Source organism: Polyodon spathula, chromosome 1 (genome assembly GCF_017654505.1).
Source record: "Polyodon spathula isolate WHYD16114869_AA chromosome 1, ASM1765450v1, whole genome shotgun sequence".
NCBI classification, from domain to species: domain Eukaryota; kingdom Metazoa; phylum Chordata; class Actinopteri; order Acipenseriformes; family Polyodontidae; genus Polyodon; species Polyodon spathula.
In genome coordinates this window covers 26,493,871-26,729,688 of record NC_054534.1, presented here as the reverse complement: position 1 = coordinate 26,729,688, position 235,818 = coordinate 26,493,871, and the positions used below count along the sequence as shown (strand labels likewise).

At 38.9% G+C, this 235,818-nt stretch overlaps 4 protein-coding genes and 1 pseudogene across 15 annotated transcripts; 1 reads left to right on the top strand and 4 right to left on the bottom strand.

Annotated features, from left to right (window-relative positions):
• Positions 1 to 6,251, bottom strand: part of LOC121317827 — a 10,670-nt pseudogene extending 4,419 nt beyond the window's left edge.
• Positions 6,252 to 31,614: 25,363 nt separating this feature from the next.
• LOC121316345 (cyclin-G2-like) lies at positions 31,615 to 37,290 on the bottom strand. Its single transcript, XM_041251413.1, has 8 exons — positions 37,076 to 37,290; positions 35,552 to 35,681; positions 35,296 to 35,433; positions 34,675 to 34,925; positions 34,201 to 34,279; positions 33,999 to 34,097; positions 33,548 to 33,750; positions 31,615 to 32,947 (listed from the first exon to the last, which is right to left on the bottom strand). Exons 2-8 carry the CDS (start codon positions 35,678 to 35,680, stop codon positions 32,821 to 32,823), a joined length of 1,026 nt encoding a protein of 341 aa, XP_041107347.1. The 5' UTR covers position 35,681; positions 37,076 to 37,290; the 3' UTR covers positions 31,615 to 32,820.
• Positions 37,291 to 43,100: 5,810 nt separating this feature from the next.
• LOC121316332 (cyclin-I-like) lies at positions 43,101 to 61,401 on the top strand. Of its 2 annotated transcripts, XM_041251393.1 has the most exons (7): positions 43,101 to 43,332; positions 46,834 to 46,990; positions 55,087 to 55,221; positions 55,777 to 55,851; positions 56,597 to 56,737; positions 59,242 to 59,472; positions 59,892 to 61,401. In XM_041251393.1, the coding sequence occupies exons 2-7, from the start codon at positions 46,877 to 46,879 to the stop codon at positions 60,375 to 60,377; spliced, it is 1,182 nt and encodes a 393-aa protein (XP_041107327.1). In that variant the 5' UTR covers positions 43,101 to 43,332; positions 46,834 to 46,876; the 3' UTR covers positions 60,378 to 61,401. The 2 variants fall into 2 exon arrangements, with proteins under 2 accessions (XP_041107327.1, XP_041107333.1); XM_041251399.1 differs by lacking the exon at positions 56,597 to 56,737.
• Positions 61,402 to 67,188: 5,787 nt separating this feature from the next.
• Positions 67,189 to 104,107, bottom strand: LOC121316318 (septin-11). Of its 2 annotated transcripts, XM_041251373.1 has the most exons (11): positions 103,757 to 104,107; positions 92,959 to 93,073; positions 89,165 to 89,360; positions 88,120 to 88,306; positions 85,188 to 85,349; positions 82,923 to 83,019; positions 80,401 to 80,569; positions 79,878 to 80,010; positions 78,334 to 78,515; positions 71,467 to 71,537; positions 67,189 to 69,431 (listed from the first exon to the last, which is right to left on the bottom strand). In XM_041251373.1, the coding sequence occupies exons 1-10, from the start codon at positions 103,781 to 103,783 to the stop codon at positions 71,513 to 71,515; spliced, it is 1,293 nt and encodes a 430-aa protein (XP_041107307.1). In that variant the 5' UTR covers positions 103,784 to 104,107; the 3' UTR covers positions 67,189 to 69,431; positions 71,467 to 71,512. The 2 variants fall into 2 exon arrangements, with proteins under 2 accessions (XP_041107307.1, XP_041107315.1); XM_041251381.1 differs by lacking the exons at positions 67,189 to 69,431; positions 71,467 to 71,537 and adding an exon at positions 75,821 to 75,991.
• Positions 104,108 to 116,382: 12,275 nt separating this feature from the next.
• LOC121316288 (protein Shroom3-like) lies at positions 116,383 to 235,172 on the bottom strand. 10 transcript variants are annotated; one of them, XM_041251282.1, is made up of 11 exons: positions 234,838 to 235,172; positions 192,485 to 192,639; positions 144,605 to 144,730; positions 138,718 to 138,849; positions 129,172 to 132,409; positions 127,100 to 127,176; positions 122,986 to 123,840; positions 122,016 to 122,510; positions 120,070 to 120,220; positions 119,229 to 119,501; positions 116,383 to 118,705 (listed from the first exon to the last, which is right to left on the bottom strand). In XM_041251282.1, exons 1-11 carry the CDS (start codon positions 234,979 to 234,981, stop codon positions 118,352 to 118,354), a joined length of 6,000 nt encoding a protein of 1,999 aa, XP_041107216.1. In that variant the 5' UTR covers positions 234,982 to 235,172; the 3' UTR covers positions 116,383 to 118,351. The 10 variants fall into 10 exon arrangements, with proteins under 10 accessions (XP_041107216.1, XP_041107207.1, XP_041107262.1 ...); XM_041251273.1 differs by having other exon boundaries at positions 122,016 to 122,513; positions 234,838 to 235,171; XM_041251328.1 differs by lacking the exons at positions 192,485 to 192,639; positions 234,838 to 235,172 and adding exons at positions 143,923 to 144,016; positions 175,465 to 175,662 and having other exon boundaries at positions 122,016 to 122,513.
• Positions 235,173 to 235,818: the final 646 nt, after the last annotated feature.

Genomic DNA, 235,818 nt, shown 5'->3' with positions numbered 1-235,818 from the left:
TAATTTATTTTAATTAAATAAAATTAATCTTAAGAAAAAATATTAATTATTTTAATCTTAAGAATAAACTAATAAAACACTCCCTACTTTAAGGACTGTTTTAAGAAATGGTTTGTTAACACCTACTTTTTTAAAGTCAATAATAAGTATTCCGCTAGCTTTGATCTACCTAAACAAAATGTACTCTAATATTAACTGCCCTTTAGTGCTATAGAATTATAGGCTATAAAAATGAAATCCAGGGTGTGACACCTTACCTTATACAACCCTATTAAGATACGCAAACACACGCTTAGATGGGCATCTAACAATGATTTTCAAAAGCACAAAATGTAATAATAGGGCCTTAGATATTTCAAAATGTTTTTTCTTATAAAAGTATTTCATTTTTTATGTTAGAATTACAATAGTATATTCTTTTAACTCAAAGCAATGTGATTTAAGAGTTTACTAGGTTTTGTCTGTCAGCTGATCATGTTTCGTGAGGGAAAACAGTGAGAGAGCTGAAGGCGAGTCCGCTGTTTTCACCCAAGAAGAAATTAGACGCAATGTTTGTCACTGAATGTACAATTTAAAAATAAATAAATTACATAGAATAAGAGAATTATTAAAAAATCTACCCACAACAAAGATGACTTAACGTATTTGAACTCATTACTTTAATCTTAAATATAGTGAACATGGTTTAAATAACAATGACCTGTTTATTTATTTTGCTAATGGCCATTTATACCTGTCAAGATTATGTTTTAGGTTATTATTTCCTATAGTTGCAGGAGATCCATAAGGCAGCCAAGCCCCACACCTTTTAAACAACTACCATAGACTTAATAAAGCAATACATGTTTTCAATAAATCAAGATTATTATCCTTTTTCACTCTAAAAAAAGCAGCTGCTTAGCTTCTTACAGCTTATACCAGCACTGATTAACTTGGAGAGGTGAACAATTAAAAACCCAGTACATAAACGTGTAAACACTTCAGCCATTTCGTGTTTAACATGTTTATAGCATGCAGGTTAATAAACATACAGTAGTTAACAATCCTACCTGCAAGGATTGTTGTTAGCTACCAACAAACGCTTCTGGACAATATATATTGTTGTCTGAACTGTAGTGATCACACGGAACTATGGTTACAGATAACACTAGTTGGAACGAGGAAAGAATCATTCATGTTGTAGATATTTTTAGAAACTGAGTGATCTGTAAAACACTTTAGGAAACCAGTCGGGAGAAGTTTATTTTAAAACAATATAAGAGAACAACAAACGACTAGCTCGAGTCTGAAGGCCATTCCTGCAAGTGGAATTAATTAGCGTTGCCTGGGCTGGGGCGAAGACAGCCTGCTGAAAACCTAGCTTTGAGAAAACTTCACCTTTGAACAATGTTTAAGTACTAGGCTTGACCTGAAAATAAAAAAATAAACCACAAACAGGCTTGGTTGGTAGAGATTGAAATACTCATCGTATCATCAGTAAAACAGCAGACCGGTACGAATACCAGCGTGATTTAATAGAATGGCTTATCCTCTGTAGTCCAGAGGGCAGAAACAATGATTTCTATGGTAAATCGAAACAGTGATGAAAATGCTCAGATGAATTCCCTGCCTAATTTAAGGCTACGGAGATCAAAGCATTACCACAGGAACAAGGGAAGCGTTCTTATTAAGTCTTCTCTGGACATGTTTTGGCACTTGTTCCTTATGACAGGCCTGTTCTCTCACCTGATGAGCATATATGGTGTCGTATACCAAAGTCCACATAACACCGGAAAAATAGAGAGGAAGGCAAGCTGACCAATCACAGGACAACTTAACAGCAGACCATCCAGGAGGGCTCCCCAGTTAAAAGTAAGACCTACAGGCAAAAGAAAAAACAACACATGGTTTAGTGCTGAATACTGCAAAGGGGTTAATTTCCACTGAGCATACACAAATTAGACTTGAGCTTGGGAAACACAGAAGAAACACAGCAAGGCAAAAGTTTAAGTTGGGAAATGAAGCTGTAGAGAGATCAGAATTGGATTTAGCTGTCAGTGAGAACAGCTGCGCTTGCAACAATATTGACAGCTTGATCATACTCCATACAAGATTTTTTACAAATAATCACCAACACCAACAATTATTGAAACAGCTGCCAAACTGATTTGTATGTTTTTATTTAATTTGAGTAGGAGGGGGTTAAAAATGGACAGTATATGATCATACCCTAAAATCAGAGACCCCGATTTGAACAAACGTTCTAAATGATGAGGCAGTAATCACGCAGCTTGATTGTAAGGCAATGTGCACAGGCTTACCTAAAACCAACTGTGGCCAGTATGTAATTCTCTTCATTAAAGGATAGGTTACCACTAGAGACAGTGAAGCAGCCCCAAGGGCGATACTGTAACAGAAACACAATCTCACAGTTGGGGTAAAAAAATATATATACATATATTTGTTGCACTTCCAAACTGTGTGACCCAAGTGGTTTAAAGATAATTGAATTTGTCATTATGGTGGATATATGCACAGTATTTTGAAAGTCATTTTGGTACATAATGTTATGTATCAATCTGTGTAAAAGTAAACCTGTGTTTTAAAACCAATCCTAAATACACAGCATTGTGTTTGTTTTACATGCTCTACCTACTGTCTTAGTCAATTTCCTGAAATCTTCAGTGACTCACTGAAAAAACCCTTTATTTCTGGAAAAATAGGGTGGATTTCAATGCAATTAGGGTACAAAATCTTTATTCTGGGATGATGCAGTAAATGGAAGTTTTAGATACTTGTAGAATTCAACATAGATTCAGTACAATGACATGCTGTTGGGTCGGATCAATTATCAAAGGAATCCGATTTAGTATTTGTGCATTTTCCAGTCCATACAGGCTTTAAATGTTTTCTTTTATGGACTGCTTGTATGATTTGAAACTTTATATGCAATAGTTTGATAGTGGGAGAACGAAACCCACTCTCTAATAATAGAATCCATGTTAATCTTTTCCAAGCACTTATCTAGGATTACCTCGCCTTCAGATGGTTTCCCAGCTGCTTATCCCAAATACCGATAAGCAGTTGCTATTTTCGAGAAATCATCTGAAACGGATGTAGCTGACGCACAGATTTTTTCGCAGGACACACTGTACACGTTGTGCCAGGTCTGTCTAAGGTAGTGACTTCAGATATACTTTGTAGTCAAGAAGCAATAAAATTACCAGATACAGCATACACCCACAATTTATTACACTAGATATGAACTGACACATATTGCTTTGTATAACAGTACTTTATTTTAAATGTCCTCATTTATATTCTATAGTACTGTGGTGGGGTAGTTTGTGTTGTATGTTATGTTGTTATTATTCTAAATGCACGGTTCTTGTGCACAGGCGTTTTAGGTCTGCAGGGAAGGATTGACTGCCTTTTCTGCCAAATCACTTCACAAGCAGAATGTGCCTGGGCCCGATTGAATGATTAACAAGCAATCGCTCCCGAGCGCAGCTGCATAAAAGAGCGGGTGAGCCGCTCATCAGAGAGCGTGAGACAGTAAAAACTGAAAATATACAAAGGCAACAATTGCTACTCCTGCTGGCTTTAAACCAGCATGTTACTTGTTTGTGTTGTTGTCTGTTTGTTCTGGCCAACGTGCTTTTGTTTTAAAGTGTTTTGTTCAAGGATTTACTTTGTTAAATAAATAAGAGCATTAGCGCTTCACTTGCAGTACTGTCTGTCTACTTCCTGGTCTGACGTCACCTCAGGTCATCTGGGTGACAGCTACATTTTCAATAATATACTGAAGAGTAAACGACGTTCTGAAATAAATCTAGATTGGTTGTTTCAGATCAAAGGGAACTAATTCTGTAGAGGCATTTACCATATTTGTGGATGATCATAAACAAACCAGATGCAATGAAGAGGTGTTGTGCACATGAAAAATAAGAGCTGTGTAAACCAGGCACCAAATGCTGAAAACATGTGCAAAAATCCCTTTTTGATGGCCTTGACATGGTTCGAGCAACTCTCCCTGGTCCACTTGATCAGAAATGACTTGTATATATGCAAGGCTACAGTATATTTCAATACGTTGACGCATTTTACAAAATAATTAATGGGATGAACTAAATATGTTATGCCAGAAGTTAGTTAAAATACAAAGGAAAACAAAAAACACCTCAAACTGATTTTTGTTGTATATTTTGTAGTCTCCCTTTCACGTAATGAATCTTGGGCTCGGACTGATGTTGACAAAATAACAATTTTCCCAAGAAATTTCAAAGGGAGGTTCAAGTTACTATGAAACCTATATAATCTGACCAACCCCCTACAAATGTACAGAACACATAAACTGACCCTTGACCTGTTCTGTCACCTGCCAATATAATCACATTAATGTAATCAATAAGTATGCTGTGGTAAAATAAATAGAAAATGACAGAGTATTAAATTAATAATTATTAATTATTTATAAATAACAGAGAAACTGTGCTCTAATTTTAATTTTCCTTACCAAGTCTTATCTTCATTGTGATTGCTTTCCGGGGATAATAAGACCAAGACAAACAGCCTTCATCAGTGTTATCACAGTGATTTGTTTTTGAGATTTTTTTTTTTTTTTACTTACTGCAAATCAGTTTTCTATAGTTTTACCTCAGAGAGAGTTTGAAGTTGTGGATGAGCAAAGGCAAACTTAAAAAAGGACTACATTGTACGTAAGCCATCGCCAATGCAAATAGATGAAACATATTAAAATGTTTACATACTTCATCATGCTTGTGTTAAACAAAACTGAACAGATCTTTCTTTCCTGCTAGCTAGCCTCAAAGGAAAGTCAACAGAACAGCCTGGGAATGTAAATTACAGCACTGTATTATTTAGAGGTGTGTTACACAACACGGAAACGTCATACAAATGCAACTAGTTAAAGGAGAGGTGCATCTTTTTATCAAAGTCTTTGTCCCATATGTCATTAATGGTACAGCCAGCCCCCCTCATTAGAACCGCTCCTGTTCCAAACAGCGTCAGCATGTAGAGATCAGGGAGGCAGTCTGGCTCTGCGGCCAGGCCAATACTCCACATGCAGGGCAAAAACAGCAGTCATGTGCCTGCAACATAAATCTAAAGGGATGTGTAAGCGAGAAGGAGACATTGAGTGACTCAAGTGTCTCTCTATCTACAGTTTTAGAAATTGATTCCTAGTAAATATAATTATGACAAGTATTCCTGAAAAATTATTGAGGGTCTGGACATGAAGTCCAGGATATTAATGTTTGATTGAAAGTATTTTTTTTTTAATTTCACCTCTATCCAATTAGTGATTGATCAACAAAGAATAAAGTAATTGTTTTCACAGTAAACATGAGGGCTTACCAGTGGTGTTGTGGTGCTTACTTGTGCACAAGGAAGCTGGATAGGGAACACACTATTAAAGGAAGGGTACCTTTTTATACTTCTGAACCCTGACACTACTAGTAGGCTCTCTGGTGTACTGATCATCCTACCCACAGGTTCCAGTTATTTATTTGCTTTATATTTAGTGATCTTTTACCAAATATTTTTGCTTGTGCCGTGATTTTAAAGAGAGTGGCAATCGTTCTGCAAAAGGTAGCAATTTTCCATCAACAGTATGAGATAATGATCTCACTAGTGCTTGAGAGTTTGAGCCAGTGTGCATTACCATATTAACTAAATATCAGATGTCTCTAGTACCCTATTCAATCAACCTAAATAATGAGACTGTCTTGCAATGGGAACCTTATTGCCACCCCTGTGGAGCACTGGCTTTTCATTCCAACCAGGTCCCTAATGATTTAATACCATCCAGTTCTTTTTAATGATTATATTGATGCGCATAGACTCTACAACACACACTCTCTCTCCACACAGTGTTGAAATTTCTATAGGCTGTCTGTAAGCGCTGTCTAATGTGGCAGGAAAACAAGGCAAGTGTTGACGGTACTTGAGGAGTTGCATACCTCTTAGAAAACTAAAAACAACACAGAAATGTAAAAGCAGCTGTTTTAAACTTTATGTAACCATCTCCTTTTTCTAAACCGTAATGACTTCTTGACACAGGAGAACATACCAATGGGTTTATCGAACCTCATAAGCCTGAGGTAGGGCTGTACTGATTTTGGTGCTGAATTGAGATCCCGGCTGCTTTCCCATTCACGATGACCAGGAACACAGGAGAGGCTGGAGCTAGAGCGAAGCCACACACAAGAGAGCCGGGCCAGTAGTAGCACTCTAGATTTGGGCACGTTCATAGTGCTTCTCCTTTTAACATAGCTAACTGAATCCTTTAGGGAAAAATCATAGACATGAGGACATATAAATACATTTAAAAAACACAATTTTTCCCCCCTTCCCCCCATTTGTTTTACAGTTATATCTCAATAACGGCTCCTGACACAGGAAGACGTCATTCAAAGAAAGGTAGAATGTTTATCAATTCTCTTGATCATCTGATACTGTTAATTACCTGTGCCCAATCAATTAGAAACATAATTGATAATTGAGTGCTGGTTTATATTCTTTGGCTGCCGTGTATTGCTATTTGTCTTACTTCCGTTTTACAATGCTTTTTAGAAAAAAAAAAGGTATATTTACTGCCATCTGCTGGCAATGATAACATCTAACATTCTATCTTCGAATGGTATTTTCCTATTTTTATTGTTAAAAAAGGGATATACGTTTGTTTGTTTTTTTAACTTGGGCAACTATAATATAAGCGACAAACAAACTTGCCCTATCTGTTAAGTTGTAGTGATAAACATACACCTATAATAAGTAAATAGACAAGGTATCATTTTCAGCCTACTTTAAATATACAGTTGTTATTCTTGTATTTCAAATTCCTGTTACCCCCTTTCCCCGCGTTCCAATCACTTAACTTAATATCACACGTATATGCATTGTGTCATTAACAGTGAAGAAAACATCCTACCTGTTTTCAGAACATTTACCTTCTTCACTTTTAAATGGCACAGGAAATGTCTTTCCAGAGAGGAAGTTCTTTAACACGTCACCCGTGTAGGGTTGTTGCATCGGAACATCTTAATGTAACACACGGAGCCGAATAATGTAACGTTGAAAAAAAAAAAAAAACACACACACACACACACTTGTTTGTATATATTATTAATATTATTACAGGAAAAACAGAATGTGATAATTTTATTTATTTTTAAATTACAATAGAACAATAAATATTTAATAAAAGGAGCACAGTAATAATAAGGAACCCATTAATGGAACCTAAGAATGTGCAGCCATTGTTTCTTGGTAGGGCTTATTTGTATGTGTGTAAGCGGGAACACGTGCGTGGCTTAGTGTGTTGTTAAACTCATTTTAATTTATAACTGTGTTTAATTATAACACAGGTGGTTTGGTGACATAAACCTTCTCCATGGATGGTAATACGCAGATAACCTCCGTAGACTTTTTACAGAAAAATCCCTTTTGTAGACTGGACCCAAAATGTCAGCGCTAGATAAAAAGACTCGGCAGACAGACACCAGACAGGTAAGGATTGTCCAACAGTATGGGAAAGAAAAGTCGACTGAACGTTTTCTTCTGATTGGTTTACTAAATAACACAGAAGCGGTCGTGCCTGCTGTGTAGAAGGCGATGCTGGAAACAATAATATTGTAAATTAATAAAAACTTGGGTAAAGGCTGTTACAAAGCACGAGTTGTCCAGAGCACATTTGACATGCGTTGTTAAACTTTTGGTTATGCAAGTTGTGCTCAAACGGGGACAGCGTTAACCAGCATAATGAGAAGGTTTCACAACATCGTGACATTCAACGTATGAATGATATTGCTGTCCTTTTGGGAGAGCAAGGCGGTGATTTTGGGAGTCACTTCGCAAAGGGATACTGGGATGAATTTTTGGATATGATGAAGAAATATAAATTTAGGCCTGATCAACTCCATCAGACTTAGATTTTGTTGAGCGTGAAATCATCTAGCAGCAGTTCGTCTCCATTCAGGTAGACGATGTAACAGATGTTTCTACTAAAGAGGACATCGGGTTGATTTTACGTTTTGTCAGCAAAAGAATGAAGCAATGAAGAACGTTTTCTTGATGCTTCAGACCCCAGGAGTTCTGAAAGCCCAGTCATTTGTCAGACCCTGGCCAAATATTCGTGCTCACGTCAGAAATACAGGCCTATCTTTGTGCTTGTGCTCTGTCTGATCAGTTAAAAGTAGTAATCAGGCATATTTCCCTACCGCGCAGTGTTTTGTGTTTTTTTTTTTGTTATCATGTTTTAATACAAGGAGAAAACATTTCTCAGGTCAGGCTTTTCTTTTGTGGACTAGTCTCAGTTTTCTCAGAAACTTGCTGACACAGGTTTTGTCAGCCTGTAATACAAAATCGAACCATCACAGTACAGTGTCTTCAGAAGAAAACATGTAATGCTTTAAAGAGATAGTAGTTCAGACAATCTTTAAGAACAATTAAGTTGTTAACTGTTTTTTTGCAACAGAATTCTGGCTAAGTGGCTGAACGACTTTCGTTTCCGGATGATTTTGAGTTTGTTTTCTTTCTCTGCGCATACAAAGAGATTCGTCGACTGGCCCGTGTGCTCTGCGAGCTCTCCAAGCGGATTCAGTGGATTTGTATCTGCAAATCTCATTGAGGACACAATAGAGGCTCTTCGAAGGCTTCGCACGGAAGAGTGCTTTGGATATATCTACAACCAAGCCCTGGAGTTATGTGAGCCACCAGAACCTATGAGAAACAAACGCAAATGGTGTGGAGACTTGAAAAATGACCTCTCAAAAAATGGGGACATTAAGGGTGAAAGTAGTGGTCTTTTTGATGACTGTTTTAGAAGTTGGTCAGTCGCTTTGCGGATTATAAAAATCTTGCCTTCATGGTGTTTATGGATTACAAATCGTTCCATTTCCATCTCCTCTTCCGCGCCTCAGAGTTTCAGGCCCTGCTGAGCACAGTCCCTGTTTTTGAGGATGTGAAACTGAAGAATGAACTGAAGGTGGTATGGGAATCCAAAGATCTCGGAAGATCACCCAGGAGCTGCTCACATTTCTGATGGAAACATATTTACAGGATCAGAGCCTATCTGAGGAATGTTCAAGAAGGTTCAAGAAGGACTGATGGGCTCCTTGCAAAGATTTTGATTGTGAAGGACCTGGTGCAACAGCTACGTGATACAGGGGGCTTTATACATGTGTGACAGAAAGGTCTGCTGCACTGGGAGACCACCATGTTGATTTAGTGTTTCAGTAAGGTATGGTAAGGTTTTCAATCTTTTATACTGTTGTTGGATAATAGCCCTAGAACATACAGAACAACTCTGAAAAAGCTATATTTCTGAGGCGGGCGGATCAATTTAATGAGCGCTGCTGTTAGATGATTAGGATTATTTCACATGCAACACTCGCCGTCTTGACGTCAGCTCTGTCACACATTGTCTTTGCCAGAAGTGTCATTATATAACAAAGGAGAGCGATTGCAAGGTGAATCAAATTGCTTAGGATTCATTAGGTGGGGGTCCTCAGTCAGGATGCCTTGAGCCAAGAAAGCTTGGGAATGTCTTGCATAAGGTACTTAAACTCACTGCTCAAAGTTGTTTTTTTTATTTAAGGACGAAAGTTATATTCTTAAGTAAATGTGCGTAAGTGCAGGTCATTTTTGCATTTTGCAAGATTAAAAGTTTGTCCGGTGATACCAGTATACCAGTTGTTTGCTTTTTCATACTGAATCATTTAAAAGCTCTTTAAAGACACAAGGCTTATTCTTTTGGCTTTGAAAATACTGAAATGACTTCACACAGTTAACTGGTATGACTGCCGGTCAAGGTACTGTATGCTGCACCAGCTTATGTTTTATAATTATAATAGTAAATCGTTTTAGAAAGTAGACTCATCCAGTTAAGCACAAATTGAACCCATGTATTACATTTTCATCCACCGGAGAAAAAAATATTGTTTCTTATTTTTCTATGATAAATTATTTAGCAGTTAGTGATTTTGGATTATGGACAGGTTTTCTGACAGATTGTTCGATTTGTAGGCACAATATTTGATTGAAAGAACGGGAGTTGACGGGGAGCTATATATATATATATATTCTTTTTCCTTACACCAGCATTATCTCCCCATATGGTACAGTGCTGTGCTGCTGTATTTCAGGGTCCTTCTAAACCTCCGTCATAAAAGCAGATAACAACTGAAGAGGACTGACCTGACCCTGCTTTCTGTTGTTATTGTTCCAACAAAACTCTTGCTGATTTATACTGCTTTATCATACAGTACACCTGAGAACCTGGAGTGTGGATTTTATAAAGTCTGGGTGGTGCAGTACAGTACAACACCCCACAGACATCTGGAGACTAAAGTTTTGGTTTGTGTTGACATGAAGATGTAGTAACGCAATTCTTTTTATTTACACCTGTCATAAAAAAACAAAACAGCAGAGGGCGCCATCTGACTAAAATTATTTGCAATGTGAATTTAAAGCACCAGTGGTCAAGAACTTCTTGTTTTTTGCTGGCTCTCCAGCAAATGTGATTTATGAATTGGTGCAGTGCAAATTGTGGAATGTATATTGTTTATTTTGGTGGAAAAAAGCTGGTGCTGTAATATGGAGAAAATACATGAGTAAAGTTTAGCACACATTGGATGTCATTCTCTAATAATTTGCAACCTTTTATTGTTTTAAGTGCTTTGGAATGCTGTGCCTTTGTCTGAAGACACTAGACATACAGTTCAATGTCTACTAAGCAAATTAAAACAAATCACAAAAAGACCTGTTTTATTGGGACCAGGTTCACTGACAATGACTTATAACAACTCTGTATTGTATTGCGAATTGATTTGCAGTCATCTAAATAATGCTTTTCTTTAAAGAGAGGTTTACCTGATAAAGGGAAGTGTATTCACAAGAACTGATAATTGCACGTGCTACTGAAAAACTACTGTTAACATTGATCCCTACTGTTCCACTGAATTCCAGTGGATTTTAAAAATACATTATCTTGTATACTCCAAATGCTCTGCTGCAGGACACTTTTTTGAAATGGCTGTAATGTTATTTATGCTTGCCCAGCCACGCTGCAAAAAATTCCTTAGCAGCAGTGATATAGTAGTTTATCTCCCTGTGAAAAGATATAGGTTAATTTCTGATTTCTACAGCTTAAGTAGTTCATGATATATTATATGTCATTGTTGACAAGTTAATTACAAAAGTGAGAATTATAGCTCCTGTACTGTATTCTATTTAAAATCTGGACATCCAGGCTAACCCAAAAACCTGGAACACTGTTTCACATGGTTTAAGAATGGAACTTGATAACCTCTCGTTTGTTGGTTATATAGAGACAGTATTAGGGATTTGCTTGAAACTCACAGTTTTGTGTTGTTTTTGTCTGTGTATGACAGGACCTCCTTGTAAAAGAGGCCTTGCCCTCAAAGGGTTAATTTCCTGTATAAATAAAAATATTCACAGAATGAATAAAAACAGTTTGATGTTCACAAAGCTGTTCTTGTCTGTGTCTTTAACGACAGTCTAGTGCAACGGCCCTCAAAGTAATTTAATATTATATATATATATATATAGAGAGAGAGTCTGAGAGACACATACATAATGTCGCGAGAAGGCACTCTAATAAGGCCAAGTGTCAAGTAGTAATTGTGCGTGCTGCGCTTATTATCTTTAAATAATTTACATAAAATACGCAATGCAAATATTTTTTTCCTGCTATGCTGGGGTCTTATAAAGCACTACAGTATTTTTATTTTCACACAAAACAATACAATCGACTGTATGAATAGGGATTTTTTTTAAATTGTTTCCACATTAATAAACGTTGCCTGTATCAGATTATTTCCTACAGGTCAGATGTGGACTAATTCAGTTTAAGTGCTTGGTCACAGAGCAGTGTCAATCACAGATTTGATTTACACACCTTGCAATTGAGAGGCAAGGTGGCCAAGCTGGAGTGTTCTTCTGTTTTAACATCGAGAGCACATAGAGCACATAGACGGGTCACAAATGGAGTTTAGAAAAAGGGGCATTCAGAACAGAAAATAGGAGACACTTTTTTACACAGAGAATTGTGAGGGTCTGGAATCAACTCCCCAGTAATGTTGTTGAAGCTGACACCCTGGGATCCTTCAAGAAGCTGCTTGATGAGATTTTGGGATCAATAAGCTACTAACAACCAAACGAGCAAGATGGGCCGAATGGCCTCCTCTCGTTTGTAAACTTTCTTATGTTCTTATAGTAGGATTTTTGTCAGAATTACAGCTTTTCCTTATGTATTTATCAGGTACAGTGGTTTGCTAATCAATTCCTCAACTTTGCATAAGGTTGGATAAGATAGTTTGTATTTGGTTGTATATAATATATTTTTTCACAATACAGTCCTTTTATTATAAAAGGTTGTGTGATATTGCTGTCATCAAATAATGAAGCAGCCTGCTTGGACACATTTCATTACATTGAGTGTATATAGCAAGCCCGGTTTGAGAGTCACTCCTACAGCTGTCAAAGAGCAGGGCTGGGAGTGAAGGCTTGGTAAACAAGAAGTCACTGCCAGGCCCTGCTGATCACCTGTCTCTTAGGTTGCTAGGATACTGACCTCTTGGTGTTTAAAGGGAATTGCACACATTTTCCACATATCTCAGGCAAGTCACAATAGGCCTTGACAGATATCCCTGGATTAATGAAAACAAATGTTTTGCCGAATAATACAAAATACAATTACATGTTGCATACTGTGTGTGTTATTTTACATACAATGTGCTGAGTAATGTTTGTATACACTAGTTGAAATGTCAGCTGACATTGTAGAGTATTGATATAGTTAGTTGATAGCATGTCCTTATAATTTTTAAATAAGCTGCCAGCCGATAAGGCTTGCTTGAGAGTATTTATCTTTTTGTTACAGTATATGGCGTATTGGGTCAGAGGAGAAGATGTACTGTGTAGTGCACATGATAACCTCCTCAGCAACATGCGATCGTCCAGAAACTCCAGATTAGCAGGGAATCGTGCATTTGTTTCAGGTAGGCACAATATGCTGCCTTTCTGGTTTCAACACATTTTATAATGTTCGTACTCAATTCTAATCTTAAACTGAACATTTAAAAAAAAAAGGAAGGAAGGAACAGTGTTCATACAAACTGTATCTTTTTTGTTTATCCAAAGTTAGATTGTGTATCTTATGTCTGAGATGTGAGATCACTTTGTTCTATAGCTGTTTATGATGTCAGATTTCTATAAAGGAATGGACAGTGCTGTTTGTGGGGATGGGGGGTGGGGGCCAGTACAGAAAATTCTTGGAAATGGATTAAAAAATCCAAGGAATGTGGCAAAGCTTTCAATTACACATTTTAGCTGCAAAGGCTACTTCGGTGTGATTGGATAAGTGAGTCAATAAGTGAGTTTCTGACCAAAGAGAGCCCACGTCTCAAAAGAAAGTGGCTAAACGAAGCCTTTCAATATATGTTACTTCAGCCATTTCACATGTATATAGCAAGGGCTAAAATAAGTACGGTAATTTAAACTTGGGTAACATTGAAATTAGAAAGGTAATTTAACGTTATGATGAATATAAAGACATACTAAATGTTAAGTACAACAGCACAGTGACTATAAGAAAAGGCAAGATACTTGGAGTTGGAAAGGAGTTATTTTTTAACTCTGGACTGCAGTTCAGTGTAAAACATCTACTGTTGTCTTTCTGTGAGTGGATGGAGTAGGCAACATTTGCACTGACCATTACAAGTATAACCAAGTATCCTTGTTTTGAATTATTTACAGGTTTTTGAATAAACAAAGTAACTTGACTTCGATTCATCTGATGTCAGTACTTGATGGCTAGTACAACAAATATGATGCACAGCGGGAAAGTTAGGGTGAGTTCGTTATGTTTTTAAAAAATGGTTTGTAAATTAATTTTCAGCTTTTTGACACACTAGCTCATTTTCCTGGATTCATAAAACGGAAGCCGTATACACTATATATATTATACTAGTTAAATGTAACAGGCCCAGTCGAGCCTGTGGTGCTTCATAACTACCGGCCAAACTGCTCTCTCTACCGGCCCTGGGCCACCGGGCTGTGGTTAATTTTGAACCCTGGTTGGTAAAGGACTGCTAACCAACAGCTTAAAATACATTTTCATATCGGCACTAACAGTACTGTTACTGGTACCACCTTTCTTCTGTTGAAGATTGTTTGATTATACTTTATTTTATACTTCAGTTTGCAACATAGAGATATTTCAAAGACAGTTCTGTAGATGTAAAGGTGCTGTTGCTTTCGATTATAGCGCCTAATTAATCCATGTGTACTACACGAGGTTCAAGAAATCTCTGTTTACAAGCCATGCGTTTAGACTGTCTTGCACTTGCTAAGTCATTTCATTTGGACAGTGAAATTGCCCCACCCCCTCACTGGCTTCATTGCTGTTAATACTGAATCAGTTGTTTCCCTTTATGACTGGCATGCTTTCAGACAGTAACGTGCTTTGACCCTATAGAATATGAATGCTTTCCGTTAACTTAAAGTAGTACCAGTCAAAATATGTTGTGTCTTAAAATGAAAACAAAAACGTGTGTGTGTGTGTTTTTTTTTTTTTTTTTTTTTTCTGAATGATTTTCAAACATGCATGGAAGGTAATGTCAATGTCACAGGCAACTCCAAAAGGAACTCCCCCTCCTGGCATGTAGGGCTACAGTAGGAGGTGCAGTACCTCTATTTTAATGACAGCCACACAACATTGCTTTAGACCTCGCTCTTGTTCAGCTTGCTTTTCTATTCCGTCTACCCTGCACTCTGTGACCATGTACAGAACAGTGAAAAGCATTTTATATACATAATTTATTATAACATTATAAACATAATCCAAACTTGCATGTGAAATGAGATAAAGAAAGACTGACTCCAGGGCATATATTGGACATTAATCTTGACTGTATCATGAATATCATGAATCAATTAAGTCAAATTGGTACTCCCTGTAAATGATAGTGTTTCGTGGATTAGGTATTGAAACCTTTATTCAAAGATGAGGTGGTCATCTGGCTTGTCTGTGTGCTACAGTAGCAGTATGCATGTGCTGTTATTGTAGTCATTTTATGGAGCTGGGTTTTGATATCCGTTTCATGAAATGATTCTTGAACAACAGAATATATGCACTTTCAACAGTTTTGGTTAAAAAAAAAAAAAAAAAAAAAAAAAAAAAAAAAAGGGTATGCAATTTACTGTGTTCAAGTCAACAAAATGTGACTGTATTTACAGTTTGCCCTAAATAAAGGCATTATTAAATTATATTGCACTGGTGCACTAGTTGTGATAGTCAATGATAGAAATCGGTTCCAGACTGAAAAACGGTGTGATATGAGTCCTAAGTCTTGTCTGCTGGAAGTCTGTGTTGTATTGGGACTAAAACAAAGAGTCGCACACTGCCAAGTTATGCTGGCAGGCTCGGTAGTTTGCAGTAATACGATCTAGACAGACAGAGTGCTTAGCGGTTCAAAATGATGCTTTAAACACAGTCCACCAATGATCTGGTCCAACCATTTGCTCAGATTTGTTTACACTTCACTTTGTGGTGGTGCTGTCTCTGGTGAGAGACACTACAGATGCATTCGCTGTTCTATCATTACTGTCATGGGCATGTAGGTCAGCTTTGAGTTTTACGCTGTTACTTGAGGAGAATCGAGTTACATGGCAGTAAAGAAGCTTGATTAATCTAAAACTGAGCCCTTTCTCAGATAAAGTTGAATTTTAAACAAGACGTTATTCATAATTTTTTTTTTTATTATTATTATTATTATTATTATTATTATTATTATTATTATATTATTATTATTATTTTACCCTTGCCTTTTTATGATATTTGCAATTGTCCTTGGTGGTTCTCCATACCTTCTGATGCCCAGCTGTGTGTTGCCGACAGTACAAAAAGAAACATGATTCTTAATTCACGTTATCTCTCTAAAATTCCTCTTCCATATAATAACTAAAAAAATAAAATGCCCACCCATCTGGGATTTGAAGAGTTATTAGAGATTACTGATTCCAAACCCAGACAGTGTACTCATTGTAATAGCAAGAATAACACACTATAATGAACAAATATAATGCATAGACATTAGAATATAAATATATATTTATCACATCAAGGGAGAAAGTCCACACATGCAAATATACTCTATGCACACTTAGTTTAGTTTTTTTTGTTTATTTTTATAGTATTAAGATTGAAAGTATTTCGAATCTGTTCAAATGCAAGGCATGAGTGTGTTTTGTCAGTAATCTGAAATGTGGATTACAAATGGAAATATGTGGAATGAATATATGGTTACTTATAAAAGACTAGATCCCTGTTGTTTAAGCAAATGCAAAACAGTTGCAATTTTGATGTTATTTGATATTATGTAAAAAATGGGAATAAATATGGTTCTTGCTTCAAAATCAGGCCAAAGAATGTGAAATCAGAAGCACTTCATGAGCGATGCATAGCACACTAACTCATTTTTGGTTACAGTAACTCGTTCGTGACTTTAAAAAAAAAAAAAAAAAAAAAAAAAACTAGTTTGAAATGCAACAACAATCGTGCTTATTGCAGTTCTGTTATATGGTATAGTCCATCTCCGGACTCTGGACAAAAACAGATTAATTCTGTGGTCACCTGATTTGTTTTTGTATGTAGCAGGAGTAGTCCATATATATTTCAGATTGAATCCTGAAGCTTGCTTTATACATCAACAAAGCAATGTTTTACATGTATAGCTCCTATTAGTCCTTCCCCCCAGCTTTCTGAGGCCCTTAGCACAGAAGTCTCGTTACAGCCCTGTTGAGCAGCTGGCGGGCGGCACTATCAATACCGCTGCAGCTACTGTACCTTGTTTTTATCTGTGCAAAATACTTCCGCAGCTTGAGAACCATTAGCGAACAGATCTGAAGTGAGGGCAGGAACAAGGCTTGAGAACCATTAGGGACCAGGTCTGAAGTGAGGGCAGGAACAAGGAGGCAGCTCCCATTTCGGGTCATGCATTTCTATTCAAACGCCCTTCACAAAGTGTTGGAAATGGAAGCCATTAATCCATGCGTTCCATATTACTCTGCATACAGTTGCTGTGTTTACTCCAGTGATCTTGAGCTTTGCAGAACAAAAATAAGAATTCTAGTGACCTACACTGGAATGCAGGGAGGCCTCTCTGGTGCTGCTGTGCACATGCATGACCCTTCAGGATATATAGTAAAACTACAGTCTGCAAGTCATGCAACTGCACTTCTAAACATTTGTCATGTGAAGTGACGGGAACAGTTCTCACAGGTTCAGCATGTGGAACTGCAGTGGTTTAACAGTGTGTATTCAATGGTAGGTCCACATGTGCAAATGTTACCGGGGTTCTAGTCTTCTCATACCTTGTTTTGCTTCCATTCAGTACAGAGTCGTTGCATTGTCAGTATAGTGTTACAGCATGTTTCATAATGTTTAAGGTTAAGCTGTACATGTGTTTTGTTAACATATATGAAAAATATGTAATAATTTGGAACTTTCTATTTTCTTTCAACTGGGTAGAGAACAGCTTTTTTTTCTTTTCATTGTTTGCTCCTTTTTAACATCTGGATTGTAATGTAATTAGAAACTTCAACCAGCAATCCTGTTGGTCTGTGGATATGTTTGTAATATTGAAGTATGCGCTGTAGCTTGCAGGATTTGTTTTTGCTCAGTCTTATTGCCTGTAGGAAAGATTACATGGGAAAGGAACTAGCAGTGGTGGATTCGTGGGGGTCTTCCTGTGTTCATATGCATCTCCAGGCCCATTAGGACATACTCCACAACACTGAATTGCATTGGATGCAGCCTTGAGTTGATCCTACTGTGTGTCCGAGCTCTTATAGATGGTCGCTTGAATAGACCCCAAGAGACTTTCCAAAACTTTCAATATTGCTCATAAATCCAAATAAACAAGTAGTCCCAGGTTCTTCATATTTAAAGACTGTGGGGAAACCGACACAGCATGTTTCCAAAGTAATTGAATATGTAACCCCTTACAATCATTTTAACATTCATGAGGATTAGTATCAATGTGACCTATGTTTTAAAATTATTTAAGGTTAGAACACAGAGTTGAAAAGAAGCAACCTCCCTTTTTAATTTCTGTACTGCTTTCAGAGTTTGAAGATGTCATTTGTAATCTTCTGGTGATTTCTCCTGCGAGGAATTTTTGCAATGAATTAAAATGCATAAAAAGCAGATATATGACTGTCCCTCTGAGTAATGCCAAAAATTGCTTTTTCAGCTGCTTCAAAATAGGACCCTGAGGAATTATATAGCAGTGTGAAACCTTATTGTGGGCTGTAAGTCAAAAACAAGAAGAGAACACCCTAATGTGGAAGCAGATCTTGCTACTCCTGTTCCATGTTTTACCAGCAGCTGTCTTGAATCAGTCTGGAATGTAAACTTGAGGCCCCTTTGTTTCTCAGGTTTCCAAGAGGCTTGTCCTGTTCCAAAAGTGAAGCACTCTACTCCAACCCACAGGACTGCATGTGTTTTACCAAGTTCACAGCTCCCATCCAGAAAACACAGTCATCCTTTTCCCTTTGCTTTCAAGCTGTGTACAGGGGCTGAGAAAATCATTCGAATTAGAAACACCTTTCAATGGGTGGGTGCCAGTAGCATTGTCAATATGTGTAGGGCAGTCAGGACTCTCCGAATCAGAGTAGGGAAGTCTGCAGTGTGTTTAAATAGTTTGGGGGGGATTCATATTCGTTCCACAGTGTTAACCACCCCTAACTCCTTCAGGAAAGTCAGAGGTACATCTGCAGAGAAGTCCGCAGAGCCGTAGCTTTTGAGAGCTTTCTTTGTGACACACCAGGAGTTTGTACAGTCTTGAATATGGAAACACCTGCCCGCCAAGTGCCTGCTGCCAGAAAATGTTTCAGATATTTCTTGCCTATTGTGATGGAAACTGACTTATCGAACCAGCATAAAATATTTGTGAGCTACTTTTTCCTTTAAGTCTGTATTTCAAATAGGTTTATTTGTAGCTTTTACTGTCATGGACTATTTAGCTGTCACTAGTTGCTGTTCTGTCTCGATGGCAGTGCACTGTGTTTATTCATTTTTAAAAAGGAAAGAACAGAAATGCAGCACTCCGGCTGAAACACTTTACAGCATGTTGATGCACAGTCGTTACCGGCATGACACGAGATGTCGGTATGGTTCAGTGCGTACCATATGAGAGGTTTCTGGGAGCACACCTGGATATATACATATTTATTTTTGTATTGTTTTAACTGGCGAGCGAGTGCAAGGCATTGCAAAATAAAGCGGCAGGGCAATGCTATGATGTGCTATAAACAGATATGCTATGGTTTGACTGTGGTGCTAAACTGTAAGACTGCACTGTGTCTACGAATTTAGGACAAATGCTGTCCCGGAGGCATTAAGCCCGTGACCGGGACTTGATCTTTACATTTCAGGACTGTCCCGTCCAATTAGGGACGGGTGGTCACCATACAGCCAAGACCAGGTCGGCCAAGAACATCTGCATTGGATAACAGAACAATCAGAGCTGTCGAGGAAAAGCCTAAAACAACTGTTGGTGAAATCACCAACAAACTCCAGAGTGCAGGGGTGAAGGTCCAAAATCCAGAGTTCGCAGAAGACTGAGACAGCAGAAGTACAAAGGCTATACTGCACGATGTAAACCTCTCATCAGCACTAAGAACAGAAAAGCCAGATTAGAATTTGCTCAGAAGTACAAAGATGAGCCAGGAGAGTTTTGGAACAAAGATTTATGGACAGATGAGACCAAGATAAACCTTTACCAAAGTGATAGAAAGGTTAAAGTGTAGAAAGAGAAAGGAATTACAGATGCTCAAAAGAATACCACCTCATCTGTGTAGCAATGTGGAGGTAATGTCATGGCCCGGACATGCATGGCCACCTCTGGAAATGGCTCTCTCGACTTTATTGATGATGTAACTGAAGATGGCAACATGAATGAAATGAATTCTGAAGTTTACAGAAACATTTTGTCTGCTTAGGTAGAAGATTATTGGGCGGCGCTTCACCATGCAGCATGACAATGACCCAAAACATACAGCCAATGCAACCAAGGAGTTCATCAGGAGAAAAAAGTGGAAAATCTTACACTGGCCGAGTCAATCTCTAGATTTGAATCCAATTGAGCATGCATTTTACATGCTGAAGAAAAAGTTGAAGTCAGAACACCCCAAGAATTGACAAGAACTCAAAATGGCTGCAGTAAAGGCTTGGAAAGCATCTCAAATGATTACACATAGTTTGGTGAGCTCAATGGGTTGCAGTTATTGCCTCAAAGGGATATGCAACCAAATACTGACTTTTACACCCTGAAAGTTACTTAAAGTAAATGTGTCCCAATGCTTTTGTCACTTGAAATAAGTGGTTTGAAAACAAAGTATGTTTTTGTTCTAATATGAGCAAATGTATGCATGGAATTACCCAAAAATAAAACATATTATTGTACTTATTATTCATATTAATCGCATGATCACAAATACAAATTTATTGACTGTAAAGCAAAAATAACAGGTTAGACCTTGCTGTCCCAATACATTCGGAGGGCACTATGTGTGTATGTATGTACGTATATGTGTGTGTGTGTGTGTGTGTGTGTGTGTGTGTGTGTGTGTATATATATATATATATATATATATATATATATATATATATATATATAATATGTATGTATGTGTGTGTGTGTGTATATATATATAATGTATGTATATATATATGAAAAAAGCACGTGTCTGTATTGTGTTGAATTTATTTTAAATGCAGATATACTGTACACTGTTTTTTGTATGTGTCTGTGTGATGCTTAGGGAGAGCTTGACTTGTACTGTGAACTAGTATCTGGCTGATCAGAAACTGAAAATAACAAACAATGCTGCAAGTTATGTTAAGAATGTATACGCGTTGTTTCACTTTGTAGCTTTGAAAGAAGACTCCCGATAGCAGTTTGGCGCTGTTCCAGGGGTTTTACTAAGAGCTGAATTAGCCACACGTGAACTTAATTTGGCAAAGCAGAACAGAGAAAAAGTCAATTCAGAATCTACGCCAACCCTAGTCATTGCCCTTTACTTAAAACAATTGCTTAAGTATATCATGTTTGTGCTCCTTAAACACTGGTGCTGCTGAACCCCATAGAAACACTGTTCTGTGCATACTAGTATTGAAGTATTAGTAGACTTTACCCTAAGTACTAGGACATTTCTGAATGGCCATAGGTGTACTTGTACATAACCACTGCTGAAAAACAAATGACAGCTTCAGAGAGATGGACAAGCTCCAGTAGTGTTTTCAGTAGAAGAAATACCAGTATGTGTCTCCATGTTTTTCATACTCACTGGGTTTCACTTTTCTTTCCCACTACATGTTCCCTCAAAGACCCCATGTTGAACCTTTACTGTGCTTTATTAATGGTGTTGCACCCAATGCACCAGTCAATCATATCACATTTTTGTCAGACCTTTTGTCTTATGTATTTTGTAAATAGTGTCCAGCAGTCTTTATTCTATAGTCTTGGGGTTCCTAACAATCAAATGAGATGCTCATGTTTATAGTGATTATGAAATGAGCTAAAGGATGCATTTCAATATGTTTTTTTTTTTTTAACAATATCTGGTGGTCTCTGCCCAGTTACTTTTGGACAGTTGTTCACTAATTTTCTCTAATCTTCACGTTTGCAGACAGTGACTGGTTATTAGAAGCATTGTCCCTGAAGGAAGTTCCATCTACAAGCTCGAGCCTGTGCTGGTTCTCAGCATGACATGGTGGTTCAGGGAGTGCAGTGAGTTCATTACAGTGTAATGCAGGTTCAAGAACATCAGTGTCTGTTGGTTTCAGGGAAATATAGCCATTACATTACAGCCCCTCCAGGGCAGAGTTCTGCTTTATTGGTGGTCAACATGTGGAATTAACACGGTGGTTCATGGAGGACTTTAGCCTCCTGGGCAACCAGTTTAAAACCTTTTACAAGCATTGCATTCATTAAGCTACTTTGGGAGGTCACCACCTTATCAGTGAAATCAAGAGAACTGTGGTCTTATTAAGTACAGTTCTCTAGAGATTACTTTTTTACTTTACTTTTACTTCAGAAGTTATACATGTGTTCCTGTTTGGTCAGAACCAGCACAAGTTCTAGCTTGTAGCTGGAACCTCTTTGTGGAGAGGTTACCACGAAGCCTGTCCACAACTCATTAAGGGATTGTTTCAATGTTTATAAACCATCTCTCAGCTCTAACTATGCTTACCCTTCCTATATCTCTGAAACATTGTTTTCAGGGGCAGCAAACTTGATTTGATTAATCAAAATGGTTATTAGAAATGCTTAACAAAACCTTCCTTTAAAACAGTCCTTAAAGTATTGAGAATAGGGCTGCAGGGTAGTATTTGGAAAGAACTGTACGCAAGGATGTTGTTCAACCTTGTCAAGATATTAAGAAACTGCATATTGTGTAAATGTTATTTGAACTGTTGGACTGTATCTGAGTATACTTCATTAACTTGATATTATTCCACTGTATGTCTTGCATTGTTGAATGGTTTCAATTTAAGTCTAAATAAAGGAAACACTTTACTAAAACAGGAAGTTATGCTAGTAGTGCTGTGTGGGGAATCTCCCTGACCTTCCCAGCGTTCCATGGATTTAACGTACTGTATTTCACAGAAATGTCATCAGGTCTGACGAGATTACTTACAAATACCGTAGCAGCTCATTGACGGCAATCCGGCACTAGAGCAACATACTGCAATTGTTACATCATAAACACTTGTTACTAGCTGAGTCATTAACCACAGCATTGAAACTGCATTACTCAGTTTGGAATCAGCTGTCCTTGTCTAAACACTGCTCTACCTGTCTGGTGGTTGGTTTCAGGCACCTCCCATGATGTGTCACTCACACGTACAGTTCTAATGAAGATGTCATGCAAATTAAACATTGTGCTGGATGATGTGATAAAAAGTCATCCTTGTGGAGAAGCATAATCACTCTTCTTGTGTTAAAGGTATTTTGGTTGTTTAGAATATATGGTTGTATGAAGCAAAGAAAGTTTTTCACCTGATTAATTTGAGCACTCTGGTCAGCACACTTACAGTTTTCAAACATCTTCATTGTTCCGTTACTGTATCATCATCACACATGGTTCATATGACATGATTGTACATATGAAGCAATCTAAATGACAGTCCTGTCAGTGAAAACAGTAATGCTGTATGCTGTTTGCTCAGGCAAGTTTTGAATGGGAGTTTCCAATGACTTCTCTGTACTCTTGCGTACCTTATTGCTGGGATCTTTGGTGTATTGTAGGCCTCGGTACTTTCTTACTGAGCAAGGGCAAAGTATTTGCCTGAGGTGATTAACCAGCTTCCCACTATGTCACCATGGTGATAATGGAAGTTCAACAAACAGATCTTGCTCAGCTAGGCCTCCGGTATACTTCCTGTGCATTTGACTGAGACAAACCCAAAACTGGTCTACACCAACCACCCATTACAAGTGAACCAAAAACAGTAAACCCAAACCAACTCCAACCAGAGTTTACAATGAAAATCGGAGATAGACCAGCCCGTTACACATGAAAACGTATTAACAACCTGTCGTGTAACAGCCCACATTCACTGAGGTGCAAATGAAAAAAAGAAGGTTCACAGACCCTAACGATGTGGCAAAATGAATTACCAAATAGAAACTGACATGAAGTTATAGGAGTACCTACAAAATACAACAACATAAGAGTACATTTTACAGGACCCAGTATGAGAGATTCTATACTGATTAGTGAAAAGGACAACCACTTAACTCTACTTGTTATGTTTGTATGAAGTAAAATGAAAGTCCCTTATCTTCCATGTCTGAAGGTGAATCCCCCTCTCCTCCACAAAGAGAATCATTTTGAGACACTGAAGGGATTATTTTATGTTTCTTTACAAAACCTAAAAGCACATGCAAGTGATCAGATGGTGGCAACAATCTGAGAAAGAGGAACAGAAATATTCTCAGTCAGCAAAGAATACAATATGCAATACTTAGGTACTGTACATAGCTCTTAATGCTGGACAACCAAAATAAAACATCTAACAAGTGAACGGCAGCAGGCAGGGGAAGGCAAACGCTGGCAGCTTCTTGCTGAATGTTGCCTTCAAGGCAGGGGGTGGGTTGGTCTGTGATCCATTCCTTTAAGAAACTCCTACATAAAACTGTTCATGTCAGAATGTCTGAAATAATATTCAAATTTAGTGATCTATGGATGGAAACAGTGGATGATCTGCCCTGTAAGGTATAAACTCAACTCTCATTTCACAGTATTTATATTGCATGCAGTACTGTTTATAACATAACATACAAAATATTGTATTTACGTGTAGCCTCATAATCATGTACGTTTTTATTTGTCACCTTAGCTGTTTAGTAGAAGCAGACCAACATATTACAAAAATATTATTTAGCACGGTGAGGTTAAGATTATAAATCAACTGATGTAGGTATGTATTGCTCTGTTCTACCCCTTGAGTCATTGTTTGATTGGTCATTGCACTGCATGTTTTCAAGACCGGACGGAAATTAAGCAGGTAGGTACTGCACAGCAACAAATGTCCTTTTTTTTCTTGTTCTTTGGCAAGTCTTCCTGAATAGCTGTGATACGCCTCCTCCCATTTTCAGGGCAGGGGGTCATGCTACACTCCTTAAGGACCTTCCATGTCACCACATCAGGTGACTCTTTCCGCAGTTTTGCAATGGAAATTGGCCAGAGCAGCAGTTAAATAATGTTCAACATGTTCCAGTCAATGTCTTATGTTCATGCAGCTTTAATCTGAACATTATGAGCTGAATTCACTAGCACCTATGCATGTCAAAGATTATTTTGAACTGAAAATATTCATTCTAGGGTCCTGTATTGTTAATGATACACCTTCACTGCTGATGTATGTGTGAAATACACCTCTTTTGCATTAAGATGCAGTAGGTTAATATGGTGGCTATGTGTGTATGAGCAGAGACGCTATATTCATTTGATTGGTTTCAAAAGGTTTATGATACTCAATAAAACATTGCACGTTTCAAGAGGTACTGTGTCATTTAATAAGAAATGTAATACACTAATATAGTATATTCCAGCACAAGTCAAGCAACTGAATATAATAAAAACATTGTGGACTTACTTGATTGATGAATCCTGAATGATGCCATTTGTAAAAAACATTTGGAAGATGACGAGAGTAAACTGAGTACTCAGCCATTTTGCAATTAAAACTGCAGTTTTGTTTTGGTCCTCTCTGTTGAAGAAGGTCCAATTTAGGCTTTGGATGACCTTTATTGTTATTTTTTTTCCTCAGTTGAGAGCTAGGAAAATGGTGTATGATAAAAAACCTACAAGATACTGTATAGAAATCGAAACGTAAGGGAATAGCCACACAAGACCCAAGACCTGCCTGTCAACAGACGCGTTAAGATTAAATGTATTTATGAGTGGTAGAGGCTAGCCGCAAACTTGCATCGTGTAGAAAATACAAATTCATTAAAGCCCCGAACCACTCCGACAAAGCTGTTCCAAGCTGCTTTCTCCTTACTAGTGAGCTTCTTGGGGAATTCATTGCACTCCAGAATCTTCTTTATCTGTGGTCCGACGAAGACACCTGCTTTGACCTTTGCCTCAGACAGCTTAGGGAAGAAGTCTTGAAGGTACCTGAAGGCTGCCGACTCCTTATCTAGAGCTCTGCCAAATTGTTTCATAAGGCCCAATTTGATGTGCAGTGGTGGCATCAGCACCTTCCGGGGGTCCACCAGTGGCTCCCACTTGACGTTGTTCCTCCCCACAGAGAACTCGGTCCGCTGTGGCCAGTCCCGCCTGTGGTAGTGCGCCTTGGTGTCTCTGCTGTCCCAAAGGCAAAGATAGCAGGGAAACTTGGTAAAACCGCCTTGGAGACCCATCAGGAATGCCACCATTGCAGCCTCTTGATGTCATCTCAGAAAAATGCAGCTATGTATCCACTTAGGCAGCTGGAACTAAACTGAACTGGTGGGCTTAAGGCCCCTGTATTTATACTACTATTTATATTACTGGGAAGTTCTAGAAAGTTCTAGAAGTTACTCCAAGTTTACTCAGCACTGAATCTATCTGGAATGTTCTGGAAAATAGGTAAATTTCAAAATATCACTGTCCTGGTCACAAAAGCAAAGTTTGTGGGGAATAATAGCCATTTTCTATACTTTTGAGGCATAAGCAATTAGGAAATAACACTTACTACCCAGGAGCAAAAAAAAATTGTTACACGGTGTAATCTGGACACTTGTTACTGCTACTGTAGTCATAAACACTCAAACAACAAGATCTAACCTGAAACTGATCAACCATGTAAAGAACATGTAAGCAGAAGCCATGGCACAGTATTATTATAGTGTACAGTACTACATAACATACATACAATGTGGGTCTGTGTGTTCAATACCGAAGGACTGGGACATGGGAAATACCCAAGGCCTTGCTATTATTGTAGCAGTGTATTGGTACCTTGAAAAGTTACTGCAATCTAATTTCTTTATAAAAGCCAGGTAATTCAGCCAACGGAAAGAAGAACTAATTTTATACTCTAACTCCCAACTATGACGACGACAACAACAACAACAACAACAATATTGGTCTTATATAGTGCCTTAAAGAGCATAAGCCATCCCGAACGGTTAACAGAAGCACCGAGGAGAAAACAAATAACAACCTTCTGGATACACTCTAGTGGATGGTGTATATTATATTGTTTATATACACAACCTGACAACTGCTCACGGAAACATTTGATGTCATTCCTCTTTACCAACATAATGATCTGAAACAATGTTTGTTTTGTTTGTTCACACAGGAAGCTCTGGGTTCCTTTTACAATCCTATGTATGCACATATGCACAGGGAGTATCAATATAATAAATATGCAACTTACTGTAAGAATGGGATCATGCTTTGTTATTACTCGGGTACTTCTTACGGTTAGGGTTAAGTAGGGCCTTAATGAATTCACGCCTGAATTTGGATTTGAAATCTGTCTTTAAGTCTATTTACCTTTTAGCAAGGATGTCAGTTTAAGGAAAGTGATAGTTAAATGCCAGTAGAGATTTGTAAAATAATATTTTTAAAATGATTTAAAGGTAGCCAACAGAAGAGGTGTGGATGACAGTGTGGTTTGTAACTGTGAGTGTGGCCTCTTTTATTCATCATGTCCAGTGATCTTTGTCCAAACCAGTAGAAGACAGCAGCTTCTGTGCTCACTGTTCTGATGTCATTGTCAAATTGAAGATATTTTAACAAAATATATAGACTTGAATTTACAGGTATATCATCCTGTCCCACTTCAAATGGAGTTTATATGGTATGGAGGAATCTAGCCAGGCCAGAATGTTGACCTATACTGGAATTTGGCCAACACAAAGGTTAATACCCCTGTCACCATAGTGACAGACATAACAGAGCTTGACTTGACACTATACTTTCCTGAAGTAAATGGTAAACAAACAGATTTTTAAATAAGAATGCTTGTATCCATGGTTGCGTGATTATAACTAATGGACAAGGATGCCTTGTAGCCTTGTTTATTACACAAGGGATTTATGACCAGTGTTTAGCACAATTATACAGTGTATTTATTAGGAAAATAAACACGCCATTACAGTTAGCAGTAATTTATTGGTCAGGGATGGGCAAGCACATATTCCCCCAAATAAGCACCACAGTGTTGTATAGACAATAATTAAAACAATGAGGTATCCTCTCAATAATTCATTTTGAAGATTAGATTTTATTTAGGTTAATTTACCAAGCCACAAAATACACGTACCTTAAACTTTACTACTTTATACGTGGCTTCATTTGTGCTGGATTGCACCGGATTCCAGATCTAGTACCTTTCTGTCTGATAGGTGAGAATTATATAGTTTTGAAATGATGAACCATATGAAATAAAAACATATTTTTTGTTGTTGCATAAAATAACTATATATACATAGCATTTACAATAAAAAAAAAAAAAACTGACAAAAGTGTACTGTGACACTATATTTCAGGATGCGACATCTATGAGTAAGAAAACTAGTAGATTTTTTTACACCCCAAATAGCAAAACACCAAAAAATTGCATTCAACAGTGTCGTCGCTCCTGTTGATCAGATTAGTCTGCCCGCCACTGGTATTGTTCAAACCTAAAGATTATGTTAAAACATGGCCAGGTGAAGGCCAGCATGCAGCTACAGACACCAGCAATACGACATGGAACTCTGATCAACAAACAGATGAGAGCATGATGCATATATGGGAGCTACTGCAAACCAAGGTCAGTACATTCGTTCTAGAAACAAAACTGCTATCCTCTTCCTTAATTATAATATGTAGTACCTTTTTGTTTATATATTAACCCTTGACTTTATACACACTGTATGAACAGGTAGCACATTTAGAGCAAGACTGTCACATGCATTAATTATATTGCATGGCGTAGCCAGACTGACATCTTACACTAGAGTAGAGATGCTCTCCCACTGGAATAACATGAAATGAAAAGATATTTGAATTTTTTAATACAGTATGTCAATCACACTATGTAAATATTTGTATATTCTTTCCATTTACAGCAGAAACATAATTCTATATTCAGAGAGCCAATCGGCTGGACTTGAAGCTTACTGGGAACAGCATTCCTAGCAACAGCTTGTGTTTGCCCTCCAACAGCCCTCTGGCCCGCAATAGGAATCCATAGAAAGATGGATGCCTTGGATAAACTGCCTGTCATAGTTATTCCTCAAAGGGTGTTGCATGGCATTCAGAATTTAAAACAGCTCAAATGCTTAAACAAGGTTGTGAGGCGGCATTTATCAGGCACCTTTGTGGCTTTCTCAGAAGGAGAGGCCAAGGATTGGCTCTTGCTCTCATCCTTATTGCTCAATATTTGCTCATTTTAAAAGACCCTTGCCATGCGTATACAATTTTTGAGACTGCTTTGCATCAGGCACTGTGGATGGTGAACTTCTTCATCAATCCAGCACTTCTCATGAACACAGACATTCATAAAGATAAAAAATACACAAATAAAATACAATTCATCAACATATAGCTACATGTTTTGACAAGAACGGATCTGCTGTGTACAGTACTAGGTGTGAAGGTGTCTGCCCTCTGCCTTACATGCTAATCTGTATTTTATATTTTTTACAGCTGTAACAGAAGGGAAAGATAACTGTTCAGTTCAGTAGTATTGTAGATATGCCAGCCGGCTGCAGTCGGGGGATGAGACCGGTGCTTGTATTCTAGATTTGTTTTTTGACAAAACAAGAAAAGATAGAGAACATATCATGATCCATGTTTATGGGCATTACACATTTATGGGAATAATAGTCTTGTTACTAATTTGCAAAACCTGTTTTATATAAACTAGTTTGGGTGTGGTTCTGTGTGCCTGAAGAATGTGTGGACAAAACAAGATAGAGAACATACAAATATGAAATTTGTAACAATGGGCCCTTTTCACAAAACTCCTTATTCCTTACTGTTTTGATAAAATAAACTAAGTTTGACAAAAATATGATTCCTTGGTGACTCTTTACTGTAACTACAATCATGCACACTTTACTTCAACCATAAATTAAACTGGTCAATTGTAACGCACCAGTGATTCAGTTCACAAGTGGACTAAAGTGCGAACTAGAAAAATTCCTGCATATCTGTACTGACTTAATCCTGATTGCAGCGCACCAAACAGATGATCCCGGTAATTGGTTTAACTGATCAGAACAAGTTAGACAAATAATAAGGACTAACCTACAACTGTGGCCAAAAGTTTTGCATAACCCTATAGAATTAACTAATTGTGCATCATAAAGTCAAATGAAACCTGCTTAATAATGTTACATTAATATATTAAAATGGACATACAGTTTTGTAGTTTTCCATATAGTTAAGAGAAACTGACAAAAATGTATAAATTTGACATTTTGAAATCTAACATGAAATACTGTACTACTATTATGGCTTCCGGTAGACTTTTGTGATATCATTTTGTAGTTTCTTTGATTACATGGTTCTCAGTAAAATATAAAAATTATGTCTCAATCCTAAAATTCTAGGTGATGCAAAACTTTTGGTCATAGCTGATAAACCCTTCTCTACTAATCTGATATGTGGAATTCAATATATAAAGGGATCCCTGATCAAAAAGAAAGACATATTTGTATTACACCAGTGTGATTCAAGCAAAAATATTTAAGTACAAATAAATGTCATTTCATGTCTTTCTGTGCACATTTCAAACTGGCAGATCATACTTGCATTTTAAGCTGCCAACACTGCTGCATAGGCACAGAACAGTTTCATTGCATGATGGACAATTTGTTGTTTATAGTTAAAGCACATTAACTGATTTTACTGCGTTAAACTGAAAACGGTATCAAAGGTACATGCATAAAAACTTTATAACAGGCGCCTATATATATTACCTTATTGCGCAAGACTTTATTCTCACAGATCTGACTGCCTGAATATAACAGACATAAGAAAGTAGTCGTAGTTTTCAAATGACTAATCATTTCACGGGAAAAAGGCAGCTGTCTCTGCAAAACATTGTAGCAGTAAATGCTAAGTTAGTCTTATCCTTCACAGTACTAAATTAATCCACATGAACAGGATCATCACGAATCTGACTTGGTACACTGCAATCAGGATCTAGTTTAGTCTTATTTAGCAAATGATCTATCACTGACAACTGATAACTTCTGGTGGTGGCAGGTTCCAAGTATGTGACAGCACTGCTACTGTGAATGACATCATCACTGCATCATACACCCAATCGGATCAACTTGGCAGACCTGAGCAAGGCAAACCAATCCTCGTTTCTTTGGAAAACAATGAAGGCCTAAATATTTAGGAGTTGGTGACAAATGCCATGCCCATCGTAGTCTTTAACTTCTCAAAAGGAAAGCAAACACAACAGCTACAGCATATTATAAACTAGCAAATAACAATTATAAGGACAAGGCTTCATATTGAATGAGACTTTACTTGATGTCTAAGTACCCTAAACTACAGTAATACCACATCCAATAGTGATTTAAACCCAATCCCTTAAATGCGTTTCATCCCCTCAGTTCACAAAGTAGGTTCGGGTAGCATGCAGTTTGGACGAACACAAACAGGCATCGTATTAACATATCAGAATACTAGGTCAAAAAAAAAAAAAAAAACACTGTTTGAACAAACATCCAATAATTAATAGTCACAAAGTATTTTAACAGTCACAGCCTGAGAAAGATGGATAGGGATCCATCTTATCAAGGAGGGTACCTGTGTGTTCAAAAATGAACCACAGTACGCTTCTTTTCGGCTTTCTCTGATTATAGTTTAGGTTCTTTAAAGTCTTCTAAATAATGAGTTCAATATGAAATCAAATGTGTTTCCACACCGAATACACTTTGGAACAGAATAGTGCACCCCCTATAGAAAGCCGATTCTGAGCACTAAATCATGTCCCACATGACTGCAAAACAAGGTTAGGACTAGTCCACATATATCTAAGCTGTTCACAATTCTTCAATAAAAACAGACTTTGGGGTAGGGAACCAGTAAAATATTCATTATGAAATAGTTAAATGAGGTTTAAAAAGTATCTAGCACTTAAAGGTTGACAATCCCACAAAAAGACCAAAACATTTATATATAAAAAAAAGAAAGTATTTTTTATTTGCCTGAGATTCTTGCAAAATTTTCAGAATCATGACAACTAAATTTACAATATTTATAACTATGAACAATAAGTTAATATCTACAGGCAATTATACACAATGCTACATTTCTAATGAACATTTTACATTTCAAATAACTTTATATAAATGTGTGCAATTTTCTGTACATTAACACAATTTTTTTTTTTTTATATATATTCACTTTTTGGCATTTTACAATTTTTATACATGTTGTATTTTTTTCTTTTTACAAAGTTAGCTTTACACACAGTATCAGTCAACTTACAACAAATGTTCATACAAGCCAAACCTGACACCACTCACATTTTAAACTAATCAGATCTTATCACATACAACATACTCTTTACTCTTGCATGTAAACTCTTTTATGCAAACTAAGTTGCCACTTAAAAGTAAATTCACAACAAAAAAAATCATGCAATATAATCTCAAAGTATAACAAAACAAAATTCAGAGCAATTCAGAAAAGTCTGCAGTAAAGCACAATACACATTGTAGCACCATAGATGCTTCACAGCCATTCTGCACCTCAAACAGTGAGTTTCATGCACAGGCACAGTTTGTTTTTTTGTTCCTGCAAGCTACTCTCATCTTGAAAGATAAAAATAATGTGCAAAATAACTATTTTGGCATTTCCCCTGATATTCAACTGTGTTTTTCAAATGAGGAACACAAGAATGATGTACTTGGCATCATAGCAAGTATTGATACTGCTGCTTTGTGCTTTACCTTCAGGAATGTAAAAAGTACAAACAGAACTAATTAATCTACAATCAAAATTGTATTCCTACTAACTGGAAGCAAACTTTCACAAACCAATATGTTTAAAATCCTAGCATAACAGTCAGCTGCCAAATCAATGCAACCTGTAAAATTATTTCTTACGGCAACATGTCGAAACTGAACAACCACATATAGAAAATGTACGTGTCCCACAGGCACTTGGTTTAGCCCAATATTATGTGAGCAGAACTCCAATGAAGACTGGTGTGGAATCAACAGAAATGACATGTTGTACTAAGACCTCCTCAGTCTAAAACAAGATTCACAGTTGCTACTGTACTGAAAGCCACTTGGGTTTGCGACGGAGATCTTCTGGAAAGAAAGCCCCATCCAGATGACTCATTGGGGAGCTGCTCAGACTCTCCTCTCCACAGCTCATGTCTTCACATGAGTCCTCACTGGTGGGGGGGGACAAGAAGAAATTAGGACCTGAAGATAAATGCATTGTAAACAATTCTATAAGAATATCAGACTTGTATAACTAACTTATGTATAGTTCTGCTCATGTGTGTATATTGTAAAAGGTAACTTTTTTTTACACTAACATCTAAATATGAACCAGCCCTTATACTTAATGACAAGAAAAAAAAAAAGAAATAGATTAAAAGAACTAGAAGTAAAGGAGATTAGAAGCAAAACAAGACCTCCTGAAAAATATGAATGTCGATCAAGTTGTGTTTGGCATCCAGCCATGTTCAAGGTTTATGTAACTGATCAGTAACTGTATCCCCGTCATTGTAAAATTAACTGTGACCCAGACTACAAAAGCAACATAAGGAAGATTCCATTTTTAAAGATATGCACATATAAGCACACAGGCCTAACTATAAAGCAATATTCTGCACCACACATTTTTAAAAGCAATCACTCCTGCAACAGTGGAAAGTGATGCTGCTTGATCCATTTATTTTTTGGTAAAAACTATAATGCTCCATAATTAAAGCTTAATTGTCAGTCACCAGTTTGAAAAAGCTGAGCTTCCTAGTCCAATAGCATACCTTTCACTCTCATCCCAGCCTCCCTCAGGAATTGTCGGCAGCTCTGGAATACAGCAGTAACTGCTGTGCAGACTCTGAGCTGTTCGCCTGGAAACAATCCACATCAATTTCTTGTGATCGGGTTTGCTACATTCAGGTGAAGAATATTCTGCCAAACATTTAGATACCAATTCTCTCCAGTACAGCAAATCCCCATCAACAATCTAGTGACAAAAAAAGTTCTTGTTAGTCACCAGATTTCAGTTAAAATTTAAAAAGCCATTTGCCTATATTGCAAGAGTTATTGAGCTAGTTTAAAAAGAAATGCAAGGCAGTGTATGCAACATTTCAGTTTCAAATAAAACTTATTCATGTTGCAATTAGTTACCAATCTAAACGAATACACAGTCTCAGCACACTGAAACTGTAATACAGTCTTAAATGACACTTGTTTTTTGTCTGTCCAGCTTACCCTTGAATGTTTCTGAACAAGCTGTGCAGTTTCACACAAGTCTCGGGACTTCAGGGATTCAATCTCCAGAGTGAGCAGAGACAGGGCTAATACTGATGGCTGGAAGGAAAATGTATATATATATATATTAATGTCTATTATTCGGAGCAATTTATCTTCAGTACCGGAATTATACAAATTAAATTAAAGATCTGAAACTTACTTTTGCCTTAGAGAACATAAATCGACAGTAGCAGGCTTTTAGCTGGGCTTCGAGTTTGTCGAGATTCAGAATCTCCTTTCTGAAAAAGGAAACGCAGCACATTTGAGCATCTGCTCGGTCATCGCAGTTAACATGTACATTGCAAAAAAGTACAGGATTTCAATAGCAGCAATCAAATCAATTAGTGTTTAACTTTCCAAAGAACTGCCCAAACAAAAATATAATTTGTACCTGTGTGCATGTATTATATTTGTTACAGCAAATGCATATATTTCAAGATGTAATAATTAACAAGAGATATCAAGAAGCTAAAATATTAATTTAAACAGATGCATGCCAACTTCTAACTGGAAAGTCCCTCTTTAAATTGTGGATTCTTGGTGATAGCGATTCTCCTTTTATTCACAGCCCACAGCCTTCCATTTCTAATTAAATATAGTGACATTGGATGCATGCTTAAAACAAGAAGCCTACCTTTCTGAGGTATGTGAAAGTGCAACAGCGTGGTACAAGTGCAAAAAGGTTAAGGCAGTTATAGCTTTAAACTGAAACTTCAGTTTTTCAGAAATGATTTTCTCCATTCTTTTGAGGTCTGAAACAGTGCATTTGCACTGACTGATGCGGATTATGTCATGGGTGGGCGGAATATTACACTGCTCTTCCACTACTTTAGCTGCAATGTTGAAGCAACAGACTCCAATGCAGGACAAGTGTTTGGGCTGCACCTAAGCAGGATAGAGAGAAACAGAATACAGAGATATATTGGCATGTGGTCAACTGTGCACATTACCTTATCTTTTGCTTCTAAATGTGTTCAATGACTTTACATTCATCTCAAAACTTCCTCTACTGGTACATACACTTTGAATGAATTTATATATTTATACACATACCTATAAACAACTAATTAACTATTACTGCAAATGGTGTAATGCTACCTGTACTAGCTAATCAGTGAATTATATGTAATTAGTCAAGCCCAACTAAACAAGGCAACAGAAATATTGAAGTAAAGGTCTTAAACTGTATATCCTGTAAGTACAACTAAACAAGCAATCAGAAGATGCAATGGTTATTTATGTATTTAAGTTTTACCTTCATCATTGCTAAAAATCTATCCAGCAGATTTACAGCGAGGACAAAGGTCTCCGTACTAAACCCAAAAAAGTTCGTCAAGCTCCAGAGATCTTCAACTTTGGCATCTCTGCGTTTTGCTGAGACACAGTTGTCATTCTGCATATTAAAAGCATATATATGTATTAGTAAACGTACATATAGATACACATTCAATTTAACTAAAGTATTATTTCTCAGCAATACACTTCACAAATCTATACGTTTTAAAGCTCACCTCTGGAGCAGACTCAATCAGGTTTAATCCAGTTTGCTTGGGCAGGAAATTCGTCTCCTGTTCTAGATGCAGATTAAGCTGTTTCAGGTATTTCAAGGCTTCGTTACTATGGGCTGTTAAATCCTTCATCCTGAGCAGAGGGAAAAAATAAACAGTTGAGATCGATTCGTTTTTATAAACAAAACGCCCTGGCTTTAGTTGTAAAGGGGGAGGGGTATACAAAGCCCTCCCCTTAGTTTAGATTGACGTCTCTGGCGTTACAGACGGGTGTTGTCTTCAGATCACGTACACCACGGATATGCCGCTTGCAAAACAAGAACGAAAATACGCAATTCGCCTAAAAATGTTGTCTAATTTAAACCAAAACTAAAATAAATCAGAGTGTATCAACTTCACAGCCCAGGAATTAAAAAAAAAAACCTAGCCATAAGAAATGAGAAACAAAACAATGTAAACAAGATTTTCTGTTTGGTGTATTACATACTGTAACACCGCAGCACAGGTACTTTATTTCTATATCTTTTTTTACCCTAATAACATTCCGGCCATAGCGTTAAAAAAAAAAAAAAAGTAACATTAACTATGTTTGTTATACCCGGAGTACAAAACAAACACCAGCGATATTTTCTGTCACCACAATGTACCTGATTAAAAAATAAAATAAAAAAAACACTGCAAGCACCATGTGCAATTAAATTAAACATCTAAATTTGCAGTACAGAGATAATGAATTCACAAAGCATGAAACAGTAAATACATGAACCTGGGTTACGCCCCCCTTATTTGTTTGAAGAACTAGGGGACCGGGGGGGGGGGGTCGTTACTGTATCCATGGCATTTTTTTTTCTAGGAAACGTTCTTTTTTCAATTAAATTAACCAGAGTAACAATAGCATGAATAAAACGTACCGGTTTAGCCTAATTATTGTATTTATATTGATAAAAAAAACATTCTACACAGTTCGAATATGGATCAATATGCCCTTTTTGCACTACAGTACACCCCTTCATCGCAACAAAGAAATAGACATAACAATAACATATATATGCCAAGGTACTTAAAATCACAATCACAACCTTGGATCTGGTAAATACATTAAAGCTGTTTAATTAACCCCCCCCCCCCCCCGCTTTTACTGTAAAAAAAACAAAAACAAAAAACTTTAAAAATAGATTATGGTCGGATCCAAGGATCTAGTTTACTTTTAGATATACAGTGTACAGTTGTTTTAAACCCATAAATAAATAAATGAAAGGCAAACATTTTTTAAACAACTTCATGAGAAAATGTACTCTACTTACTGTCTATCAGCAGTAAATAACAGAACTACACTGTAATTTTTTTTAGCCAACAGAGAAAATTAAAATAAAAATAAAAATAAAAAAAACAACGTACACACACAGTAATGTCTGTCAACACTGTAAACTCAATTGTGAGTAAATATGTGCCTCGTCATATAATTTCCTTACACATACATAATACGAACATTATAGCGAATTATAAAAACAGAAACTGTAAAATTACCTTTTCGGGGATTATTTAAATATTCGGCTATCCAAAAGAAAAATGAAGAAGAAAAAAAAAAAACACCCTTGCGTATACAAAAAATCTCGTTAATTTTTAAGCTTCCATTGTGTGTTTTTGTACTAATAAAATATGTTTAAAATAACATATTTTGCTCGGTTCTTTGCTCTTCCTTGTCTGCTCGTCTCGGTATATAAATTGCTCTTGTTGTTATTCTCTACGCCTAGGGCTTTACGTCATAAACTAGCGGAAGACTACAACAAGTTCCTGCCACAAAATATAGTCCCTGTTGTTTTAATTAAAATATTTTACTAACAAGCACCTAATTCCCATAAATCAGTTATAACATCTATATGTTACAGTTTCACGATTTTTTTTTAAAAAAGGAATATATACATTTTAATGTACACGTCTTTACATTATTCTTTCTCTGTTAAGCGGAGTTATGGGTCCCGTGAGGCGGCCGAAGCACTACTTTTAAATCTCCTAGTTTGTCTTGTGTGTTTGAAAAGTCCGCCGAAAATATCGTATGCTGGTTGGTCGTTGGGATGGAAATCTAGACTCATGATTGGTCAGAGGCGTTTTATTAGCTGGACGAGATTGGTTGATATTATCAGACACCATTCACTTTCATTGCTAATACGATTTGTCGCTGGACAGATTTAGCTATAAAGGTATTTTGTAGATTGCTGTTTTATGCAAACCAGCTACGGGAACCCCAGGACCCATCCATCTTTGGTCTTTTACTCCAACTCACATATCCGTGACTCCTAAATAATATTAAACTGTTTGTCCATGTCGGTATGTCATGTAAGCGATACATCTTATTGAAGACCTGTTTTAATAAAATGTATTTCTTTAGCTTACAAAGTACAAACATTTTCTTTTTAAATAGTACACTTGAGTCATAAAGCCTTTGCATTATAAACGTTTTCTAAAAAAAACAAAAACAAAAAAACAAACTAAACATACAATACAAGTTGTAGTTTAGAATTTTTAAATTCTTGTTCATAAAATTATCCTGTTCTGAAAAGGTAATGTCACTCTGATTATCAAAATTAAGTGTTTTATTATTATTATTATTATTATTATTATTATTATTATTATTATTATTATTATTATTATTTATTTTACTATTTTAACAATATAAAAGATGTAGTGTAACGGTCATATTCAACTCTTCAAACTGGAGGTTCACAAAACCAACACAATTATTCAGGGCCAAGGCACAGATGATACTGTATCACCTTCAGTTCCCAAACATTTTAAAATACAGTTTTATCACATGTAAGTATTATAAAACACACATGATCTTAATTCAAACAGCTCCTTCAAAGGGAAAGGCTCCAGACTGGTTACGAAAAGAAGAAGGTGAAAGATCAACCAGTCCCATAGGACACTAGGTAACTTCCACCATAAGCGTGGGCTGGAGAGACCAAGTTTTACCAGCCTGCAAACCCAACCGGGGCTGACAGAGTCCCAGTTGAAAACAATTTGATTGGTTGCAGATGGAAATGAAGGCTGATTTCAGTTTGCTTTCAAGTCAACCTGAGTGGAAGATGGAAATGTGGAAGAGTCCTCTCAAAAGATGTTAAATAGGATCAGTATTTATGACAGTGTGAACACTATGAACAATGTGTACCTCAATGGGTTAGATTCTGACACAGCAGGATAGAAGGAATACAAATATAAGTGCCACGCTGGCCATAGAAGGGATGTATAACACCTACTACAATTTGAATGGCCATAAATATCTAGTCATCCAAAAATTGCTCCCCAGGACTAATTTCGATATGCATTCTTACGCGTTTACCTGGTAGTTCAACAATAATATACTTTCATGATACCAGGAAGTGAGATAAGGTCATTCACCGCTGGGTATGTCCTATATTTGCTCTAAAAAAGCAGGGATGACCAAAGCTTTAAATTATTTATTTATTTATTTATTTATTTATTAACTTTTTATTTGCACTTACAACGTGAATTTTGTTGTGGTAAAATAACACGAATCAAAAACAAGTAAAATTCAACAAAATGGAAAAATTTGACGAGTACGACACAACAAAACATTCACCCAAGATCACATGCGTATATATATATATATATATATATATATATATATATATATATATATATATATATATATATATATATATATATATATAATATATAAATTGTTGATATATGATACTTTTTTTTTTTAAAAAATTAAGACCGGATATTTTTCAGAAGGAAAACTTTAAAAAGAGTGGTTTGAGCTTAGCAATGATTCATGTTTTCAAAACATGTGTTCTGTTGGGTCTTATTGGCTGACTCCACTTATACAGTGTATTTGCTGGTTCCCAGTGTATGTATGGTCAAAAGTGTTTAGAGAAACACAATGGTATGTGGTAGCAGAAAACAGTCCACAGAGATGCTGAGAACCAATGGGCAGTGCCCTGCACAAGATGCAGCATACATGTATTGGGGTTTGTTTATCATCTGTATAGATTACATTGTAAGCACAAAATCTATTTTCCCTACCGGGGTTGAAAATTGAAAGTGCAGAGCCAGGGATAATAAAAACAAAACTAGGGAATGTCTTCCCTCCTGAAACTGTGTGTGTGTGTGTGTGTGTGTGTGTGCGTGTGTTTGTGAAAGATTTGCTGTGTAAAACCTATAATATCATTGCATTTAGTTTAGTTTGCATGGATTTACATTTTTTTTTTTTTTGTTTCACATTAAAATATACATCAGCGAACGTAATGTTAAGCTGAATTGAAGCGTAAAGTGAGTTAAACCACCCGAGATTGTGGGCTGAAGGAATCTGACAGAAAATTAAGAGTTTTGTTTTGCAGCCTTGTGGACAAAGATAAAACCAGTGCGTGAAGTGCGTCGTTCTTCTCGCTGCAGCCAGTTGTGTACAGTAGACATACTATTCAGTAATTCATGGTATTCTTTGAAAAAAGTCAAATAACTACTTCAGAATAACGACAGGATTTGTGGAGCAAAGTGTTAGTTCTTGTATACTGCAGAGTTACCAGTAAGTGAACCACTCCCTTTTACTTTAGAGGTTTGAAGTGAGCCTTAAATGTGCAGCCACTGCATGTCCCCACTCCCACAGTAAACGCTTAATCAACCTTTGAATCACAAATTGGCATGCAGATTTCAATCAGCCCATTTCATCACTCCATTCAAGATGTCCAATGAAATTCCACGACTGCATCCCCAGTGCAGTCTTTTCATTCATCTGTTTTATTTTGGTGGAGGTGGGTCACAGTTGTCTTGTTTTGTACTTTTTCAATACTGTAACTTTACTACTTGTATCATGTTTTGAACCACAACTCCCTGCAAGACAAGGGCTGTCTAAACTGCTTCTCTGCACCATCTAAAACATTAACTGACGGCCAGTTAGCAGATATGTGTAAACTTTTAAGGAGTCATGACCACACTAGTCCAGTACTTCAGTGCTCAAGTGAGTTATGTTTCCAGTGCTCCTGTATGAAACCGGGAATATCAGGAAAGTCTAACCATGCTTAAAATACACACTGAAAACATGTCCTATTTGCAAAGAGTTTTAAGTTAGGTACAGTACACTGACGTGTTAATATTGTGTTATACAGATAGAGTTTGTCATTTGTCCACGCCCTGTGGTTGCTGCTGAGCAAGTTAGGGCCACCTCTATTCCCTCTAATATTGTGGCATCATTATTGCAAGGTATTGTTGAGCCATCTGTTTGCAGTTCAGCCCTTGGATAAATGTGTCGATTCACAACCTCATTACATCACCTGACAAGACTCCATGATTCCCTGGTTCCAGAGGTCATCACCTCTGCTCACTGCAGTCACCTCAAGGATGTTAGTTATTTTGAGCAGTTATTGCAATAACATGTTCTTTATGCAGAACCCCTTTTTACCCATATATATGCTATGGTTGCAGGTAGCTGAATATATTTTTCTAGTATCCAAGTGTTTGTATCTTATACAAACTCGTAAAGCTTCTCTCCCCCCTTTTTATGCCCATGAAGACCAAAACATTAATACATGTTATTATATTTATTTTAATGCCCTAAACAGTGCTCTGGTCTAGGCTGCAACATACATACTGGTTGCATTATAATGTTAAATTAATCCTAGTGCATTCTGATACCAAAGTCCAATATTACCATACTTGGTTGCTACATCACAATTCTCACATGCATTGGTATTGATATGACCTTCCATGGGAATAAGGTTGTCTCCATACGCTAACCCTGCTGTCAGAGGCTGACACCACATATTACATGTACTACCTTTTGTCAGTCATATGTGGTCCAAACAGAATAGTCCATTGTGTCACCGGAAGTAATGATCTGGCCTTTTTACAGTGATAAATTGTATTGGGTATTTCAATAGGGGTTGGGTATGGTGTACTTCTATTCTGACAAACCCAAAGATGTTATCTTTTGCTATGACGTGCATAACTAGGCATTCTCAGCTATCTCAACTTGAACGCATTCACACCACCTCAAACTCAAGTTCTGGTAATCTGACCTCCTCTACTTCCCTTCTGCTTCCTCTTCCTTCTCTGACCTCTCCATCTCAGTCTCCCTTGACTACCACTCTCTCTCCATCTCCTTCTGCTAAAAAACTAGGTGTTACTCTCCACCCCTCCTTCTCCTTCTCTCAACACATCTCTTCCCTGACACGCCCTTGCCATTTCTTTCTTAGCAACATCTACCTAACTGTCCTTTTCTCACTACTTATTCCACTCCACTCCTAGTCCAGGCTACTGTACTCTCCAGATTGGTTGACTGTAACTCTTTGTTGGTCTCCCTGCTTCAGCTATCCACCTCCTTCAGCTCATTCAAAATTCAGATGCTCATCTTGTGTTCTCCCAACCTCTCTACTCTCATGCTACCCTTCTGCTTCGCACCCTCCACTGGCTACCTATCTCTGTTCACATTCAATTCAAGACCCTTGTTCTTGTCTACCACTTTCTTCACTACACTGCTCCCTCCTACCACCAATCCCTTGTGTCTCCCTACACCCCCTCTTGCCCTCTCCCTCCTCCTCTACTGGCCAACTGGTCATGCCTTCCCTCCACTCTCCATTCTCGCCTTGTCTTCCCTAGCCCCTCTGTGGTGGAACCAGCTACCAGAGAACTTCAGGACTGCTCTGTCTCTCACTGCCTTCTTCCGCCTCAACTGCACTGGTAGATCTCTGAAAAAAATTTCACATTATGCGTGTACTGTATGTGTGTGACCAAAGCATTAGTGGCTTCTCAGCTGATGAACAATCTTTGCACTACTGCACACACACCTACACACACACACACTATACACACACACCACAACACCTATAAGTCGCCTTGGATAAAGGTATAATATATATATATATATATATATATATATATATATATATATATATATACACACACACACAGACACTGTATATCATGTTTGCTATCACGTTATTCACATGCATCTTTCAAAACTGCAAATTTGAAATCAACTGCTCATGGATTTTGTTCCCTTTAAAGAACAACATAGTGACGTTGTGCATAACTATAAGCTTTTGACCCTATATTCAAAACCAGCTTTGAGGAAGAGCAATGTACACAGAATATGTGCTTTCTATTAAAAGCATATATAGAAAAATGTAGTGAAAAGAAGGAAACACTATGAAAGAAAGTAGTAAACACACCAAGTAACGTTTTAATTAAAAAACACATGATTGTAGAACTACAGCATTAACATTTGCCCTCCTCATCTCATACAGAACTCCTGAAATAACACGTAAGGGGGAGGAGGAGTGGTGAAACCACAACACGTAACAACACAGCCATTTCGAAGATACATTCGCCTCAGAAAATAGTCCAGCACAAAAACACATACATTTTGCACACTGAAAGTAATAGACTAAATAAAATTCGACACTTTATTCATTAAAACATCGGGTTACATTTATCGCGATGCTGCTTGCACTCATGGAAGTGTGCCTCTTTGTGGTAGTATATGTAAATTTCAAAGAGGTTTGGCCGAAGTGGGTTGGTCCTTTCTTTCCCTTCCGCCCCCTTCTTCGGAAGTAGATTGTCTGTGTCCCTTTCTTTTTATTTTTATTTTAAGGTTTGCCTTAGAAGGTTGGTCTTGTTTTTTCCTCCTTTTTAAGGATAACAGACGCCAATATGGAAGAGTAAACAAAAAGAAGAAGAAAAAACACATTTTCGTTTTTTACTTCATTTTAATGGACCGGATGATCGCCAGGTCAAACTGTGAATCTCACAGCTTTGCAGGGGAGGTGAGGACAAATATAATCATGTAAACGCATTATTTACATAAATATTTCAACTATTTCAACTATTTTAAACAATGTTTCGGTTGGACTGAATGAACGGAGACCAGCCCCCAAAAAACTAGAGGTGTATTTTACATGTACTAACTGAAGTCTTTCACTCTTCTTAGCTTACTCTGCTTGTAAAACTGATCAGTCATGTAATGCATTATTATTAGTAACTTACAAAAAACATACACACCAAGGTTTAAGTTAATTCGTTAATTGCCAGTGTTTGTCACGAAAAGTGATGTGGTTACTTATTGTTTGGGCATTATTGGTAGTATTGTTTTAATAATAACTAATTCTCTCTATGTAATATGGGGGCTAGGGGCAGCTAATTCAGTTTCTTCAACTGTTATAGATAAATGTAAAATAAAAACAGGCACAATACACTTGTAATTTTTCATAAGGAAAGATTAACTTATTTGTAACAATGTATTATTATTATTATTATTATTAATCAGTAGGTACCATATAGTTTAAAATGTGTTTTAGAAGAGAGACCTGCTGTTGAATTCTATTTTCTTAATCATTAATGTGCATTTTTGTAAAATGGCATAATAATTTTAGTTATCAAATTCAGGACACCTTGCCAATACATGTTTGCAAGGATTTTTCATCCTCTGCCCAAATGACTGATACCAACCAGGGAGAGAATATATTGGTCACTGTCAGAAGTGGAATGTTACTGGCTTTATGACTGTGATGTGAGCAAACAGATTTCCCCTCAGATATCAAAACACATAATATTGATGTGTATCATAAAGTTACTGCTCTGACCATGAAGTTCTGCTTCCCCCAGTCCCAGAGTGATATTCAGTCAGTTCCCAGAGGAGTTCTTAGTCCTAAACCCAAGAAAGACATTTGAATGGAACATCAGAAAGTAACATTCAGACTGGTTAGTTGGAATATGGAAACATTGGAAACACCCCCTTAACACTTTACAATGTACAGTAGTGTCGGATAGCCTGCCTATTGTGTCTGAAGCAAACTAGGCCCGGGGGTGTGTTGGTGCACTGCACTCAAGTGCTGACTGTCTGCCTTTTAGATTTTAGCTTAGGAGCCTTTAACTACATTTTCCATCAAGCAGTCCCTAAGTCAAAGCAATATACTTTTACTTAAATTTCTATAAACTTCTGTGATGCCCCTAAAAAACTCTACTCCATGAAGTATGCCATAATTTTATTTTGACTCCCTGTTGCTGTAAGTGCCCCTGTTTGCAATACATGCAGTGTATCACAGGTTTAGCTAAGTGGTGTAACTAAGGCTGCATTATTACTGAGCCAGAAGACCCATGCTTAATTCTCATAGAACATTTTACAGTCATAAACTAGCTGCTCTTCAGGGGGACATTTGAATATAGGGATATGCTAAAAATCATTCTGATTCAGAAGTACTGTATTAGTACTGTAGTACTAAAATAAACTTGGTTATAAAATTATACTTTTGACATGACATCTAGGTTTTTCTACTGCCAAGTGTAGAATTTCTTTTTGGTTAAACAAGACACAGTCATGACTTATATGCACTTTCATATTGAACCTGAAACTAAAAATAGCATACTTAAGGTTTTTTATTCTCTTATTTTTTAGATAGTGTTACTTTTGTTATTTTCTCATGGAATTTCACTGCAAGTTCCGATGCTTTACCTGAAACTGGACCCTCAAATTATTATTTTCATTTTTTTTTAAACTAAATTTAGAGTCGCCAATTATTATTTTTCTTTTATTTCCCCCAATTTGGAAGGTCCAGTTTTTTCTCCTGACCGCAGCGAGTCCCCACACAGCACAGACGTTCTGTGGGTGTGTGAGCGTCCTCTGATCTCACAAGCCTAATGCCAGAGTCGCTTTTACGCTGAGTAATCCAGAGCAGAGGTGGGTGGGCTGCTGATCCCGGAGAACAGAGAGCAGCCCTGACTCTTATCTACTAAGTATGTTCGGTGTTTGGCCAGTAGGGTTTGCTGCTCCGATACAAGTCATGGACTTTGCCTTCGTTTAACCAGTTTAATTGAAAAGTATTCAAATCCATGAATTGCATAAATGGGGGCAATACTGTACAGTCGGGTACATCAACAATATTTGTTCCAGGACACACACGTAACTTCTGCATATTGTTAAAACTTTTCTATTATAATTTAGAAAATAGCATATTAAAAGAAACAATTGAATAACTGCCCAGGTACTTAAAATATACTTGTTTAGTTTTTTTTATTGTTTTGTTTCTCTTAAAACAGGGCCTTTTGACTTATGTTTTCAATATACTATGGAAGAGAGTTCCAGGAAAAGGGGTCATGTATAGAAAAGCCAGTTTGTCTTTTTGTTTTGTTTTACTAGTTGAGGTCTGGTGAGCAAAGGTACTGCACACAACTCTTGTTTCTGTTTCTTTTTATCAGGTGATGTTGATGCAGTAGATAATGGGCTTTACATACACTATCGGTCCACTGGGGCGCTTTGCATTCACAAAGCATAGATGCACTTGAGGTCCTTTCCTCATCATCCCTGAATGTTGCCACAATATTTACCTGTGTTTCATGTCTTTAAGCAATGATCAACTTTGTTGAAATACTGAATTTTCAACTTGACGTAGGATGCTAAGGTGGATTATGTCTGCAAAAGACTTTGGAAAAGCATCATTCAGTGTTATCCAGCAGCAGGAGATCAAGATGTACAGACCAGGTGCAGACTCAGATTACAACCCATCAGTTAGATATGGGGATTTGAACTCACAACTTTTTTGTTAGCATTAAAAAGATTTAAGATGGATCTAGTTTTAGGTCAGACGAGCAGCTTAATGTGACTCATAAAAAAACCAAAAAAACATGCTGTATGCTTCACTGCTGCATGAGGTTACTGAACACAGGCTAAAAATGAAGTGATAGGCAGAAATAGTATTGATGGAGTATAATAAAAGAGAATCTGCCTTGAGTCTTTGCATGAAAACACTGTTTTGTTTGAGTCAAAGAAAACGAGTGATCAGAAAATGTAGTAAGAGGCATTGCAAGTTTCAGTTGAGGCTTATCTTAAAGGCTTTGAAAAGTCATCATGTGTTGATTGCTTTCTGTTGGGTCTGGAGTCTTTCATTAGAGACTAACTCAAGTCCCCTTTCAATAATGCATACTGGAGATTGCTTTCGACGTGAATGGGTTTCTTAGGATGCTGAGCACTTAACTCGGCACTGACAGTGAAATGAAGTGATTCATTAGAACCACTGATTCACCGGCTTGAAGGGTATACCTTTAATCAGTCGTAAAACCCTCAATTGTGTTTTTACATAATGAGGGACCCTGGCTGGGAATTATATTTTCTGCTGGTACTGACTTGGTGTCAGCTGGAGTAAGTACCAGTATGTTTAGTGAAGCATTTTTGCTAAAAGAAACAAAAATTAAACAACCATTTTAAACAGAAAACAGTTTTCTCAAAGTTCATACATTGATATGAGTTTTTTGTCCCATTACTTGTGTTTTAGGTAGCTGTATCCAGTGGGGTGGTAGGCGTATCCAAGGGGTGTCATGAAGTTTTCAGGACCCTTGGAGAGCCAGAGATTGTCTTTCCTTCTGGAAATGGCAATCTCTAGGGAAGCACAGATGTGGAAGGTGTACATGCCAAAAAATCCAACCAATCAGGTAATTAACAGCTCTTACACAAGATACTTTTGCCTGTGTACATACTCACACACAGACATCTCAGTGCTACCCATTTATAACACCATAGTTTATAGCCAGTTAAGAGACTTCTACTGTGTTTGCGTTCCCCTTATAGTATAAAGTGGAATGGCATTTTAGGGCAAAAGGGAGTGATGGCTGTGTCACATTAGAATGAAGCACTATAAATAGACAACTGCATAAAACAGACACACAAAATAAAGTTATGTGCTTATGTATGCTATGTGCTTTTGGTTTCCCTCCGCTGATTTGTCTGGGAGATCTGTTTTGATACAAAAAAGGTGAGTACTAGCATCTGTTGTCCAACTATCTGCCCATGGTGAAAGTCATAGTTTTGTGGAGCTTGCTCTCAGCTGATTGCAGTAGCATTGTTGTTGTTTGTGCACATTTAAACTGCTATATAAATGTATCTTCGATCTTATACAACAGCATTTTTTTTTTTTTTTTTTTTTAAAGAAACTCCTCAAATGCCCTTGACCTAGTTGTTCAGTACAACAAAGGCAGTGCCTCAGAAAGTTTAGTGGTAACATGGAAAGTAATATCTCCCTGATATGAGAGAGACATGAGATTGAGACAGTGGATGGAAAAGTTAGCACTTGACATGGTAAGATAGTTGTTCCTGTAGCTGCAGAGCGAACAAATAAATACGTGCCCTGTTACAGTATGTTAAAGAATCGGCCCAGTGCTTCCTTCTGCAGGGATTATAAAATAACCTGATAGGAAACCACAAACCGAAAGGGTTATTGCAACAGAGTTAAGACTGGGTGTTATATAATCTACAGTGTTGAACTTTCCTGAATGTCAGAGTTTCTCCATTTAATTAATTAACCTGATTACATAACAAAATATATGCATAGGTGCAAGAAACCAGAAACCATTCATTTTACGGGTTGCTTCAGTATTTGAAGTTTAAGTGCCAGCTCTTGTTTTTAAAGGGCTTTGTGAGTTGGCAGACACATCTGTCGTGCTCTGTATAACAGGTGACATTTTGTAAAATGGACATACATACCATGCATACTTCTCAAGACAATTACATGTGTGCTTGTCACTAATGCACCTTTCTGTTTATTCTTCTAGTGTGTTTTTTTTTTTTTTAATTCCCCACAAAAATCTGGAAGGTGACATTGAACAGAATATTTAATTTCAACTTGATTGCCGTTATTGTATGCTGCTCAACCACAGGATACAAGTTGTTATTGTTAGCTTTCCTGACCAATTGAATAATAGCCAAAATATATAAAACATGAGCCCAGGTGAATTGTGTTGGTACCAGTGTGTTAGCAACTTGTTCTGATTATCTGTACAGGCCACTAACACCTCTAATACCACTAATACAGCCAGCTTGAGTTGACTTGAGTGCACTTGAATTGCTATGATTTCTCACATAACTTGGTGTTTCCATGTTTTTCTGAGTTATCACTAGAGTTGGACAGGAAATACTACTGATTTTGAATTTGTTGTGGATGGTATTATAGTGAAATTTCTCAACGATTTAAAAGATAAACGCATCTAGATATTTTTGCACGTGTTTCTATATCACGACATAATCATCCATCTATCTGTGTGCTATTTTTTTAATTATTTATTATTATTATTATTATTACAGTAAAAATGGTGTTCACGAACCCAGATGTATAGTTATGTTCCTGCCCCTACAACATTTTTGATTGACATTTAATGATGTAATTTCCTCCCAGCCCGGATTCAGACTTTACAATTCAGGCCAGCCTGAGGAGTGAAGTCAGACCACAGAATTTGGGAGCCAACTCGAGTAATTTAAAAAAAATAGAGATGGAGGTAGTGTGAAAGCACTAATTAGCGTAGTCTTTCTTATCAGCCAGCCACAAGCAGTAATTAGATTACTGGGGTCCTGGCAGTCTGGCTAAGGCTCTGTTGAAAACAGTGGAGGGAGATGGGGGGGGGGGGAATCTCAAATTGCACAGGATCTCAAATTGCTGCCAAGGGGAGGGGAAGTTAATTTGCTTTTTTTGCATTTTCTATAATTAAATTCCCCTTTACACAGAGAAATCATGTGAAACCCCAACAGTGCTGATTGTAGAAATATCTCTGATGTGCTGTTTCTTGGTTTTTGAGTTTGGGTGTCAGCTTGTTTAAAGCAGTTGAAAGAAAACCCAGTCATTTAGGTTTTCCAGGGACTGACATTAAAGTAACAGTAACAGGATAACTATAGGCTACACTACCCGGAGGTAACTAGGAATAGTTCTGCTCGTGTCTTCAGAATGGTGTGTTTGTCGAGTTGTCAGCTGTGGATGAGCCAGGTGTCTTTCTGTTCTTTAGAGCATCTGTACAGGGTCAGAGATCACAGCAAACCCAGTCTGCAGAGCGCAGCGAGTGCACACCCCCTGCCAGCACCCTAAACGCCTAAGCCACCGAATGCCAGATGCTGCCACTATTGTACTGTAGCAGACACGGCTGTCTCCCAAAGCTGTATTTGCATCAATATTGCAGACTGCTGCCTTATGATCAGCTCAAATGTAAAGGCCAGCTCAGCATTAAGACCATTTTACTCCTTGTTTTTGTTGTAATGGAGAGCTTCCGCTGTATTAGGAATTTATACTGTATGTTTTGTAACATGGAAAGTAATATGCTAATAAAGCTAGATATCTTTAATGGCAACAGCTGTTTGAGTGATGTAACAATTGCAAAAACTGCAGCTTGTATAACTAGCGCCAGAGAAGCAGTCGTGCTAGATTTGACATAATAGCCTGTATGTGTAAGCAAAGCACTAATGGATGTTGTTCTCCGGTTGGTTTTGGCATTATTTGTTGCTTTTGTGTAATTTATTGCACCTCCTTCTCAATTCTCATGTCCATAGTATTGCTCCCTGGCTGCTTCTGTGCTATTTAGCTTTACCTTTTGTTTGTGTCTGGTCTGTAGTGCAGTTTTTAATGTATGCATGCTCGCTCTTCATCTTTGCTCCTTGAGTGTTTAACTGGGTGTTTGCATCTCATTCTCTCAAATGAGCAACTGATGTGCTTGCATTCAAGTGCCACAGAAATGTACCCCATGTACAATGAAGACACTGGTAAAATTAGCTTGTTTTAGCAAAATGTCTTCTAATGCTAGAATACCAGCTGCCGTTGGAACTAACTTGATGGAGATTTGAAATCAGACTTACTCATTTCCATCAGCAGGAGATAGAGAGCAAATAGATTTCAATAGGGACTCTCTCAGCCCCAGTTAGGATTGCGGGCTGGCAGAACTTGATCTCTTCTGGTAGAATTGGTAGTGGAAGTTACCCAATGAGCATCCAACTCGAAAGACACAGATTTTAAATCTCTGACTACAGAAGGCTGTGAATATATTCTACCATAAGGAAATATTGCAGGTTGGTGAATTTAATTAATAATTTGCAAACATACAAAAAATGATCTGTCCTGTACAGGGTTATTGACATTTAATGTACACCCTATTTGCTGCATGTTTTCTGCAGTGCTACAGTACAGTTGAGAAATGAAAGAATAGCTATTTAAAATGACAAGCAAGTGTAGAGCTACCCAAACGTGACTGTAGCATAGCACCTGCTGTGAGCAAACTGAGAGTGACCCTCTACAAAGGTTACTCGCTGGTGGAGCCCATAAATAAAACAACACTTGTCAGAGGACAAAACTATACAGTTTATTTTAGACTTGTTAGCTGTTAGAAAATAATGTCCCTTTAAACAGTGCCTCCTTAGTGTTTTTCTGCTGCATAGTTTCCGCCCCTGGCCTGGTCAGTGCTACCAGGACACACCTCCATTGAACTCCACTGACTTCCTCACTCACCCCCTAACTCACGTGCCACCTCAGCAGTTTCCAGGCAGCTGATCGAAGGGTACAAGGTCGAGCAGCATCTGACAGGCTAAGAAACTCACCCTTCATAGTGGGAGGGAGCCCAGAACTGGGGCAGGAGGTGAAAGAGATATTTCAGATACAAGAAAAACAAGGTTGCCAACTTCTGGAATTCTTCTGGAGTCTCATTATGGTGTTACTCGACATTGTAACATGTTGCAGGGCTTGGATTATTAAACATTTAACAAGTGACATTAACTTCAGATAACAAATGAAAGGGTTATTTTATATATATATATATATATATATATATATATATATATATATATATATATATATATATATATATATATATATATATATCAACACATTTTAAAGAGATAGCAAACAATGGTGGAAAAAAAAAACTTAACTGTGATCTTGAAGCTGCGTGTTTCTGGCTTGCTGTCTGTGAAAATATTCTTTTGTGAAAATGTTCTTTTGTGAGGGTATGTTTGAAAGCATGACTGTTTCACCTCCCTGTGATTTGTATCGTGATCATATCTTAGTTATGTGCATGGGTGACTGGTATTCCTATGGCTGCATCTTTTGAAACATGATTCTGGTAATTGGTCTGTACAATTTGTTTTATTTTATTTATTTTTTCCCCGTTTGGATTCCGTGTGGGTTTTTTTTGTGTTTGTTTGTTTGTTTTTTTTTTACAAGCAGTGCCGTCCGCTGATTGTTTCTATTAGAGCCTCTGTCCTCCCGTTTGTGACATGCATATATTACGTGATTAAGCTAAAGAGCTTTCATTTGGCAAAATGAAATCAAACAAAACCATCTGTATTGACTCGTCTACCAGCACACGTTGAATGTGCTGGCAGTCTTACACAAGTACATTTTTCAAAGACTTCACCACCGTGGCGAACTTCGGGGAAAAATAGTTGAGCCACAAGGGAAAACGTTTCGCTTGTGGTGAGCGGCTAGCGGGAACGTAGCACAACATTACAACATGCAACAACCATATATATCGGAACAACGACAACAAAAGCAAAACTCCGCAATCACATGATCACAGTAAAGTTTATTAGAATATTTAAAATGTGAGATGATGCACGTTATTGTTATAGTTTTTTTTTTAGTAATCAATAAGTAGCCTATATTTAACTACAAACAATACAATACAACTCACATGCAGAAACTACTATGCAGTAGATTACGATTGAAAATATATATATATATTTATTTATGCTAATTTTGAAAGAAGAATAAAAACAACACTAATTATATCCACATAATCGTAGGCCATTCTTAATGTTTTACAGGTAAAAACAGGTTTCTCAGTCAGACAGAAACGATAACACTATGGCAAAAATCTAGTTTCCCCTCCATGGAATGGCGTCCATGCGTTGCTAGGGATTACGTCATCTTATGACGCAGACACTGCATCTACCTACTGACAACCATAGATATAGAATATTATCCTGAAACTACTTCTACAAAGCGTAAGCATGTGCATGACGTGTCCTGCCTCGCCTGCAGCGGGTTGCGTGGATCCCCGCTCCTCCCACCACCATGCTGTGAAAAATTCCTGGTAAGAACCCTGGAGTGTGCGTGAATGAACGAGCACTGGCTTTGTTTGCAGCCTGGCTGCATACGTACCCACATGAAGGTGCAGGATCTTTGTAACATTCCTGAGGCTTTATCAAGTTTTGTTTAACACAACAGGTTTGAACATGTAATGGAACAGACAAAAATAGTCAAAATAAAAAAATAAAAAGTTAAGGTTTTTAACTACTCCCTTGTATTTTAAAAGCCGTGTATTTCATGAAGCATAGTTCCTTCCTCCACTCTTGATCTTTAAGCTGACCCAGTACATGGCATGCAGTGTTATTTGAATGTCTTGTTTGTAACACCAAGGCTGTGTTTACCAGCTTCCTATTCTTATTCCTCCACCCCGATAAAAGGATAAACATTACAGTTTTGCTGTCTGTTTTAATATACTGTACTACTGACACAGGCTACCTTCCCAGCTCTACATAATCATTCAAACAGTTGGAATTCACAGCAAATAGAAGCAGGTGAGCTACTTACTGTATCATACAAAGTACTGGTATTTGCCTGTAAAATGATATGTTATCACATATTTTTCAATCCATTTTTATTCCCAGGAAACTGTATACAAAATAAAAACATAAAATAGAGGCTTGATTTTACAGTATACTTACCAACAGTCAGTACTGGTATTACATATTATGATAATAATCTTCCACGTTGAGAAGCATAGAAAACACTTACAAAGCAACTAATGTACTTGGCAGAACAAGTCCAAGATTTTTCCGCTCTCTTTAACTTGTTATTGAATTTCCTTAGCAGGTTCATTATAATTTGAAGCGGTTCTCTAGATATAATGTAGAAAGTGTATCATACAGATGCATCCCCAACAGGACAATAATTGGACAAGTCCCCCCCGTCCCCCTCCCCCCGTGATGATGTGAGTTTTGCAGACCCTTGAGGTTGGTTGGTTTGTTTGTTTGTTTATTTTCTCCAGTGTACCTCTCCACACCGGTGTCTGTAATTGAAGAGTCCTGTCATGGAAACAGGGTTATTTTAGGAGTCCCAGTATAGTATGCCTGTGACCTGTTTGTATGGCTTCATAAAAAAAAGTCAATAGATACCAATAGTATGATCAGAACCGCCCTTCGTTGGAAAAGAAGGAATTCATTTCATATTCCAAGGTCTCTTGTTTAAGGTGGAGCATATAAATGGTGGAAAGCAGACACAAATAAATAAATAAATAAATAAATAATAATAATAATAATAATAAAAAGATTATACGTATTTTGTTTTAGTAGGCTCTTCAACAGCAGATATCGGTGAAGGAGAGCTAGTGGTTTTGACTGTCGGCTGAAACTGACTTGACCTTGATGTATGTCTAAATGTCTGGCCAGGCTGGCTTCTTGTACAAAGGGTGAGAGAAACAACAAAGCACAGAGCGCTGATAGGTGCTCCGTGTCACAGCCTCTCTGCAGGACAACTGACAATCAGAACAATGGCTAGGACAGTGTTCCTCATTGCACCAGCCAGCTCTCATCAGCTGATCTCAATTCCCAGCTGCTTCAGTTTTACAAACGGACTTGGCAAAAAATATACAGTAGGTAGGCAAGAGCTTGACTTTCCTCTGGAAACAAAATGTTTTGGCCAGCAAAACCTTCATTTTATTCCATACTGAACCTTGGAATAAGAGACCAATTCACATATTCTTTTACAGTTGAGTTGATGTCAGTGCTGTTTATTAATTGTGATTAATTAACAAATTAATTAATTAATTAATTTGTTAGTCTACCAAGCTTATTAATCTCAACCTCCATGTCCATGCAAGACTAGAGGAACGCACAGAAACAATAACATCAGCCCTGTACGTGATCCACACATGGTATTATGAGAAACATACACACTGAAACATTCTGGGGCTCGGACTTCTTAATAAGACAAACTGTTCCTAATGAAGCCGTTAGTGCTAGTGCTAACCCTGTTGATTTAACTTAGGGTAACAATTTCACTCAAGTTAGTGTCTATATGAAACAGCACTGGGTTTATCTACATTGTACTGGAGCTGTGCCCCTTGTATTTGTTTACATTGCAGTGGAATGTCAAGCAGAAACAGGGATAGTGCTGGGAGTCTGGGACTCCTGATTCAGCTGAGCTGTCACAGGGCTTCTCTCTGTCACTGTGGGAATCACTGTCCGCTCAAATCATTAAACCAAAAAACAGAAACAAAGGTTTTGCCAGATGTATCTCCGCCACAGACTCTATACCCCACTCGCACACTGGGTACATTTGAAAATGTACTGCTGTATTTACCGTGCAATGTACCAATGTTAAAACATGTCAGTTACCATTGGGAGCATTACGTTTTAGCACACCAGTCTATTAAGTGCATTAAAGTTTTGTTAATCCACAGGTCTGCTAATTTAAGTACACATCCATTAATGCACACTGAAAGATCTCTAAGGAGAATTCTTCCCCAGGGTTTTGTTCAGTGTGAGTGTAGTGAGAATGTTGTGTGTTGAGTTTGGCAATTGTAATAATCTTGATCATGTACAGTAAAAGTGCTGTATATTCTTCAGTGGCTGTGTCATTTTGACCTGTGTTTAACAGTAATCGTACTGTTTCATCCATTCTCCTCAACCTAAACTGCTTTAGCAGGATCCAGTTCAGCTGATTTCATGTTTAACACGTGTGTAAAACAAGTGTAACAGTGTTTTCTATCTTGCTGTGCAGGATACATATATCTCTCCAGCTCAGCGGGATGAAGTGATTCAGTGGCTGGCTGAACTTCACAACAAGTTCCATCTTTATCCAGAGACTCTCGCACTGGCCATCAGTATTTTGGACAGGTTTTTAGCCATAGTAAAGGTAAATGTCACACGGTGTTCATCTCCAGGCACACAATCATTCGTAAAGTAAGATGCAATGCATTAACCTCTTCTTTGTGATAGCGGAGCAACATGTCTGGCTGAACCTATTCTAAAGTAATTTCTGCAGCACATCATAATATATATATATTATACATATAAAACGTAAGTAATTCTCTAATGAATATAAACAGTATATATTACAAAACGTTTTTGCATTCATTTAAGAGATTACTTGTATTTGTCAGTGCATTTAGATATTACGGTAGTTTATTTATTTGATTTAAAAAAAAAAAAAAAAATTGTTACCTGAACAAAACTGAACACCGGAGCTGGAAAATAAAACAAAAACAAGCATTCAGCCTTTACCCAAAAATTGATGTGCGTTCATATTTAATACACAGTTTTTTTATAAACTGCGTGTGTTTTGTAGCCGTGAGACGTTTGCTAAGTATAGCAGTAAAAAGATAATTTTCTTGTCACTCCCAAACCCACACATCCTGAGGAAGTGCCAGACAGCTCAAAACTAAACTGGTTCCTTCTGGTTTCTTCTCAGGCCCGTCCGAAATACCTGCGCTGCATTGCCATCAGCTGCTTCTTCCTCGCCGCCAAGACCAGCGAGGAGGATGAGGTGGGTGCACATCGCTACTGAACTCCCTGAACTCACGCTGGTGTCAAGGTGTTCTTCTCCATGGGTGAACTCTAGTCATTGAACTGGGATTTGTAAAATAAGGGTGGTGGCAGTGTGTGTAAAACTCAGGAGTTGACATTGCCTATAAGACCATGTTAAATGCTCTTTAAAATTAAGCAACACTAATGTTGAATTTAGTCTTCTTGCTGTGCCTTTGCCTTTTCCTTTTTCATTTTAGTTTTGACCTTTGTACCAGGCAAAGATTTAGTGTTGCGTTAGTCTTAACTACCAGATATAAACTGTTGCTTCAACTTTTTTATATTTGTTCAGCTGTTGTGGTGTGTAACTTGTTACCTAGACGATCTTTTTTAGGCCTGCATTGTTATATTTATGTACAGTGTGTTTAACTTGCTCCCACATGCCCTTAATGAAAATCATATAAGGCTCTAATGTCCTGATTTCTAACAGTAGCTGAACTACAAATAAACACTGTGCCTGTTTACACTGCGACCGGCCGGTGGGTCCATACCTAGCATTTTCAGGCACTCGGGCCTTCATTATTTCCCAAGCATGAAACTGACAGTCACAGTAAAAAAAACACTTGTTTATGCTTTGTAAAATGTTCCTCCATGTAAAGCAAATTGTGGTTTATTAATTATTATTTAAATGACTCAATTTTCTTGCTCTAGTAAGCGTGGTTGTTATGGGATACACTTTGTCTGTGCCCTTGTCTGTTTGTCTGTAGCGGATCCCTGCCCTGAGGGATTTGGCAAAGGACAGCAGCTGTGGCTGCTCTGCATCAGAAATACTGCGAATGGAGCGGATTATACTGGATAAACTGAGCTGGGACCTGCACACAGCAACGCCTTTGGATTTCCTCCATATTGTGAGTGTGCCCTCCTATTATTCCACTCCTGTCTAACTCGGGAGCTCCAGGAGCACCGGAGGGTAGCCTCCCGTCCATCACTTAAGAGCCGGGGCAAACAAATGTGGAATAGTCGTCTTCACAGCCACTAATCCACAAAGAGCTGCTCTAATCAAAAGTTAACTTGTACAAACAAATGTAAGGACAAAGGCAACATTTTTGAAAGGAAAAACATTAATGAATTAACAAGGAATGGGTCATATTGGTCCATGTTATAACATATTACGCCTACCTAGCTGCAACTAAGTTGATTTCTTTCTCGTTGTATCCTACAGTGTATGTACGTGTGTGTATATATATATATATATATATATATATATATATATATATATATATATATATATATATATATATATATATATATATATATATATTATTTCACCCCACAACTTCCACGTGAAAAAAATATTCTAGAAATTTGTGGAAAATTAATTAAAAATAAAAACTGAAATAGCTTGGTTGGTTAAGTGTCCACACCCCTTGTAAGAGCAATCCTAAATTATCTTAGGTGTAACCAATCGCCTTCAAAATCACACACCAAGTTAAGTGGCCTCCACCTGTGTTAAATTGTAATTCACATGATTTCAGGATAAATTCAGCAGTTCCTGTAGGTTCCCTCTGCTGGGTAGTGCATTTCAAAACAAAGACTCAACTATGAGCACCAAGGCGCTTTCAAAAGAACTCCGGGACAAAGTTGTTGAAAGACACAGATCACGGGATGGGTATAAAAAAATATCAAAGGCCTTGAACATCCCTTGGAGCACAGTTAAGACGATTATTAAGAAGTGGAAGGTGTATGGCACCACCAAGACCCTGCCTAGATCAGGCCATCCCTCCAAACTGGATGACCCAGCAAGAAGGAGACTGATCAGAGAGGTTACCAACAGGCCAATGGCTACTTTGCAAGAGCTAAAGGCTTTTATGGCCAAGACTGGTCAAAGTGTGAATGTGACAACAATATCCCAAGCACTCCACAAATCTGCCTTGTATTGTAGGGTGGCAATAAGGAAGCCATTACTCAAGAAAGCCCACCTTGAATCCCATTTGAAGTATGCACAAAAACACTTGGTAGATTTTGTAGCCATGTGGTAAAAAGTTTTGTGGTCTGACTAAACTAAAATGGAACTTTTTGCCCTGAATGCAAAGCGTTATGTTTGGCGCAAACCTAACACAGCGCATCGCCCAAAGAACACCATCCCTACTGTGAAGCATGGTGGTGGCAGCATCATGTTATGGGGATGTTTCTACATGGGGACTGGGGCACTTTTCAGAATAGAAGGGAAAATGAATGGAGAAAAGTACAGAAAAGTCCTTGAGGAAAACCTGCTGCCCTCTGCAAGAAAGCTGAACTGGGATGGAAGTTCACCTTTCAGCATGACAATGACCCAAAGCACACAGCCAAAGCTACATGAGTGGCTAAGGAACAAAAAGGTAAATGTTCTTGAGTGGTCCAGTCAGAGCCCCGACCTAAATCCAATCGATCTTTCAGTTTTGTATTTTTAATAATATCATTTTTTTTCTCTTTTTTTTTCCCCCTAACATTGTGGAGTGTGGTGTGTAGATAAGTGGAACAAGAATCATCATTTAAATGCATGAAACCCTGAGGCACTGACGCAACAAAATGTGAAAAAAATGTGTGTGTGTGTGTGCATACACTATATCATCTAATATATATATATATATATATATATATATATATATATATATATATATATAATATATATATATATATATATATATATATATATATATAATATATATATATATATATATAAATAATATAATTTTTGTAAACTTTTGTTGTTCCCCTTTCTTGACAATATTTGAATAGTAAAGTTATATTCTGAAAATCCAAAATACTTTTCTTTCAAATCAGTTATCATCAGTTTGTGAATCGTATCAGAAGTTTGTTCAAACAGAGCTGCTTGTGTTCCAGAAATGTCAGTCGGTTGACTGTGGCTGTTACTGGCACTGATCTATAGAGGAGGGTGCAGCGCTTGTTTTGTTACAGTATAAAGTTCACCGTATACTGGCATCTTCCTCAATTAATGCAAAAAAAGTCCCTTTTCTTAAACAGTACAGGCTTTGCTTTCATTTCTTGCATGCCCTGTTAGTGTGATATGTAAATGGATAGCTCATGTTTCCACATCCTCACAATGAATTGTTTACTGTGTGTTGCAGTATTTACTTGAACAGCAAACGTCCCTGGTGAATTTCTTGGATGACTTTGACATCCAAACCAGTACGACTTTCTAATGACTTTATGGTCAAGAGATCTAATAACTGGAATTGTTCCATAACAGCTCAGTATGAGATAAACGTCCTTAATAAACTGTGCAGGGTTTTTTTTGGTTTTTTTTAAAGTTTCTTGTTAAACAGAAACATGTGCAGCAATCCCTCGGCAAGGTGGCTGTTGTTAATTTCTAATTATTTTGTTTAATAGTTTGTTTGCCCTCATTTTCCAGTTCCATGCAATGGTGCTGTCCAGCAGGCCCCAGCTCTTGGCCAGCCTCCCAAAGATGAACCCGTCCCAGCATGTGTCTCAGCTGACTAGGCAGCTCCTCCAGTGTCTGGCCAGTCATCCACTGCTGCAGTTCAAGAGCTCCATGCTGGCTCTGGCCATTATCACCTTGGAGCTGGAAAAATTGTGTCCTGATTGGCTTGCTCTCACTATCGACCTGCAAAGCAAAGCGCAGGTAAGGAAATGCTGTTAATCATTTATCTTACTGTACACAAATAAACTAAAATTATAACACAGCCACCAAGATCAGTTTTTTTATCCACAGGAGCTCCACAGGTATCCTTTTACCAGTCATCCAGTGGCATTGGCCATGATAATTGCTATGCTGTTGTCATAGTCTGCGGCCTTAAAATCTTTTGGTTTGAGTACCAGGGATTGTGTGAGGAAACTAAACACTAATACTAAACGCTATATACATAAGTCAATAACATAATTTAATCTTTGAAAGTATTAATTACTAAAAAGCAGAAACATTTATCAGTAAAATGAAAATGACTTATGTTTTCATTCTCGTAAATAAAATGATTTAAAATCCTTGTACCAGTAAGTCAACTTCTATTTTCTGAAGCTGCTTTCTTTCCTCTTTACTTTCAGGTCGATAGCTCCGAGCTGATCCGCAGCCGAGAGCTTGTGGCGCGTCACCTGTCCTCACATCAAGCTTCCATGCCTCCCAATACTGTGTACATCTACCGGCCCCTGAAGCATTACCTTGTTCCCTGTGACAGGGGAGCCTTCCGGGTTCAGCCCTCCTCCCTTGTCCCAGAGACCGGTCCTCGAGCAACAACAATGTCAACGGCCAAGAACAGCCGTCCAGGAGCCCCCCTCAGAGGAACAGCGGCGCCTCCCCTGTGCCGGCGCCTCTCAGCCCCACTCGTTTGCAAGCAGACCTCCACCAAGCGCAAGGTGGAAGAGATGGAAGTGGACGAATTCTACGATGGAATCAAGCGGCTGTACAATGAAGACGGTGCCCAGGAGGGGGCAGGCATGGAGATAGTTGGCGCCACCTGCTGTGCCACGTTGGCCCAACAGGCAGGCAGTGTCTCCCCCTGCCCTGCCTTGCAGCCCGTCGGCGTCATGTAACAATGTTAACAACTACGAGTACAACCGAGGCAACGGTCAAGGGCATACCTTACAGGCTGTGATGAAGTGAGCCAAAAGCGAAATCTCATGCTGCTGATTTATAGTTTAACTGTTTCTGAAGCACATATAAAAAAAAATAAACTAAAATAAAAAGATATACAAAAAAAGTTAAAAACTCCCAAAAACTGTGGAACAAAAAAAGTAGAAAGAAATGTCTTGTTTCTCTCTTTAGCCATTGATGTACATTTGACTGTTCTCAGGTTGTTGCTTGGGTTGATGTTTACTGTCCTTGATTGTTCTGAATCCCCTCCACCTTTCATTGCTTAAAATCCTAACTCAGTTGTTTGTGTTCCTTTCTTTCCTTAAAGCTGTTGTGCATGATGGCCCGTATATGTAACCTCAGAGATGCTTAACAGAAAGAAAAAATGTAGAATTCTGGTATATTTAAGTTAATTTATAAAAAGGCATCCAAAAACTTGTATATTAACAGGAAATATAGCAGGGAAGCTGTTTGGAAACTGCCCATTACGAACCATGAAACCTGAAAAAAGTTGTGACATAATAAGTGTTGTGAATTCATATTATTTCTTAAGGAGGCAGCACAGTGATTTCATTTTCTTCATTATTTCCTTTCAATTTATGTGAAACTGATCTTTTATAACAGATTGATGCTGTCAAACGTACAGTAAATACATTTTTCTCCACTAAGTGATGCATAAAAGAGCACTTATATAACGTTCTACTTAAGTAGCAAAGTAAAACTAAAGAAAAAAAAGGCACGTTGCATCATTTCAGTATATGGGCAGTTGTGGAACAGAATCCTTCTGTAATAATGTACAGTTTGAAGTAAATTTTAATTTAAAAAGTTCTAAGTGAATAATAATTTAATCCCAATTTCTTTTGAACTCTGTATTATTCATTAATCACAAGCCTGTTGTTTGCAAAGCTCCTTTGACAGCCTGAAAAGGGTAACCGCTGTTCTACTAAAACGCTCCTGGCAATAAAAACGTTGTCCTTGCATTAATTTTGAATTCTGTTTTCCTTGCTATTCAGAATAAGAAGTGAATTTATCACTCAATGGGTGCACTTGCACATTTACATAAAGGTACTCAACAAAAATGCTGACCCGAAGTGTAAAGCCATCAGTTACTTTTAATAATTGTATAGAAAAATAAAAATAAACTTTTGGCAGGTTTCGTAAGCCAGACACTTTGCAGATCCCTGGCTAATAGTTGAGGAAGGGGGGATTTCATGTTTGGTAGAGGAGATACTGGTGAAACTATGTCACATTATTCAAGGATTGAGAATATTTCACCTTTCAGGTGGAAGTATCTTTGTTATGTGTGTTGTTTTAATATATATATATATATATATATATATATATATATATATATATATATATATATATATATATATATATATTCGTGCCTATAGAAAGTCTACACCCCCTTGAACTTTTTTTCACATTTTGTTGTCAGTGCCTCAGTTTCATGCATGTAATTTTTTTTTCCCCACTTATTTACACACCATATACCACACTGTTAAGAGGAAAACCAGTTTTACTGAGAAAAAATTCTATATTAAAAATACAAAACTGAAATATCATAATTGGATATATTTCATATTGGATCATGTTTGCTTTGGGTTGTCATGCTAAAGGTGAACTTCCATCCCAGTTTCAGCTTTCATGCAGACAGCAGCTGGTTTTCCTGAAGGATTTCTCTGTACTTTGCTCCATTCATTTTCCCTTCTATCCTGACAAGTACCCCAGTCCCTGCTGATGAGAAATATCCCCAAAACATGATGCTGCCACCACCATGCTTCACAGTAGGGATGGTCTTCTTTGGATGATGCACTGTTTTGGGTTTGTGCCAAACAAGAGACCGGAAAGTTTCATTTTAGTTTAGTCAGACTACAAAACTTTTTGCCACATGGCTACAGAATCTCCTGAGTGGTTTTCTGCATACTTCAAACAGGATTCAAGGTGGGCTTTCTTGAGTAATAGTTTCCTTCTTGCCACCCTACCATACCGGCCAGATTTGTGGAGTGCTTGGGATATTGTTGTCACATTAACACTTCGACCAGTCTTGGCCATAAAAGTCTGTAGCTCTTGCAAAGTTGCCATTGACCTCTTGGTAGCCTCTCTGCTCATTCTCCTTGTTCGGTCATTCAGTTTAGAGGGACAGCCTGATCTAGGCAGGGTCTTGGTGGTGCCATACACCTTCCACTTCTTAATAATCGTCTTGACCATGCTCCAAGGGATGTTCAAGGCCTCTGATATTTTTTGTATACCCATCCCCCGATCTGTGCCTTTCAACAACTTTGTCCCGGAGTTCTTTTGAAAGCGCCTTGGTGCTCATGGTTGAGTCTTTGCTTTGAAATGCACTACCCAGCAGAGGGAACCTACAGGAACTGCTGAGTTTATTCTGAAATCATGTGAATAACTACAATTTAATACAGGAGGAGGCCACTTAACTTGGTGTGTGATTTTGAAGGCAATTGGTTACACCTGAGCTAATTTAGGATTGCTATTACAAGGGGTGTGGACACTTAACCAACCAAGCTATTTCAGTTTTTATTTTTAATTAATTTTCTGCAAATTTCTAGAATATTTTTTTTACTTGGAAGTTGTGGGGTAGGATGTGTAGATAAATGAAAAATACATATATTTTAATTCCAGGCTACAAGCAACAAAAGGTGGGTTGATGTTGGATTTTTCTTTTATCTCCTGTGATCTGTTGTTGAATCACATCCACCAGAAGTCCTTCTTTCAAATATCACAGATCAGTCGCACATGAAATGGAAAGGACGGGTAAAACACGAACAGTTTCTGTTGCAGTTTGTAGATAAAAGCAGTTCTGTAGATGTGAACTATCTGCACTGTGTGACTCCTGCACCACCTGAAAAATACATGCAGGACCCCCCTGAACAATGGAGTTAGACAGTCAGAGGGGGAAAATGTGAGGTTCATCAACTGTGGCCTGTGGGTGGTTTTCAAACCATTTGCACTGGTCCCCCTATTTCCTTCCCAGTAAATGCTAATCCCCATCCCCATATATGTCAACTACATATCCAGCGACAGACGGAATGCATTTTTATTAGCAGAAATTTGGCAAATTTGCCTGGTGAGTTTAGACAAAAAAAAAAAAAAAAGCAATATTTTTTTTAAAGCCCGGTGCAATTAAAAGGTCAAATTATAAATAAACCTTATACGAACCTTCTTCAGCCCAGACCTGAAAGAAGATTATAACAATAAAGTACATGCATCACAACAGAGAACGCATCTTGGAGGTACGGCAGTGGTACGCCTTAAAGATGTTACATCAGCTGCTGGGACGGGTGCTAATCCTCCAGGACGCCTCCGGCCACACACTCGTTACAGTAAATACGTGGATGAAGTTGTTTACCGTACAGTATCACCTGGAGATTGGCTGCCCTGCCCAAGACAGTCTGGCCTGCTGAGAGCTGTTGAATACAGTGAGACTTTTCAAAATTGAATCATTTCTCTGCAGGGGTTGTATTTACTTGATGTGTAAGAGAATTTTTTTAAAGAAACAAAGCAGACAAACGTTTCGACGAGCGCCATCGTCAGTGTATAGGACACTTTTATACAATACCTTACAGTTTTACTGTATCTCGTGAAATTAGATGCTGTGTTCTTGAAGGTATGGATTAAAAATACATGTTGCAGAAGAACTAGAAACTGAAGCAGCAACCTGGAAATAATCCTTGCCTATGTACTGAACTAATGTTTTAGCAAACAGCTAAAGATATGCTGAGATGCTGTTAACGTGCAGGAACCTTGAATAAAAAAAAAAATTACTAGCTGGTCAAGGATCTGGTGAAAGTAGATAGACTTCATCCAATAACAGGATAGCCTTATAACCCTTACCCCGTTACCCTTCATTTCTGTGGCAGCTCTTCAATAAAGAACACAGTGGTGTAGGGCTTCCCCCTGCTGGCAGAAACATATGCTGCAGAGACTCGGCTGTTTTCAAGCTTGCATTTGGTAAACAACTGCATTTACAGACACATAACCTGAGTTGCAGTGTTGTTTACATCTCCCAGTTTAGATCTGTTCTGCAGTGCAACTTTAAAACACATGTGATATTTGTCCTTATGAATAACAAATGCTCCACCCCTGTACATCTGGATTTATTCACTGATCTCAATATTTGGAAGTTATGTAGATGGATGCACTTTCATACCATGACCTGCATTAACAATATGTTGACAACATGCATGCAAAGTGACTCATTAAACCTTATTTGGAGGGGGAAACCTGTCTCAGGTTTGAATGCTGGAGATTCACGAGCTCTCTACAAAAGACTTTATCAAGGTTTTGTTTCCGACAATAAGCTTGTGAGACATGGACTAGTGACAAAGCAACAGTTTGCCCCGCATATGTTCCTAACATTTACATTGAGAGGTCTGAATACAAAATGTATAGATCAGACAGCTGGATTATTTAAGGGCAGGATTAAAAAAAAAAAAACAACCTTTGGAATGCGTTTGAAACCCTTCCTTCCTGCCTCTTTTGCATGCTCTTTGGGTGCAGAGTCCAGTTACAGTTTATTTACCCAGAATAGGTTTAGTGTTGGGGTTCAGATTAGGGTTACATTTAGTTTTAGGTTAGGGTTAGGGTTGGAGCTAGCGTTACAGTTAGCGTTAAGTTTAGTTTTGGATTAGGGTTTTCAGGGACTTTAATATATCTATTTCTAGCAACACATACTCCATTTTAAATTTGTATGGGTTTATAAGATATTTATTTTAAATCTAAATACATTTACATGTCTTATTATGGAGCAAAATTTAAATATTTAAGTTAAATTACTGGACAGGTCCAAAATATATTTTATGCAACATATCAAGAAAGATTGTAGAAACCAAGAAAAAAAAAAAAGTTTGTGTATAGCCTTCATATATATGAAAAAAAGAAATAGAACACAAGTAATTCACTTTCTTTCCCTAGTTGACTTTTACTTGACATTTATTTAATAAGGACCTAATCCAGATTTTCTACTAAGAAAGTTGATAGAGGCGCAGTTCTGTTAATGAGCTGACATTTTCCATTTCGAAGCCTAAAGGAGGGATTGGTGTATGCCATACAATATTAACAGGGATTGGAGAGGACTGTGTATGTATTCAACCAAGAAAAACTGGGAGAACAATTCATGAAGTATGTACAGATTTTTATCAAAATAAAAAAGTGATTAGTGTAAAAACATAACATTTTGAAAAAAAATATATTAAGTGAAGAAAAAAAACATGTATAATTTCATAAATAATGTTTTTAACAGCTCTGTCCAAACGTTCTCTCCTCATGAAAGTTCATAAAATTAATATTTAAAATGAATTTCAAAACTGAAATAAGTGGGAAATCGTTCAGGGTTGCAATTGAGATATATTTATGAGTTAAGATTGGGGTCTAAAATCTAGAATTTGGGTTAAAATTAAAGTAGGCGTAGGGGTTGAGGTTAAAAATAAGGATTGGAGTAAATAGTTAAATATTAGGAAATTAAGGTTAAAATTGGTATTGGAATCTCAAACTCAAGTTGAGGTTAAAAGGTTAGGGTTGGGTAGGACTAAGGTTCGGGTAAAAAGCTGTTAAATACTGAAGTATATTTGGGGTTAAAATTAGGGTTAGGATTGAAGTAGAGGTCTAGAATCTAGAATTTAAATTGAGATTGAAGTAGGGATCAGGGTTAGGGAACCACACATTTCAATGTATTACAATAACTATGTCTGCAAACAAGACCTGCTAAGAGCAGGGCTATTATACTTCTGTGTGCTTCAAGTGTGAAGCTGTAGCAAAGCAAAACGCTGTAATGTGTTCGTAGTAAAAAACAAACAGTGGTTACATTAAAAACATTTTATAAACATGAAGTATATCAAACAATTCTTTTAAAAATGTGTCTTTCATAAAAGGGAAAATAGATATTACAAATGACTACTGACCGAAACCCTTTGATTTTTGTCTTTTTGCATGGAAAAGTAACAAACTGACAGAAAACATTTTTCAAAGGACGTGTGACAGGTGAATCAGAAAAAACAAAATCAAAGACCCCAAATAGCACTAACCTTTGACCAGCTTACAGGAAGTCCAAGATCAGATCTGTGGGGTTCTGTAATTAATATGAAGAATTTACCCACCACCCCTCTGTAAAATGCTCTGTGCCACTATAGCTAATGCAAAAGTGCATAGGAAATTCAGCTCCAGGACTCATGAATGTTATATAATGTGTTAACATTTCACAAAGCCTCAGATGAATCCATTCAGCAATGTGGAAATGTGCAATGCACAAGTTATGTTGGCCTTCTCTCAGACCCACATAGCATTGACCCCGCCTTCCTCCCTCTTACACACAGCATTGAATGCACCTTCCTCCCTCTTACACACAGCATTGACCCCACCTTCCTCCCTCTTACACACAGCATTGGCCCCGCCTTCCTCCCTCTTACACACAGCATTGACACACAGCATTGACCTTCCTCCCTCTTACACACAGCATTGACCCCGCCTTCCTCCCTCTTACACACAGCATTGGCCCCGCCTTCCTCCCTCTTACACATAGCATTGACTGCACCTTCCTCCCTCTTACACATAGCATTGACCCTGCCTTCCTCCCTCTTACAGTAAAATAGGCTTCCCTGAACAGAATGGGCCACCACCACAACTAATTGCCTCCAGAATCAAAAGGCTGGATCAAGTAGTTAAGACCTTTTAATTCACACATTTATTTAAATTTTAATGCCCATGACAAGTTTAATTTTCTCGCACGAAAAGAAAAACACCAAGACACTTGAAATATACTGTTGACATTGTATTGTTATTTGCAGGATACTTGACTGGGCCATCATACACTTAGGCTAGGTTGTTGGAAGTTATGTAACAACTGGTATCATGTTGTATATCAAAATTGAGAACAACAACAAAAAAAGGTTTTCTAAAAACAATTCCTGTCCATCAGGGAGCCAGTATCAGGAGGCATTGCACAAAACAGTTCAAGCTTCCAGATCATTTGATCAGCACAGCTGTTGCTTCCTTTGAGCTTCTTCAGTGCATGTTGAAAGATCCAGACCCGGTTTTCAAAGCAAAGCTGAAGTTCATACTTGATCTTTACAAGTCCGGTATGAGATCTGCACTCCTCAGTTATGTCTGGCGATTCTTTTGGAAGTGTTATCCAGATTCTCTCAAACATACTGCAGTTACCACACATTTTAACTTGTTGTGGGAAACCAGCCGAGATCCCGATCAGATCCACCCTCCCCTGGGCTAAAATCCGTGCCAGTGAGGTTTGACCCTATGAAGTCTAAAGCCCCATGCTGGCCACAACCATAACACTTCAAACCCCCTTTTTTTTCAAGGCAGAAGTCTGACCTGAGCCATCCAATCCTAATTTAAATGAACACGTTGCCAAATCACAAGACTAGTTTGTATGGAAAACTTTGGATGCGACATTAATTGAAATCAGAAAGCCTGTCCTTTCAGCTCTAGCAAGATAAAACAGACCCCCGGGTAACGCAGAACATAAAATGAACCGAATATAAAAAAGTGCAATATTGGACTTTAATCTGCCAGGAGATAATCCAAATGTATCAGGAAAATCTGACCAAAAATAAGGTCTTTAAATTACTATAGGTTGGTCTCCAAATTGCTGTCACCAGTCACTATATATTCAAAATACAGTACATGAATGTTTTGGGTACATAATGGGAAACAGATTAAGGCTTCTCAAAGGAAGCACAGGAAGTCTACACCCAATATCACTGCATTTTTTTCTCTTGTTCTTTTGGTTTGGACAGGACACCTGACCAAGTATTATGAGAGCACCTTGCTGAACAAAACACCCTTTAAAAGTACTTGTAGCTGACAAAATCATTCCATAAATCTTACTGTCAGGCCTTATCCTAAATGACTGTATTCACGTCTCAAATGTGTAGTTTTGAAAGGAACAGGCCTTTATCAAACATGCATTTTCATTTAAGAGCACCTGGCAATACACAAGGTTAAAACATGTTACTGCCTGCAAAGCATGACATTCAATAAGGGAGCCAGCTACTTGGTTAACGATGGGAAAGATGGTGTTGAAGGGGTGGGGACAATTTCACCCTCCAGGTGAGACGGACAAGGAAATGCAAGACAACCTAAAGCATGGCTTGCAAACAGCTTTCTTTAACATAGTCTAGTACCAGACCTGATTAAAAATGGAAATACCCATGTACTAGAACTGCACATTAGAACTGCACATTTAGTGGCTATGTAGTGAATGACAGGCAAGAACGACTTGAGCAGATACTGGTTTTTGTTCAAAGTGCACAATGTGGATTGTTTATGGTACATGGTTCTTTGGGTTATATTGATTAAAAACATTCATGAAATGAAACAGTGTTTGTCAAGTTTACCAGGTCATGATATGATGTGCATCAGGACATTGGTTTTTTTTGTGAAAGGTAAACGATATAAAGGTGCAGGTGTTCATACAAACGGGAATTGTCATTCCAAAACCACTTTGTGGACTGCGAACAGCTGTGCTGTGCTTTTGGTCTGGTCGTGTTCTACAATACATAGCCTCTGTATTCCACTTCAGATCGTGGAAGGAAGCATCACAATTCATTAGTAAAACATTCAACCACTTCACACTTTTTCTAGTTCTGCAATGTCATTTTTTTCTTTTTGTAAAAAGATGCCCCCCCCCCCCCCCTCTTAATACAACAATTAAAGCTGTAATACAACATATGGCTATTTCATAACTACACATTTACCTGGAAAATAATCTCCCAATCCCTACACACAAACACATGGTGCAATCACCTTCCTCGGATAGACATTTGCACTTTAATAAAGCTACAGCATAAGAAAATCTAAAAACTATGCTTTTAAACTTCCAAAGAGGATGCAAAAGTTTCTATATAAATGCTGTCATTGTGATAGAGGCAAAGAAACACAAGCAATAGAGAACGGAGGAGCATGTCTTTCCAGAACGAGTGCACCTGCTGTCCAGCGCAGAACGTGCACGCAGCGGGCAATGAGAAGACTACAGAAAGAAGAGGCTAAAAAAGGAAACAAAACGAGAACACAATAAAAGGTTACTGGAAAGGAAAAAAAAATAATAAAAAGTCAAAAGGAATGGTGAATCTTGCCACAAACATTAACAATTCTGGTTCTGAAATTATGCAAATGACTGCACTGTGGTCACACAAACACTGAATCGATTATTTTTTTAATGGCTTTTTCATGCAGTTTAAAAAAGAAAAGAAAGACAAGCAGAATTGGACTGGTACCTTGCACAGGATGAATTTGTCAGTGCTGGCATCATTAGAATACATAGCTGAAGTTTACAGTATATTGTGTCAAAACTGAAACGCTATACGTCATTACACACATAAAAAAAACTCCAGCCTTTTACAAAATGGCTACTTATGTTTCAGTTAGAAATTCTACCATATAAAAGCAGCTGCCTATTAATGATCAATCCTGTGTGATTCACATCATTTCAGAAATGCCCCATTACTTTAAAAACAGAGAAACATTATGTAGGTAATGGTATTTAAATGTAATGAACCAATGTGCACCAAGTATCTATTTAATGCATTAAAACAGATGAAATGCACAGAGAAATTATTTCATAAACATATGTATGGTAAATGGAGCTAATGTAATAAAAGCAGCAAGAACAGGGCAGTTTACATCATGCCATTTATTAAACAGATAAGTCAAGCATTTATTTTAAATATTAATTACAGCTTACTGGTCACCCAATCATGAATATGAGCGTCATACAGCTCTGCAAAAAACCTGACACTTTTCTTTGTGGTAAAAGTTTTATAACACTATGTAACACAATTTTTGTTCCTGGGTAGTAGGTGTTATTTCCTAATTGCTTATGCCTCAAAAGTATAAAAAATGGCTATTATTCCCCACAAACTTTGCTTTTGTGACCAGGACAGTGATATTTCAAAATATCACTATTTCCAATGGGAAAACGGGCAAATGTGTGTCTATATTTACAGTATAATCGTAAATTTCGAAAAACTACTCACTTCTAAATCTTTTGTAGTCATTTTTGTATTACTTTAGTATAAAAACATTGGATTCATATGTTGTTTTTTTCTGACTTTATGTGAACGAAAAGACACACATTTGCCCGTTTTCCCATTGGAAATAGTGATATTTTGAAATATCACTGTCCTGGTCACAAAAGCAAAGTTTGTGGGGAATAATAGCCATTTTCTATACTTTTGAGGCATAAGCAATTAGGAAATAACACTTACTACTGGAACAAAAAAAAAAAAAAAAAAAAAAAAATTGTTACACGGTGTAATTTATGTTTTAACCAAAGTGGGCCCTGGCTTTGTATTTCCTAAACTTGAACTCCTGAATGGCTATTTTTTGAAGGAAGTGTTGATTTTTTTTTTTTAAGACAACATGTAAAGCATCTCTGTGAGAAAAGAAATGAGAGGAGATGTATAGAGGTGATCCTTAAGAGCAATGCACAGCCCTGCAGCAGGGACTTGAACTGGGGGGCCAAGCACAACTGCTGACTTTTACACTGCTTTGTGCAAGCTCAACTGTCCTTCATTTTCTTTCCCTGCCTGGTAGTCATCTCAGGCTGCTGGCAGTCTAGTGTGGGTGTGACCCCTCCAGAGCTGCTGAATGAGCTGGCCTGGCCCCGCTGTGAATCTCAATGGACCTGCTTTGCACTATAGCAGGTGTGCAGGAACATTGTCCTCTTGTTTCAAGTCTCAAACGTTGACTTGAACAGTACAAGAAGGCAGAGGGTCCATGTGCCAAGAGGCAGCATGCTAGTGAGTGGAACACCCACACTGCATTTTAAAAACACATGAGAAATAAAACACCAACAGCTAACCCCCCCCCCCCCAAAAAAAAAAAAAAAAAAATTATATAAAGCTTTTTTATGCAAACCAAGCAAAGGTTGACAAAAGGCTAATGGTATAATGTCTTTGAAATGGGTCTGGCAATAAGAACATAATCATTTAAAAATCGTCTAAACCACGGCGACAGCCAACTTTGTGGTTGCGTGTATTTTTATATGGGAGCGAGAGTGGTTACAACAGCCATACTTACATGCATAGAGGAAAGAATAAATCCATAAAGACACTGATGGAGTTAGTTATTCCGTGCAGAGCCAAGGATTACTGTGAAGAAACAAAGCAGAAGAGAAAGAAACAGAAGAGCTACTACAAGGCTGAAATTTAACATGGCTCAATGGGATTGTATTCCTCCAATAATAGATAGATTTCAGTTCTATCTGCTGAGAATTGTATTACTGTTTTCAATAAGCGATGGCTTGGGTTACTAAAACGGTAACTGATATTATTATATTCAGCCTTTATCTTTTATTTATTTTTATTGTGTGCCAAGTTATTTGTTCCCTGATTTTCTCCCCCATTTTGAATGTCCAATACATCCATTCAGTGGGCATCCTCCAAATCACACGACTGAGCCAGCTTCCTCTTTTCCACTCAGGAACTCGAATGCAGATGTCAGCGAGCTACCGACCTCTGGAGGACAAGGGCCAGCCCTGCAGGTGTCTGCTTTTGAGCTCACTGGGCACCAGGCCAGCAGGGTCCGCTGTAGCATGATGAGGAGAAACAGTCCCTGCCAGTTTTGCCTCCCTAACCCATGGGAGTGCCAGAGCCAATGCAAGGCTCCCTTTGGAATCCCTAAAGAAAACCAACGACTTCCCACGGCCAGGACACGACCCTGTGCTGTACAGCTCACCCTGCACACCACGTACCCAGGCGAGCCACTCAAGAGATATAAGCCCTTTTTGCATATTTAAAAAAAAAAAAAAACCTATCTGAAAACTTTTTGCTTTGCTCAACAGTATTTCAGAAAATCTATATATCATCTAGCTCTCATGGAGTCACTTGCATTGCAGGTTCTTCCAATTCAACCTTGGTGAATTTCCAGGAATTCATTTAAACTGCTTGTCAGCAATTAAATACAGATAATATAAAAGTTAGTTACTCAGAGGAAACAATTACATTGTAGATTTAATTCTTAGTAAGTTTTTTTTTTTTTTTTTTTTTAACCTGGAGGCCCTAACATTGGAATTTGAAGGTTTCTTTTAAAAGGGGGGCTGCATTTCCCTACTCTTGTTGTCCAAACCATTCAACAGATGGTTTTGTTTTTTTTTTTGTCCCTGGAGCCATGCTTGTTCAAAAGAGTCAAACAAAAATCTGCTAGTAAAAGAAGAAGCAGAGGAGCTGTAAAGGTGAGAGGTGCTTAATGGTACAGTGTGTGTCTCAGAGTTCAGAGTAAGAAAGAGAGGCGACCTAGCCTGGAAGGGAAAGAAAGCAGAGAGAACATCAGAAGCAGAATAAAACAACATCCCACAACTCAGGGGGTCAGCAATGCCCTCCACGTCTTGGGATGTTTCAGAAACGGCAAGACTGTCTGGGAAAGAAACGCAATGCAAAGTTAAGCACAAACTGATTCCATTGTGTTGTTCTTGCTGTTTAATATTTAATTTATTTTTTAAAAGTAGGGATGGGCATTTATTTACCAATACTGCTAAAGAATATATGGTCACAGACAGGTAAACAGCTACTTTATTACGTACCTCCCCTAGTATTAAAAAAGACAACAAGAAATAAACTTGTAGTACTCAGAAGTGTTTGGTCCCTGAATCTAAAATGCTAAACGTCATAATAATGAACCACTTCAATAAAACTTGTTGTTTGTAAAACAATCTTGATCGGAAAATACTGTTACAAATGTGTACCCAATATTGAGGCCTTTGAATGTTTTGAATCTTAATGTAAAACTATTAAATACATACTGCAGATATAGAAATTAAAGTTCCACAATGCAAAAATATATATTATATATATAAACTAAACTAAACTAAACAAACATTCACAAGATGTTGCAACAAAGATTACTTCAAAGGCTGAAGACAATCCCTGCTTTATAGTCTTTCATAAAGTCTATTGATGCTGTATAGGCCAGACGGTAATACACTGGGTAGCTGTACACTTCAAGCAATTTCATGTATCATGTTTATATAATACAAAACAAGCCCAAGAATAAAAGTGGACAAACATACTGCACACAGTACAACACGCCCCCCCATGAGCCAGCACTGAATGGTATGTCCTTTTCTAACACACATTACATAAGAAGGTAATGCAGGTCAAAGCAGTAAGTATGCCTAAACAAGAAGACCTGACTGATTCAATTATTACAATATAGATAGTATGATCTGGACACAAATGTAATACAGTACAAATACTTATGCAATCCATATGTATATAATACAGGGAAATAATGCTCAATAAAATGGTTCCAACAAGCAAGGTGTATGTGTGTGTGTGTGTGTGTGTGTGTGATATATATATATATATATATATATATATATATATATATATATATATATATATATACACACACACATACATACATACACACACACACACACACACATACACATACACACAGTGCCTTAGAACATAAGAACATAAGAAAGTTTACAAACGAGAGGAGGCCATTTGGCCCATCTTGCTCGTTTGGTTGTTAGTAGCTTATTGATCCCAAAATCTCATCAAGCAGCTTCTTGAAGGATCCCAGGGTGTCAGCTTCAACAACATTACTGGGGAGTTGATTCCAGACCCTCACAATTCTCTGTGTAAAAAAGTGTCTCCTATTTTCTGTTCTGAATGCCCCTTTTTCTAAACTCCATTTGTGACCCCTGGTTACCGCCTTGCAAAAGTATTCAGACCCCTGACCAATTCTCTCATATTACTGAATTACAAATGGTACATTGAAATTTCATTCTGTTCGATATTTTATTTTAAAACACTTAAACTCAAAATCAATTATTGTAAGGTGACATCTGTTTTATGTTGGGAAATATTTTTAAGAAAAATAAAAAACTGAAATATCTTGCTTGCACAAGTATTCAACCCCCACACATTAATATTTGGTAGAGCCACCTTTCACTGCAATAACAGCTTTAAGTCTTTTGGGGTAAGTATGTACCAGCTTTGCACACAGTGTCAGAGTGATTTTGGCCCATTCTTCTTCTCAGATTTGCTCCAGGTTGTTCAGGTTGGTTGGACGACGCTTGTGGACCGCAATTTTCAAATAGTGTCACAGATTCTCAATGGGATTGAGATCAGGACTTTGACTGGGCCACTGTAGGACATTCACGTTTTTGTTCTTGAGCCACTCCAATGTTGCTTTGGCCTTGTGCTTGGGATCATTGTCCTGCTGAAAGGTGAATTTCCTCCCAAGCTTCAGTTTTTTAGCAGACTGAAGCAGATTCTCTTGCAGTATTTTCCTGTATTTTGCTCCATCCATTCTTCCTTCAATTGTAACAAGATGCCCAGTCCCTGCTGATGAGAAGCATCCCCACAGCATGATGCTGCCACCACCATACTTCACTGTAGGGATGGTGTGTCTTCAGGCGTGGGCAGTGTTAGGTTTGCGCCACACACAGCGATTTGAGTTTTGGCCAAAAAGTTCTATCTTGGTCTCATCTGACCACAAAACCTTTTCCCACATCGCAGCTGGGTCACTCTCATGCTTTCTGGCAAACTCCAGACATGCTTTCAGATGGTACTTTTTGAGTAACGGCTTCTTTCTTGCCACCCTCCCATACAGGCCAGTGTTATGCAGAGCTCTTGATATGGTTGACTGGTGCACCATTACTCCACTCCCAGCCACTGAACTCTGTAGCTCCTTCAAAGTGATTGTTGGCCTCTCTGTGGCTTCTCTCACAAGTCTCCTTCTTGTTTGAGCGCTGAGTTTTGAGGGACAGCCTTTTCTTGGCAGTGCCTGGGTGGTGTGATGCAGCTTCCACTTCCTGATTATTGATCCAACTGTGCTCACTGGGATATCCAAACACTTGGATATTATTTTGTACCCTTTCCCTAATCTATGCATTTGTATTACTTTATCTCTAACTTCTGTAGAATGCTCTTTGGTCTTCATTTTCCTTCAGATTCACAGCCTTACCAATGATCCTTCAACAGTGGGGTTTTTATCCAGAAAATGTGACAGGAACTTTAATGGTTCACAGGTGGAGGCCAATGGTAAGGTAATTGTGTCCTCATTAGGGCAATTTCTTTCATCGGTGCAAACTGGGAGCTTCCACAGCACAGGGGTTGAATACTTATGCAAGCAAGATATTTCAGTTTTTTATTTTTCTTAAAAATATTTCCCAACATAAAACCAATGTCACCTTACAATAACTGATTCTGAGTTTCAGTGTTTAAAAATAAAATATCAAACAGAACAAAATTTCAATGTACCATTTGTAATTCAGTAATATGAGAGAATTGGTCAGGGGTCTGAATACTTTTGCAAGGCACTGTGTATGTGTGTGTGTGTGTGTATATATATATATATATATATATATATATATATATATATATATATATATACCACACACACACACACACACACACACACACACACACACACACACACTTGCTCACGTTAACTTTTCCTATTATGAACTCTTCTGAATTTGTTTTCCAATTTAAAACAGCAATGGATCAGCTGCATTACTGCAAAGTGGATGAAAGGAGCTGGTGAGTATGGGGAGCTTCCTTGGCTTGACAGACGTTATGTGAAGCTTGAACTGCAAATAAAAGGAAAAAAATAAATAAAATAAATAAATAAATTAAAAAAAAAAAACATGGTCAGAAATCAAACATGAGCTGCCCCTCCCCAAAACTGAAAACTACATGAAGCACATTTCAGCACGAACACAGTGACCTTTAAAAAATGAAAACTACATGAAGCACATTTCAGCATGAATACAGTAATTAAAAAGTAATTTTAAAAAGTAGTTTAATGGCATGGAAACCAATTTCAAATGATGGACGTGATAAATGTACCACAGTCATGATCATTCTGTGCTGTTCAGTTCATGTATTTAAGGCAACCTAGTTCGCTTCGCTAAAAAAAGTTACGGAATAAAAATAAAAGTGAATTAGTATTAAATGAGGAGTAAAGTAGTCTTGTTGCTTTATTTGAAAGCTTTGATTCGCTTGCTTGCTAGGACAGCAGCAGTGCAGTGGATTTCACAGCAGCAGTTTAGCCCTGCCTTATCCAAAGTCATTTCCTTCAACATTAGATGAACAATAAAACCGTTAATGGAACAGGCAAATCAATGTCACAAAGTAAAATACTGTCAATTAATGCAAAATGGATAACAGTATATTTCCAATAGACTCTTTTTACCGCACCAAAATAAAACTACCAATGCTGGACTTGGAAAAGGTAAGATCTTTTTCTACAGCTATGCCATGGTTTCCCCACGTTGCATATGCTTAATGACCTTCTCAAAACCCTTTCTGCAAAGAGAAGAATGGCCAGTATCCAGAGTCAATAACATCGAAGAGTGATGAGCAACTTGAAACTTGTTCTTGATCCACAAATTTAATAAAACATTCATAACGTGTCAACATTAAGGTCTAAACAAATGGAGATCGATTAAACAGTACTGATATCTAAGTCCAATACCCCAAAGAGCAAAGACAATCCTTTTACAATTCCATGGAGGGAAACGAGCCAACACTTCTAGTAATAGCTAATAAACAGTTGGATTTATCAGCAGTGTTTAAAACAACTGTAATAAGTTGTAGGAAAACATGTACATCTTCTGTACACCTGACCCCCTGGTTAGTGAGGTCAGTCAGGGGCTACTACTTTTGGATTTGGCTCCAAAAATATTTGAGTGTGCAATTCCAGGGCGATGATTTTATTTTAAGAGGATATCATGTGATTGCCATACCACCATTTCCCCACTAGGAGGTGTAGTAACTTCCCTAGGATCACACAGTAAAGCCCGAGCAAATCTCCACCCTTGGCTTCTAATGCATCATGTAATTGTATGTGACTTTGAACTATTTCTTAAATGTGAATTGTAGGAGAGACATAAAGTAACAATTTGTTTCACGTTGTGCAACATAAAATATGTACATTTGCAAGTAAAGTAAGGAAAGTTAATCAGTCAGTAGCCGAATTAGCCTGATTAGTGTCATACCAACTCTGGTTTATTTTGTCTTGAATTGCTGTCCTCCTTTGTTTATTAGCATAGAGACAATTGCAGATGCAGCACAGCTGGATCACCGACAAGGACTAGAGGAGAGCTGAGAAAACCCCTAAGCAACAACAAATTCACGACAGGCTGAAAATACCAACCTTCCATTTGCAGGCCATTTAAGAAAGGCTCTTTAAAACATACGTATTTTGGCTGCAGTTCTGTAAATAATGCTGCCCGACATCCTGTCATGAGTAAAAATCTGTTTTAAATTAAAAACAGGGCTTTTTTAAAAAAAAAAAAAAAAAAAAAGAGTTTGGTCTGAATGTTTTTCATTTGGCAATCTAATACTAATACAAATAATAATAATAATATAATAATAATAATAATTGAAACCGATTATATATTTTTTCCTTTAGTTTAGGAATCTGTTTACTAGGCAATTTAACAACAAATATAAACAGCTCTTGTCACCTCATGACCTCTAGTGATGATATTCCACCTCCATGCTCAGGGCTCCAACATGATCAAACTAATAACCTCCAAATGAACTTTTCCAAAACAGAGTGCTCCTGACCCAAACCACCCTGACAGACCCCCCCCCCAAGCTGTATACAGCTGTGCAAAATCAGTCTCCCACGCAATTGTTATTCAACTCCAGCTGTGCAACTAAAACAAAGAGCAGCCTTGTGGAGCCAAACTATCAGTGGGAAGTGCACGCTGATTTACAGCCTGTCAGGCCTGTCTCTGATAAGGGAGGGGAAAGGGTTAATGAACATAGGGATTATGGGATGCATCGTCTGCTGTCCCAAGTGGAGTTAACATTTCACTTGTATCTTGTTACAAGGATGCCATTGCGGTGCCTGTTAAACACACCGGGTATGCGAATGGCAGAGAATCCTCCAGTGAGAAGATGCTTGACGCAGAGCACTTACTTTTTCTTGTCTTTCTCCTTCTTTGTGGATTGGGAGCTGGCCTGCTGGGCCTGGAGGAGCTGCACGGCTGCTTTCTTCTTGCTGAAGGCATCGACCTCGTCCTCAATCTCCTTCTTCTTGTCTTCCAGCTTCTTCTTCTCGTCCTGGTGCGTCTTCTTTAGTCTGTCAAACTTCTCATGAAGCTAGCAAGTACAACACAATGAAAAGGAAGATACAGAGGGTGTTCATCATTAAGGGTCAGGTTATTACAGTGCCTCATCCTACCTCAAACATTTAACTCTAGAACAATTAAAATAAAATAAAAAAAACGTTCCAACACAAGTGCCTATTTCAATGCCACAAAACGCAGTGGCTGAAATGCTTGACGACTAGACTTCATATTTTGTTATAGTTTTACTAAGATATCAGAATGCATACAGGAGTCAGAGCGGCCCTTTACATGCCAATCCTGCCTTCTCTCACTTTGTCAAGTACATTTTTGATGCCATGTACAATGACTGGCGTGCCAATGCCTCAGTGTAGCTCCACAAGTTCTACAGTAGACCCGTCTCATATTAAGCATGGTGTGCTTTTGTTCCATTACAACAACAAAGACTACAAGAAAACATCCAGAATATTTTCACAAGCAACAGATGTGTGCAACTGGTGCAAGTACAGGTGAAGCTCAGAGCTACAAGAAGCTTCTGAACCACTTCAGCAGCTGTGCCTCAACACTAATTAACTGCACAACCCTACTCCACCTGCATCTCGCATGCCAGCAAGTTACTTTTCCAGACTACACAGCCTGCCTATTAAAGTGCAGTTGTTTTCCCTAGACCTTTCTTTGGTGTTGAAAGACTCTGACTACCATCACATTTCCAGTATTGGAGTTCTCACAGCACTAGCGTTTTAAACTCACAGCACTCCAGGCTCCCAACGTTACCGATGGAGCCAAGGGGAGCAGTGGCCGGTACCAAGCTGGCAGACAGGTCCTTTTTCCTGAGTCCTCCACAAAACTATCCCATTGGTCAACCAGGGAACAGGAACAAGGGTCCTTCACAGAGCTTGTGCTGCAATGCTGCATTAGCATTGGCACGGACTATTGACTTAGAACAGCATAAATGGAGCACAGCAAGTGGACTGAACCACAATTCAATTATTCTGCATTAAACTGTGTAAACAAATAAATGCTGATGCATTGAAGTATAAAGGAACAGCAATTTGTTCAGTAGTTCTTCAAATAAATAACATCCAGAAGCCAAAGTAAACATTTTTTTTGTAAAAACATAAAAGGTATATAGGACTTGCAAAAAAATCGACAGCTGTTTATATATATATATATATATATATATATATATATATATATATATATATATATATATATATATATATATTATGTATGTATGTATGTATGTATGTATGTATGTAATACACACACACACCATTTCAATAAGGCTAGAAAAAAAAATATTGCTACACAAAACAGGTTGTTTGGGATTGGTCAATATTGGTAAGTAGGCCCACGGCAGCCATGGGGTTAAACTGCCTCCCATGTTACACGTTACCTCTTTTTCAGCTTCTTTAAGTTCAGTCTCCTTCTCCTTGACCCTCATCACAAACATCTGCCTCATGTCCTCCTCCTTCTTCTGCAGCTCCCCCAGAAACTCATTCCTCTTCGTTTCATACGTCTCCTGAAGGCTATTGAGGGCAGGCAGGGCAAGCACCATTAATACAATCACTGCCAGGCATCTCACTCGCACAAACAGAAACAGCCCACGCAAGGGAGAGGGAAGCCTATTATGTAAACAATAATGTGTAGTACTGCAGTGGGGTTTAATTTAGATGAATTAACCAGTTTAATTGATATGTGATGGTAGCTCTGAGAAATCTGACCTGATTCACAAACTGTGAACAGAGATGCAGTGCATCTGAGCAGGTATGCACTGAATCAACAACATCTGTGATGCCTGCCCTGACAAACCCACTGCTCTGTGGTTCTGGAGTTCTCCCACTGAGAATAGAATTCTCCCCCCCCCACCCACCCCAACCCCCTCCAAGCCTCAGCTGCTGCTCGGTACAGCGAGTTACCTGAAGGGCTTGCAGTCGGGGTCTGTGTCCTTGAAGCCCATCTCCTCCAGCTTGCAGCGGCGGTAGAGCTCATAGTGCCGGGAGTGCGTCTGCTCCCGCAGGTCCTCCATGTTCACCCTGATCAGCATCTCCCTGAGCTTCACAAAGTCACAGTGATTCTCATTCTCCACTGCAGGGGCACAGAAAGGAACAGCAGTAAGTTAACCAGGACGCTGCCACTTTCACTGCATTGCTAGTGATACATGCCATGTGCTAATCAGGATTTGAACTTGCCTCTTAATAGGGAGGTACAATCCAACCAATTGCAGTACAGCTTGTACTTAATATATCACATTATAGAGAAGTAAACATATACTTGGTCTGGAAAAAAAACAACTCACCACAGACAAATATCATTTTTTTAAGTATCTGGTATATTTGTTTTCAAAGGTCAAACCTGAGTGTAACTGGGCGAGTTCTGTTCTGACTGTCTGGTGCATGCGTGGTTCTGCAGGAGGAGGGCAGCAGCCCCACGAGTTCCGCCTGTCAGTCATGGCAACAACCCGGACAGGTTGGGAGGGGGGGTGTGATCTCTCCCTCTCTGAGGAGGTGGGCCTTAGGGGGTCGCTAGTCCTATAAGAACTACGCTCTGTTATGCATGCGGGTGGCCATAACCAGGGGTACCCAGCTGAGGACGCCGGCGTAAACAAAACCAGTCAGGAACACCAGTGGTTGGAGCGAGAGAATGAAACAGGCAAGCACGGCCAAGGAAGACAGCCAGCCTTGACTAAAGAAAAGAATAATAATTAAAATTAATTGTTACACACCCGATGGGAACGTGTATTGTTAGAGGGGAACTCTGGCCACCCCAGTGTATAGAGCATAGCCGAGGGTAGGATGGAGACCCGATCTGACGGGCTTGCCAGCGGTGGGGGCATTGCGTAAGCAGCACTTTTGTTTTGTAGCTTTATTTTTTCCTTTCTTTTGCCTTTTGTTATTAATTATTTTAGGCACCAACCTGCCTGCTACCATCGCTGGTATCAGGGTAGGTGGGCACCAGCACCATCTGGCGGAGAAATAAAAAAACAACAGCAAAACAGTGGGCTCCCGAGTGGCGTATCCAGTAAAAGCGCTCCGTGCCTGTGTAACTGCCGACCGTGACTTCCTAGGGGGTAGCGCTCAATTGGCTAACCGCCGCCCAGGAGGAAGGGCTGGGACGGCTAGGTCAACCAGGGTGTCCTCAGCTCACCGCACACCAGCGACCCCTGTAGTCTCGGCCGGGCTCTTGTAAGCTGCCCAGGGCTGCATTGTCCTCCGACGCTGTAGCTCTGAAGTGGCTGCATGGTTAGTTTGCAGTGTGTAAAGAAGCGGTCGCCTGAGTACACACGCTTAGGAGGACAGCGTGTGTTAGTCTTTGCCACTCCTGAGTCAGCGCAGGGGTGGTAGAGGCGAGCTGAGCCTAACATAATTGGACATGACTAAATTGGGGAGAAAATAAAAAATAATAATTGGCAATGACTAAATTAAAAAAAAAAAAAAAAAAAAAAAAGCAAAGAAAAATAATAATAAAACTGGGCACCAGTGCAGTGTTTTCAACTAAACCTTCTGTCTCACGTGTGTATCTGTGAATTGCCCACCACCCTGCCACACGGATTAATTGAGTTCTCCTTAGCAGTTCCACTTTAATAAAACATGCAGAAGGAATTCTGAAGATGTTCCTATAAAACCAAGGACAGCCATTTGGGAGGACTTTGCAACCTCTCATGTGGATGAATTAAAAAAACAAAGAAAAAAAAAACCCTACTAGTCTTTATATGGAAGACGCAAATACATGATAGAGTTATACGAGGATGCCATATAAAGCAAATGGGGGGGGGGGGGGGGGATTCTAAAAATATGTCATGCATGAAGTTAAAACAAGAATGTTATATGGAGATAGATTAATGCTACAGTAGGTTTGGCTGCCAACTTTAATGCGATTAGCAAAATGGTTTCAGTCAACTATTTGCTTTTCCTTTTGTGAGGAAGCATTTTTCTTCATGGCAGATGAAGGAAACAGCAGCTGACCTGCACAGCAGAATCCAAATGAGGTCACACTGATGAAGTGGAAATCAACCAGCTGCTCAGCCTTCCTGTGTCAAAGCAGGATCAGATGATTGCACTGACAGGCCTTGCGTACTGTACCGGGAGCATTTATAATGCCCTTTTCACTGAACAACTTCTGTTCAATTGTTATACGCCATTGACATCTACTTGGATTATATCATTAAATCAACCTTTGATTGAAGCAGCTTTTTACACTGTGGCAAAAAAAACATATTTGCTCATACAGGAGGAACACTCCTTAAATTAGTCCCCATCTCTGATTAAAAAATATCCCAGTGATGCGTATTTTCAATGAACAACAAGTCTGGTTTTATTTAGAATTTGGAACAGCAAAAGGATTTTTTGGAAGTCACATTAGACGACCGTAAATTAAACGGTTTTCCTTTTTGATAATGGTACCATATGGAAGTAAGAATTGCTAAGAACCAGATACGTACCCTGAACAACACCCCAGGGGTACTGTCTTGCCTTGGCCATTTTATTTCCAATCTTCAACTCTTCAGTGCTCCCCACAACAGCAAATGGAAGATGGACCTAGAGAGAGAGAGAGAGAGGAGGATGAATCAGTACTTCCTGTTTCAGTCAGCTATGTCAGGTTTACACTATAAAAACACAGTTGTGCAGTATGTTTTACAGTACACTGCACAATTTGTTTGGTTAATTGCAGGTTATATATTTGCACAACGCTTCAGTGTAAAATGAATACAGCTGTCTTAAGTAATCAGATTTCAAGCCTAGCTGAATGCTTGTATATTTTACTGTGGCTAATTATTTGCATTATCTGTGAAAGATCACAGTTACTGGTGCCAAAAATACATTTAGTACGACCAGTGAAGCCTGGAAGAAATTAACTACCCCGCCAAAAACATACAAAATACAACTTCAACACTATGCTTGGCAGCTTTTTGGCAGAAAGTGAAAAAAATATTGTTTGCATAGTGCGGATTCGGTTTTCGGTTTAGTCCTTTTTTTTTGCTTTACAATTTTATAAAATTCTAACCAGGAAAAATCTGTTAAGACTGAAGCAACAGTGTCCTGTCACGACAGCAGCCATACGGTATGTACAGGCAAAAACACGAAGCAAGAAACAGAAAATCCCATAATAAACACAACCAGAGCCATGCTGATTGTACACATGTGCTCTTCAAAGAATGATGACGTCAACAGGAAGGAAACCAGCAAAGACTGCCACAAGGAGGAGACTAGAATTGAAATATTTATTGTCCACAGATTCCTTCATATTCCCTCAGAACAGAAGCATAATTTGATACAAGAGTGTAGTTTGAGTAAGTCTGAAAAGAGAAGGGTTTATTGACACCCCTATACCTCTCAAGAAGCGAAACTCGAGAGCCAATCCTGCCCAGGTTTTTACTCCAAGCAGGTTCTAATGCAGTTAACTGAAGCTGCTATGAGGCAATTAACTAATTTAGGACCTGGCTGGAATAAAGACCAGGACTCGAATAGATTGAGGGCCAGTGTTGAGTACCACTAATCTACACTATTATCAACGTGACACAATGCATATGCAAAAAAAAAAAAACCAAAACACACAAACAGCTAACTCCAAAAACATGGAAGGGTTGACTATAAATAGGGGTCTACCTAAAATCACGATTTTGTGGAAATCATGAAATTGAGGGGTCACCACAAAATTCACCTCTTTTAGGGGCCAATGCATACCGGACAAGTACAGAGAGGAAAAAACAGAAACCTCATTTAAATGAACTACTGCACAAAGCAAGCCACGCAAACTGCGTATCTTCCTTCTACAGATAGGCCCTTTTTTTATCCCTCCGCCGTCCTGTGTGCATTACACTTAAGCAAAAACAAAAAACATCCACAAATAACATTTACAAAAAAATTATCCAAAGTGGTTAACGTTCTTGTTTACTATTCAAATGACAACAAGTTTTAAATCTGTCTATCAGTGTGTCTGCGCTGCTTTTCTGTGATCTGTACTGTGCAGTAGGGGGTGGGGCAAAGTTAAAATCTAGTTTTCAGCATTGGAGGTAAAATAGCAGAAATGGACGACAAAGCAAAAACAGCAAAGTATATTTTGGCGATTTATCGTGTCAAGATATTTCCCAAAGAAACTGTAAATGCACACTGAGGTAATTGTCTTGCAAATCTTAATGTGTCTTTGGAGAAAATACGATTCGGTCGCAATTTAGCTTCAGAATCACACATTAAACAAAAGGCTACTACAGAAACTGCTGAACAGAACAAAAATAAACAAACAGCTTTCAGAAACCAAACTGGAATACCCAAATTCTTTGTTTTGACTTGGTACTAATAAAATAAATAATATATAAATACATGGTATTTCTATCTAAACTCCATTTTGTACAGTACGTAAGAGAACATTTGAGCCAGATCGCTACAGAGTGGTTCTGCCAAGAGTTATTGCACACGACTCTCTTGTGACCTGTAAAGGCCCACTGAATTTAACAGACGGTCCTGCGAATGCTCCAGGCAGTACTTCCAAGTGCCGCAAATACCCAAACGCAGCACAGAATTTGGAAATCCATTTGTGTTCATGACGGCAAACCAATTATTAAATATGAAGGTGAATTAATTAGCAAACAAAGCAACGTTACAAGGCCTTGTGAATTACTAAGAATTATTTCCTGAGAATTCAGTATTAACTTGATTTACCTAAAGAAATACACAGATACAGCAAAAACATCAATGAAAAGCCTTACACTCATAGTGGCATTGATTTCTGCTACAGTCTCCTCGTCAGCTGGGAACTGGTAGATCTGTACTCCATTGCTGACCAGTTCACTCATGATTTTACTCTTAAACTTATGAAGCTCATTCTTGGCAATGGTATCCGCTTTGGCAATGATTGGGATTATATTCACCTGTAAAAAATAAAGAAACAAACTAATAAGTAGCCCTTTCAATTTACCCCTTAAGCTATTTCTTCGGCACATCGTCAAAAAGCAATCCCAATGCAAAACTCAGTAACCAGTTTCACAGGTCAAACTGAGTAATGAACTTTAATATAATTTGGATTTAAGCTAATGAGCAGAAAAGGCACTCTGCTGCCACTAATGTACTGCATTTGCAGAAATAATATATTACAATGGCAAGAAGTATTGTTTAGAAGAATAGCACACACTACTGTATAACCTTACTTACCTTTAGGCATGCAGCTGTCAGTCACTATGCATGAAATATTACAATACTGCATTTGCCCGACAAACCATTGCATTTATTTTGTTTCATCAAAATCACACATGTACATACGTTTCTTATGTATATAACAAAGTAAATGATCTGTAATACTGACACAATGTGCTGTGGAAAACCAATAAAAAGGGCACAAGATAAATACCAGTATGGTTCATATTATTCTAGTATAGAATAAATAGAAATAGGTAACAGACGTCATTATCCCTTTTAAAAAGGGATTTTAAAAGTTGAACAGGGCCATGGTCTCCAGTGTCTGAGGCGTGGTCTGGTGGCACTGCGCCCTGGCAGCCAGTGGCCTGTGATTTCTGTGGCTGACAGGTGAAAAACCTGCTGAGCAGAGCTGGCAGGAAGTAAAAGGGGGTCAGGGGACCTAACCCACCGAGACCTGTAGGAGTCCACGCTACACAACAAGCCACGCTGGGAGTGTATATATATACATATATGAGCAGGCCACATGTGCAGCAGACTGCAGGAAGTGATCTGTTTCAACAGAGGGCTGACGCACATTGGATTGTTTACCATTTCCAGAGAGGGATGATGAACAAGTATGTCGCCATCGCTGTACAAAACAAAAACTAGAGCCATCAGTTTCACGAAAAAGCAGATCACCGTGACTTCCAGCTGTCGCATGTTTACTTACACAACTTCCATTACTCTCAAGAATTTCTTGTAAAGAACGCTGCAATTAAGTTTTATCACCACTGGTGAAGCCGATAGTAAAATGGCAACATACATAGAGACATGCATTGAGGCTCCTCCTTAGGAGCCCCAGGCTGTAATACTCTCAATAATGTGTATGAAAGAATGTACTAACCTGGGTTAAACCACAACTGGATTCTCCAGGAACAATGTTTAAGTGTAATTTTGATTGATTAGTTGACACACTCGGGAGTAGAACATTCACTTTCATGGTTCATTATTCCCACGGTGTAGATGTTGCCTGTAAACTTTTGATGGCTACTGTACACAAGATATTTGGTATTTATCAATTAAACAAGAGCCAGAGTGCCAAATCTGTGAAAAGATGCCACTAAAGCACTGGGAAAAATACAGGTTACAGGCAGATATCCTTGCAGGTAAAAATCATACCTCCAGCCTCGAATTCTAAACATTTCTAAAGACAGTGAACAACTGCAGCAAACCCAGTGAAAAAAACCTCAGCGCGAGTCAAGCCTTTATGAATTAACATACAGCTGACAGTTATCGATTCAGATGTCTTCCTGTATGCATAAGCATGAGAAAGAGTACCATTCAAAAGCAGCATTCAGCATGTGAGCAGAGAAATTAGAGTACAAATGCTATATGGGTGTGCACAGCAGCAGAGAAGAAACTATACCAATACACTCTCCGTGTACAGATTGCACACAGAGAGTGGGGTTATTGAGAGGGAATTGCTTAATTACCTGGACTGAACAGTTAGTGCTGGAGTACTGTGTAAATGACAGTTTGTTATTCCCGTTGCAGGGCCTCAGCAATGTGAATATACATATCTTTTTCTATGCAGATCCTCTGCAGTTTGCCCCATGAATAACAATCAAGGAGAGGTGCTTTTCTTCACTGCCATGCCCGCACCACTTCTGCCCAATGGTGTTCCCAGCAATACAGTACTTTACGATTCACAACGGCTTATAGCAGACATGCTCAAAGGCATTTAGGAGAGTAAGGACCATATTCACTGCACAAACTGTAAGGTTACAGAACTATTCAGAAAAGAACTAGGGTGCACAAAGAAGGTTGCCGCCACTGTATCCCCGGCTGCCGGAAGATAGTCCATTTAATCTCATCTCCAGAGTTACTTATTTGAAGCTTTGTAACATAAGTGTTTTGTTTTCTTTTTATAGCACTTGAGTTAAATGCTGTATGAATATGGCCCTTGTTACTTAACAAGATCAACACTGCAAAAAAACTCCACTTAAAATTGGCAGACTGCTGCTGCAAAATTGGAAAATAACCCCTCAACACAGCAGACCAGCTAACAAATGATGATGCCCTAATAGTTTTTGTACGACTTATTTCCATAAACTGTAAAGACACAAACTACTTAAAATATTTATCGTAGGGCTTTCTTTTTTGCAAATTTAAAATATGTGCTAAAAAAGTGAAACTGAAAAAGAAAGGAGTCCTATCTGTAGAGTGCTCAGTGAAACGAGAACCTTGCAGAGTCAGACTCAGCAGTACCGGGCACAGCCTGGAATCAGAACAAAATGCTTTGTCCTCCTGCGTTCCGTCATTCCGTATTGCGATACATTCAGTACTTCAAGGGGACCAAGTTAAGTTCTGGAGGATACAGACCTACTTTACAAAAACACCACTCACAAGCAGGGGTGTATTATTATTTGATTTGCACCCCCCCAGATGTAGAGAACAATTCAAGGAACACACCTGCTAATCATATACTTAAATCTGCTAATCATATTTAAATATACCATCCATTACCTTGCTGTCTAGCTTCTTCATTGTAACGAGGTCAAGAGACTTTAGCGAGTGTCCAGTGGGGGCAATGAAGTACAGACAGGCGTGAATCCGGGAGTCGTGGTAATTAAATAAGGATCTCTTGATTTTCAGCTCCTCCTGCAGGTAGGCTTCAAACTGGGCATCAATGTATTCAACTATTGGTTTATAGCTAGAAAAGAAACACAAAGATCGTTGTATGTTACTTTGCACAATAGTATTTAATACTCGTTTAATATATACTGCTGTTACTTGATGCGTTACCCCAGACAGTGTTCCACCATCCTGTTTTTAAACCCTAGTAGGACAAGGGAGTATTTAAAAACAGACACACACCAGACGCAGAATAAGAAAAATAAAAACATCCCTAAATAAAAACCAAATGCCAAGGACACAAATATATACCTCCATTTCTCTGGCCAAAAACATTAAAACCCAAATGAGGTTGTGGATAAGAAATAGGGAGATATTTTATTTTACTACAGAGCATTTACCTACAGTATTAGATTTGTTCATTTTATTTTCGTCTTGTTAAAGATTTCATCACCCATTTTGCAAAAAGCTGTGTAACTAAAGTGAGTGGCAGTACAGGCATCACATGGCTGGTGAGGGAACAGGGCCAAGCATTTTCCAACCACCTGCTTAGTTCCGAGACGCTGTGAACTCTGCAGGCATTGAAATTACATTTCCAGGTCCTCACTGGCAGCCAGCAGACCTGCATTTGATCTGTATTCCTTTTGGCAGAACACAGCTGTAGAAAAGGAGCACTAGTTACAAAGCATAAGGAACAGGAGCACCATGTCCTGTAATGCCCTGATATTATACCCTCAGAGCAGTCAGTTAAGGACTAATTGAGAAAATGTCAAGCATTTCAAGACAGTCACAACCCAATAGCAAAGAACAATCTTACAACAGTCGTCCGTTCATTACTAACCACAGATCACAAAATGGATGGTCTTAAATATTATCAGACATGGCCATACAAAATCCACACCCCATATTAAATTACTACATATATATATATATTTACCTATCTTCTTTGTTAATCTGGTCGCCAAATCCCACCGTGTCAACGGTTGTCAGTTTTAGACGCACGTTGCTTTCCTGGAGTTCATAACTCTGTGCTTTTAACCGGACCCCGGGCTCGTTGTGAGAAGCGGGATCGCCTTCAAACTTGGTGTTGAACAGCGTGTCCATCAAGGTCGATTTGCCAATACCGGTCTCCCCTGGTCATATAGCAAGGAAGGAATACAAGGTTAATACCAAGAAAAGCTGGAGATCCTTCAGACATTGGACAAACAGGAAAGACAGTACTTGAGTGCAGAAGGCAGCATACAGACCAACAGCTTGGTCAGTATTATAATTTTTAACAGTGCTTTTCTAAAGTAACACTAAACACAAATCTATATTCTACAATATTACTGTGCCTCTGTGAGCAGCAAATGGTAGCCAGTTAGGAGACTTACATAAAAAGAAGGTGATTTAACAACAAAACCATGGCATAGTAGTGATGAACTGTGCATTGGTGATGCATATGTATTACTATCAGCTTGTAGAGAACAGAGCTGCTTTCATGATGAAACAAACAATTCCCTTCAAAATGGCCGATTCCTGATGCTAATTAATTGGTTCCAGATGAATTTTAAGACGCTGCACGCTGTGCCAGCAAAAGCCATGTGATTTACTCCAGGAACAACCCTCCCCATTAGTCATGGTCTTATGACTAGCACTTAAAACTAAAGATTATGCAAACTGTAGCCCCATTTGTCAGGCAATGGGCTGAGTAATAGAATACCAGAAAGAGAATCTACTAGAAACTTAGCTTCATTACCTGTCTAATTTACAGCTCACAGACTGATTCAAAATAAAATGAGCAAATGATTGATTACCATATGAAATCATCTAGGAATATGGCTCATCACAGCTCTGTTACACTCCCTCCCCCTCATGACGTGATTATTTTACTTAAACCTTTCCAGTGCAGATATAACCATTATGTAACAAAAACATTGTGTTCAAATCAAGACAGTGGCTCGGGTTTTGAAGTGGAATTACAGAAAATGTGGCAGCAATCACCCATAAAACAACACTTGGTTTGGGATTTATCGGCTACAGGAATGTACTTATCCACTATCCTGCAGCGCTGCAGGCTCAGCAGCACCAGTACACTGCTTTGCTAGATAACCAAAAGGGACAATGGTCTTTACTCTTGCCAAGTCGGTTGCTTCTTATTCTGCCTTTAAACATCATCCCTCCCTAGACCAGCACTCACAAGCCAGGTAGCAAGATTTATTTATAAAACACATTTATGCAATAAAACAAGACCTGGGTTTTACAGAGCTGGTTTGAAACCATCAACGTAAGTACTCCTAAAAGACATGGGAGGCAGGGAGGGGATACGAGGTAGGTGTGCTTTGACAACAGCAGTTTGAAATATGGGCTCAACTTGCAAACATTTACACAAGGTGGGGGGGACACCACAGAGAGCCAATATGCTGCCTGAGAATTTAAAAGTGATGCAACATCTAACTAGGGAGCTAGGTATGGCACAGCAGACCTGGGATCAAATCCAGTTCAGGCTACAAGTGAAATGAGTCAGATGATCTCAACTTAGCCACTACGCTAATGAGCAAAATTCTGATTCAGTGGGACCAACAACCCAGTAGGATGTTCAGGATGCTCTTCAATTGATATAAGGTTAAACCGGGAGGCACCCTTGGTGCAATGCTAGCACTGTGCCAGATAGTATACAGTGCCATTGTTCTTTCTAGCCGGTAAATTATTATTAAACGTGTGGTCTTCTGTGTAACTGGGTTTTGATAAATACGTTTAAATCTTAAAAGGAAACAACAGTAGGGCTTTAGTAGAGGATACCAAAGTTGTTCATATCCCTCCCCCACCCCAGTTATACAATGACCATTTCGTGTCATCTTGTTTTAGGCATGGAAGTACAATCTCCTCTGGCACAAAAGGTCACTGACTAAACCCCAGCCAAATGATTTACTTTGCACAGCCACCTGATTCAGCTACTACCACCAGCTCCACCTCCACCCCCATCACCAAGTGACACAGAGACGTCATCTGTTTTCAGATATTAAAGAAATACGGATCTGCTGTGCTGATGAGAAAAAAAACAAACTATCATGTTTTTCATGGTGATTGCACATGCCTGCTCCTACGTTTACCCAGAATAAGTATACACAATTATTAGATACTTACTCCTACTTCCCACCCTTGAATTTGATGCTATAGGTCTGGCTAGACAAAGATACTTCACATGAGAAAGGGGCTGAGCTAATTGACCCCGAGGGTTAAACACTGTCTGCTGTGTTTTTACAGTGTCAGCCATGTGTTTCATTATGTAGGAGATCATCGGTTTGTAGTTCTCTCCTCTTCTGCCCTTGGCAGGATTCACTTTGAGTCATGGTTATTTAGGAAATGTACAGGTTGCTCAGCTGCCTCACAGGCATTACTTGGAAGTCTCTGACAAGTCCACTTCACTGCACTAGACAGACATTATTCTCTTCAGTGGCCTGTTCCTACTGCTTCCTTTTGTACAGTTTATTAGCAAGACCACAATTAAAAGGCAATTTTACCACCAATCACTTCTAAACTTTGTACGCAATCTTAAGAGCTGGAATTTGTGATCTCTAGACTCAGCTGGCTGCTATGGCATTCAAATTCATTCACCTTGGAAAATTCTTGTGGACTAAAGCAACAATATTGGGGGATAAACAAGCTTATTTCAAAGGTTAATTTTTACTCTGCATGGCAACTGGATAGTTTAACTGTGTCAAAGTTCATGTCTAAATAGTTTTTGAATTTAGAAATAGATTAGATGCTGATGCAGGGTTTCCTGGTCCTCTTGATACACATCTGAATAAAAATAATAAATGATGAATACTGCCCACAAAAAACCAGCACATTGACATTTCAGTAGCTGCTGTGTACTACAGGACAGGGTCTGATCCGTGGCTGGTACAAATCTTTGTTTTTTTCTATAAAACTTCATTTTTAAACACAGAAAGTGTTTGTTCCATTTTTACGAGACAACAGTATTCTCCTCCTGTTTGACATGAACAGATCTTAAACACAGGGTTGTGGAATCATATCATGGAAACCTGTTAACAGAAGGTTTTGTCCTACACTTAAAACACTTTTCCCCATGCTGACAGTGATGTCACCAGCCGCCAATTCCTTAGAATCATTTATTACAACCCACTAATAAGCCTGCATTTAAAAAAACGCAGAGAATGAACCTCAAATAAACCTGCCCACTCGCACAGCCCTGATGACACACTTCTGTTACGCAACTGTGAAATCCTGCTATTTATAGAGATTGAAGAATCTCCAGGATGCCCCACGACACCACCCCCCAAACACACACACAGAGTAAAGGGTGTTCGGTTTGGCATAGACTGTCAGATATTTAAATAAATGCATTAAAAAAATAATTAAATGTATTATATCATAGAGCGATTCCTGTTCATGCCCTGGGGAAATCAATTTTGTCCAAAATAGGCAATGGAGCTTTGACAAGAATGCTGACTATTACTAATATTAAAAAGGAGGCACAGTACATTTTCTACTGGCCGCTGTAACACCAGTATGAGGAGTCAACTCTTAGCTATCACAAAGGCCAGTTGATGTAGGTGTTCTATCACAAAAGCAAAGTTGAGGCTTTGTTTTAATACTGTTAACATGAATTGCACTTCATGTAGTACATCACACTTGTAAATGACTGCCTGACAGAATAGTAACTCCAGGTTCTAAAAGGGAGATAAAGGGTTAAATCTGTTTATTCACGGCTCTGGCAGTACTTACCCACACAAAGGATGTTGAAACAGAAACCCTGCGTTGTGGATTTGTTGACCAGTTGATCTGGAAGACTGTCGAAGCCAACATGACCAGATAAAGTCAAGTTCCGCAGATCTTCACTCTGAGATTGAAAACACACAGGAGATGCACACATCAGACTTAAAATCATCATAAAACTGCTACAAAAGTACAACTGGAAGATAAACCACCCTCAGTAAACCTTACTGGAACCCCTTTCTCTCAAAGCTAATGTTCCATTTATACAAATATGACTTCCTTGGTGTGTTTATAAAAGTAGCCTCCTGTGCACTCTATACGCATCTCTGACCTAGTACTAATTAGTCCAAGTCAGTTCCTCATTGCCGAGTTCCCAGAGATGGGATCCACACAGCAGGGAGTCACTCCTCTCAAAGACAGGGTTATGATAACTCCCTGGGAAAGAGTTAATCTAACTGCAATTCCTCTCACAAAGACTGCAGCAATGCTATTCAAGACAGCCCATGGCTAAAGTTCATTCCCTTTCAAGAATGTGTTGGAATAGATTCTCATCATTTGTATTTGAAGTTTTCAAACTTAATAAAAAAAAAAGTTGTGCATTGAAGCTCAATACGTTATATAGGAGAGACCTCTGCTGCAGAAGGGAAGGGGCTGTAGTGTACAAGCACACATGCAATAACACAGAGGATTCACAACAGACAATAAATAGCTTCCCATTCCTGGATTGAAATTTCAAGTCATAGGGCTAACGCATCCTTACAGTAAAGTAAAGCCCTTCGGTAGTGCTGTATCTGCTGCTCAAGGGTTCGGATAGTACAGTCATGTGTCTCATTTGATACATATGTAAAATAGCAAAGGTTTTTCCTAGTTTTACATACTAGGCAGCGGATTCTGGTCATTTTGCAAAATAGGAAATAGGGTTCTTTTTTCAGTAACTGGTATATCTTTTTTATTTTCACAGACATGACTGAATTTAAGTTGACATGATTTTAGGTTGATGGGGTTGAGGGCTTAGTTAAATTGAACCCGTTTTTTTTTGGAGGGTAGTATATGTATGACTATAGCTCCAATCATAAGGGGCAATGTCCCAACAACCCTACTGGGTTCAGTACTCACTCATGCACCATTATCTATGGAAAGATGAACAATCTGTTTTCAGGAACTTTACTTTATTTTCAGGATAAAGTCACTCCCTCTTGCTGGCACTACTGAGGCACTAACATTGTTGAAAAAAAAATTAATTAAAAAAATAAGAGTTTCAGAGTCAGCATTACGCATGACAGCTGCCCATCACGGCTTTGTGTAATCTGCAATATCGCAAAAAAATCTGCAATGAAACCCGATTCAGTGGCATGCTTTACTTGGATTCGTTTCAATCAGCACTCCGGCTGAAGCCCAAGCACCACATTCTCATGGAACACAGAGACCTAACATCCTTGAATTCCGTTGATCATGAACTAATCTTTAAACAAACATTTTCAAAAGTTATTTCCAAGCGACTTGTATTTCACATAAGGAATGTGTATACTTCGCAAATACAGGGAATTTAAAAGTAAAGCTACAGATATTGAGCATTCGGATCACAAGTGCCTAATCAAACATGTTTAAACAAAAAAAAAAGCACAATTAAATAAATAAATAAAAATTTGAAAGTATGAACATTCAAAGTTGATTTTAATACAGACTACTGTACCAATTTAAAATAAAAAGTCAGATTCCATTTATGGCAAAATAGTAAGTTTGTAAAATGTCCCCCGTCCATCCCCTACATCTGTATGAAATTAGTGATCAGTATCTTCATAAGACACATGCACCTTCTTAAACCCGCTGAGCTATACAATATAATTCTTTGACAGACTCAAAAAAAATAAAATAGTAATAATTCAGAGTTTCACTTGGGTTCTCGGAAATCTCTCTCTATATATAATCTTGAATCAATAAATGATGAAAGCTTGAAGTAAAAAAAATGCACAAAAATTCTTGGGTATCAATTGATTTTAAAATGTAAACACTAAGCTACTTTACAGAACTTAATAGTAAAAGAGCAATCCAAAGTTTTTATTATAAATTTATAAAAAATAAAAAGAAGAACTATCACCACATTATCCCTCGGGGGCACCACAGAAGAGCGTTCCTGATTGGTCACGTAAACTCCAGTGCAGTTTGAAAGAAGAATGAACCACACTGGACAGTCACTGCAATAAAGCTGACAATACAGGGAAACTGCACAAAGGCTGCTGTAGGAGGAGTGCTCTTACTACTAAGGGTATATGATTCAATCTTACAGATTTCTACTACAGCAGATTAATGATTCAAAAGGGTTAAAAAAACAAGGCCTTTTTGTAACTGGATGACAATTAACAGAATAGACATTTTCCCTTAAGGGTTTTCCCCTTTTTTATCCCTCACATTTGTAAATATCACAATTTACTGTAATGACCATAAGCAACAGCTGATTTAGTGACAGTATACTGGAGCCTACTTCTTTGTGGAGACTTGCAGTTTTAGGAAGCAATTATCCAGGAATCACAGACCCTCCTCCCAGCCCTATTACTGAAACAATCAGGTGGCAGGAATAAGGTATAATTTGAGTTGTTAATGTAGTGAGAAGGGGGAAACAATATTTAAAAGGTGTTCCGACTCCTGGCACCTAATCATTTAAAACAATTTACTTCAGGGTATTTCTGAAATGTGGGACTGGATACTGGGTTAGTGGGAGTTTCTAACTGTGCATCATATAACTGGATATTAAGCCTGGAAATTATGTTTATGGCCTTAAGACTGCACATTACTACAATAACCTTTGAAACTTTACTCTTTCTAGTTCAAGAATAAAACTCATAACTCAGGAGGGCAGAGTGCTTTATTCCAACTATATAAAATCGACATGGATAAAGACAAACTAAAACTGACCATGGGAAAAAAAAAAAAACATTGCACCGCAAAAACAAACAAACAAACAACACCCACCCCACTTTTAAAAAGGGACTTTCCTAGCCTTCTCTACTGCATTCAATTCTGGTCCCCACATTATGAAAAGAAGTCTGTGGCTCTGGATAGAAACCGAACAAACCTCCCTGGGCTAAGAGACAGGAGTTATGCAGACAGGTCAAGGGAATCTCAATCTATTTAGCCAACAACAAAGAAAGGTTAGAGGCGAGTTTTTAAAGTCCTAAAAGGAATTGATAGGTGTTACACTCGTCACTTTTTCATGTACAACACAAGAGACCAGGTCTAGAAGACACAGATGGAAGTTGAAAGGAGACACATTTTACAGAGGATGGTGGGTGTATAGAATTGGGCACCAGCCATGTTGTTGCTGCTGTGTCATTAGGATCATTTAAAAAGACATCTTGACGAGGCTTGGGATCAATTGGTCACTAGCGACCGGACGAGCTATGCTGAACCAAATGGCCTTCTCGTTTCTAACTGTTCTCGTGTGCATTCCACTGAATCTTGTAAACTCCATTTCTTAATGACATCAATGTGACAAACAAGCGTGAAGGAATGCCAGGGCCCAGCAGCTGGGTAAACAGTCTTCACATGTTACACATTTCACTGGCCTAAAATACTGCATAAACACCAATTACTCAACCTGTATGTCCTTGGCACAAACACAGTACTAAACACAACACTGCGAGCCAGAAGAAACCCGCGAGAAAATGCTCCAAATTCTGTGGGACATTTAGATTGAATTCCAAGGAAAATATGTAGAAACTACCAATAAATTAAACCACTGGCGTTTTTAACATGGCTTTCCCACAAAAATATATGCATGATAAATAACAGTGATAACCAAAGTTTTAAATACATTTTCTTACTTAAGGGAGTTATACTTGAATACAACTATATACAGTACATTTATGATTGGGAAGTGTATGCTACATATGTATGACCTGTTCACAAACAACTGAGACTGCAGGATTGCAATTCTGCTACCACACATCGTATCCCCTGCAGACAGTCAGAAGAACACAGCCTATTTCCTAGAATAAATTATGCAATTAATTAAACATTTCTCTAGAGGGAGTATGAAAACCCTTTTAGGTAGTCACCAGTTCTTCTATTGAAACGTTTCTATGAGCCAGCGTGCAGTCCACACTGCCTGCTGAAACAGTGAAGGAGGGATAATAAAAGCATGCTGGATTAGGACCAGAAGTAGACGGGGAGGGGGGGTCGACGGGACAGGGGGGCGGCGGAACATGATTTAGGTCAAGATGATAGAAACATGGTATTAACTACAAACAGAAAGTTGGTAAACAGGTCACAAGGCTCTTAAACACTGCAGCATCTTAATACTGAACGGACTGAATTAAAACTAGCAAGCTGCACAGGTCTCTGAAAATAAAGTGTAGATTGACAAATCTGTATGTGAACTTGCAGTATCAGTTGCCTAGTGCATGGGCAATGAGGTTTCTTTCGTCTGTCACATTTCCACCAGCACCTTTAAAACAAGTCTGAGTGTAAAACTAAACCTGCTCTTTCTCCCAACCTGGGGCTGCGGATGGTTCCATCTGTAGTCTACAATCCAGTCTGTGACCAGACTTGGCACAAAGATAGATCCTCTAGAAGTGTCTAGTATTTCCATGCACCTACCTCCAATATTTCACAGATAGCAAAAATAATGAATAGCAAGCACTCTGTTGTACTCCTAGTATACAAGGAGCTATAGGGTAAAGAAAAGGCCAATTCACTGTGCTGAAGGGGTAAGTTAACATGCCTCCTGTGCTATCTTGTGTTGAACAGATGCTATGTTGAGGAGCAGCGTGGGTGGCGGCGGACGGAACACCTGTTCTGAGGCTTCACACTGTTTTGGTTGTTATCATAAAGTGCTGAAATAAACATTCAGCAGTTATGAGTGCATTATCCCCCTGATCACAAATGATTTTCAAATTAAACAGATTTGAGTGTTAAATTAAGTGTTTGGACAAGGAGATTTCACGCAAGTGATCTCATGCTCTAAATAGGTCTCGACCCCTCTATCAAGTTGAAGTGATTTGAAACCGGCTATCAACTACATCGAATTCACTCTTTAAATAGGAAAAGGTAGCAACCTCAAAAAGAATAAATTACAAAGCTAAACAAACTTACAATTCTTTTTTTGATTTTAATTACCCCCCCCCCCCCCCCGTACTGTATATCTGGAACATTCACCCAAATCAAACTGAATTATGGGGGAAATGGGAGCCATAACCTTACCGTGTAAGCAATTCTGTATTAGAATAGGTTGTGTTATAACGGGGTAGCACTCTGTGTGTGTAAATATAAAAAAATATATATATATATATATATATATATATATATATATATATATAGGGATGGATGAGAGAGAGAGAGAGAGAGAGAGAAATCTAATATCGTTTGTCACTTGTTATGAATTAGAAAGATTAAATCACATTGTGTTTTGGGGCAGATTGAAAGTATTATTAAAGTGATACATTATAAAAGTACAGTTTATCACGTCAACATTTTTTAAGTAATGAATAATTTTTTTGCCTACAATTAATTGAACTACACATTTCTATCTGTACTGTATGTCACATGCGGCCTGCATTTCCATTATTTCTTAGTTAATTTTGCGGTCGTGTGTTTTTGTTGCAGACCGTGACAGTGTGGTTTCAGTTTATTTCTTGCCCTTGTTTGGTGCTGGAATCCTATTGCAGTGCTGCCAGCACACATGAAGAGGGAGGTGCCCTTGGCGTGGTCCATGTGACTTCCTCTCTCTCACATAGACACTGCCCTGCCAGAGGTCCTGGGGGCTGGCTGTGCTGTTACAGCTGGGACTCCATTTACACTCCCAGTTACATTCCACTCCTTGCTCCCCTCATGCCAAGCTGCGGTAGCCGGAGAAAAAATTAAAAAAAGGGATGGAAAATGCAACCCATCACTTGTAAGAAAATGTTAAGATGGGATTATTTTTTTTGTGACCAACGCCCAGTTCTAATGGAAAACATGCTCAAAAAGACACTTTAGAAACCAACCTTGTCTAATTTTGCTTCCTAAGTTCCCAGACAGTGGTATAGCTATAGACTATATTATTGAGAAAAACAAAAAAGTTATTCAAAATAATTTATTGACTGCCGTGCGAAACAGGTTTTACTTGTAACCGAGAAATAACGAAAAACACAATCTAATCTCTAACTTGTAAAATAGGAAACAGACACTTAAGAGGGGTATACACTTATAATTACTGACGCGACATAGAGTCCTGCAGCCAGACAGCAACATTCCCTGGTCATTTCTTATCTTTTATTATTATATCCTTCCTCAGTCCACCGTTGCATTCAATGACTCAAAGTGATAATGACTGACTGCGGGCGGGGGCCCCCCACCCCACCCCCCCGACAGTGTGTTAGCGTCGTGGACCTTCTGAACCTTCACAGTCGTTTTCCTTTCTACTGTTTACTAAGACTAAGGAAACGGTAATGGGGTGGCTGTCCGAGACGGTGATCGGTGAGGTTGTCAAAACAGGGATTAGAGTTGTTGGCACAACCCAGTTCTACAAATGGATACAAACACCACTGTGGTGTATTGTGGCAGTTTGAACAGCTCTGGATCGTTGCACTTCTCTTCTGAAGTACAGTCACGATCATGTAGTTGATGATGTTATAATGATTAAGTAGGTATGCACAGCCACCATTATATAGACTAATATAAAAGGAAGAGACAGAACAATGACATGTACCATATGTTGAACTGCTGTAGTTTTGCTGGGTTATAGTGTTGTCATGCAAGCACTTGCTACCTGTGCATCGTATGAAACTTTCTCTAGCAGACATCCTTCTTGGATGTAAGCCCTCTGCCGTTAATTATAATTTTGCTGGAGGACTGCAGGGAGCTGGTTTGCTCACATTGCGCTACATACATTCAGAACACGTCAAACGCATTATTTGTAGCTGGAAGGCAGGAACAGCCTGTGCAATTACTCACATGCCACTAGAACTTCAATCCCTCAGGTATGTTTTAGATTTTTGCAATTCCACACAACAATAATACCATGGAATGACCAATCTGACAGTCTGAGCAACTTTTTGAAAAAGGTTTTATTGTCACAGACCTAATACTATAAGCTATACTGATGAAGGCATGTGACAATGATTCTTGGTGTTAGATCTCCCTCCCAACCTGTGAGGGAGCCGTGTAAAGGGAACAAAGTACCCTGGACTAAATGGCATGACAACTTATTCCCAGGGATAGGTGGAAGTCGTCCATCTAGAAAAGAGGCGGAGCTACGGTTCCCTGAACTCAACGACCCGGACAGGAAACGGCGTGGCATCCGTGGATTGGAGGAGCAGATGTGCTGGTTAACTAAGGGGTCATGATGGAGGGTATAAATAGGGGACATAGTGGAAGTGATCTGTTGCTTTGTAAATGGTTGGAAACAACCTAGGAGACCCTGTGTTACGAGAAACTTGAGTGTTGTGTTTGTCTAGTAAAAACTGTTTGTTATTTAGACTACTAAAACGAGCCGGAGCTGTAGCCGAAGGCCAGCATCAAACCCGGAAACCAGCACTTCCCTTTGTTTCACGGAGAACTGTCTTTGTACCACGAGCACTAATTCACTCACTTATGTACCTGTGTCTGTGTTTTGTGTTATGTGTTCACAACAGTATTTTTTACAGGTGTTTCCCGTCAGGCTCTGAACATTGTTAATTCAATAAACACCCTTGCGCCTGGATAGCGTTGTCGATCTGTTTCTTCTGCACTGCTGTGTTGCCTTCACCTGCACTCACTTACCCACTTTGCTACAAGGCACTAGCCACGTGAAGCTTAACATGCTCTACTGCACTATGCTTTGAGGTGTTAACCACAGACCGAGCATGCAGATTCTGGACCAGACTGACCACTAAAACTTCAGCACTGCAATTAACCAGACCTTGTCTTTGGTACGCCACAATATAATTTTTGTTTTACTTATTTTCGTATAACATCATTGAACCTATTTAATTACTTATAGTGGGGTTGTCTTTTTGCAAAGTTTAGTTCAGTTTATCCAACATTAAAACTGTATAGTTCTGTCACATTACTTTACGTGTGTGGCTCTCACTAACTTTGCTGTGCAGAATAAATGTTTTATTTATTTATTTATTTATTTATTTTTAATGTGTAAATATCAGGACTTTAGCATCGGGACTGTCCCGACCATTAGGAACTGCTGGCATCATGTATGTATAAAGAACTCCTTTTCACTGGGGGTAGGGCAGTGGCACTGGAACAATTTTTAAAGTGGGGGTGCTGAAAGCCATTTAACAAAACTGTAACCCCTGTATATGATGGAAGCCATGCAAAGCCAGGGGGTGCTGCCACACCCCCAGCACCCCTAGTTCCAGAGCCCATGGGGTACGGTAGTGTATTGTACGGTACTTTGTAATAACTGTAAACCGCACTGGATAACAGCGTCTGCTACATAAATACTGTCTTATTTTAATTATTTGGAAAATAATTTTGTTTTTCAATGTTTGTCATGAAAACCGAGAAGATTAGTTGGAATAAACCTACCCTATTGGCCAATCATCCCCACAACGAGTCTTGCTTCACAATTACAGCACAGTCAATTGAACCCGCCCTCGTACGATTGATTGGTCACTTCATGGGGAAAAACCCTGCCCCCTCACGTGATTGACAACCTTTAAAGAAGTCTTCGTTTGCCACATGAAATTGAAAGATCATTTACCAAATGAAACCGAACGATCATTTGGCAAACAGCTTTATGATTAAGTATTAAACAAATTAATTTTGAAATGAACTTAAGAATTGACAAATTAATTTTAATAATTTATGAATTGATAAATTAATTTAAGAATTAAAGATTTAATTTGGACCCTTACAGCTCCATAAAAACACATACGTGGTTGTACAGTAGTTCAAAGTAACATTGCAGTTAAAATGGAAGACTCTTTCTTAATGCCTACTCAATTACAGATTTTACACTAATTTACCCCGTGAAAATACATACTACTGTCTGTGTTAATTATAGGGCAAGCTTTGTGGGTGGGAGTAACTTCATCTAGAGCGCTCTCAGTTCTCGCAGAGTGGCACATTAGACAGGGCGAAGCACTTCACACATGGGCGGCGCGAACCCGGGTCCTCTCGCACTGAAACAGAGCGCAGATACCGCTGTACAGGAGAGCCGGCTCCGCCGCATGTGTGTGGATTGCCTCGCCCTGTGCAATGCGCCTGCCTGCGGGAACAGGTTCGTTACATTGGTGTCAGAAGTGGACTCAGGTACCCCGGCACGCACTGTTACCTTGAAATGAATGAGGTTTCAGAGATTCCTGGTAACTATTTAACAGTTGTATTAGAAGGGTCATCACGTTACAAGTAATGCAAAAGCACTCTACAGCACTATATACAGTACAGAGGTATCATCATCTATGAGATGACCAAGAGATATTAGACCATTTTACCAAAAACCTGCAATGCTTTCATTCATCTCCGCATATCGCATATGATGTCTAAATACAAGAAACTAAATGATGTTGCCAAAGCCTAAACTATGTACCGATAGTTGATTGATTACTGTGCTGATCAGAAGACCAACGCCCTCAGACACCGTCTAGCGAGCACATCCTGGTCAGCTGTCTGGCCTGCTGCTTTATTTATTTAACATAATAGATCAGAGCTGACACCACAAAGTATCCAAACACGGCACTCACAGAAGTGAGGCAATCTTGTGAAGCAATTAGCACACTACTTTGACATTTTAGTTCAAGTGTTTGCGCTGCCAAGGATAATATACTGTACATTATAACCACAAGACATGTACAAATACAACTCCAGAAGGGGGGGAAAAAAAAGGTTTGGGATGTTGCTTGATTATGCAGATGACCAAACAAACCGGTTGCAAAAGAAAATGTGTTTTTTAAACATGTATCGATTACAATAATGCATTCTCAGTAGAGCTGAATTTTGTAACCAATCCCATCATTAAACTGATTAAATGTATACTTGATCTGTGTAATTAAACTTGCTGTAGCTTATTTACATTTCCAATAAAAATCTAAAAACTTATATAAATCCACCCACGCACACCCACACTGTTCTTTCCACTAAAGCAGGCACACAGAGTATCCTTCATCAGTACCGCAAGCTTCCAAAATAGAAGAGAACGGGTGAGGCGACTTCATCTGGTCCAGCATAGTACCAATTTGCAAAACAGAAAGCTATGTCTGTAGCTTTACGAAATTAACTAAATAAAGTCCGACTGCACTATACTAAATGTTCAAACAAATATCAAGCCACCCATCCAGTCGGTGTATATATATATATATATATATATATATATATGCATAATTCCTCTATGCTAGTTTGGAGGGTACACCTCCCGTCTAATCCGACACATTTTTTACATTTGTTTTGAACAAAAAATTATATTCTAGCGAGTTTAATGTCCTTTTAAACAAATGATATTACAACCTAAGATAAAAGGTGAGAGATACCCCTAATCTATCGCAAGCTCTGCAGTTCAAGCCTTTTCTAGTACAGTCTCTGTATGATCTAGCTTTGAAGAATAAATAAATAACTACCAACAATTAACGTCAAAGATCCGCAATCATTAATACAAACAAGAACAAAAACAAAAAAAGGCTTTAGAATTAATTTATAGATCCGCATACATATTGGCTGCATAGGTATCGTTTACTCAAGTAAAACAATTAGACATGCATCTAAGCATAACTATTGTGCAGAATGTTACATGACATAGTGCATAATGAATGGCCACCCTTACCATTAAAATATTAACACTAGCATGTTACTTTACGCACTGATAATCAGGTAGCATTATTTAACGAAGAACAGTACTTACAGGTTTACTTCCAACAGCAACAGACATTTTTTTTTTTTTACAATTTTTTTTTTTTTTTTTTTAAAACGTGCGCCACTTCAAATAATTCCTATGTGAGCATCAGCTTCGCACGATTTCAACTAGATCAACATGGCCCCTGCGCAGTAACGCAAACTTTCCGCTTCGAATAGTAGGGGGGTCCAATTACAGCTATATTTATTGACAGGGGTGCATACATTCATTATGAACTAAAAAACTACTTTTTAAGTTAGTGCAGGTGTTATTATTTGCTTTCGTTAGAGATCTTGACGCAGTGTTTTCAGAATCACTGGACTTCGTGTTCAAGCGTGCCTTTGTCTCCCCCGTTCACCTGATCCCTGTTCCCTGGTCTCAGTAAAGGACGCGCAGCAGCTGTTCTCACTCTGTAAAGCTATAATTTCCTGTTTTGTTGGTGGAAGTATGGTCGTGCGTGTAAAATTAAAAAAGTTTATTAGCATTTTGTTGTTTTGTTTTTTTGTTATTATTATTATAAGTGAACTTTTGGTGCCTGCTAAATTTGGTAAATGGGTGATATTGCTGTAGGTTGAATAGGGTTATAGTGCAGTGTGAATCCCGTCACACCTCTGCTGAGGGCCAGTTACTGTCACGTATTTACTATCAAAAACACAAAATCCTAACGTAAACTTTGCTTTGCTCTGAAATATTGAATGTTTACTGGTTTAAACTGTCCATCATGTCCTTTATGTGGTCTAGTAGCTCATTTCATTTCTTGATGACTTCAGGGACATTTAATCCCTTGACATATTAATAAAAAATCCTTTTACCTAGTTCCTAGGGGAAACAAGTATTTAATGAAGTAATATAAAATATAGTCCTAAACCCTAATCCTCATAGGCTGAGGTAATAACTAAATAGAGTGATCATAAATCGTATGGTCTAATAAACACAATTACACTTAAACCATATTCATCTTAAAGCTTCCAATACATTATCATAGGTTAATTTTATAATCATCACAGTCTAGGTGCCAAAGTGTAAGGCATACAAGTTGTACTAGAGTGATCCATTCTGAACCAAAATAAGCCCAAATTAATCTAAACAGAAAAAACGATGGTGTGTTCCAAGGGAAGCAGTGTTTCTGTATTCTGAAAGGCTGGCAGTCTGGTAGATCAGGCAAAATAGGCTATACATTCCCTCAACTTTGCCCTAGGGGGGTTACTGGAAACATGCCCTTGTCTGGTGTTTGCAAGGTGTGAGGAAGTGTGTCTTCTCTGAAAGCGGTAGGATCATTCAAATTGTTCCATTGTTGGAAAGTGTGTGCTGAGGGAGGGGTCCAACTGAACATTCTGCCTCAATCTGAGAGATCAGACGCACCTCAGATTGTTTGTGTCACAATGGCGTTAAGAGTTAGGTATTATCAACTGATTGGGGTCACATTCCCCATCCTGCCACTCACTGAAGATTGTATCCAGACGTGTGCAGAGTTCTGTACCACAGGGAGAAATGCACATCTATTGAAAGGCGTTGTTTGTTTGTTTTTTTAATTTGTGGCCATGTACCCATCTCAGCTCCCACACACATTACATTCCTGCCAGTACCCTCTCATTTTTGATTGCAAAGTGAAAATATTAACACATTCCGTCAGTCACTTACAGTAAACACACTCACTAAACACTGGTTTCTTCCGGGCTCTTAAATATTCTTACAATTACATTTTTTTTTTATTGTTGCTTTTAAGTCTGAAATTGCATTATAGAGCAGTAAAAGAGCTTCTAGGCCAACATCACAATGCATGACTGCAAGTTTATAATGGTGTAATTGTGCTTTGTGTTATTCTTGTCCAGATATGCAGCAGTGCTATTTGTGCACATCCTAACGCTGCATGGGAGAAACCAGGTGACACAGAAATGATTAGCAAACCTTGTCCAGAAAATAAAATAGGGACCCATTGTGCACCAAAGTTTTGAAAAGGTATGAAAACGACCAGCCCTTTTTTGAATGAACTCCTTGGCATTTAAATGTACACTAACTGGCCAAAACAATTAGAGAATTACCTTACTAGGTAAGACCATGTAGCTCCCGGCTCACAGAATGGAAACTGGTGGGTCTTGTCCAGTATTACAGTGATTTTTGTCACTAGAACAAATCTGCTGCTTGTTCCAATGGGTTTCACATGTTTGCAGACTAGACCCGTCATGACCAGTATACAACAAGAGTTTCTGGTTGTGGTTTTCTGGACCAGTTGGTCAATGCATCCACTGTGTTAAGGGCTGAGCCAGTTCCACACACTATCATGCCTCTCATGATGCATGATGCTTCTGCTTTCCTGTGATGCTGAATTGATGCACAAACCTGTTACACAGATTACATAAGCTTATAGGTGGATCAAATGACATATCAAGCGACCACATACATTTGCATACATTGCAGAAGAAGGGATATTCCGTTGTCCAATCAGTGCACCTGACATTTACTTACCAACTACAGTAACTGTACAGTATAATCAATTAAAAAGAGATACAAATCCCCTGGTTAGATATCGTTCTACACAAGGCAACCTTTTTTTTGTGTAAAACAGAGCATCTCGATGGAACACGGTTCCCTAGCACCAGATGACTCACAGAGTAGGCTGCTGCGAAGCCCCCACAACATGAGAGGAATCAGATATTTATAAATATCTTTCAACTGCCAGTGTGCTGCTTGAAAGAGAAAAAAAGCTTTCAATTACCTACATGCAGTTTTTAAATTGTATTTCTCTGGGTTAAGGTGCTTTCACCTGAGATTAGGAGCTGCTCTTCAGTTATACAGCAGTTATTTATCATAAGTATATGTAAGCCAGGCTAAATCTGCCAAAGTGTCTTTATATTAGTATGTACCAGCACCCCCTAGTGTACAGCTGTGTACTACAAGAGTGCAAACAGGACAGTGCACTTGTATCAAATGAACTGGACATAAAGACACTCTGACTGATCTAGTGTTAACGGCAAGGCATTATAAGTGGAGTGAAAACTTACTAAAACATAAAACAAAACATATTATTTCAGTCATAATAATAAAAAACATATTTGAAATATAAACACAAGATAAGAAACAATGAAAAAATAAGAACATGTCAATTGAAGCTATGCACTCTTTAATAAAGATCTACTTGCAGATATTTATACAGGGTTTGTAGAGTCCGCTGAGATCTCGTTCCAGGGATACTGTGTCACAATGAGAGCTCCTCAGCTCCCCTGCCATTCCGCCAAGGAACAGACAAGTGTTAGGAATGCTGTGGTGGGCCTAGATTGAAAAGAAATATACCAAGTTCATTACACTTGAGACAGATTTAAACCCAAGAAGGCAAAGCCCTGAGAAGCTTATACCTCACAAAATATAAAAATAAACATTTGTCATTGGAATGAGTACTTACCGCAATTGTAATCCACAAAAGGTATAACGTATGTTCCATGTATTTTGTTAAAAAGACTGTAATAAAAAAAAAAGTGTGTTCTAGAAAGTTCTAGAAATGCGTTCGAGTTCATCTGTGCCCTTGCCCTATAATAACCCCGTATCTTATATAACTTGTTTTTGTTAGAATGTTCTAGGGAAAGGGATGGTTTATTGAGAGGGTCGAGCCTCGAGGGAGTGATCTGGCCAATTACTCTCTCGCATGCAAAAGCCTAACTTGGTAAGTTATAAAGGACGGGGTTCTCCCCTGCTCTGATGAGAGTCAGCCGTGAGGATTAGCGCGCAGTCCTGCTCGGTAATTTCTTGGAGACAGCTGCTTTCTCTTACCAGGGTCGAAGGGCTCTCCCGATCCGCTTGGAAGGGTAAGAATTAGTTCAGTTGCGTCTCATGGATTGTATTGATCTGTGATTAATATAATCTTTGTATGTAACCTTGTTGGGTTGTGTCCCGTTAGGGATATCGTTATTCGCAGTATAGCATCTGTGTATGTAACTGCGTGTGTGTGTGTGTAAAATAATAAAGAACCTTTTAAAATTACTCTGTTAAGTAATTGTCTTATTTACTTCCACATCAACTTCCTTTTAAATTTAAAGTAATTAAATTTCACACAACAAAGACACATACCAGAACTCTGTATAGCTACAACCTACAGTATAAACCGAGGCATTCACAGGGCTGAGTGGGTTATATTTATCCATGTTACACTTGGGTCATTTCTTCCAAACGGGTGTGCAGTTTACACTGGCAACTTACACAGGTATTCTACAGCCTTCCTGTTGTACATGGCCTTTTTTAGTCCAACAGAAAGTACAGGTAGTACATAGTAAAAAAGAAGAAGTGTACATGCAGGTAGTACTTCGAAAACAGCAGCCTCTTTTATTTTGCCCAAACCACTAGCTGGCACGCAGGCCGCTTATATAGCCCCAGACTGGGCAATAGTCCCATTCAGATCATCCAATAGAAAGGCCCCGGTAATCCTGGCTGGCCAATCAGGGTGCTTCTGTCAGCCAAGCCCGTAGAAGCATAGCTGCAGAGTGAAGAAGCAGAGCTCCGCTGGTGCAGACAGCAACAATCAAACCCACCACCAGCCTCCACTACATGTTTAGTCAATTTGGCAGATGACTTTCTACACCCTTTCTGCAAGGCTGGACAATATAATTTTTTGTGTAATGCTGTCAAATATCCTGAGGGCACCGTAAATTACACCATTTTGAAAGTGTCTTTTGCACAGACCAGCAGCACAGTTGGCGCTGTGCATCACAAACAGACGTTGGCAGCTCTGTTGCCAATTCTACCGGCTCCTGGTGAAGGGATTCTTCGACTAATCTCCATTTCACTAATATTTCATTTCGTACCTGTTTAACACTGTGCTGTGTGTGGTCTGTATGGACCTGTACTGTTGTTTTCTGCTCAGATCATTATTTGCCAAGCTATGTTTTCTAACTTTTCCAGCAAAAAGGCTTGCATTACAATACATTACAAAAACAGGTTACACATCAGAAAATAGAAACTTCTGGTGAAGGTTAGACTTTTTCAGAAACGTTTACACAGGGTGATGGATTCCACATCTCTTGGAACAGTGTTCTAAAGACTCTGGGGAAAGCTATGATAAGGAAACCTTCCCAGTTGTAATTTGTTTTCTTTAAATGCTCTAGGAGATCTTTTGTTTTCACAGAGATCGCAGATCACACTTGATTACACAGGTGCATTACCAGTGGCACATTAAACGAAAAGAGAAACTAACACAACACAGGACCTAGAACTAAAAAAACAAACTGCAGTGTAGGATTTATAAGTGAAAATCCCAGCATTCATTTCACTTTGCCTGCCCTTATAAAAGATTCCCATAGTAAAAACATACAATAATAATAATAATAATAATAATAATAATAAATAATAAGAAGAAGAAGAAGAAGAAGAAGAAGAAGAAGAAGAAGAAGGAACAGTGAAATCTTGGGGATTAATTTGGTGAGTATTTTAAAGCACAGAGAGATATGGTACATGTCTTTTTTTTAATGTATTTGAATAATTGTTTAAAAACTTGTTGAACGTAGCCAAATTTACATGGATCTTAATGGGCTGACTGGACATATATATATATATATATATATATATTTAAGATATATATATATATATATATATATATATATACACCAACCACACACACCACACACACGTACATTTAATTTAAGATTTTGAGTTTAAACCATCAGTTGGCACCTTCATTTGAAAAAAAAAAATGCAAAAGTATAAAGACGCTATTATTATTGTTTATGTATTTATTTATTTATACGAATAAATCAGATCAGAAAAAACACGAGGCTGAAGTTGACTTTTTATTCGCCGTTTCTTATTCATACTTTTGATCTGCTTCAAACTGAACTTTGTATGTGCGGGGTTAAATAACGTTGAGCTGCTAACTTCTCTGTGGATATTTATAGCGGGGCAGCTCTTAAACAATATTCATTTATTTTTTGCTCAGCCCAACACTGATTTCTGGGCAAAAACATTAGTGATTAACAATTATGTTTGTATACAGTGATTTTTTTACGTGACAAAAACATGTACAAATTTTGGAACCACACTTTGGTCAGACCGGCGACATTTAAGTAAATTGAAATGGAATGTCCACCAACTGAATATTTAAACATCATTTTTGAAACTTATCTTTGTTGTTGAGTAACAAACAGCCCATCAGCGTTTAACCCTTAAACGGTCACGGGACGTTTTAATGTTTTTATTACTAAATTCACTCACCTGCCTTTTGCCGTAAACGTTGGCAATCGCCTTGGTCTACATTGACACACCCAGACTGCAAAGGGGGGAGGAGTTTTTATATGAGTAGGCACTTGACGTTTTAGGAAGGCTACCTGTGGTTACCTGATATGCATACAACCAGATTTCCATAGCTTAAAAATATATATTTTCCATCAAGAAATGGCAACGCAGTTCAGCCAGGACGCGGTGCTGGATTTCCTTTGTAGCCGAGGAGGGAGTGTGAAAAACTCGGACCTGATCAGCCACTTTAAAACATTCTTAAGGGAGCACGAGAACCAGGTGCAGCACAGAGTCATGTTTAAAAAGTTTGTGAACTCGGTGGCTGTAGTGAAACGAAAAGACGGAGTTTCGATCGTGATCCTGCGGAACAGGTACAGGGAGCTGGTGGGAGAGGACATCAGTTCGGCAGAGAAAGGTTCAAGTTCTGGGGGTGTGCAATAACTACCGGTAAGCTTAAAGGAAACTTCGGCCAGACAGAGTGCCGACAGAGAGCAGGTAAGAGGACATAGCTTTATTACCACGCATTTGAATGTGAAACAAAATAGCCGGGCAAAGTCTGGAGTTACTGACACTTATAAAAATGGCAATATACAGTTTAGTGCAGCTCAAACTGCTTACAGTGATGTCAGGACAAATGAGCAAAAGCAGAAACGTTTTGTTAACTGTCCACCTTGTGTGGACCCTGTTGAGAGAGTTACTAATAACCCCAGCCACGTTTCTAAATCACCCCAAATAGGCGACTCAGGATCAAGGCTGCCTCATAAGGAAGGGTGTAAAGCCTCTTCAACCATACGCTTACAATGCAGGGAGTGGGACTGTCCGTTTCAGCTCAAAGCAACAGCCCCCTGCAGATTTCACCAAGGAGACCCCCTTTACTGCAAAGTCTCAGCAGTCTCGAAGTGTCAGCAGGGAGAGGCTCCTCACAGAGTGGAAAGATTTGGACTATGGTTGGAGGCCCCTTGACCAGTTATCAAATCAGCATACAAAGAACAACGCACCTATCAGCAAAGAATCTTTTGAGGATAGTGCACAGAGATGCATTTCTGAAAGGGAGGACAGCAATACTCCCCACTCCACACAGGCTGTGTGTTTGCTGCCTTCTAGGTTTTCAAATTCCAGATTAAATCCTAGTTCAAGACTGTCTAACGAAGGACGCCATGTAGCAGCCTTCAAAAGTACCAGATGCAAGAAGACCACAAAGGAGCCCTTTGAAAAAGCTCACCCAGAGCCCCAGCATTGCAGTCCACTTGTGATGGAAAGCGTTCGGGAGGTGCTGTCGTTGGCAGTATATATAAAAGCAGGGAGTACCACAGCATGGATGAAGAGGCAGAGTGCGTCCCATTTCTTCAAGTTTCACCTCAGCAAAGCAGGCATCCAAGCAAAATTCGATTACCTCCACCAGATATCGACAGGCCTTTCAACCCCCCTAGCCACCCTGAGCCACCCAAGTATGACCCAAACACCAAAAGTAAGATTCTGAAAAACAATGAAGACTCGTACTCTCACAAAACCACATTGGCGCCGCTAGAGTCCAGGGAACACGACTAGCTGGTGAAAGCAGCAGTTGGCGCTTGGGATCAGATATATGGCTTATTTCGTGAGGACCACAGTCTTCTCAATAAAAAGGATTTCATTTCCGGGTATACAGTGCTGCACTGGATAGCCAAGCATGGAGACCACCGGGCTCTCAACACCCTTTGCTATGGGGTGAATAAGAGTGGGCTGACACTAGATGTGAACGTCAAGTCCAGCTGTGGGTACACCGCTCTGCATCTCGCAACTATACACGGACACAAGAGTATTATCAGGCTGTTGGTTCACACGTACAAAGCCGATGTTAACCTGAGGGACACCAGTGGAAAGAAACCCTGGCACTACCTGGACAGGAGAGAGTTCAGGGGAGATCTGGGTATTCTGCTTGGTGCTCCCTGTAGTAAAAATACAGCCACTGCAGCCTATCAGTCGGCATCAAAGAATCAAGACCTTTCTTTTTCCCTGTCTGTAAAGAGAATTACTCCTTTTGCAGCTTTTCTCAGACCCCAGCATCTATGGAAAGGGGCCCAATTCTGAGTAATATTAGAGGGACTTATCTACTGGAATGATTGTAAATCTGCTTCATACTGTGTGTATAATAGAAACTGTGGCTAATCGCATACTTTTCAGTTGATCTTTGATGGAGCTAAACTTGTCATGCATGGACAGAATATCTACAGCTATGCTTTCATAGTTGTCTTTTTCCCTTATCATGCTTGCGATCATGATGTACTATACAATAGTATGGAACAGGTAGAGCAACCTGACTCGAAAGATCACTGTCTCACAGAACTTTCTGGAACAGGGACCATTAATGTAGTGCCTGAGGAGTTTTCCTACAGAAGCAGTGCTTTTACTGTAGCGCACAGGAGGTTGGAGACAGTTGGAACTCATGTTGGCTAAGAAAGATTTTAAAAAGGCAAGGAAAATGTAAAAAAATAATATGCCTTTTGAAGCTAATGTTCTCACTTGAACATTTTCCTGCTCATTTACAGAACAAAAACCCTGGTACAAAGCTTTGACAAATCTGGGCCTGCATGTACTTTATTAGGGAAGCTTAAGGAAGCTTTGTACATGTAGAAGAGCTAAACACTGTCGTCCCCCCCGAAGCAGAGCTAATCTGTTCGATTTGCATTGTAGTGTGTGTGTACAATATGTACAGTGTCACTGTTCTGAATCATCCCTGATGCACTTTGTCTAAATTTAAACCAGGAGCATTCTATGCCACTTCTACTATGACCAGTTCATCCAAGGACATCTCCATCTGACCACCTCTGATTTCAACCAGACTAATTTCAGTCACACTGTGTGTATATTAGGTATGTTGCCCATAGGTAAAACTTTATGGCCTGATTGTCTACTATGGGTAAATTGGCACTGTAATGCATTTACTTTTGGAGGGGGTGATTTGCCTGTGATTTGCCTATAGGGTAAGATATAGGCCCAATTCAACATTCCTGTTGATATACAGATGCATTTTAACCAACTCAAACTTTGAGCAAAAGTTTAGGCACAGGGAACACATGAAATAAAAAACAAAAAAACAAAAATTATTCAATACAATATTTAGCGTAGACATCCTATAATTGCTCCTTAGCCCCTGAAGTACTATGGGCTGGTTTATTCTCTTCCTCAACGTGTGTTTACAGGTGCACTGACAGGTTCACAGGCATGAGGAATTCTTTACTTTTTACCTGTATTATTCCCAAAGAGAAAAAACAACCTGCCAATGAGCCTGTAAAGACATGCCAAGGTAGAGATTACGCATGCCAATTAATCTGAATCATAGCTGCAGTTATGACGCAAGTAAGAATGCTAAATATATTGCTTCTAATTTAAATCGTTGAATGTACAGAAAACAATGTACGTTTCATGGTTCCAACTTCTTTAGAACTGTGTGCTTTGCGGCCAGAGGTCAGGTGGGAACTGATTGGTAAAATAAATGTAAGTAAGCGCTAAATATATAACTAGGAATCTATTGTTTAAGATGTAATACTGCTCCTGTTTGGCTGAGTAGGTGTTACAGGCTGAGGTAAAAGTATAAAAAATATATATATATGCCTTCACCAGCCATTATAACCCCAAAGAGGAATTACCTTTTCTATTTGTTATAGTTTTCAAAGTATTTACAGTTATGGAAGTATTAATCTAAGTAGTGTATAAATAAAAAAACAGAAATGAACTGATACCTGTTGCAAAGGTAGTACAAGTATAGCAACTTGCTATGTACTGATGAAGTAGGTAACATACTGTATCGAGCAAGCTTAGTGTTTTTGGTGTTCAATGCTGAAACAATTCCAATAAGTGTCACTGTAGCGTTCAGTGAAGACAGCAAACTGGAATGACCTTGTCGGTAACTCGTTTTCTTTTTTGTTTTTTTCTTTTAAATCAACTACACTCTCCCAGCTATGTGAATGTGAGTTTGTGTGTACATGATTTATGTTGGTTGCTGTGTTGAGCTGATAATATGATTACTGAATTAGAATAATAGACTCATACTTTTTATAGAAATATGCACAAAGGCACAAGTCGGTAAAGGAAGGATAGGTGACTCTGGCCTTCCAGACCATGCATTTTTCTAAGCACGTTCTTAAATGTTTATTTGAATCAAGGAAGCCTCCAGCCAGGTCCCCAAGCAGGTGTGTATCTCCTGATACCTGTTAAACCTGACTTGGACTGAGTTGCCCTGCAAGTGAGATGTTTAGTGTATCGATTGGGTTTCTACAGTGTGTGATGGCTCATTGATGTTAGAGGGCAAATATTTTGCTCCTGTACTTGGGGTTCCAGGACGTTCTCTCATGACAGATCTGGGTTGAATTTTGTAAAGCGCATGTGGGTGTCAATAGGGCAATGATGTTCTTTACTGGAGTACTGTGATCTAGTTTTAATTACAATGCTTTTAACTTTCAATGCTGTGCAGTGTTTGATCTCATAAAATGCAGCTACCCGTACCTAAAACCTGTAACCAAGCAACGGAACAATAGAATTTCAAGTTTTGTAAAGATTCCTGTTAGTGGTTGTATGTCAGACCGGTCTGTGGACTGGAATCGGCAGATTCCTCACCAGCACAAAGCCCACAGCTTTGAATACATATAAATGTAATACTGACAATATCACTTTGGTTTTCTTTGTATTTGTGTCAAACTAGCTTGAAATACACAAAATATGAATAAAAAAATAAAAGGTGAGTGATTTGTGTGTTTGGCCATAGTTTTGCATACTGTAGGCTTTCAAATCCTGGCTTGGTGGTACTGCAGCATGTAAGTTAGGCCTGCCCCCTGCTGGCCAGTAGGAATACATGCTAGACTGCAGGACGACACAGCGGGTATCAGTCAGGGGATTGAACAATTTACAAAAATTCTTGAAGACTAGTCTGCTGTTTACAGCAGTGTGTAGGAACAGCACAGACCCTGCCCTGGAGAGAAAATCCTCTTGGGAGGTGAGCGGGTGCTTTATACATCCTGCCTGAGGATGGTAACTCGTATGGAATGTGCAATGGAAAGAGGTATATGTAACTTTTCTTTCAGAGGCTGGTCTTCCCTATGCAATGCTGGAAGTTTCCCATTTGCAGAAGCTTTAATAAATATCAGGCAATGAATCTGATGGCATAGTGACAATTTTTTTTTGTCAGAACCAGCTTACATTGCTATACATAAATGACATATTTTGATGCTCCACACACCCACACATTGGAAATGGTTCATGTTGATTTCACAGCACGAAAAAGCATTGGACATACACCACTGGGTCCCAGCATGCATTCTATTAAAACCACAGACTGTGTCCTTTTTTTTGGTGTTTTGTTTAGACTTGTTTGTTCTTACAAAGCAATGGTGTGACCCATTTGATTATTTATGCACGTAATCATTTTGATTAGAGAAAGGAACGGCGGTGTACAAATACCGTACCAAAGCTGTATTTTGCATGTAATGTTAGTTTGACAAGGTTGGTCTTAACAGAGACACATAGAAAAGAAATTCAATTTAATTCATGTAGATCACATCCTGACCCCATCCTACCAGGTGACATTGGTGAGTTGAGAATGTTCTCCACAAGATGGCACTGTCGTCCTATATTAAAGATATTGTCAAGGAGTTTTAACCCTGTAATGTGTGGATAGTATATGCTTATATTCCCTTAGCACAGGTTAGTAAGAGTATCAGAAGCTGGGGGTTTATCAAATAAATCTGTCTGCTTGTATTCCAGACTTACAATGTGTAAAAATAGTACAGGTGGTCTATACAAGAGCCTTACATAGTTCTTAAATAAAGCACACACAGCTAGCAAAATAATGCCAGTAAATCAGATTTAACATGTGCTACCATCACTTTGTACGTCTCACATTTTCCTACACGGAAGATGGAAAAAATTAATTCATTTTACTACCGGTATTTTAATAACAGGAATTCGTGAAGAACAATTGACCAAAGTCACAAAAAGGACTGCATAGTCAGTGAGTCATAGAAAAACAGGGATCGGTTACTTAAAAGGAAATCCTGGATTCAGAATGTTGCTTTTTTTTTTTTTTTTTTTTTAAGATTGCAACCTATCGAGACAAACATAGATAAATATATATATTTTTATTTGCCTCCTCCTAGCAAGGAGAATGATGTCTTCTGAATGTCTGCCATTTTGAATTTCTTTAGAAATGTTTGTGTACTAAAAAGTCTAAACATTGCACACAATAATGTCACATCGCATTAGAGACGACTGACTTGCACCATGTACTGAGCATTCATTGTCACACAGTAATAGTCATGTAATTGTCTGTTTAATGCGAGTACGAACGTTCTGAGGGACATTTAAAAAGACCAGCTGTACAGAAGGACTATCGGTCCATAGGCCTACTATACCATTACACAACACATGACACAACACAGAAAGAATGTTGATAACCACACACCTTTTTAATGCCTGTATATGCAAAGTAGTTTACATGATGCAAAAATAGGGAATTTATGTGAATGAATGTGTTCCTCGGTATTAGAATAGATCATTATTATCTACTGAAATCTAGAACGGGATGGTGATTCGAAACCAGTGTTAAAACAAATGAAACAGTAAAGTGCGGTTTACTGAGCCCACATTGGGAAGTAGAGCAGATTTGCACAGTACTGCAGAACAGCTGATTCACATGCAGTCAGAAGCTGTAGGTGAAACTTCAGTGTAAAGCTAATGTAAAAGAAAACCATTATGAAAAAGAGTCTAAACATACCTGAGTGCACAGGGGAATAACATGCACTGATTCAAATAAACTTTATGAATGCGCAAACCATGTCCAGAACTAAATGAACAGAAACAACGACACAGTGTAAATTAGGAATTTGCTTCAAGCTTCATTGTCTCCCCCCCCCCCCCCCATTTACAATGGTATATTTGCACAGTAGTTGACATTTTTTTACATGTTTTTTCTGTACCCTAACTTTACCACACTTCCCTGTGTTTTGCCACATTTTCACTGTGCTTGAGTGTTTTGCTTTTGTCACGGTGAACTTGGAGAAGGGTTTAAAGTTCTGTAGAGCTTTTCTGGATGGAGTGTATTAGGTTTCTTGTAAGACTGCCTGAAATATATATTTATTATTATTACTTCAGCATTTAAAAAAGGTGCAGTGCCAAAGATGTGCAAGTAAATATCACTGTTATCATTATAACAATACAGTCCAGTCTGTTCATCAAACACATTATTAACTATTCTATACCTTGATACAGAATGATTTATGACGAACCAAACAAAAAAAAAAAAAAAAAAAGAAATGTTTTGCCTATTCTGTATACATGAAAGGAAACATGGCGCCAGTGCAGCTGACATGTGTTGGGAGAATGAATTGTTCCCATCAATTGGTCCAATTCTGGATATTTAACTCTTGTAACATTATTTTACTGTCTGCATTCTATCTCTGCTGACATTATAAAGATGATATCAGGAACAATATGCATATTCACAATGTTACAGCTGTTGAAGTCCTAGAATATTATATTGGTGCATTTTGAAAGCTTTCTCTGAACATCTTTAAAGGGTTATAAGAAGGTTTCATATTAAATGCTGTTCTGGCTCCCTTTTCCAGATCTCCCAATTCTTGCTTTTACAGCTGAAACAAACTGGACTGTATTTCAGTTAGTACAGAATGAAAATGTTGCCAAACACACACAGCTCCTTCATAAGGAATGTATCCTTTAATATTGACTGTACACAACACTTTCAGAGTGTTCACATTCAGAGTAGTAAGAAGGAAACAGAAAGCAGTCCACCCTTGTATTACAAAACTTCATTAGATCCGACAGTATGACTATCTTTAGATTTCTCATAGTCTTTTTTCTTTTACAAAGTACAAAATTACATTTATTTTCTACAAAGTAGAATTGAGAAAGGTTAGCATATATACAGTAACTTACATTTAAAAAATGTTTTATAAATAGTTATCACAATGGTCTTCCACTATGGGTTTGAAAAAGTCCAGAATTATGGAAGCTAAAAGTGTCTTCTTCAAAGTAACTGGTAGAACAAAATACCATTTACATTGCTTCAGAGGATACCTATTTTTCTTCAAGTTTTCAAGCGGCAAACATTAAGGAAGGTCCAGGAAACGTGAATGTAATTTTTCTTCACAATTTAAAAAGTTATATATTTCCCTCCCCTCGATTCTATTAGGGTTTTAAGCTGGGTCTGGCACGACTCATTCCTGCCTTGCAGTTTTCAGTTTGAAATCTATCTCTGCTGTAGCTGAGCAGATTGGAGAACCAATGTGTATTAATTTACACCTCTGTATCTTCTCTGCTTTTAAAAGAGAGGAGGGGGACCTTGATCATGTATTGGCAAATTAGAAGAATTCAACCGCATCGACTTGGCTGGGGTCTTTAAAGCGAGGTGATGAGTGGAGGGGGTAGACTGGTGGACGAGGTTCTCCTGCTGCAGGCCGGGGACGAGGCGGTGGGCGTCCCCACCTTGGGCACCAAGCCTGGCGGCAGGCTGGCCATCAGACACTCGAGCTGCTCCTCCCCCAGCTTGACCTTGTCGTCAAGCTTGCGCTGCTCGATGATGAGGGCAGACTTCATCTTGGCGAAGTGCTGGTAGTCCTGCAGCTGCTCGCTGCTCAGGTAGTGCCCCAGGATTTCCAGCACCGTCCGTTCCCGCCGGTCCAGGTTCTCCTTCAGCTCCCGCGCGTCCTCGTGCTGGCCCCACAGCAGCTTCTGCTTCTCCTTCAGCGAGGTCTGAAAAGCACAGGCAGGACAGTGAACATGCGAACGCACCCATCGTTCCAGAAAGGGAACGAAGCTAAGGAGACAAATGTTTCGGCCTTTTTCAAATACATGTGATTAGTCAACATCCAAGACATTCATTGAGAAATTGTTTCAGTACACTATCAATCCTACCTGTGAGGGTTTCGGTAGAGAGAGTAGATATGTTTGGTTTGAAAGTGGATACTTTACAGGACCTGTAAGAAGGTCTAGCATTTTAATGCTGGTTTTTAGGTCAGGCTTTTGATTTACTGAGAAAAACTCAATAAAAAAATAAGAAAGTCAAGTAAAAAAACATTTAATCTATTGCCTGCATCAGTGTACTTAAGAAAAAAAGGAAGAAAGGTTCACACTTTATCTTTACGGGCCTTTTTTTGTTTATAAACTTTTTTGATAAAACCTGTTCACTTTGCCCCCCTATTTAAAATGAGGTGGCTCACTGTCTCGACAAGCAGTCTGTATAGCCTGGGCCAGAGAGAATTCAGGGGCTGCGTACCCGCTCGTCAAGGCTGGCCTCCTCGTCCAAATTGCTCAGGGCGTTTTCCACTCGTGCCAGGCGCCCCGACAGGGACAGCAGCAGGTTGACGATCTTGTCCAGGTCCCCGATGAACATCTTGTACTTGTCAAACTCGTTGGGTTTGCACAGCCCCTTGATGAGGGCCTCCACCTCCTCTCCTAGGGAGTTGTTCTGCTTCACGTCAGCCAGCAGGCTCTCCTTCGCACTGTGCAGCGCCTCCAGCTTGTGGGTGATGCTGTTCACCAGCTCCAACTATCAAAGAGGGAAACAAAACCATTACTTAACTAGAACATACAGCAATGTGAGTAAATGATAATGTTGATAATGCTTCTTCAATTAAGTGATATTAAATAAGCCTGCCTTATTAGTGCCGTGCAGTTGAAAATAGGGCTCCATACCTGGAGAAATTATTACTATGATCATTGTACAATCAATTATTGCTGATGGAACCAAGTTGATGTTTTACAATGATTGTTTGGACTTGATGGAATCAGTATCTGGCTTCAAAATCTCTCTGACAAGACCGCTAAGCACACAAGGATTCCCAGTTATCTGAACCGATATATAAAATTGATGAATTTATTGTGGCTGTTAGTTATGTTTTAATTGTGCTGTCCTTCTTGCGTATGGAAATGTAACTTACTAAAAACCAAGAGTCTGAACAGCAATGCAGTAAGATTCCACAAGGAGGCCCTATAATCATTCCAAAAGCTTTCATTAGAAAATACAGTATTGCATGAGCTTGTTAGATGGAGATGTAAAGGATGATTGCAAAATGCAGACAAGGGGAGAGGAGTGACGCCATTTCATCATACAGTACCTTCTTCTCATTAACATCACTCTGTGCCTCCTCCTCATCCAGGTCTGTCTCCAGGGTCTTCATTTTATTCAGTAGCTCTGCTTTGGGGCTGGATGTGCTGTAGTGCGTTGAGCAGGTCAGTAAGGTTGCAGCTCCTTCCTTGTCTTCTCTCCTGAACACAATGAAAACACAAGGTAAGCAACGTGATTTATCTCTCCTGAACACAATGAAAACACAAGGTAAGCAACGTGATTTATCTCTCCTGAACACAATGAAAACACAAGGTAAACAACGTGATTTATCTCTCCTGAACACAATGAAAACACAAGGTAAACAACATGATTTATCTCTCCTGAACACAATGAAAACACAAGGTAAACAACGTGATTTATCTCTCCTGAACACAATGAAAACACAAGGTAAACAACATGATTTATCTCTCCTGAACACAATGAAAACACAAGGTAAACAATATGATTTGTCTCTCCTGAACACAATGAAAACACAAGGTAAACAACGTGATTTGTCTCTCCTGAACACAATGAAAACACAAGGTAAACAACGTGATTTGTCTCTCCTGAACACAATGAAAACACAAGGTAAACAACGTGATTTGTCTCTCCTGAACACAATGAAAACACAAGGTAAACAATGTGATTTGTCTCTCCTGAACACAATGAAAACACAAGGTAAACAACGTGATTTGTCTCTCCTGAACACAATGAAAACACAAGGTAAACAACGTGATTTGTCTCTTCTGAACACAATGAAAACACAAGGTAAACAATGTGATTTGTCTCTCCTGAACACAATGAAAACACAAGGTAAACAACGTGATTTGTCTCTCCTGAACACAATGAAAACACAAGGTAAACAATGTGATTTGTCTCTCCTGAACACAATGAAAACACAAGGTAAACAACGTGATTTGTCTCTCCTGAACACAATGAAAACACAAGGTAAACAATGTGATTTGCTTTTTGCTTCAGAAACTTATTTTTGAAACTCAGTAGAATTACAACAAAATCTAGGTTTAGTTATTTAAAGACTACTACTCCACTCCATATCGATTGTTCAAATGTATCATTGCTATTAAAACACTCAAATTACTTTATTTAATGAATACAATAAAAACTAAAATACAAATTATTCAAAACATCAATATCTTCAAAAATATGAACTGTACTGCTATTACTCTTAAATGTGTTTTGTACACAGCTTACCAGTTCACACACACAGAGTAAAACATGGTTTTAAAGCCAGGGTTGTTACAGACTGCAGTACGTTTTTGGAAACACAACAGTGTTCCAAAACCAATAAAAACATTTAACAGACCTCCCATGTACCTGCATGGACCTCTCAGAACTACATTTCCCTTGCTCACTGGTAAATCAGTCTCAGTTAAATATGTGAGCAAGAGGATGATGGGAAATGTAGTTCTGAGAGGTCCGTACGGGTACATGGGAAGCCATCTTGAGGCAGAGAATGCTATTTAAAAGTTTAAAAAAGTGGTCAATATGTAAAAAAAATGAATAAAACAATACAGACACCTTATGTAAACAGTCCTTATGTACCCTTTAATTACAGACACCTGATCTTTTTATGTGTAAAATATGGCTAATTAAGATCATATAAAAACTCTAAAGAATCAGACTGCTTTGTCTTATGACCTTTTCACATATGGTTCATTTTCACATTTGGTGCACTCAACTTTGAGGTATATTGTGAAATATGCACATCAAACTGGGTTCTCATCAGGACGTGTAACAAATCCACCCAACACAATTACAGTAATTGTTTCTCGTTCATGTATAAAGTACATTTTCCTTATGTTTTGATTAGAAACAGACCACTATGTGAAATGTCTTCCTGTACTGCAGCTAAAAGTGAGTTCAAAACCATCTGTGTATCCTAAACACTCTACTTTAATGTACGTACTGTAGGAGTAAAAAGGTTGGTTGACTTACTTGTCCTCCTGTGAAGAGGCTCTGCTAGTCAGTCTCTTCTTGTTCCTCTGCAGTTGGTTCTGCTTCAGCACGATGTTGGCTTTGGGGAAGATCCCCTCCATCAGGTCCATGGTGGTCTTCAGTTTGGAGCTGGGATCCAGGATGCAAGCTAGAGACGTGTCCTTGGTGATGATCTCCTTGGCCAGTTCCTCAGACTTAATGTCCTCTGCAGACTTCTCTTGCTCCTTCAGGCAGGGGTGGTCTGCCTCCAGAGCCTCAAGGTGACCTTCAGAACAGCCCAGAGCCTCCTCCCTTTCCCAGGGCTCGTCCACACTCAGACTTCCATCGTTCTCCAGCGCTATGGGCGATCCTTTGTGTGTTGACGAGGCAAGGCCCTGGTTTGGTGTGCTGGACGAGAATGAGCTTTCAGGTAGGATATGTGTCGAGGACAATCTTCTCTCTTCCCCCGCAGATGACGACCTGGCCTGGCTTGCCACGTTTTCAGAAAAGCTTTTCCTGCTGAACAGGGAAAGAAAAAACTTAATTTATGCAAACAGAAAAAAAAAGTTTTAAATTTGCATTTTGACCTCTGAGCTAAGATTAGGATTGTCACCTCCTTTTCAACAAGCTTTTCTGTTTTTTCAATCCTGCAGCTTGTGTTTCACTTTTTGTTCAAAGTGGCACTAGATTTTCAACTTGGGAACTGATAATAACATATTGTAACAATATAATAAGTAAGACTGAATATAACAACTCAGCAAGATAACTCAACAGAACAACAACAGAAACCCAAAGCCAGTCTACTGTCCCTGTGGACCAACAGAAACCCTCCCCACAAAGACACCTTGCACTATAATTCAGAACCCTTTGGCCTTGCTAACCACATACATTACTTGTATGTAGTGTATGTGGCCGTAACTGCTTATATGTAAAGCACATAAGAAACTGTCTTACAATGATAGTGAATGCTAGGTCATAATATAACCATTACCTTTTTGTAGGCTGTGGTTCAGGAACAGAGTGGAAAACATCACATGCTTGATCATGGGTGAATGCTAGCAGTACAGGTGGGGGAGGGAAGTCATCTGTATTGTCCAGCACCGCATGGAGCTCCAGTGGAGGTGGTGGAGGTGGCACGGGGTCTGAAATGAACACCTCATCATCGTCCTGAAGGGAGTAGGAGGAGGATGAGGACAGGAGCCGTGAAATCCGCAGGGACCAGAGAGTGTCTCGCTGCTGGGTGGAGGGACTGGGGCTTGCAGTCAGGGTCTCTGTCTCAGAGGAAGAGCTGTACTGGTCTGTGGCATCGATGGGTCTTTGGAGCTCGTCTCTGGGGAAGGATAGACTGTCTTCTTCGCTGAATGAGTTCACCCACTTTATCTTGGGAGGTGGAGGTCTCTGAGGGCGCCTGGCTTTCCTCTGCTGGTCTTCCAGGATTTCTTCTGAAGCATTGTTCTCAGGGGAGCTCTGTCTCCTCAAGCTGGCCTGGACTGTGTTTGTTGTGCTGTCGTTGCTGCTGCTGATTAGCCCAGTACCTGGGTTTGGCGCTGTGCCCTGCATTTTAGTTAGAGCTTGGCTGTGGATGTGACCCAGGGGGATTGGTGGCTTTGTGCGCTCTACTGATTCTGACCTTGAACTGTGGTGAGGAGTCTGCACAGTGACAGGGGCTGGCGATGCCAGGCTTGAAGTGCTACTGGGTCTCTGGGAGTCTGTTTGCCTGTGTCTCTCCTTCCACACAGACGTGCTGCTCAGAAGCTGGGGGTTGTGCTCGACCCCATAGCTGGTGGCAGGGTGAGATGATGAAACTAACCTTTGGATAATTTCTCTGTCTTCGTTCTCTGGACGTCTGGAGAAAAAAAAAAAATCAGGAAAAGTTCCTTCTAGAATGGCATTTATAAAGTATAGTAATGAACTAACGAAGAAATGTACACAGAATAAATCATTTTCGGCTGAAACACTAGATGGCTATTGATACCAGGTGAAGTCTTATTAGGGATAGAGGCAAACAGCCTAGTAAATGTGATATGAACTCATTGGAAATGCAGTGATATCACAATAGAGCAATGCAGGTATAGTGGTGCTAGGTGACTAAGAAACTGTCTACAAATGAAGGGGTCTGTATACATGCAATGACATAGATGCACGCCATTGAACCTGTGCAAGACAGACAAAAAAATATATTGTGTTACCATGAGCACAACCTTTGTACTCTGATTTGTATCTGCTAATCCCTCACAAGGAAGTGAAGTACTAATATCATTGCACAAAATGCAAATTCTGAAAATGTAAAGTTAATCAATCCAAGAACACAGCAGGCTATGGGTTGTATCTAATTGTTTGAAATCTAACCAGTGCACCCAACTGTGATCACAACAAACAAATCCCCTGATCATGGTGTCCGGCTGCCTCAAGGACAAAACTAGGGTCAGGATTGAAAGATTAAGGAGGAAGCCTTTTAACTACAAAGGAATGTCCCCCATTGATATTGTTTATATTCAGCATTGTGAATCATTTCTAGAAATATGTAATGAGTCAGCAATCTTTAGAAAAAAAAAAAAAAAAAAACACCAAAAAACTCATACTTGTTTCTCAAGTCTGAGATTCTTCAGATAATTGCTTGAGGCAAGTTTCTTTTGATCAGAGATCTTAACTTCAACTATAACTCCACTTTAATTATGCTGAATGATACTGTGTTATAAATTACCCTCACCACTATCATTAATTGAAAGTTTCTGACTAGGATAATGCAATGCAATTCAAGTTCACCCTTCAGGAATGAAAACTATTTAAGATAAACAAGCAAAATGATTGAGAACAAAAATGGACTAAGGGACTTCACAGACTTCATCTTTCACTTTAAAAAACAAAGGAGCCAAAAATGAACCACAAAAACTCTCAAAATATCAAGGAATAGATAGGATGTAAATGTATATGAATATAGACAGTACAGTAACCTCTGTGTATAGGAACACTACCTAAAGGAACACTTCGCCTAAGAGAACACCCTTGTGGTGAAACAGATTTTTCCCATTGTAAATGCTTTGCTTAAGAGAACACCTTTTTGGCACTGCTAGTGATTCGTTCACAACTGATACAGTACTGTTTTATCACCTGATAACTAGTCATCATCAAACTTAAATTCAAATGGTTTATTCAAAAATCTTTTCAAATGTGACTTGTCATTGCGAGAGTGTCTTGAGGCACACGGATTGGTTTATTCACTCTTTCCAGAACCCCTGTCATATCATTGCCTCGTTTTGTATTCTGATTTCCACGAGTGGACCTCATCGCTACAAAATGACATGTAAACAAATGGCGAAAGCGCCACTGTTTCTCTTGCTACAAAAAGCGGGAAATTGTTCGAGCTCCCGAAAAAAAACTTGAAACAGACACAAGTCGCAGAGCAATTTGGAGTTTTCCGTTCTGGTGACTTGCTTCACCATTCTGTAAAATAATTTTGTGCATGTCTTGACTATTTTTCTTGTACCGGTATTCCTAGTTCGCTGTGTTAATTTAATTTATTAACGCTAGTTTGTCTGTACACTTTATTATTATAGTTTATTAACATACGCTTGCCTCTTGCTTTTCTCTTACCTATTCTGTTAATTTCATATGTTGATGCATGTGCGTCATGACAAATAATACATATTTATTTATTTATTGATTTATTGTGTCTGGTGGTCAGCTCTGTCTTAGAGAACACTTCGGCTAAGAGAGAACTTTGCTTGCTTCCTGAGGGGCGTTCTCTTAGACGACTGTATTGTGAATTGAACAGTTTATAGATATATGTATCAAACATTATTTAATTAATAATAAAACTGAAAACAGGACATGAATAGCACCCATAATGTATTTTCCAAAAGTTCTGACTGCCTCTTGTCTTCTTTATTTCCTTCTCTTCCTATGTGAATGAGTGTGAAAGATAAATAGGCATGATGTTTTTTTTTTTTTTTTTTTTTTTTTTAAACAGTTGAATCTGGTCAGGTGAGACTTCAAGGAAGACTAATGAAGAATTTCAAGTATGCAGGGAAAGTCTCTTAGGTTCTATTTTTAACAGCTGGTACACATAGCCTTGGGGTAAGGAGATACAAGTTTAACATTACAGAAGTAATCATTAAACATCTCACAAGACAATCGGGTACCAAACTGTACCGTCCACACCTCTGTTGATGAACACTAAAGAAATGTAGTTTTTCATTTGCTTGTGTTTTTTTTTTACCCAGATTACGACTTTGTTTCTTAAAAGAAAAGTTAGATTGTTATGTACAACCCTTGTTTATGAAATACTATTGTAGAAAGTGGCACAGGAGGACATACTGTACAATCTGAATACACTGGATGCTGATTTAACTACATCCCTAACTTATTTTAACTAGTTTATGCACAATGTGCTTGCATAGCAATCACATCTCTTGACAGTGCCAAGCTTCACAGGACACCTGCCAATTCCCCTTCTCCCAGAACTGTGATATTCTAAGGGGAAAAAGAACAGCTGCCTACATCTTCCATGACATTTCCGGGATAAGTACCCTTCTCTCCTGTTTCCCACAGTAGAAATCTAGAGGGACGTCAGCATTAGAATATCTGAAGTGAATCTGAAGCATTTTGTATTTTTTGTTTTAAAATGACTGTGCATCCTGATTATTTCACTTAAAAAAAAAAAAAAAAAAAAAAAAAAAAAAAACATAAGATAACAAAGAAGCAATGTTTTAGGTAATTAGGTAACACAAAATTGATCAAATGTGTGACTGTAGAATGAATGAATGTTAAAAAAATAAACCTGTATGAGTTCCTCGCTGTCAAGCAGCCCAGTATTTTCTTAAAAAACAAAATCAAAACAAAAAAAGAAAAACTTTTAGTTTACTGTGATATTAATGATGTTTCTTACCTACTGTACCTGAAAGTGGAGTCTACATTTTTTAAATATTTAATTACACAAACAAAACCCAATTCCCCTCTCACACCAGCTCCCAGAGGTACATACTAGCCAAGGCAGAATGAGAGGTCACACTGTACTGTACAATTAAACACAGTGAGCCCTTGTTTTGTTAGCAGGGATTCACGGTTGTTTGTTCCAGCTTCAAAATACAAGCGTGCTTGCATACCTGTTTCCACTGCCAGCTGAAGAAAGCGGATCTTTCACTGAGCCACCAAACAGCTTGTTTACTCCCATGGCAAAGTCCTAGAAAACAGGAGGGCAAGGTTCAGTAGGGGTAGAAATAACGAATGAAGTCAAATGTATAAAAAAAAACAGCCAGTTGCCAATCAGACAATGATGACTAAAGGCTGAAAGCGGTCACGTTTTTGATAGTGACACAGTTCTTTTCTGGTCTTATACTGCCTCATGTTATTTTATTTTATGTATGGTTTTTGCTGTAAATGAATCTCTAGAACAGTAAAATATATTTTACCTTGTTGTATAACTGCACTATATGCTGCAATTATTTGTGGTATTTTACTGTAAACAAGTACCTATAGCCATCTGTAGTGTGTACTGAACTACAGTTTTTATTTCTAATACCATAGTATCTTATTGTAGGGGGAAACATGAGATCTGAAGAAACTATGATTACTAAATATATTTGTACTTTTATTCTATTTATGAATTTAAACAGAAAAAATGGTACAGTAGCCTCCAGCATGGTCTCTTTCCATATAGTAGCACTTCAGTGAAACAATATGTATTACAATGTAGGTTTCAGGTTCTGTGAATTCAATTCTTACATTTGCACTGTAGAGAGCTTACAAACAAATATTAGCAGAGGTGAGAATTAATTAATGATTCAAATGTTCAATTCCTTTTTCCTACTCTATAAGCCCAGGGTTTTGAAGACCAAAAAGCTAACCATTCGCCTGCTCACTGAGATGAATCACAGGCGGCTATCACAATCATTTCCTCTATATCTGTCATCAGCTTCTAAAGACAACAATCACGTCTCCGCTCCTTCTTTTTCACTCCCCCTCAGAGATCAGCAAGCCCTTTATCAATCCGCAATCTCTGATCAAGACATTTTGGAAAACAACCCAATGCTTGTTAATGGCTACTGCACAGGAAAAGCAATATGGACTTCCTCCATTGCTGTCTGTGTGTCTTTAGTTCACTCAGCCCAGCGGCAGGCTCTTGTAAATGAAGCATACTTCCCCACTTATTTCAGAAATTGGACGGCAAAAGGGAGGTTTTGACCAAAATAGGATAAAAGAACATTAGTGGCTCTTCATTGAAAAATATGACATAACTGAGAGAGCACCCAGTAAAGGACCAGGGGAGAAGTTTTTGCATTTTATAATGCCACTGTCATGTTTAATATGTTTGCACACCGATAACGTTTACTTCTTGATTACTATTGCTTGTACGTCACATGCTCAGGTTTTTAACAATTCACCTGCCCGCATACTGCAGGCTACTAACTATACACAGTGATTGTCAAAAAGAATATAAGCAACGCTGACAGTTTACTCTTGGTGAGGAGCGGGCACATAACGTTTATGAGCCCAGTAACAGCAACAATGCAATTTAAACACACATGTCCATGAACTCAGGCTCTGTTTGATTTCTGTATATCTGACTGGCTACATCAATCAGTGTTTACTTTTCATGCCAATTAATCCTTTCTCACTATTAAACTAGGACGCAGTATAAGGTTTGATTTCTTTATTTTATTTTTCAATCCTTCAGTTGAGCCTATGGACTGTATTTTTTAACTGAAAAAATTCTGGTATGGAAAATATTTCCACAGCTGGCCTCAATGTTCCCATCAACATTTGGTACAAGCATTTTTCTTTGTGAAGTTCAAACTTTCTTTCTAATAAATAACTACTGCATTAAGTGTCTTATATGGTAACAGGCAGACAGGGCTGGGCTATCAACTATAATTAGGGCTTCTGTTTTTCGGTTTTTATTAATTAGATTTTTCGGTGCGTATTTTTAGCTATTTTCGAGACACCCCATAACTTTTTTTTTTATGGGGGTCTTTTACTTTTTATATACTGTAAGAAATTATTGTTTTCGGTTACTTTTCAAAATACTTGGGCGTTTATTTCTGTCACAATATATATATAGTAACTGCATCTTATTTCCTTTGCTGTCTTCCTCAATGAAATCCTTATGGTCACGGGCACATTTCAGACAAAGAAATTATCAATGATGTATACAGTAGCGCTATACTGCAGGACATACCTGACTTAGCTTCTCAGCTGAAGGAGATGATCTGCAACGTACGTGGATGGCAACAGTCTGGTTCTCTGAGCGCTCCAGTAGGTCTTCGGCAGAGGCACACTTCCCTGAATTGCTAGCCGGGGACCCCCTCTTGAAAGGCTGCTTCTGTGTCTGGTGTGTGTAGTGGGACAGTCTAGGGTGTCTGCTGGGGTCCTGCGGTGTGGAGACTGCTGTGCTCAGCTCCATTTCTGAGCTGTAGTATCCCTGCTGCCACTTGCCATTGTGGTGACTGGACACAGAGCTACTGCAAGAAGAGTGTCTCGACTGGTTCCCAACCAAGTCAGAACAGCCCAGGAGGCCAGGGGGCAAGGTGGAAGAGACTCTACCTGTTTCTGGTTGCTTGTTGGTGGGCTGCAGTCGGTAATAGCTCTGGTCCTGCAGAGAGCTCAAGCTGGAGGCTGATGACAGGCTTTGGGAGGAGTCGGAGTTTATAGATTGAAGGTAGGAGCTCTGGGGGTGCTCCCTGCCAGATGGTCGTCGTCCCATCTTGCGCTTGATGTAGTCGGCCAGCGCGCTCTGCTGCAGCTGCTTTAGCTCAGGCCGGGACAGGCTGGCTGCAGTAGAGGTGGAGTGTGTTCTGCCTTCTCTCTCAAAGATTCTCCTGCGGTCTGCCACGCTCGCCTCTGGGAAAAGCAACTGATGGATGCTCTTCCTTTGTGTGGGGAAAGGCAAGGAGTCACTGTCCGACACCCCTACCTCGTTCATCTTCTCAGGCTCTGAATAAGATCTTTTTTTCTGCTCTGCTGTGAGTCGTTTACGTCCCCCGATGCGAGGAATCTGGTGCGCTACTGGGGGGACGCTGGGGAGTTCTGGTGCTAGACTGCTGCTGTCCTCCTCAGGAGTGATGATGTGCCTTTCCTTGGGGGCGTGAGGTGACACCACACTAGTCCTGGGAGTGCTGCTCACAGTCTGATTGGAGGTAGTTCTGTCCACAGACCTGTGCTTGTTTAGCTGGGACGGGCTGATTTCCAAGTCTTTGCGTCTGAAGGAGGTTGCTCTGAGAACCTTGGACTGGGCGTCTTTGATGCTGTTCCTGTAGGCCCTGTTGAATGTCTTGTCGTGGTGGGGGGCTGAAAAGTCATCCCTCCACTTGTTCTCCTTGCATTCATCCTCACTGCTCAGCTGCAAAGTGCTCTTGCTCCTGTGTAGCTGGGTCATCATACTCTGTGGCTCATTCTGAATATGCAGGGAATAGTACTCGCTCTTCCTTCGCTGATGGGCTGACACTGTCTGTTGCTGCTGCTGCCTCAGCTCTTCTGATCCACTTGTGCTCTTCACTTCCCTAACGTAATTCTGTGGGGAAGCATGCTGCCTAATTGTGCTTGGCCCCTCTGGGAAGTTCAACCTGCTGCGAATGTCATCAATGCTGGTGTATGAGCTCCTCCCACTTGAAGACTGGCTTAGCCGTCTGTAGACGAAGCTGGGGTTGTAGCCGCTGCTGCCCATGCTCTGTATTCGCTGATTCTCCTGTGCGAGCTGCTCTATCTTGCTGACCTTCTCTAGCACTGAGCAGCGCTGTTTGGCTGCTTCGTTCTTCCCATTCTGAGAGCTTTGGGTGCTATTGGTGCTGTACTGGCTTCTGGTGCAGTCTGGGCTCAAGGGAAGCTGTTTTTGATGGGAAGGGTCCTCATACTTGTGTTGTGGCTGTGCCTGCTGCCACACAGATGACACGCTGTGGTGTCCTTTGAGGTCGCTCCAATGCTCAGAGGCAGTCTCTTTAAACTCTCTGTATGACTCCTGAAGTTGGATTTCGCTGTAGGTTTCCCAGGATTGCTGTGGTTCTTCAAAGCCTGCTTGAGATAAAGAAACATTCTCCTGGTTATTTTTCCATACCTGATTACTACCCGACTGTATACCTGTGCTTTCCTCTTCCCCCTTTTTCCATTGATGCTTGTCTAAATTTGCCTGATCTTCTGTGCACTGTAGATATTCCTGCCTTTCCCCTCTATGTTGAACTGGGGGTTGCTGAGGAGTGCTGTACATGTCACTAGTGCCCTCTCTGGCATTTGGGGGTGTGGTGTAACTGTAGCTCCTGTCCTCTTGGTTTTGTGCTTGGGAGCCCGTGTACAAGTCTTCAGCAGCTGTAAAGTGAGACTTATAAAGTCCACATTTGGCTTGTGAAACATCATACTTGCTGTCTGTCTGCTGCACGGGCTTTGTCTGATAAAAAGCAGATGGCATTGTGGTGTTGTTTTGGTATCCATTCTCTGCTATTACTCCTCCCCCTGTCACACTGGTGTTTCGGTCTGTCTGGGTGCCATAAGCACTCTCTTTCGCTAGTGCTGGGTAAAGCATGGTGTTAGCACTGGGACAGCTGGATGGGACCTGTGCATAGTGGGGCTCTGGCTGCGGCACTGGGTAGACCCCTGTGGGGAGCATTGGTTTCCCCGGCTGAGGTGCCTGAGTGAAGCTTTGTTTGGGTTTGATGGTGGGGCTGCTTTCAGGGCTCTTCTCCACCACAGTGTGCAAATGGCCTTCTGCAGAAAATGAGGACTTCCCTGAAGAGATGGAGCTGCCATAGTGGGGCCACCCTCCCTTCTGTGAGGTCCGGGCAGACCTGGACTGCTCCAGACTGGACCAGGAGTTTGGTCTCTCATGGTTCCTGATGGCAACGTAGCTGTCTCTGCGCATGGGTGGCGCCGGGGGCCCCTTTGTGCTGTCACCTTCGTTCATGTTGTGGGGGTGCCCCCAAACGGGACCAATGCTGTTCCTGTTGACTCCATGGTTGCTGCTGCTGCTGTTGTTATTGGCATATGCACGGCCTCCCCTGGGGTCAGCCTGGATCTTACCCTCACTGTTGCGCACCAGCAAGGAAGAGCTGACCTCGCGTTCCTCAGAGATGCCCCGCTGGGGGTCATAGACCGTCCTGACATACCTGATATCGGCCTGCTTCATGCCTTCAGGTCCCCTCTGGGAGTGCATGTTCTCCATGGAGCAGGAGCGCTCTTTGGAGAAGGATGGGGCTGGGTACTCTGGAATGCTGGAGCTGGTCGAGAAGGAGCTGTAGGCAGAGTCTCTCTTGCTGTGGAGGTGGGAGAGTTGGTCAATGCTGTTGGTGGACTTCGCCGGGGAGAGCTGGTGGCAGCTGAAAGCGGGGTTGCCATTGTCAAGGCTCTCCATGCTCCCCCGAGAGCTGTACTGGTCCGGACTCTTCCTTAAGTACCCATGGTCATAGCCAGAGAGGTTGCTGGTGGAGGAGCTGGAGGGAGAAGGAAGATAAACAGGGTTAGTTCATTAGTAACAGAACAAAGAACACATTCCCTTTTAATTAATGCACTTCCAACAGAACACATTACATTATTTCCATCTCACTGCTAAGATGTTTTTTTATTTTCTTCATCTAATAATACATAATTATAGAAAAGCAATAAATTTTGCTCACAACTTTAAACTACTTTGCCATATTATAGTGATAACACCCTTATAAATATATCTTCAGCATTGCCGAAACTGCCAGCTTGATTTAGGAAAAGTAAAGAAAGGGTATTGATGATGCAGGGGAAACATGTGACATCATCACCCCAGCAACATGATTGGATGTTGAACTCCCAATGGCTAGAGTGTGTGCTTGTGTGTTAATGTGTCATGGCATCAATGCCATTTATTATGGCGCAAAGGAAAGAGCTCCTACAGTATGTGTTAAAGTACTGTGTACTAATTATATACAAACATCTCCTCTGTTGAAATGAAAAGAGCTACTGGTGAAGAGCAGGATTCTTTACCTTTTGATTTGCAAAGATTGGTTACACAGCTCAATTACTCTTGCGTCAGCTGACATTAAAGAAATGAACACTGAAAGGAATTACAAATGCAGGAATGTAGCAGTGGGAACTTGAACATGTCATAAATGCCCCCAAACAGATAAACAGTCCCCCCTACATGAGTGACTAGCACCGGTCCTAGACCACGTAACATCTCAGGCGTTTGTTTGCAGTGTGAAAACTAAACAGAAGAGGTACAAAGGGCAGCTGACATTTAAATTGTATTGTTTAGCATGATGTCATGGGCTCCACCAACACATTCATTCGTATAGTGTTACTCTGACAACCACCAAAGTTTTGACAATAGCTGACTAAACAAAATGACTAAACTTACTTTAGTTCAACATTGTTCTGGTACATTCCAAAGTCTGGCATAAACCATGATAATAACAATAATCTAAGTGAGGGTTCAACTTCATACATAAGTCCATTATATTATGTATATGCTGATAGTTTATGACTGGTTTATGTTGGTTAGGTGCAAAAACATTCCCTGGCACTGGTCGCAAAAAGGCTGAACCAAAACTTCTATGTATGATGTAATAACAGCTGTGTGGCAATGTATTTCTGTGTTGTTTGTTGCGTGTGGTGTGTTAATGTTGGTGCTTATGTATAAAGTGCACAGATTAAAATATGGGTTATAAAGTGTATATAAAGTGTAATTTGTATTTAGGCACAAGGATTGCACAAATCACTTCAAGTGCAAAGTATAGGGTATTGATATGAGAGCATGGGAGTGCACAGATTAGTTCACATGCTGGGATTCAAGTGAAATATTAATTGGTAATTGTATACATAAGCACGAAGCACTCACTTGGGGCTGTGTGTTCGAGAGTGGAGAACGGGTGAGAGAGGGGAGAAATTATAAAACAATCAATTGCTACAAGTGCTGGAAGCACCAGCACCGTACTTGGTTTGTGTAGCATTCATCCACCCTGTTTGTTAGTCAACCAGTCCTCTCCAAGCGAGGGAGAGCCATACCAGTCCCCTGCAAGTGTGGGAGAGCCGCATCAGTCCCCTGCAAGTGAGGGAGAGCCACACCAGTCCCCTGCAAGTGAGAGAGAGCCACACCAGTCCCCTGCAATAGAGGGAGAGCCGCACCAGTCCCGTATAACAGGGGAAGACTACCTGCTGCTCCCACCTTCGTCGCCATGGAGATTACACGCTGCTCCCACCTTCGTCACCAGGAGACTACACACTGCTCTCACCTTTGTGGCCAGGAGACCACACACTGCTCCCACCTTCGTCGCCAGGAGACCACACGCTGCTCCCACCTTTGTCGCCAGAAGACCACACGCTGCTCCCACCTCCACCGTTTCCAACACCAGGAGCAGAACAGCAGAAGCTTCCTCTGCCTCCACCCCCTCCACCAGCAGGAGCAGAGCAGCAGGAGCTGTCTCTGCCTCCACCACCTTCACCGGCAGGAGCAGAGCAGCAGGAGCTGCCTCTGCCTCCACCCCCTCCACCAGCAGGAGCAGAGCAGCAGGAGCTGCCTCTGCCTCCACCCCCTCCACCAGCAGGAGCAGAGCAGCAGGAGCTGCCTCTGCCTCCACCACCTTCACCGGCAGGAGCAGAGCAGCAGGAGCTGCCTCTGCCTCCGCCACCACCAGAAGTAGAGCAGCAGCAGCTGCCTCTGCCACCACCATCTCCACTGCCAAGAGCAGAACAGCAGGAGCTGCCTCTGCCTCTGCCTCTTCCTCTACCTCCACCACCTTCACTGGCAGGAGCAGAGCAGCAGAAGCTGCCTCTGCCTGGAGCAGAGCAGCAGGAGCTGCCTCTACCTCCACCACCAGAAGCAGAGCAGCAGGAGCTTCCTCTACCTCCACCACCTCCACCAGCTGAGGGTGAATACCTGCTGGTTGCGCCTCCACCGCTGTGGGAGGACTGCTTGCCGCTCCCACCTCCACTACCTGAGGGAGAGGAGCTGCAGCAGAGTTTGCTACCGCCTGGGGATGCCTTCACATCACCGCCCGGGGATTCCTTCACAAGCCAAGGTGTCAGTGAGTACAGTTTCCTACACCATCAAAAGGCATTTGGAAACTGGAGGAAACTCTGACAGGAAGAGATCTGGCAGACCCAAAGCCACAACAGAATCAGAAGACAAGTTTCTGAGAGTCAATAGCTTGCGTGATAGGCAGCTCACAGGACAGCTTAACACTGGTCGAAGTAAGCAAGACTTCGAGCTGCAGGTTTGACAGGTCGATTGGCACTAAGAAAGGCATTGCTAAGGTGGCAAAATAAGAAAAAGAGGCTTGCTTGGGCCATGAAGCACCGCCAGTGGACTACCGAAGACTGGAAGAAGGTCTTATGGACCAATGAATCAAAATTTGAAATGTTCGGTTCTTCACGCAGGGTTTTTGTACGCCATCAAGTAGGCGAAAGGATGTTTCCTCGGTGTGTGACACCAACTGTCAAACATGGAGGAGGAAGCGTGATGGTCTGGGGCTCTTTTGCTGGATCCAGAGTCGGCGACTTGCACAGAGTGAGTGGCATCTTGAACTAAAACAAGACGGTAGGCTTCAAATCATGGAATGGCCAGCAAGGTCTCCAGACTTAAACCCCATCGAGCTGGTTTGGGATGAACCGGACAGAAGGGACACGTGAGTGTGTTCAGCTGTTATATCTGCAAAAGGTGGCTACTTTGATGAGTCAAAAATTTAGATTAAATTTTGTTAAACAAAACGATTCCATGATTTCTTTTTTATCTCCAATTGTTTATTTGTTCTATGCTTTAATTTCAGAGTACATTGAGACATTACCCTGCGTAAATTTCAATAAAAACTGGAAAAATGGAGGTGTTCTAAAACTTCTGATTGGTAGTGTATGTCAACCATCTGAATTAACCTTTTACATATTCATATAGTTGAATTGTTTAGATCTATTTTTCTACTCTAATAAATTCCCAAACTCCTTAACAATTCAAAGCTGCTGATTTGACAGATGCACCACAAACACAGCCAGGATATATTAACTGGCGCAAAATGAGTGAGTCACGTCGTAAGCTGCAACATTTAAAACCAAATAATGAAAAGGATATAATGAACCACATTTATTATATGATGAATACAAACAATTGTACATAATGCAATAGCTGGTATCGAGCTATAATTTCATCCTCAGAGAGATCAGAAAGGGTAATGCAGACCCTAAATACTCTCCCGCCTTCTCAGTACTCTCCCTTATGTTTTGTCATTTCAGGTTTTGCAGTTAATGTTTCTCCCATGTTTAATACCTGTATTTTAGGATTAGAGACAGCAAAATAGGCTGTGGGAATAATCATTTTAATTGATGTGTCAACATAAGTTTTGAAGGTTTACAAAACTCGAAAATGTTGTTTAATTTGTCATTCAAGGTAGTTTTAAAAAAAATCTATTTTGTCTGTTTCTTTTTTTTTTGCAGCCAACACAGACCATTTTAAAAGTCTTGTTTCCTGCAGAAATTTGTTACATTTTAAAAGATTATTTCAATATCAAATAGAGTTACAGTCTAAATGTTAAAATGTTTTACCTTTTTTTTGGGGTGATGTTCTTCATTAACTATCACACATTTTAGTCAACTTACATCAGTAGAATATAATGTAAATAGAATTTTTTGTTTTTGTTTTTTGTCTTTTTAATAAAATGTCGGTTTCGTGGCACTCCATGAAATGATTATTTTTTTTTTTTTATTGTTGTTCGTGATTTCCTTTTAAAAATACTATGAATTTCCCGGGCCCCTGTATGACTGCTCCCATAGTGCTCTTTCCTATCAGCTACTTTCTGACTTTTTTCTTTTTAAGGCCAATTTTAAGGCCGGCATAAACTCAGCGCTATGACCGTCGCAAAAGCTTGATACATGTCCCCCATAGTTTCTTAATTCAGCATTATTGAGTGTTTAATAGCTATGAATCATATTTTTAAAAAATACATGGAAAACCATGGTGAATAATAATAATAATAATAATAATAATAATAATAATAATAATAATAATAATAATATAACCACGGAAAAACTGAAAAATGATAATGCAAAATTACCGTTTAGAATTTACCATGGGAACACAGTCTAAATTTCTGCATAGGGGTGTGCTACTTTTAGGAAATACAGAACCACATAAAATCCTAAAAAAGGAGGAAGCAAGGCAAATAATAAAAGTCACAATTAAAATAGATCTTGTATAATACTGCTAGAAATCTCCATAATGGTTCATAGAGAACGATGAACGCTTTGTTCCTAAATAAAAGAAGAACATTAAACAGCTTAGATAATTGTATGCATCTGTCAACACTGCACTTCGGTTCACCTGTGAAAGGCTGTTTGTCAAGAAAAATATCATAAAAATTACTTCACATGACTGCAGGAAGTAACATGCTGTTAGAAAAGATTCCTGTTCTGACTCTGTAAATGGTCATTTTATCAAAAGCCTGGGAAGCAACCCCCTGATAGGGTGCGGCTTTTAGGGTTGTTTTAGTCAAGCATTTTCTATGCATACTCCCAATTCAGAAAACAATGGTCCACTTAAAAACTGTTCAACAGGATTATTGTGTTCCTCCCTGATCTATTTTTGCTTAAAATCAAAATGAAACCCACTCATTTCCAGCGGGATCCAGCCCCTAAGTCATTTTATAAATGAATTCTAGATTTCATAGAATCCGAAACCTGAATCAGCCTTTGCGCCATTTTACTTGTTTCGTTCCTACAGTATATAAGATGTAAGAGACTGCTTCCAGGATCCCATACGTAGCTTTTGCTTTGTAATAGTAGAGACTGTGTGGGGGTGAGACTTGAAAGAGTTGGGAGGCAGACGGTTAAACCTGACTATACAGAACAGCACTGAAAAAAGAAAATCAGAAAGTTAAATTCAAACACAATTGATGCCTGGTGTTACCAGCACTGGCTGCTATGAAATATGTTTGAAAAACTGTAAACCCATTTTACTCAAGTGCCATATATTTTTACTAATGTCCATTAGATCTTTATGTAGTAAAACAACAGGGTTTTAATTAGGGTATACCAACCAACTACATCTACAGCTATGGCCAATAGTTTTGCATCACCCTACAGAATTAAGTCGGATGAAACTTGCTGAATAATGTTACGTTAACATACTGAATTACACTACATTTTGTAGTTTTCCCACATACTTAATGAAAAAAAAAAAAAAATGACATTCTAACATGAAATACAGTACAACTGCTGTGGATTCCGGTAGACTTTTGCGATATAATTTTGTAGTCTCTTTGACTACATGATATTAACTAAAATATCTAAAATTATGTTCATATAGGTTTTTTTTTTGGTTGTTTTTTTTTTAAATTATGTCTCAATCCTAAAATTGTAGGTGATGCAAAACTTTTGACCATAGCTATATAATGGGTATTCAAGATAAAAAGAATAAATTCTTTGGATATTCTAGTAGCTTAAAGCATCATTGGCCTGCATACAACACAAGCTAAAATGGCTTGGAATTTACTTAAATGAAAACCATCCTCAGTTTACGAACAGAGGCCTGTATTTGATACAGCTAAACTGCAGCACAATGCCTTTCTTTTCTTCTCTTCAAAGGAAACTAAAGCTATTCAAAGACTGTATACTCTTACTCAAGACAATTGTAAGAGGTTTACAATAGCATGAAAAAAATCTGCTTTAATGCTGCTGTTTTCATTTTCTTTTTTTTTCGTGCGTGTGTTTTTGTTTGAGTGGTTGATAGGACAGGATTAAAAGATGATTCTTTCGTTACCATGCCAAAAGACCAAATCCGACTGACCTGGAAGGGTAGGTCTGGTGCCAAGGAGTGCTGATGGTGCCCTGAGATATTTGCATCATGCTGGGATCCTGTTGGTTTTCCCCTAATTTGACTGAGTGCCAGGAGTGAGGTCGGGATGCTGGTTCACCTTGTCTGTGTACATGAATGGAACAGAATGAAGAAGGATATAAGTGCACGGAAAATCAGGTTCAGCATTTCTAAGAAGTCTGTATTTCACAGAAACTTGAGACGGAAATGATATAGGTTATAAAAGACCGGCCAAAATTTGAAGGATGTAGACGTCTTATGAATTAAAAACAAACCATAGTTTAAAAATCTCCTTCGAGGAGTTCATTTATAAAATGTGTTATTCTCAGGGAATATTTTAGACCATCTGTCTTGACAATTTAAACCCCTCAAAGTTTAAGGGGTTTTACCTATTAGTACCACCCATCTTCAGTCTGAAATAATCTTTACAAATAACACGATAAATAACAGTGATGACGTTATTTAGTTCGTTTCTTTGACTGCCTTGAGTAAGGCATAATAACTCCATTTACATTATGATAAATGAACTATATTAGCATTTAAAACCAACCAAGGACATACTGACAGTCCTTTATCCTTTAAATGTTTCGCACACAGACAGACTCACTGATAAAAACAGATGTTAGTGTCAGACGGCAATACTATTCCTTTACAACGAGCAGTTTATTATGCATTTAACTTAGATCATTCCCTAGCCCATTCTAATAGGGCGCTCGCTAAACAAACTCCTCAGTGCTTTAAAAATATTTATTTTTTAGAAAATCAATAAAAAACTTTAAAAAAAAACCCAAAGAAACTGCCGACCTATTCAACCCCAAAAACGATTCCTGGATGGATTTCTTAAATCTTTAAACTATTTACATGTGCCACCAAGAAAGCAATGCAAAGCAACAGTATAAAAAGGACAATAGACCACAGGTTCACCAGGAGCTAACCTACTACAAGCCCTGCTGGTGGCAGTAAAGTGTGTGAGTGTGGTTTTGCTTGCACCAATCTGACAATCATGGCTAAGAATCCTTTGCGATCACGATTCCAAAAAATATATAAAAATATAAATACAAATAAATAAATAAATAAATAAAAAGACTACTTCAAAGCCCCTGATTATTATTTATTATTATTATTATTATTATTATTATTATTATTATTTACAAATTTCTGGTTATGCTAATTAACATTTTGCCTTTATGAAGGCAAATCAGCTTATCCAATAGACTTCTCAAAGTACATTTTAAGTCTAAATATTAAAAAACATTTTTACTCTACACACTTAATAATGAACAACAGATGTATAAATAAATAACATGCAGAAGTTACCTGGCTGCAAATCCCAGCATTTTAGTAATAAAACCAGTCGCTATCCTGTTAACATTCTTTTCAGAGGGCGATTTACACAAAGCTCCTTGTATGAAGTCTCTCTTCTTCCTCCTCTTCAGTTTGTTATGGTAAAAAGCCCCGAGCAGCTCCATTGTGCTGTGGTGCAATGGCTTTGGTATACTGGCAAAGATTTAGCAAGAGTGGGCACAGAAAAGTGTCTCTCTTATTAAAACATGCAATTAACTGTCATTACAGCTCATATGATAACGGATGAAGTAAACATCCTGTAAAGAGTTAAGATGTTGTCTCTACCTTGCCTTTTCCTATCTGAAACTGGTTTTATATGCTTATAAAAACAACACATGGTTGCAGTTTACGAAGATCACCATGTGGTAACTGAGAAAACAAGATTTTATACAGTTATGGTGTTGAAGACATATACAGGGGTCTGACACACTGATAAATTAAACCTATGGATTTACAAATAACAAAATAACAACGAGGCTTTGTCAGTAAGACATTGCAAGATACCAGATTTCATGAATTAATGTTCCAAGTTGATAATAAGTTGATAATTCCCATTCGAGCTGCTTGACTCAATTCTCTAAAAATCGGCCCAGGGAACTGACAATTTGGGATTTAACAGTACTTTAAATTTAGCAATAATCACTGTGCAATACACTCCTCCAGTAACAGATGGAAGATGGAACAAAAACAGTTGTCTCCACAGTAATGCACTTGCAAAAAATCAAGAACTAAACACACAGCCGGCATGCATGAATGATTTTGTGTACCTGATTCCATATAACACTACCTCAGCTAGCAATGCTTACAGATCGATCGCTGTGTATGGCCAAATCACATCAACAACATGTGGGGTCTCAAATCAGTAGGTGAGAGAGACAAAAGCAACGGCAACAAAACAATTCATAATGAATGTCTACAATACACAAAAAGTACACTGTTTTAATCTCTGCTGCTGACAACTGGTTACCAAGTCAATGTGATTATGCTAGGATATTAGAAAGCATGCAGAGTGAAACGATCAGTTGACTTGGGTATTAGCTACATTACTTAATTTTCTCAACAATGGTAAGTATGCAGACTACTCCAAACAAAATGAAAGATTACAAGAAAGGTGCACTCTGCACTTTAAATGTCTGGCTCCTGTCGGTCAACCAGCAGTGTTAACAGTGCCAAAATGGAAAAATATTTGTAATAATGTAATGCAGAAAGAATGCATTTAGATCTTTAGCCACTTCAATTGTTATTGCCTTTGGTTCAGTTTACATGATTGGCATTTCTGCTGAGACCTACAGCAGATGCAAGGGATAACAGTAGATGCAACAGTAATTGAACTGTACTATCAGATGTACCAGCTCTTAGCATGCCTGATGGCCTGCTAAAATGCATTTCATTCAGCATTAGGCAACAGAAAGGAAGCAAAAAGACCAGACACACAGTCTATAGTGACTGGTCTGGTGAATATGGCAATTACAGCACTGTTAAAGTTGTTGACCAAATGCACTGACATTGAAAAGGACGGTTATGTTTTGTTGAAATGGGAGTAAAAGTCATTTTATCATACAGTGCCGTGAAAAAATACTTGTCCCCTGTCTGATTGTCTGCATTTTTGCACATTTTTCACATTGAATTTGGCCAGATCTTTTTGTGGGTTGTAGTAGTATATAGAGGGAGTCTGAGAGAAAAAATGACACCAAAGTTTGGTGCACCTTTCATTTGTTTGGTTTGCAAGGTAATCAAACATGCAATCTTCAGGTGTGAAAAAGTTATTGCCCCCCCATAGTTAACTCAACCCAATTAAATGGATAATTAGGGTCAGCTGTTTGAATACCTTGGTTAACAATCAGGCCTGATTTGGGCCAGCCCCGTCCAACATAAATCTGATTAACTTTGGCCCTTACCATCACAATTAAGTTGTCAGCACACAGGTTCTAGAGGCACATCATGCCACGATTAAAAGAAATTCCCGAAGACCTCTGGAAAAAAGCTGTTGAGGCCTATTAGTCTGGAAAGGGTTACAAAGCTATTTCTAAGGCTCTGGGTGCCACCAAACTGGGGCTCCACAGTCAGAGCCATATTGTCCAAATGGAGAAAGTTTGGCACAGTAATGAATTTTCCCAGGAGTGGCCATCCTGCCAAAATCTTTCCAAGAGAATGGCGTAAAATCATCCAGGAAGTCACAAAGAACCCTAGACCCACATCCAAGCCTCTCTCACCTCAGCTAAGGTCAGTGTTCATGACTCCGCCATCAGAAAGACACTGGGCAAAAATGGGATTCATGGCAGAGTAGCAAGGTGGAAACCACTGCTCACTAAGAAGAACATGAATGCTCTTCTCAAGTTTGCCAAAAAGCACCTGGATGATCCTCAAGAGTTCTGGAACAATGTTCTATGGAAGGTTAGTCAAAAGTGTAACTTTTTTTGGCCAACATGGGCCCTGTTATGTCTGGTGAAAACCAAACACTGCATTCCACAGTAAGAACCTCATACCAACGGTCAAGCATGGTTGTGGTAGTGTCATGATTTGGGGATGCTTTGCTTCATCAAGACCTGGATGACTTGCCATCATTGAAGGAACCATGAATTCTGCTCTGTATCAGAGAATTCTACAGGAGAATGTCAGACCATCCGTCCGTGAGCTGAAGCAGAAGCGCAGCTGGGTCATGCAGCAAGACAGTGATCCGAAACACACAAGCAAGTCTATATCAAAATTGTTGAAGAACAAGAAATTTAAAGTTTTGGAACGGCCTAGTCAAAGTCCAGACCTAAACCCCATTGAGATGCTGTGGCAGGACCTGAAACGAGCAGTTTATGCTCAAAAACCCACAAATGTCACTGAGTTGAAGCAGTTCTGCATGAAGGAGTGGGCCACAATTCCTCCACAGTACTGTAAGAGACTGATCAATAACTACAGGAAGCGTTTGGTTGCAGTTATTGTTGCTAAAGGTGGCGTAACCAGTTATTGAGTCTAAAGGGGCGATTACATTTTCACACGGACATTGGGTGTTGCATAACCATAACACAACCAATGAAGGGGAGTTTGGGACGAGAACGAGGGAACGCAAGAAGATTCAGTGTTGAACCTCTGCGTGACCTCCGTTGAACAGACATGGATATTTGCACAACAAAAACTGTGACACCCAGTCCCGAAGGGATGCATTTGCATCAAGAACACAGCACCTCCTGCCTTCTAATTACCCAGGGTTCAACATGTTCCTTTCTCTCAACAGACCACAGAAGCCATTTGAGGTCTGATGTTTTAACCCTGCAAATGCTGTTCTAGCTGTGGACCGGGCCACCAGATAACACTTTAACTGATGAGCCTCGAATACGACAGTTAAAACTCTCCACAGAGCTGCTACTTGTACAGCGACATTAAACATAAACAAGCAGATTATCAAATATTTAAAGCCATATGCAAATGTGGAAAAAAATTAAATTATATAACAACTACCTGAGTAACAAGAAGTTACAAATTATTATTTTATATAAAAAAAATAAAATAAAATAAAAACATTGACTGGAGCAAAAGTGTTTAAGACTTTCCAAATGTTGTACTGTTTGCTACAATACAGTAAAAAGCTGGTACAAAAGGAATACATGGTCGGGTTTTGTAAAGGACTGAGTTTAATCAATTTGTGGGTTTTTTCATTCAAATTCTTCTTCTGGAATTAAGAAAATTAATCTTTCATCGACTGCTTTTAGTTTTTGCCCTAAAACTAAAATGAGGAAGTGTTAGGTTTTTTGTCCATATTCTATTTGTACGGTGTTTTCATGAACAGCTTTCTTTGTTTTTTTTTTTTTTTTTAAGTTTTAAGAAATGTTTATAAAAGCTTACAAGTTAACAGAAGTAGCAGGACTTGGGGGGCAGGACCACCGGGTTTGGCCTCTATGTTCTAAGACATTATCTCCATGGTTGGAATTTCTCATATCTAGTTAATAAAAAAAAGACAATTAAGAAAGGAGAATGCTGGTGGTAGGAATTTCTCTCTGTGGTTTAGAGCTCACATTCCAGTTTGCTTCACTGCCTCTCAGTTAGACGAGAGTCACTGACCTTTTGGATGGGCTCTGTTCCATCCTAATCGCAACTCTTATAAATGCCAGCGCTCAGTGCATGTCACGTACCTCACAGCAAATAAAGCCTCTCAGTTCTGTCAGTGAGGAAGATAACAGCCTGCAATAAACTGCAGCAATGACGTGGGCCATATTGGAATCTGGGTTTCTGTCCATGGTTTCGCTGATAGAACTGGCAGCCTACTGTCAAGAACACTGAGCCCTGTGTCCTTGTGAGATATTTGCTTAGTGAAATATTACCTGAGGAAAACCATGCATCAGTTCCTAATAGTATTCCAAAACAACACCTTGAAGAAAGTAAATTACTCCAGTTGGAAAAAAAATCCTTTTAACTAGTGTGTATGACCGTCTTTGTCTTTTACTTGTATTATTCATATTCATATGTGTTGTATTAATATTATAGATATTAATATGGGACAGATGGCTGGAGATTCTGGCCTGTGTACCTGTTTTTGAGCCGCAGTCTAACCTCTCCCGACCATGCTGCCCTGCTGTGGTGGGGGTCGGTGTGGCTGAAGGGAGGGCTGAGGGAGGCTCCAGGCTCAGGGGGTCCCTCGACTGAACACCCGTCCCTGAGGAAACACAACAGGGCAAGGGCTTGATAATTCAGAACAGTAGTCTCTACAGCAGGGGTCTCCAAGCATGGTCCTAGAGAGCCCCTATCCAGCAGGTTTTACAGGTGACTTTACATCATCAGTGACTAAAGATCTAGGCCAATAAATGGTTCAATTAAATAACTGAGAGACTGGTTGAAATGAAAACCAGCATCCACAGCAGCTCTCCAGGACCAGGGTTGGAGACCTCTGCTTTACAGTATTGTATTTGCAACACATAACTATATCTACTCTGCTGCTACCTCAGGGAGCTGTGGCAGGGCTGGTCCTGCACATGTAAATAATATATTTTCATTTTGTTTGTAAAGAAAATGTATTTAATTTGCAAAATAAAGTTTGTGCTAGATATGGCAGGGCATGGAGGTTATAATTACCTCCCTACCTAATTGAATTTCATGTACACCATGTGGCCAGGTGTTGATTGACTAATTGACTATCAAATAACCCTGGCCAGGGTTTAAAATGCCAGTCCTTTGTTCTTGGTTCCTCACAACTGCATTTTTGAACCAGGATGAGCAAACAAAGCAACCACTTGTGATCACTGTGTGTGATCACTGTGTGTGTTAACCGCGGTCTGGATGCTCACCATAGGGATTCATTTAGAGGATTTTAAGCCGACCCAAAGTTTATTTTGAGCATGTTAGGGAGAAGGTTCCTGGAGCAGGGCCTCACTTTTAGTGAGAGCAGCGCTCAGTGTTTGGTAAACGTTTGTTTATTAGCTGTGTTTCTCCAACACTTAAGTAGCATAATTCAAAGTCTCTTAACCACCCCCAAGTTGTTGCTTTGGTTTTTATATTTTGTAAAATTAACCTGGAATTTTGAAATTAAACACTTTCAAAATAGTTAAAATTAATGATCACAGACCAATACAATCATCACTTTGTATGTTTAAAGTTATGGAATAATCTCAGTTTAACCAACAGATGTAGCTTTTCAATGAACTTTCGTCTTTCGTCAGCCCATTGAACTTAATTTTTTAAAGACCGGAGGAATATTCTAAATATGCAATGTGAATCCAAAAAGTATGTTGAAGTGGAAATATGCAGCATCAATTAAGGTTTTCTGTTACAACACAAATCTGGCCAAGCAGTATGCATTAGGTAGGAAATACACAATGAAATGCACTGGCCTGACGTTTGTTACTTGGGTGTCATCACATTCATTTTCTGGAACTGCTACATCACATTAGCAGTCAGCAGCCACAGAAAATGCTTGCTTTAGTGACATTAGGAGCTCAAATGATTAGGCAATAAAGAAACAACTTTAAACCCAACTCTGTTAACAAGAGGAAGATTACGGTGGGTTTGCACACAAAGAAGGGCATCCCATGTTATAGAGTGATTGATGTCAAGACACCTTGTTCAGTGTTACCACACACACACACACACTCGCTTGTGCTCACAGGACTTGACTGTGGGAACCCTGGCTGCTGTCACAATGTCGTGGGTTACTTTGGTACTGAACAAACATGTCAGTGACATGCCCCCCCGCTATGACTGTAAATTAAAAATTAGAGCCATCAGTAACACAAAGCAGCAGATTACCATGATTTTATCCACTGTATGAAATGCAGACAGAGAGGTGAATGCCTTCATATTCCCCCAGATTCCCACACTCTTAATAACTTAAGCAACTTTCATTGTATCGTAACTGATGAAGCAGTTCTCTACATCCAAAACTCATGTTTAATGTCCAGTTTAGGACACGACTGGGGGTAACTATGCATCACAACTGCTGCTGCAGAGTCACTTACAACAGGACCTTGGTTTTACGTCCATCCAAAGGATCTTTTATTCTCAGAAGCGTGATGGTTCCTTTGATTGACTGGGCTGAGCTGGCGGCAATGGAGTGTTCATAATACTGTAGAACTTCAATGAGTTCCAACTTCCAAGGACCCCAGAGCTGCCTGCCCCAGTCTCTTATTTAGGCTTATTCTAAGAACCTTTGTTCCTCAAAAAAGTAGTCCCATTCTGTCCTTGGTCTTTTTGAGTTCAGACACTTGACTCTTGATCATTTGAAGGCATGTACAGTGGCTTGCGAAACCCCCCCTTGGCATTTTTCCTATTTTGTTGCCTTACAACCTGGAATTAAAATTGATTTTTTGGGGGTTTGTATCATTTGATTTACACAACATGCCTACCATTTTGAAGATGCAAAATATTTTTTATTGTGAAACAAACAAGAAATAAGACAAGAAAACAGAAAACTTGAGCATGCATAAGTATTCACCCCCCCATAGTCCATACTTTGTAGAGCCACCTTTTGCAGCAATTACAGCTGCAAGTCTCTTGGGGTATGTATCTACAAGCTTGGCACATCTAGCCACTGGGATTTTTGCCCATTCTTCAAGGCAAAACTGCTCCAGCTCCTTCAAGTTGGATGGGTTCTGCTGGCAATCTTTAAATCATACCACAGATTCTCAATTGGATTGAGGTCTGGGCTTTGACTAGGCCATTCCAAGACATTTAAATGTTTCCCCTTAAACCACTCAAGTGTTGCTTTAGCAGTATGCTTAGGGTCATTGTCCTGCTGGAAGGTGAACCTCCGTCCCAGTCTCAAATCTCTGGAAGACTGAAACAGGTTTCCCTCAAGAATTTCCCTGTATTTAGCGCCATCCATCATTCTTTCAATTCTGACCAGTTTCCCAGTCCCTGCCGATGAAAAACATCCCCACAGCATGATGCTGCCACCACCATGCTTCACTGTGGGGATGGTGTTCTCAGGGTGATGAGAGGTGTTGGGTTTGTGCCAGACATAGCGTTTTCCTTGATGGCCAAAAAGCTCAATTTTAGTCTCATCTGACCAGAGTACCTTCTTCCATATGTTTGGGGAGTTTCCCACATGCCTTTTGGTGAACACCAAACATGTTTGCTTATTTTTTTCTTTAAGCAATGGCTTTTTTCTGGCCACTCTTCCGTAAAGCCCAGCTCTGTGGAGTGTACGGCTTAAAGTGGTCCTATGGACAGATACTCCAATCTCCGCTGTGGAGCTTTGCAGCTCCTTCAGGGTTATCTTTGGTCTCTTTGTTGCCTCTCTGATTAATGCCCTCCTTGCCTGGTCCGTGAGTTTTGGTGGGCGGCCCTCTCTTGCCAGGTTTGTTGTGGTGCCATATTCTTTCCATTTTTTAATAATGGCTTTAATGGTGCTCCGTGGGATGTTCAAAGTTTCGGATATGTTTTTATAACCCAACCCTGATCTGTACTTCTCCACAACTTTGTCCCTGACCTGTTTGGAGAGCTCCTTGGTCTTCATGGTGCCGCTTGCTTGGTGGTGCCCCTTGCTTAGTGGTGTTGCAGACTCTGGGGCCTTTCAGAACAGGTGTATATATACTGAGATCATGTGACAGATCATGTGACACTTAGATTGCACAGAGGTGGACTTTATTTAACTAATTATGTGATTTCTGAAGGTAATTGGTTGCACCAGATCTTATTTAGAGGCTTAATAGCAAAGGGGGTGAATACATATGCACGCACCACTTTTCCGTTATTTATTTTTTAGAATTTTTTGAAACAAGTTATTTTTTTCATTTCACTTCACCAATTTGGACTATTTTGTGTATGTCCATTACATGAAATCCAAATAAAAATCAATTTTAATTCCAGGTTGTAAGGCAACAAAATAGGAAAAATGCCAAGGGGGGTCAATACTTTCGCAAGCCACTGTAACTGTACTGTAAGAGTCACTGCTCTGTTAGTTGGAGCACAAACAATACAAACCTACGTGATTTGCATACTTCAACAGTGGCAACTCTTTTAAGACAAGGAAAACTACATAATATATCTGAGCTCTGAACTGTAAACTGCTATGTCACTCTGATCCCTGTGGTATTTTAAGTAGCCCATACATCACCACTCTGGCTTTTCATGGGTTTGTAAACCACTCATTCTGAAAACTTGGAGAGCAGCAAATTGAGCAGACACATATTTACAACTGAAGGGTATAATGTGGAGAAAATAAAACATTCTTAACCAAATTGAAGGATCTCATCTGTGAATGTGTCGTGTCCCTGGGGAAATGAAGCATTCTATTGGTTTCAATGCATCAACACTCAAACCTCCTCCTTGAGCCAAATTGTGACCATATTACAGGTAATGCAATAACACAAAGGGGTATCGGATACAACACCCTCTATGATCTGTGGTAATAGTACTGTTTCCACATGCCAAGTTCATTTCTCTGCAGTGTACAGCACAAAGAGGGCATCTGATTTTAAAATAATAACTCACTCCAACTGATAAATCACATGGGATATCAAAAACAAACCTGCAATATTCTGAAAAACAAACAAACATAAAGTAATCACTTCAACCTGGCAAAACATTAGGCCCAGATGGACTTCCTTCTGAACTCTATAAAAATGTAATACTACTCTATCCCCTTATTTACAAAAAATGTTCTTCATGCATATCAGACCCAACACCTCCCACAATCAATGACAGAAGCCATTATTACAGTAATACATAAAAATTACAACATAATTTGGGTGTGGAAACAGATTAAACAACATTTCTCTATACGTACAATAGCACATATTTTACCCATTTCTGGCAACCCTTCTTTTCCACCTTCTATCTTAGACAAGGCCTTTCTGACATGGCCTGCAGCTGGTATCCCATTAATCAAAGATTTGTATAATGATGGAGTTTTTGCCTATTTTTAACAGTTGAAAAGGAAGTTCGGCCTATATTACAATCCATTGTTCAGATATCTTCAGATACGAGATTATGTACAGAAACACATTCCCGGGTTTGAAATAGCTGAGTGTTCTATATTAGATCAATATTTGGCAGTGTCACTGTGTGCAAAGAAGTTGATATCTCACTTGTATAATGCATTTTATGATAACACCATAATTACTTCTGAGTATATAAAGCAAGCTTGGGAAAAAGATCTAGACATAGAAATCCCTAAAAACATGTGGGATATTTGCCTGGAATATATCAATACCTGTTCCATTAATGTTCGACACTGCTTGATCCAGTTTGAAATCTTACATAGATTGCATTACTTTAAAAGTAAATTACATAAGATTTTCGCTAACATATCCCCTATATGTGACAAATGTAAGTTGACTGAAGCCACCCTGCTTCATAGTTACGTGCAGTGTCCTAAGGTACAGGACTATTGGATAATAATATCTCAAGTTCTATCCACAATTTACAGCACTCAAATTGAACCAGAGCCATTATTAATAATATTTGACACATCTAATTGCTTAACTAATAAGACAAGAGTTGAACAACATGCTATAGCATATAGTTTACTAGTAGTCAAAAAACATCTTACTGCAGTTTTGGTAGAAGGAAAGTACGCCTACATCGCAAATTTGGATTACTGAATTGACATATATATATTACATCATGAAAAATTCAGATATGAAATGAAAGACAAAATAGCAGCGTTTCATAAGACATGGCAGCCCTTCTTTCAATACCTTCAGGCACAAATACAGAAAGCCAGTAAAGTAAATTGATGGAAATGGGAACTATAAATGGAAACCAAATTGAGCTATGTACAGTGGCTCTCAAAAGTATTCACTCCCCTTGGACTTCTCCACATTTTCTTGTGTTACAACATGGAATCAAAATGGATTTAATTAGGAGTTTTTACTACTGATCAACATAAAAAAGTCTGTAATGTCAAAGTGAAAAATAAAATCTACAAATTGTTCTAAATTAATTACAAATATAAAACAGAAAAGTATTCACCCCCTTTGCTATGACACACCTAAATAAGCTCTGGTGCAACCAATTGTTTTTAGAGTCACATAATTAGTTGAAAGGAGTCCACCTGTGTACAATTAAGGTGTTTCACATGATTTCAGGTTAAATACACCTGTCTCTGGGAGGTCCCACAGTTGGTTAGTACATTTCCTAACAAAAACTATATCATGAAGACAAAAGAACATTCAAAGCAAATCCAGAATAATGTTCTTCAAAAGCACCAATCAGAGGTAGGATATAAGAACATTTTCAAGGCATTGAATATCCCCCAGAGCACAGTAAAGTCCATTATTAAGAAAGAGAATATGGCACAACTGTGAAACGGTCTAGAACAGGCCGTCCTCAAAAGCTGAGTATCCGGGCGAGAAGGGCACTAGTCAGGGAGACCACCAAGAGGCCTATGGCAACTCTAAAGGAGTTACAGTCTTCCATGGCTGAGCTGGGAGACACTGTGCATATAGCAACAATAGCCCGTGTGCTTCACAAAACTGCCCTTTATGGGAGAGTGGCAAAAAGAAAGCCATTGTTGAAAAAAACTCACATTCAATCTCGGCTAGAGTTTGACAGAAGACATGTGGGAGACTCTGAGACCAAGTGGAAGAAGATTCTATGGTCTGATGAGACCAAAATAGAGCTTTTTGGCCTCAATGATAAGCGCTATGATTGGCGCAATGGAGTGGTGGCAGCCACACTATGGGGATGCTTCTCTGCGTCAGGGCCTGGAAAGCTTGTAAAGATAGAGGGCAAAATGGATGCAGCAAAGTACAGAGAAATCCTGGAGGAAAACCTGAAGTCTACGAGAGACCTGGGACTTGGGAGAAAAGTCATCTTCCAGCAGGACAATGACCCCAAACATACAGCCAAAGCCACACTGGAGTGGCTTAAAAACAAAAAGGTCAATGTCCTGGAGTGGCCCAGTCAAAGCCCGGACCTCAATCCAATTGAGAATATGTGGAAAGAGTTGAAAATTGCTGTTCACCAAAGGTCCCCATCCAACTTGCCGGAGATTGAGCAATTTTGCAAAGAAGAATGGACAAAAATTGCAGTGTCCAGATGTGCAAAGCTGGTAGAGACTTATCCAAATAGACTCATGGCTGTAATTGCTGCCAAAGGTGCTTCTACCAAATATTGAATCAAGAGGGTGAATATTTATGCAATCAATTATTTTCTGTTTTGTATTTGTAATTAATTTAGAACAATTTGTAGATTTTAATTTTCACTTTGACATTCCAGACTTTTTTGCATTGATCAGTGGCAAAAACTCCTAATTAAATCAATTTTGATTCCATGTTGTAACACAATAAAATGTGGAAAAGTCCAAGGAGGGTGAATACTTTTGAGAGCCACTGTAAATGACTATCTGTTATAACTGCGATGTGTTATGTAAAAACCACATTTTTTTAACTATTATAAAACATATTTGGAACATGTCCAAGATTCCTTTGCTAAGAACCCAATCCAACTCAGTGTTGTCAACCATGTAAACCCAAGCCTCTCAGTTTAACACCCACTTCAGACAAGAGAATTAACCAGGATTTGAGTTCATGTTGAGGAAAACGGGAATCCTGAAAACTGGCATGGAAATTATGAAGGAAAATAAAGTTGGGCTTTGTGTTGGAAGTGAAGACTAATCCTTACTTTGCTCCAGAGGATTAAAGTAAACTAAGACAGACACTCTAGTGCACAATTTCAGTTTGCCAAATCATTGTGCCAGTGGAATACACCGACACAATATGTTTGAAATAACAAGACGGGTGAGAGGATTAAAAAAAAAAAGAGCAAAAATAATATTGTTGTTTGCTTATCTGGGCAGGAGTCTGCTGTTGATTTGATTCATAATTCTACAGAAATCAAAATGTGAAGTCTGAAGGGATCAATCCCCTTTCACCTAGACACTGCATCCCTGCTAGAGCTGTGAGCTTCAAGATCCTCTACTATGTAGTAGAATAGTGACTGCTATAGTTGGAACTTGACTGGCTGAGGTTTAGAATTAAGCAATGCTACCTGAAGCAGCCGGCACTGCATGATGGGTAATAGGCTGCAGCTACAGTGAAGCAGGAAATAAAAAATACTTTAAAATCCATTTTCTTACTGTATAAGATAGTAAGTAAAAAAAAAAAAAAAAACCCTTTACCCACATTTAACAACTATTCCAGAATTGCTGTAAACTGGTTTAAAAAGAAAAAAAAAACCTTAAAAAAATAATAATAATTTTACCAGGTCCCCATGGCTGGACAGACGTTGCCATTTTATACTGTTATGCTTTTAATAACAAATTTACTTAGTATTAAATAAATACATTGTTTTTTTTTTGTTTTGTTATTTAGTTGTCGCCAATGATTTTATACCCTGGTTTATTCCCCAATTTGGAATGCCCGATTATTATTTTTTATCCCAGTTCACCACTGCAACCTCGTGCTGACTTGGAAAATGGCAGCAGATACAGGTGTCTTCCAAAATGTGTCCTGCCAAGCTGTCTTTTTTCACACTGCAGGTCTACAGCAAAGCCACCAGTGGCTTCTACAGCAGACCTGCAGGTGCCCCCTGGGAACTCCTGGCCACAATTGGCAATGACATAACCTGAACTTGAACCAGGGAGGGATCTCCAGGTTATGGGGTGCATCCTGCACTCCATGCAGACTGCCTTTACTGGATGCGCCACTCGGGACCCTCCCAAATAAATAGTTTTAATTCCATTCAGCATGGTAAAATTGTAATACTCTAACCTGGAGAAGAACGTATAGTGACTACCGGCACAAGGACAGGTAAAGGAATGCGGCTCATTGGGAAGTATTGAAAAGGAATGATGTGGTTCATTGGTGTGTATTTATTTACGGTAGATTAGTCCCCAGGATTACACAGGACCACATAGACAAACAGGAGCAGGCTTTAAGAAGCAGCTTTGTTTTGATTCTCTCTGTGCATCTCTACTGTGTCTTTCTTCTTTAAGGATAATAGACAAACCATCACCCCACTTGCAGAGCAAAAGTACCCCCTCCAAACACAGCTGGAGTGACATTTTTTCCACTGGTACTTTGACCAGTCCATATTTATTCAAACCAGAGCCTTTTCCAGCAAAAGCCCAGTATCTAATGCATACCTCAAACCCATCTTTAATGGGATTAAATTGATAGGCCATCAGTTTAATGAATCTTCTGCTCATAAGAATGTTAATGTCTACTAACAAGAAGCTTAGTGACTTCCAAAAACTGACAGACTGTATTACACGGAGATAGGGGTTTATTGAACTGATCTAAAACAGTGGCTGATCTTAATACTGCCCTCCTTTAAATCATTTAAATAAAGCCATCCATGTCATTCTGTTTACACTGTTACTGTTAATACTCATTGCATAGTCCCAATGTGGAGTTCAATATGGAACATTGTTAAGCAGGTTCTATCATTGCTGTGTTCTATACTTGCATATCGTTACATCATAGTAAGGTAAAGGCAATGATTTACTGTGAGTGCCCTGAAATGGAGCTTCCCGATTGATGGATGGAAGTTCTAATGTGCAGTAAACAACTTTTTTTAAATAATCTAATCCGTATTCACACAGCTCACTGTATGGAGAAGCGGATACTTTCTTAGTGATTGACCTCTTGCTCGGGCAAAAGAAAAAAAAAAAGAAACTCAGGCAAGTAACTGATGCCAAATTGTTTACCCGATGAATGGCTGCCAAATCCTATTAAGCAGCCATCAGCGATGAGCTTTCCTCACAACGAAACAGGGACACGTTCCATAATAAAGTGTGTCAGAGGAGCCGAGGCAGAAGAAGGGCAGCAGACTGAGCCAGCAAGGAGCGTGACACGCTAATCAGAACCTGCCGCTTACTCTCCTGCTGTAACGTGCCTGGAAAAGTACAACAGGCTTCCGCTGCAGTAGAACTTCTGGTAAGCAATCCTTAGGAATAAGATAAATCATTTCAACTGTCACCTGCCCATGGAGTGCTGTAGCAGATGTTTGGGGTGATCGTGCTGTGTGACAACGGGAACAACTTTAGGAGAACCCTGCAGCAGATCACTTTGCTGGTTAAATATATTCCCTGTATTTCTATCTAGTGTTACTCATTTGGTTACAATGCATGAAGACATCATGTCAAAAGACAAAACCATACACATACATATAATTGTGTACAATTAAATACAAGCCACAGCATACCCAGATTTACATATGTTTTGTTTTCACATGGTTTTCGTAGCAGCAAGCATCTGGCTTCAGTAGGCTGACATTGTCCCTTGAGTCTCATTATGCTGACAATGTTAATCTCATCTGGTCTTCTACTGTCAGTACCTTGAGTGTATTTGTTCCAGAATGCTTCAGTCTGATAACACGTTTCAATCTCCATCAATACACCATTCTGTAAAATCCAATCTCTTCACATTCCATGAAAATGTACAACGTATGTATACAAGCATTCCAGAAGTATTTGTAGGCTAGCAGGGTACGATAAAAATTTGAAGGCAGGTATTGTTTTCAACATGCAGATTGTCAAAGAGCGTCAGACAGAGGGAGATACACAATCAGTCCTAATAAAACAGTAAAATGAAACAAACAATAAGAGTAGATAGCCTGAAGCCAGTAACAATAGCTCTGAACCTGGTATTGTCCACCTCATTTTGTGGAACCTCTGTACTGTCCAGTGGATTAGAAAGCAATGTTCAATGCAGAGTTTATCAAGATAATAAAGGAGGTAATCCCAGAGCAGCTCTTAGGGTGATGCCTGTATTATTGCATCGCTTGATCTATGAAGTATATGAAGGTGCTCAGCTCACACTGCAGTACCATGGAGACCATCTACATCTACAGTGGTTAAGAGGTCCAGCCTCTGCCCTGATACACCAGTCATCATATTGCATCATTTTGTCATAACAAGCAGCCAAAGCAACAACCTCATTCAAGTTGTCAAATATGCGTGTGTGCGCTTTTAGGTTATGCAACTTTCGTGCCAACAGGGGCCATTTGGGGGCTAAAGCAATTGCTCAATTTATTAATATTACCCCCCACAGTTATATACAAGCACTACTTTCTCCCCTCAGATTTGTAGCTCTGTTCCTGCCAGGGATTGCAACATACAGCACCAGAGAGGAGATTCTAGCAAGATAACTTAAACAGAAAAAATAAGACAGGCAGACAGACAGGAAGAATTTTCTGATCCCTTCTCACAATTAAATTTCTCCACTCTGAATAGAATAACTAGATTAAAAGACAACTGGCTTTTGAAGTCAGAATTCACCAAGTCATTCCAGTTCAGTGCACTGAGTCAAACACAAGAAAGAAGGCTGAAGATTCATGGTAGCAGAGACCATGAGAGACTGTGGCACTGCAGTGCCTGACCTTTAAGAAAACAGAACTCTGCCAAAATTCCGGAGACAGACTAATAAATTAAATGTAGGTCTTTTTTTTATGGTGTTGTTTTTTTTTCCTCCAGTCATTCTGGGTGCTTCTGCTGAACAGGGAACACTGTTTTTTATTCAAGCTGTAAAGCTGCTGGGAGGATTCCACAGTGGCAGTCCAGAGAGCTGAAACAGAACAGACACTTCAAAGAAAAGCGCTGTGTTATTTACAGGAGCTGTACAGACACAGGCCCTGATTTATTTAAAAGCAATTAGCTCTGCCTGTGTTAACCCATTCACCTGTGGAAACAAAAATACCACCTTGCATTAAACTCTTAACTTCAAACCATTTTTGACATATACCGGATCTACTCTTGTTGAAGCCCACACACCAGTTTTGACCCAAGTCAGTTCATTGGAATTAATCAAGACAGCAATACTCCTCAGAGCCTCAGAGCTGGTGGTTTAATGTCAGGAATCAAACAACAATAAAATACCTCCTGCCGAGCTAATGCACTAAGATTATTTTAATAGGGATTTTAAATGGATGTGTGTGGAGGACGAGAACGTTTATGAGAAATATTTCTTTTTTAAATTGTGGATTTAACAGTTCACTCCCTGTTATAGAAATGCTGCTTACTAAGACATCAGGAGGTGTTAACAGTGGCTGCAGTCACAGTAACACAATCATATCTAAAAGAAAGTTCATAGTGAACCACCTCATAAACAAACACAGTGAAGCCAGCAAGCTCTCCAAACACCACTGCTGCTCCAGACCCAGCTGGCAGCTTCTCTTTTAACAGTGGGTCTGTAACTGGGCTCTAGAACTCTTTTTTTGGTCATAACAGCAGAGGATCTAAATATATCGACTGTTTACATGTTACATTATGCCTAAGCCCAAGCCTTAAGAGACTCGCACACTGAGTTAGTTTTGTCAAAGTTCTCCTCTTTTAATGATTTCAACGACGGCAGTATTTCATTAACAAGCACCTCAATTTAACTCAAAAGGACGCACTAGAAATAGTACAAATCTGTTTGGTGGGACATGTCTAGTGCAATGACAGAGCTGCAGTAACATTAAACATTACATACAGTACTTGTACTTAGTCGCATATGGCAATCATGAGTAAACGGGGGTGATGCTGGTCCTGCAAGCTGCTTAAAAAAGAAGGTGGTTGTGTATATACCATTTAGCAAAAAGCACGAGCACAGTGGTTAGCCAGTTTCCTTCAGTTGAAATAGAGTCTTTTAAAAACACCTCCCAGTCTGAACCCTTCTAATAGTTCTGATTAACCCATGTTAAAAAAATAAAGGTGCAACATCTCATTGCCAGTGGAGTCCAAGTGCTGTTAGCTGAATGCATAGCTTGGTGGAAGATACTGAGATGTGCACTCACTTACTGAGATGTACACTCATTTATTGAAATGGGCACTCACTTACTGAGTTGGGCACTCACTTATTGAGATGGGCACTCACTTACTGAGATGTACACTCACTTACTGAGACGTGCACCCACTTCCTGTAGGGTCACATGTTCCTGAACTCAAACCCAGATTTCCCTGAAATCTCTCTGTATGCTTGAACAGCGGCTACCCACACGCGTGACTCGAGGAAGACCCTGTCACAATGGCCTACAGGTACTGTACAAAAAAAAAAAGAAGAAATGGTTTATTCACTTAAAGATTAATCAATATCTACAGTATATTGTTTGCATGTGCAATGTTATTACTGTTACTGCCCTTTTCATCATCAATTTCCATGTCACTTCATAAGAAAAAGAAACTCCATTACGGTACCAGTATCTTTCTATGGCACTCACTGCAAAAGTAAAATCTGCTTTTAACAGGCAACGCAGTTTTAAACAGGGATAGCTGGCAGCATATTTATCTGTTTGGATCCAGGTAAGGGGGTGTTTCCACAGTTTACAGTACACAAAATATACTATATATATATATATATATATATATATATATATATATATATATATATATATATATATATATATATATATATTTGTTGTTGTTTTGCTTTTTTTACAGGACATAAACATTGTTTTGGCTCACTGCAGTACTAATACTGGTTAGTCAGAAAATTATTAAAATTTGACTAAAATCTCTTCTCTTAAGTGACAGTTACTCGTGTCTCCTGTTCTCCCATCACAGTAAACTACACCACTGACATCACTGTACGTGCAACACCACTGTACTGAGAATTTTAATACCATCTGATTTGACAACTGACAGAGTGGTGTGAATACAATACTGCACTGGCTGCACTGGCTGCTTTCAGCTTTGAACATTAAGTTTGAGGTGTGACCGCTGTGGCATGACATAAGAAATAAACAAACTTATATCCAGATGGTTAGCACAGATCAAATAGGCAGATCATGACTCTGATCCCACAAATACTATACCATTTCTTTAAGTTGCTGTTATTTACAGTACTATTTCAAATTAGACTTTTAATGTAAACCTGCAAGGGTCTGGCCGATTTTCAAAGCTTAGCTTGCTCAATTTTATTAATGGAAGCATAAATCACCCAAAACATTTACAAAACAACAAATTGTAGGGGCTTTAGGTATCCTTAACTTGTTTCAAACTTTCAAGCTTCATTGAACTTTGAGTCTGACACCTATAGCACTGACAGGATCATCATCATCATGTTTAAAAAGTGCTTTTGGTCAAACACATCAACAGTAAGGCAGATTGAAAGCCCATTGGCTACTGGTTGTGCATTACAAACTGTGACATAGCCAATCAGAGATTTCCATATTAAGACAAGGTCAGGGACAGTAATGAGGATGAATCATGTTTACTCTAACTGCTCTAATTTCACAAATGAACTGACAGTGGGAATGCTCCCTTTCCTTCAGGCAAGCAATGTCTTCTGTTTGTTGTGGCTGGAATGCATTGTAGTCCAGCATTCCCCCCCAATATAAGTTATTATTCAGGTAGCTACGAATGTATATTGCCAGGTCTTGCATAGACCAAATCCGAGAGAAAAGAGAAACATCATTTTTACGTATAGAGAAACCCTACTGATGAGCTCTTCACAAAAGAGTTCAGAAAAGGCAAGCAGAACAGAAAATCACTGGCTTCTTACTGGGAGACCAGATATATAAAAATACCAGACAAGGACTGCCAATTGGTTAGTTAGGACAAGAGACAGTTGACTTTAGACTATTACAGTGAAGGGATTTTTATAGCCAGATTCAGTATAAGACAGCTTTATCAGCTTCCACCAGCATACACCAGTGCTGGAATTTCCATGGGGGTGCCAAGACACTGAATACCCAACACCTTTGCTTTGTGTACTTTAAACCAGGGGTAGGTCTATTACAGGACCCTGCTGAAGTTCAATTAAATAATTAAGGAACTGGTTGTATCAAAGTCTTGCAAGGGAATTCAAACTGGTATTTGTTACAAACACTGAATTCAGAAAACGTTTGCAACTATGGAGGACTCATAAAACAATGAATAAGTTGATATATATGTTACACTCAGGAGTCAGGATTTGATCAAAAATAACAATTTCACGATATAAGCATTTAAAAATTATCAAAGAATGAAATAAAAGGTTATTTCGGTCTTTGAGTAAATTATTGTGCTCAAATTCTGAACAAACAAAAAACGAAACAGAAAAGAAGAGAGACGTCTTCTTCGGTCTGCTGGAGGATCACTGGAACACCTTTAAAGTCAAATTGAATTTCAATTGTCCGATAGTTCATTCTTAATTTGGACGAAGTACCCACAGAAAACAAACGTTCTCTTTGTACAGCAGCAAGCTGAATCTGGGGCTATGTAAGGCTTCATTTTTGTCAAACAAAGAAGTGCTACTGTGTGCGTAAGGGCGTTCACCGCAATTCTAAATGCCACAGCAGCAAGCCTTGCAACACCAAATACAAATATAATGATTTGTATGTTCCTAAATCTAAATTAAAATCTAAAAACTGAGCTCTCATTATGGTTTCTTGATTGAACTACTTTAAATTTGGCCTGACTGTTATTATCTAAACAATCAAAGTAGTGGCGCTCTCAATATTGTTTCTTTTGAAAATGTTCATTTACCAAAGTGGTCATCATCTAAAATAAAAAACATTTAAGGTTTTCTTGTTGTCAAAAAGCAGTCTCCGTCTTTATTCCATAGGCGTGGCACTTTTCCAAAAAGTGATAGCTCACCACTTATGATTTATGTGAATATTAAACGTGTATAAGCATACTTTTCTTTCTTTCGCTTAAAAAACAATGATTAGACAAGCGTGGATTGGCATTTGATTTTGCAGTTTAAATACCGTGTATTCAGTAGTCTTATAATATGAATAAAACAAACAATTTTTAATTGTGTTCATTTTTTCCTCTAAAACTGTATTTCCTAAAGAACAAGGTGAGAACATTACAAACATTATTTCAAACTAGCTTGGAGTTTACTGTTTGAGATCACTAACCTTGTAAATTGCTTACAACAACCCCCCTTCCTAATGAGGTTCTCATTGGGTTAACTTCCTGCATAAATAATAAATACATCCAATAATGAATCAGTGACAGTATCTCATAAATATAATTTACTGGTTGTATGTTCATTTCACACCCCGCAATTAATTGCTATTCGCAGATTGAGCAGCATCTTCAAAATCTGTTCAGGGACTGTGCATTTTGCAATTTGATTATCTCGCGTTACTCAAAGACCGAAGAGCTGTCTCTTCTTTTCTGTTTCGCTCTTTGCTTGTTTGGTATTTTCCATTTCACAAGTTGAACAAAATAATTTACTCAAAGACCGAAATAATCTTTCATTTCGTTCTTTGATCATTTATAAATGCTCGAATCGTGAAATGGTTATTTTTGTCGGTGAAATGGTTATTTATATATATATTTTTAAATAATAAATTAAGTCACAAAAATGTATCACCAGCACTTGTTTAATGAATAATCCCATGGAATGTGGCCAATACTACCCAGTAAGGTTAGAGATCATCCTGTATAGTTAGCATGTTAACAACATGGGATTTTAGCAGGAAAGTGGGCTGATGAATCAATATTGCTGGTTGGTTGGAAAACCTAGAATTCTAAAATGCATTGTTTCATATTCACAGGGACAGGACACTGCGGAGCAACAGGTAAAGGCTGGATAACATTCCACCTGAAATATCTTGTTAGCGTCAGACTGAATTGAGGCAGATGAACAGTTTACTGACAGGCTCTGTATGCCCTTGAACACAGCACTTTATCAGCTTTCCCATATATACTGTTACTGGCTTTTTAGTGTTTGTCAAGGTGACACACCAAAACTATTGAGTCATTATTATACATTATATGAAAGCCATCCCTGCCTTTTGAAGTTCTGTAGCTCAAACATATGTGTAGTGTTTCTGTTGGTAACATACAGCAAGGAATGAAGTAGGTGCTTTATGTAAACAGCATACCAGGTAACTATGATTGTGGCAACCAATGCAACTCTGGCCATGTTCTGTATTGTCAGCACAGCACTAACATAAACAGAGATTTCATTCTTAAAAATGGTTCCAAAATAAGTTTAGTACCTTACTGATATCACAGTGTCAAAGTTTCGATGTTGATAACAATAGCTTCATTAGAACCGCCACATGTTCACGTTCACTAACCCTTATTGCTATCACATAGACACCACCATATCAAGTGAAAGTACTGTCTGCTCTGCTCTGTGTGTTTGGCAGAAGCATCTACAGTTTAACAGCTTCATGTTTCAGCTGATGCATTCTCTGCAACTCACATACCAGAGTGTGTTCACTACCACAACTCAGAAATTAGATTATTTATTTATTTATTTTTTTTACTGCTAAAATTCTCAGTAAAATTCTTCTACAACAAACAGTCCACTGGCATGCTGAAATCACGTTAGCCAAGAGAAACGAAAACAGTAACTGCTAATACAGAGAATGTCTAATAGTACAGAGTACTATAGTTTCCTGTATGATCCTATAGTACGTACTGCCGTGTGTATTATATGAATCTGTAGTGCTAGTGGACAGCACTGTAGTATTAATTCATTAAATAGAGTTATTTCATTAAAAGTTATAGATCATGATTTGATAGATCTGTAGCAGCGGATACAAATGTATTCAGTAATTTCTGAATGTTGTAGCTCCTGAAATTGATTAAAATGCTTTAGTTTTTTGCTAACTGGTCCTGAAACCCTCTTTAGACACTTTACTGTGTCTCTGCCTAGATTAAAGAATAATTCCATAACAGAAAGCTTTTCCTGTTTTAATGATTTTATAAGCATTTCCTTGAAAGCAGCTTTAATGGGATAAGACTTTTAACACTACGGCGTGTTTACGTTATGTGGTTTTGATGTCTTCTACTCAAGTGACTTCACAGTAAAATAAAGGCAAAGTTAAGGTACAAAATACAACACAAAAGCAGTTTCATCTCACTGTATTTCCTTATACGATGCTTTGTTATGCAAACTAATCTTGTCACAGGGCCCTTGTGTAACACAATAGTATTGCTGTCATAGCGCATGGAATTTCATTGCTTGAGCTCCAGAAATGGGTGTGCCCCTTAGCTTTCTTTAACAGACAATAAAGGAATTCACACTTAAGAAAGTAGCCTAGGCCTTTTCAGGTTATAAAAGAACAAGTAGTGCAGCACTCTAAACAATAAACTGTAGAAATGGATATACAGTACATACAGTATAAAACGGACCCCTATTTGTTCTTGCACTTGTGTTCTCATTTTAAGTACAGTATAATAATAATATCTTTAATTTTTATATAGCACCTTTCATAGTGGACCACCATCACAAAGCACTTACAGAGGCAGGCTGTGAACTGTGCATTATATGCAGAGTCACATACAATAGGACATTGATTTAACATCTCTTCCACAGGACGGAGCACAAGGCGGTTAAGTGACTTACTCAGGGTCAAACAGTGAGTCAGTCAGTGGCAGAGGTGGGATTTGAACTAATGACTTTCTGGTTACAAGCTCTGGACTTTAACCACTGGCCCACACTGCCTCCAATATATGTGTCTATGTACTTGCATACCTATCTGGTGTTCTACAGTGTGCATTATATTATATAAGCCCAAAGTAGTTTTAAAAGATGGGAAATAAGGTACTCAAAGAAACCAGGCCCACAAGTCCAGTAAGTAGTGGGACTGACTGATAAATACATGACGCCTGGAGCCATTTCTTAGCAGTTTAACACTCCTTAAATGCCTCCAGTACTATGGTACCCAAGCAACTGATTATATGCCCAATGCAGAATGATAAGTGGAACATTTGTTCTTGGTTTGCCCATTTTCTAAAAAAAATGTTTTGTCAATTGAAATGCACTGATGGACATTATGACTGTTTTCTAACAAATTCATTGTTTATTGAACCCATTCTTCCTTTTCATATTATTACAATATCACCACCTTTCATCGCTGGCCTATATTTTCCACTGCGAGTAATTTACCCACTCAATAGTAAACACATAATACTGGCAATTTGCCTACTGTGGATGTTGTTTCACTACCTCTGTTCAGTATGTTGACAGTTGATTGGTCTTAACTGGCTATACTGAAAAAAACAAACTCTGATGAAACTCTGACTTCAACAGGAAGCAGTATATTATTTAAGATATAATCATGTTTGAATTCTCACCGCTTACTTTGTAAAGTGTTACCAATAATGGTGTCCGGTATCAACATTGCCAGGCAATTCTCTCTTCCTTGTATCTCCTGGGAGACGGGAAAGCCGTTCTGGAATGATCAACTGTCAAAAAAGGTTGCCTTAGGGGTGCGCGGAAGAGCAGACGTTTGCTGTGTGGACAACAGGTCCTCTGTGTTCGAGAACAAGGCCGAGGACGCCCCACTGCCGAGAGGTCAGAGCAGCAGAGAGCCTCTGTTTGTCAACACGCTCCAGAATATTCTTCCCAGGTCCTTGGAATATACACACGCCCCACCCACATGTCTGTACACACATCATGCATTTCTGAATACCAAAACATTTGCTTTCATATATAAAGTAGGAAAGGCAAAATGACTTGAAAGATGGATGGAGCTTTTTTTTCTCCTTCACTGGACCTCGATTAGTGTGATTTTAAGGGTTATTCCCACTGACAGGCGCATACCATTAAAGAAAAGGAGGTTTTGACATTTTATACTGCTTGGGAGCATTTGTAATGCTTTAACCGATAAATACTTAATTTAACTGTACTGGGTAATACAGTTAGTCATAAAAAAGCTCTTGCTGCTAACTGGACCTTAAAGCAACATTAGCTATCTGCCTTCTGACCACCTAAACAACGAAGCCACCTGCTCTTACCAGCTAGTAAACCCCGTAAAGCACATGCAAGCCTCCTTGAATAAACTCTAAAATTGGAATTTACCAGCCACCAAAGGGCCAGATCATAAGATAGGCAGTGGCTGGTTAATTCAGGTTTCACTGTATCTACATTTCAAACATTCAGTTGCACTGCTAAACGCACAACAATAAAAACATCAAAAAGAAATATTGCATCCTAAGCATTTGTGAGAATCCTTTTTTTCCTTTATAAAGGTTTACCAAAGTACATTTGCACAGTAATTTTGCAGTATGCCACACAATTCTAATGCTGTCGCCATGCATTTACCCTGATTTTCTTCAGTACCATGCTTTACTGTGCTTTTTATATTTCAATTCCGTAAACCGCAAGAGAACAGCTAAATGTCTGTACAAAAGGGATTAGCAGTATCCCACATCTTAAGATGTGAATCTTGATATGAAACCAGGAACAGCTTTGCCCCAGCAGGACATCAATCATTGCGTTTTCCATTTAGCACTTCACAGTTTTATAGCTGGCAGCTATATTTCACTAGAAGCAGGTAATGTCCAAAAAGGTGCAAAAATGTAATTGTGCTGGAAAATGAGAAGCATTAGTCTGTTACAAGAACCCTCTTGGTTATAAAGACAGGACAGTTTAGCACCGGCTCCATACAGTTTTCTCAACTGCACAGCTCTACCTGGGGTTTGTACTCTGCCGTATGTGAAGAAATCTGCCCACTAAGCACACAAAACCACATTCCATATCTATCAAAGGTGCTTCAAACTGCATTCCACCACATCACAAGATAAACAATTACTGACTGATTAGGACTCTTTTACAGCCAAACCTTACACTTTTTTTTTAAAGTGTCAATGCTAAGTTATGAGGGCTGTTTGTTTAAATTCATTATAATAATATGTGTTGCTTCAGTTATAGCCAGGATGCCTTAAAATACAGTGCCTATAGAAAGTCTACACCTCCTTGAACTTTTTTTCACATTTTGTTGTGTCAGTGCCTCAGAATTTCATGCATTTAAATGAGGATTTTTTTTTCCACTTATCTATACACCATACTCCACACTGTTAAGGGAAAAAAAATGTTTTTATTGAGAAAAAAATTATATATTAAAAATACAAAACTGAAAGATCATAATTGGATAGGTCTCCACCCCCCTGAGTTAATACTTGGTGGAAGCACCTTTGGCAGCAATTATAGCTGTGAGTCTGTTGGGATAGGTCTCTACCAACTTTGCACACCTAGACTTGGCAATATTTGACCATTCTTCTTCACAAAACTGTTCAAGCTCTGTCAAGTTCCTTGGGGAGCGTTGATGGACAGCAATCAAGTCATGTCACAAAGTTTTGATTGGATTTAGGTCAGGGTCACCTAAATCCAATCAAAAATTTGGGCCACTCAAGGACATTTACCTTTTTGTTCCTTAGCCAATCCAGTGTAGCTTTGGCTGTGTGCTCTGGGTCTTTGTCATGCTGAAAGGTGAACTTCCATCCCAGTTTCAGCTTTCTTGCAGAGGGCAGCAAGTTTTACTCTGGACTGCTCCATTAATTTTCCCTTCTATCCTGACAAGTGCCCCAGTCCCTGCTGATGAGAAACATCCCCATAACATGATGCTGCCACCAGCATGTTTCAAAGTAGGGATGGTGTTCTTTGGGTGATACGCTGTGTTGGGTTAGCACCAAACATAACGATTTGCAATTAGGCCAAAAAGTTCCATTTCAGTTTCATCAGACCACAAAACTTTTTGCCACATGGCTACAGAATCTCCTGAGTGTTTTTTTGCATACTTCAAACAGGATTCAAGGTGGGCTTTCTTTAGTAATGGCTTCCTTCTTGCTGTCCTACAATACAAGCCAGATTTGTGGAGTGCTTGGGATATTGTTGTCACATGCACCCTTTGACCAGTCTTGGCCATAAAAGCCTATAGCTCTTGCAAAGTTGCCATTGCCCTCTTGGTAGCCTCTCTGAGCAGTCTCCTTCTTGCTCGGTCATCCAGTTTGGAGGGTCGGCCTGTTCTAGGCAGGGTCTTGGTGGTGCTATATACCTTCCACTTCTTAATAATCGTCTTGACCATGCTCCATGGGATATTCAAGGCCTTTGATATTTTTTTATAACCATCCCGATCTGTGCCTTTCAACAACTTTGTCCCGGAGTTCTTTTGAAAGCGCCTTGGTGCTCAAGGTTGAGTCTTTGCTTTGAAATGCACTACCCAGCAGAGGGAACCTACAGGAACTGCTGAATTTATCCTGAAATCATGTGAATCACTACAATTTAACACAAGTGGAGGCCACTTGGTGTGTGATTTTGAAGGCGATTGGTTACACCTGAGCTAATTTAGGATTGCTATTACAAGGGGGGTGGACACTTATCCAACCAAGCTACTTCAGTTTTTATTTTTAATTAATTTTCTACAAATTTCTAGATTTCTATTTTTTCACTTGGAAGTTGTGGGGTAGGATGTGTAGATAAATGAAAAAAAAAAACAATTTTAATGCATTTTAATTCCAGACTATAAGACAACAAAAGGTGAACATTTTGAAAGGGGGTGTATATTTTCTATAGGCACTGTATATATGTGGGCATGTATGTGCTTCAGTGGCTCACAAATATTGTGACATTAAGAGATACATTTTAGTTAAGTAGGTAATGCATCCCTGGTCATACAGGATCTCACCTTACAATGCTTAGTACAGTTTAGTACAGTGGCTTTATTTAAGTTACTAAAAACACCTAACTAGTAAAAAAAGCATGTACCATGATTTATTTCAGCTTGATATTGATATTTCAAATTTCAGTCCAGTGCAAAGTGGATCACTAACTCATTGCACCCTGCCCTGGGCTTATTTGTACAGCACTGTGTGTGTGTGTGGGGAGAATGTGGCTGGAGCCATCAATTGAATGAATGTTTAAATGATTAATTAAGGCTCCAGCCGCCACGGGTTTATAAAATATGTGTTCACGGGTTGAATTAATGTTGGTGTTCGTGGTGGAGGTTAGTTTGGTGTGCTGTGCTGTGTTGTGCGTTTAAACCCGTAGCTTTCTTGTGTCAGAGTCCTCCTTCCTGGTAGAAATAGCTTGCCAGTGGCGTGTCATCCTGTCACAGTTCAAAATACAAATTTTCTTTGAAAAAATTAGAACACAAGCTGGATTTATATAATTTTAGACATTCTAAATCAATCAAATGATCAGGGTTATTCTTTTTCAAGCTTTCTAATCACCTGCCAGAACAGCCTGAGGACCAGACACAAGCCAGAATTTCAGGTATGTGAATAAATAGCATGAAAAATAACCCAAAATGCCTGATTCAAAAAGATAAAAGAATGGTATTTAACATTGCGTAACTGGGTCACTGTTAGCAGTAGCAGCCTTGTGCATTTTTTAGTTAAGTCTAAGATTGAAACAGGCTGGTTTGTACTTTTTTGTGTAGTCAGGTTTGCAGTGGCATGTCCCTTTACTTTGAAAATGACAGTTTGACAGCTACACTGGTGTGCCATTGCTCTGTAAAAAGTACTTTTTTTCGTACTGCTATGTTCAATACAGCTAAACTAGATACCAAACTGAACAGCAGAATATACTGGAATTTTCAATTATCTTTTCTTACTGTTTTTGCCAAATGAGCTACTGTTAGACAACCCACATAGTGTCTAAAATATAGAGAGAATGTGATCAGTGAATAGTCAGGCAGCCTATGGTCTTGTTGAAACACTCATGCTCTGATCAACTGCAAGGTCCCATCCAGCTTCAAATAGACACGACTTTGATCTACACAGGATGCTGTCCTGCACAGATACTGTGTAGAATCTGATCCTTGACACCAAACAGTGCTCCATAAAAGGACAAGCATGCACGATAATAAGCAAAACAATGCCACTGATTTTCTCAAAGCAAAAAACATAAAACAATTAGGCAGAGGGGTTTTAAATGGGGATAACCTGCGGTGTGCATTCTTTCCCCAAAAAAGCCAAAAAATAAAGAAGTGAAAAAATGTTTTAATGTTACACCCAAAACCTACGGAAAATTACAATGAAGCTGCCAGACATTTTTCTTTTCTGATTGAAATTATAAACAAGACCTAGCGCAGGTTTGTGGACAGCTCTTTGATGTAGCAGAGATGCCGAAAAAAACCCTTTAACTGAACACAAGGCAATCACTTTCGCTTATCATTACTGGTACATCACGTCAACATCAACTATCTACCAAGAGCTGGTTCCATCTCCTATTCATCCTGATTCCTGCATGTACAACACAATCACACACCAGGTGGTAAACGTCCCAAGCCATTCCGTTTATCAAAGGTCAGTCTCCAATACCTCACCCTCAGGCAGGACGAAGGCCTCATGATTATAATAGTGTGTGGAGCACATATCGTTAGATACTAATTTCTGTGTCACTTGAAATCTGTCTGCATATTACAAAGGACAATAAGAGAAAGAGCTGAGGTGACTCAAGGTGCCTCAGCAGAGGCTCAGCAGTCTTTCTGGATTCAAATTCCAACAATGCAGATGCAGACTGTGCTCTGTGTGTGCCATTTGAAAAGCATATGAAGTGTAGTAAAACGTGTAGCATGGTTATATGCGTGATAAATCTCAGAGTGGGGTAATTGCACATACTGTATAAGCATGTGAATACACAAACTTTCATGGTGTAAAATGTTGTACGCACAGGGTTAACTGATATACTGTAAGCTCCAGTATTTTTTCGTTGTATCGTTTTCTCATATCACCAAAATTTCAATTCGTACACCCAGCACTTGAGAAAGGTGTAACGTTTAAAATAAAAAAAAAGAAACAAAAGACAACTGTTTAGCCAACAGAGAGTGCAACCAAGAAAGCATTTGGAAATAAACCTTTTGCCTTTATTTATTCATTTAGGTAGAGGACCAAGGTACATACTGTAGAAAATCATTTACCCATTGTGTTACACCTTTTCAATAAAACATTAAGCCAAAACAAAACAGAAACACGAGTACTTTTATATAAGTTTAAAACACAACAACAACTCGATGAAACACTCAAACACTCTTTAAAAATAATAGTTTACAACATTCCTCTACCAGGCGATGCTCAAGTAACACACATTTTCAACAGAATACTGTATTAAGCTTCAGCCGCTCTCATCAACTAAATGTGGCCTGATTGAGAAAACTATCTCACTGAGCAAGTTCTCAGGAAATTGATACACAAATCATCTTCTTTTCTTCCCCGAGGCAGATTACAAAGAGGCTTTCCCTGATAGAAAAGTACCTGTTAGCAGTGGCACTGAGCCCTCCCCAGCTGTGATCACCTGCTCTCAGCTTTCACACACAACCCTCCTTCTTTCTGCCAGGAGGGAGATCAAACCCTCCCTTATAATTAATGGCCTCCCACATCCAGCCACTGCCTGAAGCCAACCCTGCCAACTTATTCCCCGTGGGATCATTTTCTCTTGTGTCTGTGACTGTCTGGTAGTCTGTGTGGAGTTCAGCCTTTGTGCATTATCTCTGCAATCGTTACATTTTCCCACCAGTTTGTTTTTGTTGTTTAAGTAACCAGTCCTTCACCCAGTGAACTGAAGATGAGGCGAAAACTTTAAAAATAAACGGCAACTTCCTTCAATTTGCTAGTATTTATTTATCTAACTACTATTACACCTGGAGTGACTGCAAACATGGTCTACTTGAACACAGGTTTGACAAACCTGTTTTAGCTGACAGGTACTTAACAGGGTTAACTAAACAAGGAGGCGGCAGCACAGCCCATAGAGTGCCTTCAAGTACAATATACGCAGTAGAAACAAATCGTGTGTCACATTCACACAAGTGTTTATTACTGAAAGCTAACATGTTATTAAGTTTATCACTTTATAAGTAGCTTAAAGGTGCAGTATTGTCTTCTATGGTTTTAATACTTGTTTATACATTTAGTAAGGTTGTTATAATATAAGTCTAAATTTAATAAGTCAGGTCAACTGGTGTTTTCTTGTAAAGTAAGAGAAGGAAGCTATGTGTTTCTGAAGGCAAATTTACCTTTGGTGTAGAAAACAAAGTAAATGTAAATTAAATGGTCAACATAATCTGTTTTCTAACAATGTGGACAACACATGACAACAACTGAAGACTGCTAAAAACAATAAAACAAACTGACACCTACAAGTCAGATTACTGTATTTCTCTTAAAGACTAATATTGTGTATTTCACTGGGTACATATCTATTTAGCAAGGACATCCATAACTATAAAACTCCCATTGGTAGACTATGTAGCCATACTTAAAGAAACATAGTAAAATTATTTTGACAAACATTTAGATGGATCCCAATGAAATCTCACAACAGAAATTAGATCACAGAAATAACTCTATGTCCAGCTATCAATGTAAAATGTATGGTAGCAGAATCCTCAGATTTGCATGCGATCCTCTCAGACTGTAGCACATTTCTGTCATCTCTATTAAGAGTAATTATTGAAGAAACTACAATTTACACCCTGATCTCTCCTGTTCTTTCAAGTCTAATCTTCTAAACTCTATTTACTACATCATACTATACACTTTTTACTAGTGAAATATCAGGCTAATAACAAAATGTCCTGTCACTCACAATGTAGCACCTACTTCAAACTAAAAGAAGTTCAAGAGAAGGCAGAGCCAATGAACTGTGAACTTGGAGAAGCCACTTGACCTCTCTTTGCCTCAGTTCCAACACAGCTGTAAAACCCAATAAAACGGGGGGAAACAACAGGATATCCCCAGTATCTACCTACTATCCTTATTATCATAATCTCAAAGAAATTGAGCATTTACATTCCAGGGTCTGGCCCACATTTACCATTGAAAAAAGGAATACATTTTTTTCAGAGCATCTTCACACTTAACAAGATTAACAAAGTGTTACTTAAAGAGGGCTCAGTGGAGGTTGTCCGTACCCAAACTAGCATGTTTGCTCAAATAAAAGGCTGTTAGTGCACCCAGTGCCGTAGCCTGAGATACTGTGAGAGCCCATTGTACTGTGGAGCCCCCAGTTGTTGGTAACAAAGTAGTAAAACATCCCATATATTAAAAAGACGCCTCGTCTTTTAATGTTCAGCACTGTGTAAAAGTATCCGGGCCTTATCCTGCTTACTCAAGAGTGTACTTGTTTGTTTTTTTACTCCTCTTTTATTTTAATAAAAAATCATTCCTGAGAAGCTGTTGCTACGAAACTTGCCAGTTCACAACAGATGGCAGTAGAATCTGTTCAGCGAGGGCCGCTCTGAAGCTCTCCACTCAAGCATACCATCAACATTCCTCACATGCCTCAGGCCCTGGCTTCAGGGCAACCCAGGCGGTATCCACGGCGATGACGATACAAGCAGCCTCTCTCTGGACTCTTCTCAAGGTACGCCAATCTACTGTTCTTCGCAAACCTGTGGCACAGGAACTTATCCTAAAAGTGACAACAAATCAATTTTGTTTGCTTCAGGGCTGATTTTCAAACGCTGGTGAAATGTTTTAGAAAACAGTAGTTTTAAATTGCGTTAGTCTACTTTCAATTTATATTTTTAAAATGTTTTGTTTTGCGTGTCATATTGTTTAAGTCAAAACATGATCCACCCTGGAACAGTAATTGCTTTTTTTTTTAAAGCTGGGCTTAGATTGTAAGTGTGGCAAGGCAAGATCCCTGCCTGGAAAAAATGTGTTGGTGGCTGACAGGGATAGGGTTAATTTCTGACCCGGCCCGGTAAGGTGTAATTAGTTTATTTATTTTATTTAATTGATTACCTGTTTAATTATTTTATGATTGAATTAGTGTCTCTTGCCTGGGATTAGGTAGGTATTTAAACAGGGAAAAAATGTATGTTCTAGGCAGTTGGCAGTCTGCAGTCTGCGTGAAGACAAGAGTGACTGGTAAACAGCTTAGCTGTCCAGTATGACAGTTTAGTTTATTTGTACTTCTGTAAATTAATAATCGCCCCCACTGTCAAAACTAAACTATAGTAGCTGTTTTTTTTCTGCTGTGTCAGAATGTCAGCTAGCCTCTGGCTCAGTGGAAAGCACAGCAGAGGATAATACTTTTTATAAGTAGGACTAAAATACCCTTGACTATATGCTGCATTTCATGATAAAGATACAAAGCATTGTGCAAATAAGAACGACTGGTTTGGTAATTCTGTATCTGAATGTCAATTTAACAACCTTTCAGGTCATACACAGTGTCTGGAAGTACAGTAGCAACAAGAATTGTCTGATGTAAATTTATTTAGTAATAAGTCCCCATAAACTGGAAACTTTAAAGTCAGTCACCCCTAGCTACAGGATCTTGGTTTCTGTCATTTGCAAAGAAGGGGTCAGGAAAAAAAAATGTAAAAAAAGGAATCCTTAACTTTAATCACTCAACAAACACTGTTGAAAATGTTTTTAGAAATAATATATTTTTTTTTTTTGTCACTGCTGATTGAGAACTGTGCCACAGCTATTTAAATTCTTAACGGAATTATTATTTTACCTTGGGTATGCTAAAATGTTTCATTTGCTGGTCTAAATAAACAATTATAAATCATCTTCTGAATTCTTATTCTAATCACTTATTCTAATTGTTTAGGATTCCACATGGATCATTATATTTATCAAGGACAGGAAAACATTAGTACCATAAATACCTCTCAGGTACCGAACCAGTGACTTTAAGGGGAATGTATTTGTAATAATCTATATAAAGCTAAAGAGAAAAAAAAAAACAAGCTACTTTTATTCATGATCATTATACTGAAATGATGAGAGTGAATCTCGTTATTGAGGATTCGTGTGGGTTACTTGTGTGCAAATGAACCACACCAGAGCGCAGTTTTATGTGGACCTACACACTGCAGGCTAATGCAAAACAAAACCCAAAGAACAATAAAATGATCACACACTTTGACCTTGTTTTAATTTTCAAAGGACAACGCTGAGATGAGACAAATAAGTTACATTCCACCTGTTCAACTCTATAATTAAGCCATGATATCCAACACTGTAGGCAGTTAGATAATTGGGCACAGAGCCAGTTAAGTGTCCTGAGATGAGGTCAAGGGTTCTTAACAAGTTTGACTATCAAGGTAACAACCACCACAGAATTAAAAAAACAAAAGGTAACTTTTGAAAAACACGTGCAGAAGTGTCAGGATGTTGCTATGTAGAATAGTTAGTTTAACATTCCCATTTAGAGGGGTACATTGCAGTTTAAAGTGGTGGCCAAAGTTTGAGTAACAAAATCCCTGTGCCTTCCCACCAGCAAACCACATGCAAAGCTTTTTACTCCAAATCTCTCCAAGCACGTATTTTCTTTTCTGGAAGACCATGTTAAAAGTAGTGCTGCTACCAACATGAGATTTTCATGCTTGAATATTCTTAACTAATATAAACATTTTACTTCACTTTGAATTAGGTGGAAAACACATTTTTTTATACCATGTTACAGTGAAAGGATCTCTCAGGAACACAAACCTGCTATACCACCAAATAACCAATTAAGGACAAGCTATGTGTGTTAAGCAGTACATCATTAAGTTTCTGACATCATTAATGCATTGATATAATTCTGATAAGTCAACATCACAGTACTTATATATACACACACACACACACACACAAACACACACACACACACATATATATATATATATATATATATATATATATATATATATATATATATATATATATATATATATATATATATATATATATATATATTGATATCATGTTACATAACACATTGCAACCAAATGCACAGTTTAAACTAACATCAAAAATTTGAACGAACATGGTAATTTTTTACCACTGAATACTATACAAACAGTGTTTATTCCAATATTCTAATATTTGTTCAAAAGCAAGTTTAAAGCAATGAACCTCCCTCTTTAAAATCCCTCCTGAAGAGTTTCCAAATGAGCTAACAACCACATAGCATCACAAAAATGTAACCACCCATTATCAATTTCCATCAAGCAAAAATGCAAATGAACAGGTGTATTTATATGGAACCAGCACGCACCAAACAAGGTGACCAACCCCAGCATGCAGGTTCCAATAAACCCCACTTCTCTGGAGCTCATTAAGAAGCTGGCTAATTTCTGTTCTGTGGCTGTCAAGCATTACAGAGCGTGATGACAAACAGCAGTCTAACAGCAACGCATGGCATGATGATCACAACAACATTGCAAAAAAGATAAAAAAACCTCAACCTAACAGAAGTTACCACAGTAACTATCCAGGGTCATTTTTGCAGTCTCCTATGGTTCTCCCATGCTTATATTAGGCATGTTTGTGCTTTATTGTGGGTAATTATGGTTTTGACAGTACTTTACAGGAAATAATTTTTAATCCCAGAAGGTAAAAATTCTAATTTTTTCAGATGGGCAGCTTTACTTAAACAGTGCATCTGGTTGCACTGTGTTATGTAACACAATATCAACACTGTGTATTATCCATTTTCTCTCTCTCTCTCTCTCTCTCTCTCTCTCTCTCTCTCTCTCTCTCTCTCTCTCTCTCTATCTATATATATATATATATATATATATATATATATATATAGATAGATAGATAGATAGATAGATAGATAGATAGATAGATAGATAGATAGATAGATATATATACTGCAGTACAGAATGTTATTGTTATCACTGTATCATCCTTACATTATGCTCTGCATTGCACTGCTACTGCCTACTGCCTCAGGTGCAGATATCCCTATCTACTTTGTAACTAAGGCATTTTGTACAAACTAAGCTAAAAGTAAATGTAAAAAATAAGAAACAAAATACAGGGCGTGTGTAACACTGAGGTACATTTCCACAGTCAAAAGCTGTACATAATAGATTCAATACAAACAAAGGGCATACAAAAAGAATATAATGCATTTTTTTAATGGAAAGTCTCAGGCTGTATTACATCTTACACATCAAATGACAAGACAGACCCAAGAAAGTTTTTTCAAACCCCAATATCCTTCATTATGTTCTTCAGGCTACTCTGAACTATTATTTTTTTACATATGAAATTATGTAACACATCACATGGCTATATACCAAACACCTCCATATTAAAATATGACATGAATTCCTCATGTGCTGCCACTTGTTTTAACGAGCAAGACGCTCACCATAAGAGTGTGTACGGTTTATGCTACCCTGGCTCGGAAACCTTTCCATGTGTACTGTGGCTGCCTATTGTATTTACCACCTACAGGCTGACAATGATGTCTACCACAAGAAGAACAGAAAACTAGACCACAGACAGGATTAAAAACTGATGTGAAAAAAACAACAAACATTTATACAAAAATTAATTGTAAAGCTGTGCTTGAACATGGCCTGTACTGTTTACTTGTAAGAGATATATGTGCTGCTTACCTCCAGATGAGACACAGCGAGGTATTCTAGGTGTCAGCAGTCATTCCCGTAATCTGACTGGATTAAAACTCCTGGGCAGACAGTTTGACAGGCTGGGAATACTGTCAAGTTTAAGAGCTGCTTTCCTTCAATCCTAGTCTGAGCAGTGCTGTGCACAGACACCTGTGTCTTCCTCTAGAGGCACCTTCTTTTACTGAAGCAGCCAGCAAGAGCAACAGCCTAGCAGACAAAGCAACACAAAAGCAGTTCAAATTACTGCCCTCCTCCCGGCCAATCACAGAGCAGCCTCGGAGGTCTACGGAACTCAAGTGATGATGTCACAAGCAGGCTATAGCAGAAAGTTTGTGTGCAAACCGGAGAGAGAGAAAAAGAGAGACACTACTGGAATATCCTCTTGCTTCCGTCTTGCCAGCTTGCTCCATTCCCAGACATTCAATCAGCACTACGTACCTGACTGCTTGTTTATAAGCTATTCCCTCAGCCCCGTGTAACCCTAGATTTTCCCATTTAATTATTAGATATGGGGGTATGTCATCCAGTGAAGGCAGGAGGTGAACTCTTCACAGGGTCAGAAAGAATAAGACAGAATGTTGAGCTGATGACAAAGAAGCCGGATGTGAAAGATCCGTGCCACATACAGTACATCCCCAATCTCCTGACTGCCTTGGCACCCTTTACAAAGGTAGTGCTAGGTTTCATGTTGTGTACACCTGACCTCTGGAATTTACTTTATGTAAGCAGGGAGATTGGTATCCATCTAACTAACTGAATATGTTTTTTTTTTTTTTGTTTCTGGAGCTGATTTTCTTTTTCTTCTTAATGCTTGTACACTAAACAAGTTTTCTGTTTTAAAAGGCATTTACCACCTTACCTTACAATGCTTTGGCGTTTGTATTATTATGTATATTAGAGTCTGATGGGGGGTGGACCAGCCAACGCCTGCTGCCCCAGACATTCCGTAGACCGCAGTACTATTGTTGACCATCATTGTTTCTTGGTCACTCATGGAATAACAATGACAATGAATGTTATGTACAACCATGTTCTAAAACTCCACTGTCTTACAAAGAAACATGGTTTGGTTGTGCAATGCCAGATACCAAGCATATTAATATAAGCATGCAATGTTTAATTATGGTAAATTATGGCCAAACAATAGATGTTTAGGTGATGCAAATATCTGGGGTTATCCCACTTCACTGGTGAAACACTTTATTTTTATATAACACTGTGGCAATGTTGCCCTGCCCCTGTGTGTATTTTGTGTTCTATGTTGCGTGTTAATGTTGGTGTATAGTCATTGCTACACGGGATATAAATGGGTCTGTGGAACACGAGTTGTTTAAAATGTATATTTGTATTTAGGCACGAGGATTGCACAGCACTTCACGTGCAGGTAAAATGTAGTAATATATCAGCACGGAGAATTGCACTTATTAATTCAGGTGCAGTTGTACCGAGACTCCAGTTGAATGATTGATTAGCAATCGAGTCTCGGTACAGCTGCATAAAAGCAGCATGTTTTCACATACTCTGGGTTTGTGTGTTCGGTGAGTGGAGAATGGGATAGGAGATGGAGGTAACAGTTAGTATAATAATTCAAATACAAGCTCACCATGTTTTGTCTGTTTAGTCCGTTGTGTTTGTCTTTTTATTTTGGCTATGAGTGCCGTGTCCTGTATCTTGTTTGTCTTTCAACCTTTATTTTCTGTCTGTTTGGTTTTTAAATACTGAGCGAGAACAATCGCTCAGCTTCACCAAACCCCACCTCTCTGTTGTTTATTTCCTGGTTCCTGGTTTCTGGTCTGACATCACCCACCGCAGCCGTCTTTGTGACATGTGGTGTCATCGTGGGATTACCAGCGCCTCCTAGATGCAGACCAGAACAGGAACCGCAGTGTTTTTTGAAAAAACAAAACAAAAACAAAAACACAACAACAAAAATGGAAGGCTGGAGAGATGGCTGCACTGAGCTGGAGGAGCTCCTCAGTGGTCTGGAGGACCAAGGCTGGTGTCTTGCCTGCGGGGTGTACAGACACGTGGTGGCTGTCTGCCCCTTCCAAGAGGAGGAGGAACCGGCCCAGGAGAGGAAGGTGAGGAGAAGGAGTGACAGGAAAAAGCTGCAGCAGCACCTGCAGCAACAGCAGGAGGAGGTCAGGGACAGTTGGGAGTTTTTTTTTAAAGAACCTCACGACGGAGTTGTGCCCCTGCTGTGGGTTGTATGGGCACACGTTGGCCATCTGCCCCATGCAATATACAGAGACGAAAGTAATGCCTGAGTGGGAGGAGCCACTGTGTCCAGCGCCCAGATGGGGGGACCATGAGCGTCCAGCGCCCAGATGGGGGGACCGCGGGAATCCAAAGCCAGAGGGACTGCTGTTTCCACCTCCAATTGCAGAGGAAGACTGCCTGCTGTTTCCACCTCCACCAGCAGAGGAAGAATGTCTGCTAGTTTCGCCCCAAGAGGGAGAGCCGCAACAGTCCCCTGCAAGAGAGGGAGAGCCACACCAATCCCCTGCAAGAGAGGGAGAGCCGCACCAGTCCCCTGCTAGTGAGGGAGAGACACACCAGTCCCCTGCAAGTGAGAGAAAGCCGCACCAGTCCCCTGAAACAAGGGTAGACTACACGCTGCTCCCACATCCGTCTCCAGGAGACTACACGCCGCTCCGACCTCCGTCGCCAGGAGAATACACGCCGCTCCATCTCCGTCGTCAGGAAGCTAAATGCTGCTCCCACCTCCATCGCTTCCCCTGCAGGAGCAGAGCAGCTGGAGCTGCCTCTGCCTCTGCCACCTCCACCAGCAGAGGGTGAATGCCTGCTGGGTCCATTTCCACCAGCAGAGGATGAATGCCTGCTGGTATCATTTCCCCCACCATCATGAGGAGAGAAGCTGAGCTGCCTCTGCCTCCATCACCATCAGGGGGAGAGAAGCAGGAGCTGCCTATCCCTTCACCAGAAGGACCAGGACTAGATGCTGGCAGTCCTCAGCAGCCCTTGCATAGGCTGCTGAGGGAAGCATGGGTAAGAACCGTCCGGCCGCAGTGGCCGAGAAGAGGGCCAAAACCTGCACCCCAGCTTGTCCTGACTCCCCGCACATCATCGCTCAGGGATGCCTGCACGACACCAGCCAAGGATGCCTGCCTCGCTTCGTCCAAGGATGCCTGCCTGGCATCGTCCGTGGTTGCCAGCCGCTCCATATTGCCTGCTGTTCCGCATCGCCTGGGGTCAGCCGCTCCGCATCGCCTGGGGTTGCCAGCCGCTCCGCATCACATGCCGCTGAGAATGGGGGAAAGGTCAGGAGACCACCTTCCTCAGCAGCCTTTCCGCTGCTGGAATTGCCCAGCTGAAGAAGTCAGTCTGGGAGCTGTCAGCACATCTGCTGACAGCCTTGCCATTGACAGCACTTCTGCTGCCAGTGGTACAGCAGGAGGAGAGACTCACCCCACTGTCAGCACGTCTGCTGACAGCATGGCCAGTAGCAGCCTGGCTATTGGCAACATTGCCGCCCATGAACCCCTTAAAGTCCCCATACTTAGCCCGGGACTTTGAGCAAGACTTGGGATTTCAAGGGGGGAGGTGGCCATTGAGGCCATGTTGCTACGCACAAGGGGGGGGGGATATGTGGCAATGTTTCCCCGCCCCTGTGTATATTTTATGTTGTATGTTGCATGTTGTGTGTTAATGTTTGTGTATAGTCATTGGTACACAGGATATAAATGGGTCTGTGTAACACAAGTGTTTAAAATGTATATTTGTATTTAGGCACGAGGATTGCACAGCACTTCACGTGCAGGTAAAATGTAGTAATATGTGAGCACGGGGAATTGCACTTTATTAATTCACGTGCAGTTGTACCGAGACTCCAATTGAATGATTGATTAGCAATCGAGTCTCGGTACAGCTGCATAAAAGCAGCATGTTTTCACTCACTCTGGGTTGTGTTTTCGGTGAGTGGAGAACGGGATTGGAGATGGAGGTAATAGTTAGTATAATAGTTCAAAAACAAGCACACCGTGAGTTGTCTGTGTAGTCCGTTTTGTTTGTCTTTTTGTTTTGGCTACGAGTGCCGTGTCCTGTGTCTTGTTTGTGTTCATCTTCGCTGCTCCCGAGTCAGCGCAGGGGTGGTAGCAGTGAGTTGAGCCTAAATAATAATTTGGCATTTCAAATTGGGAGAAAAATAACAAAAAATAATTGGCAACGACTACATTTTTAGAAAAAAAAAAAAAACAATATAATAAGATTTTCTGAGTATTAAAACAAACTTTTCTATTTGTCCCGAGTGTATCCAGTACATTTTAAAAGTTCTGAAGAATAATCCTTTTATTTACTAGCCACATACCTTTTCCATAGAGCTCATTTAGACTGAGAGAACAATAACTTTAACTGTACCTCAATCCAGTCAGTGTTGTGTACAGCACATATTGCTTCTACACAATACTATATTTCAAAGATAAACTTAGTATGAATTATGTTTGTCATTTGAAGCTACCTATAAAATAAACAAATAAAACAATATGAAAAGGTTCAGACTGGTATTGTCATATGGTGGTGTCACAAAGACAGCCAGAGTGGGTGGCGTCAGACCAGAAACAGGAAAATAAACAACAGAGAGGTGGAGTTTGGTGGAGCTGAGCGAATGCTTTCGCTCAGCATTTAATAAATAAACAAACACACAGAAAATAAACGGTTGTAACAATACAAAAACAGGACACGGCACATTCGCCAAAATAAACAGACAAACAAAACAGACTAAACAAAACAAACAATGGACTAACAAACAAGCACGGTGAGCTTCTATTTTTTAACAATTACTATTATTCTGATTATTTTTACCTCCGTCTCCTATCCCGTTCTCCACTCACCGAACACACAACCCCCCCGCGAGTGAGTGAAAACATGCTGCTTTTATGGAGCTGTACCGAGACTCGATTGCTAATCAATCATTCAATTGGAGTCATGGTACAACTGCACATGAATTAATAAAGTGCAATTCCCCGTGCTCACATATTATTACTTTTTACTTGCACGTGAAGTGCTGTGCAATCCTCGTGCCTAAAAACAAATATACATTTTAAACACTCGAATTACACAGACCCGTTTATATCCCGTGTACCAATGACTATACACCAACATTTAACACACCACACACAACATATAACAGATAATATACACAGGGGAGGGCACTTTCTTACAGGTGGTCACAACTGAAAATATCCACCACTCATGAAGTCGCAAGGCCATGGCTAACTATTATTATCTATTATTCTATAGTTTTCTATATGAATCTTTCATATACACTGTTAATTATGTTAATCATGTCCTGATAATCATATCCTCATTAGATTTCTACAAATACTGACCGATATCTATTGATTTATATAAGTTTAGTTTTCAAAATGATTGTTATAGGACTGTAAGGTTGTTTTACTAAAGTGTTGTCTTGAACTCCCACTGAACTGAGATGTTGCATGTCATGAGGCCGCCTGGGTTGTCCTCATTTTAAATACATAACCAAACATCTACAAAGGGGGGTAATAACCTTTTTACTCTCTATGGGAAGTTGTCTATCAGTGGACAAATTATTGACCAAAATACTTCCTTCCTCAATGTAGTGATTCACCCCCACCCTCTCCCCTATCTCACCCCTGGGTAAATAATTATTGTCCGTGATTGGCAAATAATCTGTTGGACTGGGAACTCAAATTGGGGTTGCAGAGGTGATGGCCGGAGAAGAATGGCTCTGAGCTCTGATAACTATCTGCTGTCCACCTGTCTGACAGGACAGTCGGAGAGGAATTCAGGACTGTCTCAAATTGCCTCTCCAGATCACGATCTACTCTGTGGCATGGTGTAGAAATAAAGAACACCCTGTTCATCAATTTGAAACACCTGATGACAGCATTGTTCCAGAAGGAAACCCAATTTGACCCCTGGCAGGCTGGGATGAATAGACAGGTCTGTTCTGTAGCACTGACATCATTGTAGTTAGTTTCTCTCTCTCTCTCTCTCTCTCTCTCTCTCTCTGGGCTATAACAATGACAATGTGGTTTACAGGAGCTACAATGAGAGGCGGGTTTCATTTTCCTGGCCCTGCTGTATTTGAGTATTTATCCTTTTCAATCATTAATGAAGTAGGGCAGTTTTATCTGTTGCTTTTCTTAAAATTATTCAAATTGACGAATGAACTTTTTTTTTTTCCTACAGTATATTGTAGTTTCTTCTGGCAAAAGATGAAACAAGGCAGTTAAATCCTGCAATGTATTTCCACTTAAAGTGATCAGAACCATGTACATTTTGAAAACAAATCTCCAGGCATTGCATTTTTACATCGTGAGCAAGTCAGATGGATCCAGACAGAGAGCAGCCGAGAACTGAAACTTTTAATGGAAGAAGATCTGAGGCATTTCAATACAGGGCTGATAATAGGTTCTGGAGAACAGACTTTGATTTCCACCCAAACTTCTGTGAAGCAATCAGTGGCAGCAGTCATGGAGGAACGACCATGTATCCCTCCAGAACAGCAGCTCTTGTTACGCTGACTCAGTATCGCAATGGTTGGCTACCCACGATGGCTGTACATCCTTTTTTTTTTTTACCAACTCCTGTACAATTTTCAAAGGTGGCAAAATGAGAACTACGATATGTGATACAGGCCCTCACCTGTGATCTTATTAAACAAGGGGTTACAAACAGTTCAACCATTACAGTCCTTGTGATAAACGGTACATATACAGTTTACTAGCATCAAACGCCTCAATCCCCCTCATTATACATGCAGATTCAACTGCATGTTACGAATCAGATCAAGCAGCCCGTGATGTAGTGAAGGAGGCACCAGCAAACTACCTCTTAAGGAAGTACATGGTAAACAAATAAACAAACTGCACTGATGACTTGTAAAATTACTTACTGCTCAATTAACCCAATTAAACTTGTGCAACCCCTTTCTTGTCATTTTATAACAGTGGGCACTGTTTTCCTTCCATTGGTGCAGAAGTAAACTCCCCCCAACAACTGTTCTTTTTTAACTCTGTGCTGGAACTTTAAAGCAAGATGGTATTACCATATGGTAAAAATGGTATTACCAGTTCAGCTGTTGCTGTTATTCACTGACCTGTGATGCTTTGAGCATGCTGGCATCAGAAGCCGATACCTCTCACGCATGTTTGTAAGTGTTCTGTGCTGCCTCTGCAAGCTCAGAGGATATTACTCACACACTCTTTGCTGTGTCAGGCCAACAAGCGAAGCAAGAGGACAAGGAAAAGCACAATCTCAACTTGATTACAGGCAACAACCAAACACTTGTAATGACATCATAAGTAATTCAATCCAAATTTAAAAAAAAAAACAGACGTATCCCATTAGTAAAGTACATAATCTGTGTTCATAGAACCCGTTGTGGTTTAAGCGTTTAGAATACTTTGTCATTGACATTCTAATTGTGAGATCAACAATTTAGCGATATTATAAGTGCAGCATGTTACAGTGGGGATGTTACTTATAATTTTAGTCAGCTGCGGTACTCTGGAATTCTACAGTATAATGCAGTAGAAGTACTACTGTAAAGTTACAGCGACAAAAATACTGTAGTAATAGTGAGTATCTTTTTTGACTGTGTTTTGAAATCAGACTGTGAGCCAGCACAGAAAAGAGGGAACGATTCTATTTTTTGGGTTGTGACATTACAGATGGGCTCTGGAAGTGGGAACCTTTTGTGATGCGTGCAGGAATTAAGTTCTGATACAACATACTGTATTATGCTGACTGAAACCTGCTATAATCTGCAATCTCAAATAAAAGACACAAAGCTTCTGCAATTGTGAATCTGGTAAACATTATTCCTCAACTGTCTGGCTACCAAGACCATAGCTGGCCTGCTTTCCACCCAGACCCTAATCAACAGTGTGATGGACCCTCCCATGCTGCATGGACCGGGGGGAGACCTTAGAGAAATATCCATCTCACTCACACTCCTCATACCCCATTGTTCAACCATTCACACTTCTACAATTATACCTTCCTTTAAGTATATTAAAATACAAGTTTAACAAAATACATGTTCCCCAGTCAGCCAGCACTCGCCTTCAGTCACATTCTCACATGTGATCGAACACAGCCTCATTACTGTCATGAAAGGTTAGGGTATCAATATGAAGAAATGCAATGCAGTAGTTATTTCAGGTCAACACTGTGTATGTTCAGGTCCTGCTCTATACTATTTTTTTATAATTAACATACCTTATCACATGGTTTGCAAAATGATGGTTTAATTTTTAATATAAACTTCTGAAAAGCTGTACTGTAGAAGTCAAAGGTCAGATTGATATGTGCTTCACAATGGCTTGTAAATTTTATTATACTATTCATAAGCATTAAAATGAAAGAGATAATCATATTTGGACTTACAGTGCATAATATATTTCTAATCTAAGTGTATGTCATGAGGTTTTTTTATATTACTAGCCTGAAATCTTTTCTAATTTATTTGGAGATGGGTTTTAATCAAGACACTGAATATATATATATTTTTTATTTTAGTTGCAATTACTGACCCATTTTCAGCCTTTTAGTTTTCAGCTAGTCAAACTGTATCCACAATGATGAAGTTAAGAAAGTACTTGCTTTGAATATAGTATTCTATATAATATCTATATAGTTATAGATATGTTACTTCTTATTCTATATCATATATATATATATATATATATGTGTATGTGTGTGTGTGTGTGTGTGTGTGTGTGTGTGTATATATATATATATATATATATATATATATATATATATATATATATATATACAGTGGCTTGCAAAAGTATTCAGACCCCTGACCAATTCTCTCATATTACTGAATTACAAATGGTACATTGAAATTTCATTCGGTTTGATATTTTATTTTAAAACACTTAAACTCAAAATCAATTATTGTAAGGTGACATTGGTTTTATGTTGGGAAATATTTTTAAGAAAAATATTCAATATAATAAATATATAATAAGTATTCAACCCCCACACATTAATATTTGGTAGAGCCACCTTTCGCTGCAATAACGGCTTTAAGTATTTTGGGGTAAGTATGTACCAGCTTTGCACCCAGTGTCGGAGTGATTTTGGCCCATTCTTCTTGGCAGATTTGCTCCAGGTTGTTTAGGTTGGTTGGACGACGCTTGTGGACCGCAATTTTCAAATAGTGCCACAGATTCTCAATGGGATTGAGATCAGGACTTTGACTGGGCCACTGTAGGACATTCACCTCTTTGTTCTTGAGCTACTCCAATGTTGCTTTGGCCTTATGCTTGGGATCATTGTCCTGCTGAAAGGTGAATTGTTGTGCAGAGCTCTTGATATGGTTGACTGGTGCACCATTACTCCACTTCTAGCCACTGAACTCTGTAGCTCCTTCAAAGTGATTGTTGGCCTCTCTGTGGCTTCTCTCACAAGTCTCCTTCTTGTTTGAGCGCGGAGTTTTGAGGGACGGCCTTTTCTTGGCAGTGCCTGGGTGGTGTGATGCAGCTTCCACTTCCTGATTATTGATCCAACTGTGCTCACTGGGATACCAAACACTTGGATATTATTTTGTACCCTTTCCCTAATCTATGCATTTGTATTACTTTATCTCTAACTTCTGTAGAATGCTCTTTGGTCTTCATTTTCCTTCAGATTCACAGCCTTACCAATGATCCTTCAACAGTGGGGTTTTTATCAAGAAAATGTGACAGGACCTGGTTCACAGGTGGAATAGGGCAATTTCTTTCATCGGTGCAAACTGGGAGCTTCCACAACACAGGGGTTGAATACTTTTGCAAGCAAGATATTTCAGTTTTTTATTTTTCTTAAAAATATTTCCCAACATAAAACCAATGTCACCTTACAATAATTGAGTTTGAGTGTTTTTAAAATAAAATAACGAACAGAATGAAATTTCAATGTACCATTTGTGATTCAGTAATATGAGAGAATTGGTCAGGGGTCTGAATACTTTTGCAAGGCACTGTATATATATCCATATATACACACATATATACATACATACACACATATATGTATATATATATATATATATATATATATATATATATATATATATATATATATATATATATATATATATATTTATCCGTCCCTATCTATAGCTTAGTAACAGGGAATCATGTCCTAGGTTCACAGTCCAACATGATGTGCTAAAAGTGCGTGGCTGCATTTGCAAGAAAAACTGACAAGACGCGTCTTTATGTTACTCAAGTTTCTTTACAAAACCTTAAACTTGATTACTAAACCTAAAACTTGGTCTTAAAAGGTTTAAATCACTGTTGCTTTAGTTCTCTCCCTGAAAAATATGTTAATAAAATACACTGCCCTCCAATAAGATTTGGGACCATATTGGAGGTGTATGTTGAAAATCCAGTGGTTACTCTGAAATGAAAGGGTTTTGACTGAGGCTAACTGAGAAGTACAGGTAGAGAAAATGAACAAAGTGCAATGTGATATATGGTACGCGATCCTCAGACTTGACACCCTAGATACCAAAAATAAATACTGAACATTCTGTAAAATGTAAACATGGAAACAGTGATGGAAGTGAAAAGGGATATGAAGTGTACCACTATCATGGGTTTCATTTTTGTATAATACCTGCTGAAATAAAGGAAATTGTTTTGTTTTAAACATCTTATAATACATTTGGACGCACTAGGTTTCTAAAGCCTACCATGTCCCGTGTGTCTAGCCACCTACCTATTTAAAGTAACGTTGGTATCCTGGCTCTCATCCATAATCTGCAATGGTATGGCACCTCTCCAATATTTTTCAGTTGTTTATTCTTCATCAGTCAAATCACTAAATGTCCTCTTGGGCATCCATCTAGTACAAGCTGGAAACATGCGCTGACAATGGGGCCCACGATTCCAGCAAGATACAGCACCCATAAAACCCACTTCCACCTTGTTCTCCTGGGATCTCCTGGGTAATATTGATTGGGGGTGTTACTGAATCATCTTGTCCTCCTGGGTAATACTGATTGAATCAGCACGTGCCAATGGGTTCACTTCAATACCAAGGCCAGACGGAATTCTTGGGATTTTTTCTCCATACGCTTATGTCCCCTCTCTGTCTTAAAGCTTGCAGCTCTTGAAGAAGTTAGTTTGCCCTTAAAGCTTCCAGTTTTGTGCAATCACAAACACTGTTCTATGCAGCGACTCTTCTGACTCCAACTGCCGCTGGTTCATTTATTCTTGTCAGGCACTGGCTCCGTAGGAGTGCTCGGCTCAATATTGACAGAAAAGAGCCACAATGTGTTTCTGCAGATGCTTAAAAGAAGAAAAACAACCCTCTCCCCTTCTCAAAACCCAGGGATTGATGACTATGCAGTTTCAGGTAAGCACTCAGCAGGCGCCAGGATCCCCACCTAGTGAACTCTGCTCCAAGGATGCAAATAAAGGCTGTGGTTTTCAGCACTACACTCAGGTAGGCTAGCCTTTTTTTATTATTTGGAATAGGGTGGTTACAGAGCGACAGATTGTCAGCCCAGCCTTAGGAATGAAATGCAATAAAAGGGTTCGTATAATCAGTAAAGTGAAGCGGAGACTCTAGACTGACACAGACAAATGTTTTAAGAGTGTGAAAATGGTTGTCTTGCCTTTTATGAAGAAAATCTTTCTGCGTACTCAAGGTTCATTACCGGTACACAAATCTCTGTAACAGGATGAATTGTGAATCTTGCTAAATCCCATTTTTACCATTCTGCATATCTGAGCTCCCGGCTGACTGTGTCAACAACATGTATGGTTCCATGGGAGCTCCGGCTGTTTCTTGAGAAGTGCTGCGTCAGTGTAATACCTGGCTTTGCTGCTGCTGCTTTCATTTGAGGATCATTGTCTCACTACTCTGCCTCTGTTTCCTTAAGCTCTGTCGCTACTTCTTGTCTTGTATAAATTCAGTGGTCTAACCTGTGAATGTTGCACTTAGAAAGCTCTAAGCAAGATGATCTCTTTCATCCTTATCAATACATTTTTGATGTTGCAAAACAGCATTCATGACTTTTGACTCCACAAAAAATAGTTGTTTTTACTCCTGACAATGCCATCTAGTGGCCCAGTGCGTATACTGTATAGAGATTTCTTGAAATTCTATTTTTCGATACATTCAGTGGGGTAATTTCCACACACCCCAAGCAAGTAACATTTTTGGCTCCTTCATTACATACATAGAACCTCTTATAATACACTCAAATACAAAAGCTGTTGCTGTTTCCAATTGAACTTTACTGACCTGCTTAATGCACAGGTTTTTACTCACAGTAAATTCAGCTTGGATCAGGACACAAATCTGTTGCATGCCCTTGAAAGGAATGTTGTATTACACACACACACACACACACACACACACACACACACACACACACACACACACACACACACACTGTAAATCTTACTTATATATAAGTAAGATTTACAGAGAAAAACAGATTAATCTCAGTTGCATAAGTATTCAACCCCTTTGCTACGGCAGCTCTAAATCAGCTCAGCTCAATTATTTGTTTGAAAGGTCACAAAATTAGTGAAATGGTTTCATCCTGTGTGTACACAAAGTGGTTTAACTTGTAGATAATTTCCCTCAGGTATATAAAGACTTTCAAGCTGCAACTCACACAGTGATCCAACAAAGCAACCATGAAGACCGAGGAGCTTTCGAAACAAGTCAGGGATAAAGTGGTAGAGAAGCACAGAGCAGGAGAAGGGTACAAGAAAATTTCAAAGGCGCTGATTATCCCTCTCAGCACAGTGAAGTCCAAAGCTGGCCTGTATGGATGGGTGGCAAGAAAAAAGCCATTACTCAAAAAGCCTTATCTTAAAGCATGTATGGAGTTTGCGAGAAAAAAAACATGTAGCTGCTACTGCAGATATGAGAAAAGGTTTTGTGGTCACACGAGACAAAAACTGAACTTTTCAGACTAAATTCCAAGCGTTACGTCTGGCGCAAGCCCAAAACTGTCAAGCACGGTGGTGGCAGCATCATATTATGGGGATGCTTCTCTTCAGCAGGGACTGGTAAGCTTGTTAGGATAGAGGGGAGAATGGATGGTGCAAAGTACATGCCAATCCTTGAGGAAAACATGTCTGAGTCAGCCAAGACTCTGAAACTGGGAAGGAAATTCACATTTCAGCAGGACAATGACCCAAACCACAAAGTCAAAGCCACACTGGAGTGGCTGAACAAGAAGAAAATTAATGTTCTTGAGTGGCCCAGTCAAAGTTCTGACTTGAATCCAATCAAAAATTTATGGCCAGACTTGAAGATTGCAGTCCATCGACGATCCCCAACAAACTTATCAGAACTGGAGCAATTTTCCGGTGAAGAATGGGCAAAAATGTCACCATTCTACAGGTCAAAGCTAGTAGAGACCTATCCAAAAAGACTCATAGCAGTAGTTGCTGCAAAAAGGTGCCTCTACCAAGTACTGACTTAAGGGGCTGAACTTATGCAACCAGTAATTTCATTTTGTACATTTTTGCTGACATTTAACCTCCTCCTCATATAACAGTGTTCAATTTAACCACTACAGCTTTGAATAAAAAAAGTTTGTGTGAAAAACTGTGCACACATTAGTTATAAAATATTATTATAAAACCACTATATATACTGTGCTTATAGAAAGTCTATACCCCCTTTCAAATTTTTAACCTTTTGTTGCCTTATAGTCTGGAATTAAAATGCATTAAAATAGTTTTTTTTTTTTCATTTATCTAGTAGTCAATTATTAATAAGTGGAAGGTGTATGGCACCACCAAGACCCTGCCTAGATCAGGCCGTCCCTCCAAACTGGATGACCGAGCAAGAAGAAGACTGATCAGAGATGCTACCAAGAGGTCAATGGCAACTTTGCAAGAGCTTTTATGACCAAGACTGGTCAAAGTGTGCATGTGACAACAATATCCCAAGCACTCCACAAATCTGGCCTGTATGGTAGGGTGGCAAGAAGGAAACCATTACTGAAGAAAGTCCACCTTGAATCCCGTTTGAAGTATGCAAAAAACACTCAGGAGATTCTGTAGCCATGTGGCAAAAAGTTTTGTGGTCTGACAAAACTAAAATGGAACTTTTTAGCTTAAATGCTAAGCGTTATGTTTGGCGCAAACCCAACACATCGCATCACCCAAAGAACACCATCCCTACTGTGAAGCACGGTGGTGGCAGCATCATGTTATGGGGATGTTTCTCCATGGGACTGGGGTACTTGTCAGGATAGAAGGGAAAATGACCACCCTCAAAGGATAGAGAAGTCCTTGAGGAAAACTTGCTGCCCTCTGCAAGAAAGCTGAAACTGGGACGGAAGTTCACCTTTCAGTATGACAATGACCCAAAGCATACAGCCAAAGCTACATTGGAGTGGCTAAGAAACAAAAAGGTAAATGTCCTTGAGTGGCCCAGTCAGAGCCCCGACCTAAATCCAATCGAACATTTGTGGCATGACTTGAAGATTGCTGTCCATCAATGCTCCCCAAGGAACTTGACAGAGCTTGAACAGTTTTGTAAAGAAGAATGGTTAAATATTGCCAAATCTAGGTGTGCAAAGTTGGTAGAGATCTATCCCAACAGACTCACAGCTGTAATTGCTGCCAAAGGTGCTTCTACCAAGTATTAACTCAGGGGGGTGGAGACTTATCCAATTATGATCTTTCAGTTTTGTATTTTTAATATATAATTTTTTCCTCAATAAAAACATTTTCCCCCTTAACAGTGTAGAGTATGGTGTGTAGGAAAAATTCCTCATTTAAATGCATGAAACTCTGAGGCACTGACACAACAAAATGTGAAAAAAGTTCAAGGGGGTGTAGACTTTCTATAGTCACTGTGTGTGTGTGTGTGTGTGTGTGTGTGTGTGTATATATATATATATATATATATATATATATATATATAGAATAGAGCCCGTCGATGCAGGCTCTACCGTGTGGTAGATGACCGCGACTGGAGTTATGAATCCCAAGCCGTAGGTGTGGGCGTTAACTAAAGTCAAGGTCATCTACCACACGATAGAGCCTGCATCGAGAGGGCTCTATCACTATTAGAAAATGATTTATTTCTTTATTAAAACTTTAAAACCTATATTTACCTTGAACTTCTGATATTTTGCCAGGTAACCTTCCGCTGAGGAAAATAGTCCCTAACATAATTAGATTAGAATAACAACATACACGTAGAGAAAACAGTTTTTGTTATTATTACGACATTGCCAGATAAATTAACTGCACGATTGTTGAATAGTCTGTGTTGTATAGAGTCGGACTCGAAGCATGTTGTTGGAGGCGGGACGTCATTCAAGCTGGAAGGGAGTGGATTGGCTGGTGCGGAAAGAACTGAAACAGGGTTGACAGTTTGACTGGCTGGTTTTGAGGCAAGGCATTGTTTGGATCCAGCTTATGACAAAATTGTTGACCACTTGTGTCTTTCCTGTCGGTTTGCTGTCCAATAGCTGCGAATTGAGCCTTCATTAAGGTGTCCTGTCACAGACATGATTTGCCTTGTCTCTAGACCAGCATCAGAAAGTATCAATGTTTATGTAGCTTTTTATGTTATAAGATTAGAATGTTAAGGGAAAAAGCCCATCTTTATGCACTGATTGATTTGAAATTTAATTCACACTTAAGCACTTCGATGTTCCAGTGGGCATCTATGCAAAACAGAAGCCCACTGGATCTGTATATTGTATGCAGTGATACAGCAGAGTCTTCACAAGTGCATTACACAAGCTGCTCATTGAAATTTTGGAGTATTGCTATTGTTTTAATTGGGCAGCTGCAGAACAATTAAGTGAGACTGCTTCATGAACCTGCACATTAGGAGTGGTTTTATTGACTCAGCTGTACAGATTGTTGCTTAGCTATTATGCTGATCCCCAATACCAAATAACCACATCTACAGTATTAAAGGAACTGCCTATCAAAGTGTAACAAAAATAATTATCTTCAAATGGAAATATTCTTTATGATGTGTGAACTCGGGCATGGGGCACCTCATTTAAGTCTTGGATTTCTCCCAGTTCATTCTTTTTTGGGGGGTGGGGTGGGGGGGAATTTGTAAAATTGAGAAAATAAAGGAAGAAAAAGAGAACTTTCAAAAGCTGCTGTTTAAAACCATCCAAATCTGAAAATATATAGAAAATGATCCACCAAGGATAAAATGAGACCACCAACAAGGCCTACAGAGGTAAACTCTCGCCTTCAACGGGCTGATATTTAGGACAATAAGGACTCTTAACAATGAGTCAATGAGTCACTATCTGTAACTGCTCACAATGGCCCAGCTGGCTGCTGCGATCCCTCATTTTAAACATGTTCAGGGTTAGATCACCATGGATAGGTACTCATTTTATAAAACAACTTTATAACCAACTGATGAAATGAGACTTACTCATTAAGGTCACTTTTAAGGAAATTATTTGGTGTGATTAAAAAAATACAAAATAAAAGATTTAGACTTGTTTAGACTAGTTTAGAGATCTGTCATATTCCATTAAAATGCAAGACCATTCTTTTAGGAATGAGACTGCCAAAACTGAGACCACAAAGTTTAAAAAATGCATCTGTGTCACTCCAAATGAGTGAGACTTAGTATGTCTGTATGTATTCAATACCAAGTGAATATGAAATCCTTTGTTAATTCAAACAAAATACGATTTTAATAACTGGCTCCAGTGGAACCTACAATCTGAAATACTTATACTGAAATGAGCAATGCAATTAGTATCCTTAGAAAAGTTTATCTCTGTATTTGTGCACAGTATTTTTCCCATGCTTTTCCCATGGTTGCATTATTCATTGTTCATAGTTTACAATGGTTTGTCATGTAAATTAATATGCTTTCCCATACTTCGTTGTTCTGTACAATGTTTACCATTATGTTTTATTACACTGCTAAGCTTTTACTGTGGAAAACCTTTATAATGGTAAACACTGTGCATATACATAGGTGGAACAGGAACATGCAATGCTTGCTTTGTTTGGACACAGAACCCTCAGGGTACCTGCGGATGATGAGTTTCAGGGTCTTGTAGGATCCCTTGACCAGAGAGATGGCCTCTTGCCTGGACCCGCTCAGCTCCACCTCATTGATGTTGACCACCTCGTCCCCCGCCTGCAGCCTGTGCTTCAGCAAGTCTGCTTTCCCGCCCTCCTCAACCTGCAGGGGCAGCAAAGAGAGGCTGGGTTAGAACAAGCCCAGCAAGCAGCACTGTCGGTGGTCTGGGGTTACAGACTGTACTCGCCTTTCAACCCAGGGTTCCATCACAATCTAGGACAATCTGTGACATCTGTGAAACTCAGGAAACAAAAAGAGTAACCCCTATTCCTATCAGATACCCGTATCAAGAGAATTAACATATAGTAGAATACTGCACTTGCAGTCTACTGATTATCTGCTGAATGTAAACAGTAGTTAACATTAGATTTACTTACACACAGACAGTACTTGATGACTTTTCACCTTCAGTTCTTTTATCCACTGTGTGTTCATTATGTATGTCCAGTTCTTACATCACATGTCTCACATTTGCCCTGCTGGCAGGTTGAACTTGGAGCACACATAAATAGCTGTTAAAAGGGAATTAGGCCTGAAGACTTTGTTTTGGGTTTTTTGCAAAATTAGCTCAGACAGTTCTTATCACAAACACTATGTAAGCAATAAGACCCGACAGGGTGGGCGGTTGTGGGCAATGCAAAACCGTCCAAGGGCATAATGAGGCCCGACACCGCGGGCCCTGTAAGGTCCGATATTTCCCAATACCGCCCACCCTGGAGGAAATGGACAACCGTTACGAACAAAAAACACAGCAAAAATGGTCACTCCTGAGGAGTAGGAGACTCAAGGATATCTGTCCAGGTGAAAAAAGGCACTTATGCTGGTACGCTTTATTTCCCGGTCATCTATTGAAGGTATGTGTTATTTTGACACACCAAGTCAGGTGATTGAACTGGCACGCCGGTGATTGGAACAGTGTGGCTTGTTTGGTCACGTGACCAGGTGAAGTTGAGATTCGTATGCCCAAATAGGTATCCATGGAATCTTAAATATTGTTATTTGAAATGTAAGAAACGTACTTGTAGAAAACAATTTCTTACAAACGATAAACTAAAAGAAAAAAATAAAATAAATACATTAACATATTGTACTTAACATATGGGATTGCACACCTTGTGTAATAATAATAAAGACATTGACATTTCTGCAGCCCAGTCTTGGCATAAGCAGTTTAATTATTATTATTTTTTTTTAATAATGCTAAAACTATTCCTTTTGAGAAGACTAGACTTAAAACTAGAGTTACGAGCCACGCCAATAGAGAGAGGGTGGTCAGGAAAACCTCAAGTATTCCCAATCAATGTTAACCCATATCCCTAAGGGGGCTTTTTGAATGATTTGATTATATTTATTATTAATTAGTCATTTAGCAGATGCTTTTATCCAAAGTAACTTTTAGAGACTAGGGGGTGAACTATGCATCAACAACTACTGCTGCAGAGTCACTTAAAATAGGACCTTGGTTTTACATCTCATCCAAAGTACTCACTGATGAATGTACTATTCAGACACAATAAAAAGCAATAACAGGAACACATTACAGGAGTGGTCACTGGCAATGCAGCGGTCTTTGTAACCTGCTCTGTGTAGTAAGTGTCAGGATACAGAGCTGGCTGGAACTGGATAATCCAAAACCAAGCACTAATAAAAACATTTACATCTTACTTTTATTCAGAATGCAGTGTTTGTTTCTTTTTCTAATGATTTATTTTAGCCCGCAGAGGGCGCTGTTGTCTGTGGTCTGAATACTGCCAACAGTAAACATGATCACGGGTTTTCTAATTCAGGTACAGGGTCCAGTGCACACGCAAATGCTCAAAATAATAATGAAGACAAAAGGTGAAAGAAAAAGGGAAAATAAAATACAGTAATAAAACTACAAAATAAAGGTGCAGCACTCGGCAGTGTTACCCCAACCGTCGCTATCCGCATGGCCTGGGTCTCTGTCCTACACTACTGTGTTCCCTCCACTTACATGTTCGGGGGCTGCCCAAGGATTCCCCGATCTTTACAATCTTTCTTTTTAATGTATTATTTGTTTTGCTTGTTTTTTTGTTTCGCTGGCTGTGCTCGATCCGGCTGCCCAGCTTCCGCCAGCTGGCTCGTTTCGTCTTAAAGAGGCAGCCTGAAGGAACACAGAGCGTAATCTTTATAGGGCCAGCAATCCCGAGGCCCGCCTCTCAGCCACTCAGAGAGAGGGAGAGCCACACACCCTCTCTCCCACCTCTCCGTGTCACGACCATGACCGACAGGCAGATATTGTAAGGCTTGCTGCACTCTTCCTGCAGCACCATAAATGCACCAGAAGAGTCAGGTGCACAGGTCTCTCCTGTTACGTACCTATTAAACAATTACCTTTTTAAGGCTCCAGCCACATTTCCACGAGTTTCTCCGCCAACTACATTTTATAAGACCACCTTTTCACCGGTCTCAAATAATAAATAATAATATCGGAACGGCTTTCATCCGTCCACACAAACACAATATTATTACTACTACTAATAATACAATAGAAATAATACAAATGAAAATACATACATATACTAAATTAATATCCACAAGGGGTGGTCACCCGTCACACTCGCCTCCACCCCCCCCCTTGTGCACAGCACACATGGCCCAACGGTTCAGGTCCACATTCTGGGGTGGGAATGGAGGCTTCCAGAGGCCCACAAATGGCAACCTGGACAGTGGCACGCAGGCGACATTCCCCAACGGCGGCGTGCAGACGACCCCAGACGACCCCAGGCTTTTGTCCATCCGCACACAAACACAATATTATTACTACTACTAATAATAATACAATACAAATAATACAAATGAAAATACATACATATAATAAATTCATATCTACACAGGGTGGGCACCCGTCACAATGTTGTATCCCCCTATGTATCTCTAACAGTGTCATTTATTGGAATAGATATAACTATGCTTTAATTTATATCCCACAGATGGTAGGACTTCCATTTTAATCATGCTACACCTATCCTTACAGCAGCTTTTAAATCAAATAGTAAAACATGTAGGAACTATGTTAGCCTTAAATAACTGCACACAGTTGTCTTAGTTTTTAGAGTTTAGGTACTTTTTGCCATAATGTAATCGTAGGATGAGTATTTTGAAGCGTATGTTTAAATTTTAGAATTGAAAGTTGTGCTAGAAATTGTAATAAAAAAACAAAAACCTTGTGCACAGTGCTGTGATATATAATCTTTGAGACACAGCTTACTGTAGGTGAAATCCACTCTACTTAAGCAAATACAATATTGCTTGGAATAACTAGAGTGAAAATCTATTATTAGAATCATGTTTCTATACCTTTATACTAATCACATCGAGCAGCTGAGTCAATAAAATCAGAAGGTTTTGTGCTAAAGGTAATGTATTATTTGAATGTACACTTTAACCATTTTTTTTAAATTGTAAAATGCCATTAAGAAAACGGACAATGGGAATGCTGTAGACTTGCTGAGCTTGCACATTTCTTTGGCCCCCAAGCTGAAACCTGCTCTTTTAAAAGCAAACGGAAAGTCCAAGAAGATTTGAAGAGGTTCAGAGGCTTTTTTTTTTTTTCTTTGTTTCACAGCGGATGTTGAGCAGAAAAAAGGCTTAAGGCTTTTTTTTTTTTTTTTCCTAGCGTAGGAAGTCATACTGAGGAGATACCAGACAATCTCATTCTAATCCTATAACACTGACCCCCGCTGCACTTCGAAACTACAAAGGAAGCTTTAAGCTTTCTCTGCATTGTTGTTTTTTTTGCACCAGCTGGAAAATCTTAGATAAAGATTTAAAAAGCTACAGACTCTCTGAGAGTCGGCGAAAAAAAGACGAAAATGTAACACTACTAAAACATTTCTCAAATGAAGCATTTCTAAATATTAAACTGCCCTTTACACAAAACAAAAAACACACTATTGAGATATTGATACTATTACGAGGATATGATACTCTCAATTTCAAAGGTTTCCAGGGATGTTGCAATTTTTTATTTTATGTACAGTTATATAACATCAGTGTTACTGTAAGTCATTTTATTATTTTTTCAGAAACTCTGAATAACTTACACAAGGCCATGTGAGGCCAATTAGCACACCAGATAAAGTTACATGTTCTTTATATAAACTTTATTACATTTTTTTTTTTTAAATTACAAGACAATAACATGTTATTTAGGATTGCTCCACACTGGAGTTGTTCAAAACAGTTTACAAGTACAGTAGGTCATCATTTCAACCAGATCAACAGCAAGTCTGATATGTATGTCCCCTGCAATAGTACCGCACGGTAATTGTCAGAAGAAATGGAACTGTAATATGACACACAGCTGTATAATGTTAACCCCATGTATAACATGCATGACAGGGCAGCCTTGGCATATGTCCTTTGTACAGCAAGTATGAAACCCCAGAAACCACTATAAAAAGGGGAAGCACTGAGCTTTGTTTTATACCAGCTGGAAAGTACAGCTGTAAGAAGCCCTTCCCTATCATGTCACTTACAGCTCATCTGAGGTTCAACTTGAGCTCCATTAAGTATTTCTGTTTCTTTAAAAATAATTAAAACCAGCCTTTGTAAAGCACCTTCTGACGGTAAGAAACATGAAATTCTGAGGAAGAAAGAAACCAAGAATCCGTGTCAGGATGTGGTAATGCACTCCAGGCCTGTTTAATCCCCAGCACACATAGATGTCCATGTCCATATTCATAGAGTTAGGCATCTTACCTGCAACTTTCACCCAACTGACATTTCCATATTTAAATCTATTTTAAGAAACAGTTGAAACGTAATTTTAAGTACTTCTATCATAGATATTCTTTCCCCCTTTATTTTACGCATCTGACTTTAATGATTCACTTAAATTACATCACCTTACCGTACACATCACTGTTGGGGCCAATTTCATCAAATGTATTCCATATAGTAGGTTTACTGGGTTTTGACTCAACAGATCCAACTGACAGAAAAGGGCAGTTGGTGAGTTGGCCAAAGTGAAAGTCTGAGCATGCTGAACATGACATTTAAAGAATGTCATGTTTGTTTTTAAGGTTTTTCAGTCTGTATATTAAGGTTTTCAATAAGATCAAATAAGGGCGACATTATTTACCCATTTTAAAACAGCAACTTGGCATGGGTATGAAATATGAAAATGATGTGTTTTAAAACACCCATGTGGATTCAACAGAGCTCCCAGAATCATACAGTCTAAACCCTCAGTACTTTAGGCTAACGGTTACACCTTTATGTGCCTGATGTGGTCCAGACATCCGTAGCCCACATAGGAGAGCCCAATTTAAAACCAACTTGAAAAAGACAGAATGGAATGACTGAAGCAGAACATTTTACAAAATTGAATCTAGACAAAGAATACATCTAGAAAGAATACATCATTGGGGTAACTATGATATATCACGCCCATGCCAAGTTGCTGACAGGAGTGTGAATGAGATGACTGGCAATTCCAAATAAATACATCTATAAAAATAAATACTACAGTTTGGGAGATACAGATATTCCTTTCATAAAACAAATCTGAATTATTTTTCAAATTTGCCACATATTTTTCAACACATCTAAGGGTCTTCAGAACACAATCAAAACAAATAAAGCACAATGCTGTCTCCTAAAATGTAGGGTTTGTTAAGTTAATTTTATATATTGTAGCATTGATATAGCAATAGTAATAATAATAATAATAATAATAATAATAATAATAATAATAATAATAATAATAATGCCTTGCACTCTTCCTGTTACCTGTTTTGAAGTAATCCACAGTAATAAATGCACAAACATTGACTGAGGTCCCCAACTACAGTACTGTATATAGTAAACTCAAGGGCAAGGCTACTTTCCATTCCTGAACACTTAGCTCTTAAGTTCATTTTCCACATGAACAAGCACACAACTCTCTGTAGCTGCTTCAAGAGGACTTCCCCGCCGAGGGGTTTTTAACACCAAGCTCTCCTGTTAGGTAATGTGATAGGCTAGAGAAAGACATGGGGAGGGGTGGAGTGGCTTAGTGGTCTGGAAACCTGGCTTTCAAGCTCTCAAAAAGCCATTCACTTTACATGCAGTTTAAAGATATGTGTTAATGTTTTTTTTTTCTTTCATTTTTATTTCATAAGTGCAGTTTTTAAACAGTTTTTGGCACTATCAGTTTTAGAAATGTAAAATATTGAGAAGTATGACAAAACTCATGCTTAATGCATTGTATAGGCTATAAGTCAGGGAAAACCAAGCTCAATCCCTGCTTAAAATATTGAAGAAACACAATTTCTGAGCTAGTATCTTTTTTTGCAGTGCTAACTTGTTAAAGGAATTATTGTAAATGTCCATCCAAAGTTTCATCAAATGTGTGAAAGCAGCTCCCAAGACAGACTGTACTATAGAGCCCTTTTCTAAAAAGCAAGCAATTGTAATACTAAAAGCCATCGCAGAAACAACAAACAGGAAGGAGCAGTTAAGTTATTGTTATAAGTTGCTTGGTAGTAATTATTCTGTTTAAAAAAAAAATTCTATGCCTCTCTGAAAATCTCCCTTTGCCTTTGAGTTTGCCTGGGTGAGCTCGACCCCCAAGTCAGCTGTTGCCATATTGAAGTCAAGTGAACCCTTGTGAAATCAGATCACATGACATGATCCACCTCAGATTGTTCTCTGTGTGATTGGACACCCAGTGCTGTACCTCTGAACCTGAAATGGGCAAATATACACAGTATATATTTACCCATCATACATTCTCCAGATGGCATTTAATAATATAATAAATATAAAACAAATGTATAGCATATGCTCTTTACAATATTATATCACCTGCTCCCAGCACCCAAGCATCAGCCGAAAGCACTAATATGCCACATGAAGTCAGGAATGTGAGAGGGCTGCAGGCTTGCAGAAGGGACGGGGTGAACCTGTCAGAAATGGGTCACGATTGAGCTAAGCTGGGGCAGCTAGATACCTGACTTCAATACTCTAGTCTGTAGGAAGCCTCTGTAATCTGTGGTGTTACTGAACAAGTATGTGGTGAAACATGAGGAAGGAGAAAGAAAGGGTAAGTTGAGAGCAAGAGGTTAAGCTTTTGATAACCATGTGAAAATCAATCCCAACCAGAGAGTAAATGGAAGATATTATTACAGCAATGGAATTCTTCTTGTAGAACCATTCTTTCAGAACAGGTAAATAATCATGTTTCCAAGGTGCTAGTCTTCGGCTGTATCTCCACCCAAACAGCAGAGCCACTTTGTAAGGTGCCTGTCCCTCTGTCTGTCACACTCAATATCGTGAACACAATAACTACCTTCATCATACGCTCCCAGTCTCCTCTAGATGTTCTGGATTGCATTTGACATGGTCTGTATCATTGATATGGCCAGATTTTAAGCAATGTAGCAGTGGAAGGGTTCATTTGTACTGGACAACACTGGTAATGGAACTTAAGTAAGACAATCACTCAAAGTGTACCTACCGTCTCTATGCAGCTGTAACATCAAAAGTCACATGACCACCATTACACTCAATAGCTGTCACTAGTTGCCTAATAAGCTGGTGTTTCTTTTTTTTCTTTCACACAATGTTCAATGCTTATATGACTCAATCTGTGCAGTTATGTGTAGCTACGAACATCCACTTGGAATGTAAATCCAATTTCTTCCAGTAGAAGTAACTTCCTTAATTATATTGTCATGCGATTGAGAGTTATTGTTCAAAAAGAGTACACTATGTCTTAATTTGTTTATATTATGTAACTAAATACAGCATATAAATAGCCACACATGTACCATAACACAGTTATATAACAGGTAATGCCCAGAAAAGATGAGTCTAAATTCCAGTGCGCACTCTTGCACCATGCAGGCCAAGGGGCTTGACTAGGTCACGCGGGTTGCATTACTGTTAACAGTTCTAATGCGACTGTGGGGAAAGAGATTTGACTTCCGATGGCTCTAAATAACACCAGCCTGTGATCCAGTCTGTGGTATATGATAGAGGTGAAGTAGGTGAGCATGTAGTATAGTCTCATAAACGCCCATGCATAGTTTCAGAAATCTCAAGGCCAGTCAGTCCCAAGATATAGCCTTCACCAGACCTGCACCGTCCTTCTGCAAATTAACAGAATTTGTTACAGCTAATAGTGCTACAGTTCTGCAGAAGACAATCTCAATGTCTTCTAGTCCAAACGTTCCAATTTTAAGGGCCCATGTTTTTTTAGTGAATGGCCTTACAAGTACTGCACTGCTCTCTGATAACAAACAATTTCATAGGCCTGCCACTGAGGTGAGAAAGTAAATGTAATCAGTAGAACAGACTTCAATGACATTGTCAGCTTCAGACCTATGAGAAATATGCCAATTAAATGTTAGTGATACACTTTCCCACTTGAACTTGACAGATTCTGAAGGAGCAGACATGATAGCAAAACATTCTGAATGACAGGTACTGACTCATCTTGTTATGTTTCGTAACTGAAGCCAGCAGTGCTTCATTTTTTGAATACTCTTTCTGAATGTTAGTCCAAGACATTTTTTAAGTTCATTTTATTTTTACTACACTTACAACACATCGATAACTTTTTAACTCATTTTAATGTCAAAGCCCATCATGTTGTTTAATACCAGTAATTGTTAAGAAACATTCGTTTTTACTGTCTCTTGCAGAATTGTGTGCTATAGTTTTCAACTAAGCAACACTGATAGAGACCGCGTAAAAGATCAACGATATTAAAGAAAAGAGAGGGGAAGCTTTATTCTGTCACCTTTGATTTGAGAAGATCGGTATCGTCTTTGAAGCGTTGTTAAGGCACAATGGTTGGCAGAGCTTCAGGGAAAGAAATATTTAACCTCGATTTTGGCTTACGCTTGGGGAATCGGGATGATTGTGGAGAAAATGATTCCCAAGTGCCAAATGGTCCTCCCACTTAGCCCTTTCCTCTCTTATCTGTTTTCATCCTGGACCTGATGAAAAGCGACTGACACTGTTAATTACAATGGTCTTCAGCGCAGACAGCGCCAAGCAAGGAAGGCTCTTTGATCAGGAAGACAGTTTAAAGCTAGCTCTCTTTGCAGAAATGCTGTAGCACATACTATCAGCACAATATAACAGTGTTTATTCTCAAAATGAAAAGACTGTATGAAGAGCTGATATAAGTAATTACAAAATGAATTCCGAAAATGTAATTTAAAATGAGTAGACTCTACTCATACGTGACCCATATATTAAACACTAAATATCTAGTTTAAATGGGGAATCACTGAAGTTACAGCAACTAAAACAGATCTTTACCATTGCAAGTGTAAGGGTGGATGATATTAGATTAAAGGTGGCCACACCACGCACCACAAACAAGCATCTTAACCACAATGCAAAAGAGACAGAATTGCCTGCCTTCTTAGCACTTTTAACCTCATCTCATCTCACCAACGGGACAGAATCTGTAACGGCAGTGTATCACACAGCACTGCCCATTACACTCTTCCCCAGGTTAACCTCTGTGGCCAGTCTATGCGATCCAGATCACAGCATTGCTGGACGTGAACCGGCGACCCAGCACACTGACGGGACAGAATACATAGTGGCACTGTATCACACAACACTGCCTGGTACACATGCCACTGCACTGCCTACTGAACAATATTTTCTGCACTGCTATATCTGTACTATTTTGATGGGCTTACGATGATACTGTTTTCATCAGTAGAAAACACTCAATTTCACCAAGTACCGTAAAAAACAGTGCATAAGTCTCATGGTGTATAAGTCGCAGACAACAATTTCAGGAAAAAGTCTATAGGTCACACCGATGTATAAGTCACTCCCCTTCTTAGGACCCCTTAAAAATACTTAGAAAATAGACTTATACAAAGGTTTTTACAGTATGTGGAGTCTGCATTGTTTCTAATGTTTTTTTTTGTGTAAGATAAAACAGAAACAAAACGGCTCCATGTTGATTATTTGATTAATCAACATGGATATTGATTATTTGAGTAATCCATGAAGAACTATTGTATATCCTCTAAACCAACACATGAACAGAAGTCTTTGTTTATCTTCTACTAATCTGTTATTAAATTTGATGGATTTACTAGCATTGTAATTTCATATATGTGTATTTGACCAAAAAAAATCATCAGTAATTTCTAAATTTGTCAGTTTTTCATTTTAGTATATGGAAAACTACAAAGCGGTATGTAATTCAATATGCTAACATAACATCATTCAGTAGGTTTCATTCAACTCTATTAAGCAAAATTTTATAGGGTGATGCAAAACTTTCGGCCTAGCACACCACATATAGTTCACACATAGCATTCACTTGTGAAAACTGTAAAATTGATAACAACTGAAAACACAGGATGCATGAATTCTGCTTCACTGTACTGTTTATAGCTGAAGATGCCAGTCTGTAGGTACTTGAAAGCTTTTTGGCTTAAACGGTAGAACAAACTAATCAAAACAAAACTAACTAAGGCCAGATGGGTATTATATTTTGTATCACATATTTCTGGAATAAACACAGGAACAATTTAAATTAAAACAAAAATATTCATTTTTTATATTTATCAACATAATTTGCCATTAAAAAACAAAGTATCTGTTATGACCTCCATGTTCATAGAAGTGACAGATTTATTATTGTTTTTTTCTCTTCAAAATTAGATTTAGGGAGGGTAAACTAGGTAGATTAATACATGGCATGCCAAAGAAGAGCTTTTTAGTCATTTTTGGAAGAACATTGTGCAGGTTGTTACTGTTGACTACATTGCTCATGTGGCTGAACAGGGCAATCAATTTGACTGAGTAGCAATTGTAGTATAGGGTGTGCAGAACTCGTAATTGCATCTCCAGTGGAAGGAAATGAAGCAGTGCCAGTAATTTAAAACCGTCATGATGAAAATGGGCCAGGTTTACATATTTCTTTCAGGGAAACAAGGAATACAAAATAACACATGCATTAGGAATTTTGTTGCATAAAGAAGCCCTTGAGGTGAACACTCCTCCAGGTGTTATTTTTGGGAATTTAATAACCCATTACCTCCCTCTTCAGATGCCATGTTGTCAGGACAGTGAAACCAGAGAGCTCCCTGCATTCCAGCTGGTGATATATTACCAGGTGAGGCTTTCAGGCACTGCAGCGCTCTGACACTAGTACCCTTAATGTCTATGGTGTCAATCAGAAATGGCCCACAGCCAAAGCACCTACAGTATTTACTGAGCGCTGGCTGGCGTTTCACGTCACAGAATACATAGCAACCTCCTTTTGCTACGCAGGAGCACTGGCTGGTTGCTGTAGTTATGAAAATACTAACATTTGCTTTTCAATGCTGCTTACAATGTGTGTTTGCCAAACAGGCTTGATGGTGCTGGCACAAAGTATCTGTCCTCCTCTTCCACACACATTCTCTACTGTTTCAGTGTTTCAGCACATCTGCCAGGTAAATCTGTCATGGGTTCCCGGTACAGTACATGTATACAATGCATAGTTTCTGCAACCAGTGCTTTTTCAATCTTTTTTTAAACTGTACCTCTTCTGTTTGGAGGTTTCAGCTCAAGTAGCCTTTTACAATTTTCTCTCACAGTTGCAATAAAAGATAAAATGATCTGATTAACAAATACAGTTTTTGCCATTTGTGTAATATATAATTTATATCACAACAGTTTGGGATTGGCAAACTGCTGGTTTAGGACAGAATACCTATCAGAGTGGATATCTGCTCAGTCAAAACCACACATGCGTACAGGTGGATGATAATTTTGAAATTATAGTCAGACTGTAACCTTTGAGCTGCTAAACAAAAATGAAATATTTACGCACAGTGGTTTAGCGAAAATATGTAATGCATGTTTATCAATGTGCTTTACCAGACCTTGCTATTCTTTACAATGCTTACCTATGCTTTACTATACTTTTTTATGCATTTACTACCAGGCAAACCTTATTTCATTTATCAAAATAAGCTTTAAAGGAGCCAGTTCTTCAGGACAGTGCCTTCCTCAGTGGCTCAGATTGTAAGGTATGGGGTTTGCTGCCTAATAAAGAGCTCCATTTCCTTCAGTTAGGTGCCTTAGCTTATTTATTGACCCCTAGGTGGCAGCTTTCGCGATATTTATATTTTTACTGGAGCAAAGACTGCACCCTGTGACCCAATGGCTCGACGGTGATGTCAGACCCAGAAGAAACACACAGTACTGTGAGTAAAGGGTTATTAAATAAATAAATACTTTCAACAAAACAAAACACTGAAAAAATGAAACAAACAAACACAACACAGAACCAAACAAGTATTGTAGCAATCTCTCTCTCTCTCTCTCTCTCTCTCTCTCTCTCTCTCTCTCTCTCTCTCTATTTTATGTGGATATTTCAAAGACATCCAATCATTGCATCTGCTTCTGGTCCGGTAGCGCCAAGTTGTACCCAATAAAAGTCTGTAGGTGCACCTATTGATTCTCATGCAACTGACACAGTCACAGGTCTTCTGCTAAACCGCGGTGGTGTTTCAGCTCACAGTCGCTTCCCTGATGACATTCATTGCGTTCACTGGAACAAAGGGAGCACAACGCTGTTCTTCGGGCTGATGCTGGTGTACCAGGTAGTCTGCAGCTAAGCTCCAGTGCACGGTATGAATGTGTGGTTTTATTCACACATTTCACTGATGGAAATAGATGTGAATAAAACAAGTTGGACTTGCATTTTCACTCAGCCAATGCAATAGATATCCATCCGTTTTATTTCTTTGTAATTTTTGCTGACCAAATGGACAGCATTAAGACTTCAACATTCGGTAAGCTACCTATGTTACTGCAACGGGAATTGCATACATTAAACACCACTTAGACCAGGTAATAAATCATTTGATTGTATTATATCATCAGAATTAAAAGGAATGGCAGATGTATTAAAGGTATAAACACAGGCTGCACTCTTATGTGAAAGCAATACCAACAAGCAAGGCAAATAGAGTCTGGTTATCCCAATACTGTAAATAATTAATGTTCTACACTTTTAGATTAAAATTCATTTGTTGGAAATTATTAATCATCAGTTCCGCAAAGGACAAATTAATTATCCACTCCTTAATCCCACAGCAAGTCCACAGATAACGACCAGGGCATAGTCTTCTAACACTGAAGCTGAACATTAAAGTTTCCCTGTCAGCTGATGTCCCCTTCTGGCAGTATGTGGTAGTACACAAACTTTACCCAGCTTTCTTCAGGGATTCTGAGAATGCGTGAGATCAGGGGCTGTACCTATTTGATAATGCATGTATCTATAAGTAAATAAGTTTGTTTTTCACAGTGTAAGTCAGATATACAGTGTGAAACAATGATTAGTGTAATTAATTAAATGAAATAAAATAGGCAATAGACTGCTCTTTTGCATCAGTTTTCATATTGGAAGCCAAACACGTTTAAAAACAGTGTCTGTAGTAAGCTACCGATTTTTAAGATAAGGTTTGGTACTCATTGCTGGGGCATCTTCACCAGTTACCCTTTTTTCCTGCAGTAAAACTACTGGGTACATGCATCGCATGCTTCCAGCTGCTGTATATTTTCAAAACGTTTACGCAAGTCTTCAATGAACTCCTATTTTTCGAAAGAACATTCCATCTTGATAAATACAGTGAAGTAGAACCTCAAAGTTACAAACAGATTGTCAATGGAGGGTGTTCAGGAGTCTGGCATGTCTGAAAATCAGAAACTTGCATTTTCTTTCAATGATTTAAAGTACATGTAAGTATACATGTACAGTACTGTGTTAAGAAGTATTTGAGGTAAAGTGAACTATGTGGGCAGGCTTTTCAAGACTTAATTCTGTTGAAAATATTAACATATCTAAAACAGGCAACCCTCAGCTAAATTCAGCCCAGGAGAGTGCTGTATTTATTAACATCAGAGAGCTCACCAGCGCCAGTAGAATAAGAAGCATTACGACGTGCTTGGATGTTTTTGTAGATCTCAGTTAGGAACAGAGTTTGCCTATTTTGCTTACTTTCAAGAATGCAGAATCTATTTAAGACATGGAAAATATGTGCAGAAAGAACTTTATACAACTAAACACTGATCTGATTAGCTTTAGGGATTGCACAGCTAGACAAAGGTGATTACTGGGATCGGCTGAAGGAATGCAGGGTTGCCACTGGAGATATCGGAGATGGGAGGCAGAAGCCAGAATATTTGCTCCTTTTATTCAGAGGGAAAGGGAGTAGGGCAGCATTTAGGCTTTATACTACTGTTCACCCTTTAAATAAGAAAATATTATAGTTTCATACTGTTTTGTGAAAACAGAACAGCACATCTAGGGAGGAAGGCTAATAACCATTGTAACAAGCATCCTATTTACATATATCTACCATATATGTTACATGAAAAAGGGTATCACCTTGATTACATCAATCATATACACACTTAATAAAGTGTCTGACATGCAGACGGACAGATGCCTTTGTATATACGTAAGGCTTGTGTACTAATAATGGTCAGTACACATTAAGTGGGTTCAAATGGCATCACTTGGAGAACACACAGTATTAGGAGGTGTAGAAAGCACATGGGATAGCGCATTAGTTATTTGCTTACAAACCACTCTCACATTTCTCTCTCATTCTCACTATTCGGTATCCCCTGCATTAAGGTCAACACCGATCAATATACAGAACCCGTATTAGTCCAAATGCAAACATTCATTAATTTAAACCTCTAATTTAAAGGTGTAGACATACATTTCAAACATAGTGTAACTAATGCAAATGATTTATTTTCTGTTGTACATATACAGATGAGCCTGTTTTATATCACCTCGCTTAACAGCATACCCCGTTTATTATCATGATTTTTGAAAAACCACTCGTCATGCACCATAGGTTCTTAGAGGAATTATCTCTCTTAATATCATCTCACAAACACACTTATTCATTCTGTGCGGCCTGTCAAATGCTGTGTAGCCGGGCTTTACTAAGTAACCACAAGATATAATTAATTTCCAACTAACAACCAATAATCATCTCTGCTGATAAACTAACATTTTGTGCAACCTGTCAAATGCTGCGTGGGCAGTCTTAATGGCATACAGTTCAGTTACAAAACACCTACGTCACCACATTTTAACATAGTCAGTCAATGCAACGCTTAACTGAGCACTCTCATCAGTCGACAATTCACAACACAAACACAAACTGTTTTAATACTGTACATTTAGAATGGCTAAATCTACAGTATTAAAACACTGCTCTTTAATTCACTGTTAGTTTTCTTTCTTTTTTTCTCCCACTCGTAATGTGCTGTCATAGGCAAACGTGAAACCCGGTTCATATCATGACCCGATTTACGTCACGGATTATGCCTGCATGGTAATCATGATATAAAGCAGGTTCATCTGTACTTTAAAATGTGTTAAAGAATATCCTCAGGAAGTTTCATTACATTTGGAAAAGCAATTCTCTAGATATATTGTATGTATTGAAATATCCACATAAATGCAATGATATTTCAGTTGGGAGATGGGGGTCTGAGAAATACAGGTACATTTATAGTTCATATTTTTATATTTTCGTGCATACTGTTTTTAAAAAATTATTTGGCCCATAGTATTTCATGTAAAATGAAACAGGAAGATAAAACAGGAAGGTTGTCAATAATACGACAATGTTAAAATTAGTAATCAAGGTTAAGCTGGTTTAACTGGATTTTAGGTTTTAGAGTTGCCTGTGGGATTTTCTCTAACTGCACATTAATATTTTTTCAGACATTCCTATTATTGTCAATCATTGACAACTGCCATCAGTAACAAACAGTGGTGGTTTATGCACTGTAAAAAAAATAACTGCATAAATATCTTGGTCTCCTTCGTTATCCCTTTAATTTTCCTTTCCAAACCTCTAGAAAAGTTTATTTTAAGCTATAGAAAGTGCCACAAAATATGACCACTGCTCTAGAGTAGCATACCTGGTTTTAGCAGACTGGGGTTCTTCATTGTAACAGCATGAAACTGTGGTTAACTGTAAGGGTTTGACATTTATTGCCAAAAGAAAAAAAATAAAGCTACAAAAACAAATACCACACGACTCAACTATAAAATAAAAAAATTGACTTGAGTAGAACCGAGTTTGACACTTCTGGACTCCTACATCTATTTATTTTATTTATTTTCATTTTCCAAAACTGTTGCAATTCTCTGATAAAGCTGGCTGTTTTATTTTAATGGTACAGGTGGAGCAGGTCATGTCTGCAGCCCTGTTTTTGAAATCACAACAGTTCTGATGTAATGTTTGGCCAGTCTCTTTGGATAATCACTGTTATGTTTGAGGGCTTTGTAACCAGACCGCTTGTTTTCATTTCTTAAATGTTGGTCTTGTTTAAACTGTGAACTGGGTAATTCCTGCTTAAAGGTCCCATTTCTTGCCTCATTTAAAAATACTGCATTTTTTATAAATTTGAAAAGCAGGAAAAGGAAAAGGAAAGGTGGTGTAATCCCCAGTGAAAAACTAAAACAGCATCAAAGCACCATTAAACCTGACAACTCAAACTTGTCAGCAGAAGTAAATGCGGTACGTGTACTACTGTCGCTGGGAAGACAGTCTACAGCTGTGATCTCTAACAACTCTGAGTCAGTAATATAGGAGAAGTTATATTTACAAGGGCAGATTCACTGAACCAAGATTATCTCTGCACATAAATAGCAAGTATAAAGCCTTACGAACACAACAAGTTAAATGCCACTAGGAGCGGTTGTGCAATGTATTTCTACAGATCACTGCTTCTTCTACCCCGAGAAACGTAACAGCTTATTCACTAGCTTATTCGCTTGCAGCTTGTTCAGAATACCGCCGCCTAAATTCTGACTAAAACCAGGGAAAGTGCACATATTACCCCTGTTTGGGCCTCTTTACACTGGCTCCCTGTGCAGTATAGAATTGATTTTAAGATTTTGCTGTTAACTTACAAGGCCCTGAATGGAGTTATAGCCCTTTATAGGAGTTATTGACCCCGTATCTTCCAAATATGTGTGTCCAGATATATGTTCCTCAGACCAAATGTCAATAAAAACACGACGGTTTAATTTGTATCTGTTGAGGTGAATGTTATAAAGGATGAAGAATCTTTGCCACAGTTACAGCATTTGACTACTGGTGGCACTATGTGTTCATTACAAAAATACCAGTTAAACAAACCACAGTTACATAAAGTCACTGGGACTCACTGGGTGCCATATAAAAATCACCTAACATTAAATTATTTTACTTTGGACAATGTTAAAGAGCAACAGATTTACTATGGCACAGCCTGTGGTCAACGTTCCAAAAATGAGTTGAAAAGGAAAAGTGAAATATCCACTTTCCTTTCCTTTTATTGTGTTTGAGGTGCAGCATGTTTTTCTTGTAACAAAGTTTATAGTGTTCTTTTGTCTGTTAAATAGTAAATTCCCTCTCTGCTACTCATGGCTCAAAAACAAAAAAGTCAAACCCAGATGGACTGTTGATTAAGATACGTCTAAATAAGCACCGGATTTGATCAGATAAGTACAAAAGGAGCATTACAGTATTGATCCTGCCATCAGACATGTTTTTTTTTTTAATTAGTTAAAATAACAAACTTTTATATAAGATTGTTTGTCTTTAATAGAAGTGTTTATGCACTATGAAGTGTCCTGTAAGCTATATAGAAAAGGGCGTGGAAGCTTGCTGTAATTCTGATTTCTTTGCTGCTTGATGAATGGGGTAACGACAGCATGCCATGCCTATCCCAGTATGATATCCTTCATAGACAATGCTGACACTGGAATTTCAACAGTCGAATGCCACTTCCCAACACCATGTTCTCGACCCTATGACCCCACAGCTCATTGGCTGCTCAATCTCCCTCTGGAGGACCAATGCTGCTCTAACTGGTGGCGACTGGTGGAAAGAGGGGGGGTTGGTGATTAAACTTGCTGAAACAAACACATACCAGCCCCACACCAGCTTAGAAAAAAAGCTGACACTTTCAATTAAAGACACTTGCACAAACATTCAAACTTCTGGCCCCTTTCCCTGGCATTTTTGTGGGCAGTCTGGGAAGAAAAAGTAAGCACTGTGCAGAAATTAATGACACAAAGGCTTTATGTAGTTCATAGAACTGACACAATGTTCTGACCTTCTGGCATCTGCACCCTTGCTTTGTGATGTTCGACCTTAAAATTCAGCTGTTCTGTGCTGTACAGAGTAAGAGAGGGTTTTTCAATCTTAAGGTGGTTTGCTACAGTAGTTTCTGTGCATCTTTTTTACTCCTCATCCGACATACTGTACATACAAAAAAAAAAAAATCTCAAAAGTTAGCATGGATAACATTTTATTGTTCTGAATTAAATCATTATATATGTACAAGTACCTTTAATATTTTAAATATTGCCACCATAATATAATAACCTAAAATATCTATGAGAAATATTGTATTCAGCAATTTTAACCAACAGTGCCAACCTTAATCCCACTTCAAACAATATCTGAAGCCACTGTGTGAAGGAAGTCATAGAGAATGACATTTTTGATGCAAGTTCACTCTTTCTTGGGGTCTGAATGAACACAATTACAACTGGTTGTGTTTTCTTAGACCATGAATCCAGCAACCAGGAAATCAAAGACAAGACAAAGCATGGAGTGCAAAAGCTGAACACTGCATTCAATTTAGTATTTAATTTATTTCTTAGAATTTAGTTTATAAGCAGATGGTCTAAAATCACAAACATTCTGAGATGCCAGACTAATTCATTCTCTTTCATCTGCATTGAATATATTTTTTATATAAACACAATTATTGTATCTGACAGTTGTATCAGATGTTAACGAATATGTTCCATCTGTGTGGTATATTTAGACAAATCCGTTATCAAAATGACTACAGTGTACTGAAAGTAATCCTATCAAATGATTATTTCCTGTAATTAATAAAATGAGAATGAGATGCTGTATTGTAACTGGTCTAGGCAGGCAGTGCTAAAGGCAAGTTGTCTACCTTTTATTTTTGTAAGCCATCTATGGTTGTGGAAGTCAATTTGAGAGATAACACTGGCTAAGAGGCGCCTTCCTGTTTACAGATCCAGTGAGACCATCAGCTAATCACATCCTGGGCTTTCCGAGAGGACGAAGAACACGGTGCCAGCCAACTGCGTGTCGTGGCGTTAAAAAGGCAAATAACACACAACATCATGCTTTATAAATAACATTAATAGACTCTTACCGAGGAGTCTGCGCATGTGCTTAAATACAACTATTTTAAATCATTCGTGCTACACAGACCCCACATTATATCCCAAACACCAATGCATACACACCGATAATAACACACCACGTAAAACAGAAAACACAAAAATACACAGAGGGGCAGCAAACCTTGCCACAGTGTGGTAAAGGGGTGGAGTCACTGTGAACTGAGTAACCATTTCCAGTGTTTTTCCAGTGTTGATTGGCTATACACCAGTTTCATTTATTTTGTTTCGGGGGTGTTTTATCGGTTAAAACTGAAAAAACAGAAGCCCTAATTATGATGTTTAGAATCATTCTGAGTGATTAAGAGATATTTTACTACTTTTTAGTTGACTTTACTGTTGACTTCAAGTGTTAATTTCCTCTTTGTTGTTTTTTAAGAAGGAAATGGAAAACTGTGTAGTAAAGTTAGCTGAAAGGTTGTTCATGAAATGTAGGATTCTGCAGTCACTATAGAAGTCCACAGCCAGAAGATTTAGCTCAAAAACTGGTTAGAGTTTGTGGGAATTTACACTGCAACATGTTATAGAATGGAAGTGGGGAACTAGGCTTTACATGGTCTGGAGCATTTGACTTCTAAAATAAATGTACTGTGTTTGTACCTGCAACCTGTGTCTGGACTCTCCACACTGCCTTCAGACCTGGATTTACATCAAACCAGCCCGCCCCTCGTTACAACATCCTATAATGAAATGCACATGGATACAATCAGTGTCTTTCCACTGGATATTATATTTGTGGTCTCTATTTCTCTCTTGGAAGTTGGCGTGTGATGAAGATTCAGATTGGACTTCCTTATAACATCATTGGCTACCCAGCGCCACTATGTGCTCTGCAAATACCCCATTTTAACTCAATACCAAAAAACAACACTGATAACACCATGTAACAAATTTTTTTTTTTTTTTGTTCCTGGGTAATAAGTGTTATTTCCTAATTGCTTATGCCTCAAAAGTATAGAAAATGGCTATTACTCCCCACAAACTTTGCTTTTGTGACCAGGACAGTGATATTTCAAAATATCACTATTTCCAATGGGAAAACGGGCAAATGTGTGTCTTTTCGTTCACATAAAGTCAGAAAAAAACAACATCTGAATCCAAATTAACATGTATTTATACTAAAGTAATACAAAAATGACTACAAAAGATTTAGAAGTGAGTAGTTTTTCAAGATTTACGATTATACTGTATTTACAGTATCTTTTGTAGTCATTTTTGTATTACTTTAGTATAAATACATGTTAATTTGGATTCATATGTTGTTTTTTTCTGACTTTATGTGAACGAAAAAACATACATTTGCCCGTTTTCCCGTTGGAAATAGTGATATTTTGAAATATCACTGTCCTGGTCACAAAAGCAAAGTTTGTGGGGAATAATAGCCATTTTTTATACTTTTGAGGCATAAGCAATTAGGAAATAACACTTACTACCCAGGAACAAAAATTGTGTTACATAGGGTAATTTGACGTTGGCATTTCTATTGAGTTATGAGATTATTAGGTTGATACATATCAGACATCTTCTCATATGTCCCTATTTAGAAATACCAGAAAGTATCAACCTACTACAGCTTTTCATGAAGTGTGAACTGCAGGTACTGTGGGTTGAATTTTCCACAAGGTTTGCTCAATTATTCCATCAACATAGCAGCATCGGGATGAAGAGCTAAAGCATGACTAGACATGAACGAGACTTGGACAACTTGAAGCTGTACAGTACTGTACATCTGCATCATCATTATTCCAAATAAAAAATATACTGTTTTCTATTATATAGTCTATTTTTTATTTTCTCACTACAGCAAAAAAAAAAAAAAAAGTTAAAATGCTGCACTGGCGTAAAGGCATATAAAATCTGCCCCTTTGTCTGCAGCTGCAACTTTTTTATGTGTGTAATTCCAAACTGGGCGGCAGTTATTATAGTGACACTGTTTGGGAAAAAGTCTCAGAAATTGGCTGTACTGTGTATTTAATACCTTATCCATTAATTAAAAGCTGGAATGTGCCAATCTGATAACAGCTCTCAAACAATAGCAACACACCCATTTACAGTGCAGTAATCAAGCATGGCACCATTCAGACCACCAGAAAACTGCTGAGGTAATCCTGACTGGCAGAGCCTAGGTTTAGAATACATTTGTTACTTGGATTGTTAATATCATATTATAAGGTAAAACTATGTTAGCTTTCTTTAGTTTCTGATATATTTAACATAATTTAGGATTTAGTGTCGGAAGCATTCAAATAATGGCAGAGCCTAGGGACATTTAATGAAAAAACTTCGACATTTGTTACTTGGATTGTTAATATCATATTATAAGGTAAAACTATGTTAGCTTTCTTTAGTTTCTGATATATTTAACATAATTTAGGATTTAGTGTCGGAAGCATTCAGATTTAGTTAGAAATAATGCTCTTTTGTTCAACAAAAGTGACTAATAGTCACTTTGGTTTATTGGGACATTTTTGGTGAATGAGCAAATCTTGACCCCTTTCTGTAGACTTCAGTAGAGTAGTTGACATTATCAACAATACTGAACTGGCAGAACTTCAAAGATCTTTTCATTTTGACAAGCAAGGTCCTGTTATCACCTGGTAAAGCTGATAGCCCTGGGTGCTTTGGCAAAGTAAGTGCACCAGAGTGGGGAGATAATCTATGCTATGTCAAGGGCAACAAACTGGGCACTAAAGGTCAGCATTCACTGAACCGTAAGAACTGCTAAAACATCCTGGATATGTATTGTGTGATTTATAAAAAGATCTCTCTGCAGCAACGTCTAGGCAGCATTTTTACAGGCATTGACGGAGGGTTTGGCAGGACCTTACGTTTACAAATGGCACACATTTGTTTTACAGGGCACCCTCTCCAAAGTGATGACTCTATTACCTCTTTTCCACAGTACAACTGAGTCACACCGGGGCTGTGCTGAGCCACTTCGGAGGAGCCTGGTTGTTTTTCCACTGCAGAGCCCAAGCCGTGTAACTCACGTCACACACAATGAATGCATCAAGTCACATGTAGACGATGCAGTATCATCAGGTACTGTATTTGAGTTGGAAATGGCAAATCCAGAAGTTATGGTTGTGTTTGTCTTTGATTTCATTCTTCGGCTCCGAGTCAGATTCAGATGTGTTGTGAGGCAGAGTTTCATGGTTTGGTTCACGCTCGGCTCGACAAATAGCCAGTGGGCCCTCATGGCTTGGATGTGACAGTGAAAAAGGGCTATATGGATCACAGACTTTGATGCAGTTTTCCAATCCCTGATATGATTCTATAGTAATCATGAGGAACGTTTATGAATCCCTCCAGAATATGTTAAACACTTGCAGGCTCCTCAGTTAGAATTAGCGTCTTCTTGTGCTTATAGTATTGTGACGTTTTCGTGCCAATGCGAAGGTAACCTATTGTGCTTCGTCTTTGAAAAAAATGTGCAATGCAGCACCACATGATACATGTCCAAATTCACAGTCAAATGACTAAACCTCCTGACATTCTCTAATTAGTAGTGTGTTGATTTAAAACATCTTGCTGTAAAGCAGCCAGAGCATTCCTGCACCCTTTCTTTGAATAGTCATGTGCACCACAATCACTGCTCGTTTGCACAGCTTCTCCATGGAACCCCATTACACACACCTGCAGAGTGCTGCCTTCTAAAACCACAGCTTCACTAGTTTGTTTGCGCCTGTCTTAATGAAATGTCGAGGCTGCTGTCAGATAGCCTGGAATGGCAGAACAATTAAAAAAGAAACAGAGGTTAGAGATCAGTTAAACAAGTCACACCAACACGTTATAAAAGCCCCAGACAGAATTTTTTTTTGTTTACATTTATCGTATTTAAGAAAGCTGTTACCTCACAAACATTTTGAAAATATCAGCAATGATGTACAAGGGTATCATAATTTAAGAATGTCTGTTAGGATCAAGCAAGACGTTTAAGATCTTAAAATTTAAAGCACTTACTATACAATTATGATACGAGGACAATGAAGGATTTCATACCTTGCACAAAACATTGATTCCGTAATCTGTAAAGTACAACACAAAAATAAGCATCCTTGATTTGTAAACTCTAAAAAATGCACTTCAACCCAAGAAACTTCAAAACACCAGCAAGCTGGACCTGGGTTGTCATTAGCCACATCATAGGATTCCGTTACGCTTGCATGCAAACTAAAAGGCTTTCACACCAACATGAGCTCTAATGGTTTATTCATGATGACACCATCGTGACCCCATACTACCAAGTGACATTGAACCAACTATCTAACTGTGACCTTTGCAAGGGGTTTCAAATGTTCATGTTCCCTGTGAGGGTAAGTCCTACTCTGCTAGGGGAGTCTATTGAGAGTCTGACTTTTTAGCTTATCATTTTCAGCGGGTACAGAGACAATAGTGTCACAGTAATTCTGAGTCTCAAAGCATCGATCAAGCAAAAATAAATGATGTCTCATGTTCACTGGTTAAAGTTTCACAGTTGTTTAATATTTTAAAAGCAAGTTAAATTGATCGGAGATGCACCACCTTATCTCTCCTCACTGCAGAATGTTGTTTCTTAAGACTAGCTGTAAGTTGCCCCTTATAGGTAGAATACAAAATGAAATAATTGTCTCACTTACGTAGCCTACTGTATCATTTATCAATCAATCAATCAATCAATCTTTACATTATATAGCACCTTTCATAGTGGACCACCATCACAAACGGTTTTCCAAGATGCAGTAACAACAAGAATGGTTGCCAATTCTTTTTTGTTTCCTTTTTCATCGCATCCTCGAAACTTATTTTTGAAGTTTGAACTCAGTTTGGTTCATAGCAGTCTTTTCTCAACACAATTGACAGCAGGGAAGCTCACACAGGTGTAGAAGGTGAGACTAATAATCAAATCAGTCTCACTCTCTTTCTGTTAACCTAAAATTGATGATGATGCCCTTGGGCAGGGGGGAAGTATCTTGATATGTTCTTCTATAGAGAACATAGTGCTATGAACCTCGCTGAGCTCAGGCATCAGCTACAATAGCATTTTTATTATTGTTTTTATAACAGCATTACACAGTCAGAGTGTATCCACTCCGTTTACCCAAATGGAAAATAAAACACAAATATCAATGCAGCTGCATACCACTACTGGAGTATTGAAGTAATCATTTCTTGAAATCACTGGGTGTCACAAGTCCAAGGAATGCTCAGCTCTAATGACCTGATGGCTTGCATAAGAATGGAATGGGAATTTGGAAACCAGAAAATTCAAATATAAATTAGTACCCTGCAACTGGTGGCTCCACAGGCAATGCGGAGCAGCAGGCAACCCCAGGCGATGCAAGGTAGACATCATTGGGCGAAGAGAGACAGGCATCCTTGGGCAAAGCGAGACAGGCATCCTTGGGCGAAGCGAGGCAGGCATCCTTGGGCAAAGCGAGGCAGGCATCCATGAGCGATGATGTGCGGGGAGTCAGATCAAGCTGGGTTGCAGGTTTTGGCCCTCTTCTCAGCCACTGCGGCCGAGCGGTTCTTTCCCATGCTTCCCTCAGCAGCCTATGCAAGGGCTGCTGAGGACTGCCAGCATCCAGTCCTAGTCCTTCTGGTGAAGGAAGAGGCAGCTCATGCTCCTCTCCCCTGATGGTGATGGTGGAAACAGCAGGCATTCTTCCTCTGCTGGTGGCTTGGGTCCTAGGGCCATGGGATTCCTCTTCTCAGGCTGTGGATGCACCGACCCACCCTTTTGGGCTGTGGAAGCACTGACTCCTCCCTCTTGGGCTGTGGATGAACCGACTCCTCCCTCTTGGGCTGTGGATGCACCGACTCCTCCCTCTTGGGCTGTGGACGCATCGACTCCTCCCTCTTGGGCTGTGGACGCATCGACTCCTCCCTCTTGGGCATAGGACGTTCAGGCTCCTCCCACTCAGACATAGGACGTTCGGGCTCCTCCCACTCAGACGTAGGACGTTCGGGCTCCTCCCATTCAGATATAGGACATTCGGGCTCCTCCCACTCAGGCATAGGACGTTCAGCAGCTCTACCTGGATGGAGCAGTGCATGGTGGTGTAACCACAGACCTGCTTGCTCCTTTCCCCCTTTGCTCTGCTGCTGTTGCTGCTGCAGCTTTCTTCTCCCACTCCTTCTCCTCACCTTCCTCCCCTGGGCCGGTTCCTCCTCCTCCTCTTGGAAGGGGCAGACAGCCACCACGTGTCTGTACACCCCGCAGGCAAGGCACCAGCCTTGGTCCTCCAGACCACTGAGGAGCTCCTCCAGCTCGGTGCAGCCGTCTCTCCAGCCTTCCATTTATTTATTTATTTATTTCGTTTTTTGCTTTTTTTGGATTTTTTTTGTTTTGTCACCAATATCACCAGCTAATATCACCAGAGCTATTTATACTATATAACTATGCAAATATAAACTCCAATGACTTCTACAAAAGGTGCAGCTATCCATATAAAGCACTGTTCTGCAGCCCACTGCATTTACAGGAGCTTTATCTATACGACCCTTTGTTTCTCCATCATTCCTGCCTCACAATGCTTTTTAGGCTTTTTTTCCTAAGAGCTCAGTTCCAGAAGGGCTATAGTATTGTGTCTTGGAGTAGGTTTCATTTCTTCTTATCAAGACATACCATCTCTGAATCCCCATGAAAACGAATACACCAACTTAAATCCCTACCCCCGCCTTCAACCACATCACAGAATTCGTAAGCCGGGGAGCACTGGTGGTTAGAGATGGTCTGGACATTAGTATTTCCTCTTGATAGTTAAAAGGATTATCTTCCTTGGATCTGATAAAACACAACTTGTAAAGAACTCAGCTCATTGAGACTGTGCTGTAGGTTTTGAGTCGTCAGTCTGCAGTAGGAAACTCAGACTGACATTCAAAGCAAATATTAGACCATTAACCTCAAAATCTCAAACTGGCATATAAACTTCCAAATACACTCTAAACATAGTAAAATCGTTCCTTTATAGCCTGTAGCAGTTTTTTGTTTATTGTAAGACAATGATCTTCTCTCACGCTTATCTCACTTTAATACCAAACTCCCAACTGGAAAGGAAATGGGTACTGCCAACTATGAAAGCCCAGATTCCCATAATGTTAAACCCGACAACTTGTATGTGACCTTCACTGGGAAAACCCATCCAAAGCAGGGGACCCTGCTGAGAAGTGTTGCTAAAATGATCAGGTGCCAGCAATCTGAACAATAGGGCTCTCAAGTGAACGGCAATGAGTTTCAACGCTTTCTGATCATGCATTGTTTAGGTAGTGTGGACGGGGTTTGAGCCTGTAGGTCTTCAATTGCTAACTTCATTGATTTCCTTATGGCTGACACAGTTCTAATCATTTTAACAACAAATTTCAACAAGATAGTTCCTAAAACCAGGACTAGGTGCAGGATATATAATCCTTTCCCCCTACTTTGACTGGGTTACTCAGAACAGTTCACATATCACTTGCACCCATTCACACACAACATTGATGTTCCCAGTATCTCTGTAATGCTACTCCCAAGATCTGGTCCTGATCTTGCCACCTCACCCTTCAGTTTGGTGTATTGATCAGAGCTCGTCCCCCAGCTATGAGTATCATAACAATGCTCCTGAAGCTCTCAGGTTTTAAACGTTCACTCCAATGCATTATCTGTACATTCAAGAGCATACATTGCAAGCAATCCGAAACTCTCAGTATTGGCCTTAAGCCCCTTTGGTATTCTGGCTGAGTGGTAAAGAGAAATAGAATGGCAAATAAATAGGGGTCTTGGATGTCAAACTGTTCATAACAAATAGTAAGTTAAACAACCATTTAAGTGTCATCAAATCTTACTTTATTCTCTTGTTATATGCTCTCTCACTGCCCTTACAAAGCCAACATCTAGATGAGATATTTCTCAGGGGTATTTATCAAGGTTGTTTTTGTTTTCAGCAGTTTTACAGAGTCTGATTCTATTTCCATATATTCAACAAGTAGGGCAGCAATTGTATTAGTTTCTGAATCCTTACATTATATATGTGCATCAGTGTTTAATAAACACACGTTCCCTACTACAAAATCAGAGCTTTCATTAACATGAAAAAGTAGATCACTATGATCTACTATACATCTATTATTATTATTATTATTATTACCTGTAATAATGGAAGTGGGTCATGCTTATGCACATATGAACATGCTAAAAACATAACTGAATTCATATTTTAGAAAGACAAACTAGGCATAAATCTTCAGACACATTAATCTGACCATGATGGGGTCGTGTCTCGAATTGGGATCAAACCATACATTTAAAAATGCACTTAATGAAGCATTACATTACACCTGGGCTCTTATCTACAGAGACAAATTAACAGAAAAACCCACCGCTGCATGGACTAATTTCAACTGAAAAAAGGGATTTTTAATCCAACAAAAAAAGCTTGGAAAACGACCCCCCACTGTTAATATCTCAGGTTTCTGTACAAAAGGCTAAATCAATCAGATTTCACTTGAAAGGCATGACAAACTAAATGTTGAAGATTTTAATTATAGGACACGACATCTTTTTGGAATGCGGGCTATTCCTGCCCAGCACTGTTTCCCAGGACTAATCCAATGGTAATCTTGAGGCCTGTGGTATGTTCTGGTTCATGGATTCTAATTTAATGATGTGCCATTAAATCTGCAAGAATCATGGACTTAAAGTAAAAGCATTTCATTTTCCATAAACGTCATTAAATGCAATAAATCTGAAGGAAGCTCTGGCAATATACTACTGTCTGGACACTCCACAATCCAGACAACATTCATCTTTACCTGCTGCGGGGACACATTCACAACTCACAAGATAAGATAGGTTCGCTTTTTAATTAAATATTGTGTGGATGATACATTTTGAATGTATCTTCCAGGATCATTGCAAATACAGTGCTAAAGACTGATGTACCCATGTACTGTGTTAGATGTATTTTTTACAGGTAAAAAAAAAAAAAAAAAAAAAAAAAAAACAATGGTAAATTCCTCAGATGGATTTAGGGTTAGACAAAATGAATTAGAAATGCATGCCATATGTTAATGGTACATGTATGAAACTCTGGCTAAAATATTACGGAAATAGCATTTCTATTCTGTGACATACTGTATTAGGAGCTGCATCTCCCTGTCTCAAGCAGCTTCACAATGATCAAGACAGCAGATGTGACTGCACTGGTTCTGACATATTTTGTTAGTTGCTCCACAGAATATAAGGTTGACTTGTTATGTATTCTGACTTTATGTGCAGTCTGGTTGTCTAAAAAGCACTGAATTCCTTTCTATTCCTAAAACATTTATCTTGTTGACTTCATATTGTTTTATCTTTAAATAACTGAACAGTAATAGTTTAGTTTAGTCAGTTTGTTACAAACTAATAGATAAATAAAAAGTATTTGGTCTTTTTTTTGTGTGTTGTATACAGTGGTGAACACAAAATAATTTAGCCTGAGCAATATAGAAAAGCAACAATTTATTTTGTTCAAATTATGTTTCCTTCTCGGACAGCTTAATGTAAACACTGAAAATTGTACAACAGTCCTTACATGCATTTAGAAACAATATAATATAAAACAGTTTCCAATATGGTCTACCCCAAATGTAGCCTCTGCCTCAACCACACACACACACAATATAACATTTCCTTAAGAGAATGCTGACTATGTAACTATATAAGGAGATATGCTTTGAGTGTCTGTTGAACTGTTGCCAACTAACAGCGAACTAAAGACCTCAACAGAGCAATAACTGCCACAAACATTTCAAATGAGCAGCTGGAGCAAGAGATTGGCCCAGTCCGAAGTAGAAATCTACAGCAGAATGTGTTAAACAACATTCGGGCATGATTTTCAAAGCAAAAAACTTATTTTGAGTACATCTCCATCAATAAGGCTCTGAAAACAAAAAAAAGCCAATCTGTAGAATATTTATTTCAATAATATCTGCACAAAAAATCAGTGTGATTAATGAAATTTGACGCAATTGATAGAAAGTGAGTAAACTAAATGAAGGTCTCATACATCTACCCAAAGACCACCAGCATATTAACATATCCTTAACAGGCAGCAAAATGGAAGCGTGTCTCAGCTGGGGGGGCTCTTACTCCACAGTAGTTTGTCCTTTAAGAAAACTAATCCAAAAACTAAGAAATGACAAGAAAAGAACAGTGAGCTGTTAGGAGCTTAAACATGAGAGCAATTGAAGCACTTCAACTTACAGGCGGTAAATTCTTCAGGAAATGAATACTGCAGACCTGTCGCTCTCCCTGTAGAGTACCCTTATATGGAAAACTAACATCGATCCTCAAAGACCTTACAAACTATCTTGGATATTCTCTCCAGCCCCTCATTTAGACAGTGCAGGTATTCATACACAAATTTGCATAACTGTATTAAAAGCCTAATTATATTGTCCCCTTAATATGCTTCCAGCATGTATTCACATCCACCTATTGTCTGGTCTTACGAGAATGACATAATGTTATACCCCCCTCTGAAAAAGGCACAAAAATGAACCAGTTAAAATGCTTACTTCCATAACCACATGTCATCGTGCTACATCGCACAGTCATTCAGAGTGGTAGCAGAAATGTTTACAGACAATGGCGCTGACTGAGCATCAAGGAACCTGAATTGCTTACTAAGGCAGTTTACTTATAAGTTAGTATTATCATTCTCAAAGACCCTTAACCCTTAAAAACAATCTAGGTTCCTGCTGTATACAATAGATCAGTGAATACATATTACTGTGTAATCACATATTCTGACCAATACATTACTCTGTTAATACTGCGTATCTGATGATGTGACACTTCACGTCTATCAGCATCTTTGAATACATTGCCATAAAGTGGAAGCACAGTTTCAGACCTCTAATGCATTGTAGGATGCTGGTGTTCAGATGCAGTCACAGGGCACACAGCTGTATTACTTTGTCAATAGAAGTAAAGGTGGTTCTACATGTATGCCTTGACCCTGGAACAAAGCAGCAGAGTTATGTGTAGAATGGCTCAGTCCTTCTCTTTTTTTCTATGTGTACAAGAGCAATGCACTAACAAGGTGTTGCAGAGTGCATAACCTGGGGAGTAAATCAAAGCTCGCAAGAGGGATGTTTTTTGGTGGCCCTACAAACAACCCTCACAGTATCAATGCCACTGTATTCCTTTTAGTCCACATTGTGTATGCTCTATGCTGGTTACTTCAAAATGTGATGTCAGGTTTAAATCAGGACACTTTTGAGTGATTTGTACACTGAATTATAGCACATAAAGCTACAAAGGCTGAAAAAAAGCTGCTCTCTCTAAATTACAATGCCTTATGCCTGTGTATATAGGGGACCTGTTATAAATCATATCAGGAGTAGGTTTGGAGAGGCAGGGTTACTCTTCCATATCGTGGGCTGCATCTCACAGCACAAGCAGAGCATTCCTTTCCACCGGGAATCCTGCAGATGTATTGGCAGTCACATGAAGTTTTGACCACCAGGCCAAAAATTCTTGTCACGCTTCTGCAAATGCAAGCTAATGACTGAGCAAAAACAAGATTTTGTGTCACTAAACAGATAATCCGTTAAGCTTGGCAAACCAAAAAGGCCCAATCTCATTACTCACGATAGCATTGCAAAGTGTTCTCTTAACACTTTGCTGCACCAAATCCATTGTAGAATGTCATATTGCTTTTCAAACATATATAGATATTGCCCTAATCAAATTATCTTTAAAGTCAATGCAGTGTCATTACATTGGCAACAGTAGCACAAGGGTGGCTACACTGACAAGCAATTGATTAAGTGACGAGTGGTAACAATTTCATACTGGTATACTAACCTACCAGATAAGTTGCATACAGGGTGTTTTAGGCATTGAAAAACGTGTGGTTGAAACTCACTTGCAATACATGTTTGTGACTGGTGAATAATGCGACTGGATTCTTCAGTGCCACCTTAGTCCCCCTCAGCCTAATCTACCTACTGTCAACTGAATTTTTGGAAGGTAAATCTATATAATAAATCAAATTAAAATGTAAGGTTGTAGTTAACGCATATCCCATAAGTTACCATTACAGTATGTACAGTATTTATTAAAAGTACCCATGACTTTAAGGTAATCTTACATTATACCCACCTAAAATACAATTTACTCGCACAGTGTCTAAATTGCAGAGCACATTAATCAGTGAGCCAAACCCTTATCTGATGTGCTGGGTATACCAATGTAATGAGCTGTGTGCTCCCTAATCTGAACCACTGTATTGGTTTTGCCATTGCTAGATCAGCCGTGGTCTGCTAAATGGTTTTGATGGGGCTTTCTTAGGGTTATACATCGGTATCATTGTGGTACCCTAATGGTGTTTTTTAAAACATTGTTATTTAAAGCTGAACTCTTGTGAAAATTAATAGAGAAAAACATGGTATTGCTTGTTAAGAAACAACAAGAACACAAAAAATGTAATTATTTTTATAAAGGCAAGCAAATCTTTTTTTGGCACAGTGTAACTGTTGTGTTGCTATGTGGTGATTCACCCAATCCTGGGGATGGAACACATTAGCATATTTCAGCTTATTAAATTAAATGAGATATTGCACATTTCCCACATCTTGACAATGCTTTCCTGTGCTTCTCTATTCTCTATACACACTATCATTCTTTGGTTATTCTTTTATCACACTAGCATCAAGCTTTCACAATGCATTACCACTTAGAAAATACTTGTACCTTGCTTGCCTTTTGAATTCTTTATCAATTTATCAATTTGACTTTGTTTTCAAATATTGCATGTTTGTGATAATAGCGGATCTTTTATGCACACATTTTGTTTGGTTTAAATCATTTATCTCAGCTTGATACACTACCTTCCAACAACTGTTGGGCCAGATGAAGAAATGCAAAACAGGGCATCTGTTTCTCATTTTACCCAGCGAAACATTCGTCTTGGTACTCTGCTTTGTGGAACACACCATTTGGTGTATCAGGGCGCCTGTGGGACTGATTGCCCATTCAAATCTTTTGTATATATTTGAATAGGAGATATTTTCAGTGATGACAAGATATTTGGTGAGGAAGAGGTTTCAGTGGGATAAAATGCCCCTTTTAATGAACTGCTTTTAATTAACCAGACCCATTACTGGAGCAAAGTACTCAGACCCCTTGTTTACTAAATATCATCCCTGAATAGATAACCATCCCCTCTTCAAAAAGATGAACAGGATTTCAATATGCAAGATGTCCAACAAGTGCAGTGTCTCCCCAAATGCCGTTCATATGCTATCAATGCACGATGACTGCATGGGATATCTGTTTATCGTTTTACCCACTGAAATGAGTTTCTGCAATGGTGACCACCAAGACTGGAACAAAATTCAGTGTTAAATTATTTTGGGGTTGTGCTTCAATAGTAGAATGGCTGGCTCGTTAAAACCATATGTTTATGGATACCAAGATATTTGGAGGACTAGGTCTGCTTTGGGGTAAAAAAATTAACAAATGTACCACCCCAAGACGCACAAGAAGGGTCTTTCAATTCAGTGTTGTTGTTGTATACAGAATAAATAAATCTGAACAGATCTTCTATTTTCAGCAATGGATGGTGTGATTTAGATGGTCATTCACATTTTAAAAGTTACTGTTGTACTACAACTATGGCAAAATGTTTGCACCACCTAGTATCTTAGGATTGTAAAAAAAAAAAAAAAAACTATATAAACATAACTTAGATCTTTTATTTAACACTCATGCAAACAAAGAAACTACAAAATAGTATTGCAAAAATCTACCAGAAGCCATAATAGTAGTAAAGCATTTCATGTTAGGTTTCATTCGACTTTATGAAGCAAAATTGGTTAACTCTATAAGCCTATGTATAGCTTTTGGCAATAGCTGTATATACGATAAGAAAAGCACAACAAACTATAGTAGATCATAGTCAAGATTCTTTCCTGAAAACCGCTTGACACCAGCACAGTGGTTTATTTAACTAAGTGCCCAAAGAAAGCCAACAGCGTATTTAATTGTAGACACGGTGCCAGGACGTTGACAATGCAGCTATTAATGCAGAACAGAACTACAAGACTAATTCTCTTAACCTTCGCTGCTGCTGTTGGTCAGCGGCCACATCCGTTCAAACATCTAATACTCTATCAACAAATTAACTACATTTAAAAAAAAAAAAAAAAAAAACTAACTAAAAAAAAAAACCTGAAAGAACCTCCAGAAAACAGCTTGTAAATGCTGTATGTGGTCAGCGCATCTAAGGTTTTTCTTTTTTTTTCTTTTTCATACTACAGGCTGACCAGGCTTTGTAAACGCTGTTTCTGGCATTCCTTGTCCCTTGGACCGCTGCCAAGCCTGTGGGCTGCATTCCGGGGTTTCACTTCCCAGCTTCTATGGGACTGATACCAAAAAAAAATAAACGTGGGCCTTGCACCCGGCTTGGAAATCTGCCTGTTGCTGTATCTTGTTAGGCTCTTTAGCGCTGACCACATGAAAAATGTAACCTTTTGGCATCCGCACACAACTGAGGCTGCACCCAGATCCAAAGTCCCCTCAACGATGCTGTCTCACCACACAAGCAACCCCTGACAAGTATCTGTCCCACAGGGGAACGTTGCAGTGCTCACTCAGTACTAGTGCCTTCTGATAAGAATGTGTTGAATGTCAAGATCCACTTGAGTGTCTCACAACTGCCCCCCCCCCCCCCTTCCCTACCGCAAAGTCAACGATAGAGTTTAAACACAATGTATCCCTTATCACAAATTTCCAAGTGCCGCAGTTAGGTTAGAGAATGGAACAGATTCCTGGTATTGTTACCACATACTGGAACTTTATATAGACCAAATGATGTTATGGGGAAAATGCTAGTGCACCTTCTAACAAGTTCTACACTATGCTGTGCATATAAAGAGGCAGCACTGTAAACAATTCAAAAAGTTTTTCAACTTTGAAATATGACCAGGACTTTCAGACAATAAAGTCTAGTGCAATCGCATGATAATACACTACAGAGGAGATTAAGCCCAGGGCCGCCTCAGGGCCGCCGCACACATTTGCATTTGCTGTTTAAGGCGTCTTTGCTCGTGACTATATATATATATATATAATGGACTATTTTGACTTGCTATGCTATGGTGTGAAACGGGGTGACGGTCCGCACTTAACCCCACCCACAATCACATTATTCTCTCAAGAACACAGAGGTATTTCGAATTCCGGAAACAGCAACTTGCTAGTGTTCACAGGTATACATATTTATTCGTATTCGTAATGGATACTTTACTCGGATTGCAAATGTCAACAGGTTGTGCATACAATGACTGACATTCACAATACAAGCTCATGACTGACCACCTAATACTACTGCTCTCTCCTAAGGAAAGACACGGCATTTATTAATTTAATTTACAAAGCAAAAATAATGTTGTTTTTAAAGTCTGTTACAATTATCAATATTTTTATGTAAAGTTTCCCCTACTTGTTTAACCCATTGTTATCCATACCTGCTAAACACTCAACAGTGCTGAATTAAGAAATACCGAAAGAAACTCAAATGAAATGTCTATGTCTGAAAAACTTATTCAAAACATTAGTCACTGCATTTTAGTTTCTCTTTGTATTTGTTAACGCTAATGCAATACAACACATTACCGTATAAAAAACAGTTGCGTGCTATACAATTCAATAAGTACTATGAACTTGAAATAAAATATATAACAAATACTGAATCTTGTTTCCTTTAAACTGTATCTGGCAAGACAGTAGCCAGCTACAGCCAGTGGTGTTACTCAACCAGCTTTTATGAGCATGACATTCACACCATAATTGACCAAGGATGAGCTAATGATCTCTTTGTATTATTACCTTCAAACAGATTCAGAGAGGGAGGCATGAAGAATGAAGAACTCCTAAATTCTCTCTACGCAGCCTGCTTTGGTGTGGTTGGTTTTGTGGTACAGGCCCGATCTAACTCTGAGGATCAGTGTACTGATCTTAATGACCAATGTGTGATCTCTGGACCTGAGCACAGAGTTCAGTCCAGCAGTTGGAATGAGTTGATTCAAGGTATTTGTCTGGACCCCACAAACCGAATGACAACATTTTGTTCATTGACTGATTCACTCTATGCAGCGCACAATCTGGTTTTTATACATTGTCTTGTCTGGATGTTTGTTTCTATGAAAACTTGTGAGGGTTATAACTTCTGAACATCTTGTTGGATGATCTAAAAGTTTGTATACTGCTTCATAATGAACGAAACAGGCAAAGTTACAGATTTTTATAACAAACTATTTCTCCAAAACCCACCTTCTATTCTATTAATAGATCTATGAGTGTAATCATTTGCGCACAATGGTGTGATGTGCCATGTTAGGCAAACAGCCTTCTAGTTTATAAAATGACTAAACAGGAGTCTGTTTTCACTGTTTCAGCAATGCTTTCACATTTAAGGGCTTAAAATTAATCTATGTCATTTATTACTAGTTTTGTACCATTTTATTTTATTTTAACCAAAAAATGTAACAATTTATTTCTTTTTATTAAAAGATTTACAGTAACAGCAGTCCCAAACATCATTTTAGCCAACCATGACAGCAAACCATTGCAGTACAGCAGTCTCATCACTGGTTCCCTGCCAGTATACTGTGTGGTAAAATAGGCCTTTACTAATGATAACACAAAAGCGTTTTATTAAGTTACTAAACTGTAGGTTGCTAAAAGGGCAATTTAAACTTTGCAAATAAACAGTCATGTCGATGTTACTTAGTTAATATCTGTGATATCCGCAGGAGCTTTTGTATTGGTATTGTAATTGGTTCAGAGAATTCAGGGATTGCACTTTCTATCAGTTTGTAAAACTCAACAAGTACATACAAGAGCACTGGATGAGGGGGACTCATTTCCCTTTTTACCCCACTCCTAACAATATTATACCTTGCATACTATCTTGTTACCCCTGCATAGATTACCTCTTTGGAAATTATCAAAAGCTTTTAATGAACAGGCCATCAAACGCAGTGCTGGTGGTGCCCAAATATTATCCATTTACTATTTCCACTACAGTATATACTATATATTTATTATCTTTTAAGTGGTTTTATAAATTACCCTAGGGAAATGTTGAAAATATAATTAAATATTAGCAAACATGAATATTTTTTCTGCAGTATTTCTAAAATATTCTACTAAAACTTCCTAATAACTACAGTATACATTGTCAGCTTTTCAAGTGTAACGATTCTTTAGTGTGAAATACAGTCCTACAACTGTGGCATCACACAGTTACAGCAGGGCTGTAATTAAGGGGACCTGTTGCTGTAGAAACCAAAAACTATGGACTTTTGTTTTCAACCTTTTACAGTTTACATGGAGCAAGTTGCTACTGAGAAACTAATACTTGTGTTTTACCATGATTAGCTCTAATTAAAGCATTGACGAACACCCTGTGACTTTTATAACTGCTGTTGTTTCCTGTTTACTAAGTACTATGTACAGTATATACGATTCTTCCTTTGTTATAGCGGCAAATCATTGGATATTTTGTCAAGTTATCTATTGACTGGGGGGTTGCCCCTGGTGTAATTTAATTACACTCCAGCTGTCTTGGGAAAAATCTCCAGTTTCACATTGATTTTGGTTTTAAAAAGTGGGACTTGCACTGATGGCTTCAGTTCTAATGTCCAATCACCCATATTTCAGATATGATACAAGAATGCATCCAACTGACATAATAAGGCTGTAATTCTGACAAGTTTGTTTGATGACATACAGTAAAAAAAAAAAAAACTGAGATGAAATTACCGCCTTTTAATGTACAGTCAGTCGGGTGCATGTTAATTAGATGCAAATGACTTGATGAATTTCTGTAGTTTCTCCTCTAAGTTAATTTCATTGTTGCAACATATTGCGACTTCGAATACATTTTTTCTTCCTCTTCATATACAAAAAAAAAATGAATTAAGGACACGATTTTGATCTGTTGATTCTGCCAGTTGATTTGCACAGCTGATGGTTAAGACATCTGTGTTTATTACCTACATGTGCCTTGTGCAGTGTTATTAACTTAAAGGGGTCGTGCCACAGTGGTAAATGAAAACTTCCGTAGCTTATACAGATGTAAACTTTTTCTAAAATTAACCACAAAATGCACACCCTATTGAAAATGCAGCTGGCAACATCACTAACAACACTGGATGCCTACAGCCTAAACAAACCCATAGTACAGCAGAGCAGACAACAAGCTTCAAAATTACACTGTGTTTTACACATAGAATACAGATGGGGCAGGGGGGGGGGTACAATAGAAGCTGGTGTAGCACCACCAGAGGGCAGAATGGCTTGGGCTTTCTTGTGGTTGTTCTCTTCTCCAGTACTGTACGCTGGCCAGCATGTATTCAGCAACTACCTATTGCAGATATGGTAGAAACTACCATCTGAATAAATACTGTGATGTCAACTCCATGAGATACACGCTATGTAATAAAAGCCATGCAATACAGTGGTGGAGGCAGGATTTAATTCCTAGCTGGGCCCCAAACTTTCAGGGAGGGGCCGTTTATAACTTAATAACGTAAAAGTAATGACGTAATTACCAATATGCGGATTGAGGACACTCTATATCAGTGGTCCTCAAAGTAATTTTGTCAGGGGCATAAATTGATCTTATTTGGCTGTTTGCGGGCAGGCTGACTACTGCACTGCTTTCTCGAGACATACAGTGTGTGTGTGTGTGTGTGTGTGTGTGTGTGTGTGTGTGTGTGTGTGTGTGTGTGTGTATGTATGTATATATATATATATATATATATATATATATATATATATATATATATATATATATATATATATATATATATAGTATATATAATCAGTAATTGTGGGTGTTGAAATTAGCGTTGAATAATTTAAAATTTAATACGCAATTGTGTCCATTTGGTACTTATTTGTTTTATTCCTCCTGATAGCGTCTCGCTTTGTTTCAATTTGACAAATTTGTCAACACTATTGTGTTTTAAAGATAGCTCATCTCCAGTACAATTATTCAGAGAAAGTGGATTCGTAACTAAATATACTACAGTGTTTCCTTTGTCTGGGAAAATATAGAGATAGAAAATTAAATTCTACATACTGAAATGTATTATTTTTCTCAATAACAGTCGGCGTAATTCAGTGCTTACCCGGCATATTAACACCCCGCCTTTGCTCACGAATGATTGGACAGCTGTCAGATCTTTCACTTTCCTATTGGCTACTCACTCGCCTTCAATTTTCATGCAGAATACCATGAACGGCCTTTGCTTGTTTATGATTGGACAGCTGCGTAAAACTTGGCATATATTTGACTCTCCTATTGATTAAAGTTAATGTCAGTACCTCTAACGGAAACATACAGTTTATATCCCACCCAGCTAACTTATGATTGGGCAACCGCAGAGACAATGCAGATATTCAATTGGTTGATCGTATCACAGAAGCCCTTCAGAAATAAATAAATAAATATATATATATATATATATATATATATATATATATATATATATATATATATATATATATATATATATATATATATATATATATATTAATTATAATTTTTTCGATATATATATATATATATATATATATATATATATATATATATATATATATATATATATATCACTCTGCACAAAACATTTTGACAGTCGGACATGCGGCTTACCACCAACGGGCATAGCAGCACAGATTCCGTAACGTTAGCGAGCTACAAGTCACTACCACACATGAAAAGGATAGTTTCTGACAAAAGCTCTCAAACGTGTATTCGACTGCCCAAAGTGAGCTTAAATTTAAAAAGCTCTCATACAGTGACTAAAAGTGAATATCAATACTTCCCTTTGAGCTTTAGAAAAGTGTCAGCTATATAGGAACAAAAACAAAACAGGGATAAAGGCATGAGTTGAGCATAACACACATCTCAGCTGCATCAGTCAACTGAATTCAAAATTAATACAATTAAATGTAGGTACTTACATTACTGGCGCATTTGTTGATTGTCGGTTCGTTTTCTTTTTACGAAATTTTTCGGGACATAGCTAATGCGTAAGACACAAATATAGCTCCGGTTTACTGCAAAGTTGGCCAAACGTTCTGTATTATTATATTACTTAGCGGACACCCTTACCCAGGGTAACTTACAATTGTTACAAGATATCACACTATTTTGTACATACAATTACCCATTTATACAGTATAAATAACTAAACAGCAGCTGCACAAGCTAGTTGCTTGAGTGCCTTGCAATGAAAGAAAAGTTACTGTATGTTTGTTGCAGACGCGCTTAAGTTTGATACTAATAGCATCGAAGACGCAAGATCTCATATCATAACCATGACAACGGTACTGAGGTGGGTGGGACGGATATATTTTTTGAACCACGAGGATGAGCTAGACTCGCCCCAGCCGATAACAGTCTGATACGGTTTGGCAGAAATGTTTTTAATTGTCAATCGCTCCATAACTGGGTGGGCCCAGCCCCCTCAGGCCCAAGCGTGGCACCGCCCCTGATGCCATATACTGATACTATAAGTTAATAAGGCGTGTGTAGGGTGTCTCTTATTGTATAACAGCTGTCATCTCGTGCAGTTTAGGTGAGAGGACCGCGAAGAGTAGCTTTTGTACCTTAATCTTCTATTAACTTCACTATTTCTTAAAATGTTGATGTTATTTGACACGAGATTTATGAAAACATATATAGATGTACTACATATATGCATATATATACATATATGTCTATATGCAGGATAAAATGTACTGGGATTTTAGCCAATACTTCACTGTGATTGGTTAATTTCTGATATGTGATTTATAATATGAATATTCAGATGGTTGTATCCATTGATATCAGTGCATATGGAAATCCACTTTTCCTACACACAGTTCTGCTTTTTGTAACTACTTTGTTGAAATGTGTCACCAAAATGATCAGGAGCCAACATTCTAAACAATGAGGTTCCTGCTGAATCTTCATTGCACTAAACAGATATACCACTGGGAGCTAATCAGTCACAAACAGCTCTCAGATGAGTCTGTTGGTTTGTAATTGATTTCCAGTGCCTGCTATACAAGCATCTCTGCAGCGAAAAAGGTTCACTGTAACCAGTTGTGAGGCGATTAAGCACTGGCTTGTTTCAATAGCGCAGTTACATATAAAAGCAGTGCTAAAAGCAGATAGTTATAAAACCAGGACTAGGTGACGGACAAGCGGATTTCATCACCCCTGAGTAAACAGTTTTATTAACCCGTTCATTCCCAGTTGATGATAACGCTGCAATGACAATGATCTGAAAGTGGTTGTTACATTCCGCCAAAAGAACAGAAGAGCATTGATTTGTTTGTTTGCTAACTGAACCCCACAAAATATGTGATTTTCTGATGGTATTTTGTAGGTAGTTTTACAATGTGTTTAATTGCTTTTTAACAACAATATAAATCTTTTATTCACCAGAAAAATCTCACAAAGATGAGATTCCTGGATTTATTTAATATTAATAGCCAATTCCCCACCAAAAGCTTGTGCAGGTCAATATATTGTTGCCATAGGCAAACTCGGCAATGTCTTTATTCCACGAATCCCATAATTATTGAATTGAACCAATGAAACCATGACCATGTCTTAAAACATTTAATAGTTTAGCTTTAGGCCTACCTATTAAGCCTGCAGTGGAACTGCATTCCAAGACTAGCATCACAGACTTGCTATAATTTTCCTCAAGTCTTTTATTTTGACATGCCATTGTTGCCTATGGTTTATTTGAGGTTTGTTTCATTGGGACTGGACAAACCTACCCTGTAGAAATGTACAATATTATTTTAGTTTCCTGCTGGAAATATTACACAGACATTTTACATGTTATTGTAAGTATATGACAGTAAATCCTGCTTCCATCATGTAAACATTACAAATATATTGTAATATCTGACATGCATATTTAGAATGTAGAACTATATCACTGCTTTTTTAAGGAATAATGTTTTTTTTGTTGTTGTTTTGGTTTTAAAGAACCATAATTATTTTGTCTTGGTGACCTTTGTGCAGCAGACAATCCACATACTGATGACCTGACAAACGACTCACGTGGTTGTCAACTCTCAGATGAAGACCTTTACCAGTGACGTATTAATCAGTTCCCCATATTGTAACTCTAGGTACAGTGCAAGGTGATCTTAGTTTGTAATACACTGTTATGTTACACTGAAACTCTGTCAAAGCCGTCACGGTATCTTAAGTTGCCAACAGTATTTATGGAATTTCTAACGAAGAAGAACAGTGGCCATAGGACCCTTAAGTTTAAGTTAATTGAAAGTGGGTAGTCCTTCTCCCCCACGCACTGTTTTAACAGAATATAGTTGCCAAGTAGTGAGCGAAACGGCACCAACCGAAAACTCAATGTTCCCAAACGAGGCACTCCATTGAAAACGGCGCTTTGAAGACAAAACACTTGTTGCATGGGCGCGCTCTGTTCGCTCGCGTTTACTTTGCATCAAATTCTTTAATTAAAGGCCGGACAATAAACAAGTAGCCCACCATAAAACTGCATCATATTCTAGCCCTTCCAGTGACTTGGTAAACCGCCCTTCAATGCATCGTGTGGGGTACCAGTCTTAAAACAAAGATCACAATGCACTCGACTTTCATGACCAAAGAAACAGAACACATTACGAGCAGGCAAACTTCACAAAAATACAGTAATACAGTTTAATAAATAAGAGTGAAATACTGTAGAACGAGCTTCAAAATCAACCGTGTGAGCAAACTGAATAAATAAAAAAAGTTTATTTGTATCTTTTGTCGTAACTTAACTCTGTTTCAAAGTTGGTGCTGTTGGTTTTAGCACAGACATTCGAGCGCTTATCCCACATTATCTGCAGTGGAGATCACTGAAGTGTGATTCCCAAAACTTAAAGGCTGAGATGAAACCCTGATAATAAGCTACTCCCATCCTTGAATGATGAAGCAGTGCACACTCAAGCGGCGGAGTCTGCCTGCACTTCAATGAAAGGTAGAGAATGCACATGCTTATACATACTGGCACTTTACAAACATACTTACCTTGGAGATGATTAATGGTTCGCCCTGTTCAACGCCACCTTTCAAGGTGAATCCCCAAGGCGCTCCCCCTTGTAGAAATGCCTCCACGTAGATGAATGCCCCTTTCTGTGCCTGCGAGCTTGAGCTGCACAAACTGTTTTCCATCCTTTTTACTGGTCGTACTTGTATTCTGGCAAAACGATGCAAAGTTAAAGGAAAACTATACTGTCAAAAGGTATAACTTTTCCAACGAAAGCTTCATGACAGATTTTACAAATCATGGTCAAATCCATTTTCAAGCGTAGATAGGACAGTCCGTGATTTTGTTACAAAACACTTCCATGTTTTCTTCGTTGGAAAGAAAGAAAGAAAGAAAGAAAGAAAGAAAGAAAGAAACTTTCCCCCCTCCTTTTTCCCCAAAAAAGAGAGGAGAAAAGAAAGGAAAAGAGAAGAGAAAAGAAGAAGAAAAGAAAGACGAAAAGAATAAAGGAAGAAGAAGAGAACAAAATAGAAGAAAGTTCGATTGAAGAAAGAAAGAAAAATAAGAAAAAGAAAAAAAAGAAAAAAGAAGACGAAAAAAGTAAAAGAAAGAAAAGAGAACATCACCGTCTCCAAGATCTATGTCAAACTAACATAAGAGTTTACATGAATATTTTTCGACATGATTTTTCAATTATTTTCTATAGTAGGAGCAAAAAGTAGCCGCAGTCAACAAACGAGTAATGCTAAATACAAAACCGGGAAAAAAATATATTTTCAAACAGATTTGCAAACCAATGACTATGATCTGGTGGAAGGCTTCATTTTTGATTGATTATCAGTCTTTTCACCTCTTCCGAGTGCAATTTAACATTACAATAGCCCCTTTTCTTTAGTCCGCGTTGTATTGAAAGGGCAGCTCAGCGCTCCCTCGCTGGCTGGTTTACATCAGGATTTGGTTTCTACTGGTACTGTCAAGAAAGTTTTAGAAGGCTGTCCCCATGCAGACCTCGACTTTCTCTT

Excerpts from the sequence above, each read along its gene's own strand:
- LOC121316345 (XM_041251413.1), bottom strand. The coding sequence starts at position 35,680 with ATGAAGGATTTAACAGCCCATAGTAACGAAGCCTTGAAATACCTGAAA. Across the intron at positions 34,926-35,295 it reads GATTTTTAGCAATGATGAAG|GTGCAGCCCAAACACTTGTC; the intron begins GTAAAACTTAAA and ends TATCCTGCTTAG. Across the intron at positions 33,751-33,998 it reads TTGTTCAGAAACATTCAAGG|ATTGTTGATGGGGATTTGCT; the intron begins GTAAGCTGGACA and ends TTTTGTCACTAG.
- LOC121316332 (XM_041251393.1), top strand. The coding sequence starts at position 46,877 with ATGAAGTTTTCAGGACCCTTGGAGAGCCAGAGATTGTCTTTCCTTCTG. Across the intron at positions 46,991-55,086 it reads CAAAAAATCCAACCAATCAG|GATACATATATCTCTCCAGC; the intron begins GTAATTAACAGC and ends CTTGCTGTGCAG. Across the intron at positions 59,473-59,891 it reads ACCTGCAAAGCAAAGCGCAG|GTCGATAGCTCCGAGCTGAT; the intron begins GTAAGGAAATGC and ends CTTTACTTTCAG.
- LOC121316288 (XM_041251273.1), bottom strand. The coding sequence starts at position 234,981 with ATGGAAAACAGTTTGTGCAGCTCAAGCTCGCAGGCACAGAAAGGGGCA. Across the intron at positions 144,731-192,484 it reads CTGAAACTCATCATCCGCAG|GGACGGGTGTTCAGTCGAGG; the intron begins GTACCCTGAGGG and ends GTGTTTCCTCAG. Across the intron at positions 118,706-119,228 it reads AGGCCAGCCTTGACGAGCGG|ACCTCGCTGAAGGAGAAGCA; the intron begins GTACGCAGCCCC and ends TGTGCTTTTCAG.
- LOC121316318 (XM_041251373.1), bottom strand. The coding sequence starts at position 103,783 with ATGTCTGTTGCTGTTGGAAGTAAACCT. Across the intron at positions 85,350-88,119 it reads TGAAGAAGCTAGACAGCAAG|GTGAATATAATCCCAATCAT; the intron begins GTAATGGATGGT and ends TATTTTTTACAG. Across the intron at positions 83,020-85,187 it reads AAATCAATGCCACTATGAGT|GTCCATCTTCCATTTGCTGT; the intron begins GTAAGGCTTTTC and ends CTCTCTCTCTAG.